Source organism: Centruroides vittatus, unplaced genomic scaffold, assembly GCF_030686945.1.
Source record: "Centruroides vittatus isolate TY-2023 unplaced genomic scaffold, ASM3068694v2 contig_973, whole genome shotgun sequence".
NCBI classification, from domain to species: Eukaryota; Metazoa; Arthropoda; class Arachnida; order Scorpiones; family Buthidae; genus Centruroides; species Centruroides vittatus.
The window spans coordinates 356,567-644,924 of NW_027122646.1; the positions used below are offsets into that span (position 1 = coordinate 356,567).

The 288,358-nt window shown below is 25.4% G+C and overlaps 1 protein-coding gene across 2 annotated transcripts; it reads left to right on the plus strand.

Annotated features, from left to right (window-relative positions):
* Positions 1 to 36,689: 36,689 nt before the first annotated feature.
* Positions 36,690 to 210,426, plus strand: LOC136985613 (neuroligin-4, X-linked-like). 2 transcript variants are annotated; one of them, XM_067282929.1, is made up of 9 exons: positions 36,690 to 36,837; positions 67,903 to 68,532; positions 145,651 to 145,800; positions 164,703 to 164,888; positions 165,546 to 166,335; positions 195,841 to 195,956; positions 196,549 to 197,027; positions 197,107 to 197,384; positions 208,679 to 210,426. In XM_067282929.1, exons 2-9 carry the CDS (start codon positions 68,112 to 68,114, stop codon positions 208,713 to 208,715), a joined length of 2,457 nt encoding a protein of 818 aa, XP_067139030.1. In that variant the 5' UTR covers positions 36,690 to 36,837; positions 67,903 to 68,111; the 3' UTR covers positions 208,716 to 210,426. The 2 variants fall into 2 exon arrangements, with proteins under 2 accessions (XP_067139030.1, XP_067139031.1); XM_067282930.1 differs by having other exon boundaries at positions 36,691 to 36,837; positions 208,652 to 210,426.
* The last annotated feature ends 77,932 nt before the right edge of the window (positions 210,427 to 288,358 follow it).

Here is a 288,358-nt window from a genome sequence, read left to right on the forward strand (position 1 = left end):
TTTTACAATATATTATTTCACGTACGGTACAGTAAAAAATATTTCTGATACCTAATTTAAATTCTATTTTCATATCATGCAATGTATTACCATTTGCTGTATGAATATAGTAAATATTATGCTTCTTTTTGGTATGGATAAAAGAGCAGTATGATAATGTATGATACAGCGTGCTTAGAAATAAAGTTTTCTGTGGCATTCGTCATGAAAATTTAATACAAATATAGACAGAGTTTTACCCAACTTCAGAATTTAAACTGAAATCAGACAAGCAGAATAATAGCATAATTTACGAAGCATAAATAATCAAATTTTTAAATAATTCAGTTTGGAATAATGTCTCTTCTGTATTAGTATTCTCTTCGTTATGTTTGCTTGAAATGTAGAGTGAAAGCTGTTTGTTGTGACTGTGGCTAGATGTTCAGTCTGATCGTGACGTGAAGTTGTTTAATAGCATACTTATGTGGTTACTGAACAATGTGCTCACTTAAATAATAAAATCTTCACAGCCTGAACACCTTCTAACAATTAATTTATTAAACAATCACAGTAGATAATTTTAATTCTATTGATATTGGGTTAACGATTCTACTTAGTTATTTATTATAACTAAAAATATTCATTATATTGAATAAGTGGTATTAAAATGTTAAACAACTTTCAAATATATGGATGTGTCGATTAGGTATTATAAATATTGATAATTATGGATTAAAAACTTATTAAAAATGAATTAAAGACTTAAATTTCTTCGATTCATTAAAGATATGAAGCGTTTAATTGGTAACAAACTACTGTAATTATCTTTATTGAGTAGAATTAATCAATAATTCTTTTTTGGCTTGAATTTTTGTTAATATTTAATCATTTTAAAATTAATACTTGTTGTAAGCAGCATTATCGAAATATAAAATTACAGTAAAATATTTGTTGAATTTTAATTTTATATTAATATTATTAATAATATTTCAATAAATCTTTTATTTTAGTTTGGTATTCCAATATTTAAAGTAAATGGTAATTTCTATAAAATATAACAATAGAAAACTCCCTTTTTGATAAACAATCTGAAAATAGATTTTAGTATAAAAATATTTCAGACTTTAAAACTATTTTATCAGATTTTTGAGATATGTTTCGCTTGGACTAAAAAACAACTTTATCACTAGAAGCCATTCGTAAACAAGAAAAGCATAGGATATGAACACATTAATCATATTGCTTTCTCTTCCAATGTTTAGAGAATTTATTTTATGTTATAATATATGGAAGAATGTCTTCACTTCTCTCGTCTTTATTAAACTGTGTTTTGATGCATTGGCGAATATTAAGAAAATAAAATAAAAAATAACCATTCGTACAATGTAGGAATGAATTTTCTTAATTAATTTTAATTTTTACTTTTTTTTATTTTGAATGCGTAAGATATAAATATTTTATTATTGACATTATATCAATATTCACTTCTTTTTACTCAGTATTCTATACATAACTGAAATAAAACGAAAGATTGAGCATTATTATGTTACTAAATCATAACTTGTATTAATATAGCATATAAATATTCATTGGACAATAAAGTAATATCTTGATTTCATTTCAGAAAATTGAAGTATAAACTTATAATTTGGAAAATATATATACAGGTATGCTTATAAACATTTGATCCAAATTTGGAAATAAATAATATTTAACGAAAATTTTATGCTGTTTTATCTTTCTTTATAACATGTCAATAATGATAATACAAACATGTATCTTAGAATTTCTATAAGTTAAATTTATACAGGTTTATAGTATTTAGGTTTACAGAAATTTATCGTGACATTGCCTGATTTCTATCCGTTAAGAACTTATACAATGGAAATTATAGACATCTAAAATTGTAGTACAGAGAATCTTTATGGTACAATTTCAAATAAGATTTGTAGTTACACTGTAAAGAACCTTAAACATTTGTCATAATGATCATTTTTCCTGTACTTTTTACTCTATATTTAATCACTATGAACTGGCTTGTCTGTGATCATGATGCATTTTTACCAAATGAATACATGACATATAAATAAGCTAATTTATCAAATTTTGTTAATGAAATTAGTTTATGAATTATTAATTCAGCAATTAATGTACCTTTCACATAGAAAGCAACCCGTTTAAACTTTCCAAAAAATATATGCATACATGCTGATTAAGATATCAATACGATTACAGATGTATGTAAAAAATTATATGTTGGCAAAAAATACAGTTTTGTACAAAATTTCGTGCTTTATTTTTAAAAATATTTTTAAACATAAAATTATTTTAAATAAATAAATTAACTATGTTCGAAAGATAGTCAACACGTATAGCTTTAATTCATACGATAAACTTTTATAATTAAGCGTAAAACTGAAATTTCTCATCATTTAAAAGTTATTTTTATATCATTTCACCAACACTAAATCCGTTGCTTACCGAGATTTAGTCTATTTATATATTTAATACATGTTTTATTTAGTTATTGATTTAAAATAACTGAAAAAATATGATATTTTTGAACTTTCTATCTTCTGGGACTAAGAAGACCATTTCTTCATATTTATAACTGATTGGAGACTTAAATGTGACGAGAGAACAAACTAAATTTATTTTAATATGTTTATTAGATAGTTTATGATATTAGTCTTTATAAATATGCATTTATAAAACAAAGATTTGTTTTAAATTAGAAAATATTTTACATGATAATTTTTAAAATAATTTAAGAAAAATTAATCATATACAATGAATATTAATATGAAGCGAATTTTAATAAACACAAATAATAAAACATTAAACTTAAATATAATTTATAAATTTGTTGACAAATTTAAATTCACAACAATTATAAACTTCCATTAAAAATATTTTTTCCAAATTCTTTAAGAAAGCATTTAATTTAATCTAATTAAAAACTTTTAAACTGTATTAAATATCTGTATTTTAATTTAAAAATTAAACATAAATATATAATACAGTTATACACTTCAGACTTGTACAAAACGATTTTATTTCTATAATGGATAGTTAACTTAGACATTAGTGTAACACGTCCCCATGCACTCATTAAACCATTAGATTCAATTGGTACATCGAAATCAGAATCTAATTTGTATGATAGCTTTTTGCTTTTCTTGCATTTCTTCGGATCGGTGCACCAATCTAACTTTATAATATTGTAAATTTTATTAATAATAATGTATAAAATGTCGCAAATATTTTAATAAATATTATTTATTTAAATTACATTTATCACATTACGCCATTTATTATAAATAAAATTTAAATGCTAATAAATTTTTAGGAATCGATAAAATTATTTATTTTTCTTACTTTTTAATTTTTTTGTTTTTATTTTATTACATTTCAATTAAAATTAAGAAAATAATTATTTACATACAATTTATCTTTAATGATATCAATGACAATTAATTAAATTATTTTAATATATAATATACTTTAATATTTAATTTTTTAACTATAAAATAAAGATAATTTTTAAAGACTAATGAAAATCAATAATACAAAATATAAGCGTGTTAAGAAAAATACAATTTGTAGATTATTTGTAGAACAATGTGTCATGCAAAACATCAACATACTTGCTCGTTTGTTTGGAAAAGAAAGAAAGGATTAGTGACATGAAAGAGATTGATCTGCCCTTGTCGTATAAAGCTTGAGAAGAGGTTCGTGGGCAATTGATTATCCTTAATATAATGATATAGCTTCAGCAAGTTTTTATCACAAAATAAATCAAGCAGAAGACGTAAATTTAAAATTTCGACTCCTTTAATTAAAAGAAGTATTTGAGTTTAAATAACTATGTAAAATCATTTTTCTAAGCACTTCTCTCCTTAACATGGTACATTTACCATTATATATAATGTTATATATAATGAAATAAACCATCTGTTTAGTTTTTAAACAGTGAATAGATTTAATACACAAAATAATATTTTCATATCTTTAAAGGAATAAAATATTTTATAAACGGAGTTTAATCCAATTTTTAATAAAATGAATAGAGATTATTTTCTGTAAATCTAATTTCATATCATAAATATTTATTTTTCAACATTATGATCAATATTCAATCATACTTTAGTAACAATTTTATTTACTTTACATAAAATAAATTTTGTTATATATATACATATATATATATATATATAATATCCATCTAAAAAATTGTATTTTATATAAAGTAACGTTACTCCTATCTTTCTCGGTCGCTATTTATTTACAAATAATATTACAACTTCCGTTATTGGTATATTAGAACTGCTGATATTGCTGATATTTTGCAATTCTTGTCACCGATCTTGCTATTTTTATTACCTCCATAGTAATTTTTCCTCGTTGAGTATTTATACTGTTTTGTATATTGTTACATGCTATTATTGCTTCTTTTTGAAAGTGTTTTTACTGCTTATGAAGTAGTTTTTATATAAGAAATTGAAGGAGTTATAATGCTGCTATTGTTACTAATATTAAAATTAAAAATCCAGCAACGAGTTGATTAACATTCCCGGCAACAATTAAAATTTTGGGGCGCCATCTGTTTTGATATTTTATTAAAATGTTTTTTTATATTTTTAATTATTATAAAACGGCAAAAAGCTTAATTATGAGAGTAGGGATGGGTTTTATAAAAAATATTGTAAATGTTAATGACGAGTAAAATCGTCATTAAGTCCGATCCTACTCGAGATATGACACATGACCCCCTTTATCTCCCCACTCCTCGACCTTTTACCACTAAAATCTAATGGCATCTGTCTCCCACATACAAACCTTCCTGTAAGATTTCAGAAATTTTCGACAAAACCACAGGAGTTATTAAGCTTCAAACAGGGTAAACAAAATCGTGCCACACACAAATCAACATCCATATATACAGAAATTACCCCGAATTTTAATGCACTTCTCGGCGTTTCAAGGTGTCCTGAGTCCAAAAATGTAGAAATTTTGGAGGGTCATTTTTTGACCGATTGCAATACTTTCCTGGAAAGTAAAAATAAAAAGTGATAAATCCTTCTACAGATATAAAAAAATAAAAAAAGAAAACTAATGTAAATTTAATAAAAAATATATATATATATATAATATATATATTATATATATATATTGAAATATTGTTTTTTTTTTAAAATACTGAATTAGTTCTTGACAGGAAGAACACAAAAGTTTAATCAATAAGTCTTTCTAAATTTAAACTTTTCGAGTTAACGCCCAATAAGGTAGTAAAAGCGATCAAAATAGGAAAATAATTACAAGAAAGATATAAGTGAGTTTGACTTTTATCTTAATGGCTAACGTTGTTTAAGAGAAGATAGGGAGTGATATTTAAAGCCTTAATAAAATAATAGCTACGTTAATAGGTGGTATGCTGTGAAGTGTCAAGAGAAGTTGGACGGTGATTTACTTTGTAGCATGCATCGAAGAAACGACTTTAGCAAAATAATGACTTAACAAAGTATAAAAAGCCAAAAATAAGACGCAAATAAGATATTAAGAAAATTAATGATACAATTTTATTATGATAACATGTTAAGAAAACTATAAAAATACGTTTAAATTGGAATAGTTTAAAGCGTTGTTGATGTTTTGAATGTAGTGAGTTTATAAAATATTATCAAAGAAAATTTGTATGGTGCTAGAATTTATTTAAAATATTTTATAATAGCGTTTAATATAACAAAAAATTATTTAAAATATTCTATTCATATTCCCAAATTTAAAATATTATTTTCACGTGAATAATAAAACAAAATGCTATTATCAAGTAGATTTGTATCTATTTGAAAATAGTTGTTAAATTAATAATTTAAAACATACATTTGGAATTCTATTAATAGTGGAAATGTCATTTAAGTAATAATCCATTACTAATATGATTTATATTATTACGAATTGCTTTACTGTTGTAATAACTAAGAACATATTGCTGCTATTACAGTAACATAATAATAAAATTACATATCACGCGACTTAAGGAAAAGGAAATTAATATTGAAGTAATAAAACTGATTTAATGAGTTCTGCTATAGAAATGATATAATGTAAGTGTGAATTTTTTGGAATGATTTCATTCAGAAATAAGAATTTAATATCAAAATTTTTTTTTGTGAGATTACTTGTCATATATATATATATATATATATATGCATTTTCCATGATTAATTATTCTTTAAATTAAAAAATAAATATAAAACTTACTTAGTTTTTATTAATAATAAGAGCAGTAATTTTAATTTTTAGTAATTTTTTATTAAAAATTAAAATTTGAAGTTTTAAAATAGTTGAAAAGAGTGTAAAGTAAATATCTGACAAGTTTTATAATGGTAGATCGTGACTCGTATCAACGAGTCAGTGACTTGTTTACTCTTATTACTAAACTAATATATTTAAATTATATTTTGCTAAAATTGTCAGAAAGATTAGATGAATGTAGTAATTTAACCATACTGAATTTTTAAATTTAAGAAGATTAATGATAACTTCTGTATGAAACTTTCAAAAACAAGAGACCATTAAAATACGCATATATAAAATTAACCTACTTCCCATCCAAAATATTATCCTAAAACTGTAAGAGCTACTTGAAGAAATATATACATCTGATAGGAAAAGAAACCCTCATAACACTTATCATAAGAGAGAATTTCAGTAAAGACATCACTTCTTAAGACTTGATCTCGCACATCAGAAGAAAAAAAAAAGAAAGAAAAAGGACAGTATCCATTGCCTCGTAACCGCAGTCATAAAACTAGATCATCATCTTCTAACACGGTATTTTATTTAGGAGGAGATGAATAGGAAATACAAAAGAATAGCACTCGTGGATCTACAGAACATCAAAAATGTAAAATCTATTATATGAAATCTCAGAGTTAACTTTATTTGAAACTGTCTTCTTATTAAAATAATATATATATATATATATATATTCTTAAGAATAATTTATGTAAATAATTATTTTTACTATTATAAAACGCGATAGAAAATTAATTTTAAAATAAATTTTATAAAATTTTCATTTTATCATCTTATATTATTAATGCACTATTCAGTTTATTAGCCACATACATGAAACTATAAAACTAAAATGTTTAATATTTAAATTTTTTAAAATATGTTTGACTTATTTAAATATGTATATTTATTGTTTAACAAATCGAAAACAGATTGTAATAAACAGAGAATTCATTTGACTAAAAGAAATAATAAAATTATATTGATAATAGTAAAAAAAAAATGTACTGTACAGCAAAATATAAAATTAAAAAGTTATAATTACTGCAATTATAAAGAAATTTTCAGTTAATAAACTATATTTTAATTAGAAAAGAAAAAAGAAGAAAAGGTTTACAAGCATCCTAACACTTATAAAAGCTCATATAAAAAGCGAATTTTGTAGTCATGTAAGTTAGATTAGCTATAAAAAATATTTAGTATTTTTAATTGACTTAATTTAAGAAGGTTGCAAAGAGTTTTTAAATTAAAAAAAGTTTATTCCTTATTAGGTTCGTTTGCCAAAAACTCGCTATAATATTCCATGTAGGTAGCAGATTTCTGAAAAAATTCCAGATTTCTAAATAAGGTTAAAAATAATAAGAATTATATTTTATATTATTTAATGTATTGATACGTAAACTTTAAATTTTTGTTTCTAACAAACCTGAATTAAAATAATTTGTTAAGAATGTTTATATTGCAATTATAATAATTACAATTAATTGTGCATTTGTATTAGTTTATTTCATAAATACAATAGTACAATATAGAGAAGAAAAACATTTAATATTTATACAGTAGAGTTCCGATTAATCGAGACTTATTTTATCCGAGGTTCCGCATTATCTGGGATGAATTGTGGAAGAGTATTTTGTCATAAAAAATGAGAACGTAATACGGTACAGTTCGTTTCACATATCTTAGCCGGATGAAGGGACTCTAGAATTTTTTAAAAGAATTTACTCCGATCACGGAAAATACAAATTTAAAAACTGGTTTTTATAACAATATTCTCGTATTTTGTTGATCACTTCACACTAAACACTCCATGTTATTTAATTTTTAATTATCCAAGTCCACATTGTATCGGATAATTGAAACTTTACTGTAATTAAAATAGTTACAGATACAATTATTAATGTTATAATTTTTAAATATTATGTAATAAAATATATTACTTATGTATTATTTTAAATATGAAAAAAAAATATATATATAAAATTAAAGTATGAATTTCTTCATTCCATTAAATTTTAACAAAAGTAAGAACAATAGATTTATTATGTTAAAAATAAATTAGTTAATTAAATATATTTACGTACTTATTCACTTATATTTATTCAATTATGCACTGTAAACTATATAGGCCGAAGTATTAATTATATGTATTATATGCACTTATTTTATAGAAGTATGTACAGTACATTTAAATATTAACATGTAAGAATGCTTTTACAAAAACATTATAAACAGTTTTATTCGCAGAATTTTTTCAGTAATTTTTAAAATCGTTATCTATTCAGATGCTTTTTAAATTAGTTACACTGTATGTATATTATATATATATATATATAATATATACATACAGTGTAAACTAATTTATAATTTATAATTATCAATATATGTAATTAATAGCTTATTTTAAATTTTTAATTCAAAAATATAAATATTCATATTATATATATATATATATATATATATATATATGAATATTTATATTTTTGAATTAAAAATTTAAAATAAGCTATTAATTACATATATTGATTTTAATAACAATTACTATCAATCATATTGATTTCTCTTCGCCAATTATTATAATTTAAATTGTTGATGTAAAAATCAATATAATGAAACAATATCACCACATTTACACGTTAAGATTTTATTGTAAGATAATAAATGTATATCATTATCATTTATAACAGTTTATATAACGTATAAATTGAATTTCATTTAATAAAATATATTTTTCTGAAATGTTAAAATTGCTAGAAAAAGTTTGCTATTGATTTGAAAATGATCAATAAAATTTATTATTATTATTATAATATATAACAGATATCATATAATATAAATTTAAGTAGGTTATCAATAGAATGTTTGTTTACTATATTTAGATATTTTAAACTTTATTTAACATTTATTTTTACATGTAACCTGTACATTTCCCACAAAAGATTTTATTTCATCACACTTTACATAATTTGAAAACACGAACAAGTAAAAATTGTTTAAATTATTCACATTGAATAATTTATATCAAAAGTTAACGTAAATTCTATTTATAATTGAATTTTGTTAGCAGCTAAATTTAGATTTTGTAATTTATAATTTTTATATTTATAATTCTAAGCGACTTTTGTAATATTTTTCTTGATTATTAATCAGTTAAAATAACTTAAACAAACCAATTTTTATTCTAAATGTGTGCTGCGTTAATGCTTATTGATTCTGCAACATTTTTAACTTAAATCATCATCTATGAACCTTATTGGAAATTGATATGATCTTAATGTAGACGTATATAATATTGAGAATCAAATAATAGATATATCCGTTTTTAAAATGATTGATCTTTTGTAGAATCATGCAAATTACATTTTTTAAGAATTTCGATTTATTTCATCGATATTATTCTCCGCGAGTGATTTTAGTATATTTTTCTATTTTCTTTTTTCTATGTTAAGATGAAACAATTATACAAGAGGTTTTATATTTCCTACACTTAAGCAGTTTATCTATCTATTTAATATGTAAAAGCCAATCAATAATATTTTATACATATATATATATATCAACTCAAGCTACTAATGCTTATCAATCTTTCAGAACAATGTTTTTCAAATGGTAGATCGTGACCAGAGCACATTGATTGAGTAGAAAAAAAGAAAGAAATCATGAACTACTGCATATGGATATCCAGCAGTATAGTTTGTAAGTCATTCTAGTTTCATTATGTTCTTATAAACATCATAACAGTTTTGAAGTATGTTAAAATAGCATCACTAGCTAAAGTAGTTCGAAAAATATTTTTCAATTATTAGAAATTATATATAAGCAATTTTATTGATATTTACTTCACAGTTGCAGGGGAATTGATTCTTTTCATTTCTTGAAAATACTTATCCATCCATATATTTCTATGAATCGTAAGCCTATTTGATTTTTCTTTATTGACGATTTTTTCTGGGAATTTATATTTTGTCTATCAGTTTTCCTATATTTTACTTTTACAGAAAACTAAATTCGCGAGAGCCATAAATGAGTTGATATACATATTCAACCTTTAATATATTTTATTGTTTAATTTATTGGCACGTTCGCATATACACCAATATTTAATTTTATTTATTTTATGGCAGCGTATAAAATGCCTTTCTAAGTTTTATATATTTCCAGAACTTTTCAGGAAGAAAAGATAAAATTTACTGACTGTCGATCAGCAGATATTATTCATTTCTCTTGAGGAAGGAAGTATAAAGTCTATTGTAAAATTATAATTCATTGATTAAAATTAGCATTAATTATGTATTCCAACACTAATCTATCTTCATTTCTTATTTTAACTTTGAATGAATTATCGTTTGTTACATTTTATGTAGCATTATATCATTTCTTTTTTCAGTAGAGTTTTTAAAAAATCTAATTTATTTATTTAAGATTGACCTAGTAAATGGCATACATTTATATAAATTTACAAACTATTTCGTTAGTACCGTAAAGTCTTCAAGAATGTAAAAATGTATAATACGATAACACAGCACAGATCAATCAATTTCAGAATAGATAATCACTACTAATTATTTTTTCCTGTATTAAATTAGTTTATACTGTTTCACTATATATTATAAACAAATCAAATTGCTTCTAAATAGGATATTTTTTCTATAATAATCATTATTTTTGGAGAAATTCGCCTTAAGTTTGGACGAAGGCACGTCCAAATTTAAATATTTTTTATCGATAATCCAAGTCTTCAAAATTGGCATAAGTTATTTTGGAATTTGGCCATATATGTAAGTTACATAATTCAGATAATTTTAAATATCAGGGATTTCAATACTTTCACTAAAATAATCGATAAAACTTAGCCCGAAATGCACCTAATGAATTTTTCATTGAATGAAATTTAAGGTTTAAATATTAGAATAATGCGAAAAAATTCATATTCCGTGTAAAGTATACTATATTTATTTAGTCTATTTATAGTGATGTCAGCATGACCTTAAAATTAAACTTCTACCATGATTGATGATATAATTTAACCAGGTTGATGACGTCCTTACCCATAATATACAAGAATCTGGTGGAAAAGGTCGAGTGACTTAATGATAATCAAGTGAGTGCAATCTACTTGCTAAAACAGTACTTTGTTTTCACAGAACTTAATAAAAGTCATTTCCTCTTTCTTTTTAACTTCATTATTGAACTGTAAGTAGTTTTTAAAAAACTAATTTGAACACAAGTTTCACATCTGTACTTGGAATTCATAAAGAAGTTTATGTTACTGTTTTAAAGTTTGATTTATCACTTTAATTTAAAATTTTAACATTTCATAAACTTTTTCTTACAGTTTTTTAATTTTAACAATTAAAACTTACTAAAGTTATAACTATTTATATACATTCGTCATATAAAATTCTCTAAATTCAATGCAGTTACGTATCTTCTTTGTCATTTTTTTTAATGATAATCTCAGATGTTTTAAAATTCTCACATTGTGTTGAATGTACAGTGCATTTAATATTATTTCTGAAAATATTTATAAAATATTTCCTTGTAATCTACTTAAATAATTAATTGATCAATCTGTTATTACAAAATATTTTTAAAATATATAAGTATTTCGCATTGCTTTCGAATCACGTAAATTCGAACACATTCTTCACACACTAACTCTCTTCCTTGCTGAATGGGGTGGAATTAATCTCGGTTATACAGTGCATATTATAAAAAAAAACCAGAAAAAATTTACTACAATTTTCCTTGAGAAAGAATCGAAAACCGAGGTCCTTCTAGTAAAAGCGTGACCCGTTTTCACGCCGCCAATCAGTCGGCAACCCAAATATATTTGTGTCATGTTATAACAAACTTCATTAACATTTCATTCTTGTCATTTGCAGTTTGTAGTTCGAGTACAGATAATTGGAAAAAAAAACTATCTTAATTAGTTTTAATAAAAATGAATTTTTAGGAGAAAAATTTTCTAGATTTATATTTAAATCATTTCTCGAAATTCGATCGTAAACATCCAACATACCCATTCAGTTTTTAATTCGAATCTGAAATTAATTTAATAAAAAATATAATTTATTAAAAAAAATAGTTTTATTTAAGCATAGACTTAGCTATTTTATTAAAAGTAACCGATGGTTTTTGCATTGTAATTTACCAATTAATGTAGTAGTAAAAACAACTTTACTTTAATAATATAAATTAATTTTTCGAAATTGTATTTTAAAAATTTAAAAGCTTTATAAATCGCTAGAGAATTTAACTTAAATTAAAATTTATTCTATTTTATCCAGTATTTTGTTTAGATTATTAAATAAAGGATTTTAGAATAAATGGCATTTATATTTCTATTACTATTTTCAGTAATACAATTTAGACTCGTTTTTATATGAAGATGCTTCCTTCTATATATATATATATTTGTTTTTAGATTTTCATTAACAAATTACCGAATATCTTTGTAACGTTTAGAATTAATGCTTATACTTTGATTTTTATGTTAGAAAGATAACAATTTAAGAAGTTATTATGCATTATAAAGCGAATAATAATTCAAAGAAATGTCCAATCAATAAATAAAACTAACTTATTTTATAAGTTAATTTTATTTATTCATTCCATTTATATATTGATAGTTTATTAATTGATTACTTGTTATATACAAATATAATTACCTGTCTGATAGTAAATTATGTTTTATAATTAATATTTAATAATTATAAAATTAATCATTTGTTTAAATTATTATTTCAATAATCAATCAAGAACAAAATTTGCATTAAATAATTTATAAACGAGTCTATCAGACCTGTTTGATGTATATAAATCTTATAAAATCATACGTTAACTGCTCCTGCTCTTCCTTTTTTTTTTATTTCTTTTGATGCTTTGTGGACAAGTCAGTAGGACTCATTTATTATTTGTTCATTTAATTTCCTTGTTTTATTATAAGCTCCAATAATGTTTTAACTCTTAATTAAAATATTAAACAATTTAAAAATAAAAATAATTTTTAAAAATTTTATTTTCTATATTCTACTGTGATATTCTAATTGATTTATTCTGAAAACTTACGTTTCTTAATGATTATAAAATACATTTTAATTAGGAAAAATCTAAATATTTCATTGTATCTTTTTTTAGTACACAAAGAATAGATTATAAATGGCATTTTCACTCAGTTAAAGAAATAAATCTGAGTAAAAACATAATGCTTACTTTATACAAAATTTAATTCTAGTTTAATTATAATTTATACTAGAAATTTAACATTTTAATACGCTTTATTCTCTATATTTTGGATATTATTTAATTCTTTATTTTTTTTCTAAAGTATTCTTTTCATTGTAGTATGATCATTTCTTTGTTTTAGAAGAGGTTATAAGATTTTACTCTTAAAAAATGATTGATGGATTATCTGAACAGTTTCAGTAACTTTTTATCTCAAATTTTAACACCATCTATTTTCTAAAAGTATTTTTTTTAAAATCGGGGAGCATTTTGGGTAATATTAACTTTTTATTTATGAATTTTTATCTGTACAGAAAATTGCGAAAAAATTTTAAATTTAAAATATGTATTATTTATTTTAATCACGCTGATAGTTATTGCGATAAGAAGTTCATTAACAAGATAGTAATAATGTCCTAATATCTAATCGTTAATATTAATTAATGATTAGATATTAAGCTAATGTTACTATCTGAATATCCGCATAATAGATAACGTTTAGAGGACAATAATGATTGAAAGTAAACTATATTCAAACTTGATATAAAATGACTTTGCAAATAACTGATTATATTCCTTAGCAGAAACAAAAATAAGGGAAAAAAATGCGTAGCAGCTATTAAAAAAATTAAACTGTAAATATTTTATACATAGTTATTAATATATATAAACATTTTTTTTCATAGTTTTCCCCTGTGTAACCTGTATACATACAAGTAAAGATTTGAAAAAATTAATGAAGAATTCTTTCATGTTACATATAATTTTAAATTTATATCTAGTCTAAGATTCAAAAATAAATAAAAAGCTGGAAAAACTAAGTTTAAAAAAATATATAAAAGATAATGTACAAACAAAAAAATAATAATAAGAAACTAACAGAAAGAACGGAGCTTAAAATATATAGTATCTTTTAGAGAATCTATGATAAAATTTCTAATACTACAGTTATAAAATTTCGTTGTAGCTGACATAAATTTCTTTAAATTTATAATCCATGAGAAATTTTTAAAATATTATTGAAATAATTTTATCGAACTTTGAATTTTCTTTACTGTTTTCTCGAGAATTTTCACATCTAAATTTACGAAATCTTTGAATTAATTTTTTCACTAAAATCTGTGAATATATTATACTATTATTTATTATTTTGTATAAATTTCATATCATTTTTAATATAAATATACAATGTATCCGAGAAAAATGTTTAAAACGTCTTGACATTAATTTGTTTTTTAACTTCTCGCGTTTAGTTTGATTATTCTATTTTAAAGTGCAAATTTGGTTAGATATATTCTAGAGAATCTAAACAGAATACCAACCATACGAAAATACAAATGATTATGCATTCCGTTCAGATGGATCCAGATGATGAGCTTACAAGAGAAATGATGGATATTGCAAGAATATTCTGTCGACAGAAATACAATTTTTATTATATATTTTTATTATATACAATTATTATCATTATATATATTAATTATATTTAACAATTATTTCTTTAAATAATTCTTGTATTTAACTATATTCGTTCTCTGTTTGTGTGATCTCTTGGGAATTAAGGATAAAACAGGAGTTCAAAATTTTGGGTTGTGAAAAATAGAATTATCGGGAGTAATTTCATACCATATACTTTTCCAGAATATCTAAATAAAAAACCTTCAGATTTTTCGAAAAATAAACAGCTAGACTGATAGATGAAAGTATAGAAACGTCAACCAATACTAAAGCACACGAAATTTCATTTAAATCCATAACCAATAGAACAAGATAAACTTCTTTAACTAAATATCACTTATGTACATATAAAATAAGATAAAAGTATAAAATTTTTACATTTCTATTTATTTTATGCTTTTTTCAATTTGCTATTTTTGGCTAAATTTTTGCTACAGTAACAAATATTTCTACTCAACTATATTTTCAGATTTTGGATTTTTTAATGGAAAATAAGTAAGGCTTAAAATGAAATAATGAAAATAGACCTTTATTGAATTTCATCAACTATATAAAATAATTTCATAAGAAGGAAACTTTACTTATTTTAAAAACCGGTTTAAAATAGTAGAAAAAAGTTAGTATTTACTTTTTAAAAGCAGTTAAAAATTGCATACAATTTTAAATACAAAACTAAAATGCCTAGAAGAAATTGAGAGAGTTATTAAGATAATTTTATATTATCACTATTTACAAATTATCTTAAATTCTAAAGCCTATCAGGATAATTTAAATATTTAGCACAGGGATTGCAATTAATTACAACTAATTAAACTTTTTTGCAGTATTGATCTTAATAATACGAAGAATGGATAGAAAAGAAATGCTAAAATTTATTAAAAATGCATATTTATTCCCTTTATACCTCAATATTTCTACCTCAACGTAAGTAAAATGTTTAATGGAAATTTGACCAGGAATGTTTTAGCTTGTTTTTAGGTTTAAATAATATATTGAAGACGTTACAAGCACTAGGGTAACTACAACCGAAATTAATACTGGCTCAAATTAGAATATGAAAACCTACATTCATCCCATCGCACTCTGGATGTAGCAATTAGCGTTGGGAATGAAGAGTAAATTCTTAGATTATTGTATATACATGTGAATGGATTTTTGTTTCATTTATTTACTTACAAAGGTAAAGTCTATAATAATGTAATTGCATCTAGTAGCGTAATAAGGATATCCAAGTCTCATAATTACGCTACTAATTAGATGCAATTTCATTATTATAGATTTAGAATAGATAACAAAAGTAGACTAAACTTATGTTTGAGTTCTTTTAATCAATGCATTTTCTAAGTTATAAAGTTATTTTTCTTTATCCACTTAGTGTAAAAGTTTTGTATTTTAAGTAAAAACATAATGAATTACACCGCTAGATATTGTTTATATTGTTAAGTCCATAATCGAAAAATGAAAGTGGCAGATTAATAAGAACTATTGTTTCGATGCTGATCGATGTTCTCTTTGTCTCAACACAAAATAAACATTAAAAATATTTTAAAAATATATAATTATGTGATAATGTTAAGATTATATTAAATTAGATCGAATTAGCATAACCATACTATGATTGTATTACAGGTAATACTAATACGTAACAGTTATTGTATTTTTATTTCGTTTACACTATAAAGAGTATGGGAATGGGTGGCAAAATAAACATTAATTAGCCTGTAAAACAAACTTTCAGGCATATTTTCAAGTGTTTACTAAATTAAAATATATATTTTTTTAAATTAACGATTTTGTTACTAGTTTATTTTTCCTGCAGAATCAGAAAAAAATTATTTACTTGATTGGAAAATTGAAACATTAGCCGATTTTTTCTTCACATTTTAAATTTGGTATTCTCAAATTATCAATAACAACCAACTTCAAAATTTATGGATGTAAAAATTATACGCGACAACACCTGCTTTCCATCAATATGACTTAAAATCTTCAAAAAGGTTCTGTATTTATTTATGTATAAATCTGATTAACTTTCACTTTAAAAATTACTTGTTGTTACAAGTAAAACAATCGGAATATATATTATTTTCAAGTATATTTGAATTTTTATATTTTTAGAATGTTAATAATTAATATATATCATGATATTAAAATCAAAATTTATGCAACACATAGAACATTTAATAAATTAGAAGCTTACAAAATATTAGTTCTAAAATACTGTTTAATTTTGAAATTAATTCTGAAGAAGAAAACTTCATTTATTATTATAATTGATAAAAATTTTAAATATATTAAACATGGTTTAATTATATAAATTAATATCCGAAATTTAGTTAATGATAAACTTATTTAAGTGTTATAAATCTTTATAGGCCTCTATAAAAATATGTATGTATATATATGAGTTGGAGTAAAGGGTTATACAGTATTTCATTTAACGTATTCTCACCAAATTTGGCAAAAATATTCTTCGACACTATAAAAATACTCTGGCGGATCTCCAACCACCTCTAATGCTCACCCCTCTTAAATTTAATATATGTTTGTTAGTTAAAGGTTTCTATACCGTTTAACGTAGTTATATAAAATTTGGCATGAATATACTTCGATACCGTAAAGAAAATACCTTAGGGCCCCATCCCTAACCACCCTAAATCTCATCCCCTCTTAACTTAAGCTCAAGAAATTTTGCACATTTGTTATTGCAATTACTGAGTAACTAAAATGCAAATTTATTGACCTAATACTATTGTTTTTGCTACCCTCTGCCAACCCAATCTAACCACTCCCTTAGTCCTCAAAAGCCCGAGCAATGACCGGCTCACACATGTAGTATGCTCTTAAATCCTTATGTTATATGCCCTTATGTATGCAGTATAAGCATTAATAAGCATAAAACAAATATTTATTTTAGCATTATTGAAAAAAGAAGTAATTAGTAAAAGATATTAACAACTATCGAACAACAAACAATTTCAAAATATAAATGAAAAAATACTTTATAAAACTAAATATAAAAAATATATAAAGAATAAATGAAAAAAATAAATGTCATATATTAGTATTTACAATTAATCTATATCTATTTAATTAATATAAAGTGCTAAATCATATTCAATAATTAATTAAATTAATCAATTCTTGAAACAATTCTCTTTTATTTACCAAGAATGTACAGTACAGTACATTAAATATGACGTTTTTAATGTATTTTCTTCTTGGGTTGACATGAAAAGAAACGAAAAATTTCTCTTAAAAAGAAAGTCTTAGGATAGTTTATTTTCTTAAGAATTAATCCAAAATTTTGTAGAAATAAGAGAATAAAATAACGCTTAATCTCTAATTAACAATGTTTGGTTTCTTTTGAATATAAATATTTGTTTGATTATATATTTACAACTTTTAGGTTTTATGGTTGGGGTGTTTTTAATAAAGCATTTATTGTTGGACTTCATAACTTAAACAAATTTCGAAGAAACGAAATATGATTCGACATTGAAAAATCACTCATCAGTTTTCCTTATGGAAAGCTCTAAAAGGTGTTAGGTATGTTGATTTGATACTGTGAATGATGATGTATAGTATCAAATTTTTAAATATATACGAATTTTTAAAATATAATATGTAGGAATATTCTTTTTGAAAGATAATCTTCAAAAATCAAAATCTAAGAAATCAACAATCAAAGAAAATCTTCGAAAAGATTTTCTTTTGAAAGAGATCAATTGAAAATATTATTTTGAAACTTTTTTTATATTAAGAGCGTCCAAGTGTATTTTTAGTAACATTGTCAAAATTTCATTTACTGAGATCAGAAGAAACTTATATTATTGAAAAATTAGTACTGTACAGACCTACGCTGTCCACTGATACAGTATCAATCGAAAAGACTCATTGCAAAAGCTTTTTCAAAGAAGAGATCCACAATTCATCTTCAAGGGCTTATTGATGTCAAAGCTTAAATCGATTTTTATTCCAATTTTCTCAAAATGTAGGATGTTTTTTCCGTTTTTTTTTTCCTGTTAACTTTATATAAAAAGTATATATAATATAATAATAAATTTACTGTTTATGCCTTATAACATTATTAATTGAAGTTAGTTTTTTTATCTTAGCTTGATAGAAAAGTATAAATATATATTAAATAAAAAACTTTTTTCAAAATAATTCGTTTATAAGTAATGTAAAGTAAAAAACAACTTGCTAATGATTAAAACTTTAGACGATACTTCGATCATTTATAACGTCAGATCAATAAATTTTACAAAAATTACACTTTCAATAGAAAATTGAATTTCGTTCATTATAAATATTTCATTAGCAATCTAAAAAGAAAGAAAACAATTTCTTACAAAAAAATTAACTTTAGCAAAAGTGACTTTTTCAGTAAACAAATGTATAAGATCATTAATTAACTCTTGAATTATGCATTGGAGAAAGGATTTAATTTTTATATATCTGAAAAGATTAACGTTTTTACGTTGTAAATTTAAAAACTTTACAAATTATTAAAGAAAATGAACTCGAATCTGCAAATATTATTGAGATTTTGGATAAAATAATATTGAAAAATAATTACACTTTTTTTTTAAATTTGGTGTAAAGATTGGACATTAAACATCGTAAATTTAAATCTAAAAGTAGTCTATTATTAATGATAATTTTATTGATAATTACTACAATTTTATGGTTATTGATTCTGAAGCTAATATAATTTTTATAAAGCTAAATTTAATTTTTATAGTAATAAAAATAATAAAATTATATTCAATATCAGAATGATTAAGTGCACAAAATAAGATTCGTGAAAACTTTTAAACTAAGTTTGAAAAGTAATTTTAATAGGTAATAAAGTAACATAATAAAAATAAGCATTAATAATAGTGCTTAAAATTATAAATGCATTAGCAAGAAACTTAGTGATAATCGTTATATATATAATAGAAATAATCAAAACTAATTCGTAAATTAAACTTCAGGAATTACAAATGTTAAAAACATCAACAGAATTTTTAATATTGAGCTAAAATATTTCTTTAAATTATTGTGAAAAGTCATTTTTATTAAAAGGGATTGTCTATATTATTAAAATCCTAGCTACACTTTGAACTACAATGAAAGCTTCGGACGTAAATCACCTATAAAAATTTTTGAAGTTCCAAATCAGATTGAACGTAGGTCCTATAGAGCCACAGGTTGATGCCTTTAGCACCGATCGTCAAATTAATGTAATTAAAATTTAAAAAAAATATTATTCATTAAATTCATCTAATGAACATTGGTAAGGATCTGTTAATATTTCATTCAGTAATTATTTTTATAGCCAATTAAAAGTTGTGAGAGAAAATATATAAAAATATAGATAAGTTAATAGTTAATTATAATTTTATATAGGTAATATAAACGGCATTAAAATACCTTTATTGCTATATAAAATTGTTAGTGTTCCTTAAATAGCTTATGAAAATATGTAATGAGAAATTTAATACATTTACAAGAATTATTATTAATAATGATGTATAAACATTATATAGTTTATTGTGTGAAGAGATTCATATCAGAGTCGAATTAAGTTAATTGAAGTGATGAATGTGACAATTCATTAATATTTTCTTTCAATAAAAATAATTCTTAAGAAACATTAAAATTTATTTTGTATCTATCTTTTAGGCAATTTGCAAATTAATTCTTTATTTCTTATTCATATATATATAAGATTTATGCCATCTTTGAAAAAACTTATCAGTTGTTACGAACGGAACTTGTCAAATGGATTTTCATTTATAAATTAAAAGTGTATAAAATATATATTATTTATAAATAAAATTAATATTGTTATCAGAATATTTTTTCTAACTTTATTATTTTATTAAAATTATAATAAAATTCATACATCACGTACTAAAACTTCTAGGAAAATAGGGTTTATATTAAGGAATATAATTATCAATGATTGTAAGAGATTGAAGAGGAGTTATAAAAAATTAAAATTATCCAAAATGCATCTTTTTGAATAAAAATAGTAAAATATTGCTCAAACTCGAGTCTGTGGAGTGATTTTACAAATTAGAAATTGGTCGAGGAAAATAAAATAAACAAGTAAATATGCTTCCATTTAAAATTGAAAGAAAACGATTAAATTATTTAATTTTAAATTGTAAAGATGAAAAACGAGAATTTTTTACGAATTTTGTATTAATCTATGTTAATTAACCTTGAGTAATGCAACCTTTGAATAAATAAAATTATAGTTATAACATTTGGCAAAAGAACGTAACATTTAACAATAATTTCTTTAAATTTATAGAAGTCATTATAGTAACAAGAAATTATTCTTATCATTTCTTTAAATTTATAGAAGTCATTTATAAGAATTATGTATTCCTATTCCGATTCATAGTAATAAAATTAATGATATATGATAAAATGGACATTGAAATAAAATATGTATTATTTAAATTTTCTTAGAATTTCTTTAAAATTTTTAAATTTATACTAATGTGAAAAAAGAAATAGCGTTGTTGCTGCATTTCTATTTTAATAAAATATGCATAACTTTGCTGGCAATATGAGTGTAGAAAGAAAAAACTTTCTAATAGAAAATATAACTAAGCATCTCATACGGTCGTCGAGAGGAAAAGACAAAAATCACTGCTGTGCAAAATTAAATTCTTAGTATTACAGTAATTTAAAAAATTAAAGTTCTATCATGATTTTTTATATATAAACATTAAAAATGTGAATTTAAGACTATGAGTTAAAGTTATTTGTACGATTTTTAAGGAAAAATTGGTTTAAAAAACTAAAACTTCCATCAGATTATCAGATTACGATAATTCTTATAAACAATCTTGTGCCAGATAATGCTTTTTATTTATTTTATTAAATCTTTTTTCTTAGTTTTGTACCATTTTCCAAATGAATACGTTTTGATAAATTACTCATATACTGTATCATTAAAATTTTACAGCTGTATAAGCAAATTATACAGCCTACGATTGAATGTCTGATTATTTGTCCAACAATAAAAAATTTACAATTTAATTCATAAAAGAAATTATTTTAAAATAGACAGTGCAATTTTTTATTGTACTGTATTATAAGAAAACTATATTCAATGATATTGGATAGTAGTCTACTTCAATTGAGAAAGGAAGATGTATTATTATATATTAAATTAATTCTTTTGAATTGATTATATATTTTATTGCTATCTTCAAATCAAGTATCTTTCCTTCTTTTCAAGTGAAATAAGAAAGCGACTTAACTTAACTTAAATTTAATTAATTAGAGAAAGAGAAAATTCAATTTCATTTGCAATTGGTGATGTATATTTAAAGTAAATACACATACGATGTTCATTACATAACGAAACACCATCTGTTCTCTGGAATAAAAGTCTACTCATTTTAATTTTTCATTTGACTAACTTTAGAGAAAGGAATTAAAAATATACAATTTATAAATTAATAATTATTTAATATTAATAAAAAAAAACTCCGTAACCTCATCATTTCTGTAAACATGTTGATAGAATTGATATATATATATATATTAATATATTAATGATTAATTTTGCAAGATTTTTGTATTATTTACTTTTAAATCTAGAATATATGCTAACATATAAATAATATAAAGAATGAATAGCAGACAGTTTAAAATTCTATAAAGTTTATCTACAAAAATGCAATCTGAAAATTTCAAGTTTCAGCTTTCAATGGAATGAAAGAAAAAGTTTAAACCGATTTACTAAGTGAAAACAGAAAATTATATTTAAGATTTATAAATTATTTTCGTTCATTTCTTTCGTTGTTTTTTATAAAATAAGTACTGTACAATCGAATATTTAGTTTACGATTATTCATCCATTACTTAAAAGAACAACTACAGGTTAACAAATGTAGAAATGTAAAAGTATTTAAAATGTTTTGTTAAATAACTTTATCAAATTTAAAATAATTAACGTAATTTAAGAAATTATAATTAAAGTTAAATATGTAGAACGTCGATTATCCGAAATAATCGGGCGAACAATTTTGAATATTCGATCATGCTTCATACGGAAAAAAATTGAAGTAAAAACATTAATAAAGTACAAAAACAAGGTTAATGCATAGAAATTACATACGAATAATAAGAAACAACGAAAAACTTGTCTAATTATTAAAACAAGAACATGCCTTTCATTACAATCTACAACGTACTAATGAAACAAAATTCAGCAATTATTTATTGTAACGTCGTCACAATGCCAGGCCACAATTAGAAATATTCATTTAATTTAAAATATATGCTCGCGATCTCAAATTACTAATGTCTTTCCCCAGTACTTCATACTTTTCCTGACAACAACAGAGTCATGCCGGTCATCTATGTAAATTCATTCAGGAAAAATATTTGAATTGAAATCACGCGACTTCCGATCTAGACTGGAAGTTCTTGTGTAGTTAATCAGAGCCTACTGTCCCTATCCCTTGTCGTACCTGGTCTTGTCTTTACATCGTTCTCGAGATTAAGGAAGGACAGACAGACAGACAGTGGGAATTTATAGGTCTACAATTTTTCAAATTGCAGCCTAATAAAAAATGTATAATAGTAAGATTAATATTAAATACAGTGCAGCATTTACGTAAAATAATTATTACAAAATTTTTTTAAAGAAATTCCTTATTTTGCTTCGTTTTGCGTTAGTGTTGATAACGAAATAACTCAATAGCGGACTACAAAAGATCGCTGATAATCGTTATTACGTAAAATTTTCATAATTTCTGAAATTACTACAATCTGAAATCGATTACGGTTAATCAAATTTTCGGATAATTGACGTTCCACTATAAATATAAATATTATATTATAAATAAACCTTCGCTAACCTTTAATAAACTTTCGTCTGGAGCAGTAATTCTTAACCTTTTCCGCTGCTTGCACCTCTTTTGAATTTTTAAAACGTTCTCTTGCACACCCATGAAAAATTCGTTGAGTTTTCTTATTTAACGAGATAAGGTCATTCTATTTTCTAACATGTACCCAATTTTAGCTTAACTTTAGGTACAACTTAATCGAGCAAGAAAGGTTCTTCCCAAAACTGTATTGACACGAATCTCAATAGATGTAAAATTAATAGTGGGTTTTAATGATGTAATAAAATAACAAATGATTTTTTTCAAGTGTTTTATTACAAATTCTATAACTTTAATGCTTTTACAGATGGTTTAAAAATATGTATTTAATTAATAATGCAGTCTCGCATCTCAGGTTAACAATCACTATCATATAAACGTTAAAATATGTTTGTAATATTCTTTAGAAAAAATAGAATTTTATAATAAAATGTTGTTAATTATTGATATAATACGTTTGTAAAATTTTCAAATTTTCTCTTTGGAAAAACTAAAGTTACAGATATGTGAAATTAATACAAAGAAATTAATGATGATAATAGATTAATTATAAATATCTAACAGAAATGTTGTGAAAATAAATTGTAAATTAGAATTAAGTAATTCAGAAGTTTCAATTTATTTCGTTAAATGAATAATTAAATAATCAACGAAAGGTGTTAAAAGAACATCATTTCTAGAGTAATTTACAAATAATGCAAAACACACGTTAATATCGATTTGTTTGATGAAACTAATGAAAAGTAGCATCTTCTTAATTTCATAAAGTTTTATTAAATAATATTTTAATCAAATTTTAAATAATTAACTAATTACTGAAAAGAGACTACTTATATATTTCATTAAATACCTAAAATTTAGTATAATTTTCTAATTATTCTTGATGAGAATAAAAATTGATCTGCCATAATTACATCGGCGTAAAATACATTAACCAACTTGAAACAAAGAGAATAAAAGTTAGAAAAATTTTTAGATAAATAACAAATCTATGCAATGAATGTTGAATACGACATACTAAATTTAAATATAACAATAAATTTAATTAGTATTAAATAACTCGTTAATGATTATTATACAGTTATAAGAATCATAAGTTATATGACTTTTATGCCTAAATATATCAACTTTAATAATCATTAATGAGTTATAATGGTGTTATGTAATAGTTCCTTAGTATCACCGATTATCGTCAAGTTTGCATAAATAATTGGTAAATTTTATAGATTTATATTTATACACTTTCAAATATTTTAAAGTCAAATATTTTGAACAAAACACTTATGTTTTAAATAATGTTTTAAAGTTATAGTCTCTGGATGTCATGGCTCTACTGATTATTCGATGTATGTACAGTAGACCCCCTATAACACGCTAGATAAGTTCCGTGTTCGAATTCATATAACACGGATTCATACAACACGGATTTATATAACACGGAACTTATCTAGCGTGTTATAGGGGTCTACTGTACTGTACCATCGGCTGTACAAAGTCCAAAGATAAACTGTATAAAATTTTATGTAATAAATTTATAATTATATATAAAATCATTATACGATTTCACATTTTATTTTTATTATCCATTCGTGAAATAGTCGAGTTAATAGCAGCTTTTAAATCATAACAACGTTAATATTTGTAGACTAAGATCATGTGAAATAATGAATGAGTCGACCCGGGTTTCCGTTTATATCGTTTGATTTGATTTTTTTCCGAACTATTGAAGTCTCGTTGTATGGACTATTCGGCATTGAAATACGTACTTCCACTAAGAGGCCGGAATCGATTTTTTTCAAGGTGAATTCTCATTTTTCCTGTTGTGTAGCCCGTTTAGACTTTCCATTTGAAAAGCATAAAGAGGCCCTATTTGGACCCGTTTTGGATTGAACTTGCCCGTAATAGAAAGTTGAGACCAACCGAATAGCATGTAATGAACTGATCTTTTGCGCTAACAAAACTAATTTCAAATTAAAACAGATTTAACGAACAGCAAAAATGCTATTTAATAAATTTTATTATTATAAACATGGATTTAATACGAATACTTTTATAATATTACATATTTCAATATAATAGTTTATTTACATCTATTGAAAATATGAAGTGGCCATCACATTGCTTTCTTGATAATATCCTAAATGTAATGAGACGAGAAGCAGAGCATATGACGTCACTGACAGTAAAAAATATCAATAACTTCCGTTTCCGGCATTGAATCATTCTAAAAATTAATAGGTGTCATCGTGTGATGATAATGAACATTCTTTTTTTGTTGTTCGTCGTTTCTGCAATATTTTTATATTATAGTATATATTTAATTAATCACTTATTCATATATAACAATACTAAAACTGGTAGAACATATATACAAATACAAATTAATGACATTGGCATCATTAACATGAATATATATAAAGTAGTAAGAAATATATATACATTAATTTTATTTATTACTGATTGAATTACTTTAAAACTATTTAATAAAGTTAAACATGTCAGTAAACAATAAATGATTAATTTGTGTTAGTTTAACTCAGTTTCTAAACCAGTGAATCACATGATTCCACGTAGGTAAAGAAAGTTATTCCTAAGTAGTGTCATAGAATTCCAATACACTAGAAGGAATTCGTTAACTAAAAACACAGATTTAACGAAAGGAAATAAGTCTTTGTCAAACAAATAAGCGTAATATTAATAACAACAGTTAAAAGAATCAATTTGAGAAATAAACAAATAAATAAAGCACCATAAGTACTGGCAAAGTTCCAATTTAGCCATTAGTAATTCTTCTTTTTTTTTTAAAGAAAAATCCTTCGCAATACTTTTACTTGTATTTTCCTCACTTATCATTTGTTTATGTTTTTTTTTACTGTTTAAAATATTTAACTTACTTTTAAAAAATTTGATCGCGATGTTTAGTATTGTCAAAATTAACAAATTTTTAGAAAATTTAAAAAGATCGGACGAGACTATTGAACTTAATGGTTTTCTGAATATGTGGAATAAGATGCTTTCTTATATTTCTTATTTCTTTGCCTTCGTTGATGCTGCAATTAAAATTCTATTAGTATTTTTGATAGTGGAAAAAAGGGAAAAAAACAAATTCTTACACCATTAGTAATGTTGTGAGATAGTAAAGTTTGTATGAATAGGCAGTTTTACGCAAAAATATCAGTGTTGATATTTTTTACTTTCAATAATAACATAAAAGTTTAAAAAAAAATAAGTTTAACTCACTAATGTTCATTAGATCATTGCATGTTATATTCGTTTAATAAAATATTATATCGGAGAAACATTATTGAACGTTGCTAGATATATTTCAATTTAATCTTTTTCGGTTATTTATGCTTATACAGAATAAATTTAACAGTTTTTACTGTTGATATAATTTACTATAGTTTTAATAAATACATATTCTATGAGAAACTCATAATATAGTGATACTGAGCAGAAGAAAATGCAATATTTTAAAAGGAATTTCCAGTTTAGAGATGTTGACATGAAGTTATTTCAGTGAATGTAAGAAGATATTTATGAAAAATATTTTAAAATATAAAAACTTTTACATTAATACATTTTTAAATTCATTTTCAACGTTTAATAATAAATTTGAATGGAATGAAAAGTTTTTAAAATTAAATAGTTTGTACATTTCTTATACAGAGAAATAATCAGCAATAAAAATATTACGTAAATATCTTGAGAAAACACCAATTAAAGTTATTAAAGTTACTTTAATTTTAATTTATTTAAATTAAAGCTTATAATCAATACATTTATAAAAATTATTTCATGATTCTATGAAGATTAAAAATAAGCAGAACATAAAGTGTAAATTGAGAGCTCAATAATATTTATATTTTAATAAATATTAGATATTAAGTCGTAGAGTTTGAAAAATGTTAAGAACAGGAACATTATAGTAAAAATTATTACAGGAAATTTTGAGTCAAAATTCTGATTTTATTGAGCGAAACAAAGTGCTAGTAATAAATTTTAAAAATTCCCATATATATATATATACACTAAAATATCTTATATATACAGTAAAGTTTATATATAACATATACTGCATATCTGACTATATAACTAAAAAATATACATATTTGACTATATAAAATATATAAATGTTTGGTTTAATAAATCGAATGTGAGAATGTTTTCAAGGAAATTTATAAAAAGTTTTCGAGAAGCAATATATTTTGAGATATATTTACAATCTAACAGTCTATATTTCAAGGATACTGAAAAATTTCCATATTATATTTGGGTTTCATGTTTATAATAGAATTTTTTGTTCGAAAATAGTTCTATTTTTCAATAAGAGAAAAAAAACTTAATGTTTTTGATTGATGTTTTTATTAAGAGAAATATATGAAATATCAAAATTGGCGAGGAATTAGGCGAGGACACATGAAAATATTGCGTGAAAAATTTACAATGTGTATTTTCCAATAATTTTCTAACAAAAATTTAGTAAAATAAAACATAGATTGCTCCATATTATTAAATGAATTACACAGAAAAGAATGTTGTGGGTTTAAATAATTTTCAAGAAAATCTTAAAATAAGAAACAACTTCTAAAACATTAAATTCAACTAATTCTTCAAGTTAAAACTATAACTTATACTTTATAAATATAAAACTTTTACCTTCAATAAATTACGTCTTTCACTAGATTAATTAACACGTTTAAATAGTCAAATAAAAATAAATGCAATTATTATAGTAAACTAATTATTTTTATTTAAAAATGTTCAAAATTGCAAGAATTTTGTAATTAAATTTACGAATACATACTCTAAGTCACGATCGCTTTATAATAAACTTGTTTGTTAATTGAATAATTTCCTGTTAAGAAAGTTCTGGTAATAATTCTAAAAAAATTAATAAGCTACGTGTTAGTTTAAGAAAGATAATTAATAATATTAATCAATTAAATTCTGTCAGTATTTTGTGATAATGGCTGTGTAGTAATTTATATTAAGAAAATGATTTAGCGTGTTATTCACGAATATTTACAGAATTACTTAATTTAGTCATTTTTCTTATTTATTAAAAACCGTTTTTTTTTTCCTTGTTAAATTTCTGCATTCTTAAAATTAGGTCAAGAGGGTGTTTTCTGATGCTCTTATATATTTATTATAACAAAAAAATAGGTCAAAAGAGTACTTATTTTATAAATTAGCCCATAAAAAATATATGGAGCAAAAAATCTTGATTCTAATAAAACAGAATAGTTGCTATTATGTCTGGTGCAACTAAGTTTTTTTTTCCAGAGGAAACTCTTAGAGACCCTTTTTTTATAATTATAAGTAATCTTCTTTAAGTAAACAGATAAAACTTATTTATTTATAATAATGCAAAAATACTTTTAAATATTTTCTTCTTTAATTATTTATACGCAAATAAAATTTAAATACTGATTACATATTAAACAATTAATTACAGATAATTGTGATAAAGTAAGAAAGTGAGAATTTAAACAAAATATTTATTACTATATTTATTACCTATAATTAAAAATATTCTTCTCTCCATCAAAATAATTTAGGCTACATAATTATTTTTGAATTTTTGTTATAAAAACTTTAAAAATATATTTAATAAAATATCTTAAATATATTACTACAACTGCTAAATTTACATTAATTTACAGCTACAAAATATTGCTAACTAACTTATTTTTGTATATATTTTATTGTATTTTTAATCTTAATTTCAATAAAATTTCTAAATTGATAATCAATTATTTTTTCAGAAAAAATAAAAATAATTTATGTAAATGTTTGCATTATAATTATCTAATTATTAATGTATTATATTATAATATTTAAAAAAAATTTGTAATAAATGTATTGCAAAAAATTACATTTTTTACATACAAAAATTGATTTTTTTTTAGATGTTTTTCCATTGCATAACTAATCGTGTAGATATCCTACATTAGCGAAGAAAAGAAAATCGAAAAGAAGTATCCAATGTCTGCAATGGACTAGTTAAGTGTCCCTCAGATTAACAAGATCAATAGAATTTCTTGTTGGAACTAATCACTTGAAGGACATGTTCCGAATCCATTCATTACATTACCCAGGAGATACAAGTAATTCAATATAAGCATAACAAGACTACATAAAAAGTATGCACACTATCGGAAATTACGTTTTCTTTTGCAACTATTCAACTATTGGAATAGTGTTTTTGTAACGCTGTTTAATTTCAAGCATTTTTAGTAAATTGCCTTGTAAATTGAAATCATTGAATTTTCTTACAAAACAACAATTATCTTAAAAACTTAAAAAAAACCAATGCTAAACCTTTGTAATTTATTTCCTTTAAAAATCATTTAATTCCTATATTTATTGACAAAAAAAAACCTCTAAAAACTAGCGACATTTTACTCGGTCAATTTTGAAAAATACAAAATACTTATTTTACTTACAATATTTATTAATATTCTAGAAACACGTAATTTCTTTTTGTTTATAATTCTAGAATAATTTCATTTTTTAGAAAAAAATATTTATAATTAAGCAAATACAATTTAAAATGTATGAGCTATTACATAAGCATTAAATCCAACTCTGAAAACTCATTATGCAAAGAATTTCGAAAAAATAAAACGATATTTTTTTTAAATGTTTCCGCTTAGAATGTTGTTCTTATCTTTTAAAGATTTGTCCCATTTTTTTAATTTTTTTTTTCATTTTTATTTTATTGAATTTTAAGAAATGAAAACAGTTGCTATTTTTTTTAAATACAATAATTAATACTTTAAGAATTTAAACAAAAAAAAAATGATTTTAAAGATATTCAAAGTCATAACAGAAAAACTAAAAGCACTGTTTTTAAACTGTGAATAAGTCTCAAATTAATAAATAAGAAATAAAAGATATTCTGTTGATAAGATTTTATGCAAACAAGTTTATTATTTTTAATATTTTTATTTGAGTTATTTGGAATTTATAAAGAAAAAACAAATCTGTTTCTTCAGTGAAGTGACATGACTATAAATTTAATGTAAATGATAAAGTATTAAGTGATTTAATCATTTAATAATACAGTATAAACTCTTGAATTTCACATTTAATAATTTAGAGAATAGTAAACCTTACATATTTTTTATTCATTCTTTTATACTCGTATTTAAAAAATATTTTAAAAAACAAATAAGAATAAACCTTTTCCTGTTTTTGCAATTTTTTAAATGACACATTAATAGTGTATTATTATATTAATGAGGCTGTAATAAATGATGACAATACCCACATTTTTACATTAATCAATCAGGTAATTTTTTTAATATAAAGTAACATTTTTGGTCGTTTGCGGATCTTCATCAGGTTTAGTTATAACAGGGAGAAAAAAATTTGCAAAATTTGAAGAAATATAATTCGAATAAATTTATCAGTTTTTAAGTCTAATCGTATGAGTTTTGCAAGTGATTAAGTAGAAGAATAATGATAAATAAACTGCCTACAAAAGTTCAGATAGTTTGAAACAGATTCGAATCCCTTATGGTGACACACTCACTTCCTATTCTGGTCATAGATTTAGATCTTAAAAATATATATATATATATTATTAATGTTAATTCTAATCAATTTTATTAGAAAATTAATTCATTTATTATGCAATATTAATGTTGAGATTCAAATCTTGTCGTCGCCAGGAGAAGCTATGAAACTCCTTTGTTCATATATATATATGTGTTACGTCTTGGACCCACTCTCTTGTCCCTTTTGTCACATTTAGAATAGCATCTGTAAATTTCGGGTAGATCGAGTTGTATAGATTTGTATGTACTATGTTTTTTATGTACTGTATCTATCTTGAGTAATCCCGTTGATCTTCAAATAAACCTGTTTTCTGATTACAGAGACCATTTATTGAGTTATTAAGCAACATTAAATTTAATAATTAATTATACATAAATAAATAAAAACAAATAAGCGTGTAAATAATTAATAAGTTATGAGATTAGAGTTTATCGAGAATAACTACAAGTTATATAATATTTATAAAATTATTAAATTTTTATTTTACTATTTACATAGCCTATATTTAAACAGCATCTCAACTTTAAATTAAAATATATAATTAATACAGTAACAAATTTATTATTGTTTTCTGCTTTTGTTCTTCTGATTTTGCTAACAATAAATCTAGGAGATTAGAAATGATTACTAAATTGTGAAATAATAACTTCGTTAAATGTCATACTTTTAATATTTATAAGTATCTAAGTATTAAAATATTATTTCACGATTGATCGTCTAATTATGTATAAAAGAAGATACGATAGCAAAGACAATTGAATTAGCTTTTTGTAAATTTTGGATTGAATTGAATTGATAGGATAAGGCAATGCAACACAATGGCGACCTGCCAAGAGGGATTCTTCCAGGAAGACTTTCTATGAAAAACTGGTGTCTACTTAGATGTTATACACGTAAAGAAGAAACTCCACGTGGCCAGTCCATTGGTCAGGCGTGAGCCCATCACCCTTCAGTAGTTTCATCCACTCGGCCACTGATGAGCGTTTTGTAAATTTTGAATAATTATAATACAAAATCAAGAATTCTGATCATTTACGTTTAATGTGTTTAATTGAATAATTAAATTGTAAAATATGAAAGGTTATAGTTTAATGATAATTAAGACAATTATTAAATATCATTTTAAGAATGAAGAATTTTTTTTTAATGGCTTCTTTTTGACAAATGCTTATGGAGATTTAAAATTTTCTCGCAAATCCTAGCAATCAATGAGATAAAGATTTAGTGAAAATGATAATTCCCTACTGAATTCATTCTTCTTTTCTTGCTATAAAGTAAAACTCTTTTCTATCTACAGCTGTAGAATTATAAATGGTCTATAAAATTTAACACTGGCATGAATACAATTTCCAACAAGAACAAGAGTAGTCTCTGTTGAAAGAAACCATATATTTTACTTGATATCCATTGAGTTTTTCCAAAAAAAAAGAAAAGGTAATGTTCTACACTTTGTTCTAAATTATCAAACAGATCATTTCTAAAACATTTTAATGAATAAAAATGTTAAATTTTCTTGATTGTGTACGCTGTCTTGACAATTAATTAAATTTCAATTATGTAAACTTATTTTAATGAGATTCTTTTCTTATGAAAAAATGTTGTACGAGAAAAAATATTAATGATTTATGAACATTTTGAACTTAGTGTTATATCAGACAATTTATTTATTTTTTTAAAATTATACATAAACGAAAAATTATGTATTTTTATTTTGATACTTTCCATTATGAAATTAAAATAATTAAATAAAGTAATATTTAATAACATATTAAAAAATTTCATCTACAGAAAATGTTTTAAAATTAAATTTTACATGTATATAACTTTAATATAATTTAGTTAAAATATTAAAATTGCTATTCCATATTACGTTTTACTCAATGAATAAAAAATGCAATAAAATCTTTTACTGTAAGCAACGTTTATACTTTATTTAAATACAGGATAACTCAGGAGTAGGACGATAAAATATAGCGTAGAACTATAATATAAAACTGTATCTTAATAAATTTACTAATGTTGAGTTGAACATTCATCAAATATCATCCGTGGATTGCTTTTATAACTCTAGAAATCTTTTTGAAACCAGTGACTACTATAAATTGAACTATAAATCTTTAAATCTATAAATCGAACTTAACATGTCATCTCGCTCCTCCCAGACAATATCAACGTGTAATCTCTAATATGTCACTACAATCCGCCCTATCCTCAATCATGTTTTCACCTTTGATAGCAACGATTACAAGTTGAGGTAAAATATTGCAGAATAAAGTCTATTTTTCTGATATACAAATCACCTTCTATATCTTCCATTAACGTTATTTGCAATAATAAAAACGTTTTAAAATTTTTAATTAAGATTTATGTTGTGTTTATTTGTAATTACACATAAAAAAGTGTAGAATGTATAGAAGAATTTCTTAAAAACGTAATATGTTGCAGATTTTCTATTTGAAATATTTTCTTAAACTAGATTTTATTTTTTTATAGAAAACATTATCTCTAGATGGATGTTAATTAAGATTTTTTCAATGTTATATCTACATATAAGCAACCTTTTTATAGGTTGTTTACAATAACAAAACTTTTAAATTGCTGAATAGATTTAACTTATCACAGCCTCAAAAAAAGTTTTATATGATAAAAACAATAATTCGTTTTCTCTTAAATTTATTAAAAGAAAATAAAGTGAGAAAAATATATTTTTTCCCCCCTGAAGAAATCCTTAATTTTTTAAAAATCGGAACATTTTGCAACTTTTTTTCTTAACCTATTCTTAAATCTCTAAAACCTGAATAATATTAAGACAGATAATTATATTATTTTTAATAGCATAAACTATATTTCACAAAAAACAACTTTGAAATGTTTGTTTATATATTATCCAATCGTATTATAAAGCTTTATAAACTCTGTATTAAATTGCATTAAAGTTTATAATATATACATATATATTATAAAAGCTCTTAACATTAACTAAAATGTAAATAATAAACATGTAATATTGAGCTAAAAATTATCAGATCAATCTACATTTCTGCATTACAAATGAAATCGTCCACAAGCGAACAACTGTATGTTCGTTTGTTTTATTTCAGCGATAGTTTTATGTAATGAATTCAGATTCATATAAATAATGACAAACAAAGTTTAGAATAAAATAAAGAAGAAACAGTACATTAAAGTGAAAGAAAAACATATGTTTAATGAAAGCCCAACTAAGGATGAGAATGTAAGAAGGAGAAGAATAAGAAAGCGTTACATCAAGTATAACAAATTAAACACAATTCCTTATAAAACGCAGATAAAACTTTCAGTTTTACTCTAGTACTTTTATGCCTCGCGCAATAATGGATGGCAAAACTGCATAACTAAAAGTTATACCAAAGCCACTATCCATCATACAAGCCTATCTGAGTTAATTTATTTTCTCATCCATTACGGACTCAAACAGTGGAAATGTTCCGCCAGAGGTCTCGCCAGATCTTCGTTATCTACAGGAAGTTGTGCTACACCGCCTCATTTCCGCTCCGCCATCTTGTCAATGAGAAACTTGCAGGTTCGTAAATTACGTCGGGAGATATGTATCTGATACGTACAACCGTTTAGCTAGGAAAGTGCCTACCCACTAGTTTTAATAACATTCGTAAATAATAATAAGCTTATCTATTTAATTAAAATATGTTTAAACTGTTTAATAAAATCATAAACCTTTCTGATGTGCGTCATTTTGTTGATATTGGATTAAATTTAGATGATGATAAACCGGTGATTACTATTGTATAGAAGGAAAGTTGTTAATTTATGTTTACGTAATTATGTCACAAGATGAGATTAATGATTGAGGTTTTATATTCGGTAGTCTATAAGCAAAACTCTTTTATGACTATTTTAAAGCGGTTTGTTTATTGTATTTTTTAATTTTATTCAAATTTTAATTTCTAACTTTTTATGTGAAACACTAAATTAAACTTAAAATATGCCGAAAGGATTAAATAATACATTCTTATATTCACACACAAAGTTTATGTATAAAAAATAACTTACGTAAAAAGATTTTTTAAATAATTTCTTTCTAATTTAAGCAAAAATATAAATTCTTATAAAAATTTCGAATTCAATGTTACGTCTAAGAACAAAAATCACAGTGCAGATTCTAATTTACTGATTGTAATTTATTTTTATAAAGAAAACGTATTGTTCTCTCTACATGCAATATTTCATAGCCCATTTATATAGGAAATAGTAGAAACTCAACCCTGTGAGCGAGCAAATGACTTGTAATAACTGCTCCAATTATGTGTTCATTAGATGCTCGTGGTATTCTGTTTCATTCATTTTTTTGGTTCGAGGCACTATTGTAATAATTTTGTACAATAAATTATATTTATTTGTAATAACGTTCTTCAGATATTGCTAGTAAACCACTAACATAAATATTTACTGATGCATATTTCATGATTTTGATTATTTCTAACTCCTACAAGAATGGACCTTTGCCAATGAAATTTTGCATATAGAGAGAATAATACCTCCGCTTTATAAAATGAAATACAATCCTTTGGTTAAGATTTGTACTGGGTCATGATTTTGGTTGCAAGTGTAGTGTTGTATCTTTACACGTGCGAGTACGTACTGCACCTGAGTATACACACATATGACCTGTATACTCAGGTACGTATACATATGTTTAGTATACATTTTTATAGGGCAAATATATATAATAAAATAGTATAGTTTAAATTGCTAGAAGAAAACCTTCCTAAAACGTATCGAAGTCTTTACAGTAATATAAGAATTTATCAGAAAAACTATTTATTATTAAAATAAAAATTTCAAGTTGTTAGTTCATTGAAGATTATTAAAGATACAAATGTTAATATATTAAATAAAAGAAAATTTGTTTTTGTAATATTAATAAAATAGTAATAATGATTAATTTATATAAATGTCTGTTTACAAATATAATTTTCACATTAAATAAAGATACGAAACTATTCAATTTATTTTTAATTTATAAAAAAATGCATTAAGCCAAACAATTTTCTGATATTAAAGACAATTTAACATATTTATCCTTACAATGCATTTATGATATTAAAAGATTTTATAAAAATTTAGATATTAAAAGCAAGCTCATTGATTTAATGTTTCTAAACGCAAGTTATTAAAAAAAAAGTCATTTAGTTGACTGCAATAACTCTGTCAGATATGAGTACTTACAAGATGGGACATTATTCACTGGAGGCAGAATAGACTGAATCTAGCTTGAACTGAAGCATTAGAGCTTAACCTACTTGCCAGTTAATTAACATGCATACACATGCAGCAATAACTTTCTTTGCTCTGTCACACTAGTAAAAGGTAAAACCATAAAAGCGAAGCATCGGATTTAATGGTATGAAAATATTGTTCTAGTTATCTGAGATAAACCCCGAGTAGTCGTTAGTGATGCAAATAGTCTTTCGCTAATTAAGAAAATCTTATTTGATTTTTCAAAGTAAAATAAAAACGCTATTTTTGTATTCATAACCTCCGTGGAGTTCTTCAAAATCCTGATTAATGCCGAGTTGTTTTCATTTTGTAAATCCACTTAAACAGTACTCTTACATAAGCCAACAGCAATTTGATAGCTTTAAGGGGGTGGGTAGTTAGTTTCAAAGAAAGTAATTTATTAAGAAACATTTTTAGAACGGAATTTTAGTAGTGGAAGTAGTTTTTTTATAATTATATATAGTTTTGAATTAAAAAATTTAAATTAATATAGATTTAATAAGACGGTAAATTTAGTTGGTTTGGTTTTACTTTTAATATAAATCTTTTAGCCAGATTTATTATTTAAATAATTAGACTTTTAAAATGTTCAGGTATTATTAAATGAGCTTTATTATTTCATGAAAATTTTAATTAAAATTTTTATTTATATTTATTTTGTATAATTTTTTTCAATATTATTTTATTCCTTTTATTTAAAAAAAATTAAATAAAAAACTGATTTTAAAGTTCTTATATTTTACAGTTTTCTGCATATTTTAATTAGACTCTTAAAGTAGATTTAATATTTTTCTTCATAACATTTTTTATGCCGTCTTCTAAGAAATTTAATTTTACTCCACAGGATATGACATGGACTTACAAGAAGAAAGTTGTAGAGTATTATTTTGAAAATACAGAAGTTTGTTAAGCATATTTAACCTTTATGATGCAAATTTTAGTAAGTTATTTTATATCGTTTTCATTCTCGAAGACTTCATTCGACTCATACAAATACACTAGAATAAATTTTGGTGAAGTATCAAGGTATATAAGATTCTTACGAAGTTATAAATATTCTTTGGCATTTGCAACTTTTGTTAAGCTACTTTCGTTTTATTATCCATAAGTTTTTACGCATGGTGCACATGCAAATTTTAGTAGGTACTTGCAGTGTTATACTTAACAATTTTAACTTTGTTAGCATGCAATTTTGAACGTTTGTTTAGTATCCTCATTTTAGAAAGTTAAGAGATCAACTTTTTAATAGCCACATATGAATATTTTAAAACTTCAAAAGAAGAAAATAGTCTCTGAAATTCTAAGAATTATCATTTTTGGTATTTAGCGAAGAGTGAAATTGCAATTCGTCATACTTATTACTCTCTGTAACGAATACATTTTGCATAACATTAGTGTTCAATCAGAACTTTTAGCTATGGCTAATCATCATCATCACTTTCGTTTGAGAAGTTATGAGGTGAAGAAGCTACACGATAGAGCTTAATTATCGCTTTTAATATTAGAAAAGATTTTGGATGGGAATATAATCTAACTGATGTAGAGTTAATCTATTTGTTGTAAACAATTGGACAGATCGAAGCCTATCTCTAGAGACAAATTCTTCAGCCATTTAATGTACTTCGAGCCCCTCTCGGGAACGCTACGAGCAATGTCGTTTACTTTAGCGAGGAGGTCGTAACTACCTGTTTAATGTGGTTTTCTCTAGTGGGATATTTGTGACCCGCAACAATGTCGTGGTTGGTATTTTACACAACTTTAATCACTTTCCTTTTCTGAATTTTACGCGAATAGCTATAAAATTTCTTCTTGTGTTTTATGTTAAATAGTTTCTTACTGTTCAGAATTAAAATATTGTCGATAAGACATCAGTTTTTTGATGGCTTAAATTTATTATTAAAAAAAAGAACGTTGAATGTTCACAAACATTCAGAATTTACAGTTTAAAAAAAAATCTAGAAGAAAAAAGTTTCGAATAATAAAATATATAATAAATTTATTAAATTTAAAAAAAAGTAATAGAAGTAGATAAATGATTAATGATTTTGGTCGTTTTAAAATGTTAAGATATTTAATCGGTAATGGTTTTTCTTTTCTAAAGATGATTGTATTTTAATAACTTTAGCATCGAATGATATTCCGATAATTTCTTAATAATAATCCGTAGATTTTTAAAATTAAAAGTACTTTTAACGTATGATTTAAAATTGAGTGCTGAGTTAAACAAGTCTTAAGAGCCTTTCTTTAACACAAAAAATAAATATATTATTTTCGAAAAAAAATATTGCAATATTTACTCTGAAAGAATACATACCAGATATTTTCTTATGTCACCTTTTGAAATATATTTTCTGATTTTATAGACTCCCTTCAGCAATTCTATCGTGACCTGAAGCATGTCGAGTAATCTCTTTTGATCGTCTTCAAAAATTTCTTGGTATCTATTTGATTTTGGATTGAATGAATTGAACGGGAATTGGATATCAATTGTTTCCAACCGTCATATTTGTCAGATGTATCAAAAGATGACTTTGTTTTGATTCTCAGATTGAAATCTCTCCCGAATAGGAGACGCTTTAAAGATCAAGAAAATGTTAAGAATTGTGAAATAAAGAAAAACAGAGCTTTTCTATTGTATTTTATTTTATTTGAAGATGTTAATGTAAGATAATTAAAAAGGAAAATGTTTTAGGAACTTTCTAAAATACATACTTCATAAGATTTTAAGCTATTAATAAATATGTATTTCATTTTAATTAACCATAAATGACCATAGTTATATATTATTATATATACTCACACGTATTTTTATATAACTGATAATAACTTTTAAATAAGTTTGTTTGATGAAAAACATTTCGAATTGCGAAGAAATAAAGCTAAACTATTTAATGTAACAAAAATAATCATTTATAGGTCAATCCTTTTATTTAATTATATTTAAATAAACAGAATTTCTATGTAATTGCATTTAAGCTTTTTATACTTGATGGAACGAAGAGTATTTTCTCATGACTTTTTATTTCATATTAATATCAATTTTTTAAATTTAATTAAAAATTATTTATGACACGTTAAAAAATTAATTTTATCCTAGCAATAATGTTACAATGGAAGAGCTTAGATAACAATTTATATCCAATAAATTCATCCTAATTCGTCGTTATCTGTTGTTTCTCGTTTGGAAGGTATTATTACTCCCCAGCTTACATCATTCAATGTAAATAGAGTTGTTAAAACGTTATTGCTATTTCTTCGAAGTATGAAAACATTAATACAGTTGAATTTTTTAGTAATAATAATAATAATAAAAGGAATTATTCTGAATGCTTGGGTGATTTTGATCGATAAATTACGTGATCAAGTCCTTCCAAGTGTCCACTCTGTCCAGTCCACATAAAATGATTCGAATGTCTGGCAGTCGTCCAATAAATCAATAGGAGGAAACGGAATATTGTTGAACAGTTTTCACATTTTTCGCCACACTATTTCATTGAATGTATCAAAACTCCGTTATTGTTAGTTTCTTCTACTAGCAGATAACAGCCATTAAATTGATATTACTAGTTTCATTAAAATTTTTAACATTTCAATTTTATCATTCAGAAAAAAAATGTCAAATAAATATCTTTAAAAACACTGTGGTTTTATTTTATTTTTAATTAATTTTTAGAAATTAAAAAGCTTAAAAAATGTTATTTACTTCAAAAATTAATTTATGGATATTGAAATGAAAAAGTAATTCCAAATGATTTCCTAATTTATGGATGAAAATTTTAATAAATAATAAGTAAGAATGATAAATAGTTGTTTATATTTTTAAATAATAATTGTCATATCAAATGGTAAAAATAAATTAAAGCTTGTATAAGAATTGATAACGCTCGAGGTTTTAATTAACTGCTAATTGTCAAAAATTACTTTTAATAAATTACAAAAAATTATAGTATAAATATATATAAGTATTTTCAGCGATAACTTATTACTAGATATAAAATATTTTTGTCGTAATATGAAATTTTTCATCATCTTGTTGCCTGTGTCATAACCGGTGTCGAAGGTATTGTTATCAGCTATTGTTCATCGATACAAGTGCGCTCATGAGAAACTTTCTCGACCAAAATCGATCCAGAAGTCAACTTCGAGGGGCCATAATTCGGCAGGGGAGTACCAAAAGCCAAATTCTCGCCTTAGGACTTGATGAGTTGGGAGTTTGGAGAAAGAAAAGCCTATTGAACGGGTTCAGCATTGTAGTTGTGTTTGCTTCAACACAATTTCCTCTTTGTTACACAGCCGTCAAGTCCATAGATTTTTTTCTACCAATCGAATTTACGACATAGCTTGGTATAAGCTCTACTTGCAACCGCAAACTCTCAAGCAAATCAATCGCTCTTTTGCTTCTGAAAACTTTCCATTATCTACATTTGACTTTCCCTGTAAAACTTCGATACAAAACTTTTAGTTAGAGTTAAAAATGTAGAGTTTTGTAAACAAAATAATTCATTGATTACCATTATAAAAAATTCTGCCTTCTAGTTCGAAAATTTTAGAAAAAAAACCCCAATTAAACTGATTAAGTAATCTTTACATCAAAGAAAAAAAAGTTGCAACTCTTTTATAATTAATTTTTTGTATATTCTAAGATCTAGTTACTAAATATAAGTTTAAATTTTTTTTACAAACATTTTAATTAGTTTTTTAAGGTAATAAATGTTATATCCGTAAAGTTGTCTATGGTTATATAATAATAAATTATATTAGTAATTAAATGGAATTTAAAGTAGTTATTATAAATAAATTATTATGACAGATCTATACAGATATCTTCCTTAATAATTTATAGAATTAATGAAGATTATTGTATTGATCTGTCATAATAATTTATAGATCAAGTATAGAAATTAATGTTTATTCTCTAATCAAAATTACAATTATTTACATTTGTACGTACTGTATATTACTTTTTTTAGAATTTATGTAAATTATACATTTTTTATAATTAAAAAAATTTGTATGATTTATAATTTAAAAACACATTAATGTTTTATATCTTTTAGCAAATATGTTATTAAATTCGCATATGTTTTTTTATAAGAAAGACATAATTACACTTACATATTTCGCTTTAAAAAAACACGTTAAAAGTTTATTTAAATAAAATTCTAGAATCGTTAAAACTATATTACAAATTTTTACAATAAAAATTTGATCATTCCAGTTTAATTATTTACACGTATCTCTTAAATTAGAAGCGTCACAAATTAATCAAATTAAACGCAATCACATTTACTGTTTTATTTAACTAAATTAAATTATTGTTTACATAATTATACATTTATAATATTAAATTTAATTATGCGAAAATGAATTATTCAATTTTTTTTTTTTTAAATAAGTTATTTTGATAGTCGTAGTTTTAAACTTGACAAGTGTATTCAAATAATTTTCAATAGATTTATAAACGAAAAATAAAATATTTACATATTGAAAACATTTTATTTTATTAGTCTGTTTAACATTGTGTCTAATTAAATTTAGGTTTAAATATTAATTTATTAAAATAAAATAAAACGTATATTAATGTATATTAGTACAGTTTACCATATTTTATACTAATATATAAACTGTTATAAGATATGAAACTTTGTATGTATTGATTAAGTAATTTAAAATACATGGCTAATCTTTAATAAGTAATTTTATTAATGAAATAATAGTTTAATATAAAATTAATTTAAATTAAAATTAAGTTTTGTCAAAGGTAGAATAAATAAAATCGAAATAACCTTATCCTGAACGATACAGAATATTTAATAAACGCAAAATTTATCAAACTATGATCTAAATCGTTTTAACTTAAAACATTTATTGTATAATTAAAATTTTAGCAATTATCAATAGAAAAATTCAGCCTGTACTAGTAAATGACCACAACTTTAATGCCATCCATTTTGTTAATGGACAACAAGCACATTCACACAGGATTCCCCCCTATTGATTAAACAGAAACTCTGGATGTTCTCCATTACCACTAAAATACGTAGCTATCTGTTTAATGTGAACTCTATTCTTATCATTCACAATCGATTTTATGTATAACTCGCTTATAGGTAACAGAGACATCAAGTGCAGCACTAGCAATAATTAATAGGTGTTAGACATCGTGATTTCCTCTGCTTAAAGTGGATTTTAATATTTATTTGCACATATGTTACCTTACTTTATGGCTTAGATACCTGATCATTTCAAAATTACTACCTTATTATAATTTTTTTGTTGTAATATTAAATAATGCACATGTTATTAGTTATACTATAATCCACTTCAATTAAACTAATTCTTACACAAGATGTTTTTGTAATTTTATGTATCTTTGAAGATAAGAGTGTTTCACTTCTCATTTAATTTCCCATTTGGGAATAACAGCCTATTTTTTTATTTTTTATTTTTTTTTCTTCTTTTCTAAAGTAAATTGCTTCATATATTGATTTTTATTTTTAGTATGTTTCAGCTTGACAGCTTTGTTTGTTCTAATAGATAGATTTGTTTCTTCATAATTACATTTAAATACGTTACTATCAGTTTTTTATTCCAGCAATGAATGTTTTTTTTTCTATTTTATTATACTGTTCGTGACTAGTTCTTATGTTTTAAAGTTAAACTGCATTTGATGCAAACTAGTTTTATTTACAGTTTTTAAAATTCTCACATAAATCTTAAGATAAATAAGCTGCATATCACTTTAAATGTATATATATTATCATTTAATAACGAGTTAATTGTATGAAATTTGAAGCTTTATTATGTAAAATATTAATTAGTGTATTATTTAATGAATTTGTAGTATAATACTAAATTAATATGGTAATATGTGATAAAATTTTACAGATTTGTCTGATTGATATTGAGATTATTTGGATGCTTTCCCAACTATAGATAGTTTAATAATGTCCATGAAACTTTAAGAAAGTAATTAGGGTATAAAAATAAATTATTATAGTAACAAAGAAAACGGTTAGTCATGTCATTAATATGCGTATCAAGTTAAAATTTTATCACGTTTCGTTGCTGCTGTTATTTATGAAGCACAGGAGAAATCTGCTTATGTAAGTTATCTTACATATACACTACAAACGATACTAAAAAAATACTAAGCCAAAGATTCAAATTATTACTATTGAATCGACCATTATTCGTTTACGTGCATCACAGATAATTATGAGTAAATTATAACATTATCTATTTTAAAATGCGATTAGCTTTGTCTTTTCTGAAATGGAATGGGTTGATTCATTAAAAATTTTACTAAAAAAATAGTAAATTTTTCAATAATTTATATGTCTTAAATGTTTAAATTAATTTATCTTTCTGTACAGGTTATTGACACTTTTATTGACATCTTGAAGTTGATGATAGTTTAAAAAAGAAAAAATTCACGAGTGGTTTATTTATTCATACATCGTTAAAATATTATAATTTAGATAAACTCAAGTATAATTTCTATTATTTTCTCTCCTCCCTCTAAATTTTGTAAGATTATATTCATTTAAGCTCTTTTTTTCGTACATATTAGAATAAGCGAATAAATTAGATGTAACAGTTTTTCTATATATAAAACAATGAACAAAAATTATGAAACTTAAGATTTATTATAAAGTGTAAGTTAAAACTCTTAATTAACAATTTTCTAAATGCAAATATAATCTGACATCTTTTGAATGTTCTCGAAAAAAGCTGAAAAAAATGCTTACAAAAATATTAACTCGACCTTTCCCTCCCCACGTGAGTAATTGTAAGATTTTCTTCACTCTTATCCCTTCATATGCTTAATATAATACTGGTATACCGCTTTAGCAGTAATTGATAAGGTGAACATTGTTATAAAAATAATTTTATCAGATATTTTTGTTTGTTCATTTTTAAAAGATTCGTTTATGATATTACGTTAAACCATATAAATAATGGTTTATTTATAAGTTATATATATATATATATATATATACAAACTTCGATACAATACCTTTCTAAATAGCTCTACCATAATAAAACGGCAATGAATACTGGTGAACGAATCTTTCCCATAAATATTAACTAGAGTCTTTTATTATTACTATAATACGCTTCTTGTCTAGCTTGGTATATACCTATGAGCACAAGTACATACTAACTGAAATACTAAATGTGATGACGTATAATTTTGCATTACAAATGACATTGTTATTAACAAATAACGTGATTTTCAAACTTAATATCAAACGTGTGTAAATATTTATATATATATAATTATATAAATTACACGATTATGTACATATAGCACAGTGAATATACACATTTAAACATTTTTTCATTTGAAAACATTTATTAAATTTAATATTTTGTGTACTAATATTTGATATTGATGCAGATCTGTATATAAAAACATTTAATTAATTTTTGGAAGTCTTTTCATTGCAAATGTATCGAATTTTCTAAACATCTGTGTAACCAACAAAAATATCAGTTTCTTTTCAAAAATCAATTTTAATTTTCATTTTTTTTTTTCCTTTTCAGTATTACGAGTTTGTTACTATAATTACATGTGATGTTTCTTTAAAACAAATTTCTACAATAAAATTAATGAAATTGATTTAGTTTTTTACGTCTCAATTATTTAAAAACATGAAATAATAAAATAATAAATTACATCAATTCAATAAATTATATAAAATTATAGCACATTTTTATTATTTAAATGAATTATTACTAAACAAAAAAAGATTTTATAAACTTATTGTTATTCATCTGTACAATTCATGTCAGTTAAAATCTTATATTATAAAATGGTATTAACTTTTAAATTATTTAACTCTCTTTTCCATTGTTTTTTTTAACAATGTTTTATTATTATTTTTGCGTTTTATTGTTGTTTAAATTTAAAATTTTATGATTTTGTTTCAATAATTTTTTTTTTAAATCTGTATTTAAAATTTTAGTTAAATATTGTAGATAATTATAAATTTATCGTAATTTTTTCATGTTTTTATTATTTAATATATTTAAAATCTAATACCGAAAATAAAGTTCTATATCAGGAAATAAGTATTGTATATAAAACCTTGTTTCGAACAAAATTGATTAGTTTCTCTAACAATGTGGAAACAGGAAAAAAAGCAAAATAATAAGTATGTTGAACCTAAGTCTTCTCTATTGCTTCCTTTTTTTTTACTTGTTCATTTTCCTTGTTAAATCCTAGCAACATAGCTGATTTTATCAATAACTCTGATCTTTTAACCAATAACCTTGTTTCCTATACCATATCCACCTTCACGCTTCGTTCCTTCAGTCAATTTTTTTTTCTTTAGATGCTTCCTTATATTCGCCGTTTCATTTTCTACTATAAACAATAAAAGCATTTCAACAATTTTTTTTTTCAATCTGGCAAAAGAATTCTTCTTTTGTTACAGCGAAAACTTGAAAGAAAATATAATAAAAAGAAAAAATACTGTAAAGGCCTTATATATATATATATATATATATATATTTATTTATTTAATATAATTATAAATTAAATTTATAATTTTTTTCTAAACTTTCACTTAAGTTTCTAATAGAAACTTAAGTGAAAATTTTTATATAACGTTAAAAGAATTTTACTAAAAAACTTATAAATTTTTTTATACTAAGGAATAATATTGTTAAGAAAAATAAACAAAATAACAATGCCGCTACAGAATTAAAAAAAAATATGAAAGTAAATATTTATTCACGGAAGATTATTTCCGGAAAGATTTTAAGCATTTTTATCAGTGTTGAATGATATTAAATGACATTTGTAAGTCCCAAAGGAGACATGTTACAACATGTATTTTATCATGCAAAGTTAAATACGCATTATCATATAAAACTTAAGAATTATCATACTAAAAGAACAATCTATCAGGAAATCCACCAGCTGAAAGTAAAAGTTAAAACAGTAATCAATACCACTTCATCGTTAGTAGAAACATATGCGAAGTCTTGCGATAAATCGCCAGTTCTTCTATTAAAGATAAGGAGAAGTTTCGTTCGGTTTAATAGTTTGTGTCAGGAATAGAATTTATAACGGAATCAAGCCTTAAGGATGACATCCACTGTTACTTATGAAGAGAGCAACCGAACTCTTCTTGTCCAGTCTATGATTAAAATAATGGTCGTAAATTTTATGTTATAATATAGAACCGTTATCTAATTGATTCTGAACTTAAACCACAGTAAATACTATAACTTAGTCATAAATATTTTCTAAAATAGATGTATATTTTTAATATATTCATCAGGAATGATAGTGTGTCTAAGATTTAAAAATTTTAAAAAGTTTTTATGATTATTAAATACAATTTCCTCTGTAACTAGTTATTTTCAGTAAATTTCAATTCTAAATTTGCTTATGTTTAAAATGGAGTATAATTTGTATAAATTTAATTGAGTATGATTGAAAAACACCCAAGTAACGTTTGGATTTTGAAAAAATTTCAAGTTCATGGCAACTTTACTAAAATAGGGAAGTTCTATGCAAAGCAACTGAAATCACCTTTACTTTATATTAATTAGGTCTTTATTTTAAGTAAAATAACAAAACTTTTAAAACAAAAATGGTTATTTCTTAGTGTAAGTTAGTTGCTTTTGATGTTTAATGAAAATACAGAAAACATGAAACATTCTATATATATGAAACGAAAGAAATTCATTTATTTTACTCCCCAGAGATAAAAAAAAAAACAGAATGAAGACCCATTTTTTCTTTTTCTGAAAACGAAATTATTGAGAAGTAACAAAATGAAATTGGTAGGAAATGAATTCTTGCTAATTTAGTTATAGTCAAATAAATCTTGAATATTTTCAAGAAATGTGAAAAAAAAACAGAATTTTTGACTATTTAATGAACATCTAGATAAGTTATATTACAGAAAGTTATATTTTTATACAAAATATTTTGCATTAGTTTGTAAATTAAGAAAATATTGTTTATGGAGCTTAAAAGGTAAATTAAAGAACTTTATTTGTTTAATTCGTGAATATATGTTTATATTTTTTAACATTCATTGCAATTTTTATTGATACGGGAACTTTAGTATAATATTATTTTGTTTTTTATTTTAGAATTTAGTTTATTAAATATTTATACATTCATGCTTCAAGATTATCGATTTCAGTAACGAAATATTGGAAGAACAATAAAAAAAAATAAAGAATGACTTTTCTATACAATTACATTTTATATTTCCTGTTATTGAGAATATAGAAGATAATAAAAAGAAATTAAAATAATTTTTATAAAAGAATTTATTCATTAATTTAACAATTCTTTGGAAAATCATATAATATTTATATAATTTTTGTAAAGTTTATATATATAGTTAACTATCTTTAATTTTTATAAAATAACTATTAAAAAGCGTATGAACCAAGTCGGCTTCTGTTAAATAATTAGTTCGATTTTTAATTAATTTATTTTAGTTTTTTAAAAACGTCTCGTATATCAAAACTTTTGAAATTTTATTTATCAGTATGTTTTTATTATTTAATCTTGAAGTATTATAAGCTTATTTTACTTTTCTTATTTAAATAATAAAATTTATTGATATCCCCTCAATATAAATTACGTTTGGTTATACAACAGTAAATAAATAAAGTTTCAAACAACTTCATTTTAAAGTATTTAAATATTCTTGAATTGAATTAAGAATAATTACATATATTTTTTTTCTGTTGTTAAATATATATTTATTCTATAATTATGTAATAATATATATGTTAAAACTTAGAATTTCGTGATATCGTGGCGAAAATTTTCATTGTTACATGGAAAAATAATTTCGGTCATTCTACATAAGAACAACATTTTTAGCTTAAGCTATATTTAATAAAATGACAAAACATTCTGGTCACGAACACTATGCAAAAATTTGCTTACCAGTCTCGTGAATATTCTGGTATTTCAGCTATTTTCTAAATTTATTATGCAAGTTGCAAAATTCGTACTCAGGAATTACGTAATTTAATTCTTTATTTTAGAATTAATTTATGTTGTCGTGTTTACAGATTAAATTTTGTAAATATTCTGTAAATTTAGTGTTTTGTGTTGTATTTCATTAACTTTGTTGTAGGTTATTTATAATTATTGATATAATAAAAATTCTCCAATTTAATTTTTTTTAATATTAAGATGAATTTCTAATTGTAAAGAATTGTTATTTTTAAAGTAAAATATATGATAAAACATATTGTTTTTAACTAAAGAATAGCGTAATGCATCCATAATAACTTATAAACAATTTTTTAGATAAATTAATTATCCTGTATCCAGATTTAAAAAAAAATACTTTATTAATATTGAAAAAATTATTATAAAATGATTTTAAAAAATGGAGAATGTAAAATATCGTTGGAATTAAATTAAAATTTTTAATGCAAAGTAAAACTTTTAAAAGAAAACCACCCAAGTTACTATTATTTCTCAAATGTGAACTTAGAATTATCTATTAAAATGATTTATTAATGATCAAAAGCAATATTTAAAAGAATAAAGTATTAAATCACTGAATTGATAGGCGCAAACAGGATTAATTAAGTAAATGGAAATTTTTGTGAAAATCAGAAGGAATGTCAATAAATAACTAAAAATAGAGCTAGCTTCATAAAATGAAAGTCGATATTTTTTAAGTATAAGCCATATTTCAATCTTTTACTATGTTACAGAAACCAAAGATATTTAAGAAACGAAGCAAAGGCACGAAAAGAATCGTGTCTAGACATCTGACGTCATTACCAGCCACGCGGCGCCATTGAGCCGCATTAGATAGGCTTTCCACTTTGTCATATAGGCCATACGCAAAACAAGCAAGACTATTGTTCACTTCATTGTTGGTTCAACGTGGTGTACAGTACTATGACCAATTTATTAATGTTGTAAATCTGTGACGAATTCCTTTCTATTTCTTCAAATAATTGCTTGTTTTATAAATTCTGTAAGATAAAAATTTCATATGAAAAATTTAAAATGAAATATAATTAAGCGTAAATATTAAATAAACAGGATTTATTATTTTAAATCGTTACTATTATTTCGATATGTTAATGGTCACATGTTATTTTTATGAAAATAGATTATGAATATTTTAATAAATAATAGAATATTTTTTAAATAAAAAAAAAATACCTAAAATAAATTTTGCTTCGAATAATTTCTAAAATCAAAACAGCGATAAAATATTAATTATTGATCGATTTTGATTCAACGATATTTGATTAATATTTGATATGTTAACTCATTTCACAGCTATCTCACTTAATGATCACATTAGTATGTAATATTCCTATCTGAACTAGAAGATAGAAAATGCCTACTTTTTCGAAATTCTTAAAAAAAATTATGTTTTACATTCTGACATTAAATTCAGTCAATATTTTATACATATATTTAATCAATTAGAATACGAAATTTGTATCTAAGATATGCAATACACAAAGGATCATACTTTATACACGTGTATTGCATGAGTAGTTTTACGGGAAACAAGTGAAATACAGTAACAAAGGGATGTTTGTGGCCTACTCATTTATCTGATCTCATGCCTCTCGCTTATTTTCTATGGAGAAACCTACGTAAAGGAAAAAGTGGTGTTCCTATCATCTACAACGAGAAAAGATATGAAACTGATAATAAGTGAACTTATGCTATAGTGAATACCGAGAGTTAGACAGTGAGTTTTTTTTTTAATGAGTAAATAAATGTTTTAAAATAAACGGTCAGCAGTTTTAACAATCAATAAAATAAACAAACCGACAAACTAGTGTAATTATTTCATTCTCATTAGTTACATCTGGTCAACAATTTGAATCAACTCAATGCTTCAACTGTCTGTAACTTTGCATATTATAAGAAAGTGCTTTAGATGAAAGTTTCTTGTCTTTTTCCGTAAAATCCAAAAATATACACTTTTATGCAGGATTTTATTTGAAATTTTTAAATTGCTCCCTGTTCTCCTACGTAAGAGGGACCAACGCGTCATAATTTTATCATTGTTACGAAGCTTCTTTGAAACCATAAAGAATGAACAAAGACGATTTACACTGTTCTCGACTAATAACTCAAGAATAATTTGAACTTGTAACACCACTTGAAAAGCATTGCGTGTAATTATGTTATGTTTTACTAACACGCACTCATGATAAATAGAATAGCTACTTTTAACATTTTCAACCATCTATAGTGAATAATTTTTAAAAAGTACTCAATCTACTAGGAAAAAATATTATTTCTAATATCAAATTTTTAAAAATATAATCAGTCAGTTTACATATAATTTTTTCATAATTTATGTGAAATACGAATTGAAGATTAGCCACGCAAATTAATATCTTTTATTTTCTATCTTAATAAAAATAATTTCTGTTAATTAAGAGACTTATATGATTAGTGTATGTGTAGTAGTAAAGATTGATATTATATATATATATATATATATATATATATCAATTTCACTATGCAAATAGGGTTGAACCCTGTTACAAGAAGCTTAAGGAGTTTTCCAAATAAAGTTTAGCGCATATTTAAATGATGATCATTTCAATCTTATATTATGTCCTGTAACAGGATTCCTTGTATTAGTATTTTCTTAACTTTAGAACATTTTACTGGTTAATGAGACTTGTGAAATATAGGTTATATAAATTACAGAAAAAGAAATTATTGTATATTGAATATACTCGAAGATCAAGTACTCTAAAAATAGTTCTCTGGCATACATAAATTAAGGTTAACTACATTGAAGTAAATTTAATGAAATTGCTTTCAAAATCAATTCACAATAAAACAAATTTAATGTAATTCTTAAAAATGTTTCACTGATTTTTGCATTTAAGTATAAAATATTACATAATTTATAAATGAAATATTTAGTTCTCAGTTAAATAAAAAGATTAAATTTACATAATCTATTTAATTTATTAAATTTGTAAATAATTCATCTGTGTAGAGTGACTACAATTTAATAATATAATAATATATATACGACACATTAAATGTTTTATTAAGATGTTGTAAAAGTTTATACATGATAAGTTTTATTTTATTTCTTATTTTTCTTTAATTTTTACAGAGATTTCATAGCAATTAATGAAAGTAGGGATATATTTAGAGGATGTTTACCAAGAAACATTTATCCGTTTGAACCTACTTTCACAATTGGGAAACTTAAAAACTGGATTAAACTTTTATGAACTTCCAGATGCATTTCGGACATTAATATGCTTTGAAGTCCCTCCTCAGCTATGATCAAAAATGTTTTATATACAATGTATTAAATATAATACAAAGAATTCTGTTAATTTTTTTTCCCTAAAAACATTTTTGATGATAGCTGAGGAGGGACATCAAAGTACAGCATATAATTGTCAGAAATGCATCTGAAAAGTTAATGAAGGTTTAATCCAGTCTTTAAGTGGTTTGATTGTGAAAGCGGGTTTTCTAGTACACATCCTCGAGAGATATTATAGTTATAATTTTGAAAATTAAAGGAAGCATAAGCAATTTAAATATTTAGTAAAAGTATTCAAGTAACAGCTTATTCTGTTGTTTCCATAAATGACTAATTTAGCAAATTTCCTTTATTAATTATCGATTTTATAGTAATCACCCATGCATTTTATTAAATCAGTATTTCAATTATGGTTTAATATCTTACAGCTCAACGTTTTATTTATGATTCTTTTAAACACTATAATAATTCCTAATAAATATCTTTTTAATTTTTCATAATAGATTGCTATTTTCTACAAAATTGAAAATATCAGACTTCTATTGCTTATTAATTTAATGTTCTTGTTTATCAATATTTCTAATATTCTTAATATATTATATTTATTCTCAAACTTTTAATTGGTTTCGATAGTTATTATCCCAAAACAGTAATAATAATTTGCATTTTAATTATTACTTTAAGAATGATTTGCTAACTTTAAATACCGGTATACTTTTAACAATTAATTCCATTTTAATCTTATTAAATTATGCTAAATTTTAAATTAAGTTTTATTTAAATATTTGCCGTTCTGTAATTTGTAAGATAATTATTTAAAATTACGTTAAAAAGTTATAATATAATTTAAAATAAATTATATGCTATTTTAATTCTGTGCAAATAAGTTATTAATCTTTAAAATATGAAAAGTTATATTGTATAATAAATTTTAATGAATTAATCATAAAATATATTTTTAATTTATTATTAGAATTTAAAATTTTTTTTTATAACATTTCAAACTAAACTCAAGGAAAACTTTTTCTTTTTATATTCACATTACAACTACACACTCAACATTCACATAACGCTATGTAATTTATTTTGAATGACCGAACTCTCTTATACATTTATAAATATTTTTGCAAAAATCCATCCATAATTTTTGATACATTAATGCAAAGTCATTTGAATCACTGATTAATTCAAGAAAAATTTAATTTTTTCTTTATCCAATAATTCTGAAAAAGTTCTCTCGTCATACTTGACTTCAAACAATGAAAAGGAGAGTCAAATACTCTTGATAATTCTGTATCCTGTTTTTTAATCGTGACACGCTTCCCTGCTTTGCAATTATAAAGATTTTTTCACTTTGGATGAAGCTTTTACTTAGTTTTATTATCGATTATTTTAAGTAAGTGAAGTAAACATTACTCAAATTCAACGATTTTTCTTTCCATGTTATACTTTTATATAGCTTAAAAAATAAATTGAAAGCATGCCCTTAAATATGTAATGAATTATTTGTAAAAAATTAAATATATTATGCTTTAAAATAAATAAATATTAAAGTAATTAATCCTCTCTACTATCTTATTGTTGCTATTTTTAAAATAGTTTAAATCGCAACGTAAACCAGTAAAACGAAATAAATTTATAATTAATTACTTTTCAATAACAATAAAATGTTTAATACTCACCTATAAATAATGCAAAATACTTATTTATTTTATAATAAATAAATGTATGAACTGTAAACTTATTAAATTGCTTGATTTCTTTTCCATATGGCGTTATTTCTAAACTACTGTCTACCTTAATATTCTCATATTTCTATATCACGTGTAGCTAATTCTAATATTTAATATACAATAATGATATAATATAATGTACTATATTACATATAATTTTAATAGGTTATATGTTATATCTAATTATAGTTTTATATATATGAATAGAGTAGTCAATTAGATATAAAATTAAATATTTATGTGTTTTACGATGTTTCAAATAATTATAAAATACTATAGTAGTCATGATCAAATATTATACTATAAAGTTATAAAAGTTATTATATTGATAGTGTAACAGTTTAATTTAAGTTTTCATCTGTAAATCTATTTCATATACTGTACTAAATTATAATATGATATTAAACTATAAGTTCTGGAATTCGCTGTATAAATAATATTACGAATTTTAGATATATTATATAGACAAAGTATAATATATATTACTCGATGCATTATTAATTTTAAAAAATTGTTATAATTTTTTAAAATATTTTTGATTATTTCTAATTTTCTGCAACTATCTATTCTTTTTTGTTTACTAATAAAACGTTTTCTAATTTTATGTTATATATATATTTTTTAATAGTATTCTGTTACTACACATTTTTCACACATTACCTCTATATTGTTAATATCGTCATTATTTTCTCAAAAATTGATGTTTACCAAGAAACATTAATTTAAATGTAAAAATTATATCTGTTAATCTGTGTGGTTCGACTGTACGCTAAGTGATGTCGCCAAAATACCTTAAAATTGATACTCCGGTTCCTATATAAAGGCTCTCACACGATCATTGTTTAGAAACTTCAGTGTCCCTGTTGTTTGGACGTCTTCAAACTCCGTGCATGCCTGTTCGAGGCTGCATATCAGCTGCGAGTAACGTCTTTGACGTTACTCGCAGCTGATAGAGTGTTTAACAAAGACTGTATGATTGGGTTGAAGAAAGCAGAATGGCTGTTTGTCCGAATTGCCTGCCTGTTGGGCCGTTCTGGACTGACTGTGAGCAGATGTTGAGGCAGTAGATACGTCAGGACATATACGATGGACAGGTTCTAGACGCCCCAGAGATATCGTCAGAAGAATTGAACGTCAGACAAACATAAACAGCTTAAACGGCGTCTTTATACACAATTCAGGATTCTTCCACCTGTCTGTTCCTGAGCGACTAGCAGAGGCAAATTTGCACGATGATCGCTTTGTGTTTTGCCATTAACACCCCAACATCGTCGACTTTGTTCTCAGTAGCGCCGTCACAGAAAAGAATAAACTGCTATGGATTGGCAGAATATCGTCTTTAGTGACAAATCCTGACTGCTTGAGAACAGACGACCACTAATGAGCACTTTAATCTTACCTATATGTTTGAGTATATACTGCCTTCACTGATGATGTGCTGATTTGAGAAGCTTTCTCTTATGACAATCGATCACACTTATACGAGAGACATTGAGGCACAGCTGTGTGTGTGTTCAGGAAATCGTGTGCCCTCGTGTTCTTTTGTGGCAGAACTGCACACAGCCATTATCTGGAAAGATAATGCTCTGCTGCGTACAGCTAAGATTTCCTAGTAGTGTCTCTCTCACGTTGCCAGACTTCCTTGGCATGATTTGTCTGCTGGATTTGTCGCCCACCGAGAATTTGTGGGGTTATACGAGATTCTTTCTTTGTCCATCTACGAGTGTGAGAAAATTGGAGCAACTATTACTTGTGGGAAAAATCTCTCCCATGATGCATACAGTGTCTGTGTACCTCCATGCCAGATTATGCCTTTAAATTGTACCGTTGCTGCACAGAAAACTGTCCCACTGCTATGATATTAATTAATTTTGTCTTTATGTTTGTACTAAATTGTACTAATAAAATTTCATTTAATTTTAACGGATCTTTCTTAGTGTGTAACATTTTTTGTCAATGAGTGTGTATGTTAATTACACTATAGCTAATTGAACATCCTTTATGTTAAGATATCAGAATAAAATTTATTTTACTTTAGCTTAAAACTGATAACTTTAGAAATTGTAATTGTTCAAACTACTTCCAATTCAATTTCTTCTCTTTTGAATATTATGAAAATTCATCTCGCTTAGAGTCACATTGTCGTCTCATTTGTGTGAGGATTATATTATTGCATATGTAATGGTTGCTTTCATCGAATGTTTCCCATATTAATTGCATCATCACACTGATAGTAACTATATTACCAAAACAGTAAAATTAATGTTAAATATGTGCATATTAATTAGCAAATTAGAACGAAATTAATAATGTCGACCTAATCAGCAAAATAATTGTACAAATCGAAACTTTACTTTTACTTAACTGAATATGAATAACTCATTTTATTAAGGTTGCAGCTTGCTTATTGACTTAATTATTATCTATTATTTCGTATTAATTGATTTGCACATTTAGCAATTATCAACTTTAATAAATGAATAGTTTATTTAATCAGGTTGACTGAATCTCAGTTTCTGGGTAGTTGATTCATAAAGCGACTTGTCGATACAATTTGTTAAACTATTGTTGTCATTCCTTGAGCTTCTGGGTTCGAATTCGCCAATTTAGTTCAAGAGAAATATCTGTACTTAGCTTATTACAAGTAAAACTCTATTTAACAAGCTTATATTCCGATATGATTAATTAAATTTGAAGATTTACATTCTTTCTATACTTTTTATACGATATTTTAACCTACTTTTATTGTAATAAAATATATTTATTTTGTTTATTCGGTCCTACCTATGTTGAGATATTATTTCTTTTTCTACGTTCTTTTGTAATTAATTATTTAAAAATTCAAATTAATTCATTCAAGCTTAGGTAATTCTTCGTTAGTTAATTTTATTTGTTGTTGAAAGTATTTTTTACTTTAAAACAATATTGATATATTGATGTTTCTTTTATTTAAAAAAGTTTCGAAAGTATAGAATTATTTATTTACTAGACTACTAAGCAAACATTTCTAATTAATACATGAAAATCACTGAATTTGAAACTATTGTTTTTTTATACACATACAAACAGAATTCTTAACATAAACGATATTTTAATTATATTATAATCATTATTTTCTTTGGGAAATGTTTTTATTCAAAAAAAAGTACAGTTTAAATACTGTAATTTTTTTCTACAGTCTACAATTGCTGTAGAAGTACATCATTATCTAAATAATATAAGATTATTAGTTGCTGGATATTATAAAATAGGTTATTCTTTATATTTCTTTACATCTAACGATAAAGATTTGATTATACCGTTTTGAAAAGATATAATTTGCAATATCTTAGATATATATTTAACATTTATAAGAATTGTAAAACAGTTATTATTACTGATAATTTTCTGTCTGTATTTGTCTTCTATACAAAAATAACTATAGAAATTTTAAATAAAAAGACATCTTAAAATTCTTAAACTATAAATAATCTTTTATTTAATCGATATAAAATATTTGTTTTGTGACAGTTATTTAATTTTATTTAATAATTAAATATTTTAATTAAAAATTTAGTTATTTTATTTCGTAATTAAATTTAACTTTCCTATAAATTTTAAAAGTTTAAGTTAAATAAAAAAAATACCATTATAAAATAAAATAATTAAATAAATTTAAAACAGTTAGAGAATCGATTAAAGGGTTTCCAATTGTTTCTTATATTAATTAATTATTATTTATAAATTGCTTCAGTTTAATAAAATAAAATTTCGATAGACACTATCGAAACCTTATTATATTCGATTGAAACAATTTATAGGTAACGAAATAGGAGAAACAAATTTAAGATTTGCAATTTAACGTGTTAAAATTAACAAGTTTAATTAAAAATATAATTATAATTAAGTCAACCATTAAATTTACTTGAAATCAATTAATAGCTTAAATGTAATTTATATTCTTTCCAAACTTTAAAGTGTTTTATATATTATTAACGAATAGAAATAAAATAAAATAAAATTTAAAAATTATTAATTTTTTCCTTTGTCATATAGAAATAGTTGCAAAAAATAAATGAAAATTAATGAAATTAAAATGTAAAGATGACTAAACTTACAATTTTAAAATATCTCAATAACAGTTCTTGGTTTGTATTCTCTTAATTTTAAAGATATTTTTTTTTCGTGTTTCTTTTTAAATAGAGAAGGAAAATTTAAAAAGGAACGCCAAAGATTTTCATTTGTCAGGATGAGAATCAAGTGACTCACGGACCAAATGTAACAGTTGAGAGTAAATCAATATCGAGAAACGGCAAAAGTTAATATTCACCTACACGGAGTAAGATTTGCTAAGGAATAAATTAAAATTCGTTACATTCCATTCGAAAACTTTATTGAATAGAGTTTAATATTTTAAAACTAATTTATGAACTTTTAATCAATTTTACATTATTTGTTTTTTTTTTCTTCTTTTTCCTTTTTTTATTCTTACAAAAATTCTTGTAAATAGTAAAGATTTCCGATTACTCTATTTAAAACTAAGGCTAAAATAACGAAAAGTAAAATTGATTTTTAACTTTTTATGATGATGTTTTTAAAACTTTCGTTTATTTCATTCCTTGTAAATTTATTATAGAATAAAATTTTATATTTTAAAATTTAAAAAATTCATTATTTTTTCAACTTTTTATTATAATTTAAAATATAATTTTTTTTTAAAGAAAAATTTGTAACTTTAATAACTTATTTAATTATTTCATTATAATTTTTCTAATAAATTACTTATGAATAAATTTTAAACTAAATAAAATTGTCCATGCTATTAATTTATTTATATACATTAAATATTCACTTTAATATTTTAAATGTGCTTAACTAATAAGTTTTTAAAATATTTTTTATACATAAATAATTTTCTCCAGATCTATATTTAAATGCAAAGTTACTCTCGGAATTGTTTTGTTTCTTAACCGTACAAATGAAAGCGGAAAAAAATTGATTAATAGAAACTAAAAAAAATAATAATAATTCTTAGTATTCTCTAGAAACTTTTCACTAGGCATCTGAGACTGACATCAAAGCGACAATCTTCTGAATAAAATAAACAATTGGAAATACAGCAATCGAAGGAAACTGGAATTTTTGTTTTCTTTATACATCGTTTTATCATCTTCATCTTCTACTGTCCACTTTATCCAGATTAAAATGTGAAATTCATTATTTCTTACTTTTACGTAATTCCGATTTATGCAATTTACATTTTGTTATTTCGACACTACGAATTCTCAATTCGAAGATTTTATTTTTATCAGAAATCTTTGTATTTTTTTATATTCTTTAAACTTATCTTTTATAAATATATATGTCGAATTACTTAGCATTCAACTTTGATTTATTTTATTTATACTGTCAAATTCTCAATATCCTTCTACACACACACATATATATATATATATATATACTTATTCAAGCATTCATTTCTTTTTGCTATTTTCCAATTGCTAATTTAATGTTTTCCTTCTTTGTTTTTTTGTAAAATTGAGTTATTATTAATAATATATTTTCATTTTATTACGCTACAGTTTTTTTTAATGTTTAATGTAATATTTTGAGGATATATCACTTAAAACTTTTGTCTATCGATATATTTTCTTACAAAAGCTAAAGTAAAAACATTTCTGATTGCGAATGTTAATTAGAAAATAATTTAAAAAACCTTTTTTGAAAAAACGGAATTCAAAATACATTTGTCAAAAGTTGGCATTTTCTCAAAGTATGCTTTACAAACGTAGATTATTATTTTTCGTGTATGTAGAACTTTAGAGTCGCAGTTATGAAATAGAAATCGCAAAAAAAGTGGGGGGGGAAAAGTCAATATACATAAGCGGCAGAAAGAAAATGTATAGAAGATTGCAGAAAGAAAATGAAAAGAAGTGCATGTGAGCAGGTGGAATAACAGTGATGAGATATATCAGCACAGGATAAGATCAGATATAAAAGTAGTAGATAGCTAGAATAAACATTAAAAAATCAAACTGAAGTGTTGCTAACTGTAAATAAGTAACCTCTTGAAAATTTATTATTAATAATAAAATAAATCCAGATAATTTTCAGCTTCAAATCTTTCGAACGTATAATTGTAATTTTTATTATATTTTTTGTAGAAAATTATTAAACCTGATCGATTTTTTTAAAAATATTACTTTAATATAGTTCAAAAATTTTAAATAATTTTAAGTGAAAAACATTATCTTAATATTCTAAATAATAAAATAAATAGTTGCTCATTTTATCGCATAAATTTTAATTTTTTATGACTATTTTTTTGTGGAATTCCTTATCAGAATTATTTTTCAAGATTCAATGTGTTGGTATTAAAGAGAGATTATTTTTTAAAGAGAATAAATATTTGCATTTTCATATTTTAGAAATTTATTACATTTGAAGAAAGTCTTATTTTATAAACATCGGCAGCACATTTATTAAACTTTATTAATTTTTTTAAATGTAGCCTCAACTGTTCATGTATTTTAATATTATTCTAATTTTTAACGACTTAAATGTAGAAATTTTACATTTTGGATACGGTCCTAATTAACTGTCTTTTTTCGTTAAATAAAATTTTCGAACTTTACAACACAACAATAACGTTTAATACTAAATTACTTCTGATGAATTGAAATTATTATATTGAAGTACATTTCATCGATGAATAAATCCATATATATAATAATAATAATAATAATAATAATAATAATAATAAAATCTCTCCATGGTCACCACCTGGTCGTGGTGGGAGAGCCCAGTAATTTTACTGATCCATAGGGCAATGCAGGCTGGAGCACAAGCTCCTGGTAGGGACACCCATGCCAGTAAGGTCTATGGGGAGAAATGAAGCTAAGAGTGACCACACACCCACATTCTGTGGAGATATGTATCATGGTAGTAACCAGATCTAAATGTGATACCGGCTCGGACGTCGCCCGGGTTAACAAGGTCCGCGTTCGTGAGTTAGGCAGAGGCTCACGTTCGAAAAATAGGCCACAGTCTCCCTTGGTTACCGGTGGCAAAAGCAGCACCGGCCCAAGCATGGCTACTGCAATGCCCTCAACAGATGTGAGGAACCAACCCAGCCTTGGTGTTTCTGTGGCAATGCATCCACAGACCACAAAGGCTGGAAAACCACGCCAACGGATGAAATGGACGGTAGAAATGAATGAGTTTATCATCCGTACTTACTACACGATCACAAAACTTGAAACAAACATGACAGCATACAGACAACAACTATACCATAGATTCACACAACAGTATCCTCATCTCACTGTCACCGAACAAAGGGTTGTTGATCAAAAAAGAACAATTATACACAACAACCTTATTCCACAAACAACACTTGAACTTATCAAACAACAGGTTGCTGATCAAATACATCAACAGACAGAAACATCTAACATTAATGAAGATCATGTAACCTGTCAGGATAATCCAGTAACAAGCATTGATAATAACACACATACAACAATTACCACTAATGATACTACAGACACTTCCTCATCCATCACTGATAACATAGACATGGATTTAGTTAATACGCTCTCACTTATATTTCAGGAAACACTCACTAAATATACAGGCACAGATCCCACACAAAGACCACGAATACCAAAAATCAACACGTCGAAGGAAGTAGGAAAAACACTAAATTATGTAAACACTCACTTACTACCACACTACATTCATTCAATTTCTACACTCTCAGACATTCATACATTAGTTTATGCTGGGGCAGTCACAGTAGTGACACAACATGGACTGAAAGTACAATCACAGACAAATACACAGAAAACACAATTCTATCACAAGCCTGCCTGGCAGAGAAGAATAGAAACACAAATAAATGACATTAGACAGCAATTAGGCAGGCTGACACAATACACTAAAAACAACATAACACCCAAATTAAGGAAACAGCTCAAAAACATTTTCAAGAAAATAAAAACACACACAAAACATGAACGTCACAACACACACATTACAGAATACATTGATACACTAAAACAAAAACTTGCTGCCAAAACACGTAGACTCAAACGATACAAAACATGTACACTACGAAAACAACAAAATAAATTATTTACAAACAATGAAAAACTCTTTTACAGACAAATTAATAACAAAGCAAACACTGATACACAGCACAGTGGCACACCAACAGAAGAAGAACTCACAACATATTGGTCTTCTCTTTGGTCCAGTGCTGTCACTCACAATGCTGAAGCAGGCTGGATCGAGGAGGAGAACAGAAACTTACACAACATACCAACTATGCCCTGTGTTGAAATAAGCATACATGATTTCCAATACACTGTTAACAGAACACACAACTGGAAGACACCTGGTGTAGACAACATTCACAATTTCTGGTACAAAAAGTTTACATCACTGCACCAGGAACTAGCTAAACACCTAACACACATCATCATCAATCCACAAGACATGCCAAATTTTCTTACTCAGGGCATCACCTACATGAAACCTAAAAACAACAATACCACAGACCCCACACAATACAGACCAATTACATGTCTTCCAACACTCTACAAATTATTGACATCCTGTATTGCAAACAAAATATACAAACATGTTGAAGAACACGACATTCTAACGGAACAACAAAAAGGTTGCCGTAGAAATCACAAGGGATGCAAAGAACAGTTACTCATAGATTCAGTCATTCTACGGCAAGCACACAAACAACACAGAAACATACACATGGCATATATAGACTACAGAAAAGCATTCGACAGTGTTCCACACAGTTGGCTGCTACATATTCTACACATGTACAAAATACATCCATCACTCATTACATTCTTCCAAAACACTATGCAGCACTGGAGAACAATACTACATCTCAGGGTTCATAACACTTCCATACAAACAAACCAAATCTTTATTAGGCGAGGAATTTTTCAAGGAGATTCCTTGAGTCCTCTCTGGTTCTGCCTAGCCTTGAATCCATTATCGAACATGTTAAACAACACACAATATGGCTACAATATCAGGCATGAAAAAACAACACAGTATACACTGTCACATCTCATGTACATGGATGACATAAAACTTTATGCATCCACACAAAAACAACTTCATCAACTCCTACAAATCACACATTCATACACCAAGGACATACAAATGGAATTTGGCCTAGATAAATGCAAAACAGTTCACATAGAAAAAGGAATCCTGAAGAAAGAAGATTTTGCACTTGGAAATGGAGACATTATTGAATCCATGGAAGAGGGCGAGTTTTACAAGTATTTAGGATTCCAACAGGCCAAACTAACAGAACATACACAAATAAAGCAAAGATTAATTAAAGAATACCAAAGTAGGTTAAATGCTATTCTCAGAACACAATTAAATGCAAAACACACAGTTAAAGCAATAAACACATATGTCATCCCAGTACTCACATATTCTTTTGGAGTTATACATTGGACTCACACAGATCTTGAGCAACTCCAAAGGAAAACAAGAACAACACTTACTAAGCATAAACAACATCATCCTAAATCTGCCACAGAAAGATTAACCCTTCCACGTAAAGATGGCGGACGTGGCCTGATTGACATAGTTAACCTTCACTACAAACAAATACAGTCACTGCGAGAGTTTTTCTACAAAAAACAAGAAACATCACAATTACATAAAGCAGTAACTCTAGCAGACTCGAATAACACACCATTAAACTTACACTCACATCATATGGACACAACACAACATATAAAAAGCATAGACACCATTAAGCAATCGTGGGCTCGAAAGGCACTCCATGGCAGGCATCCTTATGATCTGGCCCAGGATTTTGTTGACAAAACTGCGTCAAACAGCTGGTTAGCTCGGGGATGCCTCTTTGGGGAGACGGAAGGATTCATGATTGCCATACAGGATCAGGTCATAAATACTAAAAACTACAGAAAACACATACTCAAAGATGCAACACTCACAAATGACACAAGCAGAAAATGTCACATCATGCCAGAAACTATACAACACATCACCTCTGGTTGCAAGCTCTTGGCACAGACAGATTATTTACACAGACATAATCAAGTAGCAAATATAATACACCAAGAGCTTGCAAAGAAACACAAATTAGTAGACATCCACAAACCATACTACAAATACATTCCGCAGACAGTATTGGAAAACAACACGCACAAAATGTACTACGACAGAGCCATAATCACAGATAAAACAATTTACCACAACAGACCAGACATCACACTCATTGACAAACACAATAAAATCACATACATTATAGACATATCCATTCCAAACACTCACAATATACAAAACGCATGCACTGAAAAAATTAGCAAGTACACAGAACTCGCCCAGGAAATAAGGCATCTGTGGAGGATGGATAGGGTGCTTACTGTACCTGTTGTTCTCTCCTCTACAGGTGTCATACCACACACACTACACAAAAGCCTGGGCACATTACAATTGAATAGAAACATATACATCACACTACAGAAGGCCACTATATTGAATACATGTCATATTGTGAGAAAATTCCTGAATACAGACACACACACTGATACACTTCTTTAATTTCTGTTTTGGTTACTATGCCTTGACTTTGGTCCGGCATAGTACACAGCCACCGGTGTTAACCGAGTATATCTCACTTAACCCAACATAATAATAATAATATATATATATATATATATATTAATAATAACTGTATGTTTAATGTAATACTACATCCTCAATAGTGTAAAATAAATTAATTTTTCTTTATAAATGATTAAATGTACTATTAACATGCAAACAATTTACAATATCAATTATCACTAGAGTACTTTTAAAATGTAACAATGGTAGTAGTGAAAGGAAAAAGGCAACAGTAATGAATATAATTCAATATAAAATTAATGTTTTAATAATAATTAATCAATTACTGAAACAATTATAAATAAATGTTTGTTACTGCTGTATTATGTTTCTAAAATAAAACATTAAACATTTTCGTCTTAACTAATGAAACTTTATCATCTAAAATTTCTATTATGTTTTTATTTACATAACAGTTATTAATTCTTTCTATGACTTAAATAGTTCTACTTCTTTAGTTAAGTTCTAATCAATATTTAAATTATGATGTATAAAAAAATCTATTTACTATATCATAAACAATTGTAGCTTAATCATACTTAATAATCATTATTAATACACTAGTAATTGTATGTTATTAAACCTATTGTAATTGATTATGTGCTGTGAGTAACTATAATACTTGTATAGTAATTATTCTTATTAAATACACGTTCCTTTCAAATCGAAATTTGTTAATTTAGCAAGACTTATATTTAAAAGCATTAGTAACATCGAAAGAACAAACACTATACAATTTCGAATCACGATATTCGAAATCTGTCGAAATCAAAAATAATTAAAAACTTGTTATGCAATGACAATTCAATGTCATTGCATAACAAGTTTTTAATTATTTTTATACAAGTTGAGAACAGTTGTAAAGATTTTGATAACTGTTAAATATCCCTATACATTGTCTTGTTCTAATTGCTGTTTTATTAATAACAAAAATATATATAATGGTATTTGTACTTGATTTATTTTTAACTTTGTTTTCTTGGGTTTGTTTTGATTTTTTTTTAACGAAATGGCTTGTATTTGCAGGGAGGGAACCACGCTTCAAGACGTGATTTTCTATTTTTCTCCCAGTTGCAGCTTTTATACATGTGTTTTCTTCTATGATAGTGACGATCTGAAGCTGCTTCTCTTCTCATTATCGTCATTGACCAACCATACTTCATAATTTATCGATTTATTCCAATAGGAATTTCGGTTTTAGGTCTTAATTAAAGGGAATATTTCATCCACGAATGTTATTTCATGTGAAGTTTTTCTGATTCTGTATGAACACGGTCAGGCCCGAGTCACTGCTTGTGAAGTACGTTCGATCCTTGGAAAATCTTAACGATACGGCACCTCTTCTTTTGAAGGTCAGTATTACTGAATCCCGGTAGCGAATAGCTTCATAAAGTAAACTTATTTATTTACTTTATGGTGAAAATAATACATTAACATTCCTATTGAGAGAGAGTTTATATCTACATACCACATGGTTTAACAAATATAAGACAAAGGTGATCGTCGGATCGTCATATTATCATTCTTATTCATCTGTGTGTGTGTCATCAAATGTCGATGAGTTTCCCACACCGATTCATTGTTCATTTTTCGATGGATGTTAATCATAGGGTTCCTTCATGAGTTTTCATATTATTAATTAAAATTTCATACAAGAAATTTTTATATTTTAGACAAATAATTCGGACCCCTACATTCGCTTGATAATTATAAAATGCTTTTTTTTTAAAAAAAAGCATTTTTTTTTTGGTCGTTGAATATCTCATATATGCTAAATTAACTCGATAAACGTAGTATATTTTTATCATTAGTAAATAAGTAAATAATAATAAAATTACTTTGAGTGAACAATTGTATGATTGAGTAGGTATGACTATTATTTAGTTAATAAGTGAAACAAAATTTTCTAGTGATTTCTTTCGATAAAATAAAATAACGTGCTTAAAATTAATCACTTTACAATAAAAATTAAAAGAATTGAGTGGGAATGAAGAGATTAAAAGAAGTTTCATGTAACAATTATTCTAAAATTTAAAATTTTGTTAATTTAAAATCTCTTGATATTACTAAAACTCTGCCATAAAAATCCGTTTAGTGAATATTAATTACCTGTATTCTTCTTTTTCTCCATATTTCTAATTAATGTTTTCAAAACATTTAATCTCTTTTAATTTGATTTAATCTCGCGAAAATGGTAAATATTTGATTTTTATTCTGTAAGAGTTCACAGCAAAAGATATTTCTTTTCTTTTCTAAAAAATAAATCTTAATTAATTTTTCATTTTAATAGAATAATAATTGTTAAATGGATTAATTAATATAAATTTTTTAATAATTCTTTGTAGTCAATAAAAAGACTTACAATATGAATGACTTTATTTTTAATGTGAAAATAGCATCAATAAGTATAAAACTGGATGTTTGTCTATAGGAAGAATACAGAGACTTAAGATAAAAAAAGAAATAAAAAAGTTTGGCCTTGGGGTTTAGAAAGATGTAGGTTTGATCCCACTTGGGGCCAAACACACTTTTTCTATCTGGGTCTTTGTTTGTTGGTTTGGTCAGACATGTGGTTTGTACACTAAAGTACATGTTTTACTGTTTATTTATTTCATTCTTTTTATTTGTTGAGATAAATTGGTAAAATTTTATGTTACGCTAAATGATTTATACATACAAGTCGCAAACTGTTATTGATAAAGACCATTTATTTATTATCTATTAATATTGAACATTTATTTATTTTCGTTTATAAACCATTCATTATACTGTAATTCTATTTTTATAACGTATATTTTTAAAAATTATAATATAATATTTTATACCTTTGATTGATTAATTACATAATTAATCGTTATTATCTTATTTTATTATTATGATTAAGCACATTGTATTGATTAAACGAAAAACTATTTTTACTGTAAGAATTCGATATAATGCAAGTCTCTACGACATTGTTATGAAATAAGGAATAAAGTTTATCGATAATGACTTTCGTAGATTTATATCAAAAATGGCCTTGCGACAACCGTGTTTATCTACATTTAATAATTTACGTTTACAATTATAATTGAATTTTCAAATTCTTGTAAATAAATTCTCTTCGGTTCGGTAATTTCTTTTCATGGAATCTAACTCGTCGAGAATAAAAATAAATATTTATTTTGTAGTTTTAAAATGATAAAAACCGTTACTTTATTATTTAAAAAATATTATATATATATATATATAATACAGAATAATGGATATAAATAATACAGAATAATGGAAATAAAAATACATGAATAAGGAAAAAAAAAATGTTCATTTCATATAGTATTTATAATATGGAATACATTATTATTAAGTACTATTGTGAAAATATTGATCAGAAATTATTATAGAAGTACTTATTACTTTTTATTATTAGAATTTATGATTTTTTTCTCTCTAATTTTATACTTTTAAATGAGTTCTTGATATTGACTATATGATGTTAGGAGGAAAAAAATTTTATTGGATATTTTCCAACAGCGTAAAAGTGACGTATACGATTATTGGGAATAGCGCATGCGTTAAGAAAGGAGTGCGATCGAATTCCTGAGTGAACGTCAGTGGCACGAGGAGTGACGGAGGAATTAAGTCGTAGCTGGCAAACAAAGCATCATGTCTCTTATCAAACGGAATATAAGGGAAGTTTTGTTTATATGACCTTAAATTAAGACCTTTATTACGGCTTTAATATGAAGTGTTTAACTGTGTACGCTTTAATTATAACTGCTATTGTAACATCACCGGCCGATAGTCGAAAAGTGTTGTCACGAGTAGTTACAACAAAATACGGAGCTGTTCGTGGCCACGTGGTTACTTTACCTAATCGTCATTTGCAACCTGTGGAGGTGTTTTTAGGTGTACCATACGCTAGTGCCCCTGTTGGGTCGCTTCGTTTCATGCATCCAGTTACACCTCCTCATTGGAGGGGGGTCAGGACAGCTGATGATTTCGGTCCCGTGTGTCCGCAGAAATTACCTGATATCAAGAACGAAACAGAAGCGTTAAAAAGAATGCCCGCCGGAAGATTGGAATATCTTAAGAAACTTTTGCCTTTTCTTCGTAATCAAAGTGAGGATTGTCTTTATCTGAATATTTACACGCCCGCGAATGGTAAGTACAGTACTTTTCTTTGTGAATATTCGCTGTAGTATTTAAATTTATTTATAAACAATACTTATTACAGCTTTTAAAAATAAATATGGCTTGAAAAAAACACAATAAAAGAGGATATTTTTCTCAAGAAAAAATATAAGAGGACAATGTTCAATGTATCAATCTATTGTTGAAATATGAAATCAATTTTTCTGATTTAGTTTTAACTACTTAAAAATTGCAAAAAAATGGATAATAAAGTAGAAAAAAGTGTTCGAATGTCGTGCGTTAGTGGGATTTCTTGGCATATATGACTTCATAAATTTGTTTTTCTTTAATTAGTGATTAAATTGCATATTGTTAATGCGTGTGTATATGTGTTGTGTAGCTATTATAATTGTTATTTGTTTGCGTATACATAACAGTGAAATGTTTTAGTTGTGATATTATTGTTCATCCAGTTTCAAAACAAGAAATATTAAATTAATGTTTATCATGATTTGAACAATGTGTATTGAGAGAATTCTTTAGAGACTAGACTTAGAGTCAATTGAAATTTATAAGGCAAAAATTCTATAGTTTTGTTTCTGAAGACTTTTTTCACTTTATAAGAATATCAGAATTGAGTATGCGACATTAATTTTCATCCAACAATAGATGTAAAAAATATGTTACAATGCACCAATTATGTTGATTGATTTTAAATTTTTATTCATCGTTTTAGATACATTTTATAGAATACACCTTCAGGTAAAAAGTATAGAATTCACAAATTTAATTTTATTGCAGAATCCCAAAGTAACTTCCGATAGGAAATGTTGAACCTAATAAATTGTTATGTATCTCTGAAGGTTGGAAACTAAAACGGAAAAGAAATTTTTAAAGTTATATCATAAGAATATTTTCTGTTGAACAGGTATTCACTCAAATAATTTTCTAGCAGTGGAATAAGATTTTTTTCTACATGATGGAAGTAGAACAACTATCTTAGTGTGTATGTTAGTGAGTCGACATAAGTTTATACAGGATTAGTAGGAAACTACTTATTATATATATTATTAAAAATTTATATTTTCTTGTGTTGTTCTATATTTTTTATGAAAAACGACTTAATTTTTCATAAATAATTTATATGATTTTCTCGTATATATTTTTATCATCATTACCATTCTGTTCAAAGTTTATCAATATTTATATAAGTTTTATCTAAAGATTAATATATCTTTAGATGAAACTTGATAAACTTTTAAAATTCAGGTTGCTTTAATTTAAAAGAAGGGACAGAAGAATAAAAGAATAAAATTCTTTGATAATTTTTAAAACACTTACACTATATCGTACAATAATAATATTTTTATACCATAAATGTATGTAAGCCTATACAAAACCTATGATTTAATTATTATTATTACTAATTTATATTTTAAATTTATAAAAATAAAGTAAGTATATACTTTTTTTAACTACAAAAGTAAAAGCTGAAGTATCTTTGCACTGTTGAAAGCATAACACGTGGCATAAAGCTTCAATTATACGACATCTGTTCCTATGAAATGAAAAGAATTATTTTCTTTTCAAAAGAAGTTTATTTAAATTTTTATATTTGCCATTTAATATTTTTAATTTCACAGGAAGAAAAAGTGTCAGTAGAAAGTATTAATTGCACGAGCAAAAGATGAATTACCTTTTACGCCATTAAAAGCATAAACCGTGACATAAAGTATCAATTATACAGCATCTGTTCCTTTGAGAGGAAGAAAGTTATTATATAGATTGAAGAAGTGACTATTGTAAAGAAATAAAGAGCAGTAGAACTATTTGTAATTGTAGCAGCAGATGAAAAGGTTACTCTCCCATTATTGTATTACTTGTCAATTTATATTAGGAAATTTATATGTTCATTTCCACTCCACAGAAAAAATTACTGGATTAAATGTAATATAACTTTAAAAAATATTACACAGGTTTAAAATTAAGTTTTTCTATTGGTATAATTAAATTTTTAAATTCTAAATAGAAGTAATTGCAAAGTTGAACAATATAATACAGTAGTTAGATAAATAACTTAATTTCATTCAATTATTGTTATTTTTATGACTGTAAATAGGATAATTAAGAAGTAACATTATTTTAAAAATCATTATTTAAAGATTGTGTAAATTTATTACAATTTACAGAAAAAATATTTAAAATAAATTGAATAGATTCATCAATTCACTTTATTCAATTTCAGTTTATTACTGATTTTCTTATTTTTCTCAAACTATAATTTAAAAATAGTTTACTTATCAGAAATAAATTGTATTTAATGAAGTTACTATTTTGATAAATTATGTTCTATCGATATTGAAAATATCTTTTGTGAAGTAATAATTTATAAGGTTTAATTTTAGAAGCGTTTTAACAAAAATGTCTACATTCAACCTAAATTATTGATTTCATTCAAATATCGTTTCGACTAATATATTATTTTAAAACGGAATACTTCTAGAATCTTTGTAATTATAACTTTATAATAAGTTTTAAAAAATTATACAATTATAAGCGTATAAATATTACCGATTTATGTATAGAATAAAACTATGTTTTAGTATTTTTGTGGATGCTTATATTACAATATAAAAAATACTAACCAGTAGCATAAATATATTGCATTACAGAATGACCCAAGCCGGGTTAGAGAATCCAATGGATGACTTCAGATTGTAAATGCAAAGTATTTTATTTATTTATTCGATTTTTTTTTCTTTTAAAAACGTTTACAGAAAGTAGTTTTACTGAACAGAATATCATGGATGTCAGAAAAAAATTCTTTGTTTTAGTTACTACAATATGATGATATGTTATTACAGGTTTTTTTGTTTTTATTATAGAATATTCGGATTTTAATTGGCCAGAAACTGTTTCAGGGGAAAAAATATAGAAATACAAAGAGGGTTAGCTTTTGAAAAGAAAAGTATAATTTAGAACAAAGGTATAAACTTTTCTAACTGAAAAAAATAAACAATATTTTTTTCACTAAGAAGAATATTGCTTGTTCTTTTGGGTAAAAATAGTTTTTCATTCTTTTGGGAAAAGGGAAAGAATATTTTTTGCTTTTGTTTGTCTCAAAGCCAACACTTTTCACCCCTCAGTACTTGTACTACGATATTTGTACCGAAACAACTTGAGCAAAACAGTGCTTAGTAAATACTTGCAATAAGCTCAGAGTAGCATTTTCAATATATTTACTTAAAAGCGCCTTAAGGAACGAAACTAAGTTCAAAATATATGAGTATTTTACTTTTTTAAAGAGGCTAACAATGGATCAAGTCCGATATTATATATCACCTCACCCGTGACGTTATTAAGGAAATCAAACAAAACTTTTCATCAAAAACTGATCTCTAAAGTTACATCTGAGACAAAGTATTATTTTCATACATTTGATTTAGATCGTAGTAATGCTTAGATCGTCTTTTTATGTCTTTTCTTCTATGTTGAATCTTCTGATCCATTTGATGCCCGCAGCTTTTTAAAGCTGCTAGCCAAAGCTATCGAATTGGTAGAATGGCTTCAGACAGAACATAGAATAGATCTTTTATTGCATGTTCTGTAAAATATACCGGCTTTGTCCCTAGAGTAAAAGTATTCGGGATAAAGTTAGAAAATATATCTACTACCATAATACGGTTGGTCTACGTAATTAAGTATTATGGAAATATCTGAGCATAATATTCTTTTTAATGCATACATTTCTATACAAACGGGTTCTTTTTTATATAAATTAGACAGGAAACATGTTTTTTTACTTATTTCTTTCTTTATTAAACAGATAGTATTTTTAATACACAAAATATATGGGTGTAATTCTTCATTATTCATAATCCGCGTTTAAGGTAAATCATCACATCTAAGTAAGGTGTTAAAGTCATAATTTTACAGATTTTATCAAGAATAATTTTACATTAACATAATTAAATTGATTACTGTTATATATTTTATTAAAGTTTGTTAAGAATTAAAAAAAAAACAACAAAAGTCGTATATATTAATTAAATATTCATAGATTCTAGAATAATTTTAAGAGATTTAAATGGAAACTTAACGCTATAATAATTTAAAATATTTTTCGTGATTAAAGAGCATCAGATAACCACAAATAAAAAACAAGATTCAAAAGAATAAAAAGATTCTTTTTTAGTAAATAAGTAAACAGAGATGTCAGTTTTTATGACTTTAATAATTCAATTTTAACAAAGATTATCTGAGCATACAGCTACAACAATTTATATTAAACGAAAAAAGTTGACAGTAGTTTTAAAAGTTTTTCTTTTCTTTTATAAATTCTTTAATAAAAAATTAGAGCAACTTCTGAAAAAAAATATATAAATGATGATAACAATAATTTTAAAATATATAATTCTATAGAATTTATATTAAAAAAGAAAAAAAAATTAAAGTTGGGAAATAAAAATCTGACTTTAGTTTCACATCCAATTTATAATTTATTCGTCAGTTTATTTTATTTTTATAAATATTTATCTTAAAGTAACGAATAAACTATAAATTGGATGTGAAATTAAAGTCAAATTTCTATTTTTCAACTTATTTTAACTTATTTTAAATTTTTTTTATTTTGAAAATATTATTATTATTATATTTTTTCAGAAGTTGTTATATATTTTATTATTATTATTATTATTAAAGAATTTATAAAAGAAAAATATTTTAAAACTACTGTCAACTTTTTCAAACTGTAAATTGAATTATTCTCTTCACATCTAAAATTTTCAATGAGTAGATTCACCTATATAAGAAATTCTTCAGAATATTTGAAAAACATTAAAATTACACACATTTTCTTAAGTCTGCGATTAATTTTTTTATATTTTAAAGACGTTAATTTTAATCTTTTTCAAACATTCTAAAGAATTTCTTACACGGATGGATCTACTCATTGAAAATTTTAAATATAAAGAATAATTGAATTTACTATTTAAAAACTTCAACGGAATAAATTATGTATATGTCAAGTCTGTTATTTAAAGCTTCGTATATATTATTTATATTAATAAACTTATTGCAGTTTAAATTTTTCACGCTGTATGGTGCCAAGTTTTAAACTTAATCTACCAGAGAACAAATAAATACGCATCTACTCGCAGATTTGTGCATTTATCGCTTACTTTAATTACTTTAACGGTTCATTACTTTTAATTATATATATCATATATGAAATCAATAACGATATTGATTTTTACATAAAATAATTGAAGTGAAACGTGGAAGAAAAAAATAGGGAAATCTTCTTTTTTTTCTTTTTTTTTGGAAGCAGGAAATATATTCTACTACATTATCTTCAACACAGCAGGCAACAATTTGGTGGATTTGTCTGCTAAAGGAACATACTGATCTTGGATTCGTCTTGTAAGCTGTTAACCACGCACCAAAAGACAGGAATACTACAATATTACAAGAGAAAATTTTCCTTCTCACTTTATGATTCAAATAAAATAACTTTATTCTGAGTGTTTTATTGTCTTACGTACATAAAAATAATACTCATTTATAATCTTGTTTTACGAACAATAAATATTAAAAGAATGAAGTTAAAAAAAAAAATTCTTTACTCTAGTTTACTTGCTTGTAGATTGTTATAGATTTAAAATTAGATATTTGCTTTAGTTCTTTCTATAGTTTTGAATTTACTTAGAAGAATCATAAGTGAATTATAGAACTTAGAAGTCTTGATGCAAAGTATACTATAAAGTTTATAATGAATACTGAATTTATTTACTCGATGAAAAACTCTAAATAAACTTGTCTAAATTTGTAAAAAAAAAAAATTAAAGTATTTGTCAATGTTTCTATATATTTTATAGTTTATTTCATAAACTATTATAGAATGCTCTATAATTTTATATATTGTTGTTGAAGAAAACTTGATTTAAAAATACTTATTTTTATATTAAACTTACTTCAATAACCAGGAAATATTTATGTATGATTTTATCTTCATGAAAAATAAACTGTTTAAAAACATGGGAAATTTTTCGATAAATAATTTGATATTTTACACTCATATTTTGAATTTAACTTTGCTCTTTAACTTCATTAAACAGTCTGATGTCGTTCAACAAAAATCTTGTGAGCAAATAAAATTTTAAAATTGACTTCGTTAATCCTCTGAAAATATTTTTTTTTTGAATTTTTTTAAGAGGAATTTATTATAATTTTTTTAACTTGTGAAAATTGTTTAGTAGTATCCTGTTCGATTATTAATTACTTACGTTTTGATTATGAGTTCAGTTTCGAATTTCTGTCTACAAAAATATTTCTGGCGACGATTTGTTTTACTTATGCTGTATTTTATTTAAAAAAAAACACGAAGTTGCATTGATTCCTTCCATTAATTAAAGTCTGAGGTTTGTTAACAAAAACAAAAACTGAATTTTAATCATGAACAATATAACTCAAGATAATCGGCTTTAATCTTCATTCTTAATTATCAAACTGAAGCAAAAGTTTTTTGTGTAATTAAAATAAATAAAAAAACAGAATTAGTTTTTTATATAAATGAAAAAAAAACTGTTTAAATGTTTTAAATTAAGAACGTCATATTAAATATATGTAAATTGTCATAATATGCTTCAATTGTCACAATATGTATCAATTGTCACAATATGTATCAATTGTCACTGTCTATCCGAAGACAATAAAAACATACTTGGAGACAATAAGAATGCTTTTATTTAACAATATTCTCTTTAATAAATGATCAGAATGCATTTTAGCTTTATCAAATTTAAGCCTTCTTCAGTTAAGAAGTTTATAGCAATAGTCTTAGAGAAACAACACGTCTCTGACATTACAACAATACCAGAACACCCGATACATATGTGGTAAAAACACTATAATATCTATTTCTTAAGATTATCTTCCTTTACAGAACATATGACAAATGTTGTCATATTAAATATATGTAAATTAATTTAAAATATTTAGTAGCCACCCTGTAAATATAAGGAAACTTTATTACTTGTCTTATTTATTTTGTTTAAATGTATTTATGTTAAACATAGATTTTTCTTTAAGTAAAATGCTCTTACATACTGAAGAGTTTAAATAATGTTAATATTTTGTAAACCTTACATAAGAATATATTGTTTTAGTGGAGATAAACATGTGGTAAATTATGGATAATATTTTAAGATATGCAAATGACAAAATTAAACTTGTATGAGATTAAATATTAAAATTGGTTTAGAGTTCAGGATTGAATGCAGAGAAAATTTGCATAAGTACATCCTATACTAATAGTGAAATTTGCCTAGTATGATAAGAAAAAGTATCGAATCTTTATTATATTTATTATTATTATTATTTTAAAATGACTTAAATAAAGAAGAATACTTAATATTGTATTTTCGTGTAATTTACAGTCTCATGAAAATGACTTAGATAAGCCAATTGCAAGTTGAAGGATAGAATTAAATCACTTACTGACTAAGGAATAGAAATTAATTTTACATCTCAACCGCAGCTGAGTAAACATCTGGTTATTGAGATTGATTCTTAGCATCACGATTGGTTACTTCATCCTAAATATATTCTACTGCATTATAATCCTTTAATCTCAAATGTATTGATAAAGGCTCGAATGTAATTGGAGAGAGAGATCATTTCAAAAGTTGGTCCAACATTGTCTAAACCCTCTTTTCTCTATTGTTGTTATAACTTTACAAGAAATTTATTAATTAAATTATTCGTATAATTTTAATCATTAATTTATAATAGTTTAAAAGTAATTTAAAATAGAAATTTATAAGGATGAAAAAAACTGTAAATTTATAAATAATCTGTACAAAAATAAAAGAAGAATGTTAAATTTATGGGATTTTCTTTACAGGCAATTAAAATAATGCTAATTAGTAAGAGATAATGAATAGAGTGTAAGTTAAAGTACATCGATCATAATTTAAAAAATGTTTTTGTTTTAGCAAAATACATTTTCTTAAACTGATATTATCTTTGTTTAAAATTACATAATTGATTTTTAAAGTGCAAAAGTGAAGATAACGAAAGTGATATTATCTGGGAGTAAATTGGACTGCTCTGAAATTAATGTTACTAAAGTAGATTATTTTTATTAATAAACAGGTGTAAATTTTGACTATTATTTAATTTTTATTGCTTGATAGAAAGAGTAATTTCATTTATAATAAATAACAGTTTCAAAATTAATAAAATAGAGCATTAATTAAATACACAGTTGTTTTTTTTTCTGTTTTAAAAAATTATCGACAAAAACAATTCTTTGGCTGGAGCACAAATTAATAACTTGATAGTATTGAATTACTTAAAGACAGTTTTGTATCAATGACGATTTCTTTAATTAAAACGGTGTTTTAATTAAGAAGGGGCATATAGCGTTTCTTTAATTAATTAAACTGAAAATTAAAATCTTATCATTCGACAATGTCTATAAGAGCAGGTAAATACTTATCGTTCATATGAAATTTGATTCTGACATCCTTAAGAGACTAAAATAATTAATTATCTCTTGTGATTACTCGGAATTGAGTTTTTTTTTTGCCATCGAGATTTGATTATGTTTGTTTAATACAATGACAGAATTCTGCCGCCCTTAATAAAAGATAAACAAGTACATAAAAAATTAAATTTGGACCTATCCGGCGGAGTGTTTGGTGGAGTTAGTTCTGCATAAAAGGACAAGGTATCAAGTAAAGAGGGAGACTAGATTGATGAAGATAACAGCATGAGAAATAAGTTATGAATGTGCTGAATGAATGAAGCTTTGAAGGTAACATAGAGTATCAAAACAATATAAAAGGTTCAAGACAGCAAATAATGGTGGTTGACTAGAGATGTAAAAATACTAAACAATGCTGAAGGAATGATCACATATGTGCTAAAATGTAAAAATAAACAAAACGAGGAATATGAGAACCGAATAAGGGAAGAAAAAATTTACATGCAAAATAATAAGTTAAAATTTTTAATATTTTGATTATTTTAATTAATTTTTTTTCGATTTTATTTTGTTTTTTTAAATATAAAAAATACAATTTTTAATATAAGTCGAACGTGACAATATATTGACACATTAGATTTTTATAAAGTAATATATTAGTTTGAATTGTTTTCTTCTGTACTAATAAATAATTTGCAATAATTCGAATATCTCTTTAATGCGAAGCGATTTAATAATAATAAATAGCGATAATCTCAGCAAAACTTATCGTAAAGGTTACATTAACCTGTATTGTACTACAGGAAAAAAAAATTGATATTTGAATCGTTAAGCGAAATTTTGTCATTTTTTTCGCGACTCATACCGATAAAAACTAATTTTACAAGCTTATTCGAACAAAATTGAAAGTAATTTTTAGGAATTATTTATTTTTTATTATTCTGTTTACGCGAGATATTGTTTAATTTAAGATTATTGATTGTATATCAGCGCTAAAATACGTCAGTATAAGTGACATTTGTCTTATACGGTGTTAGCTCTTGCTGGTATTGACATTAATTTTCTTCAAATTTTGTAATAAATATAATTATTTAATAAACTTTTAAATAACTGTCATTATATATAATTAATTGTAATTAAAATTTAATAAAAATTTACGAAATTTGGTTTTAGCTCGAGCAGTTTTTTTTTTTTTGTATTATATTGTGAAAATATCTTGATCTGTAAAAATACTATATAGTATATTTTAAAAATATGCAAAAACAATCGTTTATAAACTGAAAAGTTTCTATATTATAAAAACATTTAAGCTTTGAAGTGATAAACTCATTTGAAATACGGAATAGGAAAATGCATAGTAAAAGCTCCGGAGAGTGATGTGAACGTTGGATATGGAAGAAAGAACGATTTAAGAATGACAAACGATGCTGGTGCCAATACGGCATTGAATATCTATAAAAGTATCGGTGAACACATTAGTGTATCGACATTTTCAGGGATACACCTGGGCTCTACTCATCTATCTTCAGTGTTCGATACAATATTATACAATAGATCTACTGCATTTCATAGTCATGCGAAACTGCGGTAGAGTTTTTTATGCAATTGCAAAAAACATCGATAAAAAAGAACTCGAATTCCTTGCCAAATTTTATCTGGTGTTATGGTTACAAGCTTTAATCTTATCTTATTTTTCTATCACTTACTAACGAAATTTATTTTTGCTGCTAAGTGAATTTTCTTACAGTAATTGTTTGAGAAAATATTTTAAAAACAAATTTTGTACAGTACTGAAGGCTGGTTACTAGAATATATTGAGTGAAATCTTCAATTTAGATAAATGTAACACGTAGATTTATATCAGTTAAAGATTTATTTTAAATTAATTTATATGAGTAAAATTAAGTTAAAAACTAGTAATACTTTTAAAATATTTATTTTAAATTATACTATTTCACTTAAAAATTCAAAATTTTTAATGAAGCGCGGCTTGAGTTTCTTTATTATTTTGTCATCTTTTTTAAATTGCACTATTCCAATATACTGTGCATTCAAAAAGTCTACATACAATCGATTGGATTTTTTTTTATCAAACTCCTTTTAGCACACTACAAGCTCTCAAACTGCCTCAAGTTACTGCCAGGATATGGATAATTACATACAAGTCTGATCAACAACAGTCAACAAAATTGCATAAGGAACGAAGACATTAGAATAAATCAAATATTTTTATGAAAATTGTATAGGAAATCTAAAAAATAATTAGCTTTATAAATCTTTCTGTTATGATAACAAAATATTTTTAATTAGATCATTGTTAAGATTTAAACTCAATTCCTGTATGAAAATAATAGAAGTTTAAGTGTAAGATAGTTATATTACTACAATTTTTATTTCAATGGGCAAGTGACAGAAATGATTGCTGTTTCATTCTAATAATTGTATATATTAATTATTTTATATAATTCGCATTTATATGTAAAAATGCAAATTCATGTGTATTATACATTCGACATTTATGTAGCTGTACATCACTGTTAAAGAGAAAACTACTGAAAGATAATCAAAGTTATATAACACACTCAATTACGCGCGTATCATGTGACTTGCATTTTACATTGTTTAATTAAATAAGATAAACTAGTAACTAGATAAACTAAAAAGTAACTAATTTCAGAATAATCTTGATATAAATTGTCATACAGTATTAAAGTTTAAATGATAATTAGTTTCTTTTGAATAAGCATAATACACTAATTTTCGTAATAGTTACATTATAATATTTCGGTTCATGTTACAAATCATTCGGCTCTTTAACAATTTACCTAGATGACTAGTCATGTTTATGACCACATATTTTATAGGTCACGAAGAAATTGATAAATGAGACGAAAATATGATAAAGCTGCTATTTATTTCGTTTCCAAATGACATTTCCGATAATAAATATCAGTAAATTCTCTTATTGTCTACATTATATAAAAATAACAAAGTGATTACATTATATTTAAATGTCAAAAGTTCGTGTATTTTGCCTGGCATTCTATCATTTATTCGAATTTTATAAAATTTATAAAAGGATTTATAAATTAATTATTAAAAGAAAGTAATTTCGTTAAAAGTGAATATAATTTATTTTCATCTTCTATAAAATAACCATAAAATAACCAAATTTTAAATTTTTATAAAAGTAATTCAGTTATCCTAGCATTGACAATGCGCCAGAAAGCGATGTTAAACTTTAAATTTTCAAAATCTTTAAAAGGAATAAATAGCCACAAAAATAAATTATTTTAATAATAGCATAATTAATTATAAATAATTTTTGATAAACTTGTAAACCAAACTAACAACGAAAATGCTGACTTTAATAGTGATTTATATACAACTAGGAACTAGATCTTCTAATCTAGGAACTGGATATCTAATCTAACAACAAACAATAACGTTTATAAATCATTATTAAAGTCACCAATACCGATTAACAATTAATTTTACTTATTTTCTAAAGATAATTTAAAATTTTATTGTTCAATGTTATTGGTGTATCTAAGTAATTTAATCTATAGATAACGAGGAATTTGAATTATGTGTTAAGATATTAAGTGATATTTATTCATTACTGTAAATATACGAGTATATATAATTTAATTCCTAATACAATAGTAAATTCATTTCTTATTTTATATATTATTAATTAAAACTGTTATCGACATTTACCAAAATTAAAAATAAGATCCTGTGGTAGTTTATTAGTAATAAGAACAATGAAATACACCACAGAACACTATGCTAGCTAGTTATATACATATTCATTTATTTACTTTATATAGACGATGTCACTAAGACAATAACTGACACCCCTACACAAGAAACAATAAACGAATCTAGTACAAGTATATAGTAAAACATAAATTATTATTTTTTTATATTGTTAATTTAATTAGAATATAAACTGTACATAATATCAGTCAAGATAGCGAATCAGAATGAATAACAGGTCACAACATTATTATTATTATTATTATTAATAAACGTTGTAAAACTTTACAAATATTATAAACATTCACAAAAAAGTTATCAAAGTTTTCAAAATATTTAAAAATTATTTACAAATAAAATATTGTTAATTCTATATTAATTCTGTGGAGTGTAAAATCAAATAATTCGTAAAAAATTGCAAAATTATTCGGGTAAAGTTTGCCATAAATTTAATTAAATCATTCATTATTCCAAATCTAATTACTTATATATATATATATATATATTTTTTTTTTTTGGTAAGCTTCATACAACAAAGCTGAACAAGCAATATATTTCCATCTGGAAAAGTCGACTTTACACGAGTAGAAAGTTAAACAAGGATATAAGAACTTAACTTATTTGTATGATATGTAAATATTTATTAACATAATTAATTCATTTATAAAAGTATATGATGTAAAAAAAATAGTGTATTTTTTATTATTTTAAAATCCTTTTCTATCTTAAAAATTTACATAACTTTTAATTTTCTTATCTGATTTATTTCTTTTATAATACGTAGAAGGATGCGGAAAGAGTGAATTTTCCGTATCATATAAAGAAAACATAAAGCAATGAAAAGAAATGCAGATGCGTCGTTATTCGATATATTTAATATTGAAGAAGAATTTATTGGATGGTCGCCAAACTTTGCAGATCTTGTCAAGATACTAGAATTAGACAACACGGATTTTTCTTTTGTTTACGCTCTATACTCTTTCTATTTGTTATCAACAGCACAGGTGTTACGGCTCGCACTAGCTAACGCCTCTCTAAAGGGTAAAGGTTGCGTGCTTCTACAACAACAAAAATAGATAATCACTCACTAATCAATTTGTCCTGCTAGAGGAGAAAAAAGATTAAATATCCTCCTCTTCTCCTGATTGATGCCATCTATACATACTGCACCCGAAAGAAACAATCTCATCCAGATACAAGAGTAAAGTGACTGTCAACTATCCCCTTTGCTTTTCACCTAAGTTATAGATGGTATTTAGGTTCTCCTAAGACCATCCTGTTACGACCTCTAACCGTCAGGATCTGTAAGCTATTCATAACAGTCAAAGCTACCTTTTATCGATCATTCCAGTAATATATCTTTACTACTACTACTACTATTTATTCGGAAGATTCTTTTTCTATTATTCGAACTCTATCGCTTTCATTTTTATTTCATAACGTAAATATTTGAATAAATTAATTTTTAACAAATTACATCGTTTCTACTTTTTATTTCGATTCGAAGAAAATCAGGACATAATTTAATTTGAAATAATTTTAATTATTAAAAAATAATAATAATTTATTCTTATTAAAATAATTATTTATAAGATATTCTTTTAATAACAACGCTTAAATAAATAAATAAATAATACAATATTTTTTATTTCAATTTTTAATAAATTATAATGAAGTGTAGGATTTTATTTTCTGTATTTAAATGTTATCGTAAACAGCGAAGAAGTATTGTAACGCATAATTACTTTATAAAGTTTAAGACATTTTATTTTATGATAATTAAATAAACTAAATTAATTTCAGAAGAATTATAATATGATTTATAATTAGAATGTAAATATATTTAAATTATTAAACAAATATGCCTAGGGCTAGTTCTTAAGCTCTTCTATTTTTGCATAGTTATTAACAATAATGGCAATGATGAAGTGTTACATTGATAAATGACTGTATTTGTTCGTATATAGTGTAAATTATCGTTTTAGTTATAATGTTTATATTAAATGTAGAGGATTTACATATTTAAATGTTAAATTTACTCTCTGTATTTTCTGTAATATTATATTTTATTGAAAACGTCACGTAATGTTATATTAATCATATTAATCATATCAATTTTTTTAAAAATTTAAATTAAGTTTAAATGAATTTTTTACAACAGTTTTGATAAATAACGAAATTTGAGAAATGATCTTATTTAGAAAATTTTATTGAGTTTTTAATTTTATAAATAATTCATTAAATTTTAATTATATTTTCTTCGATTTATTTAAAATACTTCTAAAAGTTAATTATAATTTTTTATAATGTTTATGTTGTAAATTATACTTTATACATAATTATAATTTATTTTTTATTATGTAAATATTTTAAAATAAGTAACAGTTTTAAATATTTAAAATATGAAATTGTAATTAAAGTTTTAGGAGAAGATTTTTAATAATAGTAATATTATTAAGAATTTAATCTGGTAAACACTTTCTATAGAATTAAAGATATTTATAGAAATTATGGAAAAGGATTTTTCGTGGATTTACGGTTGTCTTTTGTTATTACCTTACAGTTTCGAGCTTTTATGGATAAAGAAAAAACGCCTTCATACTATATTCAATACATTAAACTAGTAAACATAGCTACTATAAAAATGCTTTATATAACATATATAAAGAAATTATACGATTTTACCTATGGCTTAGTTAAAAAATATAATATTACAGTTTATTTAAATGCTTGTGTTTAAAAATATATTGGTAATTAATTAATAAAATTTTACATAAAATGATAAAATAAAAAACTATTATATTTATTTGCTTAGTTTATTAGTTTTTTTGTTATGTAAGTGAGAATTTTATTTTAACTTTTAAAATAAAGATTATTTCATTATTAATATTAATGAAACAAGAAAGCCTGGAGTTAGAGCAGAAATCTATAATTTTTGGCATCTAATCCAGTTCCAAGTCACGCGAACCTGAAGACTTAATGGGTCATTTAAAACGAGATTCTCTCGAATCAGACCTTCAAATGGATTTTACACACAATTTTTCGTTAGGATTTATCGTTTTTGGACACTCGAGAATGTTATATGAAGTAAAATATTTTATTACTGGAAATTTTTTATTTAAATTTCAATAGGCCCTATATCGTATAGATTTCAATAAACTGTGAAGTTATACTGTGTTTATGTTCTAGTTTTAAATTAAAATTAATTTTTATTACTAAGCACTTACAAATGTTAAACGAAGATAGGTCTTAATCCAATGGAATCAATATGTCTCGGATGGTTCATTTTAATTCTGAGTTCGAATCTTTCTTTTTCTTTTTCTTGCTTTAATTAACTAGAACAAGCAATATCACAATCAACTACATCAAGAGGAAATGTCAACAATTTTCGTGAAGTTTCTAGTATGCTCATCTTAATCATCGAATTCCTAAGTTTAGGAAGAAGTCAGAATACCCCTGAGCTATTAATCGAATTCACAGTTTATTAACAGAAAATAAATCATAAAACAACTACTATTACTATTTCCACTTACTCAAGATATTGTAATTTTTGTAATTCATATTATATAAAATAAGTTTGCGTTTTTATATTATATTCGATCAGAATTATTCAATTTTTAAAATTTTTATTCGTACTAAGAGAAAGAACAACCTTGATTTTGATTAATTTACGATATCTAGAAGGTATTTAAATATAATTTAGCATTATTAATCTACAAAATAAATGAAAACTATAATATAAAGTACCTTATGAATATGTTCTAAGCTTATAAACAGTGTAATTTTTATATTTTTAAAAACTATTTTGGATTTTTATTATTTAACAGTAATATTTTTCAACAAATGAATAAAATAGTTTAATAATAAATGTTTTATTATTTAAAATTACGCAATTATTATACTTAAGCCCGTTAAAAGCAATATAAAAAATACTAATAAAAGAATATTTTAAAATAATTGCTTAATCTTTAATAAATTACTCTGTAAATATTTTATTTTATGCATTATTTTTTAATCGAAAAAATAATTGAACTTAAACGAATATTTAACCATTGAATTAAAAAAATTTTTCTTAAAATATAACAAAGCTTTCTTTCTAAAATTAAAGCTTAATTATAAATGAATTCAACGTAAATATTTAAAAAGTTTTTAAGAAAAATATATTAGATTCATCTAAAAATTTCTTTTAAAAGGCTTGTTTTTGTTTGCATTATTTGTTTTCTTTGTGAACCTTTTATAACTTTAGAGAAATTGTTTCTTAAAAGAACTTTTCCTAAATTGTTTTCTGCAACAAAGTTGTCATGAACTGGTCAAGAGAAGTGGAGTCTATTAATGACGAAACGAGTGCTATGTAGTAGACCATTAGACTTAACCACCCATTCTTCGTTTCATTCTATTTGTTGTTCTAATCAATCGAAAGCCGAAAACTATGATTCTTTTATCCATTCTTAGACTTCGTATTAAGTTTTGAATGGATGCATTCTGTCTTAGTCTCTAAATCCTCGTTTGTCTAAAGATCTAAATGAATTTTCCTAGGGGTTATAACACAGAATTGTCGAATATTCTGTAGAATTTAATGAACAAATCATCGTAAATCTGTCTTTTGTCTTGCTAAGTAAAGACAATTTCGTTGTTAAACTATATCTAAATTAAGCTGGTATTTGAAAATTTTATCAAATCCATTTGATTTTAGAATAATAATTACAACTAATACTTTCCATTCTAGAAATTTGTTTGCTTGATATTTATTAGTATTTCTGGATAATTAACAAATAAATATATAAATTAAATTTGGAGATATTTTATCATTGAATTTAATATATTTAATTAGTACTAATATGCTAAATTACTATTTAAAGCAATTAAATTTGTCTTTTACATTTTCATAACAGGCCTATGAAGACATGTTTACTTTTAAAAAATAGAAAAGTGAAAAAGATTTTATTTTTATTTATACTTTATAAAAAATACAATAAAATTTTATATTTAATACTTTCAAGAGAGAGAATTTTTGTTTGTTTATTTTTTTTATAAACAACCATAGTTTGAATAGCGATAAAAAATCTTGTTTTTCCTCTGCATTAGATGTAAAAAGAAAAAATTTTTCTTTATTTTTGAAGTTCGTATAACAAGAATTGTAAAATATGTGATTTATTTGAAAAACGAATACTTGAAATATAATTATTATTAAAAAATAAATAAATAATTGCAAGATAAACTACAGTATATAATAATGCACACATATAGGCTACATAAACACATAAACACACACAAACACACGCGTGTATATATATAATAGGCACGATTTTTTTAACAAAAAAAAAATGTGTTACTAATCTTATTATACTGTAAATTTAAAGATTGAATATAAATAAATAAAGAAACAACACTAAGCTTTGATTACAATAAAAATATTTTATTTAAAATTATATAAAAATTTAAAATAAACTAGAAATTGCTTTTAACCATTGAAAATATTGAAAACACGTTTTATTTTAAAAAAATAATAAACTATATTTGATAGAAACACGCATGAAAATCTAAAAAATAGCTTTTTAAAATATTAATATAAAATTTAAAATGCATTTATTTTTAAAGCTATAGCGCTAAATACACGCTACTCAGGTTATTTTTAATATATGTTGAAAAAAAAATTAACATTTTATAATGAATTTTACAACAATCGCTTCATTTATAAATGAAAATTTTACGAATTAATTAAAAATTTATCCCAATTGATTATTTTGAATAGAATTGATAACATCTTATTTAAAATCTTGCCAATGAGAGTATGATGGTAAAATGATGAATGCTTGTAAATGTGCGAAAATAAATCTCTGTCGATGCCAAACTTCAAGTAAAGCCAGAGATTGACTGAGTCGATTAATTTTTCGAATATATAAACATTCCTCAAAAAATTTAATTAAGTCTAGAGAGAGCTAATTAATTTGAAGTATACTAATTATCTCTTTGCTATCTTTCTCTCTTTTGATCTTTATATGACTGGTAGAGAAAATTGTCAAAATACTTTCAAAGTTGAATGCATCTTTAGAAACTTTATTGATTACATGTGTCATATTAAAGCTGTGAATTTTAAAAAAAATTCAATCTCATAGTGTAACCCGAAACAAATTTATTTAAATTATTTTATAAAATTAATTTTTATGCTAGCATTATATTTAATAGACAAATCTATTTAAATAAATTATTACATCGTATATTAGATATAATAAAATTACTCATAGTATTGTTTTTATTACGTTTTATATTTCACTTGTAATTTTAAATTCGTATTTTATATTTTATATATACTCCAGTATTTTTAACGTTATGGAACTTTATAACTTTCCAAAGTTAGTTTTGCTAAGAAATTTTTAATTTTCGGTGATTTCTATTCCTTAGAAACTTTTTTTTACAGGTAGTCATCAATCTTTTTTGTCAATAAGCCACTTACAAAATGTATCCAGTTTTCTTTATCTATATTTATACTATAGTCTACTCCCGAGAGAATTGAAAAAAGAAATACGAGATCGACTCGATTGATTCTATAATCGATCACTTGATTATATTTTGTTTACATAATCAATTTTATAATTTCTAATCTTCAATTTTAACGCCAAAATGAAAATTTCTGAAATAATTGACGATAAACTTATTTTCTATTTAATTATTGTAATTAAAAGTAAACTGACCGTTAATTTATATTGTTTGGAAATTTAATATCATAGACTGTTGTTTGAAAATCGTAAATTTGTCTTTTAATGTATGAAATGAATTATATTTTAGTCAGTTTGCACTAAAATATAAGCATAGTGTCTAGCGGACTTCTCTATATTATCATAGACACAATGTCTTGTTTATCGCAAAGGTTTATCTCACGCTTATCGGCGCTTTTATTCCTGGATTTTCTTTCCATTATTCTGAATTACGTCTTTAATATTATTAAACTTTAATTACTTTCTCTTTTTCTTGAGTTTATTGAATAAGCCGATTTTTATTAATTTTACTTTACTGTCTTTTTAAGTCTTTATCTGGTTTGATTCCTAAAAATATTATGTTCAGATAAATATTTTCTTACTTGATCGATAATCTATTGAAAATAAAATATAAAAATGTATTATATAGTAATAAGTAAATGCATTCATTAGCTTGAATTAATTTGAAATTGTGTAAACAAAACAGTAACAAAATTTAAATGAATAGAATTTTATATATACTTGAGATGTTTACTACAGAATCAATGCCGAGTAACTCTTCCAAAAAATTGTAGTAAGTTTAGTCTGTATCACATTTCTCAAGAACATTAAGACTGCTTCGTCGATTGATGGTCCAGTCATCCTTGGGTCGTAAATCTAACCCCATGTCATTAAAGTACAGGAGACGTTTTAAGGCGAATTGATCCTATAATCTAGAGTTTCCACTTGCTACTATCATGTCTAAAGAAATCACTAAGAGCTGAAAATGAGAGGATTTGCCGAAGTTATAATTCTTGCTATTGGTTGTCATGTTTCAGTTTACAGGGATCTCTACATTGAAGTTTAGTGGTGTGTCATGTGGACAGTACTAGATGAAAATTGACTGATTGAGTACTTACTTTCATACAGACAATTTCTACCAAGTCTTCTATGACATTATGTGTTAAATTACTTTGAATGATTTAAAGCTACATCTATATTTATTTTCTTTATATATTTAATTTTTTTAAAAGTAATTATGTTATAGTTTTACAGCTGTATGTAAAATATTTTACAGATTGTAAATGTTAGATCTATGAATAAATAGAAATATATAATGTTGTTATACGATATTTACAGCATAATTATGAGAATTATTTTATTATAAATTTAATTATGTTAATGAAAAGTTAAGTAATTAATTATAAATACTAAAATATTTTTAATGAGTATTTATACTCGTATATTTATTATAAGATACCCGATAATAAAAATTTATTAAAATGTCGTATGGAGGCAGATATTACCACATTAAATATACGTATAAACCAAATGTTTTAATTAAAAGAAAAATATATTTAAAAAATTTTTCATACTTTAAAAGTATACAGAAATATATTATTTTTTTATCTTGAAGCTTTTTTGTACATATATTGATCGAAACTAGTGCAGAAGCAAAAAGTCGAATTTTGAGAAAAATACGTAAATCCAAAAAAGAAAAAAATACAAGTTTCCTGTAGATCTGCAAATCATATCTTTCCTTCTTATAGATCTCACTAAACCCAAATTTAATTCTTTGAACTGTCAGTTTATGAGATTCCAACTCTGCAGAGGGAATAGAATATTAGCATAATGCATATTTTACATTCGTTCTCGACTTTTAAATCTCAAATCGAACATGAAATATCATTTAAGGTACCCTTTGCTATATTTTTGTATCATTATTTTTAATCTCTAACTTATCTCGAACTTATTATATATTTCTAGAAAAGCCGATTTCCAATATGTATTAAATCTTCAAGCTGATAAACTCCAATGATCAAGATAGTAGTATCAAAAGTCAATATTAATATGTCTATTTTAGTACAGTTTTCAATTTAAGCCACGTTTAACAAGAAAGTATATTTACGTTCGATATCCGTAAACAATTTTTTGATTAAATTTAACTTGTAAAAATTTATATATAACGTTATTTGTACAGTTGAAAATGTAGATTTACAGATAACTCCGTTAGAAAAAATGGCATTCTAAGCTTGACGGTTTATTTTTTCCATTTTAAATGCACTCGTGCTGATATAACTGCATTTCCTAATTTAATCAAAAAATAACATCTTAAATTTCAGTTTTGCCTAATTTCTTATGAACTTAATTTAAACAAAATCAAATTATTGCTGTATATATATATGTATATAAACTATGCAATGCAGATAAAGCTTTGCTTTGTATTACAGAATTAGCCTGATTTCGTCGACCAACCAAGTTAATTAGATTTTTCTATTGGTCTTTTAACGATCCAATTAGAGGTCTTAGAATGCAATTTATAGTCAAGTCGTTTTCTTGTTTTGATTTTAGGTTTGGAAAAAAATTTTTTTTCCTCGCTTTGGTGATAATCCAGGACGACCCTTACATTAGAACTGGCCATAAAAAATAATTTTTGTTTTTATCTTCAAGAATCTGTTGAATTTAGCTGATTACCTAATCGATAAGAAAAAGGCTTTTTTCCCCTATTTCTTTCGACATGCATATTGATTTGGCTGATTATCAATGTTAAAGCGATTTTACATAAGAAATTTTATTTAATATCTAAAAATTCGAATTTTTAAATTAAAAATAAAGTTTAAAACGCTTAAATTTTGCAGAAAATTTTCAGTTAAATAAGTGGATTTTATAACATAATTTCTTCCAGTAACACGATCAGCTCTATTTGTTAACATCTTGATTCGTTTGTAATTGTAATTTAAACTGTATCATTATTAAAAATAAATATCTTACATAAATATATAACTATAATACACGATGATTTATTGTATTTAATTCGGATATGAGTTGCTATTTTTATATCAACTTTTAGCTTCCTTTCATTTTTAGATGGATACCGAAAAAGTCTTGACGTTAACTACTCTAACATCTTGTAATCCTATTTTGAAATTTGATAGAAATAAATTAAATAATCGTAATGAAATTGGATTTTTAATATGATACTGAACTGAATTTATATGAGTAGAATGGAAAAAAAGAAATTAAAATAGAAAAAGAATCAAATATAAAAATAGATTTTTTTTAGTTATAAGAAACATTTATTTAGATACTAATATAATTTTTTAAATTTTATATGTAAGAATATTTATCTATTAAAATATAATATATTCAATGTGATGCTTATAGACAATTTTAATGAACAAAAAGTAATAAAATTAAAAAATAGAAATTAAAAATAGAATTTTAAATTTCGTATTTCCAAGTTAAAAAATTTAATATTATTTAAATATATACAGTAAATAATTTTATTGATTGCTATATTTGTATGCGATAAAAGCGTTATTTGCCTAACTGTATTCATAGTTTTATTACATAACAATTTAACATTATTCGTTAGAGAACAAAACAAGTAGTAGAATATATTTGTAGAGAAACAATCCTCTTCATGTTATATTAATGTTATAAAATAACCTTAAACTTTATATTATTATTATATTATTTTCTAAATTATATATCATTGATTACTTAAATTACACTTTAAGTTAAAGATTAAATTATAAACGAGCGATCGTCACAATGCTAGACTGCAATTTTTAATCATATTTTCAATTAATTTAATTTAAAATATATGTTCTCCACCTCAAATTAGTATCGTCTTGCCCCTTATGTCAAACTTTTCCTGTTAGCAACAGAGTCATGCCGGTTATGTATCTAACTCATTTCAGGGAAAATATTTGAATTGAAATAACGTGTCTTTCGGTTTGTATCGGATCTGCTTGTATAGATAATCTGGGCTTCCTGCTCGTCAGCTTTCCTTTCGTTGTCTCAGCATTCATCTAAGTACATTCTCGACATTGAGGAAGGACAGACAAACAGCCAGACAGATGACAGTGAAAATTTATAGGTCTACAATTTTTTCAATTTGCAGCATAATAAAAATATTTTGATTTAATAAGAAATGTTATATTACGTGTTATAGATAAATCTTTCACTATAAATACAAATTATATTTAATACTATTTTAACATTTTCCTATACATTATTAGTATTAGCGTTTTGCTTAATAATGCTTATTTTAATTATGAATACGAAATATTGTAGAGAATTCTATATATCCTGAAAATATCTAATATTGCGATCAATTGGTTGCTGCTAGTTTAACTTATTCTTCTTTATAGCGAACGTTATATTTAGTAAAAACATATATAAGAACACTAATAGTCACTATTTAGGTAGATTTTTTTGTAAATTGTATACAGTATTTCACAAAATTATGAATTATCATTTTGTAAACATTGTTAATGTTGTTACTGATTGTATTGTTAACATTGCTACTGATTATTTAGTAATTTTCGTAGCAGATGATAAGTTCGTTTATTTTCATCGATAGTTAGAAAGTCATAATTATTTAAAAAGTTATAAGATGATAATTTATAAAATAGTTAAAATTTTTATTAGTTTTACATAATTTTAGTATTTTTCCGTAATTTATGCAGTTCTTTTTAAATAAAAAATAAACAAAAGCTACATTTTATCTAGAATTATTCGAGGTAAAAATATTTTCAAAATATGGTTATGATGTAAAAATTAATTAAATTAAAAAAATTCAGAATAAATTTAATTTAATTACACAATATTTCTTTTAGTTTTATTCGAATATAAAACAGACTTTCATGCAGTATGTGTTTTTTGTTTTTGTAAATACGTTAAGTATAAATTATTTATCGTCTTTCGCTGTAAATGTGTAGATTAGAGTCTAGAAAATAAAATTGTAAGCATTTTTAAAATATAATTAAATACATTAAAATAATTATTATTTCTGAAAACGGCTAAGCTATTCTAATGTCTCCTATATTGATAAAGGTCACCATTAATATAGAAATAAATAAAATAAAATTTTATAACTCTTAAAGTAACTGTATATGTCATACATACAATACATAAATTTTAAATGCTTATAAATTACAAAGGAACATCATAATATAAAGAAGAACAAAGTACACAATTTAAATAAAAATTGTAAATTCTTTAGAGTTAAAATACATTACTTGATATACATTTTTGGTGACCATCCGATATAGTGAACATTTTTGTACTCCTTGTTATTCTTTATGTACATAGTAACCTCTTGATATAATAAATAACTTTGCTCAGCCCGTTGAGAGTTTGCCATATGGGAAATCCACTATAATAATGAAACTATTTTTAATATTTACATATAAACAACTTCCAGAAGTTATATGGATATGAACTGTGAATCAACTAATAGTTTTAGAATAATATTTCTGAAATAATTATTGTTATAAATGACTCACAATTATTGATTCCTTTTCATAATTCTAATTATATCAGAAATTCGTATAATATAAGAAATTTAATTATATATTTAACACAAGTGGTGATTTATAGATATAATCAATAATAATAATTTCTATAGAACATACTATTTATAATAGATTAAATGAATATTTTTAAAATGTAATCTCTCCATATTTTTAAAATACGCCAAGTATTTACATTAGAAATCCTAAATTTGATAAAAAAATATAGGCCTATATAAGGTATGATGACAGAATTTAATTTAATTCTTCCATCTAAAATCATTTAAGATCAAATACTAAAAAGAAATTGGAATTATATAGAATTAGATCCTAGTTCTTTTATGAAAGCCAGTTTTTCGTTTATTGATTTTAGCTCAATAAAGAAAAATAATTCTTTTGAAAATAATATTTTTAAAAATTCTTTTAAATACGTTTAATTTCTATACTCTTTTTAATAAAATAATGTAAATATAATAATAAAATAATTTAAATATAAGAAGTTATTATCATTAATAAGATGCTATTCATTTTACGATAGCAATCAAGATTACTATAATATTTTTTTAATTTAAAATTTTTTATCGATTTTACAATAAATTTACACAACTATTTTTTTCGATTAAGTACTAAAACCTAATAATAATAATAATAATAATAATAATAAATATTTATTTCTTTTATTACCATATTACTGTGTAAATTTAAGACCCATCTCGACTTCAAAAAAGGAAGTTTTAGGATAATAATTAGAAGTAAATATAGTTTTAAAATTTTTTCATCAATATAAACGTGAATAATACACTTAAAATATGATATAATTAATAGAAAATTTAAGAATAAGCAGAAAGTTTTATAACAATGTTTTGTATAGTTTATGGGCCAGAGTTCTAAAAGACGTCGATAAGTTCGAAAGGGAGTCGATGAGCAAATTACATACATATACATTGTACATTCATATATATTTTAATATTGGAATATATTTATTGCATTATAATTTATTTACAATTAGCAGATTTTTATTATTTTATAATAGTAATAATATAAATAGCTTTTCTTTAGTTAATTGGTTTCAAACATTTATATATTTTATAGTATTTAGAATGAAAAGAGTCGATGTTAATTGAAATTCTAATTGCTTTTTCTTCAACCATCAGTAATTTGTTCTCTGAAAGGTACTGTACGTTTACCAGTTTGTGAATGGCGTGAGTCAACACTCTAAATTACTTTAATATCGCTCGTACAGCAACATTTAATTAACGAAGTGAAAACGTTCTGAGAAAGCTAAGTGTCGCTTGCTATAAGAGAAGATATGAGAAAACATTAAAGAATGCAAAATTTCCCTTTTAACTTTACCCACGACGAAACTGGCTTTGATAGTATTTAATTTTTAATTTTCATTTATTTAAAATAATCAATATTTATGTTTACTTAGGGAAAGAGAAAATCGCACTTTAAATATAATATTGTATAGTTTACATTTTAAATTACAAAATCAGTGTTTGTACAATGTACAATGTATATACAGTAAAGCGTGTCCAGAACGAAACCTTAATAAAACGGAAACCTGCCTAAACGGGAAAAATTCTTAAGAATGCTGCAATTTTCTGTTTTAAAAACTGTTCAAAACAGAAACCTGCCAAACCAGAAGAATATTCGGTATCGTACGAGTCCGGTTTACACACGTTTCACTGTATTATATATATATAAACAAGGCCGGATTTAGGCTTATAAGGCTAAACTATAACATATAAAAGACCTGCAACAAACAGATATAAATTTCAAAACTCGAGGCTTTAACTCTATCCCCGAAAAGTGAGGCCTTTAAGCCGTAACTCGTTTAACTTATTTGTAAATCCTGCTCTGTGAGACAGAATCCTGCCAATTGGAATATCTCTATTTATGCCATATAAAAATAAAAATTATTTTAAAAAATTTAAATATATTCTTTTATAAATTACTTTAAAATCTTTATAAGTTTTTGAAATTTTAGGATTTTATTTTTTAAAAAAATACGTTTCAAATATCCTAAAATGAATTATGACAACTAAGCCGTAAACATTAATGCTAATCCAATCTACAAGTCTAAATGCTAATTTATTCGTTAAAATAGATGAATAAATGTCAACGTGCTATTACGCAGTTTTAAATAAAATATTAGAGTAAATAGCATTTGTCGTTTTTAGTTTTCAATAATTTCGTATGTGTTTCACACAATGGAAATAAATATATTTAAAAACAAAAAAAACATTAAAATGTATATTTGCATTAAGTTGTCTGCACGTGAGAGAATTCGTCGGTAATTTAATTTTTGTTTATCTTTCGTAATTTTAACATTGGAAAATTTAAATTTATTTTCTATCAAATAACGTAAATTCTTGAAGGTTATTTTATTGTTTTTACAAAGCGCGAATAAAAAATTTATTCCTTTTTTTTCTATATTAAATTTAAATGCCTTTTTTATTATTGAAAACTTAGTCGATTTCGTATTTTTCTTTTTATCTGTTTTTCTCTGTTAAATGTTTTTTTTTTGCTCAATGGACTTTCAAAACCACTGAATATATATATATATTTTCTCTTTTTGTTAATAGTTCTTCTAAATGTAACTTTTAAATCCTTCAAGTTTCGCATTAAAATTTTTTTGGTACTTTGATTTTTGTCTTTATTTAGTATTAGAGATGAATTTCATCGCTTTCTTTAAAAAAAAAAATTTAAATTTTAACCGCAAAGCAAGCCATATGAAGCCAAATTGATAAAATATTTACATGACATTGACTATCAAGTGATCGTGTTACTATCATTTACTTTATATTAATAATAATCAATAAAAACTAGAAAAGTGGTCGAACATAAAATTAAATAATGTCGCAGAAATTACATATCGAGATGTATTCTACAAGGCATTAAAATATTCTTAGTGGTTTGAAAACATAAAAGAAATGTTTCGCTTTTTTTCCATGTTCTATAAAAAGAAAAGACAAGAAGAATGTCTCTTTTTTTATCAATAAAACAATCTTGCAATTTTAAAGTTACTTTAGATGTAAGCAGATAAAATTTTAACTTGGATTGCCTTATATAAAGTTAATCGATAAAATAAATTCCGCTGTTTTTGTACTAAGAAAACCATAAAAGTGATATTGGATTTCATTTCCAATAGACGACTATACAATATTTGTAACTATTCAGATAAGCTCAATTTATGTAGCTTACTGAAAGGATAATTATTCTATATTATGTAAAATGTATATCGGTTATCTCAGAATATGTCTTTTATTCTGTTAAATAATAGAATATTCTAAATGTATGTGATGTAGTTTTATCAATTTGATATTAGTATAATTATTAATCGATTGAAAATGAAGGATACTATCGCCTTTATTCGTCCAAGTATATCCAATACAAAGGAATTCATTTATAAAAATTAGTATAGATGCGGTTTCACGTTTCAGAACTATTCTTGTTACATTCGAATTGTATAAGATGATTTATTAAATATATTTATTTTAAGCAATTTGCTTTTGGCGATTCGTCACGATTTAAAATATTTCAAGATAATCTTAAAGAAATTCCTCATGTTTTTCTCTCTCCACAGACATGCTTAACTCGGAAAATATTTAATCCTGACAGTTGAAATTTGTCATATTTTACTTGATAGTGTCTATAATATATGAGTTTTTTTTTGTTTTTAATAAATAAAATTTTATGTCAATGCATCAATAGTAAACTGAATGCATTATTTATCTTCTGTAAATGTAAAAATAAAAAAAAATTCATAAATAAAATTAAAAAAAATTTATATAAAAACTAGTGTATCGAAGTTCTATTTTATATTGTTAACCTGATTTATTTAACTTTGTTTTCTAATTTATTTCAAGTATTTAAAATAAATTATGTATAAAAATATGAAATAAATTTACTTGTTAAATTATTAAAAACATTTTAAAGTTTAATTTTAAAAAATTATCTCGAATAAATAATTTTTATTTGATAGTTACTTTTGGTAGTAATTTGCATGAAAATATTTAAAATGATTATGTCTCACTTTTAAATTTATCGATTGTACCGAATCTTTTCCAAGAAGAAATATAATAATTTTTTCATCCGTTAAATATTTATAAAAATGTTTGATATATTAAAAAATATATATAAATGAAATACTAAAATGTTATTCTTAATAAGAATTCTTTCTCCATTTATAAAGTATGTGATTATTTCATATAAAAGCTATGACATTAAAAAGTTTTCACCTTCTGCCGCTTTAAGATCAAATTGAAAGTAAGAAATGTAAACAATATGGATATTTCTACTTATATATATTCACTTTCAATAGAGGTTTTGTTAGTTTATGTAATGAAAATTTTGTTAATATCAGATTTTTTTTGTATGAAATAATGTACAGGAAGAAGCCATATTGGGAAAAGTGCTTTAATATTTTTATTATTTTTTCTAAATATATTTAACAAAGATACAGTTTATATTTGATTCGAACTAAAAATATTATTGAATAATCAATAATTATTTTTATTTTTTATAATTTATATAAATCTATATTTCTTTTATTATAAATTTAAAATATATGTATTCAATTTTAACGTTTCACTTTGCCTAAATGAAATAGGTATTTCTTTTAATTTTACTATTCATTAGGTAAAGAAATATTAAAAACTTATTTACTTAATTATTATAAAAATTATCTACTACTACTACTACTTTACTTCTGTCATTTATTTCTTTTTAATGTCATAATATAAAAAAGTTCTAAAATGAAACTTTTAAAAAGTAAAATCGATAAAGCTTGTATTTATAGGTTTTCATCGCCTTTTTTTCCTAAAATTTAGAACAATATATCACATTTAAACATAGACTAATTCAAATTTATGAAAACTTGTCAAAATTTAAAAATAATTACAGCCTTGAACTTTCTGTAAAATGATCAAATTCTAGTAAATGTTGGAAAAATATCTATTGTAAGAATTCAAACTAAGCCAAATTCCAAAAGTGGGTCGAAACAGCAAGAAAACTGTAATTGGAAAAGTTGCCAAATGGAAGAACTTTCCTGTTTTTTTAAAATCACAATAAATTCTGTTATTATAATAATAAGAAATAGGATAATGTTTGACCTTTCTTCTTTTGTTTTAAGAGCCATTTATCTGTTATTATATGTTTTAATTTCTTATATTAAATATAAATTTATCACAAATAACAAAAATATAGTAATTTAATGAGAAAATAATAAATACAAAAAAATAATAATAATTTGAATTTATTACACGATAAACTTAGAAAAATGCCAATAAAGTCATAATTTCTTTTCCAATAAATAAAGTTTCTTTTTAGCATTGTTTCAAAATTTCTTTTATTTTTTTTGGGATTTTGCCAGTAAGAATAGTAAATTTCGATTAATATTTTAAACCCTTTTCCATATTTAATATTGTTAGAATTTGGTTATCTGAGAAAGTAAATAGTAACTTTATAAATATCTCTGCTAAAATAATCGAAAAAATTTCAATTGTTTAAATAATTTCTTAGTATACATTTAACAATTTACACAGATTTAAAATGACGTAAATCGAAAATATAAGCTTATTAGTTTAAATCATAACATTTTTTAATCGTAAAAATATATTAGTTATTGAAAACTTTTTAGATGAAAATCTGATTAAATCCTGGAATTAAATTGTATGGTGGAACTAATTTATTTCTTCAAGAATCTTCTATTTTGAATTCAAAAAGTCTAATAAAGCTAACTCTATTCAGTTCTGAAAATGAAAAAAAGGACAGTCATGATTAAAATTCTCTTATTCCTACGCCTGCACTTTTCTATTGAGTAATTACATCACTACCAAGTTTAGAAAATATATATTTCAAATTTATATATAAAAAAAATTATACGAAAATTGTTTCAGAAATTGTCAACAAAGAGCTTAAACATCTTTAACTTTTGATATGATGCTTTCATCTTCATTATGATATTTGAAATGTACTCAAAAGATAAATGATGTATATTCGCATCATCACTATTTCAGAGATGACATTTGTCGAAATTCGACATGCTACAAACATTGTTGGATAAGTTGTTCGTGTACAAAATTGTTTTTCTTTCAATATGATCGTCTTCTGAAATTGATGGATGTAATATCAAAAAAAAGGGGGGGAAAAAGATTTATGTAGTTTTTCCTCCGAAAAATTTCGTAATTAATTTTTTTGACGTTCCGTTATTTTTCCTTTATATAAATGAAAATAATTATAAATAAAATTTACTTTCATAAATGTTAGTTATAAGAATAAACCAATCACGAATTTTGCTGACTTCTAAACATAGTGATGACGACGGTAGAGATCGTCTCGTGAGATTTTTTTATTGCTTACATGAGGATATTTTTATGAATAGATCTATGTTAAAGTTTCTTTTATTAAGTTTCTTCACAAAAGGGACAATTTAAAATGGATCCAGTATCCACTTTAAACTGGAACTTTAGTTTGGCTTTAAAAAATGAAGCATCGTTGATTTTATTACACGAATTAAAAATTGCTCATTGGATTCGCTCTTAAATCTTCCAGTCTAAACGTTAAACTAAAATAACTAATTATTTATAATTATCATATTTCCAGCATTATAGTTTTTTTTCATGTTTTAATAATAATCCTTTTAAAGATGCGTGTTTAATTTAAACAACAAAGTAACTGGAAAATTTTGAAAATATATTTAAATGTAGTCATTTTATGGATTAATTAAATACATTTGTAATTTCAAAATTGAATAAAATTTTCATTTTTCAGTCAACGAGTCAAACGACTGACAAAAGAAAACTTAATAATAAATTCGGAGATAGACGTATATATTAATGAAAATTTTCTCTGAGTTAATAATCATAGTGTAATAATTACATGGAAGATTCGTGACAGATGGGAGTTATTATTGCCGAATTTTATTCCTTTCTTCATTAAAAGACAAATTTTGTAGTTTAAATGAAACATTCATTTCATTTATTTACATTTGGTGATTTACATCAATCAATGTTAGTAGAAGGAGTATCCAGAAAGAAATCATTAAACGCTAATCCAAATTTTGGTATAATTAAATAAATAATTCCATTAATTATGTTTTAAATGACCATTATATTGACAAATTTTCTAAGTTCATGATGTCGTTTAATTACATTAATAAATTAAATTTTAAACATATTTTCTCTCCCAACTAAATGCATTGTTCTCTAAATTACAACCGTGGATAAAATTTTTAAAAAGTTATCTTTGTATAGGAAAAAAGAATGAACTCTTAATAATTAAAATAATATTAAAAATTGATTATAATTACGTTATCATTTTTAAATTTATAAATAGATATTGAACGAAATTTTGAAATTTTCATGATTTATTTATATTCTTGTTGCACTTCTTTTGAATTATTAATATATGTTGAAAAGAGAAGGTGCAAGATGATGTTTCAATTCTGCTGAATTAGTAAAATGTTTGAGTTGTGTTAAATTAGTTGCTTGGTCTATAGTTAAGTTGAATTTGTAACGTGGTGCTATTACACGTTTGCTGAATTAGTAAATTGTCATTGTAGTTGCAGTTTGTTTATAAATAAAGTAGTACGATGTCACATTCATGTTACAAACAAATAGAACTGAATTACATTTATAAAGAATTAGTAATAATACATTACTGAAGACATTTTTATTGCATTTGCGCTATACTAGAAAGCTAGTACTCTCAAAATTCTCCTAAATTACTAAACTAATGCCCGCTACCGTTCTCATGAACAAGATGCTTTTACTCAGTTCTTCTACTGAGCTAGTAATTTATTATTACCGAAGTCTTTCGTACCATTAGTAATGTGATTTTAATGTAGTTGTGCTACATTAGTGTAATTTCGTTCTGCTGCAATTCTTGATGAGTTCTTCCCAAAAGCCTTTTTAATGCAATAACACTATCATCATTCCATAGAATGTATTAAGACGAAACTCATACTTTTATAGTTCTAAGTCTATCACATAATTTTAACACAATTAAATGTAAATGTTTGTTAATTATATATAAAAATATCAGTTTGAATGCATAGAGGGAAGGCGTTGATTTAGCTTCTAAAAGCTCTTTTCTTCGATAAAGTTAATTATGTTTCAATTTGTTACTGATCTATAGCCTATCGATCAGTACATTTTAGCAAGAAAATTTCTCTCCTTTATTACTGAAGACTCAGTAATTACTACAAGTAGACATCCTAACGACGAAGTGGATTTCCTACAATACACTAGAACTCATCTCGTCTGTTTGCACTCTCTTCATAAATATTTAAGGTTTTTCTTCCCTCTTAACTAATCTAACCTGTTAAAAGTTCTTACTTAGAATAGGCTCTATATATGTAGATTATTGTATCGGCATTTTGTATGAGGTCGTGAAAATTTATTCTCGAAACGAACAAAATCCGAAATTGGAACTTCTTATTGATTTTTCTATGTTATATTAACAGTTTAAGATTTAAATTTTCGTAGAATAATTAATAGATTTTCTTAGATTCTTATTATATTCTCTCGAGATTAAATGTAATAAATAAATAAATATGAGTTTTTTCAAACTTTTTTCAAATTTAATAAATTCCTCCTACTATAACTGTAATATATAAATAATATATAATACTAATCTATAAATAATGTATTTAATTATTTGTATTTCGTATAGACTATGCTCTCTATCAAGAGTCATTTTAACTTACTTTACACTAATTACTTAATCGTTATTTTATTACCACTATTACTTTACTGCGTTAATGATTTTTCTTGATCAATAAAACTCCAGTTGATTTTTTTTTCTTTTCTTTAACAAGAAGTATGAAAAGATGAGGGAAAAAAACCTAGTTTTTTTTCTGTATTAAATCTACAATGTTTTTACACTTTAGAAATTTTTTTCATACTTTAATTTGATAAAGAAATGTAAATTTTGATAGATATCTGTAAATATTAAAAAGCTATTTTTATTCTAGAAAATAATGTCTTAATGAAAATTAAATATATTTGTATTCTTATATAACATTAGTATTTTATTTTGAAACAGTTTCTATTCAAATGAATAAATTATTTCAATCGTTTGTAGTAATATATAATGAATTTTACTATTTTCTGTGTGTGTTATGGGTGTTTATTGTGTGTAGTGTGTGCTTATTTAAAATCTTAAAATAATATAAAATAATAACTACTGTAAACATAACAACGAAAGAAATTTAATTATTAATATAATATCAATTAATACTTATAAAATATTTTTAAAATCTTGATAAAAATTTTAAAGGTTTGACTGTTTAAAATGTCTAAAAATGTAGGGTTTTGTAGTTTTATTAAACAGTAATTTTAAAAGATGAAGATTTGTGACTTGACTCTGAAAAATATCGAATAACTTGACGCCGATTTATTTTCTTTTTTCTTCTAAAATACATTGGAAGCAGCTGTTGAATAAAATACCATGCACATCTGGAATTTTGATTGTTACATCTTTTTTGCTTTCCTATAATACGCTTATAATGTGGAAATAAATAGAACTATCTAACAAATGTTCCATTTTTGAATTACGATATGAAATTATAGGCTACTAAAATTGAGCTTTAACGGCGTTATGGTATAAAATCTTTCTATTTATATTTAAAATATTTTTTGTAAACGTTGAAAGTATTTCAGCATTTTTGTATAAATTTATACTTAGGAAAGCATTAGTATTTAATTTTAGAGAGAATTTATGATGATTATGTTAAGACTTTCATCTTCGAATATACAGTAACAGCGTATAAAACTTCGATACTTAGAGAATTTTATGGTTATTTTTTATGTTCTATCTTTCTTCTTCGACCTTTTAAATGCTAAAGAATATATCAAATCCGATATACTACTGTTTGTGTTATGTTAATTAAGAAGAAAGCCTCAAAATATTTTTCATTTGTCAAGAAATGGAAAATGGGCGCAAAGGGAATAATAATTTCTTATTATGAAGATTTAAATGATAATTATGTATAAATATAGTAAATTAAAATACAAGATAATTTATAATAAAGAATAGTACAGTACGTACAAATTGTAATTACAATAAAACTTCATAAAAGTAAATTATTTAAATGTAAGCTGTATCTCATCGCTATGTTTAGGAATGATAATTAAAAAATAATAATAATAATCATAATAAATTAGTAGCTGCAGTCTTCAGGAAAAAAGTGTAACTAGAAGAATTAATAAATTAAAAAAGTATAAAATTTTATATTTTAAGCGAATTGTAAACATTTTTTTCGATAAAAAATACATTTCCAAGTTGATTTTTATGTCTTACCAAATGGGAAAAGCGGATTAAACTCACAAGTTTCCAATTAACCAAACTCTTCATGTGTACTGATAACAATTTCTGTATTGTTCTATAAGTTAATAAACCCAACTATCTTCGCTTGACAACAGGACAAAAATATATCACTTGCAGGAAATGAGATTTTCTTTTATTTACTAGAAGATGATTAGTCAGAAATATCTCCCAACCAATAATACAATAAACACTATTGAAAATGATAGAGAATTTCTTACTAATTGCTAAGCTTTGAAACATTTTCATCATACTGTGTATTTAAATAAATATTAAACTTATTTGCATTTTTAAATATATTTGAGTCTACAAATAAAATTACATCTGAATGATTTCTGTTTTAAATATTTAATTAATCCTTTTATATAATTTAAATATTTATAAATGAAATTATTTTCTTATTTTATTTGAATTAAATTATATTTATCAAAATAATGACGATATTTATTATAATAGTTATCAGATTAAAATGAATTTGTAATTGTTACATAGTTAAATTTAATTATGCTTAATACTTAATTAGTATTTATGATTAAAAAAGTTATTAAATTGATATGATGAAGTGTAAACACCTATATCATTAAGGAAGTAAAATTATTTCCTTAACGATATATGTTTACACTTTTCGTTTACGCTTCTCGTTCTGTCCAATTCTTTTCTAATTTTGTATTATTTTTAAGCTAAATTTAATATGATAATTGCAATGTTTCATTAAAATATATCTTGAATTGTTTGAATTCTCTTATTTTAAATAACATAAATCTTATTCTGATTAAATGTTGTTTCTATTGTTTCTGTTTCCTCTAATTCTTTCGAAAATTCTGTAAATTTAAATCACAAAAATATTTATTTGTTTATGTAAAGTTTTACATCTTCCAAAATTTATAAATTGTTCAATGAATCTTTTAAATCAAGTAATATTAAATAAATATTAAAGTTCATATGAAATAATAAAAATTATTATATTTTGTTATTTATTATATAGGCCTATATATAAACATGAATGAAAGGGTTATTTTTATCATTCACACGAACTTCTTTAATATTTATTTAATATTACTTGATTTAAAAGATGTTATTGAACAATTTCTAAATTTTCGACAACGTAAACTTTTATAATTCTCTAATATACGATATACAGTATGTACTGTACTGTACATTACTAAATAATTATAATTATTTTAAGGATATTTATAAATAACTGCAATGTTTAAGTAAATTAAAGTAAAAAATAAAACAGCCATTTTTCTTCAGCACAGAAGTTTAGTTTTGTGTTTAAACGTTAAGTTTGATATCAGTTTAAAAATAATTATATAAATATACTGTATAAAGCAATATTGATTCAAGGCTGCTATCAATACACTAAATTCTTGCTTCGGTCAATATTTCTTCAAACTAAATTTTAAAATTTATCCTGTTAATGTAAACGATTCTAAATATTTTAATGTTTAACCAAAGTATTTAATGTTTGTAGATTGCGTATTACATTACAGATTTTGAGTAAATTCGTTCCTTGAAATAATACATTACTATTTTATCGTTAACTTTCTTGTAAGAATTGGAATACATTTATTCATTTAAAATATAATACACATAAATTATGTTCACATTCTCAGCTTTTATATTATATAGTAAAAAAGTATGGTTCTCTATAGACAATAGGAAACAATAATAGTTTATTTTCGTTATTAAATGGTAAAGCTAATTACTTTTAATATTTTAAACATCTCTATTAAAAAAAAATTCACTTAAAATATAAATATTTCAAAAATTCGTAATCAATTAACTTTTTAAAATAATATTTAAATAAAAGATTTTTATAATTGCAAAATTAAAAGAAAAATAAAACAATTAAAAATAACTATAATAATTTTTACTGATTTTTAAATGTAATTACTCCTCCTTTTTACATTACATTTAATTAAAATAATCAAACATAGATAAACTATATAAAGTAATAAAATTAGATAAATTAATCCTTTATACATTCTTAAAAATGATTTGCAAATTTTTGTGTAATTTTATTTGCTAATTAGTTATTTTCTGATTATTTGCTGAATATCCGCTAATTATATTAGTTAATTTCTGAAATTAAATCATCAAGTAGACGTCAAAGACCCGCTTGTTTTTATCTTGACAGTTTAAAACATGGAAAATATTTAAGTAACACAACTTTCATAAAGTAGTTGTAAAAGTAGAAATCTAAAATTGCAGTTTACTTCTTAAGAAGATAATATTTCTCCAAAACAATCAAGTGGTATCTTGATAATAACGTAATACGATCCTTTACTCAAAAAACAAACTTTATGAAGAAACAAACTAGTGCTTTGTATCTTAATGAATGTTTTCAGAAACAAAGCAAGTTATCTTTTATCGATTTTATGATTATAGAAACTATTTTCATTTTTAAATTTAACACCTTGTTAACTTTATTAAAATATTTAAAATAATAAACTTAGAAAAGTTTCTTGAAGTAATTGTATAATTTTAATCGACTCATACCGATATTCAATAAAGTTAAGAAGTAGTTTATTTAAAATCATGTTAAACATTTTTAGCCGGACTCTACGTTGTTACGATAAATAAATTCTATACTATTGGAATTTATCTTTCTGATAAATTGTTCTATATTAAAAATTTTGTTAATGTAATGTAATAAATATGAAAAATTTCGATTAAGTATTCTTCTGATGTAGTGAAGAATCTTAGAATAAATCCGTTCGTATCAATTCGATTTCCTAAAAGTGATTCTGGGTCAGAATTTCTTTTTCAATAGTTCAACCGTGACCTTCGTTCCGTTTTCTTGGTCCTACAGTCCATAATAGATGCGCTTCGGGTGGCAAGCTTATACTATGACTCACACGAGGGTCCGGATTCGATTCTCACTCAGATAAGATTCTATTTTTTCCTTTTGGATGACTCTCTTTTGACACTTTGTGAATGAACAGCAACAAAGATCAGAACAATTATTTTGTCATTTTTTTTTTCTTTTACTTCTTATAATGACTCTTGTATAATCAAAAAGTAAAACTATTGATACCAAAATATATTGTTTTCATTAAAATCTTTTATTTTAATAAATAATTGATTTTTATTATAGATTTATTTTCAAGAGTTTTACTCTTCTTAATAAACTATCATGATGGATAGATTTAACCAATTCTAATTTAAAAAATTCAATAATTTTCCGAAAGTATTTAGAAAAGTAAATGTCTTTTGAAGGTTTTCTACTATTTTTGTTTGATATTTCTTGAAATATTCACATTCTATCATCATAATGGAATATTTTTATAATTATTTAATCAAAACTTTTTATGGTTAATGTAACCCTTGGTGCCAAGATGGCGGCTCATCTCTGATTTCAGCAAGGAAACAGTGGGACACACGTTCTAACCTAACCTAACCTAACCTATTCTAATAAATTACCATAATTATTAGCAACCAAATTATTAGAATAGATTAGGTTAGGGTAGAACGTGCGTCCCACTGTTTCCTTGCAGGAATCAGAGAAGAGCAGCCATCTTGGCACCAAGGGTTACATTAACCCTTTTTATATATAAGATGTGATTTAACTATAAAAATAGATTCTAGAATAGTAGAGAATGTTGAATATATGGTACGTCATAGGCAATTTTCAGTAGTGACAAATAAAATTTCATAGAAAGCAAAGACCAATTAAAAGTAAAATTTCTTATATTTTTGCTTTCATAGAATTTCTAGATTTAGTATTAGATTTTTGATGCTTAATTTCTTTGTTTGTATTGAATTAGTCACACGATATTAAATATTTCTTTCTAGTTGTTAATTTTAGTCAAGTTATTTATATTAGTTTTGCTTTTTTTAAAACTTTTAAAAATAATTTCGAAAAAATTATTTAGTCTTTGAATTTTAAATCTCAGAAAAATAATTACTCTAGTGACACTACGGAATATGAATCAAGTTCCATTTCAATACAATTGCCTTACTTAAAATTTTTTGTTCAGTTTTATTATCTATTGCTAATTAAAAACAGATGAAATACATATCTTATTGTCTTGTTATTATTTTGCAAATATATGTATTGTAAATACAGAATAAACTTCTAAATTAAACATTATAAATTAAACAGAAACTTGGTTATAAAATGTTTTTTTTTTTCCAATCAATTTTCTATTTAATATCCCGTTGTAATAATCCAAAAAATATGATTTGATTTTACTTACTAACAATTCTTCTTTTTAAATTAAATTTTGTTTTATATTTATTTGTTAATTATATCGATCATTCGAATAATATTATTTGTTTAAAATTTACTCAACTCGAATTTAGTTAATAACGATGCAAATTTCTAAAATTTAATAAAGTTAATATTAATTGAGAACTTGAAGGAGTATGCTACTTTCAAGTTCATTTTTAACTTCAGCAGATGTATTGTTTATAAACTATAAAATTTTACTTCATTATGATCAAGTAATTATTTTACGAAATTTGCTATTATACACGTGAGATAATGCTAATCTATTGAATTATGTTACAATAAGAGTTTAGGAGATAAGAACACGCATCGAAAGCTTATTGATATGTTCTCTTGAGTTAAAAATAAAAAAAATATATATATATATATATATAACATCAAATTGTTAATTATTATTAAATTATTTCACGTTATACACCTAAAATATTCCGATTAAATACAATCAATATTTTAAATATTTTAATGCATATAATTGTATAAAAATATAATTTTATCGTGCTTGAAATCTTAACCCAATATTTTCTAAATATATTATAAATATTTGATTTTTGTATAAAACAAAATTCACTTTCTGTTGCATGCATTGAACTTCGTTAACGTGTTTTTTCAGATTATACTTTTTTTTAAAATAAACCTTATCTTGTTTTAATTCAATAACCTAATTGAATGAAAAAAACTTTAAACTTTATATTTATTATTAATAAAAATTTTAATTCAGAAACAATTTCTGCACTAATTTGATAGAAGTGGCTCCATTAATTTAATAAATATTTCTGTTACGTTTAAAAAACGATTTTAAAATAAACGATACGTTTATTAAAATATCTTTTTCTCGATAATATTGCTTTAACAGTCTTTAATCTATTAAGAAATCGTAGAATAATAAATTTACTAAATAAGTGTTTTCTACTTATTCGTGTTTACTATAATTAAATTAATTATTTTCACAGAGGCATATTGTAACAAGGCTTTAAAAGTTAGTCATTACTTTAATCGTTTTGATATTATATTTTCTGCGATTTTAACAGCAAAATTCAGTTAGAAAAGTTTAATGAAAATAATATTAATCAGTTGTCTGTGTAAACTATACGAAATATTTTGATTTAATAATAGTTACGTTTTATTATAATATTGAAACATTGATGTTTAACGTAAATACTTTTATTCATAATTGAACACTTGTTAGAAAAGATGTATTGTTTTTAATTGTAATTCATATCTTTAATTGATGTAATGTAATCTTGTACTTAATTGCTCTTTGTCTACACTCTGCATTAAAGAGGAAAAAAATGTAGATAAAACAATTCGTACTCTTTCCGATGATCAAACTTTACTACATTTAATATTAGGTATTATCAAGTTATTACATCTTGAATTATCTTATAAAATTTTATATTATATGTCATTGGGCTACAATTTTCAAACAGCATTTTCTAAAAACTCCCACGGGAGCCTGTTTGTCTGTCCTTCTTTAATCTCGAGAAAGGAGTTACATAAATAAAAGTAGAGACTATAATTGTATGGAAAGCATAGTGCAAGAGGCCCCGATTAACTGTATGCCAACTTTCAGTCTGGGCTTTAAGTCACATGAATTTTATTCAAAAATTTTCTCCAGAACGGGGTAGATAGATGACCGGCACTAGTATTGATAACAGGGAAAGTATGATTTACAGGGGCAAGACACTACTAGAATCCAGAGCAAATATTTTAAATTAAATATGTTAAAAATATGATTAAAAATTGCTGCCCGGCATTGTGACGATGTCATAATAAATAATTGATCGTTATAAATTATAATTTATTTTAAAATTGTCATATTAGAAAATATTTAATTTAATAACTCAAAGCTTTGATTAAATTAGTCTTATTAGTTTAGAAAACAACCATTAGTTTCTTAAACGAGTTAATTTCATAGTTTTTATTGATTTATGTAGTTGATTAAAATCTTCAAGAAATAAAATTCTGTTATTCCAAATACTCGTTTTTCTGATATCACTTTCTGCAATCTTTTCAGAAAATCAAATTACAATTTAATTAACTAGAGGTCTATTAAAATTATGTTTAGTTCTTTTAAAACTTTTATCGCACTAATTACTCTACATTCTATGTTTATATATTACATATTCACTGCTATCATTTATGTAATTTGTTTAATTTATGTCTGTAATTAAGTCTGTATCTTGTTGCCAATACTATGTATCTAATTATACAATTTGATTCTAATGAATAAATAAACTATATATATTTCGTTTTTAATGAATTTCTTCTGCTGAAAAATAGCTTTATATATTATAAATAAAGATAATATTACTTAAATATCTTATTGTAGAGAAAACATTGATATAAAGCTATACAGTATACTTTAAAATTGTTTAGAAAATTTTATTTAATATTTCCTTATCGCACTTACAAGTAACTTCATTATATTTCCGTTTAAAGCTCATCTGATTAAGTTTTCTCTGATATTTTCGATAGTAATATTGCATATCTTAGCTTCACTTAGCGATTTTCTCTTTTCTCTTAAGGCAACAACGATAGCGTATGGAGTTGGTTGCGCACGAAATTATCCCTTAAAGGAAAGTATAGAAATATATTATAAAAATAATGATTTATTTCCTGTTGTAACTATCAAGTTTTGTGTTGTTTATGAGACAGGACGTCCAAGTAGGCCTTCAGCCAAATCTTGTTTCATTCTTTTCATAACTCTGTTTGGCAGCTGAGAGATTTAAATAACCCAGATTCAGTTTATGTCTATTTGAAGATAGCAATTAAAGTTAATAGGAAACTTAATGAGACAGTAAAATATTTATTTCTGATGAAATTATCATCAAATAATTATTAGATTTAGCCTATCTTTAGTGTTAATTAATTAATCTTTGAATTTTTATATTCGTTTCATAATCTTAAAAAATATTTTAAATTAATTATTATGTTTTATCTGATTCATATAAATAGTTTCTAAAATAGCCTAATAAAAGTGTATTTAATTGTTTTACTTCATACTTAGGATGCTATTAATTAAAATATTTTCATATTTTATCTTCTAAGTATTTTACACATTATTCTAACATAATTAGTAACATAAAATTTTTATTATATTATAATATAAATAAAGAATAACTTTTTGAAAGAATAAATAAAAACTTTAATAATAACTAACATTTTTCTGTTAAATTATACAGTTTTATTAATATTACATAAAATCGTGGCTTGATTTACACACACTTTAAACAAACTACAACCTAAAGTTTTACGTTATGAAGGTTTAGCTTAAAACTTAATGATTTAAAATTATCATTATTATTATTATTACTGACCTCTTATATATTATAGAGTAGGACTATAAAAGTTAATAGCCTATATTTCATTTATCGTCATACTTTTGAATTTTGATCTTGCTGCAGAAACATGAACTAATATAACACGAGATCTATTGTTAAAACTATAAATATTATTTTTAAAAATTTCTTTGTAATGATGAGAGATGTAAGAGATGATTAAGATCTTCAGTTTGAACCAACAAATACCATAAAATCTTTTGTAGTAAATGATTTTTTATGAGATTTAAAAATTACTAAACAGAGAACAGTCGAGTCGTCGCCATACAAATCAAGTGATACAAATTATTTGTATATATTTGCTAAAATTTTTGTTATTTATTTATTTTGGATTTCTAAATAATTGGATTAAACGATATCGTAGTAATATTAATTTTGAAACAAAAAAAAATGTAACTAATAATCAAAAAATACCATAAAATAAAAAAAAATTTATTTTCAGCAATGCAAACAAGCAAGATATTAAATATTATCAGCAATAAAAAAAAAGATTTATATATAAGAAACTGTAAGCTTTAACAATATATTACGAAAGTTTAAAAAAAGCTTAAAATATGTTTTTAAAAAATTTTTTATTCTTTATATCTAGATAATTTTATTAAACAGAAAATTCATAAAATTCTTTTATTTACCATATGCAAACTTTGCTTTTAGTATACTTCATATTTTATCAAAAAATATTGAAGAATTCTCTTTTTTCCTTGAGGCAAAAATATATAAAATATTAGAATAACTCATATGAACCTGGAACTTTTGCAGTTCAATAAATAAGAACGTATTTAAATAATTTTTTTATAGCCTTCAGAAACACTTTAATTTAATTTATATTCATATTTACAGATAAGAATAATTAAAAAAGAAGTTTATTATAAAAAATATTTTAAATTTATTTTTAAAAGTTTAATTTTTTAAGTAACATTAATGCAGCTACATTATATTATTTATTTATTTATGTTTATATATAAATAAATAAAAATATGATGTATTATTTTTATTATCTAAAGTAAATTCACATGTTTTAATATAACACGATCGATATATTTTTAAAAGAATGCTTAAATGTAGTTTGGATAATAAAGTTTAAAACGTATTTCAAAGATTTCAATTTATATATTTTTTATATTTGATATGATTATATTAAATATATGAAATATTTAGAAGAATAGAATAAAAGGGTAAATTTAATAAAGTCAAGTTAAAAAGTTTATATTATATTATATTTAAAGAGTAAAAGATACAATTATGCTGTAATATGTTATATTATTTATAGTAGTAAGCCTGAAAATTAAAATTTTAATATGTATACTTATACATTTTTTACAAATTAAAATTCTTCTGCGTGGATAACAAGATCTACCGTAGAAAATATTGGAATAGCAATTTATAGCAAACTATATTATCGTAATTATTTATTCATTAATTTTAGTATTTATTTATTTAGCGTTTTACAAATCATTTCTAAACTTTTAATAGAAAAAATTTACACTAACATCCTAAATTTAATAAAAGAACTATTCTATTAGTTTAAATAAATTATTGTTGAAGTACAATGTATAAAATTTTATAAATTAATATAAAAAACACTAAAATAACGTGTTTTTTTATTATTTAAAATATATATGAGATGTGTTGTATTTATAACATAATCGTTATATTATTTTACGAATTTCTTTTATAAACTTTAGTATTTATTTATATACAAAACTGTTCTATTTTATAGAAAATTTAAATACGTTAGATTATAAATGTAACCAAAAACTTGTAATTTTTCTAAATAAAAGTTAATTATATTTTAATTTAAAAAATAATAATTTTATATTATTTTTATTGGCTTAACGTATCATTTTTTAAAGATTTTGTGTTAAACATAAAAAACATATTTATTATATTACATTTTTCAATTCATCTCTACGAAAAAATATTTTATTATTTATTTTCGATTTTGTACGAATAATTTTTTCTTATATTTTTTTATGTTAAGAAAAAATATATAAAAAACACCCTTGAAATTCATTTTATAAAAAAATCAAATAAAGTTTATTATTATGATTATTATATTTCTTATATGAAGAACGACTCTAGAGAAAATAACGTTATCAATGCCTGGCCAATATTGTGTATCTCTTTATTCATGGATGACAATAGCCAACTCTTGATAAAATTGGACACAGGTTTTTCTTTGTTGCAATTTCCAACGTAATAAAACAGAATAGCTTGTCCATTTTACAGAAATTCAGCATTCAACAAGCAACACCTTTATGTTAGTTTTTTTTTTTTTAAATTAAATGGAATAAATTTTTGGAAAATTTAAAAGAAAATCTTTTACATATTTCTGATATATTGTGTTTTACTGATAATAAAAATGGCGTAAATGTTGCGTTATTGATGTATTTGTATCCTGTATATGGAGTAGCTTATATAAACATAAAAAAAACACGTTTTATAAAATGACTAATCCGTGAGTTTGAGCTTCAGTAGAAAATAAGAATATAGAAATAGCTTTGCTTTCTGTTTAAAGTCGATTTTCTATACTTTGTATCGATAAAATTATTTTCTGTAAACTTTTACTATGCTGTTTATAGACTAGTTTTTTTATTCTTATTCTTCTACTTTCTCTTTTACTGTATCAGGAAAAAAAATTTATCAGAAAAACGATAGATATTTTATTCTATTTTGAATTGGAAATACTATCCATTCAATGTTATGTTAATATACGATATGAAATTTTAGTTATATTGAAAATAATCATAAATTGTACGGTTCTTGTTAAAAAGTATAGAGTAAGTAAATATTAAAATCTAACACATCATCTCAGGATTATTTTAAAAATTGATTTCTCTAGGCCAAATTTCTTTAATAAGAAAAATTATGTTTAGATCCTAAGGCAGTTAAGTCAATATTTCAGAAAGTCTCTTATAAATATTTATGAATTTAGTTCTGAGATAAAATGTATTTTCATTTTTTTAATGTAATAAATTTGCATAGTTATTTGTGTTAAGTTTATTATTGAATGTCTTTCTTTTTATCTCATTTTGTTTATAGATTATTTATTCAATTTTTCTTTGTTTAATTTCTTAGCTTGAAATCCATAACTTATTTTCGTAATTTATGAAAATATTTTATTGTATATTTATTATGCAATCAGCTTGAAAATTTCAATTACATAGAGAAATTTATAACAAAATGACTGAATTTTTCTTCAACGAAAAACAAATTTAAATCGAAATAATTTTGCATTTATATTTAAATGCAACATGCTTTGATAGGATATTTTAAATATTTTCTTTTAAAGGGATTTTTTAAAATATTGAAATTGTATATAAAATTAAGGAAAATGTATCTTATAAAGTGAAATATAAAGTCCTAATAGTAATTTTCCTATTAAATGTCTAAATAATGCATCCGTCTTATTGATTTTTTTAATAAAAGCAAAAAAAAAAAATGTTATTAAATGTTAAAGAATTACTTTGTTATTAAAGTTTTCTGTGATGGAATTTTATTGTTATTTCTAATCCAACTGCTAGAAGGAAAATGAACAATTGAAAATTGTTTACTTTTCTTCAGGCAATACAAATATCTCGTAAATCATTCATATATCTATCATAACTTCTTATTAAACTGAATATTCGACTTGAATTTTGACATTAAATTTCCTATATTCATGAATCACTTGTTTCATTAATTTGACTTTTAGAACTTATGCTGGGCTGCTGATTTGAAACGAATCATATTTAATTTCTATTCACATTAGTGAACTTTATGAATTAATACATTTTCATTACTTTACAATTAATGTATTCTTAAAACAATTCTTTAGTCATCAATTCGTTTTATGACGCTTCAACGTGAAAAATTTTAATAAAATGTAAAAAAAATGAAGAAACAATTCAATATTCTATTAAGTATAACATCAATTTTATTTCACAGTTACTTTTTACGTGAGCTGTTTCATCATTTCAATGTTATTTTATGTTTCAAATTGTTCATACTTTGCTTCTAAATTATAATTACTGAACTTCGTAGTTTCTAAAACTTTATCCTTAATGTGGAATGTGAATTTAATGTTTACTTTCATTACTATTAACTTGCAAAATGTTATGAAAACTGAAGTTAAAATAAACAACATAATTTCTATTATCAAAAATTAATATCTTTAAATGATAGTTTATTGCTGCGTATGAAATGGCAATTAATGTCATAATTCTTAATTTATTGTAACAGTATATATTTAATCTAATTAACATATTCTCTTGTAAGAATTTGTCAATTGTAATAAATATAGAGAATTTCAAAAGGTTGAATTTAAAAGAATTTAACGAAATTAAACCAATTGATTAAAGTAAAATTATGGAAAATATCTACGTTTTGATTAAGAGCAACAGAAACCAGAAGAAATAATGTAAAGTAAATATAGTAAAGTTTGTATTATTCTATTTGTTTAGTTAATTTTTACTTTATATCGTTGTAATTGCTGTTCATTTGATTAAAATTAAGCTTAAATGCATTTTATATTATATTTTTATAGTAAACATTAGAAGATTTGCTAAAATGGTAACCTTCAATTTAAAATTTTTAAATAGATAATAATTAATAAATAAATATGGCGGTTAAGCTAATTAGAACTAAATTTTGTGAATAATATTTAAAAGTTATAATAAAAAAATTTTATTTAATGACGCTTAAAAATACACATAATTTAAAATATTCGTCAATAGTTTTGATTCCCGATCGTTATATTTTATAAGTGGAGATTGGTATCAATAGAGATAAAACTGGACAGATCTCAGTTTGCTTGGATAAAAGTTATTAATTTTTAAAAATGTATTTAATCATTTGAAATTCCAACAGGAGAAAAACAGGATTAATTGTTTTTTTTAATACAAAAGTAATAAACATAAGCAATACTTAAGCAATAACGTTAATAAGTTACAGAACGAAAATGTCTAAAAAATCAATTCTTTTATTCCAGAATTAGTTTATTATTTAATAATTACAAGTAAAAATACATAATTGTAGTCGTTTTTCTTATTATATGTAATAATAAAATAAAACAGTAATTTCAATTATATATATTTTTTAATTACAAACCATGAAATGAAAGTTTAATTGTCAAATATCAAGTTTAAATGTATTTAACGTTACATTTTAGGAATAAATCTTTCTAACATCGCATTAGAATTATTGATTGAAACAAGTATTTAGCATTAATTGAAATATTTAGAATTTTAAATATGAAGTTAATTTTATATGCTAATATGAAATTTAATTAATCTTTTATAAAACTGAATGACAGCATAATACCTAAAGTTTTTTTTCAGTAATAGCACGTTATTTAAATTTCCTTCCATAAAATTAGTAAATTATTATTAGACATTTTATCAGTAACTTAATATATTCAATTTATAAGTTAAAATTATGGGACTGATAATCTTATAGAAATGATTCATTTTGACGTAATTATCATAGAAATATCAAGCAAAATTTTAATTATATAAAAAGATTTTACGCATGGTTTAAACTTGATCTCTACTGCAATATTTTGTCATTTATAGTCAGGGTCATGTTATATTTATACCACAACTACATGACACAAATAAAGCAAATATGGGAGTATAAATTCACTGTACATGACGCCATTTTAGAGCGAGGAAATTTACGATTCAAGACAGGAATTTCCACGCATCCACTATTGCTATCACCTTCTAGTAAAATTAAATTTATGGATACATTGACACTAGAATATAGATCTAACATGCAGCTGAATACAGATTTGATATTTAATATATATATTTTCCTTTATATTAACTTATGTGAAAATGTAGATATATATTATTCAAAGTATTAAAATATGTATAGTTATATATATTAGCATGGACGTCTAAAGAAGAAAATTTTCTAGATGGGAACAAACGTTGCAGACAAATAATTACATCAATAAATTGTTATTTATTTTAATTTTTGGGGCTTTTTCACAAGTAGATTATAGAAAACAGTGTTGCGTCAATAAAAAAAGACAGACAAAGTGTCCCATGGTCGAGTGTGTAAGGTTACATATCTCAATCACTTTTTACGACTATAATTCGTAGAATTTTTACTCGATTCCAGGAGGAAAATGCGCCGTTTATTCCCTCTGCAGATACCCATGTTTGTTAGGAATATTTTCGAAAACTTAAATTAAAATAACTTTTTACATATGAAAAGTTTATATTAGTTCTTTTTTTAATTTAAAAGTAATCATCTTTAAGATCAATGTACTTGAGTCTCATCATAAGCATTCTTGTATGAAAAATTGTTTTACTCTAAGAAATATTACATAATGACAATACAAATGATATCATTTAACATTTTTATGTAAAAAAATTGTTTACTTCAAAATGTTATTTGATAACAAAACTTACATACATTACATACAATTTTCAAATGATATTTCCATTATATAATTTAAAACTAATCAAATTTTTATTTGAAACAAGATATTTTGAATAGCGAAAACGAGAAAAGACGGTAATAATAAACAATCTGAAAAGTTGATTTTTAGTACATGATGTATAGATATTAAAATAATAAATTATAAACCAAATGAACCGAAAATATATTTTAAACAGAAATCGAATCGAAGAAAGATGCGGTCTTACATATATTTTATCTCTTTAATATGAAAGGTATGAATTTTTCCTATACAAAGTAAACAAAGTCAACTAATCAACATATATTTTTTAAGATATTTTTAAAATAGTAAAAATTCTATTAAGAATCTTTCTACAATTTATCTAAATATCTATCTGTTGTATGAATAAAATATTTGTACCACTCTTTATAAAAGATATACAGGAGCACTTTATTATGTTCAAGTAGGTTTTGGAAGTAAATTGCTTAAATTAATAAGCAATAAAATAATTAACTTAATGCAAATTTTTCACCTTTTAAATGATGTTTTTTCTTTTCTTCTTTTGAAAATCGTTTAGGACATTCAGTATACATTAATTCAAATGATGTCTTTTGAACTTTTAATAGCTTTTCGTTCGTACAAATATTGATCTTTGTCTGAATTTTGTCGATATATATAAAAAAGCTAACTATTTTGTTATATAAATCCAAAAATTTTGTATAATTTCTCGCTAATTTTAACTTTCCATTATATATGGATTGGCAATACATGAAATTAAGATGATTATATTTAGGAACACACAAATAACGCATCATAATAGTCCTAGAATGAAATATTATTCTAGAACTATTATCTTTTATTAAACTAACGATACTCATGGATCAAGTGCTCATAAGTTAAAGATAGAAGAGGATTTAATACATCATTACAGATATTAATTAATTTCCTTCGAGAATTTCTCTGACCGAAATGGATTTTAGTGTAGATTATTTGTCTAGAACTGAATAGTCGATTTCTGAATGTAATACTATAAAGATCCATGATCGATTTCCTCTGATCCTCATTATTACATTTCTTCGATCAATCTTATCGCGGTAAGTCTGACTAAACTGTTGACGGGTATTTCATCAAAACAACTGATCGCATATCCAACTTTGCACGTGGAAAGCGACAAAGGTCTAAACATCATACTCAAACTCAAAATAATTTTGAGTTTGAGTATGTTTACAGTTTATAGTTTTAAATAACACGAAAAATACAATTATAATTATGAATATTTTAATTTAGAAAATAGTCTGTGATAAATATAAAATGCATCTTTTTAAATCGATTAAAATATGTTAATTATAGCTTTCTCTAATAAATTAATTCTTTAAACTATTTTATATATAAATAGTAAATATTCTGAATTAATTTAATAAATAAGATATTTAAACTCTACAATTGATTAATTTATAAATTATATTAGATACGAATAAATAAAAAATAATACTTTGCAACAAATATTTTATTTGTAAAACTTCTCAATAGTTTGGTAACAAATATACTGAAAAACTCTGAGAATTTAATCCATAATATATCTTTTATTCATAGATCTCACACCATACTTTAACGTTATAAAGAAAATTTGTAAGCTGGACGAAATATAAAAAAGAAAAATTATGAATAATTATAGAATGATTTAAGAAGATAAAAATAAACTATTTAATAAAATATTAAGACTTAAAATATTTATATTTTAAAAATAAAAAAAGCTATTAACAAATGTGAATAAGTTAAAATATACAACTAATTTTAGTACTGAAATCAATCCTCTGCAATAATGAAGCAGTTACCGAACAAATACGGTAACTAAATCGAAAGCATTTAAAATTCTACATTTGATTGATTATATTTCAGCATAGATGATCATTATCTGCAACGCATCATATCTTTATTTCATATTTGCATGTATTACTTTGAAGTTCATTAAAGAAATATTTTCCCCACACAATTATTATACCACCTTACGTTTTATTATAATAGTAAATTCATACATAAGATAAAGTAGTCTCTCTCACAAATATGTATTTTTATCCTTAATATTAATGTGACAAAATATATGAAAGAAATCGTAAAATTCTACACAGAAGTTTTATCGTACAATAAAATCATTTTAACTTTTAAAATTAGACATAATCTTTATTGCTATAAAGGTAATTATTTAAAACATTTTAAAAATATTAAAGATTTTTAACTTTTTATTCTCTTACAAATATATTTTTTCATTTCCCTACGTCTTGAATTCGATCAATGCAATGTTTTCCACAGAAAGTGATTGCAAAAATTATATTAATTTTAAGTTTTAAATATAGTTATAAAAGATAAACTTTTAATTATTAGTTTTTCATAAATAATATTTTATTGCGTTTATTTGATAGTATCCTGCTTTATAGTACCTTACGATATATACTTTATAATACGTTAGTGATTACAAATGATAGTGTTTAGAATAATTTTAATTCTATTCTACATTTCATTACCTTGCTTCTGAATAATTAATTCATACATTGCTAATATATTGATTATGCTATAAGATATACTATAAAGTTAATATCATCATTGCATTAACTTTATGATTAATAATCTAATATCTACACTTCTGCGACTTGATCATTTGAAGCAGACAGAAGTACAAAGGAATTGAAATTAAGAAACAAATTGTAAGCAGTCAGAGATTAAACATCTTACAATCAAATCAGAAAGATACCAGAAGCCCTGATTAAACTAAAATAATCATCGACCCATTAACACGAAATTTATTTCCGATTACACTTCAGGATATTTTACATTCCAATGGCGAATATATTTAACCACAACTTTCTAATCATCCCTGTAACCATTTAAAGGAACTCATTAATAATCTGTATCTGAAAACAGGGAAATGACCAAGAACCAAAGACACATCATCTAACTGATCCCCATTGAGTCTCATCAGCGTAATACTTAAGTTTTCTCATTTGAGTGTACTTGGAATATAGAATCAATTAAAACGATTTTGCCAGATAATAACTCTCATCAAATTTCTAAGTACGTGCTTAATGAGAACTGGTTACAAAATAAGGTAATATGATGTAGTTAAATGGTAGCAGATTATGACTTAGCTGAATTATCATATAATCACTGAATGGATGAGGAAGTATGTTGAGCGATCTTGTTATTGTATGTAAGTTAGGAAATTATTTATCTATAATAAATGTTACTTTATGTTAGTTAAGTGCTTTGAAAATTGTTTATGTTTGTGTTAATTGTTACTTAAAATTTAATTATATTATTAAATAACAGTAAATAAATGATGTTTAAAAATGTATTTGATAGACTCTACGACAATATTACTTTGTTGTTTCTGATATGTTGTTCATTTTATTAATTTATTAAGAGTTTAGATTCGTAACTCTTCCTATTAATTTGCTAAATAAATAAAAATTAACATTATCATTTCAAATTCATTAACTTTTTAACTAATTATAAATTGTTTAACAGTTGTTTTAAAATAACAATATCAAATCGTTGCAAGTAAGTTGCAACGATTTGATATACGTTATATGTAGTGTATTTTTCAGCCATAAAAATCAATAGCATGACAATGTTATAATTGAAACTAGAAGATTAATGTTAGGATGTTGTCTTGATTTATTGAGATACGTTTGTTTCGAAATGGAAGGATTCATAGTAAAGTGCCAGTTCAGGATTACAGGACATAACAAAAAGTTTGTAAGGAAAAAGTAATATATAATCCAAAAAGAACTTATTTTAAAATGTTTGCTAAAATCAATAAAGAAACATATCCTTTATTTATCTCAAGTAAACAGATAATACATCCAAAAACAGATTTTAAAAATTCTATTATATACTATAAAATCTGGAATAGTCGCCACAGAACTTTTTCCATGTGTTTAAATACGACATGGTTCATGATAAAGGTAAATATGATGAGATAAAATTCAAAATATTTAAATAATTTCTATTTTTCTATTTATGTTTTTTCGAAAATCTAAAAAAATATATATATTTTACTGTTATATTTTATTATTAATATATTAGATTTTTTAACTTAGAAGAATGCATTAAATTGATCAAAACTTACATTAAAAACGTTATTCGAGAACTAATAAAATTGTATTCAGGGCATCTAAAAAATGTTGCCTCCATATGTCGACGTCGATGTTTCTGTGAAAAAGAAGTTTTATTCTTATTTCCTATGCATATTAAATATAAGAATCCAATTTTTCAATACAATATAAAACTATGTAATTTAAATTGTTTATTTTCGATTATTTAAAATTATAAAAGTTTAAATTTTTCAATTTATTTATTTGAATATTTATTGAGAATATTTTTATATAAAATAATAATAAATGATTCTTATTAATATCTGCATAAAATTTATTTGACTGTAAACTAAATTTATACAAATAACAATAATAACTTTAATGATACAAAACTAGATGTTTTTCAGTTGCAAATGTAGAATAAAATATAAAACAAAAAATATACATTAGTGAATAACAAGACAGTAACAAACTTTAACACAGTGAAATACAACTGCTTTAGAAATGAGGTTGACGATCTTACGAATACATTAAGCAAGTTTTTAGACTGTAGTTATGGAACACCATTAAGTATTGACTGTTACAAAATCATCATTTGTACTGATTTTACTTAAAAAAAAAAGAAAATTGCAAACTAAAAATATGGAAATAATACTTTGCAAGACTAAAAAACGTTTTATTTTGAAAAGAAATGGCAATTTACTTCCTGGAAACAATCATCTAAACTATATTTTAATGCTAACTTAATCAGTATACAAAGAATGATAAACTATGTAAAAAATACTTCAATACATTGCCTCCAATAATGCTATATTTAGAAAAGAAAATTATTTTATATTTGAAAACTGTGAAATGTACATTTCTTTCAACTGTATCTTATTATATTATTTTAAGCCAACATTTGTAATTCTTTTTTAAGGCAAACATTTGTAAAAGAAGAGGCTACATTATTTATCAATAAGCGACCTGGAAGAAAACAAACTTTCATGCCCTTCTCTAACTAATTCTGTATGAGACCCAAGATTAAATCAAAGTTTGCACGAGAAAGCAATAAAATATGCATGAAACGAACAATAGAAAATGAGATAAGAAAGGAATTATAATAAAAGAATTCACGAAAGAATAAAATGTTGAAGATATATGATGAATAAAATATGATAAGAAAAATCAAAAATAAACAATTATTTCTTCAAATTTTCATACATAAAATAATTTGGAAGTCGAGAGGAGAAGGGAAAAATGCTAATAAGTCAGTAGAAATGATAATTTTGAAATGTATGATTCAAGAATTATTTTCAGTAGAAAATTTTCGTTCTATTCTCATGTAACTTTATAAAAAGATTTATATAAAATAAAAATAAATGCGAGGGAAGCATATTCTTCTTATGAATAAAATATTATTGATAAAAAAAATTGAAAGAATAGGATATCTTTAAAAACATAACAATAATAAAAAAATATATAAAAAATTGTAGTATAATTTAAAAAAATTTTAGTTGTGAAGCCAAAGAGTAAAGTAAAGTTTGAGAAAATGGATGGATGCTTGGATGGTTTGAAGAATTAAACTTTTTCTAAGCTGAAAGCTGTCAAAAAGTTTAACTGGTTTATAAAATAACAGTGATATGAGAATTATCCCAAGTGTTTTTCGTTTTGAATTATACAATTTAAAAAAATATATCTAAACGTTTATTTTATGCACTAATTTTGATGAGTTTCAAAAAAGTTTGCTATTAAATCTAAGAATTGGAATACGAAATAAAATGATAAATCAATATACTAAATTTTTATAGTGTAGACCAGTTATATTAAAAGTTTTCTTTTTCCTCTAATTTCATCGGTTATTGAAGTCTGTAATCTTTTCTCAGATGAACGTTATTGAAAATTCAAAACTATTAGTAAAGTTTATTACTAATATTACTTTTATATAATTATTCCTTAATGTTTTATAAATATAATATTAATCTTGTTTATCATAATTTTATTTTTAACTCTTCAGAAACAACATCTAATTGACGAGTTTCGTGACATGTTTTAAATCTTATAAAAAAAAAAAACTTCCAATTAAAACTTTTAATACGGAGTTTTAATTTCGTATATTTCTTTTTTTATTACTACTTAATGCATGAATAACAAATATTCCTTGCAATAAAAAGAATATTTATTCGTAATTTAGCGTGAATTTATGATAAAAATTCTTTATAAGAGTATATTGTTAAATTTTTCTCTCATTTATTTCATTTTTCTTTGCATTGTCTCGTATATTATTATATTAATTGTTTTTCATTTAATTAACACGTTATTTGTGCATTGCGGCTTTACATTTTATTTTACACATAAATTTATTTTCATTTTATTGTATAATGCAAATAAAATATAAATAAAACTTTTCAATATTTTTATATTCAACTGGTTAATGCAAAAACAGATAAAATTTTTGTCTTATTCTACTTCTTTAATATATATTTGAAACAGACGTGTGTTTAAATTTGACAACCACATCAAATATACTCTTATTTATTTAAATAATTTTTTCATTATATAATTTCTAATAAATTATATTATTTTTTTTAAAATTTTAAATCAAAGTACTATAGATTTATTATATTTTTTTACCCATTTCACGAATAGATTTATTATATTTTTTTGCATTTCTACAGTCAAAGGCTAGACTTTTTTAAAATAAAATTATATAAAAATCTTTAAAGTGCTATTAGAATTTTCATTTCTTTTAAAATATTAAACATATAAATCAAAAAGTTAATGGTGAATGTTCCCATTTTATTTAAGTTTCGTAAAATAAAGTTTGATGTTTTAAGTCATTCTAAAAATTAAAATAATTTTACTATAGTAAATTTGTCAATTTTTAAGCATATATTCAGTGTTTTCAAATGAATAATGAATAATAAATTATCGAAAATTTAATGTTAAAATTTTAAAAATTAAATAATCAGTACTGTTTCCTTTTAAAACTTTACTTAAAAAATATTGTTTTTAAAAATAAAATTTTAATTTTTTTTTTATAGTTTTCTTAACTGTCAAGTCTATTATTTATTAATAACGTACATAAATTTCTTATGTGACGAAATATAAATAAACATCTAAAAACTTTTAACTAGTAAATGAATTTTTATATACATTAAATGATTTCTGTAAATAAAAAAAAAATAAGTTAAAAAAACATTTCAACATTATTCTCATTATCGTAAAAGATCAATTGCTCTCTACATGGAAATGCTTTAAATTTTTTATGTTCTGTTTATTCTGAAGTTAAATATTGATGCTGATTACTAGAACTGAATAAGATTATTCCTACCTTATTTCTAATTCATTACTTTTTTAAAGTGAACACTAAGATACTTTTAAACGAAAAATAAAATTAATTATTATTATTATTATTATTATTAATCTAAACTTTTATAAATGATGAAAGTTGATACAGGTAATACATTAGAATATTACCTTAATTTTTAATGTAAAACTTGTTAAAAGATAAATTACTTATTCTTTCAGTTTTGGTTTTAAAAAAATTACTGTTTTTAATATAATTTTAATTTATATACTATATTTCAATACACAGTAAAACCTGTTCAAAACGGAACCTCAATAAAACGGTACCGTTCGAGTCCGGTTTACACAGGTTTTAATGTACTTTGAATATAATTTAATAAACTTTAAGGTATTTTTAATATTAAATAATTATTTAAACTCTTTAATCCTGTATTTGGACGTGTATGAAAATACTCTCGCCAATTTAATAATCATAAATTTAGGCCTAATTCTAACTTTATTCAGAATTCTGACATGAAAGTTAATAACATGAAACATAATATTAAACTTTATTTGATGTCATGTTTCGTGTTAAATATGTTAAATAACATGAGGTTTGGTGTTAAAGATTGACGACTTGTTAAGTCGGTCCAAAGTATTTTTGATATAATATATTAGCATTAATTATTATTCGGTTTTAATCGGTGTTAATAATATCGCGTGTTATGTATTCGCGTGTATTTGTATTTAAATGTATGATTAATGTAAGGAACTTTTATTATTAAAAATTTGTTTAAATGCCTGCTGATGAGGGACGAACAAGTCCAAAACACAATGTGTTCAGGTGATTTAAATAAACAATATTATTTCTGATCTATAAGACCTAATTGCTGCATCCATAAATCCAGTATAATAAGTCCTGTTAATTGATAAAGTACTAGTAGATGAGATAAGTTTAAATTAAGATATATTATTATAAACTAAATAACTTTATATTCATATATATATTTTAAACAATTTTAGAGTTACTGAAGAGTGGCCATAAAATAAAAGTAGGCATAAAATGCATTTAACAATGTATGCAATCAACCAGATAAAATAATGTTAGAATTCTATTTTTGGATCATTGAATTGCCGAGATTTTCATACACCTGCAAAGGCTAGGATTGCATAATTTAAAAGATTATATAATATGAGGTATATCGGTAATCCCAACAGTTTAAAAAATATTTTGAGTGTTTATCTTTATGATTTTTAAATAGTTATATATTACTTCTGATTTTATACAGCTCAAAATAAAACTCTTTTAATGCATTAAAGTAGTAAAAATAAGTTTTAACTATTTTAAATTACAGTATTTATCTGTAAGTAAATACAGGATATTTTTGTTTATTATGATATTTGCATTAATATTATTTTTACTCTTATTTTAAAAAATAGAACGTAAATGATATAGAATAGTAAATTAAAAAGCATATATTTTTTGTTAATTTTATTAAAATAACGCCTATAAATTTAATTTATATTCATAAAAGATTTATTTATTTACATTCTTGTTTTGCTTTGGTTGTGTGTTTCAACAAGTAAATCGAAACGTGAATAAACATAGGAGAAAACAATAAAAAATAAGACGAAAAATTAATGTAATTAGACTGAAAATTCCTCATTCGAATAAGCAAAAATTAGATCATGTAAAAAATTGTCATATTTCATACAACTGATGAAGTAATACCGTGAAAGAAAAACGCATTAATAAGAATTAATAACAGAGTAAGTGGCACGGAAACATTGAATAATTACTTTATTTTATTAAATTATGTAATAAATATTATTAATCATAATTGAAATAATAGATTGCTATCACGTTGTGATGTTTCTTAGAAGAAAATATAATAAAGAAAATAAGTAAAATAAGTAGCTACCGGTTTAATGAATTGATGCAAAACATAGAAAAATTATAAGCAAGCGAGTCTTTTTGTTTATAGCAAATAAAACAGTGCAGAAATTAGCTATTAACAGTTCAAACAAATAAATGAACGTCGTAGCTGAGAAGCTTATCAATCTTATCTAAAAATCCTTTTCCTATTTCACGCTGCCAAGACTCCTTGACTTTCTCCAAGTAGAAATATCCAATATAGTTCAGAATACATGTAGTACTTCTCTCTATTTTCTACGTGTTATCCACTTCAGTTCTCGGGAAACTTCTATTTTACAATCCCTGTTTCGCCATACAATTGAGAAATTCATTTCCACATAAATTTATCCTGTATGAATTCAACTTTTAACTTTTTTCCCCATCCTCTCTTCTTCTACATTTTTAGTATATTTTATTATATTAATTTGATAATTAATTTTGTATTAATTTTAAATATTTAATTTCGAAACAATGTCGGAAAATATTTAAATATTTTTTAAGCAAATAAATATTACTACTGTTATTTATTCAACTAAACAAACTGAAAGTACATTATGTACTCTTATATACCGCTGATATTTCTTTTGAAAGTTATAATAACTCAGGAGATATGTGCAAATTGAACTAGCAAATAAATTATATTGCAACTGATGCGATTATGATGGATGTGCTGTCCATCTCTCAGGGAATGAATGTGCAAAAAATAACTTTGCCACGACAAAAGGAAGCGGATGCTATAGATAGAAAGAACATGTAGAGGAACATATAAGATGATCGTGACAAAAGGTAGCGGATGCTTCGTGCCTTTGACTTGCTACTAAGTCTTACAGTTAGCAGTTCGGTAACAGAGGAAAAAAAATGAAATGTTCAATTGTTAGACCCTTTTTCTGAAATCCTATCATTTATGTCTTTAAAATGGCGTTTACTTTTTATAAGTTATATAAATTTTATTTTTTTTTCAATCACTTATGAATGGCTATTCTTAAAATTTATCGAAATGTAGATGGCTTTTCGATGATTTTGGACAGATAGTATGAATGATGGGATCACTTAAAAGTTTTGGAAGTTTTTTAATGTTAATATAAAAGGAACGAAAAACAGTTTAATATAAATGGCTTCTTCAGATTATATTTTGTATAAAGTTTTTATAACTTTAGCTAGTCAGGGTGTTTTATTACGACTTATATATGTTATTTTTATGTATAATTTACAAAATTTATAAGTTTAAATAAAAAATATATTTAATTTTTTAAATCGCATTTGATAATATCATATATATTATAATGCTAATAACAAGCTATTGTCTAATATGACTAATAAATTATTATTATTATATATTATAATGCAAAAGATTGCAATAAATTTAAAGATAACTTTAGACATTATACGTCACTTTTAATTTAAAGTTATTTTTCTATATAAAATGTTTTACAGTTTATTGAAAAAAATTAAATATTTAAACAAGAATAATATATTGATATGATTTTTATAATCATTTATTATAGTTATATCGTTATAATTAATTATTGAGAAAGAGTAGTGCTGTGAAGAAAATTTTGAAATTCTTTACCTTAAAGAAGAGAATTACATCTATTAGTAAACAATTATTCTAAATATACAATTCAAATGTAATTTTGTGGAAGAGAATAAACTAAAGTATATTTACTAAATTTGAAATATTTTCCAATGCTAATAAGAAAGAAAATTTACATTTATAAGATGTGTGAAATGAAGTAATCGAATGATGAATAGGCAGTTCTGGCAATAAGAAAAGGTAAAGACGCATTTGCACAGCAAGCACGATTTTTATCGTAGAAACACTGAAACTACAAAAATCAGTTTGCTTTTCTGGCAAAAAGAAAAAAAAAGAAAGATCTGTTTAGTCAGAGAATCGCGTCTTGACAGAAAAACGTTTGTTCCTTAGAGGGGAGCTGACTCAATTCTAATTTAATTTGTTAGCAATATTCCTATTCGTGCTTATTTTGTGAAAATGGAGTTAAGAATGCGAATGAATTAAGTATTTAGTGGTATGAGAAATATATTGAAAGAATTGTTATCTGTTCTAAAAGATTAAACAAAATTATGCATATTTATGAGATGAAAGTTACATTTATGACTTCATTCCAGAATTATTTTATTATCATAATTTTATAATACTCCTGGTTAATAAGACATTTTATTGAAATACAGTATAAATTTTTGTGATTAGTAAACACTACTTTATTTCTTCATTAATTTTAAGAATAATTAATTCGAACTTAAATTTGATTGTCTTTAATTATTAAATCTCTACTATTTACAGTTTCAAAAATTAATTTTAATATTCTTTAAATGTGAAAATGTTTAAATGATTTTAAGAATGATTACTTTAGATTTAGTGAATAACATGAATATAATTTAAATAGTTTCTTTACATATTTAAATAAACTCATTAAGTGTTTTTCTGTTAAATTTTAAGAATATGCATAAATTATGATTGAATAATAATTCTTAGGAAATATTAATTTAATAAATTATGTCAAAATTTAATGAAATATATTAAAAATTGAAAAGATTATTGAACACATAATAACACGAAAGAAAAAATATGCCAACAACATGAATTGATGAAAGAGGTTCATAGACGTATGTGACATATAGTTGACTGTCTGTGACAGAAGAACTTCAATGTTTCATTTTCTGGAATCGTAAAATCTGCAATTCTTTGACATTGAAAAAGAATTCTTCAATAAGCGTTCCATCGTTGTTTTACTAAATCAAAGAAAAGAAAATTCGTAATAGTTCTTACGGATGATTGAATTTTCTTGAAGATAAACGTCAACAAGACGTGTTTCCAGTGAATGGACGTTATCATCCATCAATTGAAAACAGAAACCAATTATGCTTTCATTCGAAGTTTGGTGCATGATTTCGTATTGGCACTTGAAGGATTCCATTTCTCTCAAAAGGGTACAAAATAGTTAAATTCGTTTCTTACAGAATTTTTTCTGATCTTCAAGTAGTGTATTTTTAATATTTACGATTTATTGTCTTTCGATGAATGCAGTAAAATGCACAAAGATACTTGATATTGATTATTATGCTGGAAATCGTGACTTCTCATGGTTAGTTGAGGCTTATTTTAAATTATAAAGACTTAGTTATATAAGAGTTTACAGTGTGAAAACAGATTAATTTACTTTTTTTAAAATGAAATTCTATTATTTCAAATATTCGAATTCAAAAGTGGTCAAGAATTAGATTCTTTTATTGGAGGAATCCTATTTATTTTATCATTTTGTCCATCCAGACACCTGCGACTGTTTGTCTAGATTTCCTTCAATGACATCTTAACACAAGGAAGCCGTAATGACACTGGCCTCATTCTGTACAAGAAATTTGGATATAATATTGAAGAAATACGCTTTCTTATAATAAATATTAACATATCCTTGATATTTACAAGGATGTTTAACATATAAATAAGTGAAACCTATAAATTAACTTACTTAAATTAATTAATAGTTATTAATATATGATTATAGTTATACTTAAGTTAATTTATAGTAATTAATAATAAATACATATATTTTAAATATAATAAAACTATACAGTGATTAAATTTAATTAAATCTAATAAATTTGTTAATAATTAAGGTAAATTTTAATTTCTTTTCTTATTCAAAAAATAGTTTTAAAAATATGTAAATTGTAAAAATTCACTGCCAACAATTGTTATCTTAAGGTTTTTGTCGTATTGATTCTTCATGCTTTTAAGAGTTTTCTATACAGAAGTGAAAGATTAGTATTAAAATGACCATAAAAAAGTAAACAGAATAATTAAATTGTTTCAGAACGTTCACTAATAAATTGAAAAGTTAAAGGACTCAAAGAATTCAAAACTTAATGAAATTTACATCGTTTATTTTTCTTCACGTATTTAAATATTCTTTTTAGCATTTTATTTTTATTTTTTTTATAAAGGTATGCACATATCAAATTAAATAACTGCTATAAAATTTGAATAAAATTTTTAAAAGTAATCCCACAAATAAATTTAATAAAAATCTCCTTAAACTTAGACCTGATTTTTGTGTGATTAAAAAGCTTTAAATCTAATTATCGGAAATTATTTTTAAATAAATAGGTAATCTTCTTAAAACTAATTGCTAATAGTATTGAAAATAGAAATAAAAATTGCTGTAAAATGAAAAATGTGTGTCTTGAGGTTGTGGCGAAGAAAGAACGAAAATAAAATATTTTAAAATATATGTAAAATTACTAAAAAAAACAGATATAGTAAAATAAAAAAAAATTAAGTAAAATTTCTTTTGAAATTCAAAAGTAGATTTAATCTATAAGGTACAAAAAAAGTTTTATAACAACTTTGAATTCTTAATATGTATCAAAGACTACTTTGCCTGAAAGATATAATGTCGTATAGCTGTAATATTAAATAAAAAAAACAGTAAAAAACAATAAAATGTTTATTTAAAATATATAAAACAGCAGATATTATGCTGATTTCGATGTTATCACAATACATGTACTTAACAAATTCAGAATAATTTCAAGATCAGTTGGCACTGATTCAATTTCTGTTTCCTAAATGTTATTTTGGCAAAGAAGCAGCTTTGGCATCATTTCACAGTTTTAAAGTAAGAAAAAAATAAAGTTTTTAAACAATAAGATATACATAATTTTTCTTTAAAAAGTTTAATTAATAGTAACATTTTATTCAAGAAAAAAAAATTCAATACAAATCGTATTAAAAATAACTTTTATAAAAAATAAGTGTTTCTTCTTACGTAATAACTCTAAAAAATATTTTAGTAATTTTATCTATTTTTAAATAATTTAAAATTTTAATTAAATTAAATAATATGCTACAAAAAATTTAGATATTGATTTTGTACTTAAATATGAATATTGGAAGAAGATTTTTATATTTCTTTTATTTGGTATTAAACTCATTAAAATAAATTAATTATTTTCAGTAAATATAAATATTTTTAATAAAGATTATTTATGTTATTTAATAAAAAAAAATATTTAAATTTATAAATACATAAATATAAATAAACATTATCATGGCAAAAAAACAATGTAAAGAAGTAATTAGTTATTTTTGATGAATAATAAAATCTTTCGTTGCTTAAAGAGAAATTTAAAGTTCCTATAAAGAATAAATTTGAAATTTCAGTTTGAATAACTCACAATTTATTTCGCAAATAACATACTAAATCTTTTAACAATCTAATTAAATAAATTCAACAAATTACCTTCCATTTTGTAGAAGACAAGATGTTTGTAGAAAATCTTGAACAATCATTCAACGATGTATTTTATTTGTGAGAAATTCTATATTTACAGCTTATATTAGTATTATTTTCAAAGCTGTTAAAAGTTAAGTTGTTAATGGAAAAATACAAAAATGACACGAGTTTTATTGATTTTTCAATTTCGTGAATAATGCAAAATACAAAGATAATGATTTTGAATGTTTTTAAAAATTGTTTGATAAAAGTTTTTCAGACCATTAAGGTTACGTTTTATAAAAAAGAAATTTCCTCTTAATTTATGTCAATATTCTTTAGAAAGTATTTTTGATTTGAAATGGCTTTTAGTGTGACAGAAAGTTGTGCATTAATTTAAAAAAAAAATTGTTACAACGTTAAAAAGATCTTAAATATTTTCAAAAACTTGTATTCTTTTTTCCACTTAACGAAGCTTTAAAAATGTGAATTCGAAAAGTTAACTTTTGTAAAAACTTAAACTGGAACTTCAATAATAGGTTAGGAATTTATTTTAAATCTCAAGTGAGCAGAGGTCGCATCATCAGGTGTGAAACACATTAAAGTTGTTTTGTCTTTTTTGAGTGTTTTGCGGATCAGGAGATTCTTTTGTTGACTTCTACATACAAAATCTATCTTACTATCTTCGTAGCAGCTAAAGTTACAGTATTGAGGCTATCTACTGGACTTTCAGGTCAATCTTGTACATTCTCTAGGGAATTCGTTGTATCCTCTGGAAAAGGACAGATGTCGATAGCTGTGTAGTGTTGCCCTATTATTTCAGTTTGCTTGTATCTATTTCCTCATCTCTATTACTTATTTAGTGGTTTTCGATCTGTCTTACTTTTCTTGTGTTTGTAATTAAGTTATGGCTTCTTTTTATCAATTTTCTGTAATACTCTTTTTATGGTAAAATTGAAAACTTTAGAAATAAATTTATTTACTATTTTCGAATTTTTTTGTTGGTTCTTTTCGTATATCTTACGAGTATTTGGATAAAATAAATCTAAACTAGATTTACTTTATCGTAAGCTTTAAAGAAAAGTTATATAAATGAAATATAAAATTCCATTTAAAAAACATTGATTTGTATAATGTTTATTAAACTGTTAACTACATGGGCCATTAAAATAAACAGAAAATTTTCGTTTTTACTTTCTTATTTAAAATTATAAATTAAATTGAAATGCTTCCTTAACTTATCTTTTATTTATTATAATTAAAGACAATTTTATGGACTTTAAATGAGTTAAATTTGATTTGCAAAATTTTAAAATATGCTTAAGTTTTTCTTCGAAAATAAATATCCATTAAATATAATAATAATAATAACATTTTAATGCAACAATTTTCTTTACCTTATCAATTGTTATACGATACTATAAGCTAATAAATATCCACAGATAGAAATTATAATAAAATCATTCATTTTGATGACAAAAATTATGGTTTGTAAGACTTGTGTTACTTATTTGTAAGTAAATGATATTTTAATGTAGAAAAAGGTTTACTTTTTCAAGTTTATTGAGAATTTTACTTCGTAATTCATTTTCATAATTTTATATATTATAAGATTAATATATAAATGTTATATTGTCATTAACTTTTTACTAGAGACATGCTAAAAATTAATTTCTTTTTTATTCATATTTAAAAATATTAATTTTATTTAACTATTGTATAATATATTTACATTACTAATCAGTGAAAGATTTAAAACTAATCACTTTTTAATTTGTTAGAAAAATTTGATGCATTTCTCTTATTAAAGAATTGTCATAATTTAATTCAATTTACCTTTAGAAGTTATATAATAATAAATTTTGATATAAATGTTTGTGAAGAGTAATTCAAAATGTAGAAATAATTAAGAATGATATTACCTTCTTACTTTTATTGTAAATATAAATTCTAGGATGTAATTGTAGATATTTTATTTCTTTTTCAGAGAATGATCATTGATTAGTTTCACTGATGATAATCCTTTATTGCTCTTATATTGCTATTAAAGTAATGAGTATTGTCTTATGCAATGGATTTATAACAATTCTCTCACTCTCACGAGACTCATATCCAACTCTTTTAAATAAATGGTCTACATTACAAGACCAAATTGAGAAATTTATCATTACTCTTTCTTATACGTATTCTTTACTTTCCAAAGAATGTATTTCAAATTATTTTCTATTCATCTTGTAATAAAATAATGTTATATCAGTTGTACGCTTAACTAAATTATTAACTTTCTTTTATCATCCATAATTAAAAAATTAAAAAATATATATATCAGTTTATGGAAAGTAATTCAAAATATAAAAATCCAGCAACGAGTTGCTTAACTTTTTCGGTAACATTTAGTGGCGCCATCTGTTATGATATTTTATTAAAACAACTTTTTATATTTTTAACAATTATAAAATAACAAAAACATAAATTTTAAGGGTTGGGATGGGTTTTATAAAAAAAAAAAAAAAAAAAATTGTAAATGCAAATAACGAGTAAAATCGTCATTAAGTCTGGCTCTACTGGAGATACACACGACCCCCCCCTTTAACTTCCCACCCCCTCAAACTCTAACCATCTAAATTTAACTGCATCAATTCCCCTCCCTAATGAAGAAACCTCCCTGCAAAATTTCAGACATTTTCGACAAAAAACACAGGGAGTTATTAAGCTTCAAATTAGGTAAACAAAATCGTGCATACGTGCACATACACACACTAATATTCATACATATAGAAAAAAATCCTCGAATTTTTCTACATTTTTTGACGTTTTCAAGGTTCCGAGTCCAAAAATGTAAAAATCTGGGAAAGTAATTTTTTGATCGATCGTCATACTTTTTCTCTGTTATATATAACAACTAGGAAAGTAATAACAATTAAAAGAAAACAACCTTATTATTTTTATCATGATTTACCTATGAAAACTTTTATTATATAATGTAGTATTGTATTATTAAAATATATAAAATTTCCAAAATTTCAAATTTTTGTAATAATTTTAAAACATAAATTCATAAATTATTGTAATTTATATTTTTAATAACAGCACTTTATAGAGATGATTGTTCTTTTTGAGCAATACAGATTTTATTTAAAAATTCGAAACACGTGAGCTGTTTAATTTTTGTGGTCAAAATATAAACTTTTATTTTAAATGCCTGAAGTATCTTAAGACTAAACGAAATTCAGTACATTTAAATATAAATCAAACTATCTGCTTACTAAGGAAAACGACAAACACTTTAATATAGAAATGATTTCAGTTGCCTATCGTAAATTTCGAGTTTATGTTTTATAATTTTAAAATTAATTTTGTTATTCGATTTTATCATTCAAATATTCTAATCTTCTGCAGCTGATGATAGTATAATAAAGACTAAGTACAGTATGTTTCTATACTAAAGTATTCATCAATTTCCTTAATAAGCAAATAGTTTAATTTAGATTTAACTGAAGGATATTTAACCGTTTTCTTTCATATGATAATTTTGTATTTCAAAAATTTGATTTATTTTCATACTTTAATTGACGAATTTATTTAACAAATTAAGGATAAAAGTATTTAATATTTAATTTCGTTATTATAATATTGTTTATTTTCAACAATTTTCAATGTTAAAATAACAGTATTTAGATAAATATCAGACAAAATTCTGAATGGTATCATTTTGTATAGGAATAGAACTATTTCCAAACAAAAATATTATAATTATTTGTTTGATGCTGAATTGTTACGAACAGATGAAATTTTCATTAGATTCTGGAGATTTCTTAAATATTTTCATAGAAATACAATAAAATCTCAACTTAATAGACCTCGATTTAATGGACTTTTGATCGAACGGACAAAAAGTTTGTCCTGTAGGGAAATAATTTGGAAATCTTTCTTTTTGTTCGCGAATGCTAAAAGGTTAGAATAATGAATCAAAGAGCAAAAATGAGTTTCTCAAAAGTATATTAATTTTTATGTCAGCCAGATAAATTATAAGAATTCGACCTTATTTACACATATCCTTCATATACTGTATACGTATATATATATATATATATATATATATATATATATATATACACATAAACGTTTTACTGATCACTTTTACGCTATGAACATATTATAAATAAATAAATGAAAAGATTACAAAATAATTTGTACTGCAAAATGTTTCTAAAATAAAAACAGTAATACTTATTTAAATGTAAAGTACATTTTCATTTCTAAAATAATATAAAACATGAAATAATTGATAAATAAAATCTGTTATGTATTCATAACATGGGCAAGTTTTTGGATCGTGTCAAATTTGAACCTCCTGGTTTTTTGCAAATCTCCAGGTTTTGTGACCCTCTAAACGCAAAAATGTCGAAAAAAAAGGGAAAAATTTCTAAGTGGTGTGTGTGTGTGTTGGTGTCTATTTCGTTTAATCTCAGGATGGACTAAAGATTAAGAAACAAAATTTGGCATAGTAACTTGCGTATAAGAGGCATTGAGGCTATTAAGTTTGGTGGTTAAAGGTCGAGGGGATGAAGAGATAGAGGAGTGTCACATTGTCATATCTTGAGAAGAATCGGATTTAATGAGAATTTTACTCGTTATCATTTACTATTTTTATTTATATTTTTTTTTTTATAAAACTCATCTCTACCCTCAAAAGTAAGCATTTTTCCATTTAGAATCATTTTATATATTTATATTTTATAATAAAATATAAAAAATTAAATTTCTAATTTTTATATACTATATATAATAATAAAATCTCATAACAGATGAGACAGATACAATTTTATTTATTATGTTTAATAATATAAAAGTTATTTTTTAAATAAACTCTTATAACATCCGAGAAAGTTACGCAAATCGTTGCTGGATTTTTTATAATAAAAAATAATAATAATAACATTTTGAATTATTCATTATTTTCATCAACAGTAAAATAAAAACTTATGAATATTTTTTAAATTGTTATTGTGGAAAAGATATGAAAATTTAAAATTTATGCAGATGTAAACAAATAAGAAAATTTTTTAATAAGTAATGTAAAGTTTAAAAATTTTATTACATTTAAAACAATTTTTTCACAGTAAAAACTTCATTAAACTCGAAGCTTTAACTAAGAAAAGCTGTCTTAACGTATTGAGATTTACATACAATTTACATTGCATATTCGAAATTCACTTAAATTAAGAACTATCGATATTAATATTATTTTATATCTTACAACATTGATTATTACTTTAACTTGATGTAATTTAAAAGGAAGCATTACCCGATTCCATATAATATAATACTGGACTACCCTAATATTAATAATTACATGTTGTTTAATCTCCCCTTCGGTGTTAAGAGGTTCTTCGTCCAGCTTCGCCTTAATAATGATGTAATAATGATTGAAAACAAGATTTATATCTATTCTAAAATTGAATGTCCGAGGTGTTTAGAAAACTTCTCTAAATTTCATCTGGTCTGTGGATGCGAAAAAGCAATAGTGCTAAGACAAAGTTTCGATTTAAATAATTTAAATGAGTGCTCCTCGGAAAAAGAAATGTATACGTTTTTTCATGTGGCTAAGTTAAAATCTATTTATAACTTGTATAATTTTGTTAAAAAATTTGTAACTATGTAACTGTTTATTTAATGAATGTTGATCATAACTCCCCTTGTAACAGGCCAAGGCCTATTACAAATAAAGATGAATTGAATTGAATTGAAAAGGAAGCATTACAAAATTTATACGTTTAACTGAAAATTATTTTGTAATCTACATGAAGTAGAATGAAGAATGCATGAAAACTTGAAATATAGTTTTATACTACTTATATGAATCTACATAATTAAAAACAATTTTTTTTAGTAGTCTTGAATTACTTTTACTACTCAGAGAGGCAGTATTTGGATCATGAAGAATAGAGTTGATAACTTTGAAGTGATTGTCATCTTTTAGTTGTGTCAATCTTTGGACTGATAGTTTCGTAACACTCTTCTCCATTCTGTCTTGCACTTTCGTCTTCATTTCCTGGTATGATTTTGATACTACACTCTCTTTCGTCTGTTCGATAAAGTTGGCTATAGGTCTACTTCGTGGTCATATTCTTTCAGCTCTAAAAGAACACATTATAACTTTATATTTAACTAACAATAATTTTCTAAGGCATGTAGAATAAACTGATGCATGAAAAATAATTTAATTAATTGTATACAAAATTAATCTGACCTTAATAGTTTTAGACATTTTGATTCGATTCCTATATTTAGTCGGATATTTTTAACCTTTTCAAAGTATAAAATCTTTATTCTCGAAAATAAAAAAATAAAATCAATTCCTTAATATAAGTTAATATTTGAGAAATTTAAATTTACATTACATTCCAATGACAGCTAAAGAGAACGAAAGAATAAATTGGAAATTGAATTATTATAGACGACTGTTACATTTACATGAGTAAGAAAGACAATAAACGTTTCAGATAAATCGATGACTTATGATGTTGGTTTTTATCTCGTGTAAAGTTAAAAAAACACAAAAGTCTATGATTTAACACTAGATTTTCATTCTGATTAACTATCGGAAAATACATGAACTATTGAAGTTTTTTTATTTCTTCGTATATTAATTGTTTTAGAAAATTAAATCACCACGACAAATTATTTACGATATTTATATTATGATCTTTTCAACGAAATAATGAAATATATTATATACTAAAAATTGATTACGACTAAATTATTACGTAATTTTAATTGTTATGTATAAAATTATTATTTTTCTATTAGATTATATTTTTTTAGGGTTAATGCTACCTTAGGTAGCCAAGATGGCTGTTTGTCTCTAATTCCAGCAAGCAAACAGTGGGTCGCACGTTCTAACCTAACCTAACCTAACCTAACCTATTCTAATAATTTGGTTGCTAATAATTATGGTAATTTATTAATTAATTAATCGCTGTTGAAGCCTAATTTGTTTAAATAATATTTAAAGATAAATCCAAATATTTTAAATATATATATTTATTTATTGATGAAAACGCATAATACAATTTAAAATATATTTTATACAATCCAAAAATATTACTTCAACATAAAACCGTTTTTTTTTTTTCAATCATTAAAATTGAATTTGTAATTTCAAGATGTATCCAAATTAAATTTTTAAGAGTAATATTTTGTAAGTTTCTTAAACATTATATTTTGATTGCTACATATACGTTAAATTTCAATAAAATAAATAACTGATTTATTTAAAAGATACAAACAAATACAGATTTCGTTGACTTAAACAAACCATTAGACTTTGTCGTCTGATGCTACAGTTTCTGAATGATTTTCTCAATTTATAAATTTTTGAGTAAGACAACTTAAATTGATTGTTCGCAATAAAACCTTATTTCGGGGATGTTTACAGTTAAGTAGAAATAAGTGAAATCCAGTTTATTTCTGTAGATTCCATAATAGATGTAATAGATTATATTGTATGTATTTCACGTTTCTATCTAATTTATATTTAAAGTTTACGGATGATCAAAAAACGTTGATGTAGTACTTATTGACGAGAAAACAATTATAAAAATTGATTTAAAAGTTTAAAATCTTTATTTGACAATTTAATATTTAACTTAAAGTACGTATTTCTATTTTCAAAATAACTGAAACATAATTGATAAAATACATTCGCTTATTAAACGCGAATTTATATTTTTATTTAAAGTATAACAATAAAAAACTTATTTTTTGATACTCTAATAACATAAAAGCATTATAATTTATCTTAAAAATACTATTTTTTTAATTGGAATATTATTAAAATTTAATTAAAAATTCAAATTCTTATTTTATTCTAATAAAATTCTTGTATAAAAATCTTATAAATTTTCGAGATTTTCTCGTTATGAAAAAGTCTGTAAGCTATTCTGCGTTTATGAAATGGAACTAACGATATAAAATCTTCTTAATTGTACTCAAAAAGTAATATATTTAATTTTGTAAAACCTATTTGGTTAGCTTGTAGTTAAGTTTATTGATGAAGCGTATTTAAGTAAAGTTATTTTAATAAAACTAAATGATTTTTAAAAATTTTCTTAACTAAATATAGAATTAAGTAACTGACTTGACAGTGATTAAAATCATAAATTGGAGATTTATCTCATTCATTTTAATATTTTAACATTTCAGAAGAATGAATGTGTTTGATTTGCTTCACTTCTTCTAAGTATACTTCTTTCAATATCGCACTAGAATACCTGTTTCACTCTACTGATCTTATTTAATAAGAATACTTCTATTGACTTTTATGGACTTGGACCAGATGACACCTGATATAATAGTTTCTGCATGCCTACCATTTCATTCAACTTGATCAAATTTTTGAAATTCCTTGTCATTTTCAACACTTCACCTATTTTGATTCGGCTTGTTCTTTCATAAAATTTATTGAAGCACAGACACATTATAACTTGATTAATTTCTTTCTAACTTAAGAGCGTCACCCTTGAAAAATTAAACAGTTGAAGAAAACTTTATCCTCTTTCATTAAAATTAGAATTACGGTTCAATATTGAATTAATAATGATAAAGTATATTGTTTTCATAAAGGCAGAAATGCATTTTAAAAAATTACATAGATTTTAAATTTTTATTTAGCTTAATAATTTAATTATTAATCGCTGAGTTTATTGATTGATAAACGTATACTCTTCAATTTAATAAAAATGATATTTAAATAGTAGTTATAATTTCTTTATTTATTAACAAACATTTAATCATCCAGTAGATTGTTATTACGCTTTTAAAATTAAATTTGTAATGTAATTAATTATTTAATAATTTTCTTAAATGTTTTTACAATAGATGTATTTATTTTTCATTTATTAATTTTATTATATATATATATATATTAATTCCTGACAATATAGAATGGAGGTACTGATAAATGATGTTTATAAAATTCAATTTCAATACTATTATAATTCCGTTTAATAAAATATTTTTAAAACATTTTTCCTTATTTCTAATTTATTTTTGGATTTTCATATCTCTTGAAATGTAGCCTAGGATTTTTTGAAAGTAATGCATTTATAAATAAATATTTCTTTACGTTAATATGGTAAACATACTTGTATTTTAGTTATTTTCATTCCAAAATTTTCTTTTCTTTCTTTTTTCGATACAAATAACACACTCTGACTCATTTCTAACATTTCTGTTGATCCTTTTTTTCAAGCCTTGTAGAAATCTTACTAAAAAGAAAAGTGTGCTTGTCACTTTTTTGTAATTCTAAATTCTGTATTCACGCTTTTCATTTTGAAATAGAATTTTGTCAGTTTCACAGTAAATATTAAATTTATATCTAAGCAACCATAGTCAAACAAGACAAAATTCCTTCAGCTGACTCACCTAGAATTACAGGAGAATTTCCATGCTGTATATAGTGTCCTGCATATCTCTGTAGATATCTTCACACTTTTGAGTTATATTACAACTTGTACCTGCTAACAACCGCCAATAACTCTTAGATAAATTCTAAAGTCCGATAGTCTTACAGTCTATTCTTTTCCTTCACACTACACATCCAATCTTTCCAGTGCAGAGATCGTAGCTTCTTTTCTTTCCGGATTGTTGCTCTTTTCACTTCATTCTTTGTTTGAGTTTCTTTGCAGCATACTTCCTTTCCGTTTCTCTTCTTTCTTTGTTTAGTATTTTATCTTTTTTAAGATATAAAACTTTATTATTATCATAATGGCAGTTAAACTTACTTAATAACAAGTTTATAACTCGAGTATTCGTTATAGTGAAGTTAAGATACAGGGCTTAAGTTTTACACGAAATTAACGGCCAGATATTAACAGTTTTGAAAATTTCTTCTGCACCGCTTCACTTCTCTTCTCTAGTTAATAAAATTTACTTAAAATTATCTTGGTGACAATTGATGGAAAAAAGGGAGAAAATTTTATAATTTAATCTTCATTCATCTTCGTTTCTGTCCATTATATACTTTATTACAGAATATTAATTCTCTTACATTTTCTAAGAAAAAAAAATTAAAATAAATTAAAATTTGTTCGTTATGAAAACAATTACATTGAATTTTATTCTCTTGTGATTGAGAAAATGACGAAGAAAAATAAATTAAAAATTCTACATTTAGTCCCTAAACGTAATTTTATAAGAAATATTTATAACGGTAAAGCGAAAATATTTAAATAAATATTGAAAATTAGGATTACAATTTAAAAATACTCATTAAATAATATTATATTAAAAATATTCACATTTTAAATATTAAAACGTAAGCTTTATCTTTAAGCAAAATTTGTATTATTTTAACTGAATAAAAACATTTACGCTTTTAAAATATTAAAAAGCGAAAGAAGTTTAATAGGAAGAAATGAATACTGTATGAGTTCGATATTTTTATATATATATATAAAAATGCAGTTTATTTTACTTATACTTCCACAACTCACTCAACATATTGGATAAATGGAAAAAACCTTCATTTTTTTATGCCAGTGGTTTTGACAGAGAATAATAGATATTATGATAGATTGAATATCGAATTTTTTAACTCTTTCTTTTGATATATTATTTTTACATTTTGAATTTTTCGTGAACTAATGATTGTAGTTAGCAAGTAGTTCAATGATTTAAAAATAACAAAGAAAGATTCATTAAAATTCGAAAATTTAAAGCGAAATTTGAACTGATAAAGATTTAATCATGAAAAATCACTTTTTGTTTTCTCCTTTCTTGTCATTTCATCTTGAGAACGTTTGAAATCTTTGTATTATTCATTAAATATTTTAAATACAGGCGATCGTCATCTACCAGTTAGTAAAGTATATTTTAATATTCCTTACAAACTTATAAATTTATTAACTTCCACTAATGTAAACAGAGAAAGTAATTAACTAAAAAGTTTGAAAAACAATATGTTAAATTAATAAAATTTTATTTCTTTAAAAATGTTGGATTGTTAAATTCGATATCTTTAAAATAAGCAAAAGTGTAAATTAATATAAAATATCTATAGTTTAAAAAAGTAAGTAGATGTTGAATTGTTAAATTCAATTGATAAAAATAAACAAAGAATTGAAATTTTTAAATTGTGAAAATAAGATGAAGAAAAGTAAATGAATAGAGAAATTTAAACTGATCTACAGAAGCAAAGAAAAATGAATTGGATGAAGAATGCACAAATTGAAAATCTTTGAATAAACAAACAAGATTGTCTGTCCTATTTTTCTGTTCTAAATTCTTTCCTATCCTTTTAAAAAGATTGATAATCAAAAGTCTAAACAGAAAACAAACAAACAGGAATTTGCACATTGTTACAGAATAAATAACAAGTTTTAACAGTAAATAACTATGTTTTTATATATATATAAAATCTATAAGAATAATAAACTATAAAAATCTCTAATATTTTGTAAAAATTTTAAACAATAGTTTTAAAGTCAACGAAGCTTTTAAAAATAGTAAATATTGTAAATGGTGACAGAATTCGATTTAAAATAAAATAAAATAAATTAATATCATTTATCAAAAGAAACTTTTTTTTAAAAAAAACTATAGAAACAATAATGTAGCTTTAAGGAAAAGTAGGTCGCTATAGTAAACACAAGAACATTTTTTTCCTCTAATGTTATTTAATAGAAATTGGAAAGCATTGATCGTAAATATTGTTTAAATTTTTTTAAAAAACAAGGTTATAAAACTAAATTATCAAATAAATCCGATTAAGGAAAAATTACAGAAAAATCAAGAAATAAATTTAATTAGAATTGTACAAATATAATCCCAAACCCAAATATAATTTTAAAACTTTGATCAGGGGCAATAAAATATTAAATATTGATGAGAAAAAAATTATTTTTGGAGCTGAATAATTGAAGTGAAAGAAAAGGAGGAAAAATATTGAAAAGATTACATTAGTACGATAAGAAGTTATCTTTAGTCATTTTGGTGATTTTATCTTAAACTAGCACCATTTCATTTAAGAATATCGTATTCTCAGGTGGTTATTTTGTAACTTGGGAATCTTGTAATGCAGATCTTAAATTTATATAAAAATATTATTAAACTAGAAAGATCTTTCACGCGATAAAATATATTTAAAAACTAATTTGTTATGTAATTTACCTGGTCTTGTACTGTGTAAAAAATTATCTGATAAAACAGCGATTTTTATTGCCTAATTAGCATTTTCAAATTACCACATTTAACATTATCGGGCAGAGTTCAAATTAGCAGTCGAGAAATGGCTTCTTACAAGCATTTCATTTTATTTTTTATTGATGACAAGTTTAGAAATAATGAGGATTTTTCATTTTTCTAAGCGATTTTAATTGCTTGATTAAGAAAACATGATAAAGAAATAAACGATTTGTTTAAGAATCCTTCCTCAACAAAAATTTTTATTGTATTTTGAGAAAATAATCAAAATTTTTCATTTCGTGAAGAAGTTATTTTAATTATATTCGAATAATTTTAATTAATATTCAAGTTAGATTTGTTAATTAGTATATTTGCAAATATGAAATATATTCCATCGTTAATAACTTCGAAATTTATTTATTTTATAAAAGTTTTCTTTATTTAATATCTTCGTAAAACAAGACAAAAAAGTTTTTACGTTAACCTTATTAAATTCATACATGTAAGCATCATTTTCTTCTAATCATACATTTAAAAATATGTTTTTATTCCTTCAGTATCTGTAAATTTATTCTCGATCTTTGTTCCTTTTCTTAAAATCATTTTCAAAAGCATTTCTTTTCTATTCATTCTACTTCCTTGAAGGAATTTCTTCCATTCTACACTTCTTAAATCAACTCCTCAATTTTGCTTCCGCTGTTTTTATGCATTTCAACACTAATCTAACTCCCTTTTTTATTATTATTTTAAAATTCGTTTTCTATAATCCCTTTTACGGTTCTTACAGTTGTAACCGACTATCCAATTTACTTTTTTTCTTATTCCTAAAAGCATTTAAAATACATTTAATCTCTAATATTTTCTAAAGAAACAAAAATTTACATTAATAAATTTGTTTATTTAATATGTGAATAATTCAAAGCAAAAAAAAATATAATGTATAATGTAATCATTATAATAGTAATAATATTAAGAAAAAAAAATGGAAAAATATTACTTTTACTTCCATAACCGATTTATCCTAAAGGGATGTTAAAAGTAAGAATTTTTCATTTTACGATTTTGCTTAATGGATGTTCTCTAATCAAGTAAAATGCCTTGAGCTGTTGAAGTGTTGTTAAATACGCATTTTATCTTTTGGTTTATGCTCTCTTGAGAGCTACAATCGAAAGCGTAGCAATTTACAATCTTTTCTAATTAAGGATGTTTTGTTGACTCATTCTTCAGTTATAAAACCACTTGAAGTCATTACAGATGACGAACTTTTATTTTGACATCTGTATTTAATTCATAAACAAAGTTATACTTTTTTTTTAAATCAAAAATTATCAAAGTCTCCAGGCTGTAATCAGTTGAAAATTATGAAAACAAACTTTCTCATCCCGTTATTTTTAACATTTTAAACCTTTGTTATCATTCAACTTGACAGAATTTGTGATTTTAATCTTTCTTACGCCATATACCTATTTGTTTATATGAAGAAAGAGTGATTTATGATACTGTAATAGGAACCAATAATGTTGACGTATAAATAACATAATATATGGATGATATAAATAAGTAATAATAACAATAATAAAGATAAATATAAACTAATATAAGTAAACTGATACAGGAAATAATTAATTTATTGTTATAACAGTTAATAGAATAAATATACAAATGTGATAAAGTCACCCCTTTTAACTAAATATTATCAGTTATAAATTATTGAATTGAGATATTATATTATAATTATTATTATATATTATGTATAAAAAGAATAAATTTAGTAAGAGATATATGAATATTTAAGGCGATGATTAATAATTTTGAATAATTTATAAAATATTTTAGAAATTTTATTGATATTTTTATGTGGTGATCATTTTAAACATTTGTATTAAATAAACAGCAATTATTAATTTTATTAAAATTGTTTTTTGTTCTTTTTCAGTTGGAAGGGAAGGTATCTATCTACCAGTAATGTTGTATATACATGGAGAATCTTATGAATGGAATTCCGGAAATCCTTATGATGGAAGTGTATTGGCAAGTTTTGGAAATGTGGTTGTGATCACTTTTAATTATCGTCTTGGAGCATTAGGTTGGTATTTGCATGAAATCGTTAGTTATAATTATTATTTAATAATTTTAACAGATAATAATCTAAGTCTGGTAAAGATTTTGTATATAAATTACACAAATTTATTTGATAAATACAATCAAGCAAGAGTTTTAAGAAATATGAAAATTAGCAAAATTTTCAAAATAAATCATCACACAATACATTTGAATTATATAATTTTTATTTTTTCGCTCATTTACGGTGGAATTATTTTAATAAATTATTGTAAAGAATCATAAATAAAAAGTGCTCTGTAAATAGCATAGCATTATTTTATGAAAATTAAGACTTTAGTTTTGTATAAAAACATTTAATGATATTTTTTTCCTACATTATTAATATTCTGAATAAAAACAATAGCTTTTGCAGTTCATTTCTTCAACGCATTCTTTCAACGTTTCTTTTATATTTATTTAATTATTTTGTCAAAAATAATTTAAGCAAATTTTAAAACTTCTTTTTTATTTTTAAATCTTTTAATAAATCTTTTGTTATTGCAAATATACTCATTTTATTGATCGTCTTTCTAGTTTAAAATAATTTTCAAAACATAATATAAGTGAATTTAAATATATTTTTAAAAAAAATTTAAAACGACAATCTAAAAATTATATAAATATTAAATTGTAGAAAATATTCAATACAAAAATTACTATTTAGGAAATTTTGTCGCTTTTTTTATAGTAAAATTATAAAGAAATAACGCTTAAATATTTCCGAAAATTGATAGAATTCTTATTAGTCTTTCTTATTCGTGGATTTTATCTTTTATTAGTTTCGTATTGAAAGATGAAAACAAAAATAAATCCTATGATAATCATTTAACGGGCGGTTAACCATTGCCTATTACGTAATGAAGATATTTTTCGAGAGCATGTACATTAAAACCTATTTAAGATGGAGATTGAAAGGATCAAAGCGAACTTCCGCTTCACGGAAGGAGCTTAAAATTCCAATTTTTGAAATCTCCAGTTAAGACATTATGGCATTTCATAGTTTTCGCAACATATAAATTTAAATCGCTTCATAATCTTTTCAAAATAAATTTTATACTATTATAAAACATATAAATTTACTTATAAATATTCACTTAATCATTATAAACTATTAGAACATATAGAGCGTTAGGTAACGACTCGTTTTCTTTTATAATTCTAAAATATATCTAGTGAAATCTGTTCAAAACGGAACCCGAATAAAATTGAATATATACGTGTGTGTTATAGAGTTAAAAATAAAAGCAAGATATTTTATTTCTGTAACAAAATTATATCTTTAAAATAATAAGTCTTGTTTTAATAATTAACTAATTATGACAACTTGGTCTTCGAATTATATTAGGTCATGATAAGAATTCACTGTTTAAATATAAAAGAAATTTGCATATGCTTTTAATACAAAAATGTTATAATAATTACAATTATTTTAGTTAATTTATTAAGTATAAGATTAAAATAGTAAAGATAGTATAGGCCTGTAAACAGTTTTATATTGAGTGTAATTCTGAATACCATGTTTCTTATAAATTTATGTAAATTAATTAAAATGTGTAGTTAAAAATAATTTTCATCTGTAAACAAGTTGTTACAAAAATCAAATTTGTTTGGTTAATACATATTATATTATATATAATATACAATAAACTCTATGGCATGATTACTCACGTTTCTAGGTATAATATATATAATTTCTTATTAACCTATAAATCATTTATCGTTACTGTTATTACATTCAGTTTTCTAAAGTAAGATAAGAATTGTCGTGCTATTTTTTCCACTTATTACTCTGATATAAATTTATAAGGCAAAAAATTAAATATCTAATTAAACTTATTTAAATTAGCAAGACATCGTTATGTAAAAATAATTGCTTAAATATGAAAATATAATTGCGAAAAATGTCAAATAAAAAAATATATTTACTGTATTATAAATAAATTTCTTCAAAGTAGAGAATTCTAAAGGTTATTTCAATAGAAGCACTTAATTCAGAATTCAGAATCTAATTAAGTGTTCTAGACTGAAATACTTTTTTTTATATTTTTGTTGTCTGGAATCTTTAGTTTTGTTGTTTTCTCATTTCGTTTCTAAACGTATTACTTTATCTGGATAATTAATGACATTCATTATTTTTTTCTTCACACGTTTACTATTGTCTATCAATTTTTACAATCGATTCTTTCAGACTGTTTAAAAATGAATGACATTTTTTATGTGATAAAACAAACTAAACTAATATAATTGAGATGTATACGTTTCAATGAAATATTAATGATAGATAACTAGAAATAAAAGTAATTTATTTCATTTTTTCGGAAAAATAAATAATAATTTTTTTTAAATATGTAAATATTATTCTTCTGTACTTGCTTTATATTATATTTTATTCTTTAATTAAATATTTCTTTTATCTATTTTTATATAAATTATGAATTTGTACGTAAAACAAATATAGAAAAAAGTTTATGATAAATTAATAATTTTATGAATAATTAAATATTTTATTAACCAAAATTAATGGCATTTATTATATTAAGCTATAACATTCCAAAAATTATAATTTTTATTCTTATTTGTGTCAACAGTAAGTAATTTATATCACAGGCTGTGAGATAACATAAATTTGTGATGAATTCCATAAATAATATGTTTTCTGAAAACATTTAATACAATAATCTTAATATTATTCTTGTTTTAAATTACAGTTTAATCTTGTTAAATATAAATTACTTTTTCTTTAGTAGTTTTGATTGTATAACGATAAAAGTAAACGACTAAAAATATTTTATTCTAATCTAATTATTTATACAGTCATGAAATTAAAATATTTTCTTCAAGTGTACAGTACATATTCCTTCCAATATTGAAAGCATTTCCAATTAAAATACAATGTATAGAGTTATTGAATAATTCAATATCGAATAAAATAATTATTTTAGCCTTCTGTATGTAGTGTAAAGATTATATTAATAACAAAACGTTTATATTTTATTTTACTATATAAAAATTTAATTGGAAAATGTAAACTGTTGAAAATTCGGTGTGTAAATTTTAGTACATGCTTCTGTTATATTATTATATTATAAAAATTGAATATACAGGCTAAAGTAGATCAGTTTGGTACTTCTCTGTGTCTCGAGCCTCCCAAACCTCTAAGTCTCTAGTGTACGTAGATACAGAGAGCCTCCGAAATTTAAATTTTTATGATGGATCAGTCATAGACTTATTTTTCATCCTAGATACTACGTAAATATTCCAACTGTCAGATTAAGTAAGAAGAAAGGTGAGCACTTTATCCAACGTACATTATTTTTACTTTATATTAAAGTAATTCTTATAATGTATACTTATATTTTTCTTGTTCCAAAATTTGACCGTTCTAAGTATATTCGTAAAGTGCTAATGGATAGATTGACTCTGCTTTTACCCAAAAATTATGACATAAAAGTGATATAAATTAAATAAAATTTTATAGGTTTTTGGAAGGAAGAACACTTAAATTTGCGATTGACTCGAACTCCCTCTCTTTCTTAATCTTTGTAAAGAAATATTTAAGATTATTATATACAATATTTAACAGTTAAAACATTAAGAATATTTAGGTTCATTCTTCAAAGAAATGCTCGTTAGAACTTAACTTCAATTCAAATGATTGTAATTACATCCGTCAATGATCTCACAATTCTGAGAAATATAATGATGACGTTAAAGTTAGTGTCGTCATTATGATGTCAAAAATTTACATTCTTTTAATTTAACATTAAACATTTTGACATTAATTATCTGAATTAACAAACACGGTTATGGTTTATTTATTTTAATATTTATTTTAATAATGTGTATTCTTAGAAAATTCAGATAGAGTCTCTTTTTAAATTGAATTGAAATATCATTAAATATCTATAAATATGCAAATTTATATTTTTAGATTACAAAATTTTATATCTTCATTAAAGTTAAAAATAATTGCAACTAGATATTAGCATACATTTTCTAATTATTTACTTAATTACAGTGAACCAATAAGTTTTTTTTTAATAGAGAATATTAAATGTATTAAGTATCTTAAAAATTAAATTTTATCTAAACATCATTAAAAATCGCCTAAACGTCGTTAATATATATTATTTACATTATTAATAACATAATTTTATATAAAAGTATAGAAGATTAAACATTATTAAATAAAAGTTAATATCAAATTATCTTTTTTAATACATTTAATAACAATAAAATTATTACATATAGTTTAAAATAAAGAATTTTGTCAATCAAAGTGATTTCTTTTGTATAAATTAAAAAAAATTTCTTTTTAAAATCGATTCGATTTAAAAAATCTGATGATGTTTTATATCACAATTAAATATATTTCGATTTTAAAATAAAATTCAAATTTATCTTTAGGTGAATTTAATTTGCAAAACTTTCATAAGTTTTCACATCAAACTGTCAATTTACTTTTCTTTGTTCCAATTTTTAACTATTATTTTTCTTTTATTTTATTTCTTTTTTTCTATTTTCAATTACTTTCAGAATCAAATTTCGTTTTCATTTTCCATCCTCCAACAACTTTTACCAACCATTTGAATAAATTTTTTTACTTAAATGTCTTCATTCTTACTTAATAAAATTTAAAATATACTTCCTTTAAATATATTTATTATTGAATTATTTTTAAAGCCGTTTATAGAAAAAATAAACATTGATTTTTAATGTATCGTGTTTTATATTTTGATAGACAATTTAGCTTATTATGTAGTCAACAAAGTTATATTTTCTAAAACTAAATATATGAATTATTTATTGGCAATTCTTTCCAAAATATTTAAATGAGTTAATATATTAATATTCTATCTGATTCGACAAAAATGTGATTTTTAACGCGAAATTTTATAACAAGTCTTAAACATTTAAGAACTTCTGGATGGAAAGTTATCAAATTTATTTTCAATTTGGAAGAAGGAAAAGAAACAGAAAATTCTAAATTATAAGATATTTTTATAGTTGTTTGCAAAAATTCTTATACATATATAAGAAGCATTTCGATTTTAGAGAAGGATTTTCAAGGAAAAATTGGATGATAATTAGAAAAAAAACATATATAAATTTATAAAGAGTAAACATGTAAATATGTATATAATATATTTAGTTATTCGAAACAAAACAAAAATTTAGTTATTCGAAAATATAAATAAAATAGGTTATAATGTAAAATATTTCGAATTAAATAGGCATTGAAAATTTAAGACTTATGCAACTTTGAGTTCATAAAATGTAAATACAGTGCATCTTAACTTCGAAGTAACGTAATATTTAGTTTTAATTAATTAAAATACTATAATTTAATTTAATATATATGTTTTTAATTAATTTAGTATTAATTTTTAGTTTTTTCGTAAAAGATCTGAAACGTTAGGATAAATTAAATCACTTATGTTTAATGATTAAAAATTACTAATAAATTAAGACTAATATTTTCACATACAAAGAATTGTAGAAATTTTGTAAAAATATCTTTTAAAGATTGTTTAAAGTTTAAAATAAATAATATTTGAAATGTGAAAACCTAATGCGATTAGTTTCTTGATTCTTAACTAATATTCCACTTCACGCTTATTTGCCCTTTTCATTCTTTCTGTTGTAAGCTCTGCTTGAGGGTAAAATTATGTTTATTATTGAAAAAACTAAAAATTTATAAAAACATTTTTCATTTAATTAAATAATTCTATTTGTTTAAAATTATCTTCATTATCAAATACAAACATAGTCCCGTTTTGTTAAATTAAATTGTAAATATTGGATTCCAGTTATTAACATAATACGCAGTGATAAAAATCATCTGGTATATAAATTTTGAAATGTTTACAGTTTAAAATATTCTCGATGGCTTACACATTAATTTAAAACAGTTTAAAATCTCCTTGCACATGTTTCAGAATAATTTAATCGATTTAAAATATAACTTTTAAAAATTACGAAGAAGCGAAAAGTAAGCTACTTCATCCGTGAACTGCAATTAAGCATCACACGCCGTAATTTTAATGGATTAACTTAATAAATAAGAATTTAAGCTTTCTGAAATTTTTATCATACTATGAAAATACTGATAACATCTGCCATAAGGCTGGTAGTCAAAACAACTAAATATTACTATAAATGATACGATCATCTAACCTTAGATATTTAACTCATTAAATTATCTACTTCAACAAGCTCTGTAAATTTACTTTTGTAGTAAAATATTGTGGAGAAATCACGGAAAGTTGACGGAGTCGACTTGCTTTTTTAATTACGTTGAAAATTACAGTAATAATAAACAGACAATTATTAATTAAGCAAGTGTAATTTGTATACTTTATCACAACGTCTTGAAATTATTTTCAAAACACTTACAGTAACTAAATGACGAGCATCTAAGGAATTTTCTGTCAAAAAGTTATTCGTGAATTTATTAAAGATGAAGATAAATAAATTTATATAATTTAAATTTTCTAATATAATCAGAATAATATAATTTGATGTAGTTAATTTATTTTTTTAATTTATGCTTTAGCACAAAAGGAGTCGTAATATTTAAAAAAGCATCATTTACAGATTTGTAATTATACATATAAATCTACAGTGTAGGAACATTCGTTTGTCTTTGCGTATCTGTTGCAAAGGTAAAAGCATACATATCAATATGGCAGTATTAGCTACGATATAAATAAATATATTAAATTTGTGCTATCGTAAATTAAAAAACTTTAAACAATTTAAAAGTAGCTTTTTTGTTTGCCGTTGGATGTGTGATATTATAAGTTATTATACATAGCTTTTCTATATTAGATTTTAATCATTGTCGTTTAACTGTTAGCAGATAATATATTATGTTCTTTATAAGAAAGATATAACCCTTATAATTTTTATAAATTACTTTTTGTTTTATTTACTTGACACCTAAAATATGAATTCAAACTGTTGAATGTTTTTGTGTGGGTCTAGACTCTTGTTTCTAAAAGAAACTACTTCTTATAGTCCGTTACACTATCGTGTATTTTTTAAAGATATATAAAAGAAAATATTTTTAAAAGAATTTCAGTTTTTATATTATCGGTTCCTATCAGTGAAGTTTAAAATTATTTTGGGAATTTCTCGTGACTTAATATTTCTAAAAATTCCTGATAATATAGTTGTAAAATATAAAATGAAAACAATTTGAATTTAAAGTTAAATAAAAAAATTATATGATTCTAATAACTGGCATCGTTACTACGAAAATCGCTTTTAAACAAAATAAATACTATAATTATTTTCCAATAAGTGAGGACAATACTATAGATTGTTTTCAAAATAAATTTTTTAAAAATGTATATAATATTTAATATCAGTGAATTTCTTCAAATTTAAAACGCAATTCTCCCATATTCTTCTGAACTTAAAGTGAAATTATGTTAATTCGAGGTACTTTACTTCCAAGTGTTCATTGTTAACTTGTATGTAATGAAAATATTCTGACAATGAATTTTAGTTATATTATATTTTAAATACATTAGTAGCGATATTAATTTTAATTTAATTTTTTAATGTTATATTTAGTTTTACAAGTAATTGTCATTCGGTTCTTTATACTGAATATCTGTTTAAAAGTGAAAATATTCTGAAATTGAAAAATTTCTGTTGCAGAATCATTAACTTTATTGTAACTTTAAAAATAAAAGCTACTAGATTAAATATTTTATTTGAAACACATTTCTAACTTAAAATAAAGTTATTTATTAATTTCCTACATATGGTTAATAGTAGAAACTTTGTATAAACTTTTTAACTCATAAAATAATATTTGGAATATTTTTTAAACATTAATATATTATTAGTACGCTAACTGTAAAATAATTATATATAATAATAGTATATAATTATTTTCTAGTTAATACTTTATAACAAATTTTGTTTATATATAATTAAAATTAAGAAAACTAAGCATAATTATGTAATTTAATATACAATAATTGTGTATACAGTACATAATGCGTACGTATGTGCAAATTTACAATATTGTATAGACTATTTAAAAATTTTTATTGAGATAACTATCAAGGTTATTGTAATACCTGTAATCGATTTTCTATCGATTTTGGATTTAAATGCATCATTTATGGTAGCTAATATTCTTAATGCACTTATAAATGTTTAAAGATTTTATTTTCTTATTATTTTAATTATTATTGTGTTTTTCGTTTCTGGTTAGATTTTATTTTTCATTTTATATTCTTGACATGGAATTCTTATTTATATTCTTACACCTACTTCTACCATTAATTTTCCTATTACTAGTGTTATTACTCTGTTGTTATTACATTGAAATATTAGGTTTTAATTAATTAATAATATATTAATTCCATCTTAACATTGATCATAAGTTTGAATTATTTTCTGTGGAGAATAACAAATGTCTGAACCATCATTATTTGAATCTCTTGAGATATGTATTTTTCATAATTCCTTCGATAAAGATCAGAAGAAAAAATCCATTTATCGATAAAAATGAATATTTTAATGATCTCCACCATTTAAAAAGCGTTGTTTGAATAGTAAGATCTCAAAATCTCACTTTAATCACTTGGAACAAGACAAGTTTCTTGCATTTTAAAGTACGATGTTAAAAATGTGCACTTGATTTTATGTGATATCAAGTTTTACATTTTGAATACGAATTCAATTATAAATATAAAATCTAGTTATCTTACAACATATTTTTCAGCTCATACTATAAAAATACTTGAATATCAGTTGAATTATCGACTCGAGGTATCAAGTTATTTATATGAATCAGATTAAAACTGAAAAATCTATTACTTTAATCTATTTTGCTGAGATTCATTTCCTTTCAAATCTAGGACATTTATTTTCAACTATAATTATTATCTTTTCTCCTTTGCTATTAGATACAAAGCATTTTTTTAAAATATATAATATAACATTTCAAAATACTTAATCTTCAGATATTTCAATCAATTTTACGATAATTTATTAAAGTAACAATGGCGAGTTTTTAATAAACAGATAAAATATACCTTCATTGATTATCAGATATTAGAAAATTAAATAACTAATTTTTTTTATTTTATTCAGAAATAGGAAATCCCAAATATTTGTATAGTGTAATATTTTTCGTCATAAAAATATTTTTGTATTTTCAAGAGATTACCAATAAATATTTGATGCAGAACAACACTGTATATTTAATCTGATGCTTCTGTGTGCTTCAAATATTTTGGAACTACCATTCTTTGAGATATTCAAGAATGATTCTCTTTTTATTCAAATTCTTTGTTTTAAATTCTACAATAAATCAATGTAGTTCTCGTAACATCAAAGTATATTTTGAAAAAATTTGAATTTTGAAAACATGAAATAAATAAAATGGTATTTTGCAGGATCTTTTGTGAATAATGTAAGATCTTGCATTATTTCGAATGTGAATAGAGCAAGATTTCTCATATATATTTTATAACTTATTACATTATTATTCTAACTTCAGTTAAGGAGTAAAATATTTTATTAATATGGTAAAAAATTAATACTTAAATAGTAAAATTGAATAGTTTTAATTATAACTACAACAATAAATAGTCAGATTTGAACACTGGATATATCAGATAATGTTAACGAGAATCCGGAATTTGGTTATTTGCCATCGTAGCATATACAGAAGTTTCAATAATTTAAAAACATAATTGCAGATTTCTTATATAAGAATATACGACTACAACGTAGTTATTTTATTCACGGTATTTTTACTTCTCTAGCTGTTATGTATAACAGTGAATGTATTGGAATGGGAATGTATTGGAATCGTGTCAAATTTTACCCTATAGATTTTTTCAAATCACGATTTAAGATTCCCGGACCCAAACAGTCAAAACACGGAAAGAAAATTCCGTGAATATGTGAATGTGTGTGTGTTGGAGTCTATATCATTTAATATCTAAAAATGGGATAGACATTAAGAAACGAAATTTGGCATGCTAACTTGTATATAAGAGGCATTAATGCTATCAAAGTTTGGTGGTTAACGATCAAGGAGGTGGGAGATGGAGGAAGGTAATGAGTCATATCTCGAGAAAATTCAGACTTAATGAAGATTTTACTTGTTATTAGCATTCCACCTTTTGTTTTGTTTTTTTAAAATAAAAATCTTCACTATCCTAAAATTAAAAAAAACAGTAGAGCATCGATTATCCGACTCAATTGGGGACTGGGGTTGGTCGGATAACTGAAAAAACGGATAACCGAAAAGTATGAAAAAATACATTACAGTGAAACCTCGCTTAACGAGCACATCTCACAACGAGTATTTCACATAACGTGCAAAACAAATTGTAAAAATTTGCCTCTTAACGAGTGATATTTCGCATAACGAGTGATGAGGAGAGGGGAAGTCCCGAATTGTGCGAATGCGGCCTGCCCATCAGTCTGTGTTTAGCACTCCTTCCGTTAGCATCTTAGTCGCTTGCGATCACATATTTTTCCAAACTTGTGTTCACACATATTACTTATAAACATCAACAACCCTAGCCTGTTATATAATAAACACGCCAAACGACATTCCAAATTCTTGAGTCATTAAATTTAATGACTGATTCCAAATTAAATTTTAGAAATGTCTGAATTAAAAATTAACTATTTATAATTATTAAATTTAATACGAGATGGAAACAACTGCCTACCTCTAGTAAAATTAATTAATTTCTAATATTTAATTATAGCATTTACATAACCCAAGAATTTCGCATATTGTTTGGCGTGTTTATCAAACATATTGGCTATAATTTTTTTTTTGTTTCTGCAAATCGAATTCTCATTCCAGGGTGGTTCATTTCGCGCTAGAAGATAAGATGATGATGATGATGATGATTCACGCTCCTTAACAGTGTATATTGTACAATTTTTTTTTTTGAATAAACGTTATACATAAAACATTTGAGCATTTCTTTCGGCGTGGAACGCATTATCGTATTTTACATTAAATTCTATGAGGAAAATTGTTTCGCTGAACGAGTATATCGCATTACGAGTAAGACTCTGAAACGAATTGTGCTCGTTAAGCGAGATTCCACTGTATTAGTGTAGTATATTAGTATATCCCATGTACCGTATTTTACGGACTATAAGACGCACTTTTTTCTTCGAAAAATTGCCTCCAAAATTCAGGTGCGTCTTATACTCCGTAGCGTCTTATAGGTATTTTTTTTAAAAAATTGCTTAAAAATTAAGGTGCGTCTTATAGTCTGTAAAATACGGTAATTAGTATATTAGTATATCGCTATTAACCTACTTCGCGTTGAATTTTCATCGATGTTAAGCCTAACAATTTTTTTTAAATACTGTACTAATCGTCGCTATTGTATCGTTAAATATTATTTCTTCATTTTGCACAAAATAAATACAGTACTGTATTGTATATTGAAAAATATACAGTAAAACAAAACAATATATATTCGGGTAAATATTTTACATAAAGTAAACCTATACATTAGAAAAAGAAGTCCAAAATTTTCTTTTGCTTCACAGCTGACACTCGTTTTTTTTGCCGCTAAATCTCGCACATGTTTTAAAAACAGCAATTGGATAGCGTCGTTAAATTCTATTCTATTCATCTCCTCTCTTGGTTCATATGGAGGTTGTAGCCTTATATTCGCCTTTCCTCCGAAGAGTGGTGTTATGATCGCTTCACCACCGAAGAGCCAGCCGTTTATCTCACGGCCTAAACGTGCGCGCGGGAAACCGTGCCTTCCGGGAGGACTTTTATGGGGAACTGGCCTCCTATTCAGTCGTTATTGGCTAGGAGAAAACCCGGAAAACTCCTAGCAGCCAGCCTGTCCGAGTCGCGGCGCGAACCCACCACCGAACTTCCCAGTGTTCAGGGTCTGTTCACCACCGATGGCGTCGTTAAATAAAATTATGCCTCGTTTAAATACTGGCTTCCCTTTCATCGTTCAGTCAATGTTGCCAGCTAAAACAGGCAAAAATTTAACAAGAATAATATTAAAGTAGCCAAGACATAGTCAAATATTGTAGCGCCACATCACTAGCGGACATTTGAATTTGCCGATTAGAACGCGGTCGGTTAACCGATGTGACGGTTGATCGGGGGTTGGATAATCGATGCTCTACTGTAATATTAAAAATTTTATAACAAAATCTCCTAACAGATGGCACTACACGCAATTTTATTTATTGTGATTAATAATACAAAGGTTATTTTTTAAATAAAATCTCGTAACAGTCGGGAAAGTTACGCAACTCGTTTCTGAATTTTGTCTATCTGTTTGATTTTCTAAGTTGCGATATGTCAAAGCTTATGAAATTCCAGTTTTAATTTATCTCTGGAAATACAGTCAAACCTGTTTTTGTGCGGAGGATAGGGACCGCATAAAAGAAAATGCATTAAAAAAAATCGCGCGAAACTTCACGAGTGGCTATAAAAAATAGTTTTCGCAACACAATTAAAAATATATATTTTTTTATGCAGTGAATAGGGACCGCATAAAAAAGTCTCACGTAGAAAATAACTCGAAACAGTACGAAATAACTAGGAATTGCTTTTTTAACTCCTTGGGCCTTTTTCTGCAACACCTAATGGGGAAAAAATCCTCTAAGAATTTTAATTTTTATATTAATTAATTATTTTCACTTAAATACGAATCTAACATTAAAAAGTTAAAAATAATCGTTAAATAATGATTTTATTTGATAAATATAGCTGCAGGAAGTGTTATTTCATTTAACAAGACGTGAAATTTCACACCTGCAGTCTAAAGCTGGAGGGGAGCTAACTTACCGCATCTGTTCAAATATAACATAATATTTATGGTTTTTATGCTATTAAAATAAGAGGGGACCGAAATAAACGTATGAGAAAAAAATTTTACTGAATAAAAAATGAAAAAAACCTGCTGATGTCATAGAAAACAACCAATAGAGTTTTTAAAAATTTTACAAGAGTCAATTATGTTCCAATTTGATTGAAATTTTCATATACCGCACAAAAAAAATCGCACAAATAAAAATCGCACAGAAAAAGACCGCACAAAAACAGGTTTGACTGTAATTAAAATATTTGATCTATACGTTTTTAAGTTTTTTCAATTATACTAAATTTATTTAAACGCATTGGCCTTTTTCGCAAACAACTAACATACGTAGGCAGTACAATAGTTTCAATTTTGCTGATTATAGGTGAGTTTTATGTAGAAAAGAGATCGCCAGCATCGCTGAAGGATGGCAAAAGTTATGAGGAAACAAATAAGATTCTAACATTTGTGGAGAAACTTAACATAAAATATATTAAAATTGCAATAAAATTTTTTAATGTTTCATATGCTTTCCTAATTGACATTGACATCTGCCATGGTTGGAAATCGCCGGGACGTGCGATTCCCGCCGTTTTCTTTTCGTTTCAAATCTGTGGACGTTACAGAAAACCGTAGAGAGCGGCCGTTAGAAGAACGACGGTTAGGACAACCGCCGTTTGTTTGAATCTACGATCAGCGATTGGTCGGCCGATATCGTACGATGGGTCGACGAGTTGGAGACCTCGGAAAGCAGATTGGTGGAACGGAAACGGTTCCTGTGAGTATAAAAGAAGCAACTTTAGGCGGGAAAGAGGTTCCCTTCGAAATCCCAAAAGTGTGGATCTCACGTTGGATTAAGGAAGTGCTTGTTTGCTCGGAAGGATTTGAGAACTGTACTGTTTGATACGATAGGAAGGAACGGGCCGCAAGGTGTTCTTTCGACGGACCTGTAACGGAGTTTAGTGACTTTTGACAATAGTGAACCGTGTACGAGCGGAGACACGCTGTGTTGACTGTAATCTTTGTACTCATTAGTTTGTTTGACCCAAAGTTAAGCTGTAACCATTTGTTTGTTATAAATTTTGTGTTTGTGATTTGTGAACCGTAGCAGTGTGTCCTTTTTGAATTTGACTACATCAATACTAATTATGGATGAATAGGGTAAACGATATAGTTATTGGCATTTAAGGAAAATTTTATTTTAAAAATTTTATGGAATAACAGAAAGAATAAATGGGAAATATTGTACTTACTAATGAAATTCTTTTGCCTTTCTATTGCCAACATCTAAAAATTACAAACGCCAATAATTTAATCCAAAATGTGCCCTGTTTTATGAAAATGCAATATTGTATTGTTAAAATCTGGAATTTTTTTGCTACCTACTAAAAGCAGAAGTCTACATTAATATTGCCATGTAATAATTCCAGAATATCTTTTACATAACTCTTACCGTATTAAAATGATTTAAATTCTAACTGGCCAATAACTGTCTGGTGGCAATAACTGTACCGTTTACTCTGTAACAACTCACATCATTAGATACTTATTGTCGGGGTGGAATTGTGTAAACACGATTCCCGCCCTTCCCTTTTTGCGCTGATAACGATCATCGTTCCAAGAAGACGGTGGAGGGAGGGACTGACCACATGTGAACGGGAAAACACCGGGTGGTCATCCGACACGTGGCCGACATGTGTGTAGGGAAAAGGCCGAGGCGGGAAGAGGGGAGTGGACGCTCGGGTGTGGGAAAAAAAGGAGAGAGGGACGCAGGTGGTGTAGTGAGTTCATCTGGTTACGTGATTCGGGGCAGTTCGTCTCGTTACGGGATTCGAGAAGTTCGCCCACGTTACGCCATCCGGACGGTTGGCAAGAGGAGTTTTCGAAGATCGTTTGGACCCGAGCGGAGTCTTCAAGCAACGGAATATTCGCAAGGTGTCTTCCCGACGGACCTGCAACGGTGTTTCCCAACAGGACACACAGAACTTCATCGAATGTTATTGAATAGTGAACACATCGGACGTTACTGTGAACTTTACTCTTATACTTTAATTTTTTGGAAAATCGAAAAAAAAGTTATTATTGTTTAAAAAGGAATCAATATGCAATAAGGATTACGATTAAATGACCCAGATAGTAAAGGCTTTACTTTAGAAGATCTGGGTTCCGGTCCTGATTAAAACTTGAAAAATCTTCAGGAATAATCTGACCCAGATATGTCGAATTCAGTCCTTTATTATCTGATAACATTGAGAGTCTGAAAGAACTCATGCTGAGCATAGAAAAAACTCTATTAATACTGTACCTGAAATTTTAACTTATTTGCAATTTGTCATGATACTCGTGAACATTCTTTGATTTGATTGTAAATTGTTTGCTTTTATGAGTAGGCCTATATATATTGACCGAAAAATGGAAAATGATTCGTATATATTTAAATGCACAAAAACCATTTAAAACACTTTGAAAATGTGTACGTGATTATCAAACAGTCAAATAAATTTGGCGAATTTCTATCGATAGATACATGATTTTATTGTAATTTATTATATATTTACAGAATTGTTAATTTAATTCTTTAATAAATTCATAATACTTTTTTGAAGGAAAATTTTAAATATGATATATATATATATATATATATAGTAAAGTGAATGGCGTATAAATATTTATGCAAAAATATACACAGAGTATGTTATAATATGTTATTTGTATATATAAAACTTTGATAATATCTAACAAAAATAATTTCTAGTTTATGAGAGAAAACACTAATTTTCAAAATTCGCATTATATTATATATTGCTTCAGATTTACAAAATAAAGATGTTCTTTATAATAATAAATTTGCATGTCTAATTGTTCTTAAAAATTGTATTGTAATAAAATTACAGATTAAAGTAAAAACTAAATAAATATTCTGGTGGCAATTCCAAGCAGATACTTTAAAGTATACAGTACCCAGGAAAGCCATATCAAATTTGTATCTCTGATTTTAGTAGATATAAAAACTTAGTACTTTGAGAATATTAGTGGAATTAAAATTGCATATTTTGTGTGTTATTTTAATAACAAACTATCAAAATAACATACCAAATTTTCAGACAACTTTAAATTTTCTCATTTTGACGATATTTTAAGGGCTTTTAATGCTAAATAAAACGGGTTGATTAAATAGTAATTGAACACTGTCAATTTATAATAGACTTTTTTTTTCAAAGATGCTTTTCACATATAATCAGATATTGTAGAGTAGTTTTTTCTATAAAATTACAGATTCAAGAAGAGCAAAATCTTAGCATTTACAGTCAATCCTAGATAAATAATTTTAGTAAAAGTTCAGTACTTATTTAATTTAATACCTGATTATTACCGATGGTAGATTATTGTCAAACAAAATAAGTTTTTTGCATAACCAGAATTTTACTTAATCATTAATGATTGTGATTATTTAAAGTTAAATTTTTCTGAATTTAGTAGATAAGATTTTCCAATATAATTTCTGAACAGTTTATTTAATTTTAAATCCGATTGCACCATTGATTCAACCTTAAAAGTTCTTTTATGGGTTAACGTTTACAATTTAATTTTACGACCGTTGTGACCTTTAGATTCAAAGTCTAAAATGTCAAAATAAAGTAAAAAAAATTGCGTGGTTTAGACTTATTAGTACTCCAAAAGCTTCAAACATCTACATCTACTAAAACTGGATAAAAATAAGCTCGGAACACACTCTATATGTAAAAGTCAAGCAAGAGTATGTATGATTACTTTAGATTTATAAGAGATTGAGATTGAGAGACTTTAAGATTGAGTTTTAACGACTATGTTTTATTTTTTAATTGTTTTACATTTTTATAAAAACGATGACAAATAACTTTTTATTTGGAAACGGTTTGATTAAGTAAATTTAAAAGTTTGAAATCATTAAAGCGTCACTGTGCTTTTAACTTATATTTGCTTTTTATATAATAAACCAAAAACTTTTGAATAATAAATATAGTCTTCAAACATTTCATAAAGTTAATATTATGTATATATTATTTTTTCCTTATTTCTTAAACTTACATGCTTTCTTCCAGATATAAATATTTATAATGCGTTAATAAGTGCTATTATTTCTAATAGCTGCTTCAGAAATTTAATTTTTGTAATAAAAATATTCATTAGGAATTCAGATGTGAAGTGAAAATTACAGATTTTCTTCTTATATTAACGTGACAACTACACTTTCTAAGCTATGATAATGGTAAAAATTTCTATAGAAGTTTTATTAGAGAAAATATTGATTTATTATCTCTTGATATTTTACTCGGATTGTAAACAAACATACTTCTAATATAGATTTCAGAAACTTCACTGTAATGGAATGCTATCTTTACCAGTTCAAAGTCGTTGCAATGGATCGATCAGTGACAAAAAAAGCAGAGGAATCAATGTAAATTGATTACGATCGCTGTGATGGCATGCTGAACAAATCACTGATCACCACTAGATAAAATGAATTGCACTTCTCTAAGTTGATTGTAAGTTATATCAATATGAATAGTGACATAGTTATTAGGCTACTCTCAGAAAATGTGAAAGTAGAATAAGAAAAGTATATTATTTTATTTCATCTAATGAAACATCATTTATAATTTTAAATTCTATTATAGAGTGTACTTTTAAACAGAATTCTACAATAGAATTTGAAATTAGTTTAATTAAATTTAATTAAAACTTATTGCTTGAAATGGATTTTAGAATTTATATTTTCTATTTATTTTCAAAATTTATACACAACATAAATTATACATACTTTAAATTACGAACATATTAAAGTTCTTTATCAGGGTATAAGAGTTTTTGTAAAAATGTCAACATAATAGTTATTTTCGTTTTAAAATTAATCGCTTGATTCATAAATATTAACTTAACAATTTCGATAAATTACTTAATTACTTATTCTTCTGAACGATAAAACTTTATGAAATATTTTAAAAATACACAAAACTCTTATTTTAAGCAAAGGAAAACCAACACTTGAAAAGAGTAAGATCAAGTTAATTAAAGTACACGTAATTAGGGATTCTCATAAACTCTTTGACGCTAAACTTTGTGTAAACTTGGAGTAAGGACTGTAAATAAAGTAGAAAGAATGCCTCAAGCAAAGCAATTGTCAAAATAATTAACTTGATTGATAAATTATTAAATATGAAAATTTAAAGTAAGGTAAAACTAAATTTAATTTTATAAAAAAATTGATAGAATAATGTGATAACGAATGTATCCTCTCTGCATTTACATTATAATAGAATAAAATAAATTAATTTATAAGAATGACAATTGAACTGATACTAATCAATCGAATTATTCCATTAACGACAAATGATTAAAATACTTGATGAAAATTTGAATTTTTTAATATTTTAAAAGTTTACTGGTTTAATAACTTATATAATAAGTTAATTTCCTATAATTTTGTTTCCATTAAACGATCATCTTTGGTATAAAAAAATTAAAAAAAAATAGTTTTATAGAAATCAATTGTAATACTGTACAATTATCGATTTAAAAATATAACAAAAAATTAAAATAAATTAAATTAGTCTGTATATAAATTTTATTTTTATAGGTAGTTTTGATACTTATATAATAATATAAAAGATTTATTATGAAAAATAATTAATAACGTTACTAATAACATTGAATTGTAAATGTTTAAAACTTTTTAAAATTAATTTTATTTTATTTATTATATTTTATGGCAATGCAATAATAAAAATGATATTTCTTATTACATATATAGATTTGGATAAACTAAGATATAATATTAAATAAAAATGATACCATAAACGTAGGAACAATAAATAACAGCTACTTTTCGAGCAATATTGCTTAAAATTACCTTCTTCTAGTATCAAGAAATATTAGATTTTTGTGCCATCTATGACAACTATCAGATAAAAGTGTTTCCTGATAATTAAATCAAACTAGTAGAGTACGATAGAAATAAGATACAACTTCTTTGATGATGATTGTGACGTGTTGTGCATTCTAGGTTTTCTTCCAACCTTGGATGATTATGCTCGAGGAAATTATGGTATCATGGATCAAGTAGCGGCTTTACATTGGATAAGAGAAAATATTGCCGAATTCGGAGGAGATGCAAGAAATATTACAATATTTGGACACGGATATGGGGCGGCATGTGTCAACTTACTGATGTTATCTCCAATGGCTAAAGGTGATTTTCTATTTATCCTCTTAAGCCAAACCATTTCAGTTTGCAAAATATTGAGTTCTATCTTGTCCTCCTAAAATTGATATTCCGATAATTAATTTTTAAAATATCGTATAAAAAGAAATAATGAAAAGATAAATTGATTCGTAGATTTAATGACTTAAAAAAACTTTTTTAAAAATGTATAATCATTTTTTATGTTAAAATAATAAAATTATTTTAAAAAATAGTTTAAGTTTGATTTGTAGATTTTATTTAAATTATTTTATATAACGATTAAACAACAAAAATTACAAGAAAATTTTAATGAGGAACAATTTCTTACAATTTATTTAATCAGATTATTTATAAAAATAGCACAATAATTTATTAATATAATTTTAAAATAACGAGGAAACTGTATATTTTACAAAAGATTTTATTTTGTAAAAATGAAATAAAATTTTAATTCTTTGCTTCGTAAAACGATGTAATCCGAATATGTAAAATATGTTTTAAATAACCGAAACTTTAAGTTTTAATATTATAAAATACATTGCAAAAAATATGTCATGCTATTCGATATTAAAGTATTTTCTCAATTGGTAGTAATCTACATAATTTAAATGTAAGTATTTAATTGCTAAAGTTCGATAAAGTTGATTTTTTATTTAACTTTAGGATTGTTTCATCGAGCAATTATGCAGAGTGGTTCCGCTCTCAGTTCTTGGGCATTAGCACCAAATGCAATTAGTTACGCTCATGAATTAGCACGCAAGTTGGGTTGTCCAATACAGAAAAGTTCCGAATTGGTGGATTGTATGAGAGAGAAATCAGTAGAAGATATTATGAAAATACAACTGGATGTTCCAGAGCATTTGACAAGCTTTGGCCCAACTGTCGATGGAACTGTCATCCCAAAGGAACCATCTATTCTCATGGAGGACAGTAATAATCTTTATGGACAGTACGATCTGCTATTTGGTGTGACGAGGATAGAATCTTATTTCCAGTTTTCATTCCATGAAGACAAATCCGGTATTGAGCCGGATCGAAGAGATCGACTTTTACGTACTCTTGTACGAAATCTATTCACTTATCATCTTCAAGAGATATTTCTTACAATTGTCAACGAATATACTGACTGGACCAAACCTGTTCAGCATCCGATCAATGTTTTGGATGGTACAGCTGATGCACTCGGTGATGCTCTTGTCGTTGCTCCTCTAATCAGGACAGGAAATTATCATTCTCATGTGCAAATGAAAACTTATTTCTACGTTTTTGCTTATCAATCAGAAGAAGGAAACTATACACAAAGGATGGGTTGTATTCATGGTGAAGACTTGCCTTATGTATTCGGAGCTCCATTGATCGGATCTCTGTCTTATTTCAATAGAAATTATAGTAAATCCGAAATAGCGCTATCTGAAGCAGTAATGACTTATTGGACTAATTTCGCTAAAGTTGGGTAAGTAAAAATTTAATATTTCTCTTTAAATACAATTTAACTTAATGCCATTCTTTAAAAGTGGTATATATTTCTGACTAACAGTTAATTGTGTACGTTGCACTCATTTGTTATAAACTGAAAAATTATAAATTAAAGATGCGTATATTTTGATACTACTAATGGAACTGATATGAATTTATTCACAGAGAATTACAAATTATATCACTATTACAATTTCATATATTATAATGCAATTTTGATATTTAGAAAGCTCAACATGTGAGTGAAGAATGAGAAATAAATTCTGCAGCTTATTATTTATCATTGTCCAAACTAGATTCAAACTGTAAGAAGATTTTTAATATGTATACCTCTAGATGGCTTTTATGAATGCTAACATATAATCTATTATGTTCATTGAATGTTGTTAATCTAGATATATCAATTAATCAAGAAGTATCTGATCTAGGTTATTTATTTATTAATAAAAAAAATACTCGAATCAATTCACGATAAAAATTTTTTTCTGTAATTAATATCACTAAACATTATTGACGATTTCTCTATATATATATTTTAAAGCATAATTTTAAGAAAAGACAAAGCTAGGTCTATAAGAAAGATTAAAATAATAGAAAATATAATAATTATTTACATTTTAATGTATATTTTCAATTAAATAACTTTACAAACAAAATTATTTTACTTCAATATAACAAAAATACTGAAAATTTATTACTTTTACAGCTACTAATTTTCTAAAATCAAGTTTCAGAAATTGCCTTATAAATACATTTTATTACAATATTTTATAAGATTTATTAACAATATATTTAATTTATTATAAAGAGTTTGTATACTTTATTGTTAATAACCATAAAATATAGAGAAAAAATTATTTATGCGTTAAATAAATGTATCCATATATAAAATTTTGATTAAGTACAGTCTAATAAACTAGATTTATTTGTAGATGTAATTTAGAAAGAGGAAACCAATAGCAATTATAACTTATTACATAATATGACTAATCAATATATTTCTTATTTATAACTCGACTAACCGTTTCGAATTTATATTTCTGAGCTTATAAATTTATTTATAATCGAAAATTGAGTTTTAGAAGTTTTAAATTATTAAAATATATAAAGCATAAATTGGTATAGTTATAGGTATAATAAATCATTAAATATTTATTTCTTTAATTAAGTATTTTTTATCATGATTTTAATTAAATGAATATAATTAATCCTGATTTATGCATACGAAAATAAAAATTCTTTCTGGTAAAATTTAGATGAAACAAAAACATAACGAAAGTTTAATAGTGATATTATTTTTATAATTGTAAAAAATTAAAGAAACCAAATTTTTGAAACTTATATAGTAATACATTTTGCCTACATATATACGTTATCCATTTTATATGTAGTACAGTACATTAAATCACTATAAGTATACATATACATACTAAGTTAAAGTCACCTGTGATTGATCTGTCACTAGTAGTTGACATGTTCAATTACTGTTCCCTTGAATTAGCTACAGACACTTTGTTATGAATTATTAATATTAATTATATATTTGTGATAATATCCTTTACGCAAATTGCTATCCATTATGCCAAAAGATATTATTTTTACGAAAGAATAATTCTATACGCACAAAATATAACATTAAATGAATTCCATAACTTCCAAAGTACTGAAATAAAAATATTTGATTAAATATAGAGTTTTGTAACAACTAAAAAAATTTCAAAATAATTTATATTAAATATTCAATATATTTTTCTTTCTTAATTATATTTTGTATTGTTATTCTATTAACGAAATACTACATTAACGTTTATTATACATTAAATTGTTTATATACTTAATTATGTATGTACTTTTATTGTTTAAAACATAAGTTTTAGTATTATGCAGTATAAAAATATACAGTTTAGTATGTATTTTCCTATGTTTTTCTTTTAATTAAATATATTTAAGGATTCAAATAATAAAAAAACATTGTTTATGTTATTTAATTTACATTTCAGTATAATCGAAAATTAATTTTTAAAGTTATAAAAAATGGTTAATTATTACCAATTTTGGTAATTTTTACGTATTTAATGAATCATGTATCCATATCTTATTCTTTCTTGTAAAACACAAATGTATTGATAACGTTAATTGAATAAAGAAATTAGAACAATTATTACTTATTAATAAGCATATCAAATTATTAAAAATTAATCACTAAACAGTTTTCAATGATAATTTCTTTTTATTTTCTGTCTTACTCTTGTGAATTTCGTGTGAATAAGATAGGAAGAAAGCTTTTAAAGTCTCGTTTGTAAATTTAACTTATTTTACAACGTTATATTTACAATTGATTATTTATTCAACAGAAAACATACACTAGATATTTTAACAGTTGAGAAAATATGGTGTCGGCAAGAAATGTTGTAGAAAAGAATGAGATCTTCATTTTATCTCAAAATAAATTCTGTATACAATGGAATGAATCATTTATGTGAAGAAATAATATGGAAGCTCGATTATAGAGATACAAAACGTTAAATTTGAAGTTTTTGACCAATTTATTCATAATAGTAACTAAAAATCAATTATTAAAATTTCATTTTTTATGTCATTATAAGAATTATAGTTACAAAGTTTAACAATTTTAACTATATCAACTAGTTATATATATTGACAATATTTAACAATATTGAACATATATATATTAACAAATAGAAAAATAGAAAATTTATTTTAGATAAGTATACTCGTTTCCATGACCAAGTACTTGGGTTAAAAATTAATTTACTCTATAATAAAATCCTAACGAAAAGTCCGATTTCGAAATTAATTCTTAATTTTTATATTTGTAATTGGATTAATGTTACATTTACTGTTTTCACATGAAAGTTATTCCTTCTTGACGGTAATTGTATTTTACCGTCAAGAAAGAATAAATTTGAGGCTCTTAAAAATATAATTATTTGAAAACAAATGATTCAGCTACAAATGTAAACAAAGAATTCAGCAAGAGAATAATGTAAACAAAGAAATAAATAAGATTTTTTTGATAACGTCTGAAAATCGAAAAATATACAATGATTTGTAACCGGATTAACCCACTTTGGGGCCCTAGACATTTTATTCTTACCGGGCCCCCTCCTTCTCCCACAAGAAATAGAGCAGACAAAAAATATAAAACAATAACTAAAACAAAACTAAATAATGTGAAAAACTAAAACAAATCTTAAATTTTTATTAATAAAAAATTTTTAATATACAACAATAAATTTTAGTTTTTCTAGAAAAGTTTGAACAGTTTGTTTATAAATTTTTAAAAAATTGAAATAATTTATTTTATTAAATGTCTAACAAAAGTTGTTATACAATAACAATATTATTTCAAAATATTAATTGTTTAATTTAACCTTTTTTGTTAATATTTAAATAATATAATATTTTACCCATGAAAGGTAAATTGAATAATGAAAAAGGTAATTTAAATAAAAGCCAAGATAGTTTAAAAAAGTAAGTACTGTATATAAATATGAATAAACTTAGTTTACTTTTCTGAATTTTTAAATAATCTTATTTACAAATCTTTTCAAAATAGTTTGACCGGGCCCTTCAAAAAACCGGGCCCTAGACACTTGTTTTATTTGTCTATGCGATGATTCGGCCCTGTTTGTAACATGTATTTATGATATTTAAGTAACATTCACTGGTAGTTTTTAAGTATTTCTTTATAATTTAACAGTTTAAAAAATTTAAATGTATTCAAAATATATTCCTAAATAATTTAATATTTAAAATATATATTTGAAACAAATTTTATAAAACAGGTATTGTAAAAGTTTTTGAAAATACTTCTAAGTTTTTTAATAAATAATTTGTAAATTAATCCTTAAGCATTTAAAATTTCTCAAAAGAAATTGATGATGATGATATAAATGATGAAAGAATGATGATGATGAAAGAAAATGATATAAATGAGCTTACTTAAACTAAAATTAAATTATCATTGATGTTAAATTTTTATCATCGATAGGAAGAGGAATAGATTTGGTATTACGTTTCAAAAGTCTTATGATATAATAACGTACAATGTGAAAAATATCAGAATAGATTTAACTAGATAAATTCGAATTGGAATCCTATTCTCAAAATTACTAGAATTTAATTGTTAAACGGATTCAAAAATTTGATATTTCAATAAGTAGTTCTTTTGATTCTAAATATTCCATTCTTTGTTAAGGGAATTGCTTCTAATTTAATGATAAAATACTGATTATATTTATTAAATTAAATGATTTTATATAATTTAGTGAAAATAAATGATGTATAATATATGAAATTACTAATTTTATTCGTGTTTTTATATATATAAATTTTTTAATCCTGACTTTAAATTTTTATGTTTTCTTATATACTTATCATTTTTTAATGTTAAATTTAATCCTTTTTTTATAATGTAAGTTTCTAACTTTATTTCTATCTTGTGTTGGTATCGCCAGAGGTTATATCACAAAGGCAATTAATGTCAATATTATTGAATTAAAGTTTTTATTGCAATAATTTAAATTAATATTTCAGAACAAATTAAACTTAAGAAGTGGCAAAAGTATAATTGACGTAGATCATTTTATAAAAAGATTTTTTAAATATGTAAAATGTTCATATTTTAAATTAAATTATTAAACTGTGTTAAATATAGAAGATTATTTTGTTTTATATAAAATAAACTAAAATTTTGAAGTTCCTACCACATCTCATAATTAATTATGAGAAAGAAAACGTTAATGATTTTAGTTGATTATACGTTCATTTACAGGAAAATGTTTAGTTTAATATTATTAAATTTATTCATTTAAAAAGTTACATAAAAGTCTATTAATATATCAAGCAAAAGCGTTTATAATTTAGTTAGTTTTTTAATTATTTTAATAAACTAAATGGGATAATATTTTACTTATAGATGAAAGAATTCTTTGTTGAATTATTAAATTAAATCCAAAAATTGAGTACAGTAAAATGAAAACGTAATCATAATATAAAGCTTATATAGTATGATATATAAAGAGGAACCGTATAAAATAATGGATTAGATTTTGTCAGGTATATACGGTACAATATATCCATCATTTCCCAGATGATGGTGTCATCCCATTTCAAAATTCAAAAAGTCACTTTTGGGATTTGTTCCACAATTCCGGAACTTGTATTCTAGAATTTGACTTTAAAATCACTTCCGAAATATATTTTTCATGGTTCAAAGCGTGGCTTGCGCTTTTTATCTATTTTATATGATTGTATTTTATTTTAGAGTATTCTAAATCTGTTTTACGTGACATCAACTTCGCAAGGTGATTTCGAAATTGTTTATTTGATTTTTGAGATTGATTTTAGTGAAGTTTGTTTAATTTGTTTAAACTTTACTGTAATAAATATTCCATAGTGTTAATTAAAAGATAAATTTTCTTTAAATATATTCTTTAGTAAATTAGGCAAGTTCATGGATATATCTAAAATTATCAAGCAGAGCGTAGTAAATGGTTAAGCATAAGAATAACCGAAGTTTGAAATGTAAATTCAAAATAAATTGTTCAAGTTGTTTTGGAAAAGGAAGGAAATATTCTAAATTTAAAAGTACGACTATATCGGTTATTTACGTTCACTGTAATAATAATATGAGTTCACTGTAATGAAATATTCGCTAGGTTGTTTGTTTAAAATTTTTTAAAATAAGGTTAACTTTATTTTACTTATTATTAAGTAACTAACAAGACTAGTTGGAGATTTTAATTAATTTATGTTTTTTTTTTAATATTTAAATATGTATATCTATGATAAATCTGCTTTGAGTATTTATTTAAGTCAGAAGCAAGTAGAATTTGTATTAAAATTTTTTCTATTTATTATATTTATAATTAACACGATAATTTATTATCTGCACTTTTTAACTTTTTAATTATTTTAACGTTGTAAATGAGACTCATAATTTAAATCAAGATAAATGCTTTTAACAGTTTTTAGCTTTCATTCAACGGTTACACATTTTGATTTTATAAATAAAAAAAATTATAATTATGGTTTAATTTATAAATAGAGATATTAATTTAAATTTAATTATATATTAAATTATATTCTTTAATTTTTTTCAAGTTTTCAATAACTTTTTTAAAAAGTTTCTTAATCTAATTATTACTACATCTCAGAGCTTTGAATTTTAATCTTTATAATTCATTAAATAATTTTTTTTTCAAATATTAATAATATTATAAAGTTTAACTTGACTTTTCAATTTTAGAAAATAATTTATGAAAGTCATCAATTCGATTTTTATTAATAATCTTAGTTGGAAACTGAATTTGTTACTCTGCAATGACTCTTCTTTTTATTGATTTCTGTCTGATGAAAAATATGAGTTCAGGATAATGAAACATTCGACAGGCTGTCTATTGGAAACATTTTTAAGACAACACTGATAACAAATTCGCTTTATTTTACCTGCTGTTAAGTAACTAATGAAGCTACTTGTATTTTTTATTAGCGATTTTAATTATTTGATGATTTTTTTAAAGTAGAGAATCATTATAATATAATCGTAGATAAAATATATAAATATAGATTAATGTATAATTATTTTCATGTGAATTGATAACTAATCTTAAATATTTATATTGATTGCTAGGTTATAAATGCTTTAAATGTGAAAGAATACATTAAAATTTATATTCGACGACATGTTTACATAGTTAATCACAGCAAAGATTAAATTTAATAAATTTGAATCATTAAACCATTAAAAATAGTTTAATTTCCTTATCTAAAACTTAGGAAATAACTACAAATTTTCATTTCAATGTGATTATGTTAAATTTTTAAAAAATCTTTTAAACAATCTCCGTTAATTGGCAATTAAATCGCGCAAGTTTTTATACTTGATTATACAATATATATCGATTTTTCGATAATTTGTAGCCATATATCTTTTGTAAGTTTAGGACCATGGCGGATTATCATAACTTCTACAACGTTTTAGCACCTGCAATATCTTTTCTGTCAACTTTACACATTAATAACTTACTTAAGGACTTTATCAAAAGTTAATTAACATCGATTTGATATAAAATTATTTTTAGTAATGCAGTTAATTCAAGTACTGGATAAAGGTGTTACCTAAGTTTAAAATTTATTACGAAACATTATGCATCTTTATACTCGTATACATTTTTAAGAAATTTTTACTAATAAAATTTGATATAATAACCTCTTTTCAATGCAATTATCTTCAGAAAAAGATCTGTTCACTTTAAATTAGACAAAAATTTAATTATGAATTATATATAATAATTTCCCAGAAATAATTTATGAGCTATCTTATAACGTCATAAATTTGCAAATGAAGTTCATAAAATATTTTTATTTGTTGATTTTATAAATAACTGGATATTCTATAATTTTAATTACTTTGGTAGAGATTTTATATCTTTATAGATATCTTAGGAAAATGACATTTTAGTATCAGTATGATAAGCATGAAAGAGATTTCCATAACAGGGCCTTAAAAATGGAAGTACAAATCCAGATATTTGGATAAGAAGGTTACAGAAATGAAGATAAATGAGAATAGCTTTCATTTACTAGTCGAAAGATAGAAGGTGACGATGATGATGATAATGACAGATTAAGGAATAATGATCATTTTTGGATATAGAGATATATAAAATGCTGCTTAATGACTTATCCCGTTCTTAAGGAAGAAATAAAGGTCATTAATCGGTTTCTTTTCGTGAATACCCAAATTTATTATATACGTTTTAAGATAACTCTATAAAAGTTTAAAGTTTCTAACGAGCCCATTATATCTTCTAAATAAAATTACATGAATCGTAATAAATGTAATTAAATGCATGCATATAAAATACTTTTATAATGTTATAATTACAGTATATCTTTAAAAGGATAATACATATCACTATAAAATTTATGTTTATTGTTACAAACACATTGTAATTTATAATTGTTACATTATGAATTTAATGCGGATAGAAGTTTATAACAAGCTTAAAATAAAAATTAATTTTGTATTAATAAATCATAATAATAGACATTTCAAAAGCTAGACAATTCAATTTTAACAAATTGTTTGACAAAATTTACTGTTTTAATTCTTAAACTTCAATTTATTTTAAAGATTCAATACATAAATTTAGATATTTAACATTTATAATCTGTTTTAAAAATTAACCACACGTTGGAGTCTATTTTAATTATAGATTAGATGTTTGTTTGAGATTAAATCACTTTGTCTTTCATTTAAATTTGTGTTTATAACACCATAAACAAAGAAAATTTGAATTAGTAGTATTCGGATGCGTTAAGGCGAGCCGGTGAAGCAACAGTGCTAAATCTTAAATCCCTGGACAGAAGTTTAAAGAGGATGTAACAATTAAAGTGTTTAAAGTTTGCATGGAAATTAACTTAACAGTTTACAAAATGCATGCCAATGATTCTGAGTCTGAAACTCTATGATATAGAATGATTAACAGAAAAAATTAAAAATTTGCGAATGATTTCAGTATATGTCTTTTTAAATAAATAATTAAAATAAAATATTTTTTTATAAAATATAATAAATGTTTATATGATTAATGACATTTAATTTGAATGTAATTACACGATAACAACCAAAAATAATTTATTATATAAATATGTAAATCATTCTAAGAAATGATGTGGAAAATTTTCTGTAAAATCTCCGAGGATATTTTTAATAAGATGAATTGCAAGAATTGCTAAAATAATTCTTAATGAAGATTAAACAAATTTATGTAAGAGAAATAGACAAAGATAGATGAATAAAGACCTTCTATGAATAATTACTTTTGAGAAAATGTTGCTAAATAATATCTGTGGTAAAAATGATATTTTTGATGAATGACTTCAAGAGGGAAATATTTAATGATGTGTAGAATAAATGCAAGAGTAATAAAAATATTATTTTTGTAGAAATGTAGATACTTATTGGCCATTCATGAATGAAGAACATAAATTTATTTTCCTATTTGTACAATATTATCTTCCTGTTCACTTTCTTTGAAACTCGTATTAGCTTTTCTATTAATTCTGTCGAAATAATTAATTTGAAACGTTTATATTATATATGATAGTCTTGTAAGAAAATTAATTAATTTTTTATGATCTTTTTCCTTCTTCCTATCAGTATTTGGATTTGTGCAATTCGCCATAATAAATTTGATGCTAGATTTAAATAACCACGCTCTTAATTCTGAAGAATTTCATTAATTAATTTCAATCATAATTTTTGAGTTAATTACAATTAAGCAAATATTATGATTTTTTTAATAATATATCTAAAAAGTCTATAAAATTGTGTGTAAAAGTTTATATGTAAATATATATCATTATAAGAAAGAAATACATGTATATGTAAAAATATTGATGGTAAAACTTATATCCGTAATAAATTATTTATAATATTTATTATATTATTTGTATAATTTTTTGTCAGTTAAAAAAATGTCATTTTAAATGCCAAGTGCAAAAGAAGGTCTAATGCCAACTAAATGTCAACTAAGCTTATACGGTCTCTTAAGACAACAGATTAATTTTCAGGGGGAAAAAACAATATTATGTACGAGATAGAAACTAACACTTTCCTTTATCGATGAAAAATCTTTATACATAAATAATTCATAATTAAAGTAGGCATAAAATTTGATAACTATATCGTAATATTAATTAGAATATCTCTATATGATGAAAAATATTTCGTCATATAAATGTTGGCTTATTTATTTATATTATTTATTCAACCAAGTCTTAATTAATAATAAGATAAATCAACTAGAAATTGTTTAAAATTGTTTCTCATATCAGAGATTTTTTGGATAAATTGATACATTTTTTTAACGATGTTGAAAAATGTATTTCAAAATGTAATTAATAGTTATACTTAAAAGATTATTATCAAACTGTGTAATATTTTTAATACATTTTTGAAAATCATTGTTTATTTGTCGAAGAGTTGGGTCATAAGAAGAAAATCCCGAATCAAACAAAACATGAAAAATCACATTCCGAAGTGGATCTCACGTTAATAAATTCGATATCTCGCAATGCCTGGAAGTTGTGATATTTAAATAAAAATATTTTCAATGTATGTTCTATGTGAATACAAAATCACAGTACAAACTTTTACTATAATCCTCTATCTTTCTCCAGTAGTATCCCCACTTATTTTCAACAACATCAGTCAATGTTTGTTGCAACTGAATTTCATAGTGAAACATTTTAAAGTCTTTTCGAACAATTTCGAAAATGGATGTTTGTTTATTTTAAAATATGTTATTGAAATAGCCGGATTTTTCTAGAGACCTGGACTACATGTAAACAGTTCCTGTATATGTTATATTTTTATAAGTGTGAAAGAACTTGAATGCGAAATTAGTCAGCTGTGCATCTAAAAATAATATATTGTTTGTTGTCCATTCAAAAGTTTTCTAACTCTTAAATATTAAAAAGTGTAAATTTTTAAAGCTAGAAATATTTATATATCGATATTAGAAATAATTATAAAAATATAAACTTATCATTTATTATTTAGTCTTATATTAAGTATAATTTGAATCCCAGTCGGTGTAGAAATATTAGTTATGGTATTATCCTACGTAAATTAAAATACAGTTTATTGAATTAGATATATTACATAGGAAAACCTGCGTAAACCAGAATCACCCGGTACCTAGTATTTTTTTCCATTTTGAACAGGTGTTTTTTAACATAGAAAAAACTCTCCATTCTGAGGAATTTTTTCTGTTTAGGCATGTTTCCCTTTTATTCTGGTTTAGACAAATTTTAATGTATTAAATTATTTTTGTATTTAAACGTAAAGAAAGTTTATTGTAAATTGAAAAATAAAAAATAAAATTTCCGGAAATACTTTATGATTTGAGTTTCCATGTAGCTCATATGTAAACAAATAAAACTTAAAATTTGTATTTCGTCGAGTAATAAATTGCTTTGAATTTGGGAAATATAGAGTAGCGAACTAAAAACAGCCCAAAGTTTTATGGTTTTACTGTATTTGGTAATAATGTACTGTACCTTTCAGTTACATTTGTTGTGGTAAATAAACGGTATATTTATAATATAATGTTAAATATTTAAATTAACAAAAATTAAACGTTTGATTTGTTAAAATTATTCAACATTTTTATCTTTTAGTCTACATTGGACTTGGTCGTTGCCTTTTAACAAAGACTTCTAAAGTATAAATATGCTAACAAATATGTCAACCGTTAAAATTTTTTTAAGTTAAAAGTACTGTTTATTTATCGCACAGCACGATATTACTGTACTAAATAAAACTTTTAAACTGTATTTTGTGTTAGGAACTTGTTTTATGTACAGTACAGTACTTCGTCCTTTTAGAATAATATTTTTTTAAATGAAATCAATTAGATATTAATGATGTACAAATGTAATTAAAATCTTTTTTATTTTATATTAATATAACAATTATTTATTCAGTTTAACTTTCTATAAATACAGGAAGAAAATAAACAGATAAAGTTATTAGGTAAATTATATTTTATTTATTTATAGTAATTAATAACCAAGTGATATGCAGATTATATTTCTATATATTTTAGTTTTGTGGTGGTTTGGATTACTTCCTCACGTAGAAAGATATTGAAATGAAATAGATACAGCTTTGATTAAAATGAAATAAGCTGTTAAAATCGCATACTAAATATGAATTTATTTGAACAATCGAAAAATTTAAAAATTATATTTAATTCTAACGAAAGCACAAAAAATTAAATTTATATATTATTAATATATTTTTTTTAATAAAACATATAGAACTGTTATATTTAATAGCTTATGATTGAGTGTTTTTGTGAAATACGGCAGCCAACATAAAAAGTATGGCAACAAAATATGTTTAAGATTTTACAAAGAAATGAATTTTGTTGGTAAATCTAAAACATCATTCTAAAGCGAAATTTAAATCATAGTTTATTAAAGAATTGGTGTTATGCTTAGAGTAGTCTAAAGAATTATCTATTGATCATTGAGCATTTTCATATTGAAATGATATAGTAATAACATTTACACAATGCGATTACTATAAGATTTTACTATGGTCAATTTCTCGTAACATTTCCAAAGAACATTATTAATTTGTTCAAAATTTCGACAATCATGTCATCTTTTAATTACATAGTTAATTTTAGTATTATTTTTATTCTTTGTACTGACGTGCTTCTTTCTCTGTTATATTTATAAAAAATTTTTTCCATAGAAAAATTAAGCGATGTATGCTACAAGTTTCAAGCTTACACCAAATAAGTGCATGTAAATTGCAAGTGAAAGAGTATCTCATTTACCTTTTTCTATAAGCAAATACAATTTTCAATTCTCTGTTGTTTGTGTTAATTCCATTTTCATATCTAAAATACAGTATATTCAAAGTAAAAGTGTATAGCATTATACTAATTTCTATAAGTTTTATTTTCTGTAGAGTTAAGTAAACTTTTTCAGAATTAAATTTGTAATTAGAAAGAATTACAGAAAATTGTAGCTTAATCTGTATGATCTGATGTATACACTCGCATATTATTTACTTGGCTTCTGAATCGTATAAATTTAATTAAACCTCATACCTAATGGCTTATTTATGTTTATATTCTTTTGAAAAAGTAATTATTTTCGACGTATTTTTCATTTATACGTTACGTTATCTAGTATCACTATTAAATTTTAATGATCTGTTCGTGTCTCTTTACATTACATTTAAAAGAATGAACTTTCTAAACTAATTGAATTTTATCATGAAATTCTTTAACACTTTACCATACTTTCTTTTACTATAATTTATTTACCGATTGTAAACATTATCTTTGACGACTAGTGTAATGTTAATGTAACAAATGTTAATTATATAATCGAAAATTAAATATTGAAAAGTTTATATATACAATATTATTTAATTATATACATACAAAAGATCTACTTACTACTGGATAACTAAACACCCATCTACTTGTTTCAATTACATATTCAATTTATTCATGGATTTAATTAATTAATTTAGCAAAACCGTATAAATTTCATTAAACAATAACACAATCAATATCATTTCAATTCCAAATAATTTTATTTAGTATATTTATTATTAACAACATTATAAAAATTTAATATTGATTAAGTAAACATATTTTATTTTAAAAAATTAAATTTTGAAGTAATGACAATAAAAAAATTTTATACAGTACTTACAGTAATTTCAAAAAACTAATTTGAAATTGTTAGAAGAATTCTTCATTAATATCAAGAATAATTTAACTTCTTTCAGATATTCGGATATATTATTTCATAGAAGAAATATTATACACGTTAATTTAATTTACTAAATAATTTAAGTCAAGTAGGTTTTTATCTTCTATATTTTTAGATATATCTTTTACATTTTACGTGTCCACAATGCAAGATTTCTTTATTATTATTAAGAAAATGGCATGTGTATTTTATCAAACAACAGAAATGTTTTTAAAAACAGTCGGTGTATAAGTTTAGATACTCAAATAATAATCTTTACTGCATTTGTGTTTATGTGATCTAATATTATTTCTATTATTCTTTTCATATTTATATTTATTTAGAAATTACTGTACGAATATTGGTCTGAAAATAGATTTAAAAATCTATATTAAATAAAGAAATATTGTTTTTAAGGAAAAATTAGTCAGATAAATTAGTATAAATATTTATCAATTAAATAAGACTTTATTATTTTTTTATCTGATAAAGATTGATTAATAATTTGATAAATTTTATCATTACGCATTTTATTTATCTCATATCTATTCATTTTCAACTTATTTCAATTTATATTATTTAATTTTGTTATAAGTAATTGAAGTATGTATTATGAATTTTTAGAATTACAGTAGGAACATTTTATTTTAATTACAACAAAACTTTTTCTACTTTTCATTGGACAAAGCTTACAATTGAATTATTTCACTAATAGTCCATTGTCAGATTTGAATTACTAAAAAAACTATCTTTAAGAAGAAAATTAGTTGAACCATTTTTTTTCAGTAAAAATCTTTATAAAGCAATCCGAAGTCCATTGTTAGAAAAGTGTATGAACAAACTTTGTACCAAATTCTTCATTTATCCTTCTGTAAAAAACACTTTGTTTACTCAAAATGTCCAAATGAATTAAAGCTCTTATATAATTTACTAATTTTAATAAAAACATTGTCAAAAATGTCATTTTTCATTATACAATATAGGCCTACACAAGGACAATTACTATAAGTATTATTATATTTGTATGTAAAATTTTTTAGATAAATTTCACAGTTTTTTTTCTACCTTGAAAGGGTCAGAAAATTAGAAATTTTAATAATTAATTCCATATATTCTATAGATTGGTTTTATACATTACACATATAAATTCTTCTTGTTAAAAATAAGTAACATTGAGATTTATCGCATTTAATGTACATTCGTATTATATTTTAAAGCATTATCTTGTCTCTTTTAATTTCATAATATTTACTTAATAATTTTTCTAATGTATCCATAATTGGCATTAATTTGTTTATTTGTTTATTATGAAGTGTACATTTATTAATGAATCAAATATTAGTTATCAGCAATATTTGTAAGTAAGAATTTTATTGTTTGTTCTGTATATATATTGTGTATAATTGTAAGATTGTATAACAATATAAATAAATCTACAATTAAGAATGAATAATATTTAAAAATTATTTAAAATTACTCTATTTACTTAATTAATTATTTAAAAATATTTGTTAAGGTAATTGCAATATAGAATTAAAATTCAATTACTATATAAACTATAACAAATGGTTATTTGATAATAACAAATAAATAATGAATAATTAATTGGTATTTTGTCTCATTTTAGCTGATTCATTCCAGTTAAGTTTCCAATTTAGATCCGGGGATTTTTCTGTATGTATAGATGTTAGTGTTTGTATGCAGGACACAATTTTTTTCACCCAATTTCAAGCTTGCTAACTTCTGTACTTTTTGTCGAAAATTTCTGAAATTTCGCAAATAGGTTTGTTTATTAGGGGGATTGATGCTATTAAATTTTGGCGGTTAAAGGTAGACGGGGTGCAGAGATAAAAAGGTGTCCTGTGCCATATATCAAGTAGGGTCGGATTTAATGACGATTTTACTCGTTATTAGCATTTACAATTTTTTTTTTTTTATAAAACCCATCCTTACCCTCAAAATTAAGCGTTTTGCCATTTTATAATAATTAAAAATATAAAAAGGTTTTTAATAAAATATCCTAACAGAATATGACACCATACACGCAGTTTTAAATGTTGTCAGGAAAGTTAAGCAACTTGTTTCTTTTTATTAATGATTTATGTAATTTTAAATACCATAAATCATTTATAAATATGAAAAATTTATAATTATTTACAAATTAATGATTTATCACAAATTTAAAGAATATTATAAAAATTATTTCGAAGTAAAAGTATAGCCTGAAGTATTATTTATAATTTTACAAAAATAATTAATAACAATAATAAGTTGTAACTATTTTTTAGATTGTATTAAGGGGATTGATAAAATTTGAAGGCCTTTTTGATTAATATTTTTACAATATTTAATTAAATCTTTAAAAATTTAATATTAACTTTGGAATAGAACTCTGATTTACAGAAGCTTATAAACGTTTGAAGTTTAAAGTTATAGTTCTCCAATATATCTTCTATTTTCCTTATTTTGTCGACGTAAAAGACCAATTCAGGCAACTAAACACTGGGGGAAAACAAGGGAAAAATTTCGATCCAAAGATATTACCTGAAAATATTTTCTAATGTCTTTCTATATCTGCTTTTATAATCAGAATTAAAATATTACATTAAATTGAAAACCTGTTTTTGGAAAGTTTTCAACTAGTTTCATTAATAATTCAAATAAAACAAAACAACTGTTTTAATATTTGATTGTTTATGAATATTTATTTCTATTGTAATTATTCATTCATTTTTATTTAGATTCATTTAAACAGCAAAAAATATTTGTTTCTAACGTTTTCGGTCTAATTTATATACTATCGACAGGGTTTTATATTTAAAAAATGGTTAAACACACAAAATAAAATAAAATTTAAATTTAAACAGCATAATAGACTAATAAAGAATAATAATAACATAAATATTAAGAAGATGCAAAGATAAATAAACATAAACAAGATGTCAAGAGTAAAAGTGTATTTGAACGTAAAATTTTTCTTGTGTTCGAGCATTTAAAATTTTGTAATCTGATTGGATTCGAATTCATTAATTTGTTAATGTAAAATATTGTTGATGATCTAGATGTTAATTCTAATACGTTATATTCAAATATTTCTCGTTATTCATAGATGTTTTTTAAAATCTTAATTTTAACGGTGTTGTAGATGGCTATTCGATATTTGATTGTTTAAGTAAACGAGCTCCTGTCTTCCATGAAAGCAATTGGAAATATAAATAAATTTATTTTTATACATTATGAAATAATGAAGAATTAATTAAAAACCTTTCAAGCATTCATTTCCCTGGACACAGAATAATAATAATAATATTTTTAATTTAGAGCTTTTTATGTGAAACGAACGATTTTCAATATAAATGAATGCAAGAATAGTCTAAATAAAAATATTTTTAGGATAAATAAAAATTTCTTTTTATCTTAAATTATTCTTAAAAAATTAAAATATCACTTTTATTAGTTATGTTTTTGTGATGGGGAAGGAATGCTGGTCACCCCCAACATATTCATCATTAAAATCAATGTACTCACACATATAATTAAATTGTATGTTTGGTTATGTTTACCGGATTTACAAGGACACGATGTGGGAGAGGGACCATCTCTATATCATCATTAAAATACATTGTCCTTAAAGTTCCATTTTTCTGTCTTAATTACAAGTGGATGAAATTTGAGTTGCAAGGTTTGAGAGTATGACACAGTATGATATAAATGCATTTAATAATAATAATAATAATAATAATATCTCTCCCGTGGTCACCACCTGGTCATGGTGGGAGAGCCCAGTAATTTTACTGAACCATAGAGCAGTGCAGGCTGGAGCACAAGCTCCTGGTAGGGACACCCATGCCAGTAAGGTCTATGGGGAGAAATTAAGTTAAGAGTGACCACACCCACATTCTGTGGAGATATTTATCATGGTAGTAACCAGATCTAAATATGATATTGGCTCGGACGTCGCCCGGGTTAACAAAGTCCGCGTTCGTGAGTTAGGCAGAGGCTCACGTTCAAAAACTAAGCCACAGTTTCCCTTGGTTACCGGTGGCGAAAGCAGACAGGCCCAAGCATGGCTACTGCAATGCCCTCAACAGATGTGAGGAACCAACCTAACCTTGGTGTTTCTGTGGCAATGCATCCACAGACCACAAAGGCTGGAAAACCACGCCAACGGATGAAATGGACAGTAGAAATGAACGAGTTTATCATCCGTACTTACTACACCATCACAAAACTCGAAACAAACATGACAGCATACAGACAACAACTACACCAAACATTTACACAACAACATCCTCACCTCACTGTCACCAAACAAAGAGTTCTTGATCAAAAAAGAACAATTATACACGACAACCTTATCCCACAAACAACACTTAAACTTATCAAACAACAGGTTGTTGATCAAATACATTAACAGACAGAAGCATTTAACATTAATGAAGATCACGTAACCTGTCAGGATAATCCAGCAACAAGCATTGATAATAGCACACATACAACAACTACCACTAATGATACTACAAACACTTTCTCATCCATCACTAATAACATAGACATAGATTTCGTTAATACGCTCTCATTTATATTTCAGGAAACATTCACTAAATATACAGGTACAGATCCCATATAAACACCACGAATACCAAAAATCAACAAGTCAAAGGTAGTAGGAAAAATACTAAATTATGTAAATACTCACTTACTACAAAATTCCGTCCATTTAATTTCTACACTCTCAGACATTCATACATCAGTTTACGCTGGGGCAGTCACAGTAGTGACATACCATGGACTGAAAATACAATGGCAGACAGATACACACAAATCACAATTTTATCACAAGCCTGCCTGGCAGAGAAGAATAGAAACACAAATAAATGACATTAGACAACAATTAGGCAGGCTGACACAATACACTAAAAACAACATAACACCCAAATGAAAGAAACAACTCAAAAATATTTTCATGAAAATCAAAACACACACAAAACATGAACATCACAACACACACATTACAGAACACATTGATACACTAAAACAAAAACTCGCAGCCAAAGCACGTAGACTCAAACGATATAAAACGTGTACACTACAAAAATAACAAAATAAGTTATTTACAAACAATGAAAAACACTTTTACAGACAAATTAGTACCAAAACAAACACTGATACACTAACGGAAGAAGAACTCACTACTTATTAGTCCTCTCTTTGGTCCAGTGTTGTTACACACAATGCTGATGCAGGCTGGATCGAGGAGGAGATCTTAATGATGACTAAAATATTTTCATCATTAAGAAAATTTTTAAAAATTTTCATTTTATTCTGAAATATTGATCTTAATTCCAAAAAAAAACAGTTTTTTGAAATGATCGTGACATTTAAACGTACTGAAAAATTAATCATAAGTCAAACACCTTTGTAGAATTCATAAGTTTGACTACATTGTACATAATACATTGAAAATATAAATATTACATGCATAATTATTTACAAATAATCATTATTAAAATTTACATATTTTATTCAAAATTCATTTTCAAATATTCAAATTCTTGGATATTATTAATTTGCGATATTTTGTTTTTTAAGTAATAGTTTTAATAATTATTTTTATTATTTCGTTTAAAAATTTGCATCGGCGTGGTTTACAATGATGTTGATTGGAGCAAATAGAAATGCGTGTAATATATGTAAATTTTGCTTTTATTTTTAATATTATGTAGATATTATTCTATTTACAAATATCCGCTATATAAATATAAAATTGTCTATAGTTTAAAGGCCTAAAAAAATGCTATCATCGCCGTTTTCATTAGAAAATAATAACTAAATTTAAATCATATATACGTTAAATTTAAAATTATAACGTTAAAATCTTTAAACATTCAAGAAATCAAAAACTTTTTAACTATAACATTTTAGGGATTAACCTCCCGCTGTTAATAATACAAACTAAAGTTAATTATAATTAAAATTTAAAATTAAATTAAATTAAAGTGTTAATTTAAAAGTTTGCGACGTTTTAACGAAGGTATAAAAAAGTTACTGTTAAGATTAAAATGTGGAACTTATTGTTATTTATTTAAAAAAGATTTTTCGATAATTGAAGATAAGCGTAACCAATGTTAATACTATGAATATTAATCTATGTTTCTTTATTTTGCAGATGAAAGTTTATTTTTATTTTTATTATTTAACACTAATTTAAATTCCTTCTCAATTTGAAACATGATTTTCTGGTAACACACCTATATAATAGAATTTTAAGACCTCTTTTTAAACTGTAATGATTTAAGTTCTTACATTTAAGCTTGATTATCTTTCCTTTAAACTTTTGAAGTATTTAAAAGCATATTAACACTGTAATATTTTTAAAAAACATGCATACGCGTGACAAATGTATTCCACGATGACGAAAGCGCTTTTATTCACGATAGGTGTTTTCTCTTTGGCAATCGTCGGAGCTGCAGTTTTGATACATTGTTTAACGTTCATTGCTCTTTTAAACCAATGAAAACAGTAAAAAGAAAGAATTAAATTTTATTCTATTAATTCAATTTTTTAAAATAATTTCCATTAATAAAAAGTATAAAATGAAACGAATGAAAATATTAATGTATATAAATTAATATAATATTAATATTACAGTTTAATCTTGATTTTACAGTCTTTTTATTGTCAGAGCCAAAAAAGTCCAACTGAAGATTTTTTTGTCTTTACGTTGGACATTCTGGAAAAATGTTTGCTGTTGAAAGCGTGTCCAGTTTAGAACTGTGTGCATCACGCAGTGTTGTTCGCTTCTCTAAACATCTTATTCCACACGAATACTTCCGTGTTAACTTGAAAACATATGTTCACTGTTCATATGATTCTTAGGGTTGAAAATGAATAAATAAAGATTTTTATAGGTGTTTATTTAATTGTTTAGTTTTATTAACAATCTGTTTAGCTCTTGTTATGCAAGGCTTCATATTATCCGGTTTTCTTGTTATTCGGATTAACGCCGTTGGTGTTTACGCCGGATATTCAAAACAATATTATACTTTTAACCTAAAAACTATAGTATTACTAGCTGACCCGGCAAACGTTGTTTTGCCATATAAATTATTTCTAGGTAATTTCTAGTAATTTTAATAAAATAGGAATAATTAATAGTTAATATGAGAGTTACACTGAGATAGCAAAATGATAATTGTAAACGTTACTACTACACTTGATGCATAAACAATAATGATGGCCGAAAACTGTGTAGGGAGTGAGAGAAGTCTTATTGTGTGAGAGAAACAGGAAACCGGCTTCGGTCTCATCCCTACTCTGTGCTGTTTACTGGGAAGTGACACCGGTCTGGCAAATGAGTATCACTCACCAGTAAAAGCGCGGAAAATTTTAACAATCTAACATTGGTAACACTAAATATATATCAGGAATAAACTTTAATAATAAAAATAAATGTTTATTTTTATAAAAAAAATTTTAGATTTGCCATAAGCTCAGGGAAATTTTAATCGAAATAGAGTGAAAAACATTTACAAAAAAGACAATAATTGATCAGTTATCGAGCGGGATGAAAATTGATTAAATTACTAAAATGGCTATTAAAAAATAGGGGTTGGTGATAAAAGGGTAAAAATTTAGGGTTGTATGTATTTTTTAATGCCACATTATAGAAAAATAAAAACAAAAATTTTGTCCAAAAATTAAAAAAAAAAATGTTAAGGTGAACAACCCTTATCACTTAGTGGTATGAAAAATAGATAGTAGCCGATTCTCAGACCTATTGAATATGCATATAAAATTTGGTAAAAATCGGTAAAGCCGTTTCGGAGGAGTAAGGTAACTAACATTGTGACACGAGAATTTTATATATAAGATTATTTCTATTAATATATTTGATGTAAAATATTATTTGAACTTTATTTTATTAATCCTAAATTTTTCCGTTTTTTAAGTAAGTATTGATACATTCATTCTTAGAATTAATAATTTAGTAATCATTCTTAAATTACAAAAACAAACTGACGAATTTGACGTGTTATCGTGTTTGGTTTTAATAATATGTTGCTAGCCTAGAATAGTTTATAAATGTAATGATTAGGCTATACTTATTGCCATGGAATCCACAGAAAATTTTCCAGTGGGAAGCTGGAAGACAAATAATTACATCAATAAATTTTTATTTCATTTTTGGGGTTCTTTTCCACAAATAGATTATAGAATATAGTATTGCATCAATACATAAAGAGGACAGAGTGTCCCATGGTCGATGGTGTAAGATTAACAAATTATAATCGTAAAAGTGATTGAGATATGTAAAGTTTTTACTCAATCCCAGAGGCAATTGCTCCGTTTCCCCTCTCTGCTCATGTTTAATGCGAATTTAGATTATGTGAGGTCCTATAAAAGCCTGTACCTGCTAAACCCCTTTAATATAAAGTTATGTAATGTAAAGTTCGGATCGTATCGTACAAGATCTAGTTAATGTTGGCTTCCTAGTTACTAATACAAGATATTGTATCTACAATTATATATTTATGCCGATTAGAGATGCCCTGAAAGCGCGAGGCCTTTGGCAATAGTCTGTTTCTTATATTTAAAACAGACACTGATTACACAGGATGGTCCAAAAGTCCACGTAAAGGCTAAATTTATGTATTATTCAAAGACTGTTTTATCCACAAGCTTTACATAATTTCTTTTTTTAATGCAAGTCTCAGAGAAGAGAGATTGTATTGATAGAAATAGTTTACTTTATCTAAACTAAAGGAGTACCAGGGACGAAAACTACTGGAGTCAGTTTTCTAAGATCAAGTTTTAGTTCCTAAAGTGGCCTATAATCTTTAAAATTGTTCGTATCAAACAATATAAAAGTTGGATTAAAACCTTCTGACCGAATGATCAAAGTAAGAGCTTTAAACTAATATCTATTCATATGGCGAGCAGAATTTTTCATTGTACAATAAAAATGTGTTCAATACACTCTGCAAAGTAAACGATGTTTATTAGAAAATCTCTAATTAAATAAATTTTAATATGGATTCTTCCTGTTTCGATTCGGATAATATAACCAGGATCAGAACGACTCACCTTAAATAATAATTTAATAAACTGTAGTTGAATAAACTGTAATTGGTTCCGAAGATTAAGCGCTCAAATACGATAAGAGACAATTAGAAGACATTAAACAATCAGAAAATTATTTTCAAATTGTTTAGTTTTAGTCTGAAAAATAAAAATAATGAGTTTTTATTTATTTGTAAAGTTTGCTTCATAATTTTCTTCAAATGCGGATTAAAAATCATCTTCAGTCACGTTAATGAATGCAAATACCTTATATTCCTTAACAATTCCTAATTGATTGTTTTCTAACACCACCTGTCCAATTTACGTAGTTTTTCACCATTTTGAAAGTCAACTACTGTATTTTAGATTTGGAAGCGTTGACTTTTAAACTTTTTCCTATAAAATAATAGTTAAATTTAGTTATTCTTGCAAAAATGCAAATAGCCCTACAAAGTAAAATAAATGTGTCATTCGCATAAGGTAAATGAGAAATTTCATACGTAGAAAAGCTAATACCGTCTGAAGTATTACGAAGAAAATACGGTTTGAAAATTACTGTTTTATACAATGTAATATTATTATTTTAAATTACATTAATTTTATACTTTCATATAGCTTATACTATTTAATTTTAAGTATTCATTAACAATAAAAATATTTAAAAAGTAATATAATGTTTGAATTTATTTTTATAGTTTTTGACAGATATTGTATTAATATCTAATAGATTTTTCAATTACTTTTTACATATAAACTAATCATTTTAAATGATTAAATTGCCCTGTTAAATTTTTTCACATTTTAACCTTCCAAATAAAATTTTATAAAATTTAATATAGTTTATGATTTACAATTTTTATAAATCATAAACTATATTAAATGATTTACAATACAATTTTTATAAAGGAACAAATGTTTGTTTATTTTTGGAAAGTTTATTATAATTAACAAAGTAATTATACTTAATTAACTTTATGTTACCATTATAAATGGAAGAAAAAAGCTTTAGAATGATTAGGAATCTCAGTTTAAATAACACTGATTTAAAACGAATGAATAACTAAAATAAACCTAAAATAATGAATAAAACAAAAGAGAATATTCCAATATTTTGACTCAAATTTAAGAATTTAGTTATGATTAATACGTTAAAGATGAAATTTTAAAAATGATTGAATAATTTATAAAATTTTTCATATATTTCTCTAAGAGTCGACCAAGATCAGACCTGGAATCTCTGATTAGAAAAGTATTCAGATTTACTGTATCGATACTTGCGATAAAAATCTTTCAAATATTGATTGAATAATCAATGTATCATTTACCATATTTAAACCTGTGCTGTTTCGGGAATATTATATTAATATATATCTATATTTTGTCTATATATTTTTTAAAATATTTTCTTTTATTTTATGAAATTATTTAACAATAGAATTATCATTTTTGTGTCCTGTATTTTAATTAATAAAATATATAAATGAATAAATGAATATTATGTATTAAATTCATGATTTTATGAAAAAATATTTCTTGCTTTCAATTTTGATTTTTTATAATATATTTTTATAATAATTAAAATCTTACGATTATAGTTTTATATTTTATATGCATATAACAACTAATATTTTTATTGCTTTTTCTCCATAATAATTTAATATACATTATTGAACAGGCTAAATTGAATAGTTTTAGATAAATTTTTAAAAGGTGCAAAATATAAAAATACTTTTACTAATTATATATTTATTTAGATAATTTAGTCTACCTTAAAAATTTATATTATTAAATTTATTTGATGTTTAAAATTACATTAAATTAATTATATATGTATTCAAATTTAAATAGATTTTGTTCATTTAATTTTAATGAAGCTGAATCTAGAAATTACGTATTTTAAATGTTTACAGCGTTAAATAAAATATACAAATAAAGATATACAATGAAATTAACACGTTAAATAATAATAATACTATGTTTTTCTATTATTATTAAGTGTAATTATTTGTACAGTGTGTCTTGATGTTTACTCTTCGTTGAAACGTAAAACATTAATATGTATATTATTTTTTAGTTTAAGTATCAGTTACTGTTTAATAATAAACAGTTGATATACATATGTATATGTGTATTGTTTATTATATATATGTGTGTTGTGCGTGTGTATTCCTACGTATGAACATTATTGAATTTATAACATTCAACAATTTACATAAATTGTTGTGACTTTAAATTATTGAAGATATTATACATTAGAAATATGATTTTATCAAGTACAGAAGGACCAATATTTAATTAACCATCTTGGTAAAATTTGAGACTTCCTATGTAACAATGAAAAATAAACATGTAAAATCCGATTGTAATTAATCAATTGATAGTTCTGTTAATATTTTATGGTTTTAAAGTTTTACTTTCGATTTTTCTTCATTCATTAATTTTTATTTTCCGGCTATTATACAGAGGGAAAGTATGACAATCAGGCAAAAAAACGACCCCTCAGATTTTTACATTTTTGATTTCAAGACAACATGAAACGTCGAGAGATGCAAAAAATTCGGGGGTAGTTTCTGTATGTATGGATGTTAGAGTGTGTGTGGGGGGGCGCAATTTTGTCCATCCTGTTTGAAGCTTAATAAGTCCTGTTTGTCGAAAATTTCTGAAATTTTGCAAGAAGGGAGATTGACGCTGTTAAATTTTGGTTATTAAAATTCGAGGGAGAGAGGTGATAATGGGGGTCGTGTGTATCTGTAGTAGGGTCAGGCGTAATGACGATTTTATTCGTTATTAGCATTTACAATATTTTTTATAAAACCCTACCTTCAAAATTAAACTTTCTGCCATTTTATAATAGTTAAAAATATAAAATGTTTTAAATAAAATATGATAACAGATGGAACCACCAAAATTTAAATACTGCCGGGAAAGTTGAGCAACCCGTTCATTTCAATAACTTTAAAATCATATTCAATTATGATATAAAATACTCCGTTGACTTTAATGCATTTATATCATAAATTCAATTTAATATTAATGAATAAATATATACATTATTTTTTTTATTATCCAAAAAGCTATAAATTAAAAAAATATTTTAAATATAATGAATAATGGTGAAATTTAATGATAAAAAGCAAAAATAATTTCCAAAATTATTTATGGATTTACTTGATAAATTAAATAAGATATTTATAAAATATTAATTTAAACACCTAGAATATTTCATTACACAAAACAATATAAAAGTAAACATATTTAACAATAACAATTCGATATTTATAAAACACTTAAATTTATAAAAAATTTTAAATTTAAATTCATTAAATATTTGTGACCTATTAAACATAAATTGAACAATTTAAATGTCAGAATAGAATTAAATGAATATTTTGAAATGTTTATTATATTATATATTCTTTATTCATAAAATTTCATATGAATTCGAAAAAATTATAAACGAAAACTCAATTGTTGTTATAAATTTAATAAAGAAAAAAAACACAGTTGTCGTTTATAAATAATTTTTATTTATTTTGCTTAGATTAAATTGAAAAATCGAATGTAAGTGAATAGTTTATCATAGATACATTTAAATATGAAAAAAAGAAATTTGTTTGTTTGTTATGAAAGGTTAGCATCAGAAATAATAACGCATCTTTTCTTATTTTCTAATCAAACATTTGATATTTTTCCAATCTCAACAATAGAAAGGAACTTCAACAAATATTCATGACGACTTGAAAAGAAAAAAAGTAATTTGTGATATAGTATATAAAATTGTTTCGCATCATTTTATTTATTCTCCGTCTTATTTTTTTTTCTTTGTAATCTGTCAATTGACAACAGAAGTTTGAAAACTTCAATAAGAGAAAAATAGATTTTTTTTAAATATATTTTTATCGTACTTGTTTTGAAAGTTTGACGCGAAAAATTATATATAAGCTTCACATTTCTTATTTTTCCATAAGAAAAATAATAATATATGACATATTTTATTTATTAAAATTTATATAATTTTATTAAATTAGCTTGTCACTTATATTATAAATTAATTTACAGAATAGTTTTAAATTTTAAATATATATTTTGTATAATAATAAAGTTACTTAATAAAGGAAAGATTTGGTAAATATGTAAAAAATATAGTAGAATAATGTTAATTAATTAATCTTTATTATTTTCTAAATTGTATGAAAGTTTATTATTATAAAGAAAACATTGGAAAAAAATGTGAATGAGAAAACTTTTAATCTTAATGCTTAAAATAAATAAGTTAATCTGATTTAATAACAAGTTGACTTCACTGTAGTTAGGCTAATAAAATAAAATTAGTTAAAGAAAAACGTATAAAAAATTAAAGGAATTGAAAATATATCTATGGACAAGAATCCGTGAAAATTTTCAAATCAATTGAGATTTTTTCCCTCCTCCTACTGTACCTTGAGGCAGTCAATGAATGCATTAAAGCAGTCACGTTTAGACAGATAAGAAAAGAATATTTCATTTCCTAAGTAAAAATTCCTGTGAGAATATTAAAATTTTCCACTGAGGACATTAATGCTTAGAAACGAGTTTCATTTTCATTTCTTTTTCCTCTATCAGGTTCAATAAAACTAAGCTAGTGGAGCATAACTTTAATAATATTCTTTAATCATTAGAATTTCGATAAAATTGTTATTTTTAATAATTTGTGTTTAAACGATTATTTTTAAAACCAATTTTAAGTTGGTTTACAAAAAATGACAATTTTCAAAACAATATTGACAGTTTGAGGTTTATTTTATGATTATTAACCTGATAAATGGCAAAATAATTGTTATAGTTTGATAAAATTTATAATATTTCATTGAATTATTAAATCTAATAACGTTCTTTTGTTATTGTTCTATATATATATAAGTTAAATACTAATGGGTAACATTATTTTTCTACTTTATTTATTTATTTAATTATTGTACATTTATCAGCGTTATATTATTAGAAGAAATGATTATTTTCGTAATGCATAACGACAAAAATCATTATTTTTGATAACGATATCTAATATAAAAATCTGGTAATAGCATTATTAGTAAATATATTTAATCTAGCAACAGTATTATTCCATTTATTTTTGCCTGGAATTATTATTAAACGTTGTATTAATCGATAATCGTCGTTTGTGCTACAATTTTTGCAGCAACAGTATCATTAACGTCTATAATAGAAGCAATTTACATTCTAGTCTGGGGGATTTAAGTCTAAATTATGATAATTTCGGAACAGTTTGTTTTATTACCGCAAACGCACGTTGTCTCTATCGTAATTGTCACTGCATTGATTTCATTACGTAAACAAAACTTTCGGTAATCGATCTCATTAAATTTCCTAATTTGTTAGTCAGAATATAAAGTAAATTTCATAAACATTTTTTCTCATATTTTTATCAATTTTAACGAGAAATAGGACGGGTTAATTTATTCTATAATATTCAGTAGCTAATGATTGTACAATGTTATTTTGTGTATATAATTAATCAAGATAACAAATGCTACTTAATGACTTTCTCTTTCCCCATATCAAGTTATAGGTAATGAATATTCTAAAATAACTATCAAAGTGTCTTAGCGCGAGATTTAATGCAGTTGCTACGTTATAAAGCAATAAAATGCAAAGTTAATTGCTTTCTATTGTTTTATAGTTTCGTTAGATTATAGGTGTTAATAATTTAAAGTGATGCTAATGTATGAGAAGGAAGGTAAATAAAGTTTACCCGCTGTTAAAAAATGTTCTACTCAATATAATTTCTGGCTTTGTTTGAACTGAAAATACTGGAATATGGAAGTTTTAATATTTCATTTCTGTTGTCTGATCACGTTTCCTTTTTCCGGAATTATGTATGACATGCATCAATAGTACTATAATAGCTCTTCCAATATTTTGTAATAAATAAGTGAATAATTTATTTTTAATCACACAGCAATAAAAATAGAGTATACAGAGTAAATCATTTTTATATCTTATTATTATTAAATGAGAAGAACATAAAAAGAAAGTTATACGCCTATAATAATAATTTCATATAAGTAAAAAAAGTTTACTTTAGATTAATTTATCTGAAATTGTCTTTCATATAATTCAAAATAAACAATGCTGTTAACGTATATAGTCATGTAATATTTGTTATGATACAATTTATTGTTACAGCTATCGAATATTGAAATATTAATATAAATTTTGTTATTTTGATTTTTAAAAAATTATATTTAAAAGACTACTTAACATTACATTTTCTTATAATCAATAAAGAGTGTTTGAATTTCTTAAAATTATTCCATTGTTTTAACGAATACTTCATTGTATAAAAGTTGGGGAATGTACTTTGAAAATAGATATAGCTTATTTGAAGATAGGAAATAGCTTATTTAAATATTAACTTTAATCGTGAAATTGTACCAAGAAAAAAAAATCAATATAAGCTTATTTACTACGGATTCTATATTTATTCTCAATTTAATTATTCTCATTCAATAAAATAAAATAAATATAATATAATAATATTTAAGGTAAGAGAAGATATTTGACAATATTATTTTCATATTCTTTTTATGTCAATACTGTGTGATTTTAACATAATTAACATTACTTATTTAATGTGCACTTTAATTCCTGATAAAAATATTTCAGTTAAGTGCATTGTGTAACTTAAATTTTTATATAAACTTAAAACTTTTAATATTTTTGTAATACAATAACTTAATAAAAATTTAGAAACAATAAAATTTATAAACGAAACTTCAAAATCCAATTAATATGCTAATTTGTATTTTTGAGAATAATTTAAATATTTTTATCTTGAAGCAATACAATCAATTGTACTTACATTTGTTTCAGTTAAGTAATATTTATAATTGAGTACATCCTTCAATACAAATAATTACAAATAAAACCAGAAACTCTGTCTTCTTTTGCCTCTTCCATAAATTCTCTTTTTTTTTCTTTTCATTTACTTAACAGTTTAATGAGTTTAAACTCGAGTGTCATTAATTAGTTCAATTTAATTATACTTAATCAACAACGAATACTTATTCTGTATTTAATTTTTACTCTTTTAATCATGCAGTGACCCAAACATTCATGCACACGAGATTGATTCTACTTCTGAAAGAGGAAGAGGGAGATTCGAGCGCTTCATGTGGCCCAGATATGAAGATGTACATCAAAAATATTTAATGATAGGTAAAATTCTATTTCATTTTTTTGTTTTTCTTACAGAGAAAAAATTTTCCTTGTTATATTACATTAATTATTGATGTAAAAATGTATTTTACTTAATAAGATAAAAATATGACGATACATTTGAAAATCATTTATTTTTTGTGTTTGGAATGATATATACAGTATTAAGTTCAATACTTTATTCTATTCCTTCTTTTCACTTGTAATCTATTTCATCTCGATTCGATTCTCTCTAATCTTCGAGTAGAAATTTTCTTTCTTTTAAATCTCTTCGTCATTCAATTTTTTACTGTGTATTTTCTTTGTCAATTCTATTTCATTTTAAAATACTAACAATTAGATTTTATTTTCCATTAACATTTTAATAAAATAATCCCTATCAAATAGATATTTTGTTGAAATAAATAGTGCCTACTAAAAATTCAGAAGATAATACAGTATATATATGTTTTATTTCTTAATGTTCTTCGTGTATTTATTATTTTTATTAATAAGCATATTTTCATATTTATTGTGTTGCTTAAATTTATAATTTATCTATGAATGTGAATAATGTTCAAAATAATTATAAATTCATTAACAATTCGAACAGGTATGAAACCTAAGGTTAGAGATCATTATCATGCACATCGTCTCTCGCTATGGTTGCAATTAATACCGAAGCTGCACCAAGCAGGAAGCACAGTTACTTCACTACAGCATCACCGGTTGCAAGATCACGATAACCTTCTCACTTACGATGGTCACGTACGTGAAGTTCGCTATCCTCCGCCTCCCTCACCAACTTCTACCATATCTCAAATATCCATAGCTACTCCGAAAGGTGGCGGAAATGAAAGCAGTATTCCAGATACTCCTCCACCTACTTCGGATCATCCCACAGCTCAGGTTCCGAATACTTCGGAGTCTATGGCTGTGGTGATGCAATATGGTCGTTACTCTACGGCTCTAAGCGTAACTATAGCCGTCGGATGCTCACTTTTAATCTTAAATGTTCTCATATTTGCAGGCGTTTATTATCAGAGAGATAAAAATAGGTTGGAAGCAAAATTACAAAAGCGAAATTATAAGGTTTGGAAGTTATAAATATAACTCGTATCGTAATTTAATTAATTATTATATTAAAAACGGATTTAATTTAATTTATTAGGTTCATAAGCCAAATGAAGGCGAACAAAACATTCCAGGCATTGCTCCAAATAAAACTTCTATAAGGGCTCCACCTCCTTCTCCTGCTGGTCAGTCTCAAATCTATCCTGCAACTCAACCTATTCAGGCTGAATCAATTAATAATGTTCCGCCCAAAGTTCCACCGAAACCAACTTTATCACCACCACAGAGTTCGGTGCCTGAAACTCAACCTCTATTGCCATGTGGGGCTGTAAGGACCCCTCTAGTAAGAGCTGTCAACCAACAAGAAATGAGAGTGTAAGCAAACTTTTATTAAATTTTCTTTTTCTTTAAGTACAATTATTGATTATTTATAATATAAAGTAGGCCACATTATATAATGCCAGCGGAAGATATTTATATTTTAGTTTTGTAAATATGACGGAAAATATAGGAGTTTATCTTGAAAAATCTATTTATTTATATTAAATACATAATATTTATTTCTAAATCCACTTTAATGTAGAAATTATGCTGCAAAGAAATATTTTCTATATAAAATTATTATTATTATTATTTTTACTTTTCAAATCATTCAAAATGTAATTCTGTAACGCCATCTGGAGTTCATATCTTGTACTAACACACTACCATAGTTTTATTTTTTATTTTTTCAAAATTCTAAAATTAATTTTACGATATTTTAAAGTCTTTTAAGTCACTTTAAACTTAATTTTTATTAGTACTTGTCTCAGTTAGTAGCTATCAAAATTTTTCTTTCTTGTGTTTTTCTTTAATAATATTAAGAGCTTTTATTAACTTTATAAAAGAATTTTAAGCTATATATTATTAATTATATTAAAATTGAAAATTATAATGAAGATATTATCATAAAAATTTAATTTTGAGATAAATTCATATCAAAAATGTCACCTTACATTAATAATGAATATCTAATATGAAAGCTAATTTAAAATAATTTTTATTTCTTTCCTAAACTTTTAAGTCATTTAATGTTTCTCTAGATAAATTTCTGGAGAAGAAAAGAAACTTATCTGATTTGGCAGGAAATTTAGAACTTCTTAAAAGATCTAATCTATAATTGTTATAGAGGTTTCTCTTTAAAGAAATCACTGTCGTAATCTCTAAATTACTTTTATTGTTCTTTATTGCCAGTATTTGCCGTCCATTTTAAGAAATGTGTTACTGAAATGGCGCCATTATTAACTAATTGATGAAGTAAATGAAAGTAAACTGTTTTGAATTTAAATAACTGAATTCTCCATTCGTTAGTTTAATTTAAAGCAATGTTTTTCAATAACTGTAAATATAATATTATTATCCACTTGTATAATAAAGAAACGTTATAATATTACTGATTGAGTGATATTGATTAAAAAACACTGTTGAAGGTTAATAATTTTTACCTGTCGATATAAACTTATTATATATCAAATTTGAAAAAATATTAATATATTACAGCGCGATAAATGCTAAAGTATAATTTTTAATCGGTCTTGATCGTATTTTACCAATATTTTTTTATATATCTTTTCAAGAATTAGGAGTGTGATCAGTAATGCTTGTCATATAACCTGTTATTACAGTGCTCAAGCCAAAGTATCTGAATATAAAATATTAACGTTACAGCGAAACCCAGATATTCAATATTTATAAATATCTAAAGCGTTTTGAAGAGTAAAAATTGTGATTTTTGATGTTAAAATAATCTGTGTACTTTCCTCATTAAAACACTATTCAGCAGACTACTCAGTATTAGAGATTTGCTACCTAAGGCACAAATCTAACATAATAAGGTTAACAAAGAGAACCATAGCAATCCAATAAAAGCCGATTTTCCTGAAAGCTTTGATCAGATAGTTTCTACTATTCACGCTTGGAGAATATCATAATTAGAAGCCTTCTGAATTATATATACTTAGACTTGATGCTTCGTTTGATGTACATAATTAATTATAGTTTTGATTAATTATTATTAATTATATTAACATTATTCGAAATTAAATATAAAAAACTGTTAAATTAATGCATTATAACTTTTTATTTTAATAATTAAACTAAATATTGGCTACAGTCTTTTTGTTTGTTTTTCTTTTATCTCTTTTATAGGAATATAACTCGCTTCACTTATCAAAGCTTCTCAATGAAAATTAATGGAAAAATTTTCCATTTCATACATATATTGATGCTTTCAGTGTTTTAATCATATTAATTACTAAATTTTTAATATCAATATGTCATAAACTTAAATTAAGCGAAAATCATTACTGCAAATAAAATTAAGCAAGTTCTTAAAATATTTTAATGCTTAATTAGATAAATTTTGACAGATACTCTTTCTAAGACAAGTATATAAGATATTTGTATTATTTATTCATATTTAGCCAATATAAATAAGAAAAATAATAATTAATTATAGTTTCCTTATAAGATACGTTTAAACTAAATTAAACCGTTAAGTATAATATATATAATTTTTAATTAAAAGATATAATATACAATAATTAAAGATTGGAAAAATGTATTAAAAGTCTTAATTTGAATCAAGGTTTACGAAATGATTAAATTATCCTACTAGATGATATTTAGGTTACACAGCATATAACATGATCGATGCTTTCAGACAACATTAATTAAATATCTTCAATTATTATGATTTATTGTTTGTTACACAGAGAAATAATTATGATTTTGTAAAAATATCTTAAATTTATTTTCAAATTTTTATCTTGTAAACAATTAAAAACATTTTATATATTTCCATTTATAACTAATGAAAATATTATGCAATAGACTCTCCATTTCATAGAACTTTTATTGTTCTAATGTTAAATTAAATATTATTAAAAATTATTAATATTAATAATTTTAAGTTTGAAGTTGATACTTTCTAATATAAACAAATATATTAATGTAAACACTATTAAAAGCATATTTGTTTACTCTTAAAGCTTTTAAGCAGAAAATATAGAAATCTATTATTAAAGTAAGTGTAAAATCTTGATAGAAAAGTTTCATAAAATTAGTAAATAATGTTAATTTTTAATTCTTATTTTGAACCTTCGATCCTTCTATATTTAAAATGCTTTTTAGTATTCCAATATGAAAGAGATTTTTAAGAATTTCAAACGTAAATACATATTGAAATATCTAATATCGTTACTTCAACATTAATATATTTTTCAGGTCCTACTATATACTGTACTAACTTAATTCAAAAAAAAAAGATCAGTATATTACTGCGTTTTGCCTGCTGGCCTGTACAATATTATTGAAGTATTAATCAAATATATTATTGAAGTATTAATCAAAGTAGAATAACTTGGATGAATGTCTGAAAACTGAGAGCTTGGTTTTTATATTTTATAATGAGCCTAAGTTTAGATTAAATTCAAAAACTTTAATTAAACTTATTATTAAAAACCATTCGAGTCCTTAACCGAATACAATATTTATTATTCCAAATAACAGAAATATTTTTTTATTTTAAAAGTATTAAAAGTAAAACGTATAATAACTCTAAATGAATTTTTATTACTTTTAATAATCCAGTACCTCAACAATTTTCATTCTCTCTAAATGAACAAATCTTTTGAGATACCCTTAAGTATTTTTTACAATATGTTTGTCTGTTCTTCTTTGATGTTGGAAAACTCAATACAAATCTCATTTAATATATTAATGTGAAGTAATAAGCTCACATATTTTAAAATATAAAAAAAAAATTTCATTATAATAATTTCTTTTTTCTTCTAGTTGATTGTGTAAATTCTAATTTGCATCGATTTTTACTTAGTAAAAGCTTTATCTATAAAGTTACTTTAAAAAGATTTTTAAAAAATTAGAGTAATTATAAATATTTTCATTATTTTACTTTTTAAAATAAACAAATTTATGAGTACAATTTTCATTGACATTAAGAAATGCAATGTTTAATGATACTGAAAACACGATAATGGCTAAGTTCCATTAAACTTCGTTTTTTTTTCTTTTTGTTCTTATTTCCTACGAAATGGCTTTTAAATATTACATTTTCTAAAACTTTCTCAAAATTTTCTCTTTCATAAATGGATTAATAAGTGTAAGTGCCATAAATTAAATTTAATTCTTTAAATGTATTTTTTATACACTAATCATTCCTTCATAAACAACTTTAAGTAAAGCCAAAATATCATTGAGTGTAAATAGAATTTTTCAAATTTTCTTCAATATTTTAAAGGATAATCCTAATATTATTACAGATTTAATTAATTATATACAGTAGTATATATATATATAAATCATATAATTTAAGAATACAATGATTCATAATGTATATTATTACTTTGACTGATCAAAATGAAAAAGTATTACATAGTGACAAAAATTAAATTGTAGAGAAAATATTATATTATAATTAACCAATTTTGTTCTTAATTTTTGCTATTTGAAAAGTTTATTTAATTATAAATCAAAATTACTTTTTGTTATAACATATATAAGTATAAAACCTCCGGATATTTTAAAAATTTTGTAGGTATGAAAATCTCTGATCTCTGTTGCTAATGAATTCGATAATTCTACTGAATATATATATTTTTAAAGATAAAAATGAAGTAGTTTGTGCACTATTTAATGCACATAAAGTATTATCTGGAAGTTTTCCTGCTGAAAGAATCATGAACAAGTTAATCTGCTACATTCTTAAACATTGATTTATGGATAAATTCAATTTTTTAATTATACACAATATATGAGATATTTCATATCTTTAATTCCACGATAAAGAATATCTAAATTACTTTTTATTTTCATAATTTTAAGTTAAAATAAATTTTATTAGAAATATTCTTTAGTGAAAGAGATTTAATTGGATTGTTTAGTTAAAGATTTAATTAAATCAAAATATTTTAATAATATTCTTAATTAGAATTTCTGGGGTATAAAATCATTTAGATGATAAATGTATTAGCATGTATGCAAGAAATAGATTTATAATGTTATGTGAACATTTAAAAGTTACTTTAAAAATTTTCTTGTGTTTTTATATTGTTTTCAATTTAACTTTTCATTTTGAATTTTTATTTTAGAATTACTACAAATTTTATTTCATAAAAAATTGGATAAAACTTTTTCAATTAACAAGCGTATGACACAAAATAAATATACAGTAATATACTGTTGTATAGTTTACGAAATGCATTTCGAATAAACTCTTCCTCAGTCACTTAAAGTGACTTATATTAAATCCGTGTTACTTGCATTAAAAACTTTTGACCTTTAAACCTCGATTCTCGTAGAATGCAGGAAGAATCTCTTGCTGGTGGCATTCTGACATAATAAAGAGAAGCTTCGTAGTGCTAATTTTTTATTTATTTAAAAGTCAGTTTTTTATAATACAGTAGAGTCTTGTTTATGTTTGTTTATATAATACTGTTTAATTATAATTGCTAGAAATATGAAAATAAATATATTTTATCCTAAGTATTCATATTAAATGCTGTAATAAATTTCATTCATGGATAAATGAATGGAATTTATTTAATGAAATAAATTATGAGATTTATTTTAACAATTATTTTGCTCGAAAAATACATCGATATATAAATAAAGATTTATGTAATCACAGCAATTTAAAGACATTTTTTATATTTAAATAAATTCTAATATAACAATAAATCCGAAATAAATCTGAAAACCTCAATAAACTGACTGTGTTAATACATTAAAAACCTTTCAATTAAACTCGAATACAATTACGAAAATACTTATTATCTATGTTCAACTTATTTATTATTTTTTATTATTTTTTAAAATCATCATATTATTAAATTAAATTCTGATTAATTCATATGCGATATGTTGAATTGAGAAAAATCAATCACCCAAATTCATGGTCGTGTTAGATTCAACATATTTTCATTAACTTTTCAATAAGCAGTGGCATAACTACTATTAAGCGCAGTTACGGCGTTTAGGGTCCATGGCATAAAGGACCCAAACTAGGCTCTAGATACTGTTTTTACAGTACAGATCGGGAATTAAAATTTTTGTTTGAATTCCTATACCATCATGAATGTGAAGGATCACATCGGAAGGCCCTTTACCACAGTTCTGATATATATATATATATACAGTATATACAGAATTATTACAATGAATCAGCAACAAAGATTAGATTATTATGTGATTCGATCAAAGGCGTATCTTGCTTAATATTCATATAATAATAAGTTTTTAATCAATAGATCTGTTTAAGGTGTATTTATAACTACTATATACTCTGAATAATGTTAATTAATACAACGAAATTCGTTAAAATATAATAGAAAATTATTACATTAGAAAACAGTGATGATTATTCATTAACCTTCAACAGTTACGCTACGATAATGTAGAATTTTGTTATTTTTGTTATTTTTAAAAGCCATGTGTTTAGCTACAAACAGATGCAATTTAAATACAAATGTAGTAATACCCAACGTCTAATTAAATATTCATAATTATTATTCGGAACTTCCAACAGATCCATGGTTATAGGAACATTATTAAAAATGTCATGTAATTTCTTCAGCTTTAAAATTTTACATTTCCCAATTGAAACGAATGGTTAGTACAAAATACAAACGAAATAATTTACCGATAATTAAAGTTTTTCCTAGTTTTAAATAAATATGGAAAGTGTAATTACATCATCGACTTTTTAATCGAAACTTATTTTATAAATAAGTTTTGATTAAAATGCAAGCAGCAAAGAAAATAAACTGTGACAAACTTAACGTTACTGATAATAAGTTCAAATATTTTTTATTCTGTTTCTTTAAAATTTTATTTCGTAAATTAATTCTTAAATTAGTGTTTGTAACATTGTGAAGTGAAGTTTTCTTCAACTTTAAATTTTCGTGATTAAAAAGTGATATCATTCTTATTTACATTCAAGAAAAAATTGCTTTATATGAACATATACATATATATAAAAAAGAAATTGTAAAATGTTTGGAGGAATATGGCAGATAATTAAGAAAGTAAATGAAATTCGACATCTATTGATATGGTAAATTTCTAATCTTTCTAATGAAAAGTTGAGCGAATGAAAATGTTAATGCCAAATTTTTTGCATAATCCTCATCAGAAACCTTTATTTTTAATTTAATGAGAATATAAAATAAGTTCGAGAGAAAAACAATTTTTTACCATCTCTGCCAATGTGAAGTCAATGTTTAAACGAAACAGAAAAGAAATTGAAAAATAATACAAGATAAAACAATAACATTTTAAAAAAATAAATGAAGTTGCGAATATTGAAATCTTTTATAAGAATTTTTATTAATAACAAAGTTCTTACACGAGATTCTCGACATGTACACAGCTTACAAGTACATTTTCCATACATGGAGCCGTTGCTGAAAAGTATTAACAGCTTGTAAAGTTATTAGAATGATCGATATCATTTATTAATAACTCGGCGTAAATAAAACTTTTATGGATCTTGTGTTCTGAGTAATTGTAGTATTGTTTCTCAAATCACGTAAACCGTGAAACTTTCATTCGTATCGAACTATTAATAAACCATGCGCATCATCTTCGCTGAAAATTTAATAGCTATTAATGCATTTATTCAATTGACCTGTGTATTTCACTTAAATTAAAAAAAAAAAAAAACATGCCACGAAAATAGAATAAACCTCTTCTTAACGCAAATCTATAAAAATTTGCATTTGGTCGAAATAATAAATTTTGAGATAAAAACCTCTGAAAATATCTAAATGCATAGCTTACTTCAAAAAGGTTTTCACTTATACTGTTTTTCCTTTTCTCTTGTAATCATACATTGGGAACTTTCATTATTGCATTTCTCTCATAGGTTAATTTTCTGAAGTATCGAGTATTTCATTGGAGTAATTTCATACTTTGTTTAACAATTTTGTGAATATTTCAAAATTATTTCTTTTACGATAAAGTGAAAACTTTTTAAACGAACTGCATTGAAGATCAATAGCAAAGGAGCCAGTTCTCCGCTCTGAAGATTCAAGTTCGAGTCCGGGTTGGACCGGCAAGAGTTTTCATAGGCTGTGTCGTAGTTCGCAAGCTGATTTTAATATTTTATTTACGCACTGGCAATGATTGTTTGTGGGCCTTTTTCCAAAGACCTGTAACCATCTGGTAACGTTATCTCCCAAATCAGAAAGCTGGAAATATGAACCCGTTTCTTCAGAAGCCAGTAGGGTACAGGAGGAAACATGAAAGAGACGGGAAACACATATGGTAGAATGAGTTACTAGGGCGGGGGAGAAGGAGAAATGAAAAACGAATATATACATTTAGATTTAGAGATGAATGGAGAGAAAATAATGAAGGTTACATTTGGGTCACCTTCTAATCTTGGACATTAAAGTGGATATTCTTGACGGCCGTATTACATTACTGGGATTATTATTTTTTGTTTAGCTTTCGTTTCATCTCATTTGCTCATAGTAAATAAACATATTTTAAAAGTCTACAGAAATGCGGTTCATAAACCTAGGTGAACTGGGCCGGATGGCCGAGCGGTTAAGTTGTCAGCCTGCCATACCGTTCTGGGGGACCCTGAATCCAGCTTGATCCACTTTAGGTGTATATAGGACAAAAGATACTTTATATACTACCGCATATGTGCGTTAACCTTATACACTTCATACATCACATTCTCAAGCACTTAAATAACAACATTAAAGTAGATTTTAAATAGGTCCCGAGTCATTCGGGGGTCCTCGTAAACGAGATCGCTGACCGTCTTGCCAAATCGGCTACTAAGTCTACAGTCACTAGCAATTTTAGTTATATTCCTACTTCTTACATTGGCATGCACACAAAAAACAATTATCATTCTCTGGCAAGAGAGCTGAGACCATGACACTACCGGCAGGCTCACCTACACTTTTATCCCTAGGGTTGACACAATTGCTATTCTTTGACACTTTTCCGCTAGCTTTACCTTCATTCAGCTTCTTACAGGCCACGGAAACTAAAGCAATATCTGCATAAGTTCAACCTTGGGGACATGGCGTTTATTCCTCATGCATCCCGTACTCACAGTGCGGGATGTATGAGGAGCAACACCAATTCAGTTAATTTTCCATTGCGATCGGTACATTAACATTAGGAATAGCTTAGTGATAGCGGAAATTTTGGAGGAATACAACTGGCTATGCACACCACAACGACTCATCCAGACACAATTATTACTTTCATTCATATCCCAGAGCAAAGCTCTTGTAGTCCTTCTTCCCGATGGCACGCATAACACATAGCTTACCACATTCGCTTTGTATAGTTCCCGTTGAGGTTAATTGTACAGCTAGTTCTTTTGTGTTGTGTCTCTTCTTTCTTTCTGGACCTTCGGGTTCTGTTTTGTCTATCTTCCATTGCTCTTCATATTGACTTTTGTCTTTTTATATAGTGAGAAAAAAGAAGAAATTGGCGTGTTTCTTATAGTTTTTTTGTCATTGCATGCTCTAGTCTTCTGAGTTGTTGTCTTTGCTTAGTAATAAGTTAATTTTATGTTAGTAGTACTGGTTTTAAGTTAGTTAAGTTATCAGTATATTCGATGCTTCTGCTGGTTGTTTCAGTTAGGTTATCCTGCTTCTTATAGTTCTTGCAAGCTTAGTTCTGTATTAATTTTAGTATTAGCTCTAAGCCTTGCACTTTATTTTCTCTCTAATTTATATGTAGTTGCACTATTTATTGGTGTATGCTACAACTCAGGTCTTCTTTTAGACCCACGTCCTTGCAGCCTAAATCTGCACACCAACATTAAATGTAGAAGGAATAGTAACTTTATGTACGCCGCTCAGACGGATCATTTCTTTCCCTTCTTTCTATCTTCTTATTCTCCTTTTTCCTTTTCCCTTCTTTCACCGGCAAAATGGATAAGTAGGGCTCTGATCATCACCCCGTTGCCCCAATTGCAAATCTGGCCGAACTTATGGGGCATATATTGTAATTGAAATGGCGCATCTCAGTGCCCACAGGACAGATCGAGCTTAAAAAGCAAAATGAATATATATAGCTATATTTTTAATATATTAATTTATTTTCATGAAACAGTTCAATATCCACATTTACTTGATGTTGCTCTTTTGATGTAGTAGGGATACAATTTAGGATATAGAGATGCATCATCCCATTTGTGTTGTAACCATTATAAATGAAAAAGATTTCATAAACGATAACGATTAAGACATTTGAATTTTCATTATATCAGTGTTGAGATTTGTTGATATTTAAAATATTATAAAAGAGGTAACGGGAATTATTAACATTGTTGTCACTCTTTAATTCACCTAATTTACAATGAATCCCGTCGCATTGTATATTTTGAATATCATAATATTTGTTCTTCCTACACCTTCATTACTTGATGAAGTAACTAAATAATAATAACTTTTGAAATTATTTAATTTTATCTCCATTTTGAGGTACTCTGATATTTATTTTTTATATATTGATAATTAATAAAACAAAATAATTATTTTAATTTTTGTTTTCAATAACTTAAATAGGAAATTGCAATATATTATCAAATTCATTTAGCTACATCCAAACCTAAATGTACATTTTATGTATTTTTATATTTAATATTATCTTCTCTTTAAAAATATTATATACAGAATTAATTATAAATTTAATTTATATCAAAATCTTAATAAACAGTTCGATAATTACAAAAATATTTTACTGAAATATCTAAATCTGAGAATTTAGTACCGAAATTTTGATACGTAATAAATCATTTATTAAAGTTTAACATTAATTTTTAAATTATATTTCAGAAAATTATATAAAATAATAAGAAACTATTTCATATGTAAAATTACAAATTAGATATAAGTTAATTTGAAATTTGAATAAATATTTTATATTGTGTATTTAAAATTAAATTTTATTCTGTTTAACAATTTATTAATTAAATTAATTTCTCTATTTAAATATTTATTAGTTTCAATATATATTTATATAATGTAGCCTACTTATTACATTCAAATAATTTTTATTTTATCAACCATGTTGTTCAGATAAAAAATTTAAAATTAATAAATATTAATAATATAAAATATTAATCTTCGTAAATTAATCTTAGTTATTTTTTTATATTTATTTCTATATGTTCTGTTTTGATTTTTAAAATTTTGATTGAAAATTTTAAAATTAAATTTTAATAATTTGACATTAAAGTAAGTTATAAATCGTTGCCAATTACAATTTTCTTCAGATTTTATAGTATGAGAAATGCTGTGGGACAATGTTAAATTTAAAAATAAGAAAATATTTACTTAAAAAGTGGCTAAATGTTAAATGTTTTTTTTTTTCGAAATTAATAATAGAGAAGGATTGAATAAATACGTTGAGATTATTTAAAAACAGATTTAATTCAAAATTTAAAGATTTAATTTTCGTATTTAATCTTTTATTTTTAAACATTTTTATTTTTTAAATAAACTTTTAAAACTTTATATTTGTTGAGAAAATAAAAGCGGAGTTAGGAAATAGTGGGCTTTTTTATTGTTTACGAGTAAATAGTACAAATGTCACTGTTTGATGGGCAGGTAATGATGTCACCACATTTCTGACAGCGAACCAAAGGAAGGAAGGGAAGAGACAACAGTGTGAAGCTTCTGCTACGTCGGGGACCACTATAAATTCGCTCACCAGTTGAGCTGGTGCGTATTACATGACAACCAGAAGCCTTCAAGCAAAATAACAAGATACGTGGAGCATTCTTTCCCCACAAAACTTCGTCAACGTAGAGTTGGTGTCAATGACAATCTATGTTGTGTCCTTTGTGATCTTCCTTCTAATACTGTAAATTTATCGTTACATCATACTCTGTTATGTTTTATTTTTTCTCCTCCTCTTCCTGTTTTGCAATGCACCAGTACAACGATGACACTGATTCTACAAGAAAGAGTTCAGTTTAGTGAAATACTGCCTTACAAAGAAATAAGTCCAGTTCTGAAGCAGATAGTGTTTTCTACAGTTAGAACCGAAACATTCCCAATTTATAGAAGGGATTTTCCATTTTCAAAAGAAAATTTGTTATCTTAGGTAATGTTATGCTTTTTGATTTATTAAATCTATATTATATGGAATGAGCTTGCTTTAAAAAATCTCAATTTAGTCATAAAATTATGACAGAACTGTATTTGTCTTTATGTACAGTATTTGATGTATATGTATGTACATAAATTTGAAACAAAAAAAAAATGTCATGTGAAAGGTCATGGAAAATATTGAAAGTAGTAATTCCTGATTAAATAACGCTAATAATTACAATAATTGAAGTAAATAAGTGCGAAAATTTCGATAGAAAATTTAATTCTAATTTAAAAATTAAGAAAAAAAATGTTGAATGTAGAAATTAAAGTTTTATTTTCGAATTTTTTTATATATATATATAAATGCTTATATATATTAAAAACATATATAAAATTTTCGGATGAAAATGTAAAACATTGACAATCAATTTAATTCTAAGAAATGATCAATGCTATACAAAAAAAAATAAAAAATAAAATAGTGTTATAAAAAAAATGTACTTGATACAAAATAAGATGTAGCTGACTGTTTAAACATTTCTCTATTATTAATATAATAATAATATTACAAAAATTTAAGTATATTGTCAATTAAAGAAAGGAAAATTGTTATTAATTAAGTTGTAGAATTCAAAAATTCGAGAAGAAATTAGTCAATATTGAAATTTGATATTAAGCAATAATAAAAATTATCATCAATTATTATCCGAAATTCTCTTTTTTAGGGAGTCTTCTTATATTTTATTATATTTTATATTTTTATATTACAGTGATTATATTCATAAAAATTAATATTTAAAATATTGTTTAGATAAAAAAAAATTGACTCCCATATATTTTGGAAAAGTTTAAAATTGTACATTAATTTTATAAGTTGTAATTCTGAAACTTCTACTTTCTGAAGACATTATATTGCCTTATGATTTATTGTTCCAATATCATAGGGTTTTTAGTCCTCAACAACAGCAGTGCTAAGACAAGTTTTCTAGCCAGCAATTCTTACCACTGATCAGAAAGGCCTCTCACACAGAGGGGAAGTATGAGATCACAAGCATAATCTACTCGTAATTTATATACTGTATAGTCTCTAGATGAAACATGTACTTGAAAGGTTATTAAACCGTCACCTCTGTTGTTAAATATAGTTAACTGTCTTTAATGATATATTAATAAATTCTTTTAAAAACATTTATTTAAAATAATGATTTTAATTTCATGGAAAAAGTTACTTTAAAAAATAAATGATCAAAAATAATAAAATATTTTTTAAATAGAAATTCATTCTTAACTCATATCAACAAATTTTCTTTAAAACATTATAAAAAATTATGTTAATAATTTATTTGAGAAATACAGAAAAAATAATTGTATTTTTATGTACTTTAACGCAAAAATTATTAACTGATTAAAATTTCATATTAGACTTCAAATAAATATATGTAAGCTCAATCTAGTATGGTGCCAAATAACTATAAAGGGCGGTTCGATGACATACGTTTTAACATTATTATAAGAATGGCTAAAATAGGTTTGGAACGCCTGTATATTATTTATTACGCTATTGGAAGTGACTGAATTACAAATAACAACAAACACCTGAATCACCTATTTTTAAAAATCATTTTTGAAAATATATCGTGGTTAACTGAAATTCTGGGCCACCCTATATTAGGCGATATAGGGGCAAAGCTATTAAATAATAAAACTACATTAATACTCGTATTCTAAAAAACTTCGAATACAAGCAAAGAGCTATAAAATTACAGTTTGAAATATTTCAAAGTGCCAATTAAATTTGAAACAGCTGCCAATTGATATTAAGTAAATGTGTAGTAAGATTATAATCGGTGAACACTAGACATAAGTATAAACTGATGTTTAATTTGATTGCATTTAGCTAAATTATATTTGTTACAAAAATAATATTAGAAATTTAATTTTTATAATACCGATTTTAATTTATTTTATCTTTTAGTTTATAGCTCAAAAATATAATTTATAGTTACAATATATTCAAAAAAATTTATTTTGTACAACGACCGGTATCCTATAGCAATCATTTTCTAGAAAAAAAATTTAAATTGTTTCCATGTTATTATTATAATTTAAAATAAAATGAATTTTTGTAAATTATAAATAACTATTTATCGTTCTTGAGATAAGAAAAAGTTTCGGGAATGCCATAGAAATAGCATTCTTCTGATTTGTGTCTATAAAAAATATTTATATTACTACAAAACTACTTATTTTCTAGGAACCATTGACATGATTCATCATATCAGTTAGAAACAGCATAATTTAACGGCGAATTCTGTACTTTTTATTTATTATTCAATTACATGGAGACGTAATTATTTGTTCGTTCAAGATATTAATCCGGTATATGGATAACGAATTTTGTTATTGAATTAACTAATTTACATAATATATTTTTCAAAAATTTTCAAAAATAATATATATTTTTTGGAATAAATCTAGTTCTTTTACTATAGAAGTACATCTGAATTTTTTTGTTTTTTTTCTTCCTAGAAAAGTGATCGATTCGATTTCAGATCGGGATGACACTCCGTTTTCTTCTATTATTTCTCGTAATACCTGTTTCAGTTTCTTAAAAAGTTTTCGAAATACATTACTTTTTAATCTAAAATGTCTTAAAGTTTAAATTAGCACTTATTTTTCCTTCCAAACACATTTTATTTATTTCTTTTGTTTGAATTCTTAAGCTACATCCGTTAAAAGTAAATAAATAGACACGAAAAGAAAAAGTAAATAAATAAACATGTAGCATATAAATATTAAAAAACAAATATGACAGAAACTAAAATATAAATGAATAATAAATTACCAAAATTCAATATCATACTAATGTTTAAAAAAATATCTAATATTGAATGAAATCTAAAAAAATTCAGTGTATTAGATTTCTTTCAAATTTTTTCTTTTTATTTTTAGTGTTTTTGCTTTGACTGTAATCGATAGCATCACATTTTGAACTTATGATTAGAAATTTTATTTTAAGCTGTCATCCAACTTTTCCAAAAGATGACATTTTGAAGTGGAAAAGAAACAACAATAAGAACAATACAATTGCAGCAACTTAATAAAATATTATATAGCAACATAGAACCCCTGTTAGAAAACTGTTATTTATTATAATTTAAATTGTTTTATAATATTTTGTTACACTATAAAATATATAGTTTACAAAAAAATTATATGTAACAGGTGTGGCCAAACTTTTATCCCTTAGGGGCTACTTTTTCGGTAAAATATAGTCTGCGGGCGACTATGAATATGGGCAAACAATTTTAGGATTTTTCAAATTTTTCATAGATATTTTAATAAATAATTAACAAGAATTTCAACTAAAAAAATATTATGGCAAATAAAGAAAACAAATAATTATATATTCTTTATTTTATGAAGCACAATAATACAGTATTTATTAAATTAAAAAAATTACAATGTAAAGAAATAAATACACACAAAAAAAATTTAGCAAATAAAGAAAAAAATGTTAATTATAATTTTTTTTTATTTTTTGAGATGAAATACTTATTAACTTAAAAAAATACACTGTGAATAAGCAAATGAATAAAAATGTTTAATTGAACGAAATCTGACATTGCATAGGTGCAGCAAGTTTTTCAAAATTTGGCGATTGCCATTTATATGCGCATACGTTGCGACTACAATTAATTTAAAAGTTAACATTCATATGCATTGTTCATCGGGATAAATACAAACATTATGGATACGTTGCACAGACAATTCGAACATTTATTGTTCCAAAATAGACTAAGATTTTTAAACATTAATTTAAGTGAAAGAAAATTGTTCAACTTTAGCTTCGCGGGCTACTTTCAAAACCTTTGAGGTCGACCGGTCGACCGCGGTCTACGTGTTGGACACCCCTGATATATAAGAACTACAGTAGAGAACCGAAAATCGAATCAATTGGGAACTGGGGTTGTTCAGATTAGTGATTTGTTCCGATTACCGATTATGTACGAATAAATATATTAACCTGTCCGATGTTCAAATTTTTCTCCGTTGCGTGTCGCTTCGTGTTGAATTTTCGTCGATTTTAAGCCTAACGAAAATTTTTATAATAGTAATCGAGGCTATCGTATCGTTAAAAATTATTTCTGCATTTTGTACAAACAAAATAAATATATTGAAGAATATAAAAACATGAAAATTATACTTTAGAAGTAAATTTAGTATCAAAAACGTTCGATTCAGCACGACACAGTCCGACTGAAAATCGTTCCGATTACCGGGGTTCCGATTAACGAGTCTCTGCTGTATATCTTAATGAAATTGCATAATATTTCTGCAAAAATTGCAAAACAATAATGATGTTAAACTGTTTATGTGATACTTTCGCTATTGATTCGTATTAAATTTTATTTATATTGTTTATATAGGCCTAGGTAACGTATGTGAATAACATTAACATATGTGAACAACATTGGTATGAGTTAGAAAGTAGTTTTTCGACATTAATTTTCATTAAACTGAAAAAATTTGAATTCAGATTTACTGTATACTTTCTAACACAGTTAAATTTAACTTAATTTGGTCATAAATTTGTAAGAAATGTAAATGATTGACTTTTTAAATAAACTAATACACTGTATTTATTTATTACGATTAGAATATTATACCCAGTCTCTGAACGTTAATATTTTATTAGAGTAAAGTAATATTTATGAATTATAAATATAATTTCAAAGACTAGTTTGTTAAAATTATGTTATTATCTAAAAATTTTATTCTTGATATTAATTATTAATCTTTGATACTATATATAAGCATAAAAACAGAATAATTTATGTGGAAAAATCAGTAAAAATTTTAAGTAGAAAATAAAATAATTCTTTAAAAATAATTTAAAACAACTTTATCACGATTTAGATTACAATAATTAAAATTAGTCAAGTAATTTGGATTAAGTTATAATTAATTTTCAGATAAAAATCTTCTGAATCTTCTCATATTTTGTTCAGCATAACAGAAAAATAAAAATCGAAAGGTATAAAATGAAAGAGAAAAAAGACTTTATGAAAAAATATAATTCAAATGATTTTATATCATTTAATTGATTAAACTATAAATTTTATTTTAGTAAAAAATTAAAATTGCATAATCAATTTCATTTAAACGATAAATCTCCTAATCAAATCTCCTAAAATAAATTCAATATAAATTTAAAAAATATAAATTACGTTTAGAAACATTTACGATTAAATTAAATTAAAAACTAAGCTACAAATCAATTTACTTTGAGACATTTATCTCTCATATTTTTTCTTCTCCTCTATCAAAGGAAGATAAAGAATAACAATGTAGTTTATTTCTTAGTTTTTATTTTAGTAGCAATTTAGAAAAGATGAGAATTGATACATTAATATCCTGGACAGCAACATTTGTTTTATAAAAACAAAAAAAAGACAAAAGAATATAAAACTTAACTTTTTAATTTAGAATATTATAAAATAATTAAATTAAGTATAATTACTAAAAATATATGATGTATTAGGAAAATTAACAAAACGAATCTGTTATCAAGTTAAATTATATTCATTTATTCTTGTTTTGTTTTCTATTTTTACATAAAAATATAATTAAAAAATAAAAATAAAATTTATAATTAATTATTAACAATATTAAATCATAACACAGAATGACATATTACAATAAATTTCTAATCTCTCTCTGTATGAAATTAATTATATAAATAATAATAATTTTTTTGCCTACAGTTTAATTTATTATATTCATTTCTATTAATAAATTATTATTTATTAGAATAATAAATAATATAACTGTATTAAGTAAAAACGGACTAATTGATATGTTAAAAATACTTAAAGTTTAATTAAAATATTCAAACTTAACATTTAAAAAAAAATCTATACCAAGCTATTTAATGTCTTTAAATACTTTATTGAATTTTATTATATTATCACTAATGATACTTTCCTTTTTATAATTTTTCTTTTTAATGTTCTACTTTTCTTATACTTATTTTTTAGTTTTCATTTACATGCCAGTTGACTTCTTTCATTGCCTATATAAATCTTTTATGAATTACAAAAGACATTTTTTTTCTGTTATTATATGTTATTTTTTGAGGGAAATTATTTTTCCTGCAAGATATATTTTTTTTCTACATCTTTATTCGTTATTTCATAAAAATTTTTAACATAATAGAATTGTATTTCAAAACGCAAAGTAAAAAAACAAACATATATATATATCTTTTTTGTAGTTTTGCTTAGGCTTTATCATTATCTATTTGAATCTTTTTATATTTTATACACAGTTTTTTCTTTAAATTTCAAATGAATAACGTCAGCAGGGAATATGACATAAAAAATTGAAGAAAAAATGAATAAAATGTTACTATTTAAAGAAAAACAAGCCTTATTCAAAAGTATTATTTGAAAGACTTTCTTTTTTTGTACATTGTCATTCGAAAAATAAAAATTTATCTGGTTATAACTGTCGTTGATATATTTATTAAATTTCAATAGCTATTCATTGAACATTATATTAAAAATTCAACGTATCTTCTAACAAAAGTGAAATAATAAGAACTGTTATAACTAATTTTTATTTAAATATATTTTTTAGTATTTTAAACTTAGATTTAAAGCCAACGTTCATTTAATCAGTAAGCTTATGTTTGTTTAAACTTTAATATGACATAATATTTGTGAAAAAATTAAATATATTTAATTAGGTATTAAAATGATTTAATGGGGATTAAAAATAAACGAGCTTATTTACTATCTGAAAAATAAAGTATGTATTATAGATAAAAATTAAAAAAATAAAAATAATCACACAAAAACAATTAAACAACAAAAGAGCGAAAGACTTAATTTAATCCCTTTCTAAATCAATTAATTTTAGAATTAGTTAATTTTCTGAGATTTTTAACTTTTTTTAAAATATTTAAAGCATTATTTTTTAATCTTAATTTTATAAAGATAACTTGATCGTCAAACAAGATTTTTGTTGGAGAAACGATTGAAAATCGGAATAAAAATCAAAAATTTTGTAAGATTTGACTTGAGAACTGATACCATGTGTACTTTCTATTATTATTATTATTACTTTTGATGATTTTTCTCTAAATTAAATTAAATAAAAAATAAGAAATTATAAAACTAAGTATCAAAAATATTTTTATTTAGAGTTTCGAACGGATCATTTACTCTGTATGAGTAAAGTGTTTACTGCTTGTATTTCTATTTTAAACATTCGTTAATATAATGATTAGTTATGTTTTCGAAAAAAATGTTTACAAGTTTTAAATTATTTTATTTAAAATAATAAAAGCAACCTTGAATAATATCCTGAAACCTTAAATTAAAATATATTTAATAACGATGGCCGAAAATAATTTTCTTCCTTTTTAGAAGTAAAAATTATTTATTTAAAGCAGTATATTAGTTAGATAATTTGCTTTATTATACCTAAGTTTTCATGTTTTAAAATTGTTTTGTAAATAAGTCAAAATTTTCATCGGTAATCTGGTAATGTAATGAATTCATTCACATGGAATCTTTAAAGCCTTTTTATTTAAATTTGTAAATAGTTTAGAATAAATAAATAAATATGTATATGTATAATTAAAAGACGAAGAAAGTAAATGACATAATAAATTTTAATATTTAAATATTTAAAAAATTATATCTAGGTGTCAAAAGTTGTTGACACCAAATATTGAAGGAGTTTCATAAATTGAAGATATAAATATTGACGAAATTTTTCTGTCATATTTCAATATTACATACAATTTTAAAATCAGAAATGAAATATCGATTTCTGAAATCAGAAAATCTTTGCTGATAGAAATTTTTTTTTTAAATTATTATATATATCATATCTAATAGGCGCTCTTAATTTAAGATTATATAAACGACACATTAAATATCAAATTTAAGAATAATAAGAATGATATTTTAAAAAGTCTTCCTTATTTTCAATTTTAAAGATAAATTGAGAAAAGTTATCTATAGACATATTGACAAAAATAGTTAGGCATTAAGAAAGAAACGCTGGAATCGCATGAATCTATATTAATAAGAACAAAGTGAAATGATACGCTGAAATAAGTAATTAATCACAACTTTATAGCAAAGCGTGAATTTCATGTGGAACAAATTAAAGAATTGTTAGAACTTTACAGCACTTCTTCTTGCCTGGATACAGGCAGCAATATGGTTGGACACAGAGGCATGTGAATATCATATGCTATCCTGCGACAGATCGCCCATAGATCAACTTCTCTTCTATATCCCTCACACTCCTGTCATCATCACAATGTTCACTAATAACGTTTCATTCGATTCCAACGCTTCTTTCTTGGTTTTTTTTTTTCTTGGTCAAAGATTTGTATATTTAAGAAAATTACATAGATTGCGAGATATATGAGATAATATAATTTTAATTTATGTGAAAATAGAAAGTAAGATTCAAATACAAACTAATCAAGAAGATACAGTACATCCAGTGGTGATATTCAGCGGGTTCGCACAGGTTCGGCCGAACCCGTTGTTAAAATTTTCAGTTTTCCGAACCTTGTTAAACACACGGAACATTTCTCAGTGGGTTTGTGTTTTTTTAAAAAATATATTAAAATATACGTATTATACTCTGTAATACTACTAAACAAGGGCCTTATACCCCGTTTGCACCAAGCATTTCAATCTAGATTGTGAGCAAGGTCGGGGACTATGTCTTGGTGCGATCTCTCTCGACCGTTTCAATCTCGACCGAAACGAGATTTAATCGCGATCGATTCAAGAGGGTTCTTGAAAATAGATCCAGTCATAAGAGAGATCCCAGAATGTCACGCGCGCGAGATAATACAAGATGGTTGTGGAACACGTGTCGGGCTATGGACAGCGAAAAAAAAAGGACAATGTATCTCGAGAGATGATGACATCTGTCTATTACGAGGAGTGCCATTTCGCGGTGAGGAATTTCTCTGCATAAAAAATAAAGAAAAAGGTCGACAGCACTAAAATAATGTTGTTACCTGGTCTTCACCTAGGGCTCGTTACGTTCCAAATACGCCACTGATTGTTAGATATATCGCAAGAAAAAGTATCGTATTTATTTCTAGCTAAAACTTCCATTTTGTTTGTCGGTGATTGTCAGGGAAAAATTTTCTGCTAGCGAACCCCTTGTTAAATATTTCGAATATCACCGCTGAGTACATCTATATTACAAACTATACAATGTAAGTGTAATACGAGTTTTTGATCTTATAGTATATATCTAGAAAATGTTTCTTAGTAAATATGTTTTAACATAATACAAGTTTTACCAGTTATTTTATCTATTGTTAATGTCCATTGTATTTAATCCGAAGTTAATATGCCAGTTTTAAAATTAAAACAATATAAAAATAAATTGTTAATCTTTGTTATTATATTAATAATATAAATATACAATTTATATTTTAAGTTAAATAAATTATATTATATATACATATAGTACAACCTATCTAAAATGGACATTCTGCAAAACAGAAACTTTCCTAGTTGGAAAATAAGTTTCGGAACGAAACGAATTGCTATGTAAAATACTGTTATAAGCTGGAAGCCTGTTTAACGTGAAAACAAGAATTTTTCAGTTAAATTTTATAACACAACCCAAGTATAGCTGAATTTTTCGGCGACACAGTAACTACATTCTAAATCGTAATTAACGTTTTAATTTACTAATTCGAATTATGTTCAAATTATCATAATCAGATAAGGGTTCTATCATTTATCAGTTTTTAATTTTCCTTTTTGTTAAGAATGTAACTTTCCATTGTCTAAAAAGTAGCTTTGATAATGCAGCACTGACATATCACAATTCTGAAGAAGAGTTCATTCGTTTCCCGAGAATAATGCGTATTTAAAACAAACTATTTTTGAGGATAAAATGCTAAAACACTAAAAATATAACTATTTAAAATAAAATTAGTAAAATAAATTCATTGTAACCCATTTTTTTCGAAAATAAGTTACGAAATACTTACAGCAAAGTTTTATCGGTTTCATTTTCTTCTCTAACAATATTGCTGGTTCGTCCAGCAAGGTTGCCAGACAGACATTCAGTTTACCCAAAGTAGCTCCAAAACTTCTCTCAAATTAAGAGTTTATATCCAAAAATTTCCCACAATAACGTCAATAATTTTAATGCTATAATTACTACGAAAAATCAATACAATGAGCATATTATTGAAAACATTTCGATAATACAGTATAACTTAGCTGAAAAATTTCTATAACATCTATATAATTTTCACTAAACTAAGAAATAGAACAAATCAATAAAGTATGTGGAATATATTACCGTTTTAATTAACGTAGTGATTATTTTTACTTCTATGACCGCGATCGGCTCGCTTCTTATTTTTTTTTTCACGCCCTGTTTCTTCTTCTCCTTCGTCCTCTAGTGACCCAAACCCCACAGAGAAAATCTTGCTACAATTATAAAAGCTGGAAAAAAGGAAAATGTAAATAAAATTGTATATTTTTTTATTCGTTTTTATTTATGGTTTATTTGTGCAAATAGATTTTTTTTTATTTGTTTCATTTTTGCCCACAGTGTAGGCACTAACAGGACCATTTTTTAATTTCAATCGTGGATTCGTCCAGGCCTGCAAAAGAGACATGGCCCAACTCATAGGGACAGATCTCCCATAAAAAGTTCTTAGGTTTGTTCACCCAGATTTGGTCCCGCATCTTTCAGAGCAGTCATCGTCTGCTCTGAAAGATGCAACCACTTGGCCATCCGGTATCCTGTGTTTTTAATGTATAATATTTCATTCTAAAATCTTAATACTATTGTTACGGCCTTTTCTTTCCATTTAATGTACAAATGATAATAATAATAAACTAAATACATATTTAAATGTTTTGAATGTTTTTAAATATACTCCACTAACAAACATTATTAAATTCGAAATGCTTTTTTATATCCTAACGAAGTTTTTGAAATATAAACACGTTGTTAAGGATAAATATTAAATTAAGAATTATATAATTGTTTGGATGTGTGTAATTTATATAATCTTTTAATTATTGTGGAAGAATATATTTTAAATATTAAACTTATGTTATATAAACTGGACGTATATTTTAAATTCAAAATTTAAAAATTTAAATACAAAATTTTTGCTTTATATAAAATTCAATACACATAATGAGCAAAATCAAAAAATACATAAAATTAAATGAAGAGTCAATTTCATACTGTTCTATCTGTTTAGTTCTGTCAGGATGATGTTATATAATTTATTTTTTAGCACGCTTAATCAAAATTTTATTTATTTGGGTAGATGATAATAAATGGAATGTAATAAGAAAATTCAAAAATAATTTTTAAAAGTGGAAAGTTATATTACCATTAAATAAAAAATTGTATATTCTCAATTTTCTCTTGAAGAGTATTGAATTCCCCGCAGAATTTCATCATTAATACCTCCTCTTATTTTCCCAACTGATTAGAAAAAGGTTAATATTACCTATGGTATCGAAGATGGCGACGGGGAAATTTTTTTCCCTAGCGACTCGTCGGCGATGGGGAAATTTCTCCCCTCTCTACTTTCAAGATGGCCGCGTTTCCGGTAATCTCGAATCAGATTCTCGAGTGATAATCTCTACTGGGGGCGTACCCGTACTATCTGGCGCATTATGCAAATTAATACTAATTTTTCGACGAGAGGAAAGTTTCGACGTGCGGTACGTCTATCGAAACCCGAACATTTATTCGTAAGAGAAGTCTTTTTTTTTTGTGATTTAGGTTTGTATATTTCGAGATAATTCGCATTTTGTGTGATAATATTATTAACGATAGCTTTGTTATTTAATTTGTAGTTTTTTTTTTAACTCAAGATATGAGTGATATAGATATTAATTCCGAAGAATTTTGGGCGGGATGTACTTCCCAGACTTTTTTCCAATTGTTGGAACACGATTATACTGAACTTGGACTTGACTCGCGAATAGACAGAGGGTTTAAATTAGCTGTCAAATTGGGGTTACAGCACACTGTAGACATTTGTTCGAAATGTTCCAAACCGTGCAAAGTAGTATATCGCAACGACAGAAAATCGTGTGCGATGAGATGCCACAAATGTTGGAACTTCAGCTCTGCCTTCGACGGTACGTTTAAAGGTAAATGTGGAAACTTACCGTGGAATTCGATTTTGTCGTTTATATGGCATCACCTTGCGCTCGATTGCTCTACAAATATTTCTGCTAATGCCGCCGGAATATCTAACAAAGCTGCAGTCGATTGGTCGAACCATATCAGATTTGTAATGCTAGTAGCACTACATAATATTCTATCGTTCAAAATAGGAGGACCAAATAAAACTGTCGAAATAGACGAGACCGTTATTTGTAAAAGAAAATACGAAAAAGGTAGAAAGCTTAAAAGCACAAAATGGGTCGTCGGAGGCATTTGCCGAGAAGATAAAAGCTGTTTCGTTTGCCAAGTAAACGACAGGTCGGAAAATACTCTCAATTGGATTATATCGAAATTTATTAATTCGGGCACTACTGTATTGACTGACGAATGGAAAGGCTACTACAATATCGACAAATTGGAAGGAATCGAAATATCACACAGGACGGTTAATCACTCTGAAAATTTCGTCGATCCAAAAACGGGAGTCCACACCCAAAATATCGAAAGACTGTGGGGATATTTGAAAAATAAAACAAACCTTCCAAAACACTATACAGAAGACCTTTCCGATTCTTACATGTACGCATTTATGTATAGAAAATACCTAAATTGGCCTTCAAAAAAACTAGGAGATCGTTTTTTTTACCTTCGTTCGACATTTACGCAATATATATCCCGGACGTGGAAAGGAACCAATATGGAAGGAACCCGCGACAGTCCCAGCAGCCCCTATAGCGGAAAAACGTTCGGAAAAAAAAGGAATGCGGGGGGGCAACTAAGAAGATTGCAGAGAAAAGTGCTACTAAAAAGAAACAGAAAAGAACGACGACATCAAGTATTTCCGAGTCTACAACATCGATTTCAACAAAGCGTCGAAGGACCGCGAAGGACCAACGCTAATGTAAGTTTATTTATACCATATATATATATATATATATTATATGTTTAAAATAGTTTAAAATATCTTTTAACATCTAGTTAAGTATAATTTATTGTCGTCGTCGTCGTCGTCGACGGTCGCCATCTTGTTTGCACGTTAGCTTGCGTGCAGACAAGACGGCGACCGGATACGCGGCCATCTCGAACGTAGGGAAAAAAAATTTCCCCGTCGGCGTCTAGTATCTAGGGGGAAAAATTTCCCCGTCGCCATCTTCGATACCACGGGTAACATTAACCTAGAAAAATCCCTATTTTGAAGAAAAATCTCTAATCTGACAACTCTTTAAAGCAATATCATCTGAGAAAAGTTTTAGAACCAACCAAAATTCAGTAGGCCTTATTACTGTTTGAGAAATAATGATAGTTATTCTTACAAGCAATGTAAGATTAATTTTTAAATAAAAATCGAATAATTTTATATTAGTCTAATTTAGCAGTAGTTAATTAAGTGCTGACTACTAGTGGTACTCAAGAATACAACAAATAAAAAACACATTCCATAAATATTGGTTTTTTACGCATATATCTTTTCCTTTGAATAACATACACATATAAAAAGGAACATAAGAATTCTGATTGGTAACTTTTCATTTCTTTTTACATGGGTTATAAATTATAAATAAATTTTTTTTTGGAAAACAATATCACAGAAATATAAAAGATTCAATAGAATGACAGTTAATTCATTCAAGTGAGATTTTTTTGTTGGTTCTTATTGTTGTTTGTTAAATAAATACAGCCAATACTTTACAACGAAAGTAAATAAAACTGTCGTCCTCTCGCGAAACATTAAAATATCACAGATAAAAAGCTAATATTACAATAAAACCCTATTATAAAAACTATTATTATTATTATGTTGTGAATGTCATGCTCAGCTGATACTGGTACCAAGCGCTATGTCGGACTAATGTCAAAGCATAGCTAACCAAACAAGTGTAACATTGGTATATGTGTATTATTATTTATTATAACAAAAAATAGCCGTAACCATTTATAAAAGTGATGTTCCCACATTTATATGTTTTTCTTCCACAATAAAGGTAGGTTGTAACTTTTAAACTCTATCGTGTGCATAATTTAAAAAGTTAATGCTTTTTCAATGGGGAAATCCTTTTTCAAAAGTTATCGAAAACGGAAACAGATGGAATTAAACAGTTTTTGCGTCAGAATTCTAATTAAGGTTTCTATTATCTTACGGATGAAAATTTCGAAAATCGAATTCATTAATTTTTTACGAATTTTTAAAGTTGTGGAAAATTTGTACAATATTTTCCCATTGAAAAATCATAAATTTTTAACTTTGTGTGCTAGTGATCGCATACCTTAATTAATAAATAAATATTTTAAATGTTTTTATTAATCGAATTTCATGAAAATTTCAATGTTTCAATCACTTTATGATTTTTGTACATTTCCGACTTTAACCAATCATTAAGAAAATAATTTCTAAAATTGAAAAACCGAAACTAAATTAAGTAAATAGAAATAAAAAAATATTTTTTACTGTTTTAATTAACATAATGTTATTAAAATACATGAAAGTCATGAAATGAGTTTGGTTCTATCATGAATTTCATTCTTTGGTTACTGTTTCAATTCACGAAAGAGTAATTTAAGTAATATTTTTATTTATCAAGGATTATATGACCTTGTGCACGAAACTTTTCAAAAATAGAATTTTAAAGAGATAAAGTACATATTTAGTTATTTATAAAATTTGAGATATGTTAAAACGATTATAAATCCATACTAAATAAAGCGATCCTTGCTTGGTTTGATAAAAAGTGAAAAACTCTTAGCAAAATATCAACTGGATTCGTTATTATGATGGCTTGAGTTATACCCAAGTAGGTAGGTTACAGGATATATTTTAAAATATAGAAATTCTAACTGGAATATACAAAATTTTATATTTATCAATTCCAATTTTTATCAATTCATCAATTAGTAACATACTTGTGTACACGATATTTTACATTATAAATTACTTTTACTTATAAATTCAACTAAAGAGATGTTGTTTTTGGTATCAAAAACCAAGTAGATAATGACAGAATTTATTCAAAATATCGAATAACTTCTTTAATAACATGTTATATTAAAAATTGAAATAATTTTATAACGAAAACATATTTCTTTCTATAGGAATCGTTAAACTACTGATAGAATATTAATATGTAAATATAAAACCTGTTTTAATGAAAATAAAATATCAATAACTGATATCATAACGTGTAGAGAAATTATGATTAAAACAATCACGATATTATAATCGGTAAAATAATAACGCCATAATATGTTATAATAAAATTATGAATTATATACTGAACGATTACTAATGCATTAGGAACACCTGTCTAATAACAGGTTAATCCACCTTTCTGGGTAATAACGTCTTGTAAATGCCAGGGCAAGGACTCTATCAGCCGTCGAACATACTCTGTTTTTAACTGGATGATGGATCCATCTCTGCTCGAGCAGTTTTGTCAGATAATGCACATTTTGCGGAAGACTGGGTGACAACCTCACCACATGTTCCAGCATATCCCAGACATTTTCAATAGGGTTTCAGTCTGGTAAGTTTGGGGACCAAAGCAGTGTATGGCATTCGTTGTCGCGTTATTTCAATCAATCCCAAATTAGCCTCAGCTGATGACACTGTGCGTTATCATCCCGAAACATGGCATTGTTGTCAGGTAACATTGCATGGAGATATGAGTGCAGATGATCACCTAATAGATTCTTGCATCCTTCCCCATTTGGGGGTTGTGGGATGACGCTAAGGACTTGCTAAGAGAACGCTCCCAGACCATGATATTATCACCACCAGCTTATTTAACCACCATTGTGCAACCAGGAAATTCGTGCTGTTTATGTCAGATTCAGATCCATCCATTAGCGTGGTTCAACAGACTTGTCACCCTAGACAACCTTCTTCCACATGTCTAAAATCTAATGACACCTTTCCCTCACACATGTGAGGTGTACTATCAGACAGCAACCATTTATTGTGATATGTCTTTGTTTATGTTAAGATCTTAGAAACGTAATGATCTATAATGGTGTAATTCTCGTTTAATCTTACACAACGAATTACAAGTTAGATGGTTATAACGGTTCGGACTGGACCGTTATAACCATCTAACTTGTCCAGCCACGTCCTGCTCGTTCGACTAACCTGAACAAAACACATCCCCGAATCTCGCGCTCACACGTAGGTTTTGCGCACCCTAATCGGACTCCTAGTCGTTAAGTTTTTAGACGTTCAAAAAGAACCGACCGAACAGTTCAGATATTAGTCTTAACACGCGACGCTCACCTCTGGAATCTCTGACATGTCACCCTGGACACAGAGTTATGAAAATATTCAACAAGTTTTGGAAATACTGGCATCTGCCCTCCGGACCCCAACGATCTGTCCACGCTCAAAATCACTCAAATTGTCCCGTTTGCCCAGGATTGACAACTATTTTTACATTTTACTAAAGAGTTAAGAGAGCTGTCTGTTTTTGCTTCAGGCTTATGCCCTGTAGGAAACGGAAGGAAGAGATAGCATGAGGTAAGAAGTGTGAAATAAAGTATGAAAGGAAAGTTTGAAGTGAAGACATTGGACCAGAGAGCGCATGCGTCGGTATTTATTGAAATAAACATACATACAGAAATATAAATTGAATACAAAAAAATGATTACAAAGGATAAAAAATATAAGGATTACAAAAATTGTAAAAATTATACAAATAATAATACTTATAAAAATTACAAAACCATAAAAAGTACAAAAATTATTAAAAATTACAGAAATTATAATAACTACAGAAATTACAAAAATTATAAAAAATCATAAAAAACTATATACAATATATACATTGCAGACATCTGGCCGCTTTAACAAGACAGAAGATACATAAGTATGCTGCCCCTCATAAAATAAAAAAGCATAAAAGTGTTTCCTCCAAAAAATAGTGGGGCAATGAAAAAAGAAAAAAAAGGGGTTACATGGTAGCCCCTTTTCAGAAAGACTCATCTTCCGATGAACATTCTTCTGTGTTGCTTTCTTCTTCTGAGTTTTGTTCATCTTCTTTGTTATTAAAGTTCTCTTTAAGGGCGTTAGTCTTGCTAATAAAATTTTCAAAAATATTCCATAGTTCTTTATTAATAAAAATGTTACTTGGTATCGGTGGCCAGCTTGGGTTTTTTAAAAGATATTTATGCAGTAACTCTGAGCGTTCATTGTCGTACTTAGAACAAATAAAGGCGAAGTGCTTTGCATCTCCAATGTCGCTGTTATTACAGTCGCACCTGTTATCCTCCTTTATTTTAAATCTATGTAGATAGGCCGGGAAGTTCCCATGGCCTAAAATTACCTGGGTGGTTAGTTTATTTGGCCTATAATGCTTGGCTTGTTTTCTAATGGTGACGGAGGGAATAAATTGAAAGCAGTTTCTTCCTGTTTCAGCTGTCTCCCATTCCCTCTGCCAAATATTATTAATAATTCGAAGCAGGTGTTTATTGAGTGTAGCCTGAGGTATGTCAGTGAAGGAGGGCTTAATGTTAGCGTTGGTTCCTAACTTAGCCAATTTATCGGCCGTTTCATTACCAACATTTCCAGTATGGCCTCGTATATAAGCAAATGTGATTTTTCTTTTAGAGCCCAGTTCCTTAGCAGCTGCCAGAAGTTTTTTTGATAAGGTGGTTGGACGGCACCTGTTGTTTAAACTATGAAGCGATGTTCTACTGTCGGTTAATATGCATATACTTCCTTTAAATCTGTCGATGTTATTGTTGATGTGCTGTATAGCTTTTAATATAGCAAATAACTCTGCTTGAAAGTTGTTACAGTGTGATGCTAGCCTGTAGTAGTGCTGGTAGGTTGTTCTGTTTTTTGAGTTTATTACAGTAAAACCTGCTCCAGTTCCTTGTTCGTTTTTTGATCCGTCTGTATATAACTTCCATGCTGCTTTAATTTCCATGCCATTTTTCTCTTCCCAGTGGATGTTATAGTTTAGTTCTTCTGCTGGGTGTTTGAGGTATTCGTTTTTCTTTAGTTTTCTATCAATACCGTAATTTTCTTCGTTTACATTTATTATGGTGCTATTCTTACTTATTTCCGTATAGATTTCGTCTTCTTCTGGGATGTTATGACCAATTTGATCTCCTGCTGTTGTTAGGTGCCAGCTCCACATTAAATATTTTGCTTTGAGATGAATCGGTAAAAGGTCTGCCATGATTAATAGAGCGTTGGTGGGGGCGGTGTTGTATGCTTTACATATTTTTATTGTAAACTTTCTCTGGATAGATGTTAATTTCCTTTTCATGTGCACGTTATCAAGTGCTTCCTTCCATACCTGTACTGCATAAAGCATTGCAGGTTCTACAGCTGCTTCGTAAATAAATTTAGCATTGGCATAATTAAGGCCCCAAGTCTTTGCCGTAATCCAATTGAACGCATTTGCTTTTTGTTCCATATGCCTGCATAAATTACGGATATGAGTATGCCAATTTAGTTTGTCGTCAAAAACTATACCCAAGTAATTAACATCCTGCTCCATCTTTATCTTATTTTTGTTAATAAAAATTCTCGGTGGTCGTTTTAGCCTGGTACGTTTGTTTTTTCGGGTACACACCATCCCGATTGTTTTCTCATGATTAATTGGAAGTTTATTTTCATGACTCCATTGGGAAATTTTTTCTAGTTGATTATTAGCGATTGCTTCTAATTTATCGACGTTTTGATGTGTCACCATCAACAAAAGATCGTCTGCAAAAGCTTGTGTGATAGTATCTTGGTTATTTTCCATGAGGTTTAATAGTTCGTCACATACCAGATTCCAGAGCCCAGGGCCGCTTCGCGAACCCTGGGGACAGCCCCTATTAGTGTGTCTGGTGATGGTAAAGTTGTTTGTTTTATACTTAATAAATCTGTTGTCCAGGTAGTCTCTTACCAAATGAAAAATATTTGCTGGGCAGTTGGTCTCACGTAGTCTATTTAGAATGCTCGGCCACCATATGTGGTCGAACGCTTTATGGAAATCAATTTTTACTAATAAAATATGCTTATTATCCTTCCAGCCCTTATGAATAACATTTTTTGCTCTTAATGCTGCCTCAATTGTCGATTTACCAGGTCTGAAACCGAACTGGTTGTTGTTTAATTGATTAGTATTATGGAGGTGCCAATTAATCCGATCCATCATAAGACCGTCAAGTAGTTTACCCATTGTCGGCAGTAAGCTAATAGGTCTGTAGTGTTCCGGTCTTACCGGGTTGTCAATTTTAGGTATTAATTTTATATCAGCGACTTTCCAGTCATTTGGAAAGTATCCAGTAGTCAGACATTTATTTAGGATATGAACAAAGGCAATGGGTATCTCCTTAAATGCTTCCTTGAGCATTTCTGCCGTTATCCTGTCTATCCCTGGTGTCTTCTTATTCGCCATTGATTTAATCGCTCTTTCTACTTCCCGGAAAGTGAAAATTTTGTCGTTTTTGTTATTATATGATTTTTGGAGGTTTTCCCTGATGCTCTTTTGTTTTATAGTATCAAAGTCTTGACTGTCCTCGGGAAAGAGGTATTTTAAAATTTGATTAATGCTGTTTTCGATGTCGATGTTTACTTCTGAACTCTGATCTGGGTTTGAAACGTCCGGAATGAAAGGTTTTTTCTGTTTCTTAATTACCAAGTTATAAGGTATGTCCCATGGCCCGTTCCTGTTGGAATCTGTACAGAACTTTTTCCAGGATTCCGTACGTGTCCTGTTGATGAGTTTTTTATATTGTTTTAGACTATTTTTATAGTTGGTTTTATGTATATTTTCCTCATTGGTATTTTTTGCCCTCGCGTGCTTCTTTCTTAACTTGTTCACCTCTCTTCTTTTATTGTTCAGGGAATCATCCCACCATTGAGTTTTCCTCGGTGGTACTTGTTTGTAACGAAGGGCCCTCTCTCCTGCTGTTATCAAGGCGTCTGTAAAAAACTTTGCATACTTGTCTATTTCTTCATGATTGTTTATGGGTGGAAAGTCGTATTTTTGCCAATTTTTTGCGAATTCTTGTCTGAAAAGAGTCCAGTTTGTCTGTTTAATTTGAAAAGAGCACTTCATACTATTATTTGTGGGGTTGTTGAGCTTTAGTTGAGTTAAAATATAACGATGGTCGCTTGCTGATGGTATGAGGAGGGTCTCGCAGTTGTCTATTTCGTGGGAAAAATTGTCGGTAACCAGGCAGACGTCTGTCCATCCCCTTGCAAAAGGGGTGTGGAACGTCGGATGTGTCGTCATGTTGGTAGAAATTAAACTAAATTCATCCATCATGTCAGTGATCATTTTGCCTCTTTTGTCTTCTTTCTCGTGGTACCAAACTGGAGATTTCCCATTTAGATCTCCCAAAATCATTATTTTTTTATTTCTGATTTTCCTTAGTACATTGGACAGTTCTCTAACACAGTTTTCGTCGTCGTCGTCGTCCGGTGAAAAGTATGCACTAATAATTATGAGAGGTTCGGCAAGTTGGAGAATCATGGTTGTTAGCCTATCTGTGCATAATTGGGTAATTTTGGCAATGTCAAGATGGGGATTGCAGCAGATTATGCCGCTTTTGGGTCTTGAGTTGTTATTACCTGAGATCACCTTCCACCTTCCAAATCTTACGATGTTATTATTAATCTGGTAAGGTTCCTGAATAGTGATTAGGTCAATATTTTTCTCGTTGGCAGTTTGTATCAGTTGGGAGCATGCCGCCTTGCTCCTCTGAGTGTTGATCTGTAGTATCTTTAAAGTATGGTTAATCATTTGAGATTGCTGTGTTGAGTTTGATGGCCGAGTATTTGTCATTGTGCTGTTACAATCCATAATCAATTCTCTTGATTGCGGCTTCTTTTAGTTTTTTTGTGATTGGGCAATTAGGGTGTAATGCCCCATGGTTTGTCGGCTGTTTTTTACTGTTAGGAAGATCTTTGTTGTTTCTGTGACAATTAACACAGCAAGGCGGCTCGTTAAGTCTGTCACAGTCTACATATTTATGGTTTTTTCCACAGTGGGAGCAGTATTGTTCTTTTTCGCAGCTTTTGGCCATATGTCCAATTCCACAACAGCGGTAACACCTTAGTATTGGAATATAGTCATCAACTTTGATTGTGGCCCAATTGATCGGGATATGTTTCTCTTTAATAAAGGTGTTACGTATGTGAGGTGACACAGATAGGACAACGTGCCTACAGTTTTCTGTATGCTTCCCCCTACTCAGAACCGTGCTGATCTTACACTCATTTTTAAATGCTTCTTCCTTTAATTCTCCCCATATGTCGTTTTGTCTATAAATATATGTTGTTATATCTTCCTCTTGGATAGATTGAGGCACATTCAGCAGTATTATCCTGGGTCTTTTGCCCTCAGATCGTTTACATGTAATTTTATTTTCTAATTCTGGGAGTTCTTTAATAGCATTTTCAAGGGTTATACCCTGCTCCCTATCTCCTACTCTGATACAAATTCCATTGTTTTTCACTTCTTTAACTGTTTTGATCTTAACCCTTAGCCTATGCGGTTCAATTTTTTTCTTTAGTACTTCTGTCACCTTTACCATGTTTGTTTGCTCTTCTCCTTCACCTGGTTCCTTTGGGTATATCAGCACCGCATGAGAACCCCCTGTTCCCTCCTGATTTAATTTCTGATCCAAAGATTTTTGTATGTTCTTAGTTGTTGTGCTTGGTTTAATATTTCTTTTTAAAATTTCGCTGTATGTGATCTGTTGATAGGGTTGTTCTGTTCCTTGTTGAAATCTGATATTATTTGTATTCTCCATTTGCTTCCTTGTTTCTTTTATAATGGCATACAGCTCATGGAGGTAGCCATACATTTTCGCTGCATATTCCCTGATTTTTTTCCTTTCCTTCTGTTTGACATTTGTGCTGGTGTGTTCTGGACACATTTCCATTATAGAACCCAACATGCTATTTGCCTCTGTTATTAGGGTATGTTCTCTTTCCTTTTTGTCATTACTATCGACAGTCTGATTTAAAGCTTGTCCTGTTTCCTTTGTATTATTACAGTCAATAGCTGGATTTGGAGATTGGCTTGGTTCCTCTGTCTCATCTTCTAAATGGGTCAAGTTGACCCGAGGTTCAAGACTTGTTGTGTCCATGTTTAATTAAGAAGTAAACCAGTAAACAAAATAAGTTCCCAATTTTTAAGTTGTTACTGCCTAACCCAGCCCACTGCTGAAGGGGCAGAATGAAAAGGAGAACTCGGTTCCAACAACTCTGGACAACCAAGCAAAAGCACAATCGCTCAGAGTGAAAAGATAGCTTAAAACTAATTAAATTAAACTTAAATTATTATTTAAAACTATACAAGACACTGTAAAAAGTCCAGTAAAACGTGTTGATAATATTTAATTGCAGTAGTAGCGAATTGTCACACTTGGCGATGTCCAAAGGTGAAGATAGCTCGTCGATGTGCACGTCTAAACAGAATGTCTCCTTAAAAAACGCCGAAGAACCAAAAAAACTTGAAGTACGCCGTTCGGCTACAATCCCGCCAAAGAGCTACGCCCCGCCGATCGGCTATTCACCACGTGGCGCGGAACAGTTCTTTGTTCTATGTCCAATTTTTGGTCGATCGTAACAATAATTAATAAACGTAGCAAGATGAAATTTATGGCTAATAATAAATAGATGATAATTTATGGAGGAAATTTATTAATTTGTAGAGAGTCTATTTCGCTGACGAAAACCGTCGGAGAAATTTTCCGATGGGGCCCGCGGAGCCCGATGGAGCCCGCAGAAAAACGAAAAGTTTAAACGCTCGTAGCTAAAAAATTACTTAGCGGAAAAAAATAAGTATGACCCTTACGGAATCCTCTCTTTACGCTCTATCCAACGATGTATAACTTATTACGCGGCACTCAATATTTCCGAAGTTATCGTAATCCAAAGAAGGAGCACATATTCCAGCACATATACCAAGTCGCGACCCGATTGACAACTATTGCCATCTATTATGCAAATGACAAGTCAACAGCTAATTGTGATATGGCAACTACAGAACATCTTTTTACCACTTATAAGATGGTGCGTGCTGACATGATGTTCCTAATGCAGTGATCGTTTAGTATATAATATAAATTAAATGATTTGAAATATTATCAATTAAAACTATAAAACGCAAGATTGCCTTCGATTAAATCTAATTTAAATTAACATTTTCGAAACTTTCTGTTTTCCTCTGAGAAACTTCTTATTTTTAACTTTACGAAACGTTTTCCGGCCCTATTTATGAGCTCTCTTAAAGCGTTCTGTTTCACTTTAGAAACATCCAATTTCGAATGCTTTTAAAATGAAATTTTGGAATATCAAATTTTTTTTTTTTTTACGATTGGTCATGTCTTTGGCGGTAAATTAAGTGTTTGCGTTTTATTTTCATTTTAATTTCATAAAATTCCTTTTCTGATGGCATATCTCCGCAATGACAGAAATGTCTCTGCGTTCCTGGCTTTCATTTCTAAGCTAGCATTTAAATATTTAATTTTTTTTTCTGTTTATCACCGTTGTGGATGGGGGACTTTTTATGATTTGGATTCCTCCCATTTGCCCGTTGTTCTTGTATGTTCGCGACTGCCGCTAGTGCTGTGTTGTGTTTACCTTTCTTCACGTCGTATTGGTGTTATTTAATTCTGGTTTTTAAATTCCTCTTGGTTACTCCAACATATAATTTTTACGCAAGCTCTTCGTTGACTAACAGGATCTTGTATACTCCTACCTTATATTCTTCTGGAAGTCGATCCTTGTGATTCTAAGTATATTACATGTTAGGGACTATTTTGTAAATCACTGTAGTGTCCTTTCGTTTGGCCATTCCCTCTATAATTCGTCTGACACCCCTTTGGAACGGAATTTTTGTGCGATGTCCCTCTTTTCTTTTTTCTGTGGTTTTAAGCTTGTTTTGTCCCCTCATTATCTGTGTGATCGATTTGTTTAAATAGCCTAGCTCTTTTTCTATCTTTTTTAATCCTTTCTATTTCCAAGCCTGTCTTTCAGACTTGCGTTGCATATGCGGGCTTTTCGGATTAGAGCTTTAAATGCTGAGGCTTTGTACTGGGCTGGATCATTCGAGTCTGTACAGGGGGCTGAATGTTCATTTGATAAACACCATTATGCTGATTTTCCACTTTTCTTGAGTTACAGCTACTTCTAGAAAATGCACTCCATCTTGACTTTTCTGCTCAAGATTTAATTTTAATCCTTCATCATTGTCATCATCATTATTTGGATTAAAGATTATTTGGAAAAAAGAAGATAAAATTGCAAGCTTATCTTCTTTTCTTCAAATAATTAAAATTTCATCCACATATCTTTTATACATTAGAAAGTCTGCATTAAACTCTGGAATTATTAGTTCTTTTTTTTCTAACCACTAATTCCTATAGCAGGCCTTACACGAGAGTTTCCATAGGTACGCCCTTTATTTGTTTGTAAATTCGCCATTGAGGGTGAAAAAGAAGGAGTAATATATCAGGTCAGCCAACTCACGAAGATTCTTTCGATATTTATAAGGTTCCGGAATTTGTTGCTATAAGAAGTGCTTCAAAACCTGGTTGCACTCGATGGACGGATATGAGCTTTCAAAATCCATTGACGTTGCGAAGTGGTTTCTACACTGTCTTGGTAGTCTGGTAGAAGACATACAATAAAACTCTGTAAAGCTTTTTCCAGAAGAAAAGTAAGGGCGTTTCGTTTTTCAACTATTGATCTGAATTTCTTGCCACACTTGTTTACTTTGGCGAAGGCAAACAATTTGGGATCCTTAGGGTTCATTGTTTACATTGTTTCAAGAATGTCAATTTTTTGCCAACAATGATTTGTGTTTTCTTATCTCTATTTATTGTAAATGAAAACAGTTGTAAACCTTAATGCATCTTGTGTCCTTATTGTATTTTTCCATCGCTTCTGCGTACGTGGATGTTTTCATGATTACTAGATGTTTACTTTTATCGACTTTGGTTTGTACTAATCTTTCTTTTTGCAGCTACTTCTTGGTAAAATAACATTGGAGTCATCTGGTTTTCAGTCAGGGTAAGGATCAGTTTTATAAAAAAAAAAACCTGTAAATGCTAATAATGAGCAAAATCGTTATGAAGTCCGACCTACTTGAGATAAGATACACGATCCTCCTCTATCTCCTTATCTCCTGGGACCTTTAACCACCAAAATTTAATAGTCCTGATACACAAACCTCTGCATCTTTTCAGGAATTTTCGACAAAAACACAAGAGTTATTAAGCTTCAAAGAGGGTGAACAAAATCGTGTTCCCCTCACACACACTCATATCCATACATATAGAAAAACCCGAATTGAATTTTTTGCGTATCTCGACGTTTCGAGGTTTCCTGAGACAAAAATTATAAAAATCTTGGGATCATTTTTTGAGCGATCGCCATATTTTCTCTCTGTTATATGTAATAGAGCCAGGCAAGTAAAAGGGAGGTGCAAGACACCATTCTTTTTTATGGCAATATAAGAATTGAAATCAATTCTTAATTTTATTTTGTTATTTATATATTTTTCATCATAGTAATACTACTATTGTTATAATATATTAAAGATATAATTTCATATACCTTGCAGCAAAATTAGCTAATTATGGCATTAAAATCTTAGATGGCAATGCTTATCGGAAAGTTTGATTTTCGATATTAAACTTTATGATATCGAGTCCACTATCTGCCATGAGCTATTAGCGAAAGTGTTGTTATAATTTTTATTTTCGATTAATTTAAAAGTCGATTATTAAAGATATCGGCGATTATAAAATTTAAATAATATTAAATTAATATAAATTAGAACAACGATTGATCTAAGAGCTATTACTTTAAATAACTTCTGGAAACTTGCATAATTCCTTTATTAAAAATCACTTACTCAACGACTTTTAAAATGCAAATGGCAATTAAATATTTTTCATTTACAGTAATACAAACTAAACACAGTATGATCTTAAGATGAATATATCGAAATGGAATTCTGTGTTTTATATTTTTATATTATATTCAGACATGCTATTCTATAAACGAAAAAGTCTATAAAATCTTTAATTAATTTTATCCTTGATCTACAATTTCGTTGAGCACCCATTTTTGATTTGAAAGACAAAACATGTTGCATAATGCATTAGAATTAAAATTTCGTCTTTGTCTTTGAGATTTTATAAGGAAATATTCGTTATAAACTCAAAGACCGAACGTTGGTGATCGCCGATCAATTGCAGGAAATCAATTACAAAAACAGGAGAGCTGTCTGATACTGTTAGAGCATGACAATTATCCTCTTGTTTTCAGAGTCGATAGCAGTACATCGATGCTAATCGATACAATTCAAGCAGTAAAAGCAATCATTTCGAAGCATTTCAGGGTCTATAAACAATGACAAACGTAAATACGTTCGTAAAATAATTTTCCACACTGCAAATACATTTAATTAATATGATATATATTTCATATGAAATGGTTTATAAATAATTAAAATTATAATATAATGTTATCGTGTTTAACACTGGAAACCAGGGGTGTTTAAAAAAATTCTTGATTTTATTGTCGTAAAAACATAGGTTTAAAATCTTCACATTTCAGGTGCTTTGAAAGGTATAATTTAAATGTTGCGGACTGAGTATAATCAAAAACAAAACATCCGACAATAAGAAATAAAACAAAGGCAATTATAAATTAGAACATATACACATTCACCCACGAATTATCACAATATTTCTGAAAAAATATTGTGATAGTTCTTGTTTTTATCCAATATTATTCTATAATCTACTTGTAAAAATCACCCAAACATTAAATAAAAATTGATTGATGTAATTATTTGTCTCCAAGATTTGCTCCTCCCTGGAAAATTTTTGCGGATGTCTTTGTATTACGTATTACAGCTGACTTCAAGTAGATGAGATAGCTTGATATAACGAATCACAATCTCCTATCTATGTATCACGTAGTTCTTCAAGTTATCTAAAGTTTTATTCTTATTGATATTTTCAATATTCTGTTTACTTATTCATTTTATCACGAAATGTCTACTAGATCACAAATAATTAAGTGAGCATAGTATTTGTAATCCTATAAACACTCTTTTATTAACTCTATTCATATATTTTTCTCCAAACGCAAGAAATTTTCAATTTAATTCTGATTAGTAGAAATTAAATATTAATATTCTTTAAAAATACGAAGTAAACAACCTAAAAAGCGTCTTTCCTTCTCCTTTTTCATCTAAAACATACTGAGGCTTTTATATGAGATTCTAGATTATTAAATGTATTGTAATGAAGGACAATTCGAATCAATCAAAATTAAAAATCACTTCGTCTCACTCGAGGTGCACACACTAAACATCAACGCGTCAACCTGACACTTCCGGTTAAAAAGGGGCACATAACACCCAAGGACTGTGGGAAAAGTTCTTATTCCCCGAAAGGTTACAATCATATGCTCTTATATATCGTTATATATTGTCACATATAACAAAATGTAATTAATATTCGATATGTATGTGTGTTAAAAATCTGTTTATCTAAGCAAATGACTTTAAAATATTTGTATGTACATATATACAAATTTAACATACAGTATATATAAATCATCCAAAGCAGTCATAATTATCTATTGCAGTTCATAGATCTTTCTAGTCTTTTCTTGTTATAATTTATATTATTTTGTTAAGTTTTCTTTGCAGAAATATACATACCACATTAAAAATGTCTGTAAAAATTATTAAATATACATCTACGTATTTTTATCTTTTATTTTTTCTAAAAAGCGTTTAATATTTATCGCCGAAGCCGACAAATTTAAACTTGTACAGTGTCTATTTAATACGTTCTTTTGACACGCCTTTTGAAATGATAAAACCTAAAAAATAATTCTTTTATTTAAATAATAAATAACAATAAATAAAAAATTTTTAAATTTATGATTAGACTTTGTTATTAAAAGAACAGGAATACATAATTTGGTTTCTTTTATTTCTTGGAGAGTAATATTTATTTCACCTATAAATAAAATGAGTTTCTTAATGTAGCATTTTCGTTGCCAACAATATGACATAAGTTGATATATAGAGTCAGCAACAATACTGGAGTATTTTCTTGCACAGGACAAAACCATTCAGATTTATGTGTTATTCTCAGAAGATAATTTTGGAGGTAATCGAGAACACGTTGGAAATATTAAAAAGTCCAAAACAAAAACAGTAATTTAACTTTAAACAATGATATGTTAGACAAAGGCAAATAAGTTTCAATGTTGTGTTTAATTTTTACGATTGTATTTACAATAATTAAACAAAAACCAATTTCAACTCAAATTATTTTATTTATTTTATTTGAATATTTGTATAAATAGAAAAAAATTTACTAGAATCGTGTAAATATAAAAACTAAAGCATACAAAAGATTTGTAAGTGTGATTTTTTATTCATCCCTTATTACATTTATCAACAAACAATTGTGTTTATTTTTTCTCCTGAATTGAATATTTCATATTCATTTCAAAAATAATATTGCATTTAGTTTCAAACATATATTTAGAAAAAATGTAAGTTTACATGCAATGGAGTGAGCTTACATAAAATTAATTCCTGTTGATTACATATATAAGTTAACATAAAATTTTACAATAGTGCAGGTTCTATTAGAAATGCTCCGGAATGAGATTTTGGATAATAAAATTGATACAAACTAAAAAAAATTATAAGATAAGTTCTACGTAAAATATTTTAATATTAAATAAAATTGGCACTATTTGATAATTTGATAATGTAAGCATAAATGTTTATTGTGTTAATTACAGCAATAATTACTTATATAAAATATTCATAAATTAAATAAATTAAACAAAATTATTTAAAGTTTTTGTTTAAATCAGAAGTAATTAATAGTAGTTTATATAAAAACATAGATAATTTGGGGTTCAAACCACAATCTTCCTGATGAAAGATAGCAATTAAAAAATACTACAAATATACATTCGTATGCGTATGTGTATGATTTACGATTTATTATTTTAATAATATTGCAAGAAATAAACTTAAAAGAATAATTTTTTAATATTTTCTTTTGATAATTTTATAAATATTTTTCTTTAATTTTAAAATAAAAATTGTTATGCAGCGGTTATTTCCATTATTCTTACCAATATACACACAGTACAAATAATAAGTTTAATCAATTTGTTGAAAGTAAACAACATTCAGTTCATATTTTTATTGAAAGAAATCAACGTTAAATTTTAAGTCAATTTTATATTGATTTTCTCCGTAAACCAGTAAACAATATAAAATTAAGAAGTCTTAAACAAATAAATGTTAATAAGAAAAATATTAGTATTGATCAGTACAGGTATTTCATTGTCTTGTATGATTGTAAAAAAATAAAGTAGATTACTTAATTATATTCAAATCCATTCTAATAATCTTTTATTGAAATTCAATCTTGAATATAGATGATGAGCAGATATATAAATATTGAACGGAATTTTAATATAATCATTAAGTAATATTCGTATTCTATGTAAATTGTATGACGAACATTTCACCGAACCTTAAAATTGTATTTTAGGTTTGCTTTCAATTAATGAAGTATTAAACACAAACTTTATATGAATTAAATCATTGAAAATTAATGGCAATCTTTTCTACTTTTTCAGAAATTAACACTTAATGCACGTATAAATAAAATTATTTTAAAAATAATCAGTGTTTTTGAATATGACTAAATTAATTTTTTCCGCTGAAATCACCGGAAACTGTAGTGCGAATATTAAAACTTTAATGTTTCTAACATTCAATTCTTTTATTACTTCTCATTATTACTTATACTTGTTGTAAAGTCTGTGGACTCTTACTATTATACTGCATTCTTTATAGTTACACGAGAACTGAAAATTGCTGACACGCTGTACTCTTTGATGATGCAGGATATTCAAAAAGTAACGAACATCGAAGACTAATAAGTAAGTGTATATAATTTAATGTACACATAAGGTTGTGTAGCATGTGTGTTTGCTAGTTATTTAATAATTCATGCACATCGATAATCTCAGAAGAAATACTTTTAGTAAATTACTGTACTGAGAAACTAGGACGAGCGAATAAAACCACATGCCCAAAAGACTGGGCGCGTGGAGTTTTCCGGTTTTCTTCACCTGTCTAACATTTAAACAGGGGCCAGTTTTCCTTAGAAAGTCCTCGCGGAGGCATCTTCTTGACAAATCGCCCTCATTTTGCGTTGCCTTATCCCAAGAAACTAAAAAACACCAGACAGTTTGTAACGATATTGTAAAGCCATAGAAACGGTTCCTAAGAAACTCTTGTGTTTGTGTTCTTAATATTTTGTTACATTTATGTGAAAATAAATAAATTTAATTTTTATATTATTGAAATAAATGAAATATAGTCTCAATTACATTTCATATAATGAAATATCACTTACAATCAGTGAAATTACTAAAAATAAAATTAATTCTTAAATAATTATCTTTACGTTTGATTTTATTATTTTAAAGTTTTAAGATAAATTAAATTTAGAAAACTGCAGAATTATATTTTATTAAATTTTATTATCAATTCTTGAGCAAATGTACTGTACATTTTGGAATTTTGTATTCTTCAAGCTTTTCCGCTCTAATTTTAATTATGTAACAGTTAAAATAACAACTATTAAATAATTTTAATCAAATTAATTGTAACGAAATAATCTAAATAAATTAAATCATGATGGAAGAAAATTGATGGAGAAAAGCAGAAATGTATATTTAATTTGTGATGACTACCTGATGATAAAATTTAATGAAGTATAATTTTAAGCTATATTAATTTAATTATATTTTGTAGTGCAATCTGAAAATGTCGAAAGGAAACACGACTCTTAACAATTATTTTCTTCGCAATTTAAACAAATATTTAAAAATCCAGGTAACTTTCCTGTCAACATCTAAAATTGCGTGTGACTCCATCTGTTATGATAATTGATTTAAAAACTTTTTATATAAGTAAGTATTATAAAATGTCAATAAACTTAACGTTGATGGTAAAGTTGAGATTTATAAAAAACAAAAAAAAATTGTAAATGCTAATAATGAGTAAAATCTTCATTAAGTCCAACCCCATTCGAGATACGATAAATGACTGCAAAACCTCCTACCTCCTCGACCTTTAACCACCAAAATTTAATAGCATCAACCACTCTAATATACAGACATCATTGCAAAATTTTAAAAATTGTCGACAAAAAGCACAGAAGTTATTAAGCTTCAAGTTGAGTGAACAAATCGTGTTCCCACATACATACATACATACATACATACATACATACATACATACACTAATGTCCATACATACAGGGAAAAAACCGATTTTTTTTTCTTTGCATTACTGGATTCCAGGGACTTTGAAACAAAATCCCTCGAGTCCAAAAATGTAAAAATCTTCAGTGTATGATTTCTTGAGCGATCGCCATATTTAACAGCCGGAAAAGTAAAATAGGTTAATGTAATTTGTTTATAGCACTTATAGAATTGTTAGAATCTAATCTCACGTTCAAAATCAAATTTTAATATATTTACTTCTTTATATATTATCTCTAATAAAATCTCGCTAAGTCGAACTGCGTTAACTCGAAGCTGTCTACAGATGCTGGGCACGGTATAAAGGATTTTCTATATAGTCTCGTTACTTCAAAATTTTCGATACTTTTAATTCGAACCTGTTTTCCCGCGTATCTTCCAACCTTCCATAGGTCCGTTATATTCATATTTTCTTATATTTCGCGTGAATACAGACGATTAAGATAAACCAAAAATACGGTTCCATGCCGAACTCAACATTACGCTATTACAACCTCCTGTCGACATCCTTCTATTGATACAGTATTTTATTCTAATTGTGGCACAGGGGGACGCCTTGATAACGCACTAAAAAGACTATAAACTGTATTCAATATGATAATCATTCTGTGAAAAGATTCTTGAGAAACTGTGTTATGACGGGAAATTTACGGTCACAGGAAAATTTGAGAAAATCGAGTATTAAACTAGTTATACGAATTCATGATTTTTTAAACCCTTAAACTTCGACTTGACGATGTTTTGCTGTTATCAAAATATTTATGATATTTAGTTTATTTTATTGCATCTATAAAGGACGATTAAATGTCGAGTGTATTTGTTGCACAATATTTCGGTTCCGATTTATTGTTACTTAATTTACTGTACATCTGTAGGTAAAGGTTTTAATTTAAACTAAGATAAATAGTTTCTGCCGAAGCAATGTTGCCGAATCGTAAAAACGAATAAATTTTGAACTGTATACCTTAAAGACTACTCTATTTTATGGTCTAATAATTCACAAAGTTATCAGTTTACTGGCTCTGTGTAGATTACACACAGCTATAAACAACAGAATACAATGCGTACAATGTAACGAAAAATGGACATTTTAAGTTGCTTGTTATAAAGCATTGGAGCTCATTATAATGACAAAAAAAAAATATCATTATAAGTCTCATGATGACAATAAATTCTTTCCACACTGAAGTACATAATGTTTATTTTCATCATATTTCATGCAAACTGAAGATGAACCGTGAGATTGAAAACAGCCTTAAGATTTACAAGGTATATAAAAATATAATTTAAATATTTCAAAGATAAATAAAAAATAATAGAAAAACAAGCGCAGGCAACATGCAAGGAATGTAAAAAAATAATTGTACATTGCTTGTTGAAAATAAAATCGGCAAATGAATAATCGAAAGTCTATATCGTATGGCTAACTAGATGTGGAATTGATACTTAAAAAATTCACAAATAGTTTTATCTTATGTTCAAAACATCAGCAGTAAGAAAATTTAATCTATCAGTATCAAAGTGCACATTTCAGTGAGATGAAAAAAAGTAAAACACAGGATATATACTATTACATTTTTATAAAGATTTTGGTTGGATGGAAAATTGATGTTCTTAATATTAAAGTTCTGTAGTAAAACTGTTACGGTTTGATAACAGAAGCAATCGAATGCTGTATGCGTAAACTGTATGTAGTTCAGAGCTGGATGGAAGGTTTTGTGAGACTTCAGCAAAAAGTTATTAGTGGAGTCCAAAAATATTTGGAAAAGAATTTTTTTATAAATCTTCTTAGAAATTTCAAAGCAAGCCTCTCAAGCCACTTTTAAATTTGGCCTCGGCCTGAGGACCGAAAAACTGACGTCTAAGCCGGCCATGACGAAGTTTATTGAGGTAATTGATTTTTGTACATCAAAAACCGCGTCCTCAATATATTCCCAGAGGAAGAAGTCTAGAGGCGACATTTCGGGATGATAGACCACGACAACTAATTACTTCGTATGCCTGAATTAATTCTAGGGAAAACATACACAATTACTTTTCCTCGCGCATTGTATTAAATGCATTCATTTTTATGCATTGAATTTTGGCAATAATTTAAAATATATCAGTCTCAATCCAAACACCCCGTATACTGGAGAATTCAGATTTGAATCACGTTAAGTCCTTCCCTCTCCTTACCAAGACAATCTCCGAGTTCGTGGAGAAAGCTGTGGGAGAGGGAGAGAAAGCGTACTTGATTACATATGGTTTTCAGCAGACGACAGTTACCTGTCGGACCAAGAAGACGACTGCTATTATCATTGAAAGGACCAATAACAAGGATTGGTTACCTGTTCTCCGAATACGACGACGTCGTCAGGGTTAGGGACGTCCGGATACTGCCGATACCGTATCGATACTTTCCTTCATATCAAATACTTTTGTGGGCGATACTTTTGGTCCGATACAGGTATCGGTATTGTCACCTTACTTTGGGTATCGTATCTGATATTGTTACATTTTTCACAGACAGGTAAGGTTCAATGAAACTGAATTTTGCAGCCGAATCAGAAACCGAAATGGAGTTTTACATTGCTTTCGGTTAAGTTAAACTTATATAAAAATGTTAATGGCCAAAAATCAATAAATGTATTAGATCAAATTTCATTTCCAGAATCTGCATATGCTTAGAGTTCAGACTACTATTTATAAATGAACATTCAGTTAAACATTCTGTAGTACGTTCGTTAATCAAGTTGGACCATCAGCGATGATTAAGTTCAGCTACAAGTTGTATGTACCTCGTACTTATTTACACTGACATTTTATAAAATTTGTACATAATAAAGAACTTTCAATGTAAAGACACTATTTTACCTATTCACCAACGATTTCTTATTCATCCCAATCCTATGTATAGTAGTACCCGCAGAGCCCATTAACAGGATTAGATCTGAGCTTTTTTTTTTGTGTAAGATATCACACGAGTGTAAACTGAAGCACTGACATCTGAACCATATAGCCGAAATTCAATTCCCTGGCGTAAGTAACAAAATATTAATTGCTGCTTTGGGGCCTACTCAGCATTCATTGGAATGAGTAGTGTATCTCCTCAGCAGTAAAAAAAAACTGGAAGACGACACGACAGACGAACAGTGACAGCCAACAAGATTTCCAGTTTCGATACCCAATGCTGATACTGGCCGGCACCGATACTTTAATTAAAATCGATATCGATACCGGTATTAATACTTTTTATGGTAGCAGAACATTCCTAGATGGGACGAACTAAAAGTCAGGACTATAAACAAATTTCAGTAATTAGTGTCATCATTAGAAGTCGAAAATTTTCGCTTTTGGAGAATTTCTCAGCTATATTCGGCTGGAATGAGCATCTACTAATTTAAAAATCCGGTCTCAATATGACTAAGTTTTTTGGCGAGAATCTGCAATTTTTACCCTAACTGGCGAATTTGGCGATAGGTGGCGAAATCGTCAGTTTCCCATGTGCTTCGTTCAAAAATAGAAAACAGGGAATGGCGTTTAAAATTGATTCCGTGATTAAGGAATTATGCAACAATATATTTCGCCGTACCAAAAAAACAATTCTCTGTGTTAAGTGCTCTACAAACGTCAACTACGAACGTGATACAATTAAGAAACGACTTTCGAAACATCGCGACAGTGCAAAACACAAGAAACATAACACGCTACAGTCACAAACACTGTTGTTTGAATATGGAAGCGATTTTGATAAAGAAATGGTTGAAGCATTCACCAGTGCAGATATTCCGCTTGAAAAATTAAATAACGAAAAACAGATTGTCTCTCGAGAAATATATGAAGAATCCACTCAAAAGTGTTCCGTACATTTTTTTATTGTAATTAGTTTTTTTAATGAAACGTTTATTTTATTGAAATTGAAGCTGCTGTTCGCGATTGTGCACATAATTTAGCTGAAATATTTTATTTGAAGTCTTATTGCGTTATTTACTTTTTTTTTAGCACTGCGAGCACATTAAAGAACTATCTTCAACTCAGTAACAGAAAAAATTAATGACGAAATTAATGGACATGATGTCTATTTCATTGTTGAAGAAATTATGGACAAAGTGCAACGTAAAGTGGTCAACGTGCTTGTAGGAAAACTGAAGGGCGAGAAAGCAAAATCATGCTAATTGATGTGACATTTCACTCGACAGTTGACAACATTATAATACAAGAATGTATACTCAACGTGTCTAGAAAATTAACGCCAAATGTTTTAAAATATTCAAAACTGAAGTTAATAGTGACAGATCGAGTAAAATACATGATGAAGGCAGTAAGTTAGATTAAGAAAAATTCATTGATTTTTCCAAATGTACATCACGTCACGTGTCTCGCTCACGCCTTACATAACGTTGCATTTAGAACTCAAAATGAGTACAAATTAACAAATTCGCTTATATCAGAAATGAAGAAGTTCTTTGTAAAGTCAAGAGAAAGACAAAATGATATTAAGAATGCAACTGGAGTTAGTAATCTTCCTCTAGAACCAATTGTCACTCGCTGGGGGTCTTGGTTAAATGCTGCAAAGTACTATGTCAATAATTTTGATACTGTTGAGCGCTTCATTTTGAATGATAAACAAAAATTTCATTCAAATGCTAGAAACGTTTTGGTGAAACATTGCAAGAGAAGAAAGTTAACCTTAAGAAAGAATTATTTGATCTCCGTAATCTCTCAAATTATCAAATACTATAATTGCACTAGAAGAACAAGGACTCAATGTAACTAAAACAAACCGAACTAATTGAAAATGCAAAAGAAATTGTTTCTGGTTATCCTATATTTTCTCAAAAATTGGAAAAATTTTGTCAAGAATTCCTGATCTTATCAAATTTAGGTCTTTTGATATGAATTTAAGTGATAAAATTAATAACGAATACGCTCCTTTAGTTGCAGTCGACGTTGAACGTTCGTTCTCATTATATTCATCGATATTAAGCGATCGACGTCATAGTTTAAGCGAGGATTAATTGAAATATCTAAGTGTAATTTGTTTTAAACTCGTTTTTGAAATAAATAACTGGCGATTTTTTTTGGCGAATTTAAGGCAAAAAATTGGCGATTTTAGGCCCAAAAACTGGCGAAAACTTTCGGCTCTAGTCATCATCCTACCTGCAAACGCTCGAACCACACCATGAGGATGTATTGATGGCTGTTATTCTAAAAAAAATATAAGAGCAACAATAGAAAAAAAACACTTAAAAAATTCATTTTATGCGCCAAGATGTTCACAGACATGAAACACTAACAAAAATGTAACATTTCATTCTTCCCTAAAAAATAAGGAGCTAGACAATTTGATTAGCCAAAATAATGGTATATAACTTCAGTCCTAACAAATTAGCCAGTTACTTTTATTGCTTTGATTTCCGTCCACTGCTTCATTCAAAAAGAAAATATTTAAAGAATTCTACTTCTTGATCATAAACTAAAATAAATAATTTTGCTATAAAAACCTAACTTTAATATTTTAAAAATATTTTAAAAAATTATAAAGTGAACATTTTATTTTTATACTATTCAAATAATTTTTAATTTTAATCTTATTTTAACCTTAAAAAAATAAGTCTACTTTTCTAAATTCTCTCTTAATTCCTGTACGTCATTTATATAAATATTTTAATCAAGTTGGGGTCATACAGTGACGAAATCGGTCTTTTAATTTTTGCTTTGCAAAATATATCTTAATTCAATAAGGCAAATTGAATATGCATTATTATCTTGTATTTTATTGCCTTTTTTATGTTGTGTTAAATAAATATCAATAATTTTTATTCTTTCGGAACTAAATCCAGGTGGCTTATTCCATTGACACAGAACATCAGTACGACTGAGAGGTGTGATAGTTATCTCCTTTATATGTTATTACATAGCTTACGGATTTATATGCATTTAAAACCCTAAAATATGCATACTAATATGCTCCCAAACAGTTAAAATATGAAATATAATATTCAGAGTTTTTATTTCGATTTATTTAAATAAAATCGTTTACAATCAAAGACATTTTCAACAATATTGTTTAGAAAGATTACATAAATCTTCATAAACACTACAAATAAAGGATTTTTCTTCCTCAATTTTTTCAGGAACTTATCTTTATCTTTATTTCCGTACTTTTCTATAAATATGTTCCATCGTATTTTATAGAAAAACTCGCGAAGTCCCACAAATTTCTTTCGGATGGCCATAAACGTTTACTTTAGAAAACGAATAATTTGGGTTATCGCTTCCCGACGTAAAACCTAATGATGCGTAAATATTTTGAAATTATTTACTTAAACAATTTATTAACATTATTTCCCGTCTACTTTCGATGTTTCCTTAAAATATAATTAATGCATCTTGAAATATATCCTTTTAAATTGCCGATTACTCTATTAAGAATACGAGATTTGAAAAAAAATTTTTTTATCCTCCGTAAATATTTGTATAAAATACGACGGAACTGAGTCTGTATAGACATACATAGATAAAACAATATTTATTTTATTAGGAGATTATCAATATTATAATTACTTCCAGCGGTGAAAGCAATTATTCAATGTATGTTTCTACATTGTCGTTAACTCTCGTGTGTATGAACGTTTAATAAAATCAGGTGTAATTTTGAAATCAGTTCATGATTTATTAAGATAATCCGAACATCTTCAGATAAATTAACTTGTATACATGAATATAACAACAATATTAACATACGATATTGTAACAATATTATATATTTATTGTTGCTATAATTTATTCCAGGTATGTTCTTTTGATTTTATATATTGTTTTCCTATTCATTGTTGACTCTCCAGTGGCCAAATAGATTTTTAAAAAACTCTTTCCGCCCTGTGGGTACTAACAGGGCACCTTTTTTTAGCAAACCTATTATGATTAGGCCAGGACCACGACAGGGCGGCCGGGTAATAAGGGACGTCCATCTCTATAAAATTCGTTGGGTTTGATCCCGATCCTCCAGAGCGGTGGGCTGCCACCTTAGGCCGCTCGGCCATCCGGATGGTGATTGAATAGATAAAACCACTAAGTATAGTGGGTAAATCGTATTTCGAACGACTCTAACATCAAACTCTTCAGAGTTAGAACGCCAAATTCGACAAAAATTTGACTTCGGTATTCGAGCAATGCCTCAAAGTTCGAACTGTGCGCGGAATGAAAAATGCACTTGAAACATAAAATAAGTTTCTAAACAAAGAATGTAATCTCAAATTAGCAATACTGTGTTAAAATTCGCAAAAATATTTGAACCATCCAAATCTAAAAACTGTATTTCAAAAAACACTTCGCAGTGCACAAGTAATTTTCAGCTGGCTTCTCGAACTCTAATTTCGAATTTAAACAAAAAACAAATTTTATTTTTTCACTGCTCATGAATTCATGGCACATGCGTGCTAAAAATATCCGTCGCTATAGTGACAATCAATTCGGAATCAAACGTTCAATCTTGAACAAGTTATCTGTATTTGCCGTTTTAAGTTTATCGAAATGGATATTGTTTGAAATCTGGGAATGAATTAATTCGCATTCCATTATTTTTCAATGGGAAAAATTGCATCGGACTTCGAACGATTCAGAGTTCGAACGACCTCCTGAAATGAATTAAATTCGAAGTACGAGACACTATTGTACAGTACTGGTCGCGGATTTCCCTTTCACCTAAAAGATGGCGATATGGAGTTTACCAGGTTTTCTTCACGTGTCTAACACCTAAATAAGGACCAATTTCCCATAGAAAATCCTCTCAAAAGACACTCCACCTCGGCATATCATGTGTTGCGTTGCCTTATCCATCGATCAGATTCGATTCTATATATTGCTGAATCTCAATTTTACGAACGCTGATTTATCTCAATATTTGTGTCTTCAGATCATAGGCCAAGTCTGCTTTATTCCAAGACATTTGTTAATATGAATGTGCAGTATATGAGAATTTAAAACCGCAACTGTTAGAGTAACGCCTGCTAGGCACACGTCAGCATTGATCTATTGTTTATATCTATATTTGGAAATGCAGAGTTCACTCGTCTCATATTTATTACAATATACGCCGTGTTTCTAATCTGTTCCTTTTGTAGCTGACATCTTAGAATACACTGAACAATCTGCAGTATACACAATCACTTTCTCTGTTATAGAAATGGCAAATTGATGACAGGCATGCTAAAAATGGGACGTCGAAAGAATTTGCTCGACACATGTGTTATGATTTTGTTTACTTTTTATCATTTTTTACCTTTTATATTTATAATCATAATTGTTAATTACAAATATAGTAGACTCTCAATTATACAAAATAAATGGGAAACATGTCATCCAGTTAATCTGGTACCATTTAAATCCCTACCCACTAAAAGAACCAGGTAAATTTTCAAAGAAATGTAAGGAGAACAGCGCAAAGGACAACTTCACACACTTGTAATAAGCTGGGGACTCAGCAAATAGTATCGTTTCTTTTTCTCACCGATAACTTGAAAAATGGATGAGCAATTTGTGACGAATTAATGACTCATCCATAAGCACTTTTGTTATCCTACTCGATTTACTTATCGGTTAATGCAATCCCGGATAAATCTACTGTAATAAAATAAATAATGGAACATTATAATAACTATAGTATCTCTTCCATCTGAAATATTCCAAAATCAATGTTACAAAGGCATTTCAACCAAGTAAATCTTATATAAATGACATTAAAAATTGTGATTTATTTTTAATTCATGGAAGAGTAGCTATAATCGTATCACATAAAGAGTTTTGTGTTTTAGTATTTATTGATATAAAAATAAATATTTGATACTGTAACATGATACGTCAGCAATCTTTTAGCACATAAATCAAAATGCATAAATAAATTTATGCATTTTGAGCAATAATAAGTTATACAATCTTGCTAAACGTCACTAGAAAAAAATCATCTAATTTCAGTGCCCACAAAGTTTTTTATATGGGTAGTCATCAGGTAACAAAGTTACTTTCTTCTCTACTGTTGGCTTTGCACATTCAATAAAATGATGAAGCTACGTTATGAAAAGTTTGCTGTTTATAAATCCATATTTTGAAACTTTTACAGGACCACATCCAAATCAATCATAGATTCTATTCGGTTAAGATAGTGCTAGATTAGTCCGGTGGTCTTACGCTAAGGATCAAATAGTTTAGTAAATTTTAGTCATGCTGTTGTGTTCTTTTTTAGGAACTAAAAGGTGCGAAATAAATGCACATCATACAGGTGCGAAATATATGCATACTTGGTACATATCGATTAAACTTTACTATTAAGCAAAGAGGAGTCCGTTTAGGGTTTACAATAGACTACTAAACTAATACAAAGATTGAAAAATAAGTGATGTAACATTAAGCGTTAGGAACAAGTAATCGCCAACAGGAATACACGGATGATCGCCAACGCGTCTGTCGTGATGCTAAGTCACGAACTCCGAAAGTCAGAAAAACTACTATCACTCCTTCCAATCGGCGGTGTCTTCTTCCAAGATGAGGGCGGTAAAAGTATCTAACCCTTACTACTGCTGAGATTGGAGACGAAGCTCTAATCAAATTCTTCTACTTTTCAGGACGATTATAAGGTGGGACGACTTGGATATGTAGGCTCAGGTGTGTAGCCAAGAGCTCGGGGTAGGAGTCGAATCCGTAGCTAATGTGAGGCCCCGGACTGGGTCCGAAAATTCACACAAAATTTTTGAATTGAAAAGAAATAGAAAAAGACTATAAATGGACATAAAATAATTTCGTTTAAATTTACATGACAGAGGAACTGATTTAAACAATATAAGTCCTAAGATCAACTACTTCCAGTTGGTACTAGAACTTAGCATTGCATTTAACCTCTCCTGCTTTTTGAGTTTGGCTCGAATTACCCTTGGATATACGAGACAAATTAAAAGGAGTTTATACTCATCCGCGAACCGCGCCTTATGAATAGTCTCGTATCTGCTTTCAGGAGTAATTGGTTCCAATCGGGACGGATAAACAAGAGATCAAATAGATAAACATCCATGTCTCAAGGGCACGAGGCTCTTCGAAGTTTCATTCCTTTCGGCAGTTCTTTCTCAAAGATACATTCTCCGTTTCTTGGATTTTCTAAGTGCATCGCGTTGCATCGTCCTCCACAGTCTCCCGCGAAGGTTTTAATGCCTCTTCCTTGACACGTGCTGGCAAACGCATAACGCCGACAGGCCTATATTTTCTGTCTTGGCATCGTTGGGTGTTCCTCCAAACTATCCTACCCACCCCTGAGAGAGTGGAGAGCTGTCGGAAAGACAAAGACCGTTTTGGGTCCCCACTTTTAAAGACCTTGCTTATACAAATAACAAGGATATTAAAGTAAAAATGTAATCTGTTATAAATGTTAGTCCATGGCCAAAGTTATTTTATTATTTGAAAAAAATAATCAATATGGACAATTTTTAAATTTTTTCTTTTGATGGGCCACCTAAAGCTTATGAGCTTCGGAGAGGCACTCCGGCTGTGTAGGGTATGGAATCGCCTAGGCGAGCGGTTTCCGCCCTGTTTTACTATAACGAACTTTCGTAACGGAAGAACCGTTAGGAGGACCGTTAGAAAGATCCGTTAGAAGAACCGTTGAGTTTTAAGTCGACGTATAGACGGACGATTGGCTGGCGGAAAGTGACCGTTGGCCAGACGTTGTGGAAACATTCGAATTTGATTGGCGGAGGATTTAAACGCCGACCTCTATATAAGCAGTAGTTTCGGCGGGAACGAGGTATCGGATCGGATCGGATCGGATTCGGATCGTTGTTATCGAGTTCTAACTATCTCTCTCGTTGGACGTTACGGAAATCTGGTGAAGGTCAACTCCAGTGGTTTAGTACGAACTTGTTCCTGACTCGGAGGTGTTGTTAATTATAAGTCTGTTTGCGAAGATCGTAAGGAGTTTTTCCGACGAACTTGTACGGATATAGTCGGTTGTCGTGTGGACTAGTGTTCGTGCATAATTAATTGTAACGCTACTTTGTATTATTTTGTACATTTTTACTGTAAATATAAATTTTGTGTTTCGTAAAACCGACTGAGTGGTTATTTTGAACATATCTGGCTGCATCCCCCATCTCGTACAGACTGATCCTACGATTAGGGCGACTAGATTGTTTAATTAACACTAAACAATCTAGTCGTCCTTGGCAATCTGAAGTCACATTGTTACGAACTTTCTTGATTACTGGTGTTGTGCTGAGGAGAGTCGAAGTTGCATCTGATCTGGATATCCACATCATCCTGAGCACTGGTGAGACATCCTTCTCTCTTTCTTTGCTATCCTCGTCGACTGACCACGTTATAAATTCCTCATCTGAAACGATACTTCCTGTAAGAAGTAAATTTAAAATAATGACTGTTGTGTGAATTAAGGAAGTCCACGGAGAATTGTAAGAATATATTCCTTTAATAAACAATTTCCTGTATAATTGACGCCCTTGTCTCGGTTCGGTTGCGAAACCATTCTACATTCGTAACAGTCTTTGGCATCCTGAGCGATCACTTTTCCAACAATCTTGACCATGCCTTCGTGACATGATATCGGGCCGTGAAACACTTCACCAGCGATCCTCACACGAAAGATCTCTGTCTGTCTCTATCTATCTTTGTCTCTTGGTATCTCGTCTTTGTTAGAGGGCTTTTTATATTTGGTCCGGTTCTACTACTATTCCATGCTATATTTTGATGATTCGTATGCGAGGCCTTATGACATAAAATCGATTGCCTTATGTGACAAAGGCGTTCTTTTGGTCTTCTCTAATTTTAGTATAACCCCAGTCAGAAGAGTGCTAATCATTTCCTTTCATTTAGTTCAAGTTAAGTTATATTTCAAAAATGGAATATAACTTATCTTGACAAAGTTTCTATACTTTGACGATGCTTTACTGAGTCCTTCTTGATTATTATAAAAATCTAAACTACATCATAAAACTCCAGATTTTCAGTCGTGATATATTTTTTCTCCTCCCACTCTGAGTTTCTCTTTTTGTTTTCTTTCTCTATTCTTCAAGCAGGCTACTCTAACTATCTAAAAGTTCAAATCCGAACACTTTCTATCATTAAAAAGTACACATTTACGTTAAAAAAGAACACATCTTTCTACCCTACTGAAAATTTATCTACTGGAGAAAATATGTTACCGCAATAATTAACTAAGTGTCTGTAAAAGCTACACAATTTAATTTTTTTGAAATACTATTTACCTAATTTTTGTGGGGTCAAAGTGGCACTACTGTTTATATCAATTCTAAAAACTATTTCCACGTCATTCAAACAAGTTGATCTTATAACACTCGTCAAATAATATTCCATACGAAACACAGGTAATTTAAAATATGTGCTCTCCACCTCAAATTATTCTTAGTGGCTTGCTCCTATACATAATAGTTTTCCTTCAACGATAGAGTCAGGCTAGTCATCTATTAACTGTTTTCAGAGAAAGAGTTTTGAATTGAAATAACATGGCTTCTGGTTTGCATTGGCGGTTTGTGTAAAGTAAATCGGAGCCACCTACCCTCAATGTTTCTATATCTGGTTTCGGATTCCATCTACTTAACTCCATTCTCGAGAATATGAAAATACAGATGGACAGACAACAGTGAGAATTTATAGGTCTACACTTTTTTCAAATTACATCCCAGTAATGTAAGAGAATAAAATATAACAAACATAAATATCAATATAATAAAACATGCAATTAAATTCTTCTGCAAGGGAATCTTATTTGATATAGTTTCTCTATAGTTGTTTTTAAATTTTAATGTAGTAATTTATTATTATGTTTTTGAATAGTAATAAAGTTTTCTTATGGCAGGATCTCATATTACTATATTTCATTTTTCAAGGATTATGGTAGTGACACTGTCAATTACAATTGAAATACTGACTTTACTATAAAAATTGAAGTCTGATGTCCTACTTTTTAACTTTCTCCCTTCAAATAATTATTGCTTAATGTAATATTGAAAAGAATTTCGAAATTTTATCTTAGACTCATAAAAATGCTCAGAAACTATTTTAAATTGAATTAGCGTACAAAATATAGAAATTCCTGTGAGACTTACAGCCATAAAATATAAATAAAGAATAGAAACACGTAAGAAGTCACTTATCTTACACTAAAAGAAAAAGAACATAGAAATTTAAATATGTTAAATTATCTCATATTTTACGTTTAATCACAAAAAATGTCTCTAAATCTAATAAACTTCAAATTTAAACAGATCTAGAGGTTTAATAATACAGTACTGTAAGCAGTGGCGTAGCGAGGGTGTGTAAGAGGGTGTATCATGCACCGGACGCCACTCGCAGAGGGGCGCCCAAATGATCTCCAAGAGAAATTATATGTGTTTATGGAGGGGGGAGGGGGCGCCAATAAAGTGTCGTGCCCCTGGAGCCAGTTATGTTCGCTACGCCACTGACCGTAAGAAACTTTCTGCTTATGCCATGAATCATAATCATTTTCCTAAGCAACCTGTACTTTCAACAGCCGAAATTATTGTATAAAAAATTAATGCTGCATCTTAACAAATGTCTTTCTTCTTAATGGCACTATATTGCAATTACTGTTAAATACAATACTACAAGTGTAGAATAAACACAAACTGTATAACAATAACTATTAAGTTTATTCATGTTTACACACTAACATTTAAAAAGCGATAACGAAACTTTGAGGAGCTGTTCGATCCGAAATTAATTCTGATTTCAATTTAATGATATCATTTAAACTAAATTAAAAACAAATTAAATAACTAAAATTTAACACAAAAAATAATATAAATTTCACATGAAGAATGCAATGCACACTAAGTATGATTTTTGTTGTTTTCTAAAGCGTTTTCCTGATAAATTCCGCGAATCTATGTTAATCAAATGCCGTAATTAACTAATTGAAATATAATTTTTTACCCGTTAATATCACCGTTATAACGGCTAGTAAGCGTGAAAATTAGTTACCTTCAGACTAAAATATGCATGCATAAACTGTATTAAGTTAAATAACTTATACACAGCCTTGAGAACCGTGTCCCTTTATTGCCATTGTGTTTTGTGTTTACGGAGATCCGAAACAGAACTGTCATAAATCTCAGATCCCTGTATACTAAAATTATATGAAAATCTAATTATTGTTATTTCTGAAAAGCTTTCTATATTTATATATATTTTAAATCTCATAATTATTGAGAACATATTTACATGAAATTCTTTTATTTATGAACAGAAAATTTCTTAGTAAATTTCTTACTCAACGTTAAAATATACCTTTGCTTATACTTCGTAATTTATAACCTTATATATAATTCTAAAATAAGTTTCTTGATCTTTATCCCAAAAAATATTCGACTAAGAATTTTGATTATTGAAACTGTATTCATTAAAGAATTTTTTGAGAATATTAGAATAAAGTTCTTTAGGTATTTGAGGGAAAATAAGATTCCTAATATAATATTTGGTAACGTCACAACATACGTAGCCAATATGAATATATGCAAATTACATGAATATGAAATAAAATATTGGATAAAATTAACAAAACATTTATCACAGTTTTAATATAACAATACAAAAATTAAATGAGTGTGGAATACAATACTAAAATATTATTAAATGTGGGGTAAAATATCTGTGGGATTAATTTCAATCAGAATTTCCTCATTGCTTTAAAAAAGTTTGAATTTTATAACGCATCTCTTAAAGTAGTGAGTAAAAAAAATAAAATTAAAAATATTAAATTAGAAAAATAAACTACACTAATTTTTCAGTTCATAAAAAACGTAATACCAGAATTTTGCATATTTTAAAAATAAACGCTATACATAAAAATATCCGCAAATTAATTGCGTAACTTTTCCGGCTGTTATGAAATTTCATTCAAAAAATAGCTTTCATATTTATCGTGATAAATAAAATTGTGTGTGGCGCCATCTAATGCAAGATTTTATTATTAAAATTTTTATATTATTAATTATTATAAAATGACAAAAAAGCTTAATTTTCAAGGTAGGGATGAGTTTTATAAAAATTTTAAATGCTAATTCCAAGTAAAATTTTCATTAATTCTGACTCCTCAAGAGATATGACACGTGCCTTCTCTAGCTCTCCACCCCTCGACCTTTAACCATCAAAATTTAATAGCCTGAAAATTTATTGAACAATAAAACTTATTTTGCTTATTTTATAACTTTTCAAGAGTTTTAATATTTTGATCATTTTATTCATATTGAGAGCTAACTACTATGCTTCGGCCATTTAAAAAGTTGAAAACAAAGTCAACTTAATCTGCTCTAAATTCTTTAGAAAGAGTTTTATACGCCAAAAAAAAAAAATGCATTACTTTATATTGAGTTAGTGAATATTATTAAATATATTATGAATTTTATGTCAATATAAGGTCGATTTTGTTACTTTTTCACTAAAAGTTTTGAAATCATAAACTTTTATTAACGAGATGATGATAAAAAACTGAGTGCAATGTAAACATCAAATTCACCTTTCAATGTGCATTATGGAACATATATCTTTGTACCACAATAAACATCCATATCTATCTATCTAACTTTACATTGTAAGAATATGGATATGGTATCTATAAATACTGTATTTGTATTGACATCGATATGTACAATCATTTATCACCAATGATACTTAGAAAAAAATATTGCAGATTATCGATTGATGCTTGTCTACTGAACAGCTTACTGTATTCAGTTTTCTGTCCAAAAATGTTAAGCTGACAATGATGGTTTTCTATGAAAACCTATTTGTTTTGGACATATGACATATGCAGACGTCTTTCAAGTTAAGGTCAGACAAAAATGTCAGAAAATGTCTCCAACTTTTACAACCCTGTTCGGGCATTAAGCATAAAGAGTTGGAAACGTTTTTATAAACCCATATTTTACAATTTAGATAATTCCGAAAGCTTTGTATTATCAAAATTTTCATTATTGATATATGTTATTTACTAAATTGATTAGATTCATCTTATTTTAATGCAGAATTAATTATAAATATATTTAAGAATGCGGATGAAGACTTTATGGAATATGTTGAAAAATCTATTTTCTTTTTCTCGAAGATTACATCACCTTTGAGGAGCCAAAAAATGAAATTTTGGATTTCTTCAAAACGATATTTATGAAGAAACGTAAAATATCCTTGGAGAAATACAAATTTCTTTTTCTTTTCTTTTTTTGGGACTTGTAAAAGAAGGTTTGATATTTTTGAAATTTGGCAGGGAGTCCCTCTTTTTTTTATAACAATTTAGAAAAATTCTTGCAAACAGAATATTTTGTTACTTGGAAAATTTAGCTATAAACTTAATTTTGCCCTTGATCTATTTTCCATATAAAACACCGAATTGCCTTTTGAACTTTATCCGTATTGTTGGAAAGTTGCCATAGAAAACTTTCTCCAAATCTTTTCCTGTTCATTGTTATAAACTAAAATAGATGAAGTATTTATAATAAAAATATATAAATCTTAATAAAAACAATTTATTTAATGAGTTTTTCAGAATTATGTTTTCTAAAATCGGAATTAATCAAATATTTTTTACAGATTCTAAAATTTTGTAAATTTTATTTAATTCTGATATTTTCTAACAGTCGAAAGGAAGTTCTATCATTAACTTGCATATACTTAAATTTATATTTTATTTTAAAAACAATGTAAAATTCATAAATATTTTCAGTATCAAATGCTCATATACGGGTGTAACGTAACTCTGTGCCAGTATTTTACGTAAAGTCATGTAAAATACTGTACAGTAAAGTCACGTTATTTCAATTCAAATATTTTCCCCTGAAAGCAGTTAGATAGATAATTGCACGACTCTATTGTTAAAGGAAAAGTATGATGTACAGGGGCAGTTACTACTAACTTGAGGTGGAGAGTATATATTTTAAATTAATTAAACTGAAAATATGATTAAAAATTGCAGTCCAGCATTGTGACAATGTCACAGTAAATAATTGTATTTTTTATCTACAGTACATGGAAAGTGTTTTAATACGAATATTCTGAATATCTTCAATTCTTTTTGTAAGAAGTAAACGTCGGTGTCTGGAGAGGGCATTTTGAGCACTTCTTGTTAGTTCTAGAAAGAATTAACAAGAAGTTAATTACTGTAAGTTCTAATTACTGTATTATTATTCACTATAAAGCGGGTGGATAGTACAAAATTTTAAAGTGAATGAAGCCCTATTTACTATTATACAGTATGTTGTATTTAGGCAACTTTACTTGCTGCAATCCATTTGCAGAAGCATAAAAAGTTGATAACTTTAATGTTAATACTTTGAAGGGAAATTTGACCATTATTATGGGAAATTAAATCTTGAAAACGAAGCGAAATTTAAAAAACTTTTATATAAATTTTAAGCTTATTTTTAACGCTAAAATCTCTCTATAAACTAGTTTCTCACACCGTGGGTAATAAAAGTAATACACGTGCTTCCATCTAATGACAGAAAAATGAATTATTTTAGAAATTTCATTTAAGCAAATTTGTATGTTAATTAATTTGAACTTCTTATGATGATAATTAAAAAGTAAAAAAAAAAAAATCTCTAGTTTTAAGTAATTTACTGAAATATTTTGTATAAATTTTATATAAATTACAAAAATTAATGGTACAACCATTAAATATGTTTTATATTAAAAATATAACATTAATTATATTACGTTTTAATCCGAGACAAATGTTAAAATATTTGTGTTCGAACATTAAATTTATATATATAAATAATTTAATAATTAAAGTATCAAAAATATCCACCAGATGGCAGGATAATGGAAAATAATTAAGAATAGTATAAAAATATTTCATTTTTTATTTAATATTTTGCTAAAATAATAAAGAGAAAAATTTATAATTATTATAATTTAGAATATATTTTTACATAAATTTATATATTTATGAAAAATATTTTAAAATAATATCCGTGTAATTTTAGTTTTATTTAATATTGAAAATTAATAAGAAAATTAGAAAAAAAACTAAATTCCAAATGTGTAACTAGAAACAATTATTAAATATTTATATTTTAATTATATTTTATATAGAAATTAATATTTGGCTTATTAAACTGTCGACTAATTAAAATAAAATAAAAAATGAGTAGCTTTAATATTGTTTAATAATAAAATTTAACATATATTTATTAAGAATGAATGAAAATTGATATGTTCATACTAAATTTTAAAAACTTTTTCTTATTTTAAAATACTTCTAAATTCTTAATGCCATATAAATGGCCTTTCAAAATTCTATTTTAGATTTTATGGCTGTACTCAATATTGAAGAATTCCTATAAAAAATTTTTTTATATCATTCATAAAACTTTAAATTATTAAATAAAGAAAGGAATATAAAAAGTTTTTTGTATTGTATAATTTTATGCCGTGTTACAAATATAATAAGCGTGAATACGTTTTCCGTATTGGACAATGTGTAATAATTATTATAAACACTTATTACATGTAAATTCTTAAGTAGCCTAGACGTCAGGATCTCTCCTCGTTGATGTGAGTTAGTAATGATAGATGTTAGTGCCTCACTCCTCTTTTTAACGATACATAGCTTCGCTTCATTCTAACTGCTTAGAACCTCACAAGGATGTAGCTTAATGTATAACTGTACAGCATACAGTTTAGTGCCTCACTATACGAGTATACTGCTTAGAACCTCACATTTTTAAAAATGATTTCTATATAATGAAAGATAAATAGTTATATTAAATCACCATAAAATAATTTAAAATATTAAATTTTATAAAGTTTAATATTTTATTAAAAATTATTGTGTATTTAGCATTTTTTGTGGATTTATAATGACAATTCTGATTAAATTGTTGAAATTATTTTTATTTTTAATTATTTATAGCAATAAATTAAAATTAAATATGCTCAATAGTAAGTAATAATAATATAAAACATAAAAATAATTAATTAATCTTTACAAAATTTAAAAAATAAGGTAAAATTTTTATTTTCAATTTAATTATACTATAAACTTTTAAACCATTTTTTTTAATCTACTAAATATTAACTATATATTTAAAAAATATTCTATCGAAGTTAAGCCATTTTATTAGATATTTATGCGTAGTACATCTTAAAAAGTTGTTGAAATACAAAATATCTTATATACGAGCATTATAAAAGTTTCAAACTGTCTAGTAGTTTGTTTACATGGAAGCCATTCCTACGGAGCAAGTCAAGTTAGTTGGTGGCGACTCGGAATCGCTGAACTAAGTTTCTATCAGTCCTGATGGCGCTTGAATGCTAGAGTTAAACAGCTTTATCTATACAAATCACTGAAGAAGCAAACATAGAAACGACAACCATCTGCCCGGTTATGGATCGCTTCTTCTTTGAACTAACTCAGATATTACGTCATCAACGGAGTAGCACGTTTGTTTAACGATCAATTAGAAGTTGTGATAAGAGATACGTGTTGAAATATTCCTTTTCACTTTAAAATTATTTTTGTTTCTGCATTGGAATCGTCCTTTCTGACTTCTAGTATCGATATCTACAAGAAGAAAAAGCTATTTTTTATCATATCCATTACAGAAAATCATTTTTTTTTAGTTTAAATTGTTTTTATTTCTTCTTAGATATAAATTTTCTAATAAATCAAAAACATTTCCTGTAAATAAGTTATATAGCTGATTTTCTAATGCAGTTTTGAGGTTGATTAACTTTTTATGTGACCTTTACTAAGGTAAAAACAATTAATTCCACGATATGATCCATTTATATCTTTTTATATAGATAATCCTCTTAAATAATTCTCTTTAGTAGTTTCTTATTGAATCAATTAACCTTTAGACAAATTCCAAAAGGTTAAACTTTAATATAGAAAATGATGCAATAAAAGTATCTATCATTATATAAAAATTTTATAGGTTTAATAACAATATAAAGAATTCATTTTAAGGCTATTTATTATTTAATTAAATGAATGCATTTTTAAATTATTTCTATTTATGTATAGAATTTAATTTCATCAAAATGAATTAAATCTGTAATAAAATTTAGGTAAAAATATATTATAATTCAGTTCCTATTCATTAAAATTGTCAGAAAACTTGTTATTTATTTGTATTAATTCGTTATTTAACAAATCTAACTTATAAATAATAAAATATCATATTTTAAATTAATAAAATAATTATTTCTGTTATATAGTTTTTAAATAAAAATTTAGTAATAATATTGTTTTCGTGTGATTTTCACAATTTAACCAGGAGATGGCGCCCTGATCGCTGTATCAATGCAGACAAGGTAAATACGTCATAGAATAACGTTAAGCTATATTTTAACCATTATAAAATAAAATTGCAGAGTTGTTTAATAAAGTTTTGGTTATTGATGATATAATATTAATTTATAAATCATTTTTATTAAAATTTAATAAAATATGTAGTCATTGTAAATAGATTTCTTTAATTTTACTTAAATTTCTATCATTCTAACATTCATTCACCATTTATTATCACCGAATCATTCTATTATTGTAATATTTAAAACATATATAATCAGTTGTATGTTTGTTTACAAGAGAAAGTGCAAGAACAGAGTATATTTTCAAGAGGTAGGGTTGCCAGATGTTCCGGTTTTACCGGGATTGTCCCGGATTTCTTCTGACTTCCATCCAGCGACAGGAGGACTTTATTCTAAAAACTACTCCTGTAAAGTATCTTTTTCTTTTCATTTTAAATGTATATCTGTCACTGGCACAGTAAATATACACATCATTACATGTCCTTGAATTTAAGCGTCAATATCTTTCGGGAAAAACTCTTTTTCTCAGATTTTATTCTCTTATACCTGGTAACCCTATCAAGAGGCAGTGTCCACTTACACGTCTATTAATAAATGGTAAAATAATTTTATTATGATTTTAAAAATTAAAAAAAAAATCGCTTTTATTGTTTACATTTTTCGAGAATGGGAATGATAGGAATAGCCTACATTCATCATATATAATAAAATACCATTAAAATGCATTGTTATCGGATTTAGATGTGCTCAAAGTTTCAACCTTCTACCTTTAAATAAGAAATGGATAAAATTTCAATTGCAAGATTTGAGCACATGATACAAAGTTAATTAAAACTTACGTTATTAATTGCTATTTATAAATAATTTTACATGTTATTACTGTTAAATAATATAAAAATGTTATGGTATGTATTGCATATACTTCTTAATACTTAATAAAACTAAGCTCAGTTTTAAAAGATACTTTTAAATCATTAATATAATTTTAATTAAATTTATGGTTATGATTTTTAATCATATGGTAATCAATTATTTACACTTTAAAGAAGGAAATAATTTCAAATTTAAAATGCTTTTATATGAATATATTATTCGAAATTTTATTCAATTATGTATAATTTTAAATACGTAACTAATTTATCTTTAAAATTAATAATAATATTTTGCTATTGTAAATAAATAATAAATTTTAAAATTATTTTATAAATATTAGGGATAACATTTAAATTATTTATATAAAAATTTAATAAATGTATTAATTTTTTTAAATTACATTTTATATTTATATAACAGTAGAAAAATAAATTTATAGAAACAATTTTATATTTAATAATCTCAAGATTTTTGGAAGTAAGCTTCTGAATATTACATAAATAACAGACGAACAGACAGACGATAGTGAGAATTTATAGGTCTACAATTTTTTCAAATTGAGTCCAATAAGAGCATCTGTAGTTACAGTAATATAACGTGTTGAAGAAGCATAAATGCTCGCCTGTACTGTGGAAAAAAAAAATCTAATGACCTCATCTGAATTTAAATAACCTTGATCACATAAATGAAGAAAATTAATCAATTAATAAAAGATTTAATATATGCAATGTTCCAATTATTAACATAATGAATATTTTCAACTTTTGATTTTACTTTAAAGTTTTATTTCACAAATTAATATTTTAAATCTTTTTTTTGTTATTACTTTGATTAGTTTCTTATTGAATCAATTAACCTTTAGACAAATTCCAGAAGGTTAAACTTTAATATAGAAAATGATGCAATAAAAGTATCTATCATTATATAAAAATTTTATAGGTTTAATAACAATATAAAGAATTCATTTTTCTATTATTAATCGCTTATGAACACGATTTTACTCTCTCGAGTATCCAGAAAAGAAATCCAATCAGAATTTGAATAATATTTTAAAAATTATTCATGTTACATTTTTGATATAAGCGTTAACGTAGCGGAAAAGTTGAACATTAAAATGGCCCGATATCGTTGAAATAAAAAGAACGAAATTTCGTAAATGAACCGCGAACATGTAAGTTACGATGCCAAAATTCGAATTGACAATACGCATCCAAAAAAAAAAAACGAACAACAGAAAATGCAGGAATTTCGGAAAATTTTCAGTATAAGTAATATATATATATATATAACAACTTTTAAACTATTTTAATTTATTTTTTTAATAATTAATATAATAATTATATTTAAAATTATAGATCATGTTTAGCTTATGTTTCTTCTTTTTTTATATTTTTTAAATATTTCTTGTCAAAGAACGTAAAAATGAGTTCGATTTTTAGTAATTATTCATATTATATGAGTTTAAATTTAAAATAATTTCTTTTATTTACTAAAATTTTTTTCTTATAGTATAAATTATTTTAAAAATAAAAATACCATCTTTTAAACCTTCATTCTTTTAAAACGTCGGTATAATTCGTTATTTATTATATAATCGTCAATGCTTCTTAACTAGAGCATATATTTAGGATAAATACTATTAAAATTTGAATGAAATTTTTTACATTAATACAATAAAATAAAATAATTTTAATTCATCAACATCATCGTTTAAGGCTATGTTTCTGGGTTATGCTTAAAATATTCTTGATCTCTCCATTGCTTATCTTCCTCTTTCCTTGAAATTTATATTCAAAAGCTAATTTCGGTAAGAGGTTGTTGATCATTCTAATTAGATTAGATTATCTGGTTTGATTTAAAGTTATCCATTATATTTTAAACCAATAAAAATGATTTTATTGCAGATACTAAATTCAAATTAAACTTAAATTTATTTAAAATATTAGTGAAATTTTTTAATTTAATTCAAACTGTCGAGGTACAAAGTATTCCTAACCATGTTATGGGATTCAAAATAAAAATTTATATGAATTATAATTAAGTTTAAAAGATATAAATTTTGTTTAAAAAACAAAAATATTTTGTGAATAATTAATATACATTTTAGTATATATTATAAATTTATATAATTTTATTTGCATTATTAAACGTTCCATTGAAACGTGCAATTTCATTTCCACAGTATTTAAGGCAATATAGGCGGAATGTTTAAAATTTGAGGTTAATGTTACCCTAGGTATACAAAATAGCGGCTCCTCTCCGAACCCAGAAATCAGTAGACAGGAAACAGTGGGGACACACGTTCTAACCTAACATAACCTATTCTAATAAATTACCATAATTATTAGCAACCAAATTATTAGAATAGGTTAGGTTAGAACGTGTGTCCCCACTGTTCCATGTCTTCTGATTGCTGGGACCGGAGACGAGCCGCCATTTTGTACACCTAGGGTAACATTAATCAAATTTGATGATACCTACGATGGAAAGTAAAATAATGCAAAGCTTCCTGATTCTTATTTATACAGTTGGCTAATGCGGTATTTAATAATAATGCCTTACCATAAACCCGTCAAAATTCCTGTTTGGAACCATCAAAATCACCACGAGAGACACACAATTTAAGATATGAAGAAATTTGAATAGCCAACATTTGCTATTAATTTGATTATTTCTCAATGTTCCAATATCAATGCAATTTTTCTATATTGTTCAGTGTTTTAAACGATAATAGAATTTTAATGACCCGTTTTAAACAGATGAAAAATACTAAAACCGATTTAATTCGTGACGTAAAGGCATAATCTGAAACATTAAGTTGCTTTCAACTTGGAATAATATTCTAAGAAATATAAGCTGTAGCTTTTCTACTTCAAAAAATGATGTAACTTACCATTGGGCTAGCACAATACACTATACTATTGTACGTAATAGAATATAGCATGGACCCTATACATGGTTTAGAACAAAATTATATAAATTCATATAAACACATCAGCAGCTTTTAGGAATTAATTAATAAGCTTGCATTATTTATTTGTTTTATTTTATTAAATACAGGAGCTCCACTACTTACAACAATTTGGTAGTACGTGTAAATTGTGAAGTTCTCTTGCCGCTCGTAGGATGGCGTTAAAGTCGGTTTATGGCCGATAAATACTTTAAGTTTTAAATAAATAATTAACGTGGGCTTATTTATATCGAATAACATAATTTTTCATTTTCGCGCGAATTCCGAGATTCCATTTCTGCTCTCAAGGTGGCGTTGAAGTCAGTAACGTTGGAGTAACAGCGTTTTTTCGCTATTGTTTGCTATTGTTATGAACTTTTTGAAGTTGATTTCCTATTGGCCTAAAGAATGTGTTCTCTATCTTCGCTATTCTAAAGTTATTACAAAAAGTTAAAATTTTTGTTTTGTTGAATTAATTTTCAGAAGAATCAATTCCAAATATATTTTTATTATATTTATTGATATTTTATATTGAAAAGTTATTCTAGTGGAGGTTATTAGTACTATTTCATCAACAAATTAAATCACATGAAACGTTTTACCATCATTTGGGCTAGTGAAAAGTTGTGCAATTCTCTGTATATAGATATTAAATAAATATGGTGAGAGGTCCCTTTTGCACAATACCTCTTGTTAGGTTAGAAACAGAATATACTGTATGTAGTTTACCTAGAACATTAATATTCTAATTAGTAAACAATACTTAGAAAGTATAAATTAACTACAGCCGTTTGAATTAATTGTGCAACTAACTTTGGAACAGATACAGTGTGGAAAGACTTTTACAAGTCGAAAAATGCAGGATACTATTTAGTGTTTCTTACTTGTTAGACAATTGTGATTGAATTAGAGAATGCAAGAGAAAAATAGCTATTCCCTGTGTCCCCCGTTCTTGCAATATAAGCATATTGAAATTCAAAATGTAGATTGTTATTGCAATAAATGACAATACGCTTATATTTCAACAATGGCCATAAATTTTATGATCCTTGTTGAAATCTATTTGCTAAAGTTCCAGTGAATCATTTTCTCATTACTGATACAGGGATATGGAACGAGATAATTTTGAAGTAATCTGTGATAATCTTTCTAATGTTTCATTTGTAGTTTATCTTATCATACACAATACATGACAAAATTAATTATAAGAAAATAAACGAATTTAAAGTTACTTCTGAACATATGGAGTGAATTGATCTAATGTATAATGTAATTTCAAAAAAGGGCTTTGCTGCAACACACCCAAACTCGGCTTTTAGTTCCGATCCAAATTTACAGCTCAGCTTGTAGCTCGACTGTCAAGATCTCAATTCAGCTTGATATTTAAAATAGCTAAACTGAGTTTTGCCAAAAATTTGGTACAGTGGACGTTGTTATGTCGACTCACCAAATTTTATATACAAATCAAGAAGGGGCTCTAACATATAAAGAAATCTATTATTGATTTCCTTGTACCATTTATGCATATTATTTCAGATCGATAACTGAATCAAATTGGCAATTCAAGATTTAGGAGAATCTTAAACTAATCTAATTGACGAACAACCTGTGTTTTACGAACATTGAGAAGCAATCTATCTGGACCAGAATACAAATTATCCAGATGATATTTTATAATTAAAGTCCCCAAATAAAACTATATACCTTGATAAACGAATCCAATCTTTAAGGGTTTTTACAGGTTATACTCAAAATAACATATAATGGAAAAATATAAAGATGATATTGAAAATTAACAATTTAGTAAAGTTATTTTGTTATTTCTTATATTAGTACTGAATTATTAATATTCAATATGAACTTTATATAATTAACGCATTAATAAAAATGTTAACAGATTTCGCGATTTCACTTTACCCAGTTTTTTAATAATAATTAACAATAAAAATATAATACAAAATTATACAAATACAAACAATAAATTTATACAAAATATAAAATTATATTGTAACGTTATATGTGATAAGCCCTCAAGTATATTTGTCTAACTAATATAGATTAGGAAAAATAAAACCTATTGTTTATCTCTAGTTTCTCTTTCACTCTTTTTTTAGGTCCTCTGATATTTGTAAACCTTTATAATGATCCATATTATGCCTCTTAGCTTCAATACACGAATAAAAAACTTCAGATTGTTTTTGAATTAAATTCAAAGTTAATTGAATTGTACGAAATTTAGAGCCAGGTATACTTGATAAATTATAGGTATACTTGATAAATTCAGTATATCATCAAGATCAAAATTTTATAATTCTAAACTTCTCTGGTAGAAATTTAAAATTATTTGATCAGATATTTCTTATATTTAAAATGGAAAAATCATATAATACATGTTTATTTTAAATGTATTAATCATTAAATTAAACACATTAACTCCTTTGTATATGAACTTTTTAATTTCCATATCCATATTATTAAGTTTTATCGTATGCTTCTTGAAAACGTGCTTTAAAGTCTTAAAAACAGATATAAATTTCCAGTTTAATTTAATTCATAATATTATTACTACTGATCTGTAGTAACTCCGAGATTTTGGAAAGAATATCTGTTATTGGAGTGTCAAGCACATTTTTTTCCGTTAATAATGACCCTTCTTGTGACTCACCTATAGGCTTTATTACTTTACAGAAAACATCTTTATCTTCAGTAGTAGTCTGAGAAGTGTTTTGTAATATGGAATCCACTTACAAAATCTTCTCGAGCATTTACTCTGTCACGAAACGCATTTAGCAGGATAACTTCCTGAAAGTCCATAATTTACGTCTACTTTCTCATCATTAACAGCAAGAATATTATAGTAATACAAAAATTTAACAACTGATTTTTCTATTTATCATCATTTTATCACAATAAACTTTTGAAAATCTCATTACGTACACTCAAAGTTTCCTTGTCAAAATTTTTAAATCAATTATGATTTAGACTGGATTTATGCAATGTTTCACTGAAGAAATTTAAGTTATATGTATATTAATTATTATTTTATATTAATTTATAGAATATTTTAATTTAAGTATTTAACTAAAATATTAATTCATGTTCATATGACAATGGTATGAATTTTTATGCATTCATTAAAAGAAATTAAATCAAGCTTATAATTTATAAATTTTACTGTTACTTTCATTATTTTGTTTAATTATCATGTATCATTATAAAACTGAAAACACTTATAATATTTCTCAACAGAATATATCATTTTAAGAACAATTTTTATATCTTTTTATGGGGTATACTTTAAACATATTTTAATATTAAAGTACAGTACAACAAAGTTTATTTAAACATAGAAATTTAGACTAAAGTTTTTATAAATTAATTTGAATAATAAATTTTCATAATTTTTATTCATAATAGATAGTTTTAAAAGTAAAGTATGTATAAATTTTCTATTATTACTTTTTTATGCATATAAAATACATTAAGTATATAATATGTACAGTGCACATTATATATTTACTTACGTAGATGTATAATATAATAAATATAATTATAATAATAATATAAATATATTATATACTGTATGTTATATTTATATTATTTTTATTGTATTATATTGTATATATTTTTCTAAAGCTGGTAAATTTTTTTTTATTAGAAATAAGTGCACCACTCCTATGAGAGAATAAAAGGATACATAAACCAAAAATAAATAATACAAAGTAAACATAAAATTAGTATTCGGCTTTTAGTGAAAACCAAAATGTAAAAAACTAGAAATTAGAAATTATAAATAGTCTTTTCTTTCATATTTTTTGAACATAATTGTAAAAAGCATCAAATAGTAGCTTCTGAACAACCTTATCCAATGGACATGGCCACCTGAAACCATGCCTGAAGATTTCTAATTTCAGTAAGTCTATTTTGATCGTAAATTGGACAATATGGTGATAGATCATACGGTCGAAGGTGTCGAGGTTTTCTGTAGAGCAAAAGCAAAAGGCAGTTCCTGCCTGGTTATACATCGCCAGGTAGCTTCTGAAATTACCATGCTCAGTAAGTAGTTGAGCAGTAGCAAACGTTAGATCTGCAAGTGGTGATGAACACTAGAGAAATAAAGTCTTGTTATTCTACCAGTTTTACAGCTCAACCATTGTTGGTTCCACTTCTGCATAACGTTGTCATGAATATAATTTTTAAGGCTGCTACGTGAGAGAGGGGTGAGAGTAAAGTCCAAGTCAGAGTGTCCTTTGCGGTTGACTCAGCCCCAATGTCGACTTTTTCATTTCCTAGTATGCCAGTATGGCCAGAAACAAAAATAAAAGTTATCTTATTAACAAGATTTTTAATATCGTACTGGATATATGTGATTTTATTGCTATTGCAACTGGAGTTTAATAGGGCTTGTAGGACAGACTGAGAGTCACTGTAAATGTTGATAGAAAGAGTTTTGTTAGGTAGTGAAGTGGCCCACTGAACAGCTTGGTAGACAGCATCTTCTTCAGCTTGATAGATGGAGGTGTTGTGTGGGGGGTATCTGTACCTTTTAACATATTTTGGGCAAAATATGTCAGTTTGCAGGAAGATACAGAAACTTGAGCCGACAAGAAGGATGCCTTTGGACCCATCTGCGTAGATATTAATGTGAGCATGGTTATCCATGGTATTGGTAATGTTTAAAACATTAAGTTCTTGCTAAAGTCTAGATTTTAAAAAATCATATATTTTTTAGTTTATTACAATTTTATATATATTATAAAAATTATTATAATTTAAATATTTTTAATTTTAATTTTTCTACAGTTATTAGAATTAAAACATTTCTCATATAACATATTATATTATTAATTAATATAAATATAGCTGTCTTATAGTTATTTTATTTTGTTTAAAAATAAATAAATAATTTTTATTCTTTCTTAAAAATAAGTGGCATAAATAAACTTTTCGAAATTATTTATTGTGTCATTATATAACTAAAAATAACTTATCAGATCTTTTTATCCATAAAACAATCTTTTAAATAAATTCAATATAGAAATCTAGGTCAATGATTTATACATCTAGAAAGAACCTTTATACTATATTGATTAAAGTAATTTTCACAGAAAATTAAATGAAATACTGTAGAAAACATTTGTGATTTGAATAGAATCTTTAACAAAATATATTACTAATTTAAAAAAATATATATGTTTTATAATATATAACACACGTAAGCCTATAACAATAATATATTTAATAAATATAACTAGAATAATCACAATTAGATAGTCCTAAAATTGCTCTGAGTATCAAACTGCAATCTCTATATTATATTTACACTTCTTGGCAGTTGAATTAAGTTAATGATGAGATTATATAGTGTACCTGCCAAACTGATAGCAATTGCTGAGTTATATATAACTGATAATTTGGGGTCGTAGACACATTTTCGAGGCTCTGAAATAGAAATAAATGTATAATTTTATTATTTAAAATGGGCTTAATCTATGTTTAATATAGATAATCTGATTGATTTCAATATTGAAAAATATTCCGATATAACGAACAAAATAAAAGCTTTCATCAAGCATTATCAATCATTTATAAACAATTCTAACAAAAGAGAAAAGGTTATATATATATACCCTTTTCTATATAGTCTATAATAAAGGTCTATATATATATATAGAAACTTCAATGAATACTTGATAGCGTGTTATTTAATATTTACAATAATTAATATTAAAAATAAAGATATTAGCAGTCTGCTTACACAGTAAAGTAAAATACAATTCGTTGATAAAAATCTCATGATCGTTTTATTAGAAGAAATGTATAAATATTTACTTTTTAATCCTGTCTTGAGAATTTGATGTTTCTTTAGACAAATCTTTACTTTTTAAACGTATTTTAAAAATTTACTTAGAGTTTTTTATTTATATATTTATTAACTTCCACATCTAATGTAAGAATACACTTAGGAATTTGCTTCATAAAAATGTGTTCTTCTAATTGTTCTTAACAGAATAACAACAACATTAAAATTTATTTTTTCAGTAACAAAGAATGCAATTCGAAAAACTAAACATTAAAATATTTAGAATTGTTATCTAAGAATAATTAAAGAGGGAAGAGAAGAAAGAGAGATAATGACTAACATTTTTGATGCATTTTCGATTAAATATAACTATAAAAATTAGGATTTAGAATAATTTCAATCATAATTTTTAGAATTTATACTAACCTTTCACCCAATAATTCTTTCTTCAGTGTTTTCCATTGCTTTCAATAGCATCTCTGTATATCTGTATGATTATAACTGATTAATTTCAAATATTTATAATAATTCTCATTTAATACAGTTAAAAAATATAAAAATACATTATATAAATTTAAAAAATTGAATAAATATATTTTAAATATAAATAAATAAATTTAAATAAAAATCTTTAAATAAATTTAAAATAAAAATTTCAATTTTAAAACATTAATATAAGCTAATTTCTATTGCGGTTATGTCAATTTATTTATATAATAAAAATTTTAAATTATCTTTCAATTATATAAAAAATTAAATTACATACATTTTAAAACATTAATTATAATTCTTATATACGTTATTTTGAATTTTTGTAAATTAAACATGCATAAAATTCATTCGTTTATACTCATTCATCTTGACAGATAAAATTCTCATTAACGTGATTACTTCAACTCTTCCTATTCACTTGCAACGTACAGATCTGCAGAAATGGCGAATTGTATTGTTCTTTTCAATTAGAATTCAATAAATAAAAGCCTGAAAAACTTTAAAATCCTATTCTTAAAGATAATTACTTTTATTCTTCTTTTAAATTTACTACTTTCTTTTTGAATATAATAAATTTAATTTATATATATATATTTTTTATTTTTCTTTATAAAGATATTTTAATCTTTATTGTTTCGAGTGCTGTTTAATATTAAATTTATTATATTTAATTTAAATAAAACAGTTCCGTGTAACAATTTACGAATAAAATATATAAAATTTAATTAATATAAATTTGAAAAAAGTCGTTTAAGCTACGAACTGGAAGCAATAAATTTGATAAATATTAAATTCAATAGTAATAAAGTTAAAGTAATTGTATTCTAGATCTTTTGTAGAATATTTACTATCGGAATAAATAATATTTAATATTTTAAATTATTTATTGTAGAGATTTATGCTAGTAACCATGTGTAACTCTAGTAAATGCAGTACAGAAAATAGGAAGAGAAAATATTTTTCGATGATGTTTTTCTGTTTATTTATCGAGTTGTAGTTTAAATATTTCTTGGGAAATAAGTATATATATATATATATTTTTTTCACAAGAAATGTAAATAAATATTATATTTTAAAATATTTTTTTATTAAATTGTGAAAATTTATATCGTAATTTTTTTTTTTTTTTTGCTCTGAAGTAGTTTTTAAGAAACGGAAACAAATAAACAAGGATTTTAAAACTTGTTAACATGACTCGAAAAAGGATTTAAATATTTTCTTTTTTACTCTTTTCCTATGTAAATTTTCTTAGATTACTTTATATTCTTTAGCATTGTTTTGAAGTTAAAAATAAGATTTTGTGTGAAACATTATCAATAACGCACTGTACATATGAATATTTAATTAAAAATAGATTTCATTTTAATAAATTACAATAATATTTATATAAGTAATTATTAATGATAAAATCAATCTTATCCTTCTGTTTTTCTTATACAATTACTCCTAATATAATATTTAAATATATAAATACACTGTTTTAATTTTTATTCCTCGATAATGAAACTTTGAAATATCAAAAATTTGTTGAAATAATTTAATAAAATTCCAAATAATTAGTATAATTTAAGCTTTTCTTTAAATAAAACAATAAGTTAATTCATTTATTAAAACTATGCTGTTTCTTTTTGCGAAAATTCTATCCGGTATAATTTTAATTATTAGATATCTTAATTAATATTTGTTTGGTAAAGTCATGAAGAAAAAAAAGGATAAAATAAGATTATGACTTTGTACTTCTTGTTCATTATGCTTTGTTTATTCAAAGAAAGTAGTTGATAAAAGAAGAAGAGGGAAGAAAGCAAAAATTTACAATTTAAAATACACAAACAGCAATTAGTGACGTTGAACTATTGGTATTACTTCGTCAAAAGAAAAAAGGAAAATAAAAAGGGAAAAAAATCTTCAAACAATCATGTTATTTTTTCCGTTCTTCTTCGATTAAGCTCGTTAGATTCGATAACAAATTACAAAAATAATGATTATCCTCCTTTTTCTCCTTTGATTAAATGAAAGATTATGAAAGTTATTATTTTTCAACATGCTTCCCTGCACTTATTAAACATTCATTAATAGTGAGTTAATTTTCATTAGTGACTTAAAATTTGTGTAAATGATTTTATTTTCTTTATTGCAAATTATTAATGACTTTAAATTCATCACTTTTCCATCATTATTTCGGTATTGTTCATTTTGTGATGCGAAAGATATTTGTTACAGTTGAGTTAAATTATTGGAATGGTTTCATTTATTTTATCATATTGAAAATTACAGCAAATTGTCGTTAAATTAAAGAAAAATGGAATATATTTAAACTTTATTATATATATATATATTATATATATATATCTTTTATAACAATGTGAAAATCCAGAGAATTTGATCGAAGATTTAACGCTTCTGTTCCTGAACTGTAAAGAATCTACTGTCATATCTGTGGTTTTAAGTGCCTTAAAATGATTTTGTTCCAATTTCTAAGAGTAGAATCAAAGAAGAAAAACTCATAAAAACCGTAATCATAAAATAGAACTATATCAATAAATAAAAGCAATTGAGAAAATAAAATTCGTATTTCCTTCAGGCATTATTATATAGATAAAAATAATAATCGAGTCCATTGACTTCTACTATAGAATTATTAAGTAGATGATTTAATTTGCCTAAGACGGTAGCAATTTATAAATTTGCATAATCCTAAAATGAAGTCTATTTTCCTTTGAGAAAACTGTTTCGAATGTCTTTTCAAGCGGCAGATTAACGTTAAGAGGTGTTTATCAGTGGAATGCATTATTGTAGGCATAAATTTATGTCTCTTGAGTGAATTTTTATATAACCCAGCACTTATTTTTATTTCATAAAATGTGATATTACGTTTTTTTATTGATTCTAGAAAGTTTAAATAAAAAAAATATATATATATGTAGAAATTTATAATCAAAACTATCATTTACAATCGATAAAAGCATTGATTTTTTATAAACTAATTTGTGTTTGAAAGTAAATTTAATTATTAAAAAGAAAATTGTGAATAAAATTAAAGTTTACACTAATTTTTATCATTAAAAAGATAAAAAACATATTAAAAATGGCGTGACTCTCTCTGTCCTTAAAAAATTACAAATATTACAAAACATTTTTTTAATATAATGTAATATTTAATTTTATTTTCATTTTAATCACTTATTATCGTTATAAAAGTTTAAAATTGTCTTTAAATATTTAAGTTTATTCACAAGTTTAATGCATATATTTTCCCCTCTTAAATTGTCTTGATTAATACAATAAGAATTAAATGAAATATAGAGGAGAACAAGATGAGAAAGGTTCTTGAAAAAATAACTGGAAGGCAATAAATGAATTGTTAATTATTGCTTCGAGATAATATTTGCTGTTGACAGCATTACAAATTGATAAAGATCAATGTTTTAGATCAATTGATATTAATGAAACAAGGAAGCGAATTAGTCTCGAGAGAACACCCTTTGGAAGTTTTGTATTATGCGATAATGAATGATTCATATTTTCAAAAATAATTAAAGAAAATTATTGTGTTAAAAGCCGAATAATTACCGAATAATTACGATACATTTGTAAAGAAAACAGAAATTAAGTCAATTGTAAAATCTATAAATTAAGCTTATTAATTTTATTACCAAATACATTGATCTTAATAACAATTTCCAATTATATAAACTTTAGCATGGCAATTGTTCTATTAAAATCATTTTTAATTTTAATAAAAACATTTTACTTAAAAAAAAAAATTCTTAATTATTTAGCTTAAATTTAATAATTTCATTATATTCAACATTAATATAATTCTGTATATTAAACTAAATATAAATGCCAATTAATTAGATTGTAACGTCAGTCTTTCTTATGTAGATAATCTTTATGGAACTAACATGTCAATAAATGATGGGACTTTATTAACGTTTGAATATAATATACATGACAATAGGATCTCGTTTACTACCTCCTCTTTCTAATATTTTAATTTATAATGACAAGAATTACCTCATTAATGTATAATAATATGACTATCGCCCTTTTAAACATCAAGATAAGGATGCATTATTAAAGTAGATAAGGCAAACAGTTCGAATTACTTCTAAATTATTAAAATAAATAACAATATTTAATACGATATTTTATCAAATTTCTTTGATTTTAATACAGAATTTTTCTTATTCTTTTCGATATTAATAATAAATAATTTTTTAAAATAAATGTATTTACTTAGCTTATACTTTAAAATGTTTTTACTAAACAAAATAAATTAAATTTCTACTTAGGAAACTTAATTTAAAAACAATTAAATTAAATATTATAAAAAGCTTTTATTTATAATTAACTAAATGTTTTATATTTAAACATTTTCTCTTGGGATATTATAAATGATTATCGTAAAGAAATATTTTTATTCATTGCTCATATGCAATAAATCAAACTTTATAAAGAAAAAAATAGTAATAATGTTTAAAATTATTTATTAAAAAATTTAAAATCACTACCGAACAATAGATAAATAAATGTTTTGATTAAAAAATAATAATTTTAAACGTAATTTAATATTTAATGTTTTAAATTATCACTAGATGGCAGGACCATATATATATATAATACACCTTATAGAGATTTAATTAAATTTTATTTATGTAATTCAGTGTAATTTTTACAAGTTTTTTTTTGCTCTAAAGGTTTCTGTTTACAAAAAACTTCAAATATCTTTTAATAAATATAATCTTTAGATAATTATAATCATTTTTATGTATAAAAGTCTATTTTATTAACAAATCTGTGTCAAAAAATGTTTCTCATATACAAATAATTGAAAGAAAAAATGTATCTTATATAATAAATCCATTTTTATTAAACTTATTTTAAATCGAAATTTTATAAAGAATTAAACATGAACATCTTGTAAGGATTAATTAAAGGTTTAATATATTCTTATTTCCAGAATTAAAAGAATATGTATTAAAAATAAGTAAATATAGTATTTAATTTTATTAGAAGTTAGATAAAAGTAAATTAATTTTAGAAAACAAGTTAATATTAACATCATTTATAAAATTTTTATTTTATTTTCGTTCTATTAGAAAATAAAAATTTAAAATAAATGAATTTATTAATTATTTTAAAATCTGTTTTGGTTTATATTAAAGTAAATTGTTTAAAGATTAAAATTTTTCTCTAAAAAAAACACAAGGAGGAGGAAGAAAACACTAAAAAATGAATTATCGAACAACTCGATGGTGACATTTGTCACTTTGTAATAAATGAAAAGAAACGAAAAATGTATTGACAGTTATTTTTTTTTCAACATAAAACAAAACTATATTTTTTAATTCAACAAATTTTTTAATATTAGTTTTAAAATATTTTTCAATTTATAATTAATATTTTGTAAAAAAATTATCAGAATAAAAACACATTTGACAATTGAGAAAATTATAACAAAGCAAAATTAAAAAATAAATAAATACAGTTCTATGAATATTGATCTGTACACTTACCGTAAAATATGAAGAAAATGTATAGAGCTTACACACGTAATAATAATAATAATAAATTTTTGTATATAAATAATATTTTTTTACAATATTTTGAAAAAAAATTGTAATTTAAGTAATAGAGTAGAAGAGAGAAAATTCAGATTATGTAGACAGTTTCTTTGTTTCAGGAATTGGTATAATTGGCAGATTTTACAATAATACTATTTAAATGGAGAGAGAGAAATAAATAAAAATTAATATCCGTAATGAGTAACTAATAATTTTAAAGTTTATATACCATATTCAATAATTAAAAGAAGTAAGATATATTTTTCTGACTGTAGACAACAGACCCTTATTTTTATAACTTAATTAAATCTTTGAAAATCCTCGTAAAGGAGACATTCTATTTCCCCATAAGTCGCATCATAACTTCAGATTACTTTGCTGGAAATGTAGTTTTTATTATATAGTATCATTTAGGGGTAGCTTATAAAAATACGGTACTTAAATATGGAATTTCTTACACCTGTAAGGGAAAATCTATATTAGTGGTGAAAGAAAGGTTGTAAAAATGGTCCAATATTCATTAAATTTAATTTCAATTGGTAAACCAATAAATGCAATTAGTAAGACTTTGCATTAAAAACATACAGGATACGTAGAACATTCAGTTATTATATATACAGTATTAAATGTATTAAACTTTCTCTTTCACCAAATCCTGATAAAAAAAAAGATGATTTTGAATCATTAATTGTAGAAAAAAAGTAGACAGATAAATAAATCAAATGATTTTTTATTCTAAAATGAAAATAAATGACACTCTCGTCTGTAGTATTGTCTACATATAAGGATAGAATCAACGCATTTTTTAAGCTTTTAAAGCTACATGGGCAAATTCGAATGGAACCCCCCTCTTGAAAATCACACTCCTCTTTCACATATCAAATGGTGGTCTTCGAATCCTTCCTAAGATTTCATTCTTGCAGTCATCACTGCAATAAAATTTATTTTCATTTATTCTTTAAATATTTTCTTTATTATTAATTTGAAAAAAATTCTTAATTTTAGAAAATTTCAAGCAACGTTAATAAAATTTTTGCATTTTAATCAAATTATAAAATGAGAAATCAACAAAATCGTGACTGCTAATTAATATTTGTTAATATTCAACGCTGTAATCTTATATAAGTACAATTCTTAACTAAACTGTGTCTGTGTTTGTCTGTGTAGGTGTGTATGTAGGTGTGTATGTAGGTGTGTATGTAGGTGTGTGTGTGTGAGTATGTGTGTGTGTGTATACGTAGGTGTGTGTGTGTGAGTATGTGTGTGTGTGTATACGTATATCATTTGAAGCTACTTCCCATTTGGGTATATCGGTATAATCTGACAATCCTACTATGTATAAATATTTTTTATTTGAATAATTTAGTACTGTAAAATTCTTTTAATGCAACCACTATAAAATATTTTATTTTTGATGTTTGCATGTTACTGGTCGGAATATTAATAATGCTTAAAATGTAAAATTTTTCACTTATTGATTGTACAAAATATTCTTTATAATATTAAAATTTAAGAGGGAGTCAAATCTGATTTAAAAATTTTTAAAGGTGTGATCTGCAGCCGAAATATTCCCAATTTTAATTGTGTACTTACAAAATTACAAATTTCGTAAAACGTTATTTCTTTTTTAAAATAATTAAAAGTTTCGAATGGTTTTAAATTTAAAATATGTGGGATTAACTGAAAATTAGAAAATCAAAATTCAATCGAATCTAGCTATAAAATTATTAAGTATTACATTTTAAATTATTATTTATATTTTCTGCATGTATTGATGTATCGATTTGTATTTTCTTACGATATTATATAAATAAGTTTTTAATTAAAAGTTTATATACATTTATCCTTATAAAAAGTTAATTACTTTTAGAGATATTTTTATCATTATTATTATTATTATTTTTATATAAACGTTGGTTATATCAAACTACAACTACATTAAAGAATGTTTTTTGTAAGAACACTTTGCCTAGTCGTACAAAATCTCACTACAAAAAGATCTTCCTTTGTAAAATTTTTTCCTTCCTAAATATTTCTAAAATTCTTTAAAAGTTCTAACATTGACACAGACTAAAACTATTATAAACAATAAAACTAAGGTTGAAATTACTAAAACTATTGATTTTACTGTTTATACTAGTTATACGCCTAGTGTTTAAACTATACCGATGCCAGATTATAATTGGGCTGCAATTTGAAAAAAAATAAACACATATCAATTTCCACTGTCATCCGTCTCTCTGTCTTCCTAAAACTCGAGAACAATAATAGACAAATGAAATTCAAGACTAGATATGAAAAACGTAATAGAAAGAAGCCCCGATTAATGTTATATATGAACTTTCGATGAAAACTGGATGCCACATTATTTCAATTAAAATATCTTCTCCTGAAAGAAGTTAGATAGATGACCTGCACGACTCTATCGTTAAAGGAAAAGTATGATGTACAGGGGCAAAACACTACAGTATTAATTTGAGGTGGAGAGCATATATTTTAAATTAAATAAATTTAAAATGTGATTAAAAATTGCAGTCTGGCATTGTGACGATATCACAATAAATAATTAAAAATATTTTTAGAAATATTCCATCCTGGTTTCATCGTTCACATAAGAATTATCTTCTTATAGAAATTTCTTTGTTATGCATAATTAAATAGCTTAAACCTCCTTAAAATTGTCCATAAAGTTCACGTGAAATTGGCACGAAAACATTAATTCATTCCTCGTTTGAATAACATTAGAAAATTATTTATAAAATCTATAAAATAATTAGAAAATTCATGTTTATGTATAAACTATATACTTAATTTCTACATAGAGAGTAAAAATTAATAAATAATTGATTAAAGTTTTATTTAGTGCCTGATGTATCTAACGAGAAATATGCAGAAAGATAAACATAGTAAAAATATTTACATATTAAAAATTTATAAATTTAACATTAATAATTATTTAGCTTCATTAAAATACTGTACATAAATCAAATAAATAATTTGGTCAATTATAAAATAAAGAAGATGAGGAGATTGAAAAAGAGCTTTATAAAAAAACAAAAATCTCTTCTTTTTAAAGTTGTAATTATTAATGATTAAATAAGTAAAGATTATTTTTTCTTTAGGATTTTATGAGAACAAAGTGAAATTTATTCAACATAAAATTTAATAAAAAATAAAAATAAAAAATGGTAATGAAGTGTTGAATTTGATTAAAGAATGAATAGAAAGTAATGGAGTAGATTACAAAAAGAAAATAGAAAAGAGAGAAAAAGCTAAAATATATATATATATATATAAAAATAAGTTAGATAAAATAATAAAAAATAAATGAAGTAATAGAATAAAGAAATCATTAAGAGAACATATAAACCTATTAAAGGTAAAAATAAGTAAATAAAAAAACTATTTCCAAGTGAAAAAGGAGCGGAATTACTAAATAAATGAATAAATGAAGTGTATAAGATTTCGTGGCTATCCTTATTTTATTGTTTCATTTATTTTTTATCTACCATTCTTCGTTTCCCTTTATTTCTACTTTAACTTATTCTACTTTATTTAATAAGTTATTCCCTTTAGATATAAAACTCGCTTTAACGAATGATATAATAAGTAAGACTAGAATTCGAGAGAGAGAAAAAAAATACAATCATTTTTTTTTTTGTAGCGTATAATTTCATTTGTCTATATTAAAATCTAGCAAAGTTTTAAATTTCCTATAGTCGATAGTCAACGTAATATGCAAAGTGTGATTTTTCATTTAAGTTACTCAGGTTCCAGTAACATTAAGTTTAAAAAAAAAATGTAACTAGAAAACTGGAAAAAAAATTCGTTCTCTCTTTTCACTTTTTACCCGAGGGATAAAGATAATAATGCTGCTTATGTTTCATAAGTTGAGGCAATAATCTGTGAATTTCGTCATTCTCAATTTAACAATTTTTTTTCTAACAAAAGTACCTACATCGCATTAAAACTCAATCAAAAAAAAAAAAGAAAAAAAGGGGGAAAAAATTCCCTCCTCTTCTTTTTCTCTTGAAGTATTCGCATTTTCAAATTTTCATTTTAGATAAAAATTTAAATATGAATTTCATCGTTATGACAATAAATTTTCTAAACAAATAAAATGAAACATTGTAATATTACAAATATAAGAACACGTTCATTAAAAAAAACGAAGAAGATTTTTAAGAAAAAATTGCATATTTTGACATTAATAATTAGAATTAAAATTAAATTTTATATAGAATAAATTTTAATTTGTTTTCATTTAAAAAATTTAAGGAAATAAAAATCTTTACTTAATAATTAGATCTTTAAAAAAATCCTCCACTTTCTTATTATTTTTTGTTTTATAATTTAGGATTTTTTTTATTTTCCGTTTCATTCAATCTTGAGATGTTTACATTAAAAGTAATTAATATAAAAGGCAGAAAAAAAGCACATATTTAATATGAGAAATATGTTTGAAATTCTATCAAAAAAAATTATTTATCATACTTAAAATATAGAACGGATTATGAGAAAAGGAACAGGAAAGTTTGTGCAGCTGTCGCTGTCACGTGACTGGCATGATGCAAAGAAAGCTTTGCAAAAGATTCAGGTCAGAACCATCATCTTGTGACAAATCGTCTTATTCTAAGGAACTATTTCGCAGATTTGATTCAACGTATTTTACTTTTTTTTTTCTTTATTGTACAGATTGCACATAAGTCTTTGATTGGACTGTCAGGCACTAATGTCACAGAAATACTCTATGACTTTACTAAACGCAAGATATACAGTTTTTGAAGCAAGAAAAGAAAACTTGATGTTTTTTCCCTTTCCGTTTACGTTTCTAGCAGTTTAAACAGATTTTTCGGAAAATAACTCAAATACAGTACTATTTTTTCTCTACTGATAACACTTCTTCTATATAATATTTTGAAAACATTATTTTATATATAAACACTTTATCTTTTAATGTGTCTTTAAATATATAAAACATGCGAAAAAAAAATTAAATGTGATTAAAAATATCAAAAAATATTTAGCGTTATAAATTTTTAATATTTACAATTTGAATACGTTTAATTTAAAAAAAAAATTAAATCTTTTATCATTTTCAGGATCTTTATTCAATAAACTTTAAGAAATATTCTTTTAACTTTTCGTTCCATTATAAAATTTAATACTTTGCTATAGGCTAAACAACACTATTTTAAATTTTTATGAAGGTTGCAATATCAAAGATAATCTAAATTATAATTTATATTGTAATATAAAAACTTTAAATAATTCCCAATGGCATCGGGAGATGAATAGCGAAAAGTGATACCTCTATGTAAAATTTTCTGAAAGTAATTATTATAATTAAAGTCATAGAAAAAAATTTTGTAAATTAAGCGAACTAAAAGTTTAATTATTTGATCGCTTCGAATTAATTTAAATTTAATTTGAAGTGATTGATACTGATAGATGCAGGATTGCTTCTTGTAAAAATAATTTTAAATATGTAATTATATTTAAATGAATTAGAAAATCGATCATGACGTGAATTTTTTTTTCTTTTTATAATTTAATATCTTATATTTATAAATTTTTACTTAATCGTAATTAAGATATGGCTTAATCAATGTTCAATGCATGAAGAATTTTACGTTATGATCTTCTCGATGACAATCCTATTAATTATGATAACGAGCTGTATACAAGATTGCATATAGAATGAATAATCTAAGCTCGCAATCATTTTAGAGATAATATTAAACAATTCGGAATTAGAGTGTACTTTGTAATCATCCATTCATATAGAATAACGATTATAGAAGTATAAACAGTATTTATTTATAGGTCATTTCATCTACAAAGTAAATGACATCAAGTGAAATGTAAATATATTATAGTATTGAATAACACAAACATGATATTTTTGTATATTCAACACTACTCAGAAAAATTTATATAAGAAAGCAAAGTTCAAATTATTCACCTGACTACAAACAAAACTTTGAATAGAATTTATTTTGAAATGTTTTAGTAAAACTGAAATGCAATATTTTGTTAAATTAACTTAACAAGCACGGAAAATATTATTATTGTAGAAGCAAAATAAGTTATTTAGAATTTTCTACAGAAAAATACAATGTAATATTTTATTAAATCATCCTAACAAGCACAGAAAATATTATTATTGTAGAAGCAAAACAAGTTTTGACAAGGAAAGTCCTAAAGATATAAACCAAGACAATAAAGAACAAACAAGCAGTCAGTTGTTAGTGTTGGCATCAGATGACGGTAATCCCCTCTTTCGACAGGTCGATAGAAACGACCCCTTTGCAAAGGAAGAAGAAAATTAGGTCAAGTGAGAGAAGAGAACAATAAGGTGGAATAGTGAGTGATGGAGACCTGTCGACAGTGTAGAAGCAGCTCAAGTGGCTATGGAAGAAAAAGTGCCCCCTGGCCGATAACAAGAAATGAATGACACCAGGAGTAGTTGGCCGCATACTGACAGAGAATGGTGCAAGAAACTTGTCAAGTAGCTGATGGATTATTGTTTCTTGTCCTTTCATCCAATAGTAGAACAGATGTGTTCTGTCTACAAACCTGCTGGTAATGCTTTATGAGGATTTCTCGCATGCACATTATACAAACGGACAAATATTATTAATGACTGTTTCTATTTTTGTAATAAAAACGTTGCTATACCAATAAATTACACAATGAATGATTTTTGATATCTCTATATTTTCTCAACAATGAGCGGTATCACATTTGTAATGAATCAAACATATAAATTATCGTTATTTTCTTGACTTATTTTTCTCATAGACGTCTGGTGTTTATTATTTCCACTTATTGAAAACAATCAATCCTTCTGTCTATCATTAAACTAACAACAATTATAAGTCATATATATATATATATGTCTTTTCTACTATATATATGTCTTTTCTACTATAGTTCAGTTATATTAATTAATATTATTTTAATCTTTAAATTTATATTCTGGAGATTTAAGCTATAAATAAATAACACTTTTAATTAATTTTGAAAATAATCCATTTTGAAGTTTTAAATTAAAAATTGTTACTTATAATCGAATTCATAATCTTATAATCAGTAATATCAATAAATCCCTTAACTATTATTAAAATATTTTTAGATTAAAGTTAATTAATTTTCTGAATGCTTGTCCTTCTACAGCTTATAGAATAGGAAACAAAACAAACTAACTATAATAATATTAAAGTATAAAGAAATAAAATTCGTAAACATATTGTATATTAGAAATCTCAATATTGTGAGTAGAACATATTGATGAATGCTCTTTGAACAAGAAAAAGAAAAAGCCGATCTTTTGAGTCTTTTAATAACATTTCTACTAGTGAATTGGATTGATAAAGTGCTGAGTTCAACATAGAGGAACTGAAGCTGTAAATGACTTTTGAGTAGAGGGATCGAGGAACAAATCCAAGAGAGACAATCTTGAATTCGTGTGATAAAATAAACAATATTTATATATACTTATACGTTTATATGTATTTATAATAAAAGCTCGTATCAGCAATAAAAAATATCGGGAGGAAATTGCCCTTTCGTCATTTCCTGGATCAGCGATTACTTTCGTGACTTGTTTTACATTGAACAATCAACTTCAATTATTTTTAAAATTTATGAGAATTCTTGAAAATGTATTTGAGATTTTATACACGCAACTTATTATTTATTTGTATGACATAAAGTTATTTTTAAATTTCTAAGATATTTTATAGGTTTTTCAAGGTATATAAAATAAATTATTGTATCTGATGACTAAATAGATGTTTATTTTTGGTAAGCATTTTATGTTATAAAAATTAAGATATAAAAACTCAGAAATAGTTAATATTAAAATTATTATTATAAAAGTGATAACAAAATTGAATAAATATACACTAAAACGTTTATACTTATTTTTACTTGTAAGTAATTTTCTTATGCTGAATGTAATTACAAATTTAAACTATTTTTTTAAGCTACTTAATTTGTTATTTTTCTTAATTAGAAATTAATTAGCGCAACTTTGCTACTGTAATTATTTATTTAGTAATAATTAATTAGTTGTGTCGATTAAATTTAAAAGTGTTTTAACGAGTAAAAAAATTAAAACTTACGTAATAAATGAAACAATATAATGATTATATTATTGGAATTAAGTTAGACGAATGTATTATTAAATTCAAGTATAAATTTTTAAATTAATTAGTAATAAAAAATAAAGTAATAAGTGCAATAACTTTTTAATAAGAATAATATTCCAATAATAAATAATTTAAGAAATTATAATACTTTTCAACAATATCAAATACCTGTAAAACGTATTCGTCATGTAGGATGACCCCATGAATATAGATTTACTTAAATCATTTTTAAAATAAATTGTAAAGAATTATTTCTAATGTCTATCAGAGTTATCTATAGTTATTTTTAAAAGAAATTATAAAAATTTGTTTTATTTTTTCGCTAATACTAGCATTTTTTTACATACTCAAAGAATAAAATCTTTAACAGCCATCCACTGGATTCTCTCACTTATAGAATGAAATTGGATTTTCCTCGTGAGACATCAGAGCAGTATAGGGTATATGATTGCCCTCATTTTTGCCTATTACGGCTAAGCTAGTCCTTCAAAGTGATAGTAGGGAAAGGAGAAGAAACGATAAACAAAGATTGATCCACACTTTTCATTAAAAAGAAGAAGAAGATCGGATTGAATTCGAACTCGGAGCTTTCGCAGCTGTAGTAAAATCTTTTGCCAGGGAATTTTATAATTTATGAACAATAAACTTTTATTTTTAAATATATGCGATGCTCATAAAAAGCAGCTTAAGTCGCAAATTTTACTACAATTTTTAGGATATCCATCATTTTAATATCCTTCGTTCCATATTCATTGAATTTTTCATTCCCTTGTAGAATATAATTCATTCCCTTTTATGTATTATTTCAGATGCCTTATACAAATGTCAAACTGAATAAAAGATAATTTAACGTATTATAATGGTTAAATTAAGTCTAACTTAAGTGTAAAAATTTATTTTTATTTTATATAAAAGCATTTGTCTTTTTTTTATTTTACAAATTAATATTATTTCTTTCATCACAAAAGTTTTTACGATCTTTAAAATAATCAAATTTCTTTTCTTCAGATAGTAATTTATCTTTTCAGATGTATTTAATATTCATTTTAAAAAATAATTTTAGCATTGTCTAATGATTTATGATCAAGTCCTTTACGAAGTTTTCAGGTGATTATTACTATTTTAAATTTATTAATATCATTAATTATTATATAATATTTAATATTAATAATACATTCTAAATATAAATAATAAATGGTAACAATTAATTTATCAATAAACTTGTAATCTTGATAAATTTCGAATATTTTTGCACTTTATTGTCATGAATTGTACAAAATAATCCACTTTAGAGTTACAATTAAATATGCACAACACTAATTCCAACAACAACCGACTATTCCCGTACAAATTCGTCGAAAGAACTCCTTACGAACAAACAGACTTGTAATTAACAAAACCTCCGAGTCAGGAACAAGTTCATACACAAACACGTAACTTCCAACGAGAGAGTTAGTTAGCACCTCGATAACGACGATCTCCCTTGATCCGATCCGATCCGATCACCTCCGATACGATCACACCCTCCCGCCGATCCGAGACTTAAATAGTCGACGGCGTTCGAACCCTGCTCCAATCAAATTTGAATGTTCCCGCAACGGCCGCCAACGGTCACTTCCCGCCGGCCAATCGTCCGATGGTTGACGATTCGAAACTTAACGGTTCTTCCCACGGAAGTTCCTAACGGTCGTTTCCAACGGCCGATCCTAACGACTTTTCCGTTATGACAGTTCGTTATAACAAACAGGTGGGAATCGCGCGTCTTGGCGATTCCATACCTTACACCTCCGCGGCCAAGGATCAAACTGAGCTTAGCCCAAGCCTGTTTGATCCAACAACACTCAGCAATTTTACAAATGTCCGTTCGTGCGGACTGACCCTTACCTCCGGTACAACCGGGCAAACTCGCTATAACCCGCGCACAGAGATGCCTCGCGATGGTGTAGGACCCCTTGGATCCCCGAGACCTATCCGCGCGGGTCCCCCTACGAGGAGGTCGTCCCCGTCGCCTTCGGCGCGTCATCCGGTTTTGTTGGTCACCAGATGTCGCTCGGCCCTTCTCACGGAATTTGGGTTTCTTACCGCGAGCTCGGTTGTGACCGTTGTCCGTCGTTTTCCGGACCGGCGATATGCCTCCCTCCGGACTTAGCACGTGTGTGGGTGGTTCCGATTGGCCACTGGCCGCGCCCGCCGTGGCCCGAGACCTCCGGGTCTCTTCACCGCTGTGTTTTCTTTGAACCCGAGTGACGGTCGCCAAGATCACGTTCGCCTGTTGCCCAATCAATCCGGCCAAGTCGTCCACGGAATGACACTCCTTCGTAGCATCCAGAGGCTCATCCCGTGTCGTATTCGGTAACCCTAGCAGCGGTTCGCTAGTTTCCCCGATCGCTCGTCTTTGGTCATCGGCGTGTTGCGCCAACTGCGTCGCGGGTTCCCGGCCGATATCTCCCAAGTCGATTATTTCCCCGACGCCACAATTTTGACCCTGAGGCGTCCCAGCTACCCCATTCTTTACTGCTCTGACTCCCGGCCTCCCTTCATCAGCGTCCTCGCCCTCCAGTTTCCTGTTCGCGGCGGGTCGTTCGCTTCGGCTATCCGATTCGCTACCGGAATATCTCCTCGCAATAGGAGTCGCGTCCCCTGCTTTATTTTGCTCAGACTGCGCCCTCCGCTCACACTGGGCCGTGCGCTGCCGCTCTTGTGTCTGGTCAAGCGGTCCTATGACCATCCCCCGGTTTTTGTCGTCGGGCGGCTCTCGTTTAACCCCCTCGCTCGCTTCCACGAACATCCCCGCTACCGCACTTAATATACTCTGCTCCTCAGCTAATTCCCTTTTTCTTGCCTCGGAATCCGCTTTCTCTCTCGCTTCTACCAGCGCTCGGAAGTCCCTTTCCGTTAAGAGAGCGTCTGTCGCTTTCCCTAACCTATTGGTGATCGCACACGTCACCCGTGCCGATCCTGGCGTTTCTTCGCGTCCTTCCTCCCACAATCCAAGCGGTACTGACGCTAAACCTGCCTCTACCTGGTGACCGAAGGCTCCCACTAACCGTGTCTTCCCCCTCGTTTCTGTCACCGCTGGTACCCTTGACTTCCTCAAAACTGAAATTTCGGCTCCCGAGTCGACTATAGCTGACAAACAACTTCCGCCACAGGCCAACTTAACTCTGCGTAGCGAATCGTCGGCTTCCGGTTGGTCGTACGTTGTCACTCTTGCCACTAAACGTTCGTTCGGTCGGGATGGCTCGTTTGCAGGTGCTAACCTCGCCCGGTCCGGCTCGCTGGACCGCTTCCGCTTGGGGCAGTCCCTCCTCCAGTGCCCCATTTTACCGCAAACGTGACAACTATTCCTCGTGTGTTGCTCGGGCGCGCCCCGTGTCACGGGCTTCGATTCCCTTGACGGTTTCCCCTGTTGTTCCCGCTGCCGTCCAGATTCCCTGTCTAACGTTAGTTCGCCGCCCGTCGCTTCTGCAAATTTCTCTATATGCTTAGCT

Coding starts and splice junctions, on each gene's coding strand:
- LOC136985613 (XM_067282929.1), top strand. CDS start 68,112: ATGAAGTGTTTAACTGTGTACGCTTTAATTATAACTGCTATTGTAACA. Junction 68,533..145,650: donor TATTTACACGCCCGCGAATG/GTAAGTACAGTA, acceptor GTTCTTTTTCAG/TTGGAAGGGAAGGTATCTAT. Junction 166,336..195,840: donor ACTAATTTCGCTAAAGTTGG/GTAAGTAAAAAT, acceptor TTAATCATGCAG/TGACCCAAACATTCATGCAC.